The following is a 288358-nucleotide window of genomic DNA, read 5'->3' as shown; positions in this document are numbered from 1 at the left end:
ATGCAGTCCTTAGTCCAAGACCATCTCTTCTGTTTCTTCAGTGAAACTAATACAAATAGAAATTAATTGTATTAGAAGTTGGCAGTTGTGCATACAATCATTGACCCCAGCAAACAACCGGAAATTAAGCGAGTTCAAGGAGCCCTCCCCTAGAAGGATGAGGTTTTAATGGGAATAGTTAAAAATAATTTGACTTAAAAAATTAAAGATGTAATACAATGAATAAGCAAACAATGATGCATTACAGACTTCTTATGGAAAATGCATATTTTCTAAGTAGAACCAAAAATTAACAAAAGAAGAAATCATAAATATCTAAAGATAAAAGAAAAAGGTTTCTGAAGAACTCTAGTAGGGAATTTACCAATGAGGCCTGAAAACCTTACTTAACTTCAGTTCAGGGACTAACCGTGAAAGAGATTTTCACAACCTCTGTAGATGGGAACTGCTGCATGAACAGGGGTTCGTTGCTGCAGGAACACCATCTTGGTGCCAGACTCTTCTTTTATGCCAGACCCTAACAGTGTCATCACTAACATTAAATGATTTAATTATATAAGGCAAAGAGACAGGATAATGCAAGTTTATCTTAATTTAAGTATGGTAAAAAGTGCATCTACTGGCTAGTTTGTTGATCAAGCTGCTTCACTTCAGCTGTTGCCTGCAAAACACTAAGGCTTGTTTTTCCTCTCCTGCCACTTATGTTTCTCAGTTTTCTTATTTTCATTTACCCTAAGTCAAGCTGAGGTGACAAAAATTGCCTAGAATGGTTAGTTGTAGCTGCTAAACTTACTTACACTTTTTCTCCTCCAATCGTTACTGAACATCCTATGTTAGTTCTTATGTTATCTCATGGTAACCTACTGCACTTAGCCTACTAAAAAAGTTAAGATTAAATGAGAAGTACATACAGTTAGCTAATGTTTCTTATCCAAACAAGAGACGTACATACTATTATTATGTGAAATTTTCTTTGAATTGTATTTACTTTTGGAAACTCGTTTGACAGCATGTCTTCCCAGTGCACGCTCTGTTTCAAAAAAAGAATATATATATGGTAATAGTTTTGTGAGGATCTGTTTTCTTTGCATTTCAATTGCTTTCTTACAGCATTTGTGATCAAAACCCGATAATGCTGCTTGTGCAGTGAACCTTCTGAACAAAAAGATCTGGAATTAAAAGCTCTGTTAATATTAAAAGGATACTATTTGCTCACAGGGTCCCAAATGCAAAGCCAGATTTGTTAGTTGCTGCAAGAAATTTCTAATAATTCAGCTTGCAGGACTGGATGGGAATAGAGGGGGAACAGTCTTTGTGAGGACTAAAGGAAACGGGGGACGCCTTCTCCCTCAGCCCTAAAGATATTCCCCATAAGAATTGGAAGTTTTTCTGCCTCTGAACATTTTGGAGTGACGTAACTACACAAACACAGCTTCATTGGTGCAAATTACTAGGGAGCTCTGAGTGCTCCCATGACCCACCCAACTGTGGGTCAGCACAATTAAACAGAGATACCAATTAAGCCCATGCAGAATTAAGCACAGAATCGGAGCTTTATAGCAAAATGCTTCAATGGGACCAGAATTTCAGTTTTCTTTTCCTTCCTAAAAGGAGTCACCAGGAAGGATTTAGAGAAGACAGAGGCATCTGCATAGATGAAAAAGAGATGTGAGACCTTGGGAAGACCTACAGGGAATAAGAAAACCGACAGTCTAAAGCTTCAAAAGCACAGCAGCTTTCTTGTCTTTTTAGCTGCATAGAAAAATCAATGCTAGGGCCTTGTATCCTCCTATCCTGAAAGGAAACAAGAAACACAAAGGCAAAACAGCATAAATATCAGCCATCTGCTTGGGGGGAGCTGCCAGTCGCATGGTTTCCAATAGGTGATGGACGGACGCGAGCCCATCCTTCTGGCAGGTGGGGCAGTGGCAAGCTTTTGTTCCTGCCTCGCCTCCACTCACAAATGCCACCTTCTTTCGAGCAAGAAGTTGGGCAACTTCTCTCTTTAGAGTGGCTTGATTCCACCACACGCCAGAAAAAAACCTGTCTCCAAAGTAGTTAAGAACAACTATTACATATATAGCCAGCCCCTTGCACAGCAGCTGAATAAAACAAGGGAAACTCTTTCGACTTCCTCTTCTTTACAGTTTTCATTTTAAAAAGGCGCGTGTGTGTGGGGGGGGAGCGATTCAACTGCCTCCTAATTGTTCCCCGGCTTCCTGTCAAAAAGGTCTGGACCTAAATGCCAGGAAACTTCTCACTCCTTGTCTGAGGCAGGACTCGGGAGAACAATAGCTGGCTACAGTCAGTGGTGCTGCAGCAGAGACTTGTTAAAATACATGTTTGCATTGCTCTCTTCTACTGAGAAGTGCCAGTATATAACAGCAGCAAATAACTGTTACAACAGAAAAGTATTAGTAGTTCTAAGTGCTGAAAATCACTAACTAATTTATCTTTTAGCTTCTCTGACAATTGCCAGCAAGAATTATCTCCCTTTAAAAAGAAAACCAGAGAGATGGAATAAAGTCTACAAATAAATTTACCACAGTACAACCCAAAACCATGGCACAATGTGGTTCAAAACAGAAGAGCTCATTTTACCCAACGCCATCATTTTTCATCTTGGTTGCAGTTCCAAGGATTGGTGATGCCATAACACCTGAGATGGTGAAACAGGGTGTCCCCAGAGTTGTTATTCTTCATATCCTTCTCAATGCTATATCACAACCTTCAAAACTGATAAGCAGTTTCTTTCGGTGTAAGCCCAAAAGCTATTTATCCTGTAGCAGTTTTCCAAAGCCATAGTTGGTACTCAAATGAGTTGGCCTAATTTTCCCAGAAAAAGCAACCCTTGTTTGCCTCCTAGAGCAATGACAAAGTTGTCCAGCATGGAAGACAGAGACTGAGTAGCTACCCCTTCATGTGGTTGCCACTACCAGACAGGAGACCCCAGCACATGACTGAGGGAAATAAATATCAGAATACATAACATGCTGTGTCCTTCCATAAAGTTGCCATTGTCTCCAGCTTACTTCCCACCATTGTCAGCATAAAACTGTTAAAAATACATAATGCTTTCCAGGTTCAATACATGTGATAAGATCTCCCCTATAAAGGTCTTCCTCTTCAAATCCTGCTCAGATTTCCTCTGATAGCAGGGGACATAAAAAAAAGTAGTAGATTTGAGGCTGACTTCTTTGAGAAGAAGGTGAAGTGTCATCTCTTATTTTTCTCTTGCATTGCTGAGAATGCAACACTCAGTTGAGTCTCCCACTCAGCACCGGGATCATCCAAGATATCAGCTGTTCCCACTGATTCAGAAATGTGAAAAACCAATTCTGCAAACAGCGAACAGGACTGGAGGCCCAGATCCTGTCTGGCTGGCTCTAAGGCAGAACCGCACATTGAATCAGTCCTTCTTCCCACAAGAAAGCACGAAGCATAGATGTGGTTGTATAAGCATCAGTGACTTACTCAGGGAGATCCGGTCAGACCACAGCGCATCAGATAAATTAAGAGGCCAGGCGGAGAACAACATCCTCTGTCCTGTTGAGAACTGAGAGGTTTGATGATCAAACTCTCTCAAAATCAGACTGCTTACTAGAAGCACCTCTGCACATGAATGTCTGGTGCCTACCCACAGGCGCTCAAGCTTGACCAAGTCACACAGCCTAAAAATGTCAAGATCACCAAGGAAATTCTGTGAAAAACAGGAATAAACCCCTTATTGTCCTATCACTACAAGGCTTGCTTTCTTCCTTTGTTACAGTAATTCATTTTGTACAGATTTAACAAGCGAAATCTTAAAGTCCTTCCTAAAACATATTTGGATCCCAGCTGCCCTGCATACTAGCTGGCATAACCGAGGTCAGAATTCAGACTTTCTTTCTTCTTCGTTCCTTTCCAGGCAGCCCTCCCACTCCTTCAAAATAAAGCGTAGATGCCAGTTACAGAATTAAGAGTTCACCTCTACATAAGTAATTAGAAGTGCATTTTTTTGCTGTACTTTTTGCCTTATTGATAGCACCATGGTATTTCTGGAAAAGTAATGGTGGCTTTAACAACTAATGATCATTTTAGAAATAGAAGTAACACTTTGCTTTGCTTTCCTTAATAGGATTGAAGAAACACGGTGTGCAGTAGAAACCCCTGTTGTGCACCTCAGTCTCCCACGGAGATCATTACCGGGGCGCACGTGTTTAACAGAAGTGCCATCAGCACCTTTCTGTTCCCAAGGAGAGGAAAGACCGCTGGAAGGAATTTGTCACAGTTATTAGGCCACAGGTTTGATGTGCTCAGAAAGGGTCATTGAACTTGTTCACTTCTTAAAGAAATGGTCTTCAGAAAGCTCAAGGGCTTGCTTCTGTGCCAGGGAGGAATACTCTGAGGAACAACCCCTGGCTTCAGTGCTGGCTGGGGCCTGCCTGGCCGGGGAGCAGTGCTGCTGAGAAGGACCTGGGGGTAGTGGTGAGCAGCGACCTGGGCACCAGCCACAGCCTCCCTGGCAGCCAGGATGGCCAGCAGCATCCCAGGCTGTACCAGCAGCCTCACCCCCGGCCATACCAGCAGCATCACGAGCAGCAGATCAAAGGCAGCGATTATTTCCTTTTACCTGGCATTCATGAGACTGCACCTAGAATATGGCATCCAGTTCTGGCCCCAGGGCGAGAACGAGGACAGTCACATAGGACAAGTCCAGGGGAGGGCCAGGGGCTGGCACACAAGTCTGTGAGGAGATGCTGAGGGACCAAGGCTTGTTCAGCCTCAAGAAGGGATGGCTTTGGGGACCTGACAGCAGACGTCCAGCACCTTTGAGAAGAGATAAAGAGAGAGGTGCACAGCAGAGAGACAATGGCCACAAATTGAAACAGGGATAGAAGGGGAAAACTCCAAACTGGGACAGTCAGACATTGGCTCAGGTTGCCAAGAGAGGTTGCGCAACCTTGGTCCTCCGAGGATTTCAGGACCTGACTGGATAAAGCCCTGAGCAACCTGGTCTGATCTCATAGCTAATCCTGCTTTGGGCAGGAGGTTGGACTAGAGACCTCCTGATGTCCCTTCTAACCTAAATGGTTTTATAAAAAATTACAAAGCAATAAAAGTTGCAAGATATCTACACAAACAAGTAAAAAAAAAATCCACCCCTTGTCACAGTAGAACTGCAAAGTTTTAGGAAGCAGGACTTTTCAGATGCAATGTATAAAAACAAAACCAAACACCCGCCCTCTTTCTCAACCATATGTAATATGAGCCATTATACTAAAATCTACTCCAGATATCATCTGACACTTAACCTTTGTCTTGACCAGTCACTTCATAGATTAATGCATTTGGGATTCAGAAGAAAGAAATCCTTTCCTCTCTTCTGGCAGGTATTCACAGCAAAGCAAAGAAGGGAGTGTATTATTAAAGCTTAACTGCTGTTGAAGCTTTTGAAATAGGACTTTTGCCTGTTTCTTCCAAGAAAATCCCTGCTCCCCTGCTCTACAAACATAAACCCAGACTAAATCCACTAGTGTCATCCAGGGAGATTCTTATCCTTTTTACACTGGCGTGAGTCTGAACAACTCCCCAAGAAAGAAATTCTTCTTGATCTACATCACGGGGACTGAGAAATGCATGCCCCGCTGAATCTCAGCATAAATGACCGTACAAGAAAAAGACCAATCAAGCTAGGTATTGCTTAAGAAGAACAAAAAGGCATCAAAAGAAAGCAGTTAGTGCATATCACTCTTTGTTGGCACAGGTAGGAAGCTGCATAAATAACATTCTCAGCTCCTAAATTTATGTATGTGCCACCATACGTTGGCCAAAGGGGCCTGTGGGACCTGAGCAGGGAAGGCTGCTCTCCACCAGCTGCACAAGGACTTCTGAAGTCCTCTCAGCTATATGGGGATGTGCATGAAATGTCCAGAGTGTTTATTGTGTGTCCCATCAAAGGGCCAGACAGGGTACTGCCTTCTCACAGAAATGAAAGGAGTCAGAAACCACTGCAGCTCATCCTGCTGCATTAGCTCTTCTGACACTGAAAACCATGGGGCTGGCTTAATTCTTCATAATGACCTAGATAAGTGATGACCAACTTGACAAAGATGTGCAGGATCAGGTTCCACATGAAGAAGAGTTTTTAACTACATCCTGGGTGTATTATAGGTTTTTGATCTGGAAAGACTGTCTATATGGCAACTTCTATGGTGAAGAGTAAGCTCTGTGCTGAAAACTTACCTCATTCCGTGCTTTGAAATGCTACACTCTGTTTTCAAATTAACTCCCATTTCTGCTTGGGTAATGCTAGTTCAAATACTTCTTCATACACATCTGTATTTTAAAAAGCATTCCAGAATGAACCCCCTCCACCCCGCAAGAAAAATGCTTTGGGGAATTTGTAGGAGGATTAGAGCTTTAACAACAACAACATACAGAATAAAATATTAAAATCATATAATGCCTTTTCAGAAACCAGCCTTTCAAAAAGTGGCATTTTCTTTGGCAGTTCTGTGGTAGAAAGCCCTGCCCATGAATCTTCTCTGCTTTGAAGTCTTAGCACTTTTGCAAAATATGAAGAATTGAATCCGGAGCATAGGGACTGTAATTATACTCCATCATTCAAAATAAGGGGGAATAAAAAGCACATGCTTCCTTGAGTCTGAAAGCTGTAATGGTCATGACCATGAAGGAGATGGTAAAGCCTCGTGATAAAATTCCAGCTTTGCTGAAGTTGACAAGGGCTCTACCATAAGATTTCGCAGTTAGGATTTCACTCCAAGGGCTTGAACCTGGCTTGTGCTGGGGTAGGACTTGTTTTAATGTTGGTGTGCAATGACGCACAACTCCCACATTTCAAAGGGAAAAACCCTGTGTGCAAAATGCTTCTTTTCCTCTGCCTCACCCACACAAAATAAGCATTCAAGTCTTTAGTTAAGTAAATAATACTGGAATTTTCAATAAACAGAAAATAAATTTTTGTATGCTCAATAAGAACAAATTTCAATATTTAGCAGCCTGTAATTACAAGAAGTTTACAAAGCTTTTCCTTGCAAAACACAAGGGACAATTAAACTTTTTCCTTCAGAGCAAATATAATATCATTCACTATAACCAAAGTTATAAATGGGGCTAATGAAGAATTTTATTAGTGTATGGACTGCATTCTTTTCAGGAGGGTGCTGTGTGTCTCCAACACACCCCTCTAGACAGGGACAGATGTTCCAGAAACAGATCTAGTGTTTATAATGGGGAAGGAGGCCAATGATCATGAACGATTGCGTAAAACAAAGATTAAAAATAGTATTTGTACATTGTATATACATCCTAGTAAATGTAAGAAGGAACTATCAGCACTCAGAGGATTTACTTCTTCACTGTCTTGTTACATTTCCAGTGTGAATTTTTGGGGTTCCTACTAACAATCAGTGACCAAAAGAAAAATAAAGAATAACATTTTTAAAGGGAAATCCCATTGCTCAGTTTTGCTTGTCTGCAAAAAACGTATTGCACACAAAGGAAGACGAAGGAAGTCAAAAGAGAAAGCAATGGTTTCTCTTGTCATGGTGGGAAGCGGAAGAAAACCTATGGTGGATTTGCTGGCACCAAAGCACCATATAATAGCAGCTCTCAACTGCATTTAGGAGCAATTTCACCTTCACTATACTTGAAGTGAAAACTTTCATGAACAGTGCCTCATTACAACATATTGTCACGCCTATGCAGCATCATGTGTCATGCTGTATAGGCATGCATAGTGATACAGTAAAGATCAGTGATACAGGTCAGACATGATAAGTATTTACCACTTGGCTCAAAAGGAAGCACATTTTAACACTACTGCTGTCTAGTCTTACCACATATATTTTGTTAAGCATTCATACCTTGCTAGCAAATTATGTTTTGCATCATGCCTGTAACCCTGTAATTCTGGTTGGATCAGATCATATGCCATGGATTGTTACCAAGACCTGCCCAGAAGCAATACAGTTTGGAAAAGCTTTGTTAGAAGTCTCTCAGGTCATTCCTTCTTATCTCTCATCACTTCTGGTACAGGACTATAGCTACAATCCAAGAGCACTTGTTAATACAGTACATTGTACTTGGCATATAATTTACGTACTCTTTTGCAAAAGACAACATTATGTTGTTGTTATGTTCGATTGTGCCTTGAGTAAATCTCAGCAAGATATTACAAACATTTCAATTTTAGATTTATTCTCAAAGACGTTCTCCTTGGGTAGTTCTCATGCCCTGTAATTTACCTTCATTTTATTCTATTTTCAAGGATTAAACCTCAAATGTCCTTGCTGTACCCAAAGAGAATTAAACGTACCGGAAGTGCTAAAGCCTGTAATATCATCATCTTCTCTTCTGCCATGTTTATGGTCATTCCCTGTCCTGTGATACGTGATGGAGTCATTCCTCTGAAAGCCAAGATGGGACAGTATAGAAGGAAACAGGTTTTGTTAAACTATTGCCATGCTTTAAATGATGCATAACTCTTAAGGTCATTGTGAGTAACAAAGTAGTCATTTTAGTGGCAACAAGTCCTGGTTTTGGACTATATTAACTCTGCTGGGGTCATTTGGACTAATAAATGAAGTAAGATCTTTCCCTGACATCTATTCCCTGCAAAAAAGAGAGATCAAATTATTTGAGACAAGTGCAGTATAACATTATTACAGCATGTGTCACTGGATCACCTAATGCTTCCAGACTCATGCTGACCTCCCTTTGCTGCTCCAGTCCCCTCAGAAGTAAAGGGACCAAAAAGCTTGGGTTGAAGATCTTCCACTATGTAGAATACACCCATGTAGTCTTAAAGCTGATATCTGACAAAGTGTCAGAACTCAAGAACTTCAATAATTTACTGTAGTTCAAAAGTAAATAGTCCTTATACCACGTAGCAGCAGAAAAATGTGGTCCAAAAGAAGTTAGGGAAGAACAGTATCTACTGCATGCTCCATGTTGTCATTTTCGTTAAGATCATGAGGATTTATTATTTGTCTTACTACAGGTTTAGACATTCTAGAAAAAAATCATAATAAAAACATCAGGGCCCAAAGAAAGAAAGAAAAGCAAGTTCTGATTTGGTGTGCCTATTTAAAGATAACCAAACCCCCTGCTTACGCATGCTCTTCCCTCGTCTTTCTGACATCACTGGATTTTGGCTTATGTGCTTTTTAAATCCTGCCTGAAGAAAACACTTTCCTAATGGGGGCCTAAATAGTTCATAAGGCAAAACTAAGGGCTAAAACGCAACAACAGGATCATCAGCATTTTGCAGTTAAGGAAACAAAACAAAACGAGAGGAGAGCAGCAAGGCTGAAGGTGCTCTGGAGCCCCAAAGCCCTGCTGGTGTCACCTTGGACCTCCACTGTGGTGTGCCCCCTGCAAATACAACTAGGAACAGTATTTTTAGATCATGGGAATAGGAGAGCTTTTCTTCACCCCAAGTATTCAGTCTAGTCAGCTTGTTTGTCCCTCTTAACTTAGTCAGTCATAAATGCTGGCGTGGAAGATGACATCTGACTCACTTCCACAGTAATTGATTGTGATTTCATAAAAGTGTTGGTATGTTATTGATTCAGACAGAAGGAAATGGACATAGATAAATAATAGTTACCAATTACACATATACCAGCTATAATCATGCTATGTACTTGTAAAACCCTTCATTGAAGGAACTACACCACATCTGATTAAATATGATGGAAGATACAAGGAAAGCATATGTAATAACGTATTTTAGTAGGGACAAGTGTTCCTACTCACTAAGTAGTTCAAGTATAACACACACAGACACTCTAAAAGGTTAATTCAGAATAAAACACCGAACTAGGATCAAGGAGGTCCACCTCCAATTCTCCCCAACAACAGAAGCTTCTCCTGAAATGAGTCTCTTCTAATTAGCATTATCTATGAAATTATTGTCTCTAGTCTAAGAAACTCCAGTATTTCAGTAACTTTCCTTAGTTTGTGTCAGTGCCATAGGCTCTTCACTGGGTTAGCAGAGACCAAGCCTGAATGCCTTGATACAGATCAAGAATTCAAATGTGATCTTCTAAGCTTCAGGATGTTTTGTAGAGGTGCAAATGACCAGTTTGGCTATAGGTCTTTGCCTTTGATAATTCTCTTCTGTAATCAAAATTCTCATCCCAATAACAGATTTCCACTTCTGACATTTCAGAAGCACACATAGTCAGAAATCACTTCAGTTCAACTCCTCCAGATGCAGGCAACATTTCCCTTGGTGTCTTTACAACCCACAACACCATGAAGTACGCATTTATCTTAGCTAAGGCAAAAAGCCCCAGAAAATGGCATATTCGGGACCCCACAAGTACAGCTCCCTTCACCTGCCTGCAGAGCAGAATCCAGCTTAGTACATTATGGTCCTTTCTTGCCTACACACAGCAGTTCATTAACCTCTAGGTCGTCCTGATGAAAATCCTTGTGAGACCAATCCAGACTGCAGGCTGGACCAGGTAAAAGAAGAAAGCCTTGGTTTTGTGGTTTCACCTTTCTGGTTGCATAGCATGGCCCCACAAGCAAGTGCTCTGTCTCCTGTTTGGAAGAGGAGGGCAGCAGAAACAAACCACACTCTAATTTAGCTGGTCCTATATTCTAGTTTCTTTTTCATCAGCAGCAAATCTCACATTTACTTTATCAGATCTTAAGTTTATACATGTTTGCTTCTATTTGTCACTTCAAAAGCTCAGTTTGTCATAACTGGTTCCTACCCTCAGTTTCCCCTCAAGCACTTCAAATGCTCTCTGTCTAGACACTACTTCTATATATCAGGTCAAAATAATTTTCTCAGTTGTGCTCAGCTCTGGGCAATAACTCCCTCCTGTGTGGTAAATGCTACAAAGACCTTCCCTTTCAAAAACTGAAAGGAGGATAAAACTGGTATTTTCCTCACACAGACGTAGCTCTCCCCTCCCTTTGTAGAGCCAAAGAAAAATGTTTAAAAATGAGTTTTCATTGAAACTCTTCCCACTTTCATTTGCCTATGTTTTCATTTGAAGATGTGTTACAAAAAGGGGCAGAAAACCAAGTTTCTGTATTTGGTTGGTTGTTTTGAAATCCATCAAAAGTTTTTTTCTCCTCAATTTTGTATCCAAAATGTTTTCCAGGAAAAGAACATACAAAGTAATAGAAAGCAATACCAGCTTCTCTTCTTTCCACCAGGAATTAAAAAAAAAAAAAAAAAAATCACGGTCTCTCTACATACACATATATACACCGACTCTTTTATCTTCTCCATTAGAAATTCAGGACATTTAAGAGCATTTTACTATCCTGTTCATTTCCCTTCATGATTTTATTCATGTTTGCAAAAAATGAAGTCCATTTTCAGTCGGCACTCCATAGGAACATAGGCATTTTAAGATCTTGTTCAGCAGAACACCTTATCATCTTGCTCCTGTTCATAGGAGTCAGACATGGCATTCCCAGGCACAGTGCAACCTTGCTCTGTAAGCACCTCCATAAAGAGAGAGAGATTCAACTTTGCCCATTACTTCTTTCTTCAATAAAATTAACTGAAGGGTTGGAATTTCAAGGGTTGGTATGTGTTCAGCCAAGACTAGTGGGTGACTTCTGCCTTCAGCAGCAAGGAGGTAACTCCACCCTCACCGAGCGTGATAGTTGCCGCCGAGCGTGATAGTTGGTGACATCAGACAGGAGCCTGGAACACCTTCAAAGTTAGGCTCAGCCTTTACTTCACAGATGCAAATCCAGAGGAACACCATGTATCTCTGGAATTGCATTAACAACCCATGTTGGATGATGGGATTTGGTCCAAGTATATCAATAAAACTATTCTCAAGTTGAATCTTGGTTACTGGGGACAACAGAGGTATTTGGGTACACCAGGAGTCCAGCACAGAATCAACCTGGGCACGCTGAAACATAATGAATGCCTCTGTGAGGAGGAGAGGAAAAGGAAATTCTTTGCACATATACAAACCAGATTTTTATCATTTGAAAAGGGTTATTTTAAGGATACTCTGCAAGGACAGGTTTGGGAGGTTTTTTGATAGCTGTTATGTCACTTCCTTCTTGTCTCGCAAAAGATGAATTGATGCTTTTTGACAAACTCATACTCACAGCTCAGATAATTCCTAGCCAGCCATCACATACCATACAATTTAAAACAGCATAAAAATAAAATAATGTGGAAAGTTTGGAGTTTTAAAGAACAACCTTTTAACAATTTCAGCTCGAACTTGCTGCCACCAAAGACAGTTGGTGCTCTGGGGCTTACAATAGTGGCAGAGCTTATTTTCAAGTCAGTTCTTCTGAAAGTCTAAGTCTAATGGTAGAGGACACTACCACTATACCATCATGTAAAGACCATTTGCAGTTATAAGCTTAAGCTATTTTTTAATAGGAAATACTGGACAATATGTGCGCTGAGCTTGCTGGTGTATACATTTGGAAATCGGAACAAGGAAGATAACAAAGATCTGTTTGTACTGCTGGGATATTGGCCTACTGCTTCTGGGCAGTTCTGTAAGCTGCAGAACCGCAAACCCCATCAACTGCAAACCTGGCCTTGGTGAATTTAGTAACGCAAGGGAGCATCAGAGCTTACAATGTAGAAAAGAGAAGACTCCTAGAACACAAGACATGGAAGGTGAACACAAGCCAATCAAAAGGCATTTTTGGTACCTGAACATTCACCTACACTTTTGTTGCAAACACAAATGGGACAGTTTAGTTGCAGGATACAAGAGGAAGACCATAGAAATGCCTTCTCTGAAAACTTTACTAACAGCAAAGCATTTATTCTAATACGGTCATCATGTCCTTTTGAGACCTATTATCCATATGCATTAAGTTCTTATTGCTGTTTTAAAACCAAAAGGGTCTCCATGAAGGCCCTGGATACCTTAAGTAGTGGAAACTGACTAAGAGCTACTGATGCAGAAGTGCCCACAGAAACAATCTTCTCATGTTCAAGCTGATGCTCTTGGGCACTCTGTAACTTCCATCACTGCTGAATGTGATCAGTCCTAACGCTGTAAGGAAAGCTAGAGACATCTATGGGCAGAAACCTATTGATCTGAGTTGGAATGGGTTTAAGATCCCCTCCCAACAAGACGGTGAGATAAAGAATGGCTAGTACCTTGTTGGCAGCCTGGGCCACATCTGCAGTTGTGCAGATCACCCAATGGCAGGCATTAACACTCCAGTCTGCTACTGCTCCCTCCCTTACCTTATCTCTGCCCATCTCCTGGTATGCTTTAAAAGGTGACACCCTGAAATGCCAAATGGCATAGATGAAAGTGGGCAGTTTGGGGTGCATCAGAAACCCCTGGCAGGATGGAGCAGGGAAGGGAGGAAAGGAGCAGTGAGAGACACACACATTCTCCCCCACAGTGAGAGCAGAGAGGAGGCTGCTGCACAGCAAAGGACAACACTCACAGCCCTTGCCAGGCAGCTGCGGGACACACACTCTGAAAAGGAGGATGGTAAGACACACAAAGTTTGTAGTCACAAGAAGTACTGCAATGCAAAAATCCTCCCAAGTGCCATGAAATACAGCCTATGGGAGCAACAGAGCGTGTAACCTTGTAGTTCAAATGCAAAACCAAGTTATGAAAGTTCTTAGTAGGTGACCTCTTAGATGTACGTACACATGCATAACAAGATGAGACAGTTGTGCGCAAAGGAAGAGCCAGCGCCAGCGATTGGATATAAAATGACAAGCCTTTTTGAAATAATGTGTTTGTTTCAGATAAGGTTTAGATTAACAGGCTTTTAGGGTAAGCCGCTGCAGTCCGTCTAATCTCACAAAGGCCACAGAGCTGTAGAGCTGGAAATCAAGGATTAAATCTGAATATGGTTCTAGATCAGTTTTGACAAGAATTTCCAGAAAACTCTTCCAAGGTGGCAACAGCCACTGTACAAAGGCTGTGTCAAGGCTCCTCTCAGCTCAGACCCCAGTTCCAAGAGGAGGTGGACCATCTACTCAGTTTCAGATCCTACCTAGAACCACCATCTGCACCTGGGGATTGATATCAGAAAAATACATGCATATATGCAACAGGGCAGAAGCACAGTGTGCAACTTGAATTTCTCTCCAGGGGAAAAGAAAATAGCAGGAGGCAAGAAAAATAAGAGATTGCATATAAAATAGGGAGGAGGTGGTTGCAATAAATGTATCAGCCCATGAACAGCACTTTCCAGTTTGGAGGCAATAGAAGTGCAGTCATGAGCAAGATTCAAGGCGTGACAGAAAAAGTCAGAGAGGTTAATTGCCAAGAAGAAAAACATCAGATATGAAGCACCACCTCATGAAATCATGTGAGTTTTGCCACTGATTTCAGTGCAGCCAAGCCTTTGCTGCAGGTTTCTTTAGGGCAAGCTATGGTAATTTCCTTGAGCTGCAAAGGAAAACATGGAATTTCCTCTCTTTCCCTCCCTTGAGACATTTTCAAGTTTACTGAATAAAGCACGATGAGGGCTGCTGCAATGTATTATCTGGAAATCTCAGGTCTCTGTTAAAGACTGATTTCCAAACATCTCTTATGTCAAATTGCTTATGCTGCATCACAGTCTGGGACAGAAGATGAAGGCAGCACATTTCGTTAGAATGACTAAATGTTACAGAATATGGCACAGGCATTAATATCCAAGATGGCTACTCTCCCATACGCATGCCAAATTTACATTTACATGATGTGGAAACCCTCAAAACAGAACCCAATAGATGCTACAAAAATACCTGTGCTTATTTCAAGCCTCAACTCCACACATGTAGAACATGCAGCTCTTTTTCTGTGCTGCAAACTAAAGGCATCTTGCAGAAAAGGAAGCAGCATCCATCGGTATAGTCCCACTGCCCTTTTGAAACCCTCTTTGGTGCTGTGCCTCTTCACCCACAACAGGTATCCCATTTCTCTTCTGAGCTGCATGCTTACTCTCTGTTGAGAAAGTCAGCCACTATTTTCTGTCTTCATATCTCCAACCCAAAAGGGTTGCCTTTCAAGACAACCTGCAAAGTCCACAAGAAGCTTTCCTTCTGTCTCTGGGCTCAATTCCACTTTGGTCCTCCGTGGTCTAGAATAGCCTTTCAGCCCTCCCCAGGCAATGTAATCTCTTTAATAAACCTCCATCAGAAAAAACATTTCTTGCATAGCTCTCCTGGAGCTTTCCTGCACTGAGGCAGAAAAGGAAAAAGAAACTTTAACGTTTTGCTTGAGATCCTAGCTTGGAGCCTCTGAAACAGCAGCAGTGCCTGCACCAGCATTTGTCTGTTGCACTATCTTTTTCTCTTCACAGGTTTTACATGGCTGCAGGGTTCTTTCCCTTCCCCTCCTCCTTTGGCTTGCAGCCAGCTCGCTTGGATAATTTCACTATTATCACCCCTTAGGACAAGAGCTGCAACGTGTCTCTCCAGCAAGTTCCACAGAGAAAGCCAAAAGAAACATGCATTGCACAGTCTTGCAACCAGCAGCCTTTGGCACATGCCCTCTGTCATGAGCCTCTGATCAGGCAGTCAAGATTATATCCTTGTCAAATCCTTTGCTTTGGCCTTGCTGAGGTGGTTCCTGTTTTGTGGACTCCCTCATGAGAGCCAGATACCAGCCTGTTGACATCCTCGTGATTCATTTATAAGCACATTCAAATCAATACAGTTAACACTCAGGTAGTATGAACTTGTGTAAAGAAGTTTGCACAACATTCAGATTTTTGATGAAACAAAATTGAGAAACAGATACCTGAGAACTAAACTCTGGAGAAACCTCGATTTTATTATTTGCTCCTCCCATTAGTTCTTCTCTGTTTTCTCTCCTGTTCTGCATGGTTTCAAAACTCCTTCTTATTTTGTGGAAATATTCTCACCCTTAACTCCTGCCCTCCAGCATCATGGGTTTTTCTGTTTTGCAGAGCCATCGTGGGCCAGGGGAGGCAGGAGCTTCCTCCAGCAGTCAAGGGGCCACTACTGTTCAGTAGCGACTCAGCCCAAAGTGAACCCCACAGGGTAGGTCTGGCAGTGACAGCTTTCATAGTCACAGCACTGTACAGCCACAATGTTTTTGAGCTGTCCTCTCCATAGTGAATGATCTGCATGGGGGAAAAGTGAGGTGTTATGGCACCCAATTTTTATTGTTTCTGCTCTTTTAACATCTAACTTCTGAGGACACTTTCCCTGCAGCTCCAGATTCAAGCCCAAAATCCCATGTTTTCTTCACAGGAAAAGCAACAACTATTCCTTGCTCCTGAATAGCTTGCAAGAGCCTGAACATTGCTTTTCCAACACAAATCAATCAATATTTCCACAGGGGAGGAAAATAATGGTCTATATTAATACTTTGGCTAATACTCAAAGATACCAACCAGCAAATAGCATCCAAAATTTTTCTAGGCAGAAATGAAATCTAGAAGAAATCTCTCATTCTGACACCCACAGTTCCTAACCCAGACAAACCAGCAAGCGCACAGAACTAGAAAGAGTTCCCACGGCCACTTCCATGATAAGATTTCATAATATGATTTTCCTACCGTAATATGAATTGTTATCTCTTTCATAAATCATGTAATTAACAGTACCCTGCATCTTCTCAGAAGGCCTGTGAATTGCTTGTTTGCACTACAGCAAGGGAGAGTAAGTGCTATGTTTGGGACCGTTACCTTGGTTGAACTTTTAAATGTGTTGATTTTTTACTTCTTTAGTTAATTTGTTTGTTTGTTCAAAAACACTAACCTATGAGGAAAGGAGTTTGCTGGCTACCATTATATGTCTATGGAGCATCTTACAATGTTGGTAAGTATAATGCTAGAGTAGCAGCAGCAATCCTGTAATTGAGAGAGTCACAAGGGACAACTCTAATAAAAACTGGCAGCACAGACCCCTGGATTAGCTAGGCTGAATTTCTTCAGCTTATAAGGGCTTTGGAAAACACTGCAGAAAGAATTTTGAGATGTACTTGGTTTTAATTTCTCTACACATTGCCCGAAAGTCAACTAAATCACTGCTAACAGCTGCTGGAAAACCCACATGATGCATGGTCAATTTTTTTTTAAATGGATCACTTCAAACCTCCTCTGTGATTTTTTGGTGCTTGCTGTGTCTCTCATCTGGAGTTCGCATAAGTTTCAGAGAATCTCAAACCTCATTTGAGGCTTGCAGGTGAACAGAAAATGTCATGACCATGCTGCTCTTCTTTGGGTAACAGCTGTCAAGTTAAGAAAAATATCTTCTGTTCTTAAATATTTTTCTCTGCCCGCTGTTTTCAATTGACATCAGGAACTCAGTGTCAAGTAATTAGTCTAGAAGGTTCATCAGGATGCAGCACTCACACCATTATTCTTAGGGAAAAAAAAAAGAAATTAGAAAAGACCGTCTCCAGTGAGTATTAGTGCTATGCAGTCAACAGTGGGGAGTCAAAGTGTCTGCTTCTTACCTGGAGGCTGAGATAATTGTATCGTGTGATCTTCTTGGCATCTCCCAGCTTGATGAAATAATAACCCAGATCTGCTCCTGCATCCTTCCATGATCTCATGGGTCTAGCTGCCACGCAAGCTCTTGTTTTGACTCATGTGAAAGAGGGTTAGTGCCAGTCTCCATCCTCTGCACTGACTGCAAAGCAAAGGGAAACCAACAAGGTCTGAATGCATCACTCATTAAAGTCTGCCAGGGTTTCCTTTCACTTGAGATTGCAATGCTCGGAGTTAAGCAGTTTTATTGCTATCACGTCAACGTGGGAAGCCTTTGGTCTGTGAAATCATTCATCCTCCCAGCATTTCCCCTCCTGGATTTATGTCCTTCAGCCAAGCCAATCTTCTCAGTATTTCACAATGCTGCAATTATCACTGTCTCTTAGCATCAAAGCAAGCACACAGTGAGGAAGCCTGCATAGGTAACCACAGGAATGGCTCAGGTAGAGGCGGGAGAGCCAAGTTTGGTGAGCAGTGCTGAGCGACATTACCTCCGGGAGGGGTTCAGCTGCCTTCCCAGCCTGTAGTAAACACATCTTCCCTTCTAGCAGAAAGGAGGAGTCATCAGTAAGTGTTACGTACTCCTGCTGCTATTTGTGAGCCTAATTAATACAAACTTTGAGGTATCTTCATAATTTACACAGAGAACTTAATTAGCTTCTAGTGGATCCAATTACAGGAGGGAGAGCTGGGCACAAAAGCAGAGGAAAGTACCACAGCTTCATTTTTTAAAGGTAATTCCATGGCATTAAGAGGTCATTTTCCAGAGTAATTTAGGTCTGTGGAGCAAAGTCTCAGTGACATGCAAAGGGATTTCAGCTGAGTCACAGCCTGATGAACTTCAGCCGTCCACATCACACAGGCCATGCAAAAAGTGGAAGGACACCCAATAACCTATAAATCTGAGCCTGGGCCCTCATTCATTGACAGCACTATTAAACTTAGCAATCTACATTTTATCTGTTTTCTAAGGGATTCAGCCCTTTACTCTTCCGTAGTAGAAGGAGCAAACCACTGGATTAAGTGATAAACCTGCTAGAGGGTGCAGGCAGTACTTCAGATACACTGTTGCTAATTATCTGATGATCTACCAGACCAATTTGTTTCAAAACACAATGGCAGAGTGGTCTTTTCAAATAGTGAGCCAACTAGTAATAATACAAAGTTGTAGAGCTACAACTATTTGGAAAGAAAATGTGATTTATCTTTACATATCCTTTAAATATCCTTAAATATCCCTGTTGTCTCCAAAGACCCCTTGGAGACCATTACTTATGTGTCTGGATCAAAGGAAAAAAAGGGATGAGAAATAACACAGACACTCAGGCGATCAGATTATTCAACAGAACATGAAGTCCTTGGTGATGTCAGAAGAGCTCTGCAACATAAAGCAAGCATGATTCTTTTAAGAAAATGGTTGCAGGTAAAAAAAAAACCACACTCTTAGGAACATCAAAATATGGCCAAAGCATGTGATTTGTAGTAAAAGAATCTCAAAACTGTTTTGAGAAAGCATCTCACTGAAAAGCTCAGAGTGCAGAAAATTTGCTACCTCTGTGACAGTATTTGGTCCCAATTTTCAGAGGCACTGCTTTCATGAGAGTCGCAGTTTTATGGCTCTTCTACTGGGGATCATGCATAAGGAAGAAGTAGTAAGATGAAATGACCCCCTCAAGTTCCCCAATAATGCTATGAAACATTGGAGAACTGCCCACAGTTTGTCAGTGGAAGCCCAGACTCCCTGAAGGCCTTTTGTATGAACCCCTTCCTAAAATAGAGCATAAAAATGCACCCTCTGCAAAAGGCCAGGCCCTGCGAGACGCAGGCTGTTGCTGAAGAGGAACACCCCCAACCAAGGGCGTGCAACAGGGTATGGGATGGAGCCATACGTGGGGAAACACGCACTGCGGGACTGCGGTGAAGTACGACATCCGGGTAACATGATATGGCTACGGTTTTGTGTAAAGGCGCAGGTCCTTTTCAAAGCATCCTGCTACTTTCAGCACATGCCCAAAGTCCTGAATAAAGGCCATGTGAGGCAACGATGCAGACCCTGGTAATGGCAGTGACATGAGGAAGTGGTGCCATATGCCTTGGAAAGGAGTAATTTTATCAGGAAATAGACAGCAGAAGCCAAACAATACCCATAAAATCTGAAACTGCCAGAATGTAATTTATTTCCCTGGGAAAGGAAGTTTTCATGAATGCTTAGAAGGTTCCATGTATTTTCCCAGGCCCACAACAGCTATTTCCCATATGGCACATGGGCCAGACCAAAATAACTGGTCACATAACTCTGCTCTGGTCCTGAACAAATCCTGGCAAAGTTAATCTGTGTGTGGACTTTCCTATGTAGGCCCTCCACATGCAGTTGGCTTCATTTGCAGACCCCATGCATTTCTAGGGGTCAGATAAGACTAACTCACAACTTAGATCCAACTCCAAATATGTCAGTAACTTGAATCAAATGCATTTTCTCTTAATGATAGACTTCTGGCTATAGACTGAAGGATACCCGTGACTGTATGGGTATCATGGAAGGGAATGTCAGATCCACAGTGGGGATTGTTGTGAGCAACCTGCTGCTAGGCAAGAAGAGATGGAGATAACCTAGGATGCTTCTGCCCATGTGGAGGTTATTTCTGCAGCTGGCAAAAAGATTCTGGGGGAAACTGCAGAACAACAAAGATATGAGATTCCTTCTTTGCAGAAAGCATCAGTCTATCACCACCATCTTGTGAAGAAAACTTGCTTAAGCAGCTGACAAGCACCTGATAAAAGGTCAGTATTGTTATAATAGTCAAGGCTGCATTGGGGACACCAGTTTTGTAGGCTCAGAAGGCCTACAGTGTAGTTTTTATAGGAAGCACTGAATGTTTTGGTGCCCGGAAGGAAAGCAAGTTGTACTGAGCCAAGGAAAGTTGTGGGAGTCAGGAGCTTCATTGAAATTTCCAGCTCATTGCCTTTCAGATCCCTCTTTTGTAAACGGTGGATGAAGTTTCTCTAATTAACGGAAGTGTTTTGAGAACAAGCTAATGTTTATGAAATACTTTGAAAGTAGAATGGTCAGAGTATTATTTTATTGCATTCATCTTCTCACTTCCTGGGAATCACTGTCCCATAACAAGACTTCAAACACTCTTAACTGTTTCTTTATATTCATGTGGCTGTTCAAAACGGATGCATATATGAATTCATGCTGGTCAAGAAAGATGAAAGGTTGTAAACAGATCTTCATCTAGACCATTAAATGGCCACTATTTCAGGCAAAGAGCTTGAGGCACCCATATTCCTCTATTATTTTAATTCATGGCCCAGACGGTCTGCTGACAGCATTACAGAATGGGCACACAGAGCAGTAAAATTGTCCTCTGAATGTTCCTGGGAACAGACTGCAGAAGAAGCATGCATCAATGAAACAAACAAAAAGAAAAGTACATCTGAGTGACTGCCCTCAGAAGATGTCCCCGGGCTGTCACAGGGGCATTCCTATTAGAGAGAAGAATCTTAGGGCTGGGGTATCTGAGCTGGTCATCCACCCTCCGGGTTCAATCAAATGTTGCACATCATCCGTAGGAAGCAAAAATGGGCTGTCTAGGTATATAGAGGGTGTCTAAAGGAGCTGTTGGAATGCAACTGAAGCTACCAACAGCTAACATCAACAAAAAAAAGATCAATAATGCATTTACAAAATAAAAACCCAGACCAGAGGAAATAAATTACAGCCGCCTCCCACCATCTGAGAGGACGGGGCAAAACTCACTCATCTGACTTATGTAGCTAATGCTTCTTGAATTTTTGCTGCCAGACAACATACCTAAATAGAAGATTTTTTCCCTCTCCCACATACACAACTAATTAAAAATAGTCATGGTGTTATGGGACATCTGTAATTGGCCTTGTGTGGAAGCTCTGTATTCCACCGGTAATTACAATTATTCTCCCACTGCAACCAACTTCAGCTTCACTAAATCAGCCATTTATTTTCTCAGCTGTCAGGGTCCTGGCTGAAAACACAGGAACTATTCAACTTCCATCCTCCTCTTTCACACTGTGGTATACAAGAAAGGTCTACATATTCTTCAGTTTTCATAAGACATTTTATCCCTTTAACTCAGAGTAGATTTCCTCCAATAATGTACACATTCAAGGCAAAATCCAGCTCCTTTTGGGTGGCAGGCTTCAAATGCAAAATAACTCTTTGCTTCTTTTTTTCCCCCATAGTTAAATCTCTCCCTTCAAAGTGCTGTTAGACAAAACCCCAAGCTGTAAAACATAACACCACTGAAAATGTCCGGATCCCACATCTTAAACCGGATCCCACATCTTAAGCCCATAGTCTTAAATACAGGTTGGACCTTCAGCCCATGTAGGCTGCTTCTAGGCAGCTGCCACTAGGCAGCTTCACATGAATTTCGTAGTACCTGTAACTGGCATTGCTCTGCTTTTGAGGGACTTCCTCTGCAACAGATTTCGCAGATACAGAGTTCCAAATTTGGCATCAGTGCAAGCCCACAGAGTTCATTAGAAATAGCTTTATTTACTATGGCTCATGGAGAAGAAAAAAGGCCTGGGACTCTGAAAATCCAGTCACTTGTAGGCAAAGTGTCAAATTTTTAAAATTAAGAAGCAAGACAGTTGTTCCCGGGAATTTCAGAGTGGATGGTTTTGGTGGAGACAAATTATATGTGGAGGCATGTATAGGAACCTGAATTCCTATTCAGGAAAGAGTGACTAAAGCAGGAGAATGACAATGCTGCTTGCTTACACCTGGATCGGGGCATTTTTTGAGGCTAAAATAGACAAAATATATTAAGATATTTAATATGTTATATAATATAAAACTTCCCTGAAAAATGAAGCTTTGTGGAAGGGGGAAATGACCTACAAATGGAACAAGATCATAAAACAGTTTAAGTCAAAAGAAGAGTAGAAAAATTAGGATAACCCAAAACAATTATTTTGCCATCCTCAAATAAATTTTTTTTCTATTTTGAAAATTGACTAAATATAATTTTAAAAGGGAATTAAAGGAGGTTTGAACAAATGTAAATCAACAAAAACTTGAATGCTGCTGAAATATTTTATCCAATCAAAACAGTTTTGTTTTGTTTGCTCATTTTCCCAAGAAAAAGGGAAATGGGGAATTAATTGCTTTTATTTGTGCTTTCCACATATGAAAATAAGCAATTTGCCATGTGTGCCAGAGTCATCAGTCGATGTCACATCTTGTGACTTGACATGACTAACCCACATAAGGTCTAGTGGTTTCCGCCTGGCTGCTGCTGCTGCGGGAGCGCTTGCTAGTCCCCAGCGCAAACTCCCTGAACTCTCAAGGGAAAATATAACTTCCCTCCCACACATAAAGTCATCCACTGCTGCAGCATTTCCCTCTTCGGCCTTATGCTCGCACTACTAGGACTGCTGTAAGATGAACGTGTGCCTACAGTGACAAAATATAAGGCTTTAATTAAGCGGGTTTTAAAAACTCATCATTCCTGAGATTTCCTCCCAGTGACTCATGAGTTTATTTTCGTACCCCTGCGCCAGCCATGCCTGCTGCAATGGCACCGGAGCTGCTAGCAGGGAAGGGATTCGCAAGGACGGTCACTTCTGCTCCAAACAGATTAAATTAATTACCCTCTTTGTGCCACCTTTTTTCCTCTTGCTGAACTACACCTTAAAGGCGAAAGAAGGAAACATCGTGCCTGGGGCCACTCGCTGGCACTGGGCAGAGAGGGACCCTCAGCTGTGGCTTTGAATATGGCACAGGCGCTGCTGACCTGGTGAGGAGCTCCTCCGAAAACCAGTGCTGGTCGGTGGGAGGCAAAGGGGTAAAACCCAGTGACTTCCACATCAGGGTTTCCTTCTGCAAGAGCATCCACCTGCAGAAGGTCCTCGGCACCAACCAGCTTCCTCAAGTGCCTTTTGCAGGCAGGGCCAGAGAGCTCCGCTGGCCAAAATAAACACACTTCTGAGCATCCTCACCTGCCACAGCAGGCAACGACCAGAGCCCTGCTGCCAGCCACAGTTGCCAGGAAAGCTTACTTTAGCAAACCACGGGCGCTGCATGCCCTCCGCAAGCCGTCGCAGCCTCACCCCAAAGAGCGCAGCACCCTCCTTCCTGCTGCTGAGCTGTTCTTTTACCTGTGCTATGATTATCATTGCCTGCTTCTGCCCTTTCGCCTTCCTCCTGACTCAGTCCCATGGCTGTGCAAGTGACATTGCAAACTGACCTGCCCGGCCCCACCGCTGCAGCTGGTCCCCATCCAGCAGCCCCAGCAGCTGCTTCGCTTTGTGCACCGCTTGTGCCGATTGCAAATGAGCACAGTTAGGGAGGAATCAGTGCCAGAGGGGCAGCCTAACCGGCTACACCTCCTTTTTCTATATCTTCTCTTACACTACACTCCCCCAGCGCAATATAGAGAGCCTGGAAGAGCGGCAGGCATTACAGCAGAGGTGGTTGCGGCGGCGCTGGGAGCGTTCTCACCCTCTGCCCTGCGTTGGCACGATGCCCGTGCTTCGGCTACACTGTCTCTAGAGCAGGGCTGAACACCTGGGTCACGCTGCAGAGGCTAAAACTGGGCTTTTTCAGTCCTTTCAGCAAGAAGGCCGTAACGCAGGAAACGGAATCAGTGTGGTTTTGTAAAATATTTTCTACGCTTTGAGCCTGTTGATTTAGAAATTTTCTTTTCACCAGCTTGCCACAAGGTGTGACTTTTCAGATCACTATACTATGTCGGTAAAACGTCATTACTAACATTAAGTATGTACCTTCCTTAAAAATAGGACATATTTAATGAGAATAAAAGTACTGATGCCCATAAATTTATAGAAATCAAGTTTAAAAAACAATTTTGAAATCAGCACATACTTGATTTTGTTCCTCACTGATGTAGCTCCGTCACTTTTACATCGGGACATGCTTCTTGCCAGCCATTGCCACTGATTTTTATTTTATTCTTGCATTGTAGTAGCTGCAGAGACAACCATTGTCTCAGGCACCATCTACTGAGCTATAGCAATGTGTTGGATTTCAGAGAGTCTTATCAGCTCTGCCACTGAGTGGTCCTTAAGCCAAAGCCCTACTTTGAAAGGAAAATATGTCAACACAAACATGCTGCCTTCCCATCTCAAGATTTTCCAGCTAATGTCTTATGAGGTACCAGAAGCACAGTAACGAGAACCCAGGGATAAAGAATATCAGGTTGTGATGAGTGCCTCACGGCTTCCTTTTCATTATCCTAGAAAACACACACATTCTTTGCTAGCCTTGTGCTTGCAGAGTTCACAGGAATTGTCACATCGCTATAATTCCTATTCTTAAGAAGGAAAAAAAAAAAGAAAATCCAGCCAAGCAAACCTGCACTGGCAATCAACTGAGAAATGTAAAGAAGATTAGATGCTCCTTAGTTTCTGTACTTTTTTACAGATGCATAATCACCTGTTTGGATGTGATTTTTCTTCAATACTTTCAGCCCTTTCCCTTGCTACAATTTACACATCCGTATCTCCCATTTGACTTGTCATTACCGATAAACCTTACAAGACTACGTCTAGTGCTATTCTGCAGGATGGCCAAGAAACCAAATCGCTTCTGCCTCCGAGCATCACTCCGCAACCCTTCTCACAGCAAGGGCTGCATTTTCCAAGGCCTGGGACGGGATGCCGAAGCACTGATGTAATTTGTCTGAACTGCCAGGCCCTTCTTTTCCTGTTTCTCTTCGCTCAACAAAGTCCTGAATCATTCCAGCTCCACCATGTGACTCACACACAGCTTGTTCCATAAATAATTGGAAGTAGGAGGGAGCCAAGAAACCTGAAAGTACTGGAATGAGATTGGTTCCTTGGTGTTGGCTTTTTTTTTTTTCTTTTCCATAAGGAAATCTGCTCTTTAAAAAGGAAAAAAAGAAAAGTCATCTGCTTTATTTAACAGGAGTTAGCAATGCATGCTTTGTTCCCTGCAACGGGCCAAGCTGATGTCACCAGCAGCAGCTGGCTGATAAATATTTTTCAGTATAGCTTCATCTATTCCTCAAACCTTTATAGGGAAGTTGGGATGAGAGGATTCCAAGCTGATTTGCCTGGATGCAAGCCACAGGAATAAAGTTCCTCTAGTGGATCCATTTTGTGCTGTTGTAGGTATTCATTAACCATCAAACACCTCACTTGGAATAGCTGTAATACCTTGTAATTCCCTAGCATCTTCCAGCCAATACTTAGCAAATATTAATTACATTAACCTTCAAACACTCCTGTGAAGTAAAGTAGAATCTTTGTCTATCTTATCTCTATTTTAAACAGAAGACAACATGACAAAGGCAAGAATAGATATTCATGCCAACACAGACAATAAGTCTGCACTAAAAATGTTAGAGAATAGAAGAACTGCATTCTCTTATCTGTCACATGATGTGTATTCAGCTGAAAAGGTTAGGTGGATTGGATGAACTACACATAAAACACTGTCATCTAAGCATCAGGAGCAAGGAGAGGTATTACGGAGTTTTGACATACTATAAAAAGTGTAGGAGTGATATTGCAAGGAAGTAAACAAGCAAGGAAACAAATTGTGTTCAGGGCCAAATTTCTCACCAATCATTTAACACAGTGCCCTCCACAACAAGAATCATTTAGACCTGTGAGAGAGATTCAGCTTGCTTATTTTCTACTCTACATGACTGATCTACATAGCAGATATCAGCGCAGATGTGAGGTTACTACACATTTGGGGCAGGGTGGGAGCTTTGAGATGCCCTATGCCACAAACAACTTCCAACTCATTTACAACATGAAGGTTTTATTGATTATACATTGATGTTACATGCATGCCCCAAACCAGGCCAATTTTCCTTTCAGTGATTTTTAACTTTCCAACCCGGAAGCCTCTCTCCCTTTTCCCTTTCCCTTTCCCTTCGGGTGGGGGGGAGGGTTAACAGAGAGCATCTGCCACAGGTTTAATAGCCGGCCCAGCTTTAAACCGTGACAATATCAAAATAATAATGGAGCAAGACAAAAAAATAGTAAAAATTCTCTACAATTTGGATTTATTTATCGCAAAGGGTTCTTCTTCAGTTAGTTTGCCACTGAGTCTTTTAAGGCATTTCTTTCCCCTCTAGCCCCCCACAGTTCAGGGGTTCTGTCATACAGGTCTCTAGTGCCTCAGCTGCTCATGGCTTGGTCATTACTCGTGAGTTGGACCAGCTCCATTCTCCACAGAAAGGCACTACCCTTTTCATCATTTAAGTCAGTTTTTCTACCAAACTGTGGCACTGACACCCTCTGGGTGTGATTCAGCCAATTTTCTCATCCACTTCAATAAGCCTTGACTCTATGTTAAGAGGATAATTTCTTCCCACAGCTTCTGGGAACATCGAGTGAAATTGGATTGTCACTTACTGGACCCCATTTGTCTTGTTTTTAGGGCAGCCTAAGTCCCCAGTGTACCGGATCTGCTTTCCTGTAATTTCTTTCAGCCTGTGTCAACCTACCCTTTTACCTCCTTTTTTCTTCCACAACACAAAATAATCTACCTTGTCCTCATATACGGCTGGACATTCACCAGTAGGGCTCAGTCTGCAGGGGGAAAGGTCATCGCAAATTTCCCTTGTGTAGAAATCTTCAGGTACACAGAAGAGCTGCTCTCGTGAGGATGCTGCTGCCTGGGCCCTCTAGTAATTCTGCTTGCTGAAAACCTGGCAGAAAAATATCAGCATTAGAGCATGTAGGAGTATCTGTTCAAATATCCAGGAATACCTGTTCACATTTTGAAGAAACCTGTCACAGAATACACTGTTCTCTTTTACAATTGTACCTGCCACCTTGGCAGAGCAGATTCTCTGCCCCTGCAAAGCTATCCCAAGCAAGATGAACTGAAAAGTTTTGTGGGTTTGTCTCCCACAAAAAGCTTTATGGGATGCAGGTCCTGGATCTGACCTCATTAGGATGTCTGAGGTGGGCCAGGGCCAAAAGAGCCTTCCCAGCTTGTCCTTGCTGTCTTTCCTGCCCTGGAGCAGGTATGTGCTGTCCTCAAAACGTCTCAGGCCCACCTCTAGAAGTATTTGGATTTTTTCCCAAAGGCAAACAGTGAAACCAGGAAATGTTGCAACCCATAGCAAAAGAGCATTTAAAATTAGGAAGAGAAACTCCAGCTAAAGAAGGAAGAAATCTGCCGGATGTGTATCTCGCCCTCATCACAGTATTATCTCCAAGACAATTTTTCAGCACAGTAATGGCAGGAAGACAACACTAGCAGGCACCTACCAGGCCATTCAGTCCAGCCCACTGCTAATACACATGCCTACACCACCCTTTCCCATTCATAACTGCAGCAAGATCTGCTTTAAAAGCAGCCATGAATCCCACTTGTGGGGCTACTGTTCGAATGCCTAGAAACCATTTTCTAATTTCAGGCTCAAATTTATTCCTGGTCATTTGTATTCTAAGGCGTCCATGGCTCCTTTTCTCCTCTCTGGTATTTACCCACCTAATACATTTCCAGACAGCAAACATATCCCATTTCTGCTTTTGTTTTGCAAGGTTAAACAAATCATTCCCTTCAATTTCCTACTGTAAAGCAGGATCCCCATACTGCTGATCTTTCTCACTGCACTTTTCTGCATCTGCCAGTTCCAATTCACCTTTCTGCAAAGAGAGTGATCAGAACTATACGTGATATTGGAGTTAAAATTAACTGCCCCAAAATGGGGAGAAAAAGGATTTTTGAGGACCAGCTTAAAAATTGTAAAGAAAACCCCAACAACATTTATGGCATACATTAGAACTGAACTCTTTCACTCCTTATATCTGTGCAAAAAGACTTAAAGAACAGCACTATGTGCCTGTTCTAAGGATTAGATGACCAAGCTGGTGAAGGGTCTGGAGGGTATGACCTACGAGGAACGGCTGAGGGAGCTGGGGTTGTTTAGCCTGGAGAAGAGGAGGCTCAGAGGTGACCTTATTGCCGTCTACAACTACCTGAAGGGAGGTTGTAGTGAAGTGGGAGTTGGCCTCTTCTCCCAGGCAACTAGCGATAGGACAAGAGGACACAGCCTCAAGCTTCGCCAGGGGAGGTTCAGGTTGGACATTAGGAAGAATTTCTTTTCAGAAAGGGTTATTAGACATTGGAATGGGCTGCCCAGGGAGGTGGTGGAGTCACCATCTCTGGATGTGTTTAAGAAAAGACTGGACATGGCACTTAGTGCCATGGTCTATTTGACAGGATGGTGCCAGGGCAACGGTTGGACTCGATGATCCCTGAGGTCTCTTCCAACCTGGTTGATTCTGTGATTCTGTGATTCTGTGATGAATTGGTCATCACTACTAATATCTGTTACAATTGTGTTATAATTTGATTCCAGACTCAAAAAGAGATTGATAGAAAATAAATTGTAAGGTTTGGGGGATATCTACTGTGTCACAGTAACATTCCTTCTGTCCCTGAATATGGGATTAAGGGCTTGAGGCAAGGATGAAGAACTCCAGTGAAAGCCTATGCGTTGATTTCAGCAAGCAGAAAACCAGCTCCAGAGGAGTAATTTTCATATTTCTGAACCAATGGACCTTTGCAAGTCCACAGAATTTCCCTTCTTTAGGCAGGAGCAGAGTGTGGTGCATGGCCTGCCGAACAGCTGCAAGGCCCTGTACATCCTTGCAGCTCCAGGGTTTGCCGCCTACTGGGATGCATCCTACATAAGCCCTGATGCAACCCATGCAACCAGCCAAAACTATTTTCTGTAGCCTTCTGACCACGGAGGGTTTCCCTGGAGCAGAGTTTGTGCAATGCTTCCCTAAGAGCATCCTTGGACACGCACAGAAGCTTTCAAAGATAGTTTATGAAAGACCAGGGACATATTTTCCCAGGCCAGATGTAGAAATACCCTCATAATGAACAACAAAATGGCTCTACCTGGCAATCGTTTCAGTGACTTTGTTTCTGCAGTCCCAGGAAGGATTCCTTCAGTTCTGAAGGTAGCTCAATGCAACCACAGCAGATACTGTCAATTTGCTGCATTAGGAGTCCTTCCAGGGAAAAAGCGTGTCACCTTCTGGTACCATTCTGTCTTGCATGGATGCTTTCTCCAAGTAGGAAAAGGGGAAAACGAAGAGATTCCCACTGCCATCTGCTTTCTGTCCTTTACACCTTGAAAATTTATGTTATGAACAAAGAAAAGAAATATATGCAGGCACTGAAGCTATAGTGCCAGCAACATCCCCAGAGTATTGGTCAGACCTCCTCTGTAGGCTGTTTTTGAATCCACCAAAAATAGAGGGATTTCTTCCATACTTATAACAGAAATAAAGTTCAGAACAGAAACATGCCTCATGGCCAACTCAAGCAATTGCTCCACTTCAGCACTTACATTCCACAGTCCTCAAGAATAGTTATGGTCCTTACTGGACCAGGTTAATTCCAGTTGTACATCTTTTGTAGATGAGATTTATGCAGACATATGCTAGTCCTCTACTCACATACAGCAGAGACAAACAACATCCTTGGGTTTTAACTTTTCTGACTTTCAGCCTTTCTAAGGTCTGTAGTGCACACTGAGCTGGGTTTACTTGGCAATGGGAACAAGAAATGTATGTTTCTAGGTCTTTTAATTTTGAGATATTTGAAAAATACATATTGTTTGTAGCACAAAAGATTTTTCAGGGTATATCTCATGGACATCAGTGAAACACACTTTTACCTGCATTGGTTGAAGTCACAGAGAAGTCACAGTCTCAAAGAGGGTCAGTTGGGCAGGTAAGCCTGGCTCTCATGCCTGCTCTATTTTCTTGCAGGAGACTCTGTCTGCACACTTATTTATTCATAGGAGAGAACCATAACAGAAGCAGAAATTTAATTGAGTTTTAAATTTGCTTACTAACATTTTCGTGACCTAAGGCCCAACATACTGGGAATTACCAGAGAGAAAAACATGAAAGTAGCTGTAAATACAAAATTTCTTGTGAAGGGATGAAAGCCAACCCAAAAGGCTAAGCCCTTTCCCCAAGAACTGTATAGCAGGCTGGTACTAGGAGAGGATCCAGAACATCTAACAGTATTTAATGTCTCAGGAATACGCATTCAGGTCTCCTTTTCTCATCACAAGGGCTTAAGAGCTCATCTGCCTTACAGCATAAAGCTCTACTAGTAAATTCAAGCATGCCCACAATGGGCCTATGCACTCCAACACTGTTACCTATGCTAATAAACTGTGAGAGAGTTCCCTGGCATCAACGTAGCCTGCTCCAACTAGTGCTTTCCCAAGCAACTTCTGGACCTGTTTTGGTTGCAGCAGTGTGCCAGGAACCATACCCAAGCAGCAGTTTGCTTGCAGCAACCTCACGCAGGCACACCCAGTTCACCGGCATGGATGCAGGCTGTTCCATGCCAGTTGGCCTCAATGGCTGGGAACGTTCCCAGGCACATTTAATATAGTGGTATAAACCCAGCCTAAGTCCTTTAACAAAATTACGAAGTCAAATCAAATCGTAATTGAAAAGCTGTTATACATACGGTTTTAATAGCGTACTATTTTGCAAGTGTCTGGCATTTTCTGGGCTCGCTACGCTAATAGTGTGCTCCAGTTATATACACTGATACAATTTCACAGTTAACAGTGGAATTGCTGCGATGCAAAACTCCAGAAAGGCTGTGATGAACCGTCTCCTTTAGAATGACAAGGGTGGAAGAACCTAAAAAAAGACTTTCTAAGGTTGAGTTTGGCCATGACCTAAGTTGCTATCATTAAACCTTTTCTACGTGTGACAATATCATGATAATTTTCTGCTGTGTCATTGCAATTGCCTCCCACAGCCAGGCATCATCTGAAACAATTTCAAGAAAGCAACTGCTCTCCTATTGTGAGACAAAAGTTGGAAACACAGATGTGATCGTTTGGAGGTCTGGCAAACTCCAAACTCTATTTTTACCTCCAATCACAAGATCTAGGGTGTCCCATTAAATTACTGAAATAAACATAATACCTTGTTTCCTTCAAAACCAGCATGCAGTCATTCTGGTTGGAAGGGACTTCCAGAGGTCTCCAGTGCAACCTCCTGCTCAAAGCAGATTTAGTTAAAGCTTGTGCAGCTGTGTTTTGAAGATCCCCAAGGGTGGAGAGTTTATAGCTTCTCTAAGAACATGTTCCAGTGCTTGACAACCTTCACGGTAAAAAAATTTCCTTATACAAAGTCAGAATTTCCCATGTTCCAGCATGTGTTTGGTTCTTCTCGTCCTGTCACAGTGTGCCCAAAAAGTCTGGCTCAATCTTTTCTATATTGTCCCATTAGGTAGTTGTAGACAGCAATAAGATCTCTCTTCAGCCTTCTCTTCTCCAGGTGGGACAGACCCACCTCTCTCAGTCTCTTTTTACACATCTTGTGCTCCAGACCTCTAGTCATTTTGGTGGCCCCCCACTGAACTCACTCCAGTATGTCAATACTTTTCTTGCACTGGGGAGCCCAAAACTGGACATAGTATCCCAGATACTGTCTCACAAGTCTCCATGATCTTCCCAGGGACTGATGTGAGTCTGAGGAACTCATAGCTCCCTGGATCCTCCTTCCTCTCCTTGAATGCAGGTGTGGTGCCTTTTCCCAGTCATCAGGAACCTACCTCAGTCGCTATAACCTTTCAGAAAGGATAGAGAGCAGCCTCACTATGACATTGGTCAGCTCCCTTCACACCCTTGGGTGCATTCCATGTGGTCACATGGACTTTGGTATGTCAGGTTGGCTTAGTACTCCCTACCGTATCTACTGAAAGTAAAAAGATTTACATTCCCACAGGCTTTCCTAGAAGGTTTAGGGAAGCAGTAAGCGTAAAATTAGATTATTTTGGTTTCTGTACCTTTTAGACACAGATCTGGTCAGTCACGTGCACTGAAATTGTAGGAGTCAACAAAGACTTTATTCTACTCTGTATGTCCAAATGGGCCAAATTCAGATTGCACTGTGACCTTAATTTGTAGTCTTCTCAGTTCCCAAGGGCGAGACTTTAGCAATAGTTTTTTCAACGTAGGATTTAGTATACGTTTGTAACATATCGTACAATGCAAGACTGAATACGAAAAGCTTGACAGCTAAAAGCCTGCCCCTTACTCTGTCTCCCAAATTAGAGACAGACTAGCGAGGCCCAAACAGATTTTTTCCTCCTTGCACTTACATCTATCTATATGATGCCAGCTATGCAGATGAACACCCATAAACACTAAGCAAAACATGCAGTATTCTTTACCAGAGGAGCTTTATGAGATATGATTTGGCCTTTAAAGTAATTGGTCCAGGCCTTTCGTAATAAGGACAGCGGAGCTCAGTTCAGTTCACTATGATTGATGATAATTCTGATTGCTTCCATTAGGAGGCTCGCTGTACTATGAACACTCAGGAAAAAACCCACCACTACCTTCATTAGGAGAACTTCTATACCATTTAATAAAAGGCAAACCCATCAGACCTATAAGTGACAAAATGTATCCCCCCCACTAAAGCGCTTTGTTGGGTCAGGGCAGGAGATGATGACACCATTCATCGAGCATTTAGGCCAGTGTAGGCACATCCCATAGCATGATTAGGCCCTAAGAGAGGCATCGAGGAGTGATTACAGGACGTTTTTTTCCAATAAAGGTTCAAAACCTTATGACAGAAGATACACTGTGCCCTGACTACTGCTGAATTCAGTCTTAAACAGACTGCCAATGAACTTTATTGCTTGGTCTCCATCTTTCGCAGTGACTCACGTTGTGACACATTTGTCAGGGGAATACTCACATATACAGAAATACACGCATAGGGCAAACAGGCACAGTATTAAAAAGGGAGGTCAAATTATGGTTCCATTAACCTTGAGAGCATCTTTTTAAAACAAGATGAAAAACAAAACAACAAACAACCAAACCTAACCTCCAGCTAAAAACATGAGCTCTTCAGCTGAGCTCTTTTGTACCTGAGCAAATATTTATAGATTGCCCAGAAATCCTGAATAATGGGGGGCTTAATGGAGACTGACAGGTTCTTAACTAAAATAGTGCTAATGGGTACCATGATGAGGCTTCTCTACCCTCTACCACAGGGGCCACTGTGCCAGCAGACAGTTTGCAGTCTCTACAACCGTGGATAATTCATGTTACAGAATTAATGACTCCTCAGAGGAAAGAAAATGATAATTCCTGGAGCTTAACGGCAAAGTAGGTGGGTAATTACATAAATAAAACCTACAGCTTTCAGATTTCTGTCACATCCATCAGGAAAATCTCAGAATAAAATGCAGAGAGAAAGATCTATTAAAGACAAAACATGCAAACAACAATAGCGTGTTTTTGACTGCCATCCATCTGCAACTGGAAGTGATGAAGGAACTGGGGCAGAAGGACAGTGCATTCAAATTTTTTAAATTGCATGGTTTTATTTAAGAATTTCCAGTGTTCATTTTTAAACTCTCCACTGGAAAATAAATGGCTCATTGTAATGTCAAGAAATGAGCAAGAGACCTGCAAAGTTCTTCATTCAGCCCTAGGGAGGGCTCTCTGGGGACAGCAGACAACCCAGAGTGTGTTTAAATAATTCAGATGCTAAATCCTGTGGAGAAATGGTGGGTTCTATTTGCTACTCGTAGCATTAATTAACAATCTCCTTTCCATTCCTTACAACGCCGTCCTGACCCTTTCTTTAGGGCACAGGATTTTACAGGAGCCAGTGGGGTAGTTAAGGTCTCAGTGTCAGTTCAAGGCACCGAGATATTTGGCTCTAGAGCTTGGATTTGGCTAACTGTAAAGACAGGAGAGAGCGACAGGGACCAGAACCAAGGTTGGACCTTGCCATCTCTGGACTCTGCATGACCACAGTTCACATCTGGAGCATCCGTTCACCTCCACAGCAGGACTGGAGAAGTACTAACAGTTACAAACATGCAAGATCTGGTATTAATCCCTATGACTTTTATCCCTCCATTTCAGAGCGAGTTTGTTTATGACTCAATCACCAAGATAATTCTGGAAGCTTTTATTCTGGCAATCCCAAAACATTCTTTTCCTCTTATGAAAACGTTAGTATTTCTTTGGGGTGTGGTATATAACTTGGATATAAATTTTGGCTGGGGGCTAAGGCTAACTAAGAAGAGTGGGAATGACATTTTGCAAGAGATGAACCTTCTCAAGTTCTCTCAGTCATTACTGTGAATACCTTAGGCACTTAATTTTGAAACAACATAATCTAAAATACATGTTAAAACGCTAAAATATACATTGCAAAGTACTGATCCTTACAATACTGGATTTAGAAAACTTCAGTACAAGAAACTGGCTTTAAACCAGTAAATAAACAATGCCTCTTATTTTGCTTCAGATAGCTGGAGAGGGTGGCCAAATCACACTTCAAAACCAGAAAAAATAAAGTCCAGCTTTTCTTATTTTGCTAATAAAATAAACAGTTTCATCTTCTTGAGGGAACACTTTAAAATAATGATGGCTTAAAGAATTCGTTACCTTTAAACACAACACCTCTTTGACTTTGTATATCATTACAGTTTCTCTGAGTGCCAGTCATAGTAGCAGTACATGCCAACTACTGTCCTTTTCCTCATAAATGGCTGCCTTCCAACAACTTTGGCTATATATAACTACTGGAGTGTTTGAGGAATTTGCGGAATGAAAAATCTCCAGCAGACTAATTTGCACAGGTCTGTAGTAGGAGCTTGAGACCTATCTCTGCATTTCCTAATTAATAGTAATTCAGGAATATCTCTTTTGCTGGCCTCTCTATGGTACATTACATCTACAATCCACCCAGACCATGGGTCCTGGATGTCTCTTTTAGTGGCAGTGCTCATTCGACCTTCCACTGGCTCCCATCCCCTTCACAGCTATTCATTTCCACTACTTCAGCACCCCCTCAGCGGTGCCAGGACACTTACTGATTAGAGACTCGTGTTTGAACAAACCTCAGGTGGTATCACTTTGCTCTTAGGGAACATTTATTTGGGATGTAGTTATATAATGCAGCTATAAACATCACAAGGTGAACTGATCAGGGAATTGACTGAGGTTTTAAATCAGGATATTTTTAACCCAAATAAGTTCCCTGATCTGATTCATCATTATAACCAATGAAGAATGAAACAAAAATGAGGAGACCGGTGGTGCTGAAGGTGGCACTAGCACCAAGAGTATCCATAGATGTCTTAAACTCTTTCTATGCCCACAAGCCTCCACCAAGATGTTTTATGCTAAAATTGATGGCTTTATCTCACCTGCCGATGGAGCATACTGACCTTGTGTAGGCCATGAATTAAACCTAAGAGCAGCTTCCTAAGCAAGAACCAGGAAGAGCCTTCAAAGAGTTCATCCTTTGCCAGTGGTACTGGGTTCAGATGAAAACATGATGTTCTGGAAGAGGGCTCTGTCTCCTCCTGTGCTCAGCATGTGCTAGCCAGGGGCCAGGAACTGGATAAAGTTGGCAGGAAGGACTTCAGAGCATATCTCAGGATCCAGCACATCAGCTCAGTTCAAGTGGAGAATTCACACTACCCAAGCTTGGACTGCTTGTATAGGGAATGGAGAGAGGAAAGCTCCCCATCATTTAGGAACTCTCAGACACTCTCTGAAGGTCTCATTGGCTGCATATGATGCCTGCAATTTTATTTTCGGCTCTCCAGCTAAATGAAAATAAAGCCAGACAATGTGAACTCTCCATATGTGTCTCTGTACTTACCATGACTTTTGTCATTTTGAGGGCTAAAGGAAATGAACAGGGGCTTTAGCATTGCAGACTGCTCAAATCCCAGAAGTGCTATTACAGATGTGTGTTTGCAAAAGCCATCAAATAGCAGTATGTAACAAATTGTTCTGCAGAAGAAAATCTTCAATTAGCAGTTCAAAATTAGATCTTCTGTTAACCATTCTCTTATTGCAGTTTCTCGTATCATCACTGGGCATTTGAAATTCTATCTGGACACCCTTGTATATACAAGAACGATTTCTACCTTCTTTATTTTAACTCTGTGGTATACAGAGTTCATCTGGATCCCAGTGTGAATTTTGAGCCTCACAGCTCTCTCTTAAGACTGCAGAGATAGCAGATGCAACAGCAGGTGTTAAGTTTCAGACCATCTAGCAGGATGTTACAGTTCTGAAATTCTTCCTTTTTTTTTCTCAGTCATATTTCCTATTCATTGAGTAGAGTGAGGATACACACGTTCAGTCTTGGTTCCCTGTAATACACTTTATTTTCTTTTTCTTCAAAGATGCAGTAGGAAAACCAGCTGCTTAAACAGCTGGGCAAAGCCAACAGTTTCGGCAACTATCATTATGAGATACAAGGTCAGAGGCTTTTAGCTGCAGGACAGTGGGTATGCCATCCCCACCAGAGCTTTATAAACCACATTAAATCTTTCTTCCTTGTTCTGTCTTAACACTATCAAGCATGGGCAGCATAACAGAATGGAGCCAGCATGGGATTAAGAGTAAAATCAAAAAGTTTCCATAGATTTTGTTTGGGTTTTTTTTAATGCCTAAAGGCATTACAGAGTTCTCATGCATTTGTGCCTTGTGGGCCCACAGTAAGGATTTTGCTGGCTGTTCCCCACGCCTCAGAGACAGGCATGTGGCAACTTGGGCTGAACATGGAAAGGAACGCGTAGGAAAAAGTTACAAGGTCTTAAAATGTTAATGGTCATTGCTTCTGTTTTTCAGTATGTAAAATACTAAATATACTCATCTTGTTAGTGCAATCTTAGTAATGAATAACCCAGACTGTTCTGGTTTTGTATGATATTGTTCTCCTAAATCTCCACTGCATTATGTTTGTGTGCACATGTGCACACACACTCTGCTACAAAATTTTCTGCTGTGATCCCCCCAGCTAAAAAGCATTCCAGATCACTTTACTGAAGGCACATTAGAAGGCACATCAGTCCTTCCTAAAAGATTTTCTCCTTTAAGACTCACATTCATGCAGAAGGCAGATGTGCATCTGTGGTTTGCAGCCCTTCCATAAATAAGTTGCCCACAACTAAAATTTAACAACCTGGAGAGAGCAACAGATGAACCCAGCTTCTAAAGAAGCAAAAGAAATTTTCCCGCTATGAGGATGTCACACACAAAACCACTTGAACAGAACATCTGTTGTCTATAATCTGATAGTAGTCTAGGTTTTGAATGGCACAAAGAGATCCTAATACATGGGCAGATGTGTGGTTAAAGGCTGCGCACAGGACATCCTGTGCTACACTCTCCCCTTAGATGGAAGAATAAAACCTCACGCCTACCAGAGCACCGTCTCACTGTCAGCACACATTTGGACAGCCTAAGACCCTGTGGCTTGTTTTATGGAGTGCCAGCCTTGTATCAGTCAACCTGAGCCTTTGTCCTTGTGAAATCATGCCAAAAAGCTGCTCAAGCCAGGCACAGATGTCCTTTGTTCCAGAACAGATGCAGCCTTGCTTTGTGCCCTTTCTTTCATGGCCTCCTGGCTGGGGCTGCAGTGGCACCCTGTCCCCTAAATTGCTGTGTCTGACATCTGCCATCGCAGCACAGGGGACATCCCTGCCTCGGATGCAGAGCAGCTGCGTGAGCCGTAAGGGCATTGCTGCTGCTGTGCAACTGCCAGGATCCGCTCGCTGCTGTGTGGCCGTACGTACGTGTGCGTGGCGGGGGGGTATCTGTGTGCGTGTGCTCGCCTCCCTGTCTGTGCTTCATGGCTGCAGGAGGTGACACATCTGTGATTGAAAGCGGTGACACCGGCGCTGCGGATGCAAAGCAGCAGGACGTGGGGAAGCACCGGCGTCGGTACGGCTGAGTCAGCAAGGCCCAGCCGCTCTCCTGCCTGTTTACCGTACAGCAGTCTGTGCAGCAAGCTTCCCATGACACCGTGCTTGCTCGGTATATTAGAAAAGTGTGTTAGAATGGTCTCAGCTCTCCCAAAGCAGAACAAAATATCCGAATTTGCATCCCTAGGCTGGCTATTTCTGCTCTGATCTTTGCAAGCAGAACATCACTCGCATTTCATCCTTCACAAGACCTCTATGACATTCCTACAGAACTCATCAATGGAAGCAAGGATAAAGACATTTAATTCTGCTTCCCCATAGAGTTCTGTGACTTTACCATCATTCAGAAAGAAACTCTGTCCACAACTCTTGAAAAATCCCTATCCAACAGCAAGCATGGAATCACTATGGCTGTGTCTAACCTGACCTTAAGCATATTGCAGGATGCTGAATCACACAGACATTCTGTCTTTGCGGATTGTCTCCCTACCTTTTCACTTGTGCCAGCAATAAGTAGTATAGCAACTGGAAAATAAGCCACCTCGAGGAGCTTAAAATTAATTTTTTACTTTTTGCTAAACACATTTTTAGCCAGATCAACTCCTTAAACCACCCCACTGCCTGATAACAGAACTACCTATGGGGGGAGCAAGCATGAGCTGACAGCCAGCTGGATTTGGACTGGCTTCAGCCATGGCAAAACTGTGTCCTCCTTCAAGAAGGGAAGCCTCAGCCAAGGCATGACTCATGCAATGACCTGGGAGGTTTAAAAAAGATGTGGTGTGTGATAACAGCAAAACCTGAGGTAGAAAAAAAAGGGTGCATGAAGTAAGGTGGTGTTTTTCCTGAGTGGCTGACCCCTTGGTGGAGCATGTAATGCCTCTCTTTTTCATATGCACTGTTATTTGGTTGCCTCATGGCTGAGGATTAAGCTGCCTAATTTCAAATTACTGCCTGGTATGGCAAGGACTTGCTACACACACCTTCTGGATGGTGAAGCTATGAAGCTCACATCTATAGAGGAATATCTTAAGGCACTCAGAGGAAGAAAACCTCCCTGTGAAACCTGAGGCAGCTACAAGTGCTCACGGAACTGGGGGGAGAAGATCTGAGTCTGCCTTGAAAGGGTGGGGAGAAAATATCACTATTTTCATAGAGAAAGTCTCCTAACACATTTTCAGTCACTGCAGGAATACCCCTGCTGTTGGAAACTGTAGAGTGATTTAATACTGTAGAGGAAAAAAAAAAATCAGAGATGTCCCCTGATATCTCATGTTCTCTTCCTGAAGCACATATGGTAGTCATGGCTTTTGATGATTGGTATCACAGCTTTAATTTGTACGGAAGTTTTCTGTAAGTTGTGAGTAAGGGCAAGTGAAGACTACGTTTTCTGGCCCCCAGGGCATGTGAAATAACTTTTGTATTGGAAAAAAAGAATCACTAGGTTGAAGTGCACAGACTTCCTCAGAGGCCTTACTTTACAGGGCAAACTCCTTGGATCCTCTTACCTGAGATGGTGACAGCAGGAGTTTAAAAGAATACTATCCCATCATTTTCTGTAATAAAATTTCTCACTGAATTCAGAAATAGTTCCAACCCCCTACAGTCATTGTACAAAACTGCTTCTTTCTTCCAGCAGTTGAAGAGGAACATGCGTCGTATCATCAGCCTGGAGAGTAGGGCCAGCAGATGAATGTCAAGGGTTAGCCTGCAGTGAAACACTAAGCATCTCTTCCTCAGGCATTAACACAGCCTTCATATCCCTCCCTCAGGACCAGCCATCTCCCAAAGATTATCTGTAACATGCAACTTCTTTCAAGCAGACTAATCTCCCCCATTGTCTAGACTGCACAATACAGCCTTCAAACAAGAAGTGCAAATGAGGACATTTGTATGTTCTCTCCTCATCCCTCCTACATGAACAGCCAAGAGACCAACAGGGAACAGAGACTTAGATCTTGGATTTGGTTTATACACTGCAATAAAATTGCAATCCAAATTATAATATGACAGGAGAAGGATTCCTTGGGTATATTCACAGACTCCACAGGCATTTCCTCAGAGATATTCTTTGAAACTGAGGGCAAGGAACTTCCTCCTCAGACAAAAGGTTTTCTGTCTTTTCTAGATGACTTGTTGCAGAGGTCTTTCCTTGGCTTGCCACTTGGACTCAGGTTTTCAGATATGATCTCTTTCTCTGAGAAACCTTCAGAAAGCCTTTGGTGCTGCTAGCATTGACTTCCCCGTGGGAAAACCTGTCAGTGCCAAGGAAGAGGAGGCAATGTTTATAATGTGCAACAATTGTGTGGCTCTCAGCCAACAAGAAGTGAGGTCCAAGGGTCATGTATGCCCTGCTCTGCTGCCTATTCTGAACGAATACTAAAGATCCCAAAGAGACAGTTGCTATAGACTTGTGCTGCAAGTTCTTTGTTGGTGTTTCAAGGATTTTATTTTAAAAAATATTTTTCTGGCTACCGTTTCCATCTGTTTTTCCTAGAGTTGGTGGATGGTCAATTAACTAGAATTTGGGGAAATCAGCAGTTTTTTGTTTGCAATCATTCATGCAAATCTTTCTCTGCCTTCAGTCTGAGCTGATTTGCAAAGACAAACCACTAAAATAAACATATCTATAACACTGCCTGGTTCAGAGTCAACTGAATATTCAGCTCTGGAAGTACTGCATGATTTTTAGGTAAAAGCATAAATCAGTCCAAATTTACTTCATGTTTGAAAGAGATCCATCACCAGATGGGCCTGCCTTGGAGTCAGGGGCTGATAGCATTAGACTATGCTCACACTTTCTTCCCAGGAGCAGAAGCAGCAATTTTGGTGGAAATACTCAGAGTAAAAGCTGAACCCCAAGCAGGAGCCTCACAATTTAGTCTTTTGGGTTAACTCCATTTCCTTGGCTTCCACATTGACTGGTTGGGAGAAAACACCCTTCAAATAGTTCCTGGCTTATTGCCCTTACTTCCCTGCTCCTCACCCCATGCTGTTCCTCTTCAGCTCTGCCAACATGGCTCTTTGCATGGCTGACGTGTAAAACCAATAAGGGGAAAAGTCCAGCTTAAAAAAAAAGAGCATGGAAATTTGGGGGAGAGGAAGGAAATAAGGAGTTATAACCCAAACTGGTTCCCCAAGCCCATTTAGGGTGGGATCCCATCAGCCACTGTGTTAGCCCAACCAAATGGGGAGCCTGGAAAGGAGAAGGGGAAATAAGGGCAGGCAGAGATGGGGCAAGTCTTGCTGCCGAGCACAATGGCTTGTGAAACCCTGACCTGACCTGACTGGGACAGGAGCTCCGTAAGCCAGTACTGCTGCTGCTGCAGCACCCGACAGATCATGCCACACCACGGGGCAGCCTGAGAAGCAGATTCAAATCCCTGTGGGCCTTCAGAAGAAGATAAAAAACTGTAGCTTTGCAGGGGAAAAAAAAGCAGAGGGTATGTTTCACTGCTCCTCGCCTTTTATGATTAGATAATTATCTAAAGTCTAGTGAATTCATTTGAAAGACTGAGTGCACTGGTTTGGACCAAGACCTCAGATCAAGCATTTTAAAGACTTTATCAATTCTTCCACTGGCTACAAAGCACTGACAAGGAAGACTGGGAAAAGACACAGAAAGGAGAAAGAAACACAGAGAGACAGAAACAGCTGTACACCATTGAAACAGGATGTTACTGTGAGATGTAGTTTATAATAATTAGTTGATCAACATGCTAGGCAAGGGATTTTTTTTCCATTTTGAACCAGTAGATGCACAGATGGGGTCTATAATAGAACTGGCATGTGTCTGGATTTTTTTTTTTAAGGCTGCATAATTTTACAACCACTACCAACATTCGTGTGTGTTGATATAATGGTAAGAGTACTCAAACTTCTGAGAATTAACGTGGTCAAGCTGGCTTCCTGCCCATCAGGTGACATTGAAATTGCAATAGTTCTTGTTTGGAGCAGCAGTAGTGGCTACAGCCAGATTGAGTAGATCCACAAAGTGCTCCTAAGTAGTAGTAACATCCATAGTAGTAATATGATCAGAAGTCATTTAAGAAATGTAATTTTCCCCATGTTTTCAGCCAGAGGCACAGTGACAGCTACCTTGATGAGGATCAAGCCATAGATCTGCTTTTGAGGCAGAGTTAGAAATGAGCTTTTACAACTCCTGTTCCAGTGCTCTTGCCATATCCAGCACTCTTGCCATATCCGATATGGTTTGCATGTGAAAAAAGAGAATCAGCACACCCTATCCACGTAGGCCATGTTGACAAAGCATGACCAAGAGCATTTCCAAGTGCTCCAACGTGCTCCTCTCCATCAGTTAACTACCTGAACATCCTCTCTGTCACAAATTTACCACTTCCAGCCACACTCTCCTCAAATCATCACCAGACATGGTCTGGCAGTTAGAATGGTCTAGGGACCTTTCCCAAGAGGTAGTTCGCCTGTGACAAGCCTATTCTGGAGGTGACGATAGCCCCCCTAGTCCAGAAGTGGGCTGTCCCACATAGGCAGCAAACCGCTTGGGTGTTCGTGGCCACAGCTGTGGAGGCCACTTCACATATGTGCCTTCTGATTGTCAGTCCACGGGTTTATTAAGCAGCCAGATTTTCTATGGCAAGTTTGAGGAGGGATCATTACCCCTTCCTCATTCACCTGTATCAGTGAGAAGTGAAGAAAACGAATCAAGCGACACCATCACTGATAAAAAAGCCTCAGAAAAAGAAACGTACGTCAAGAAATGTGTATTCTGCCTCTCTCCAAGGACAGTGTAGGGAGTACATTTTGTTCTGGGATTTCCACAAGGAAGCAATTAACTCTTGGAGATTAGCAAATAAATATGAGTCAAGATTTTAAAATTTGGATGTGTTAGAAAAGATCAGCACTAGGGAAACTCACACAAACACACTTTCAAAATTCCTCTAGTGCTGTCACTTCAGCTGAATGCCACCAGTTCACACGACATGCAGGGAGTCCCCAGAGCAACTCAGCACCTTTGAAATACTTATTTAAAAGTCCAGCTACAGCGGGAAAAGCCTAGCCTTAAGCTATATATCTATCAGAGACCCATACATAAAACATGACACTGAAAGAAGCTATTCCAGCATTTGGTCACTCCTAAGACTGGTCCAAACTATTCTGCAAAAATATTGGAGGATGTGTCCTGATACCTGGGATACAACCCAGTTGTGATATATGCCACTGCGGTCATATTTGTCAGTGTTTTAAAAGAAAGGCCCATATAAGGCTAATCTGATCAAACCACAAGCTCAGCGCTTAAGCAATAAAACTGAAGAGTTCCATTGGTCTTTATTACTGCAGAAGCCTTAAAATCTCTAACATGTGATATGACATCTAAAAGACTCTTGATACCTGCTTTCAAAGGCACAGCTATCCTAGACAGGAAAACAATAGAGTAAAAATGTAGTAATAATTGAAGTGACCATAATCCAACTAACTAGTAATCAAAAGCCTCTCTGAAGAGCTTCCTATTTTGCATGGGTTCTGCTGATCCCTTTTATTTGTTTGATTTTATCAGCAACGTCAGTGAATTAACAGCCCTACAAGCTGAGGCCAGTACATGGCACCGCACCAACATGAACCTTACTGCTCCAAAACGAGTTGCAAATTCTGGGACGTCAGGTGAACAAAACCCACCACCACCGAAAACCAAAACTACAGAATTCACGCTCTGAAGCAGCCAGCACGAAGCAAGCAACACTGCCAGTACAGCCACAGTTTTTTTCCAGTATGCTTGTCATTCAGATTATTGCCTCCTCAACTGCTGGAAGCTGAATTGCCATCTCACAAAAGTTTTTTGGAGGAAAATGCCTCAGAGATAGTCTGCTTTCCCATTTTTTTTCTTCATTTCTTTAGCTCTGTGGAAGGCCCACCCACAGTTTTGGCTCCCTATTGCAGCTCTCTATTCTGTTTAAGTTCTTTTCTTGCTCAGTTATTTGCAGCTTCCAATTAGAGCAAAATGTCTGCAGGGCTTTTATTAATTAAAAAAAAAAAAAAGGAAATAAAAATTTTCATCTCACTGCTGAAACCAAATATGGAAAGCTACAATATTTCAGAATACATCCTATCTTTTCTTGTTTGGTTGTTTTTTTGTTCTCTGTCCCAACTACCTCCGAAATCATTACCTACGATGGATAAACACAAGAAATATACCATCATATACCATCACCTGTAGCAGCAATTCTCAGTTTGAGGTTTGCGAACCACCATATATCCATGGTGCTTTTCCTCAAGAAATGCCAGAGTGGTCCTCAGAGGGAAAGGGTTGCAGACCCTGTATGGGCTGTATGACCACGGTTTTGGCATTATAAAATGCTTTTGTATAGAGTGGGAGTTTTCACTTGAGTAACAAGGCACAGTGGTAACTCATGAAAACACCTCCATAGCTCCATGAAAGGACATAACCAGAAATAACACCTGTATTCTGGGCTACCTTCTTCAGGTCCTGCCTGAAACTTAGACTGTGTAAGCCTTTAAGTGGTTTTTGTAATACATGTTTCCTGCTTCTAATCTGTGCTCTAGTAGTGGTACATGCATTAATTGATGTCTCATTATAATACAGTTACCTCAAATCTTCTTATAGCACAGTTGTAGCCCTGCAAAACAGTCTTCATCGCACTGCCATTTTATTTCACATAAAATTGCATATACATGTTAAATATTATTATTAGTGAAGTAATAAATCCCCTGTAGCACAAGCAATAGCATTTTTTATATAGAGCATATTTATCTTTTGACACGTTATTATATTAACTCATGAAAAATAGAAGCAATGCTCTCACTATTTATCTAGTCTAACTTGAAAGATGCTCTAGCCAGTTCCTTCCAGGAAGAAAGGATGTTGAATATTTGATATATGTGATTAGTGAAGTCTGCAGTGACCTCTCCAATATTCTTGTTAAAAATCATTGAACCTTACAGAGGAAGAGTAACAGGGGCTTTAAGAGTTGTCATGAATTTAAGATAGTTTCACAAAGCCATTAAGTTTCTTGAAAGAAACAGGTAGCTTAAACTGTCAAGGAACTTTAACCAAAACACGGGTAAAAGTCACCATCCAAAGCAAAAATTCATGAGAAACTGCTCGGGGGGTTGAATTCTGTGCCTAAGTGGGATTCCCTGGGTACTATTTTTCATTTGTTAGAAAGAGACAACAGGAACACCTCTGGATTTACCTCTCATTCTCAGCGTTAAAATTTCAAATTACTACAATAACCTTGTTTTTTCTGCAGCTCAGCCCCTCAGCAAATCTTCTGGCTGCTAAAAACAATGTAGAAATGGACCCAAAATGCAATAAGCTCTGGAGGCATCACTTCCATGACAGCTGAGATGTGGGCTCTTTCTATCCAGACCCTAAGAGAGTAAGAGTGGACAGTGCTCATAAATGGGATTTTGGCTTGGGCTCTCCTCCAGTCCAAAAAGGTCATGCAAAAAGAAACCAATACGCAAATGAACACAAGTGAAAAAGCTGGGATCATAATTCAGTATTAACTAAAGCACTAGGGTTACCCTTTCCCCTATCCCAGAGCTGCCCTGTTCAGCCGGTGCTCCCCGCCTTTCCCCAGCACTCAGCAGTTGACGGTCCCTCTTGCTGGCACACCCCAGCTCAGCTGTGGCAGACTGTGAAATTCACCCTCACTGAGCAACCTTGGGGATGCTACTGCACCCAGGACTTGCTTCTACAGCAGCTGTGCCAGCTCGCAAGAGCTTTGCAGTTTGGCTGCGAGGCACGGTGGGGGAGGCAGCAGAGCACAGAAGGGAAAACTCCAGCTGTGGTTGTGTTTCCCCTTCCCTCCCTTCCTGCCCCACAAGAGCTTCACTGTCAGAAACAACAACAAGCTGCAGGACTGCAGCCGTGCTGATCCCCAAGTGCAATTCCTGCCAGTTTCAACCCCTCCTTGTAGAGATCGTTTTCTTAGGCACATGTAACTAGCTCCAAGCCCCTATGCCCATCTAAAAAAAAGCAGTATCAATTATTAATAAATGATAATACATAATTAATAGCAAAACTCAGAAGCAGTTCTGTCTTGTGCTGCTCTGGCTACTAGCTAATCAAGCTTTACACTGAAGCATGCTAGAAGATTAATTTTAACATTATCCTATCATTTAAAGGATATTTCACCATATATTTCTAGGGTAACCAAAAGGCAACAACTGCACTCACGGAGTCCAGTACTGGCCAGGTGTATCCATGCTACAATACATAAATACATTTATTAGCCAATGACATAGAATATTGTATGAATTATACAACGCGGTCAGAGACAGACTTTCTCAGAGCTATAAACGGTTCAAGTAACGGCTGAGTAATGCTAATGAGATTGCAGTACACACATACACAAACTGCTGTTTGCCTCTGGGTCTAGGATAACTGTCCGGCCACTCTCCCTTTCCCTTCAGAGCGCTTTCCAAAGCCAGCCCGTGATGGCTGGTAGCACCATCCCCATTCTGCAGAGGAAGATGAGGCACATGTAGGTAGAGCAGCTGGCCGGCAGCTCCCCGGCAGAGCCAAGAGCAGCAGCCAGGTGCATCAAGCTCTGTGGCCATGTCCTATCAAGGCACCACATGCAAGGGAGCACATTGCTAAAATACAGGGAACGTTGCCTTGGTAGAGATTCCTACACAAGCGTGGCACGAAGAGACTTTGGGTCCTGATCCTGTCTGCTCAGGACCTTTCTCAAGCACTGTGCTCATTTCAGAAGAATTTACTGAAAGGATTTGCAATTCGTTATCAGCCTTCATGGCTTTCAGCATTAACTGCTGCAGTTCTCAAAACCACAAAATAAATTGAATGCAGATGAGCAAGACCAGAGCCACAGATAACGAAAGAGCCCAGCAGCAGAAAAAAAAGAGAGTTCAATAGAAAAGTGCCATTCAAAGACATTCAAATCATGTCAGTGCCCACTAAAGAATGACAGCAGTGGCCTTCTTTGGGGGGTAGGAACCGTGTTTGGAGTGGCATTTCATGAGGGAGGATGTTTATTTATGAATTTGATTTTCATGGAATCATAGAATCGTTTCGGTTGGAAAGGACCTTTGAGATCATCAAGTCCAACTGTTAACCTAGCACTGCCAAGTCCACCACTAAACCATAGCCCTAAGCACCACAGCTACGTGTCTTTTAAATACCTCCAGGGATGGTGACTCCACCACTTCCCTGGGCAGCCTGCTCCACTGCTTGATAACCCTTTCAGTGAAGAAATTTTTCCTGATATCCAATCTAAACCTCCCCTGGCGCAACTTGAGGCTGTTTCTTCTCGTCCTATCATTTGTTACTTGGGAGAAGAGACTGACACCCACGTCGCTACAACCTCCTTTCAGGTACTTGTAGAGAGTGATAAGGTCTCCCCTCAGTCCCCTTTTCTCCAGACTAAACACCACCAGTTCCCTCAGCCACTCCTCATCAGACTTGTTCTCTAGACCCTTCACCAGCTTCGTTGCCCTTCTTTGGACTCTCTCCAGCACCTTGACGTCTTTCTTGTAGTGAGCGGCCCAAAACTGAACACAGTGTTCGAGGTACAGCCACACCAGTGTCGAGTACAGGGGGAGACTTTTAGCTTGACTTTTGGGGTAGGGAAATCTGGGGCACAGGGCAGAACATCATATCACTTTCTGGAAGAAAGTCCCTTTTCAAAGGTTGTACGTATCAAAGCAGGCACACTATCACTACAAATTGCTTGGTGCATCTATTCCCCAATGCCTAAGAGTAAGTAATGGTCTGCTTCTACACTTGGCAGAAAGAAACCGCAACAGCACAGCAGAAATGGTGGTGAGGAACAGCAGGGACACAGGCCTGGCTGATAGGTTTGCATGGATTTTAACCCTCTTTTGTCCTTCTGCTCCTCTCCTGGGCTAGAACAGGGAACTATTTTGGCAGCTCTGTTGTATACAGCCTGTCTGTGTTGTTCTACTTTTGGTCACTACTAGATTTTTCTTGGAAAGGAAGAGATTTTTAGAGCATCACAGAAAATTCATCTGGGGCTTTTTACAGAGCATGTTGTAACCAAATTCTGACTCCTGCATAGCAATAGATGTACAACAACTTGGTTTGAAGTCAACTCTTGAATTTTTCAAAGCAGAAAAAGCATTTCCCTCTCCTGCTGGGAGTAAGGCTACATATTGCTGATCACAGTGACTTCTCACAGTGATCATTTCCAGAGGCAACACAATAAACTGCATTTCAGCATTTGCTGACCATAAGGCTTTAGCAGTTTCAGCCGTAAGCAAGCAACATATTTTCTTTTCTGTCATAGATGTGTGAATTTCAGTCGTAAACTCTTAACAAACACTTGTTCATGTACCTTTTCCTGTTATGTTTCTCAAATGCTTTGACCAGAAGACTTAGTTCTGTACTTCTACAGCTGATCCAAATGGCTTTGAAGCTCTCAACACACTTGTCACCTTTGAAGCCTCATTTAACCATACAGGCTCTTCCTACATGTCAAGCACAGATCTGAATCCTAAGACAGACACTATAAATTTCTGGAGATCCATTTCCACTACAGTTGGACATCGTAAAAACCACTCTGTACTAGAAATAATCTTATGAAGCTTCCTTCACTTCAGCCTGAGCAGCCTGCAATAGTTCAGCGACATCTAAACAATGCTGTTTTTTTAAATTTCTACACTGAAAAACTTCTACAAAAATCTTGCCTCCTTTCCATCTCTCATTTTTCCCTTGGAATAAATTGGCTAGCTCATGGCTGCCTTCTGATGCGCTGTATTAAAGGGAAGGAGTACTAGTACAGACCTCCTTTTCACATTAGGCAAAAAGAATCAGAGCATATGCTGTATTTTTCTTGGAATTTCTTTATAAAATGCATATTATTTTGCACATACACAACAGCAGTCCCAGACTTCTACTAATGACAGCAATCTGACCTATGATCTTTAGCCCAGTTACCTCTGAACTCACGTACCCTAATCATTGCCCTCCCTTTCCCCCGATAATAGACACAACTAATAGAGCTGCACTCATTCTTCCAGCTGCACCTTGTAAACCCAAGCTCCACATCTGGCAGGAGCTTGTTCCCAGCAATGGCATCAGGCTACAACGCAAAAGATGCTTCAGGAGTCCCAGATGCACCACCCGAGCCCTAGAGAATATCTGGGGTTACACTGGGTAGAATTTCACAGTTTCTCCCTTTGCCACCTTGTAAAGCCATCGTCTACTCTGAGATGTATGGTACTTGCAAACTGCTTTTGCCAGGGGTTAAATACTTTTTATTCACAACACCACAAAGACCTCTCCGTGCAACAGTGCCAGAAATGTCTAGGAATTCTGCTTGGCTTCGTTTATATCTCTCTGGATGTCGTGCGTTCTATATTTTCATACATTAATGATTTCTATAGCATTTATCATTAGCCATAATGGTTTCCAGGAGAATCTCTGGCTCAGCTTTAAGAGTGAATAGCTTCATCTTTAGTTTAGCACTTCTGTCAGGCTAGGATCAAATCCAGACACTATTTCAATTTTTCTTTTAGTGGATCATCTACACTTAATCTTAGCCTCTGACAAACAGGATTAAGAAAACTCTCTATTTTTGTTCAAGGTCCCAAACCCATATACAAACACTGTAATTTACTACATAATGGCAGTTCTTTCAAGGCATAAGTATAAGTAGCAATAACAATTGTGCCTTTTTTGAGAAGTTCTTGTTTCCAGAGGTAAAAACCACACAGCTGAAGCGGCATGTGCGTGACCTTCACGTGCCTGATCGCCACTGAAAATCCTGCTGCAGAACAGGAGGATCAACACAGGCCCTTCTCATCTGGAAAACTGAATGAGATTACACAGAACAGCAACAATTTCTCACCTGATCCTTCCTGCAAATGAGGTTTGGTAAATTGCCTTGGAGCTTTCAGAGGGCAAATTCACCCACTGAGTTGCAGGAATTACGGCAGGGTTCAGTCTGGTGTCAGTACAGTGAACGGCTTTTGAGTACTGCTGAGCTTACGGTGTGTGCAGAGGTAATGAAATGAAATCACAGATTAGGGAAGGCTTCATTTGCTAAGATATTTCAACAAAAGTGGAATATTCCTAAGACTCTAGTACATTTTATTCGTTTAGCTGGTGAAAAAAAAAAAAAAACAACCAAAAAAATCACAAATTATTTTCCATGGAGACTTTAAACAGGAGAGGACGGGGGTTCTGAAGTAAAATGGTTTGGGTTTAATTTAACAAACAAAAAGATTTTCTGCTGTAAAGACTTTTGAAGGAAACATTTTCATTTTTAGTGAAAAATCCCTTTTTGGCCAAAATTAAAATTCCAAATGAGAGATGGGGAAGTTTTAAACCATTTCTGCAAATATTCCAGGGAAGCTCTGCCTTCCGGTACAGCCACAGCAGGCTAGAAGACAGTATACACTACATGTTTTAGAAAGCATACATTTAAATTTCCCTGTTCTTACTTCCTTTATTGCTGAGCTTGCAGCAACAACAGGCCGAGGGGAGGCAAGACTCCTGGGAAGCACGTCTCTGCTCCTCGCGGGCTGGTTTAGTCCACTATCTCCCCACTCAGTCCCTGAACCAGACTGCAGCGGCTCTAGAAAGATTCTCAGCACAGCTCTGTGGTGTTTTTTCCTCCACACTGAAGTAACAACAATTTGTATAAATAATTTTTTCTCTATTCCCCCACTGTTCCTGCAAAGAGCTGCAAACAGAACCTGTTTATCTGAGCACTGTGTTGGAAGACTGAACACGGACCTAAAGAAAAGAGGGCAGGGAAAAGGGCAATATTTTTGTTTGTTTGAAAGGTTGGGTGAACTCTAAAATATAGAAAGTACTTGTTACAATCATTTCTTTAGTACGTGAGGTTTTAACCTAAGAAACTTTAAATAAATGAAGAGCTTTATACAGGGATAATAAGCCTCCGAATAATATTCCAGCAGGGAATATTTCAGTGAGCCACATAGAAATGAACATAATAAGAGTTAAATTGCTCCTGCTCCAACAGTAGATTTTTCTTAAAATAAATGCAATGAAAGCACCATCCCCTGAGTATCATTTGGTACTCTGGAGCCAAAATCCTCTCTTATTTACACATAAATCTAGGGGCCTCATTCACAGGGTACCAGTTGCCTTGACTCATTTCCCAAGGCGTGCTCTCTCCATCATCCTAGGTACAATGCAACATCTGCAGTCAGGCTGTGCATCGCAATGGACATTTTCCAGAGATATATCAGGATAACCACGTTCAGAGCTTAATTCTCATACTCATGGCTAATGAAAGCCTGATGTTGCAGAGGTTTATGTACTAGCAGAGGCCAGCAATATCTGAACAGGGGTAGCTTAAATTACCATGTACAACAGTGTTTGTAGTACTTTTACAGCAATAAGGAAAAAAACAAAAGCCATTTGGCTCTGACTCAAGAAAGGCAAGATTATTACTCTTATCCCAAGGAGATACGGTGTGTGTGATGAACTGAAAATGCTATTAGAGAAGAACAGATTCCTGTTATGATAGGCCAAGTAAGCGCTGGTTTCACTGCTACACTGTTAATTACACATTCACTCTTTCACGTAATGAAAAAAAGTCTCATGTAATGTCTACAAAAGGGGCTTGCACATTTGCATATAATGAAACCAGCAATGACAAATGTCAGCAGTACCATACGCTGATGCCATGAATAATGCATAACACAGAACTGTGGAGCTAAAAGCAGAGAAATAATCAAAAATGTTGATCTCCCCCCTGCTCCCCTCCCCTGGCAGATGAAGTCTAATTTTTCTGAGCACTTCAAACCCAAATGGCTTCAAGGATTCCATTTCAGACAGAGGAAACTGATGAATGGTCATGGCAGCTTTCACTTTTAGAGCACCAGTTCAGGTCCGGTGAGTCAAGCGTTATCTGTCAGCTTACCTATCTCCCGTAGCACTACCTGGGACTTTATTTGGCCATTCCCAGCAGAGGCCAGGATTTACCTGGTTGTTTCCCTCCAGGAGCAGCATCTTCATAAAAATGGTGGGGCTGATGAGAGGAAATGTGGAGAGTCATCACTCCCTGCTGTATTTACTTTGGTTTCTAAGATTTTTCCACGTCAGCTGGAAGCTTCCTGAAAGGCTGGTTTAGAGCAATAACTGAGGATGGAGAAGCAACCCCCATGTTCTGCCCATATTCCACCATGCTATATCCTCAAACACCACCGGCTGGGTTACTGAGCTGTGCTTTCTGACAGCCTGGCCAGGCAGATGGTACCCAAAAACTGCCAGATCAGAAGTTAATGTTTCTCCACTGGCTATAGGAAGCACTGCAATTGCCTGAGCTGAGGGTTTGCTTTGATAATCATTTGATTAAATAAGCAGATGCCGTCTGACTTCAGAAGACATCAGGACATGCTCCTACAGAGGAGTCAGCACAACTAGCCCTGCTGGGGCAGAAACAAAAACACCTCACGGGGAAGGGGGATACTGGGGAAAGCTGGGGGAGAATGGCACTGCTGGTCTGGAAGGATGTCTAGGAAGAGACTTCAGCTTGAGCAGTTCAGTAAAATGCTTTCCTCTGTCATGACCAGTTTTCAAACTGGAATTTGAATAAAACCTGACCTGAATGAGGCAGCACTGATCTAATTCTCCACTGATAACACCTCACACTATCACACAAACAAGGAAGGTCATCAACTCTCTACAGCCATCTCTAGACTAGAATAGGAGGGAGATACCATTTAGTTCACAGCCAAAGCACAGTCATGGGAAGCTGTAAACTTTTTATTCAGCATCATCTTACACTGCTGGTTATCTCTATCACCTATGTTCTCCACTACACAGGTTTTTTTAATATATGTGCAAGCATGTATATATTATGTAGCTTTTAATTACTGGTTCACACTCATAAGTATCACCTGTGTCTTTTCCTACATAGAAATCCACATTAAGAGTTCCAAAAGGATTTTTAATCATGTTTCCACTGCACTACACACTATGATAGACTTCTTAATAATTTGATCATTTGCTGCTTAATCCATAAGAACCCGGTCTTGTTCCCTGCACAAAAATTATGGTGTCTGGAAATGCAGTAATATTTAAAAAAAATTTAATTTCTTTGTGGTTCTGGGTGTGACATTGATACCTACCTTGCAAACACCGTTTGCTGCACAGATCTGTGTCATTTTGTCCAGTCTGAACAATTCTTTTTATAGAATTAAAATGATGGGTTCAGTTGAAAAAGACTGAACTACAACACACATTGCAAAAGGAGCAATTTTTTTTTTTTTTAACAAGGAAAGTAGGAAAGTCCAGGAAAGAGGGCAGATTATTTTTAAAACAGAAATCCCACCATGTGAAACAAGAGTATTTGGTCTGGAAAGCCAAATCTCTTTGCTCAGTGCAGATAAACAGTGAGACAGGGTCATTGGCAGCACAAGACAGGACGCTCCAGGAAGCTTGCCTACTTCCACAACCATCATCAGAGACCACATAACAAGAGCCTTTATATATTAAAATGCAACATTCTTATGCATGCATGTGCAAACACAATGGAGTACTGAGAGTTTGTCTGTTCAATGGGCATTGCCATACTATTTATGTACGCATGCATGGGCAAAGCTAATGAAATGCAGAGACAACGTGGTTTATTGTATGACCAATAACAGTATATGCAAAAGACACAGATTTTTAAGAGACTGTTAATTCAGTCCTCTGAGAACCTGTTTCTTCCTGGCACCAAAAGACATACCAGCTACCTAGAGATAGCAGCCCAGTAAAAAATTCAAGCCTGTGCTTAATTTCAGGCTTATGCAAATGTGCTGCAAGCCCAGTTACAATGAGAAGTCAAAAATTCAGAAGACACTTAAGAATGTTCTCCTTACTAAGGGCCTTGGTTTCTGTCAAAAATGTTTCCATTGTCTCTTGCTGAGGTCAAATATCAGTATAAAAATACTACAAAGGTGTTTTTATTTTTTTTTCTGGAGAAGAAAATCAAATATTTTTTCTTTCTTCTTGAAAAACTGCTAAACTTCCAGAGAGAAAGAAGAAAAAACCTGTTGATGTACAAGTGGGACAAGAATGAGTCAGAGAAGGAAATGCTGGATTACACTATCTGAAGAGTGTGAAATGATGCTTAGCAACCAGCTGAGGACTTGCATCCTCCCAGATCCCAAAACAAACTGGCCCAGAACAGAATACTCATTTCCCACGTTTCAGCAAATACTACTTTTACCATTCCTAGTTTTCAAATGGAAACTCTGCATTCTGCCCCCTCTGTATATTTTTAAACAAATAAGTAATAGCAAAGAGCAAAAACATTGCAAAAAATCTGCATTAAACCCAGATAAAACATAATTTAATATACACTGTATAGCACTAAGGACCTTGAGGAATTTGATCTTTTAGTATAGTTCTAGCACTCTACAGCAATTAAGTACTGGGCATGTCTGCAAAGCAGAAAGAGCTCTGTAGAGAAGCAGAGGACTCGCACGTTTTGAGGACATGCTTGTCACTTCAGAGGCTGGGATTCAATACTGTGTGCCTCAGTTTTTACCACTCTAAGTTGTAAACCAACTTTCTTTCTAGAAAACATGTTACCTGCAATGGGGTCCTCAAACTGTGCTATGTGTAGTACTAGTGGGACACAGGTCCCTTCAAAGCGGCAAACAGCTGCTCCCTGTTTACTCTGGAATTGTTTCTTATCCAGACAGGTTGTAACAGGTTCAGTACAAATAAGCAAAAAGGGACTGATGGGAAATGAAGCCAAAAATACTTAAAACTACCTTATGTTGCACCTCCTTGCAACTGTACTTACAACACCAACATGGGCAGGAAATTACGCTGAGAGAATAGGAGCGAAGCTGCAGCAGCTCCTAATCTCTTTGGGTCCCTCCAGGCTTTGCTGTCTGTAAAGGCAAGAGTGTCTCACTCCCAAAAGCTTTGGATCAGAAAGCCTGAGCTTGAAACTGAACTACTTTAAATCCCGCTGTTTGAGGGTGATAATTCATACTGCGCTTCAGGTCAGGAAGTAAATTGGTTGCTGTGTGCTACTTAAAATTTCTTTTTAAGATCAGGAGTAGACACAGTGAAATGCTATTCATACAACCTCCTATTCTGGTTAACCAAAAATGAGAGCTGGGAAAACCAAAGACAGTCTAAGACCAGATTGCTGTTGTCCTATGCTGCAGTCTTCTGCACTGTTTTGCCTTGGTAGAACACTACTTCCTTACATGATGACATATGCAGCTCAGCAAGGTCTCAGGTTGCATCTGCCCTGGCTTTCTGTCCATCACCATACTTATCCCAGCGCATTAGCACCAGAGTAAATGCCTCACATATATGTGGTGTGAAAACTGGTCTGTTCTGATGCAGCCTATCTTGCTGTCGTGACCTGATGGATTTGAAGCTTGGCATCCTGCTTCACTGACTTTGAGGGCAGAGTTTGGAAGCAGAGTTGCTGGAGTGACCGTGAACACCTAGGAATATAGTTTCGCTAATGCAAACTTACAAAAGCTTACAAGAACCTCCAAGATACGTCTTGCATTCGGCCTGCACAGCCACAGTGGTTGCTCTCAAACTACTGCAACTGGTTAGGTGAGTTACAATGCACCAGGAACAGCCCTCCAAGGAGAAACCCAGAAATGCAATTATAACAAGGTTACTGAACATTATGAATGAACCAACAAGGGCCTTTCAGAGAGGTGGCTGTATCATGTCTGCCTCCAGCTCGTATTATCCGTTTCTCAGGCTAATGAGAGTAACAGAGTTCCTCCAACTGGAGTAATTCAGGACGACATTATACCTCTTAAGAAAATATGCACTTTCAAACACTGCAAGAATAGCTCAAACATCTGGACAGATCTTGTACCTTGAAAGTCAGTAAACTAGAGTGGCCTCCTGAACTTTCTTTAGGGGTGCCTTCCATTTCCAGGTGAGCCAGTCAGGTTTTCTCATCATGTCAGATGAGCACAAGCTTTGGCAGTTCTTTTTAAAAAGCTTTTCCTGCTACTGGTTTTAAATTTTGTATCTTCTTTTGCTTGATGCAGTAATTTTTCTCATCTTCTCATCCTCACATAAAACTCCCCTGTCTGTTCCAGGCAGCTAGTTATTCCTGCTCTGTACTTTACATTTTCAGAGTGAACCTGTTTTTAAGTCCCTCCATCAATAAGACAGGAGGGAGTAAGTTTGGTGACAAGAGGACTTACTAGGCTGTCAACTGGAAATCAGGTTTTAGAGACTTTAACAGTAAATAAAGACATCTGCAACTTGTACGGTTATTTGAATTAATAAAACTCACTTGGATATCAAACCGTCCCTCTCTTTTGGAGGGTTACATTCCCAAGCTCACTCCCCCACAAATCAGTGCTATCTTGGGGGCAAGGGGCTGGTTAGTTGGTTTTTCATGCCAGGAAGGAAGCAAATTCAACCTTGTACATTTAGACATTTTCAGTTGTTTATAAGTAAACTGTGAATTAAAGCCATATTTGTGATGCAGGCCAAATCACATAACAGCTATCAAAACCACACTCCTTTTTCCAGGGCTTCCAAAATGTAGCATGACAACCACATCGACCCACTGGTAAGATCCAGTGAAAGTGTGAAGTTTTCAAATACTAAAGCCCTTTCCACAATAAGTGAGTGGAGTTGTAACATTTTCTACAAAGCCCATCTGACATAATCAGAATTTGTTTTTTTAAAGTGTAAAGGTCTCCCTCACTCTCTGGAAGTCTGCTTGTTCATCTCCTGTGACGAGCATGCAAAACAGTTCAGTGGTGCTAATCCGATCAGCAGCACAACAGATCTCAAACCACAGCAGATGCTCCATCCCAAACGATTTCAAAATCACTTTCCATTGGCTCTCACAAGAGACACTGTAATAGCAAACAGAAAAGTTGAAGGGTAAAACCAGAATTCACACACCCCCCCCCCCCCGCCCCCAAAACAAAAGGTTATCTCCTGAAGAGATGCACAGTAGAAATTCTAGAGAAGATTCTTTTTGAAACATAGCAGAGATGACAGTTTTGGATCAGTGAGAGGAGCTCATAATCCTGCTACTGCTTACCCTAAATGTTATCAGGTGGTGTGCTTTCCTATGAAATATTTGGACATGCAGTGGATGATCTGTGGGAGTCCACCTGGAAAAAGTTCAATTTTCTTGTCTGCTTTTACTGGATGATGTTGGAGAATGCTCACTACATCGCTGGATCAGGCCCTGGGATAATTTACTGTATTACACTAAAACTAACTGCTGAACCTCATTTTCCATCCTTTTGCATTCATGTCATTAAAAATGGGTTTAAGCGTCCTAGATGCATTGCAGAGCAACAGAGCCTCGAGTTTTCTGCTTTTGCCTACCAGAACCAGTCCACCACAGCTCTTCTCAGCAGTGTTGCCTGCAGCAGTTTTCCTGGTGCTACTTTGCTTTGCTAGTTCTCAGCCCCATTTCAGATCACACAGACTTTCTCTTGCCTTTTGGTTCTAGAGGTTTTTTCCTTCTCTTCTGATATTTTTCCCCACAATGTCTTAATTTGGCAACATATTCAGGAAGATGCCTTAAGAAGTCAGTGTGAAGGGGCAGAATTAATAAAACTAGCTTATGCAATAAGAGATACTAAAAATTCAAAGGTTGTTTTATTACATGTTCCAGTAGAAGCCTGTTTCAAATTTTACTAGTAAATGGCTACAGTCATCAGATACAAGCCCTAGCTGAATAGTAAGAATCATTACGACCTATCTAATAAGGATTTATGCTGCATTGACGGGAATGTAACAAATCCCAGACACGTGGAGGCCATACTTGGAGGGGAGGGATGTGAATCTTTCCAGGAGTATATAAACCAAAGATTAATGCAAGTGCTAGTGTACACATAAGAACAAATTTGACCCACCTTCCCCATTCTGCCATCAGTATCAGTGCCTAGATTGTCCAAAACTGCAACAAATTACAGAACAGAAGAGTTACAGCTCTCCAAGAACCTCTCTCCTGGAAGCATTACTGCAAATTATGTTGCTAAAATAAAGCAAATAGCTACAAAAAGTTAGATTTTCTTTCTTTTTTTTCTCTAAGAGAGCAGCTTGCTTATTTAATATTATTATTATTAGCCCTGTTTATTATTCATTTCTGGAACCCTATTTATTTTTAACTAGGCAAAAGATCACCAGTACTTTTTCCAGACCAGGAGAAATGCTCCATAAATAAGGAAGGGAGGGAGAAAAGAACTCTATTAAATGTGAAGCATCTGCTGTTCCCAGGGAGGTACGTGGTTTGGGGATTGGGTTCACGGATGGGCTCCAAAAACACTGGGAGTTAGGTTCCAGGGTAAACTTCTATATCCAGATGAGATGCAGTATCACTTCTCCTTCATCACTCAAAACCAAACACTGTGTTATGCTTTTAAATCCCTGCAACGCATTTCTACTTCCCTTGGTATTATACATCATGTATTTTGGTAACTCTTGACAACCACCACCACAAAAAAAAAAAAGAAACCTACTGGCTAATGAGTAAAACACAAACACTTTTTAAAATCTATTTTTCTTCCATGTTGTGCTTGCAAGGGAACTGTAATTACTGCTTCATAAATGCCATGATGCAAAGGCTGGTTTTGGCAGCTTTAACCTGTCTTCCATGGTTTGCTGAAAAACACAGATCCTCTGTTTGCCTAAAGCCTGCTAATTATTAACTGCTGTGATAAAGAAGTCAGGTCCTAAAAGATATGTATCTGATCTATACTAACAGGACCTTTTGCTGGAGTAACTATTTCAGTCTATGCAGCCAGCAGAACATCCCTAATGTGGATGTAACTTAACAGCAGCACAACCACTGTATTTGGCAACCCTTCTGAAAGTCACTCTATAACCATATAATAATTACATTGGTGTAACTGCATTTGTATTAGGAGATTTTCCTAGCCTGGCTCCTCTAGCCAGAAATCACACCTTTTGATAACCCTGGCTGATACTGCTGTGCCAACGAAGTCTGCAACATAGGTCCGGCTACAGATGTCCCTTGCTGTGTGGTTTTCCAAAGGGAGTTTGTTCATGTCAAACAGCACAGCTATTTTTACAGCATCTAAAGGGACTTATAAATAACCATCCTAACCTGACACCATCCCTTATTAGAAAGGGAACTGCAATTCTGCAGAAGAGGCCCAAACACTCCAGTGGAGACAATCAGTCTCTTCACTTTCACCAGTGCAAGCCCACTGATTTCTTTGGATATGACCCAAATTTACACCAGCACAAGAGCAGAGGACAACTTGGCTTTAAATCCAATGCTGCTGCCGTGCTTGATGCTAGTGATGTTGAATTCTGAACTACTTTCCATTAATGTGATTGGGTTGGGTGGTTTGCAGCTGGACCTAAGTTACATCTTCATCTGAAGATGTGTTGGGTTTTTTACTTAAATGATCCAAGTGTTTAGGATTTTTGCCCCAGGCTAAAGAAGACAAATTGCTTTGCAGTTGCCATATGATTTAGAAAAATGAATTAAGAATTATAAAGAAAATTTGCACCAACATTTCTTTTTACTGTCATGATTTATACCAGCTGCAGACCTGACCTCAAAAACCCATAGTGATGTACACAGTGCGAGTCAAACAGCACAACACAATGCCATTTCTCACAGTCCCAAGCCTCCTTCTAGCAGCACTGTATTTCTCACACTGTCTTGGGAGACCCATGAGTGACAAAGTTTGGGGTATATATTAGTTTCTTCTGATTCTGTGGGCTTCCTACTACTTCTGCTGCATACACACAGTGCTAGGATGAAACTGGTCCCTTACATTTGTTGTCAGCACTGAGGAAACCACTAAGCCACATGCCTCTCACACTTCCCCAGACTTGCTTAGTGGTTCCCAGGTGTTCTATTTTTTTCAGTTGTCACTGCATGGAGAGGTATTTAAATTGTCTCTCCTTTCCTGGATGGCAGCTAGCACAACACGTAATTTCAGGCAGGTTCAATGCAGAGCCAACGATCTGCCTAACAGTGTGAAAGCATTTCATGAAAAGAAAATGAAAAGAAGGAAATGACCTATTGCTAATGGCTTAATCCCTTCTGCTTTTTAGCAAATGACATCATAACCAAACCCAGGAGTGAATAAGTCAGAAGGCAAAGCCAAAGCAACCATGTGAGATTTACCTTCTATCTGATGTGCGCGTGCACTTCATTCTGCTACCCCGTATGCAGAGCACAGCACCAGAGTTAATAATATCATGACCTGAAACGAGCAGAAAAAGATCCCAAGGGTGAAAGACGGGGTGTGGGGATAGGAGGGTGGGGGTGGGTGATGAAGGCTGTCGAGCTACACTTCTCATAGTCTGAGCAATTTGCTTCAGCATTTGACTGCGTTGTCATTGTCTTACCCATGCCTAAGTCACAGCAGGGCTTATTTGTTTTTATCCCTGTTCTGATTTAGTTAGAGTACCACATAAAAGACAGTGGGATCTTTGAAAAGGGTGAGATTATACAACTATTCTCCTATGGAGATTTACCAGTTCAGGTGTCTACGGTCACTCATTAAGGTCATGCAAATTGTAAAGCTGAAATGATACGCCTTTAAAAGAGAAAAAACAGAGCCTTCCAGCAAATCCACATGAGGATGATTTGGCTCACTCACCACTTGCATGCTGGAACAACTGCCTTTTCTACTACACAGCACTAAAGCATCAACAGCTACGTCTTCATCCAGCACTTTTACTCAAACTCCACTTGTCATCTCAAAATCTTCTCCCAGCCACAAAGCAATTGGGTATTTCTCTCAAAAATCTCAAACACTGCTAATGGCACCCCCAAGTAGCCAGCAGTGAAGTACAGAAATTGAGCTCTCATCTGAGAGCAAGACATTCGCTATTCACTGAGGGTTTCTCTACAGTAAGAAGAAACACTGAAGAAGCATCAGCCTTAGTTAACATGTTGAGGAATCCCTTGACTAGAGAAGATCCAGGGAATGTGTTTTTCACCTTCATTTCTGCCCGTGCACATTACCTCACCTCACCCTCCTTACGCAATCTGGACAAGACCCGAGATACTTGTACCCCACGTCAAATATACAATTGTGGAGTTAGATTTTAAGTGACTTATATTGGAAAACAGTAAAATGCAGTTTTAAGGGTAGACTAAAATGAAGCTTCCATTAGTTTCAATATTAATATCAAAGTAAACCAATAGAGGCCTGTTTCCACCTTCTAGAGCAAGCTTTCAATGTCCAGCAACACAGGCAGACGGCGTTTCACCTGGGAACAGACTGGGACACAGACAACACACCTTACAGCTGGAATTTCCTCAATACATTACACTGCACTCAAACAGTTGACGTCACAGTTATATTAATATTTCTGACTCTACATCCCTACCCCACCACTACCGGCCATGTTCTAGCGCAGACTTTATAGTTTTAGAAAACTGACAAATCAGCTGCCACTTGCTGGCATCTAAACTTATACAGGAGTACAAGCAGCTGTCTTAGGCCTGGTCCCTGTGTTTTTACTCGGCCAAGAATCCCGCAAAAGCCCCGGGGCTGACAGCATATGTCCTCAGTGATGAGGCCCTCATTTCTTTCTCACTGAAGGAGGTGTCCTGCAGATAGGCAACTTTTGATTCGACCATTCCCGTTATTTTCCCTCACCATTAGTGATAATCTAAAAACATACTTTGAGAATCCTAGGGGGGAACAACATGGTTCCAATCCAGAATAATGTGTTTACAGTTAATGTAAACATGTTCTTAAGACTGGGATTTTCTGGAACTTAGTATCATTTCTAAGGTGTCAAGCACAGTTCATAAAGCAAGTCTCACCTGAAACACTGGTTTACCAGACATCACAGAGAAGCATTCCTGTTGCTTCTGGCTGCTTACAAGCTCTGAAGAAGAGAGAGCACGCTCTCTAGAAAAGTATTCTCAAAAGAAGGACCAAGCAGAGAAAGAAGAGCTCTGAGAGCAAATGCAAACAGAGATCAAAATATAGAAGATAGGTCTAGGATTTGTGGAGAGAACTAGAAGATGACTTTTAAAGTAGGAGAGAATCAGAACTCTGGAGCAGCTTTCCAATAGGGTAGGAAAATGACAACTCTCAAAATGGAATTTGACAAATTAAGCAGAATTCATTTAACTCTTGGGAGAGGAGGGATGGGACTCAATGACCCAAAAGATCCTTTGCAGTCCTGTATTTCAGCAGTGATAGTTTTGTGATTATTTTAGCTGACCATTTTAGAACTTAGTTGCATATATAGTTGAAATACATTAATGATGTCCACTCCTTTATATCAGGCGTGTTTTCCTAGTACATCTTGCTCTAGCATGAGACGGGCAGGAACAGACTTTGGCTTCGCTCCTAAATGACTTTTAAAGGATAGAGGAAGAGTACATTTCTTCTATGTAGGACTCCTGCCAGCAGTTCTGGAAGCTGGAGCTGTTGTCCTTATGCTTAGCAATACAGATATACAACACTGCTTCATTTCACTGTAAGGAACATATGGTCTGTCTAGCATGTGCTTGAACCACCGCCATTTCGTTCTAGCCTGGCTGTTTTGTAACAACAAAAGAATCTGATTTGCAACCCATTTTGTCAGTAGCGTTGTCTTAAACCCATACAACTCATCACCCAGCAAGAGGCACAGTTGCAGCCAGCTAAGTTTTAACTTTGCTCTGCAGCAGCACACAAAAAAAATGACCTGTCAGCAGGTAATCACTGAATGCAGAAGGTTAAAATGTTTCTAAAAACAGGACATTAGTACACTCTGCATAATTAATGTTTAGCCATAAGGTGAAATGGTTAACTTGAACCTATTGATCATCCTCAGAGACTAAGGATTAAGCATAGCACTGTGTGTGCCTGGAACAGTCACTCTTCCATGAGCAAAAGGGTTCAGCAATCAATGAGATCACTCTCTCATGCACCAGACAGGAGCAAGCAAACAAAACTGTTGCAAGTATTTACCCAAGAAAAACACAATAGGATGACAACTCTGGATAAAACTAAGACAAACTGTAAACTTAACCACATTTATTATTGCAATTAAAAAATAAATTAAATTACTACTTCAGAGGGCATTTTTAAAAGAGCAAAATCTGGTCAAACACATGCTCCTTCTGCTTACAGTTTTAAATCTTCTGTGATGCTAGTTTGCCAGAGAAGTTAACATAATGGAACAGCCCTGATACCTTACCCAAGCAGGGCAAGGAGTTGAATCAATCAGGACTGGTAATCACAAGAGAAAAAAAAACGCTGTAGAAAGAAATAGCTGGCAATAAGAAATTTAAATTGATCTTCATAGAGAGAAAAACCGAAACAGGTTGTGATAGGCCAACATCTTCATGAATGCACACGCTACTGGGCTTTGAGCAGAGCCTTTGAGGATCTCAAAGGAACAGCATGGTTTGACAAATACTTGCCAATGAATGCAAGAGTTGTAAAAGGAAAACTGAAGATAAATATTATAAAAATGCAACTTCATAAATTAGCTGGTTTTACAGCTTGTACTGTACTAGCATCTTCACAACCACATTGGAAAAAAAGAAAAAAAAAAACAGTCGATGTTGCCATTCTTCCATTATCATATATTTTTATTGCGCAAAGCAGATAGGAAAGAGGATATCACTCTCTGCAAGTTCTGTGCCAGCCAGAAACCATACTATTGACAGAATCTGACAAATAATTTATAAGTTGTTTTTTGACCACACTGATTGCAATTACAGAGTGAAGAGAACAGCCAGAGTAGTACAAAGGCTAGAGAAAATGCCCTACCACAGGGGCCTAAAGAGTTCACTGTGCTTTGTTTATCAAAAAAGAAATCAGGAGTGATCCAATTACGGCACACACACCCCTTTCATGGGGAAAAACAGCTGGTCTCAGAGGGTTGACTAACCTAGCAGAGAAATGCATTGCAAGAATCAATAGTAAAAAATTAAAGCTAAAAACAACACAAATTTAGCAATAAAATAAGCAACATTTTAACTGTGACACATTCCTAAGACAGATTATGAACAGAAACAGCACATTTGTTTTTTGGTTTTAAATGACATAGTATTTTCATAAAACACAAGCCACCTCTTGTCTAGCGGGAGCTGGCACACAGGACTTCTGTGGAGTGGACTACAGAGAACAGGCGAGGTAGGAGATCTGACACAGGCACCTTTCTGTGCTCTTTGGGGCCAACCACACTCTGAAATCAGTCATTTCTCAATACTCTAACACATCACCACACCCCTCACTCTAAATTTGTTGCCAAGTTTCCTATGAAAATAAAGCATGTGTCTTTGTACTCTACATAGACATGGGTCTGTCCACTACCTCTTAGTAATTCTGGAATCCAGTGGCAAATTTATAACCAACTGTAACAGAAAGGTAGGGGGTTTCTAAAATACTAAGCTCTTAAATAATTTGTAAAAATAGACAAAAGAGAGAGGAACTCGTATTCCCCACTGAGTGACTGGCCACAGCATTAGACACCAGAGAATCCACATGGGAGGAGGTGAGACACGCATACATACACATTGGAAACAAAGCTTCATTAGTTTTGCTGCTCATGGAATTGCTTAAGTGAGAATATTATAAAAGCAATTTTGTGCTATGGCTACTGATAGTTTATCTTCTGAGATAAATGTGGTCTGTATGCTATCTGGGAGATGTTGACCTGATGATCTGTTTTGGCCTTAAAATCTGTACTAGTGTGTTACTTTTTCTTCAAATCTGTTACATAGTAGGGGTCTTTCAACAACTTTGGTCTGAGGAGCTCTCTAAAACATAGCAGAGAAAAATATGACGGACAATACTGCTTTTCTTACTCATCTGAATTCGACATTCAGGACTAGACGGCAGGGACTCTTCTTTTTTAAATGCCATTGCAATTTTCAGATAGATCCCATAAAGGAGTTTTAATAACCAGTTTGACTATTGACAGCATTTCATCTTACTGAAAACCTAACCTGGAAAGAGATCTCTCGGCAGATCCTGTTGCAACATCAGGTTTGCAGAGAGCAGAGGCGCCGGCTGTTACAACACTTCCTGCTGTGGCTACACCAGCCACCGTGCTACCCCACCACCCCCAATCAGGGTGGGATTAATTACTCCCAGGAAATAAATACCCCCTCCATTGGCTCTAGAAGGAATCCAAGTGCCTAATTTTAGACGGAATGCATGATTTCTTAGCCTACTAAAGTTTGGAAAGATTAATCACACATCTGGCTCCAAGAGAGTTTGAAATTAATATAAGATCAGGCTGGGAAGATTCAGTAGCAGCCAGCGTGACCCCTTTTAGCAGTGTGGGGAAGTAAAGCCATTGCCTGAAGAAATGGCGCATGAAATTCTGGCTTCACGCTGAATAACATGACTGGTACCAGCATTTAACCATATCTGTCATCTACAGGAAGGAAAGTACAATAGGAGGAAGGCCACGCAAAGTCCATCCTTAGGAAGCAGGTTTTTTGCCTGAAGAGACTTCCCCGTATCTTTAACAGGACATGTTTGTCTCAGTTTTATTAGAGCAGTTTCTATTAAATGACCTGTTTCTACCTGTTCCTCCAGCAGTGACTAAGGCAGGTTTAATTGCGTCCTGTGAAAGGTGTGCTGCATTGCTCACTTTCTGTTAAGGAAACAGAAGTCAAGGCTGCCACATGAAAATGGAACTGCTGCACCTCCATGCAGCAGCTGGCAAGTGAAGAAAAGGCATTCCAATCACCAAGACATCATTTCCGAAATTCAGACAACAATCAAACGCCTCGAGCCAGTGGCACCAACTATCACTGAGGAAGTGATACTTTCTTAGTATGTGAAAAGATTATATTAGGCTGTTGTTTCCTTGTATTTATGTATGAACAAAGAATTACGACAATAAACAGTAACGCAGCTATTTACTGTTGCATGACATTTTCTAACACTGGACACACTCACCCTAAAAACCAGAAGCCAAAGAGAGACACTGCCTCACAGCGAGTGCGTCAGTAGCAAAAATCTGGCAACAACCCCCTGAGCAATCTCATTCTGGACAAGAGCTGCTAGTGCATGTAACCCTAGTGTCAGGGCCACTGGAGAGACAGACAGGACAAGGAACCACGATTTCTTGCCAACCCATACTGGCAAGAAGAGTAAAATTCTAGCCAAAGTATTCCTCATGACACAAAAGAGGAGTGCTACAGATTCCTTTCCCCAGGGGTAAGAATTACTAATAATTATAGCAGCACACTGTTCTCCGGCAAGACTTGAACTGACAAGGCTCTGAGCCCCACCTATAAAGTGGAAAATTCCTCTGTTCCTGCTAACAGCTATTAATCAGTACAGTGCAGACCAGAATAAATTAACAACAATTAGAAGCAGTCAGCACTTCCAGCAACAGTTTATGGGCATACCTTTGAATATGCCTAGTTAGGAACACAAAAAGAGCTTCCTTCTCCCTGGGCTATAGTGGCTTGTCACTGCCGTATGACAGTATTACTCACTGGGTGTGGAATTATCACGGCAATGACCCAAAAGAATGCTGAACATCAGTTTACAGCGTGGAACTTTCACCTGCCCTGTGTCTGTTGGTTCATCTTCACATGCCATCTTTTGGCACATCTTCTGTATCTAACAGTCCACAGGCAGCTGCTTATTGTGAAAATAATCAACACACTGTAAATGAGGAAACATAATCCATAAATGTTTTTGAGATATTTTCTGCCAACACTGCTGCTGTGTTTGTAGTCAATTTATTTCTGCTGGCCTTTTGCATTTCCTGTTATATGCAGAATGACCTTTGAAAAGAGGAATGACAAGTTAAAAACATTGATTTAGGTTTTCTATAAACTTGAAAAATTATTCAAGATGCTTTCAAGCAATGCAATCCAAGAATGTACATCATGTATACCACTACAGCCTGTTTAGTTATGATCAGGAAAAGAATAACGTACTAATACAATGCACTACCTTGCAGAACATAGAGTTAATGTTTTAATTATTGGTCCTCCAACAAAAATCAGGCTCGAGCCATTCTATTCAAGTCAGACTTCTCCTTCCTACCTTTTCAGTTTTATTAGCTATCCTGAACTTGTTTTCAAGAAGAATCTTCTAGGGGAAGAAGGGAAGGAAGTTACCCTTCTTTTACATTTTTACAACTGTCCTAAAAAGGACAGGTATATTTGAAAAGACTGATGCATGAGACAGAACTATTTTTCCCCACCTGACTTCTGCCCCTGACTTGCTTTGTAACCTTAGTGAAGGAAAAATTCAGAAAACCTCTTCTGCCTGGTGATATCCCCACCACCCCTAAAGAAAGGGCCCTCACCATAAAGCTAGAAGAACATCTGAAACCATCGCTACGCACGTAGACTAATTCAGTAATTATTAGCCAACAGAAAAAGAGAATGTCTATACAATATAGCACTTAAGACGTGCTACATGGAATGATGAGACCTAATCCCCATTTCATTTAATATAGAAAATTTACATATTTTCTGGAATAGAAATTAGAAGCCTGGTCTCCTCATGCATAAATACCACTGTCATAGGAGCACTTGATCAACCCCATTTCCAAAAGGTTTTACCCTTCTGCACTCTCTTGGGAAACACAGACTATGAAACCTTGCTTTCCTGTGCAAAGGAGTGAGCTGAACTGCAATGTGATATCTACACACAGGCAAATAAATTAAAGTAGGGGCCCTGGGACTTTCCCTGGTTGTGCTTTGTCAAAGCAAGCTCCAGCCATCAAACTAGAAGGTAAGAGTTCATGACTGAATCATGACCAGCCAGAGTTATCCAAGTGTGACGATTAGGGGTAAAACTCAATCCTACATTCAGCCTTGCCTCTTAACTTGAAGGCTCCCTGCTCAATGTCAGCATCTTCTGGATTAGACTCTGAGGCACCCAGCTCACCTGTAGCTCAATACATACCCATGCTGGGGCACTGGGTTGCTCTAGGCACTCAAAGCTTGGGGACTGGTGCTCCTACAGCATTTTCTGAAATAAGCCTTCAGTCACTTCTGGAAGGATCCCACATTGCTTAGGAGTTCTACACATTTAAACCCCATTTCCTAAATTCTACTTCTTAGAAGCATTCTAGGCATACGTTGCTCAGGCTTGCCCACAAACAGCAGCAGATTAGGGTGCCGGAACTGGACAGCAATAAAATTACATTGGACCACCCTGATCTGTTTCCCAATTTTTTCTATAGTTCTGCAAGTTGTGGGTGGGGCTCATTTACTATTTTAATATCTATAAACTAAAAAAATGTGCAAAATTAATCTTGACACTGTTAAATGAGTTTAAAACAAGACTGGTGAATGCACACAAATAGAAATGATCCAAATTAAAGCAAAAAGTCTAGCCCAAATCAAGCTAATAGCCTTCACACAGATTTGTACATACACACTTATGCACCACTTAGGTAACTGTCGGACCCTTTTACTGAAGTTCATAGGATGTTATGTTTAGAAGAGGCCTTAAGGTGTGGTTTTAAACCAATTTAATTAAAACGGCACAAAAAGCTGTGCTCATCTTCTTAGATGCTATTAGTATTCCAGCTTCATGAATTAGCCAGGTATCAGCTTAGCTACAGTAATTGTGCATGCAAGCCTAGACCCATGGCTAACATCAGGCACAGTGTGATTAACCCCAGAAAATCTGGCAAGAAATGAGTATGTTTATTATCTGCTTTTAAACTCATCCCCTACTAATAGTTAAATTTCCTTTCAGTAGGTACAGTGCATGATCCTATTGATACTGACCGAGGGAAATGGAATCTAGAGCTCTTAACATCAGTGGATACCCAGTCTTGTAATAGTGTTTTAGGCAACTTTCACAATATACGGTGATAGAAATTCCCAGATGGTTAGCTAGATATGACATTTGTCTCAATTTATAGGCAGGAGCTCACTAGCACAGGTAGTACTAATAAAAACAACCAACCACAAATCTGGGGAATGTGTTGCGTGTTCAGCATGTAAGTAGAATCTGCCCCTAAAAGATTATACCAGAATTAACAAGCCTGTAGAGACTGATATTTCCATTTGCAGTTTCCAATTAAAACATGCATTATTTATAGCAGTAGAACCTTTGCCTGCATATAACAAGACAAGAGTCCTTTGTCAACTCTGTTACAGCCCCTAACCTACGCTGAGGCTGCACTTTGTGAAACTACTGCTCTGTGAAATGTCTTTTCTGACAGCAAAGGGAAGTTAGAAGGAAAGGGAATGCAAGGGGCACTTTGCTCAAGAGGAAACACAGTTCATTTAGCATCTTTATAATAGTCACACAGAAAACCCACCTCAGCTTCCCCTCGGACTTGCGTAAGTTGACATTCAAAAAACCACAAACGCACCATTGCTTACTGGTTCACACGGAAAGAAAACAAAGCATACTAACGCAGATATTCCTAGAAAAATTGTGATTAGAGCTGGAAGCAGACTTGGAAGATTTGTAATATATGTGACAGTTGATCTAGAAACTAATTGTTTACTGATCTAACTATATTTAAAATATTTTATATTGACAGTTTTACATGATAGCCACTTTAGTCTTCCACTAATAGCCACTCCTGAATGACCACGCTGTGTGGACTTTTGATAAAACACTAGTATACCAAGATGCATTACACAACAAACAAGAACCATGTCAAGATTACTACTTGCTGCATCTAAATTTTGTTCCTTTTCTAGAGAGCAAGGGAGTATTTTCTGATAGACCGTGTCATATTCCTATTGAAAGATCACTTATAAGGACACATCCAAATCCTTCACTTTACTGCAGAATAACTGTACTGCCTGAGGCTGGTATAAAGAATAGATCAGAAATTGGCTCTATAAATCATACCTTATATGTACAAAACCTGCTATCAGCAGTCAGTCTTTTCAGTAAAATAGCTAATGCTGAATATTTCTGCCTCCTTACAATAGGCTAATAAATATATAAAAAAGAAATAAAGCACTTATTTTATATTCAAGATCCCATTCCTAATTAACTTATCAAGCCTATTATACAGCCTGCACTAACAACAGTGGGAAAAAAATAGGGGAAAAAAAAAACCACAGCACATTAAAAATTCTAGTGGGCATGCAACTGCACCATGCTATGCCTGCAGCTCTGCTACTCCAAGCTGTACTCTTGCCTGTTCTCAAATGCTAAGGTTGAGCTTGGTGCTTATATGAAAGAGGTAAAAACAGGATAGAATGCTGCCAGAAGTAATCTCTAGTAATTTAGTAAGTGGTACAGACCATCCTTCACAACATTACTGAATAAATTCCCTAGAAAAGTAGGTACTAGATTGCTTGCACCACAATTGTCAAGGTGACATCAAAATGAAAGCTCAGTTCACTTATCAACTATCAGAAGTCCCCTCGTGCTTTTTGCAGGATTGGGACTGTTGATCTGAGTTTTGGCTGAACTCCAGTTTGGTTAATTAAATTCCACATATCTCCATCCCCTCTGCAGTTCACATCTTTTACTACTGCTAAATGCCATTAAACAATCAACATGTTAAGTCAATGTCCTCTGGGCCTAACATCAACAAGGATCAAAATATTTCCCCAATGCAAAGTTAGTGAAAAGCTGCTGGAATCCTTCAGAGTAAAGTACTGCTGTTGTCGTAAATGAGTACTTACCATTCAAGCAATTTCAAGTTAAAGAACCACCAGACTATTGTACAAACAAGTTAAAATGCTGCAATGTAAATTGCATTAAGGAAAGAAAATATTTCCCATGAGTAATTCTGTATGTGCTCAGTTGTAAATATCCAATTATTATATTTCCAGATGAAGAGGAACCAAGTGTTTATGTTTGGCAATGCATTTCCAACCTTTTCTATTGCAACTGTACAACAGGAAGATGAGGTCTGTGATGCTCATCAGTTTCTAACAGTATAAGCATTTTCTTCTCTGAAAAAAGTGTCTCTTTAATTCTTTGATAAAGATTCTACCTCCAATTTGCCAGTAGGTACTTTCCACATAACTCTCTTACAAATATTTTCCTGTAAATCAAGATATCTACAACTTAGCTGAAGGGAAACAATTGTGTTTAAGAGAACAGTGAGGCACACTTCAGTCACTATTTGCTTCTGTCTGGTAGGAAGTTGCGATATTAGATTTTTTACTTTCAGCAAGAGTTACATTTTCTGAGTAACATTCATAGCCAATAACAGACTCCACAAAACCCCCATAGTCAAAGAATAAATGTAGAGTCTTAGAGTATAACCAGGCCCCTAACACTCTAAAATTAGGAAGTATTCCATTCTTCTAATTTAATCTTTTTTTAAAGTGAGCAATTTCTATTTGGCTAAATAAGGTAGAGATGTATTTAATCCCTGAATTTTCAAATCAAGTTTATTTGATGTCATATTTCAATAGTTTATATTTTTACTTCAACATTGGATTACCTTATAATAGACACATTTTGTTATTAAAAAAAATGAAGAAACTTATATGCGCGCTACAGCATCAGTAGATTTTCTGGAATCATTTACTGTTTTATAGAGAGACCTGTATTAAAAATGAGAGATGTAGTACAGAAACTACCTGTAGGGTTCACTGTCAGCTTTGGTACATTTCAACAGATTCTGCCCTGAAATGTCAAACTCTTCATTTGTAAGTAAGCAGAATATATCAGCAAGAGGTAATCAGAACAAAAATCAACATGTCCACCCTTTGTGCAACACAAACCTCCACGCTCCTCTCAGCACACTGGAGTTACCATCTGTACCATAACGCACACAAAGCTTTTCGGGAAGATCATTCTAAGTGCTTTTAATTGCCGCATAAGGACCGTTTCTTCTTCCAGATAATCCCTGGCTTTCAGCACAGAAGTCTGACAATGCCAACAGCATCTTTATTTGCCAGTATGCTCTGGTGGAAGTTTTAAGTGTGAAGAACCTAATGTTCCACAGGAAGTGACTTGAGTGTAAAGGTGGGCTGAGAAGTGGTTAATGAGGCTCCTGAACCCATGTGATATTTCTCAATGTGTTTTCGGGGAAGTTGTTTGTCAGGGGAAGAATAGTAGCAGAAACTACAGCCAAATGCCCCACCAGTGCGATGTCAGCGTATGTGAAGGTTCAAGCTCTTCTTCTGAACGCTGTAAAAAAATTAAAAATGTATCAGACATTAGTACCATCAGTAGCAGTGAGCATGGAACAAACACAGGCAGTCGGTCTCTTGCTGGAGTGTTCACAAATCCGAACGAGCCAAACAGGTCAGGGGATGAGTCACCCCTAGCAAGATCTCATGGCTCTGACCAGTGGCAGAGCTAGACCAGAACATGGCTCTCCTGACTCCTAGCCCAATAATTTCACTTACAGCTAGCTCTATGCCCAAGTGAAGGTTTCTAGAAGGTCTCTCATTTCACACAAGCAAGATGACACCTTTCACCATTTTTTTTTTGTACCACTGGAGTAAGTTAGTGGAGTTTGCACCATGTTTTCAGCAGTGTTGCTATTTTCGTGTCAGTTGTGCACCTGTGGATGTATCTGTTCTTTGAAAATAAAACCTCTGTACAGACAATAAGAATCTAAACGCCTACAAGCAAAAGTGTCCCAATTTACTTTTAAGTCTTAATAGGACCTATATGCATTTATATCCGTAGGATACAACTGCACCAGCATGCATACACCAGGGATGCACATATTTGCATGTGCATGTGTATATCTGCATAGAATTCCAGCTCAACGTAGTGAAAGCTGCAAACTAGTCTGAATATACTGAAAAGCTTTGACCTTGCATTTGTCATTTCATTCTACCTATTTTGCATTATGACAGAGGGACAGATCTCAAAATAAAGAGCTTAACTGCAATACAAATACTGTCAAGGATTCATTCTATATTAAAGTGTGAGGTCTGCTACATACTTACTCTGGGTCCAAATCCTGCCATGAGACAGTGGAATTATCATCTGATCCTAATCAAAACCTCAGCTCTTTCAGATTCAGGGAATATCAAATCTAGAATCTAAACCTTTGGGTTTCGGCACTTCCCCCATACAAGGCCAACCTAGAATACAGCTGTTTACCAGCTGTAAGAGAACCCAGACTGAGACATGCGGGTTAGTCTCAGCACTTGTTACCTAACATCAAACAATCACATTTCAAAACTTACCAACTTGTAATGTGAGCTTCTCTGAACTTAAGGTTTCCCTTAAACAGATATTGAGGATCTGTTTATTTTGATAACAACTATTTGCAGCCCTATGAGCTAAGAAATTAAAACAATCACCTACAGTAGGATTCACCCCACATAACGTTAGCCAACTGGCGTATTACCCTCTAGATTTCCTCTGTAAAGTTAACTGTAGGCAGGCAGTAAGCAGCCCTAATGTGGGCGAATTACCCCACACATTTAATGTCTCATATGAAATTAAGATGTCTTGGGGAATGCCCATCATTCTCCATTGAGTATAGAAGGGGATCCACAGAGAGGTCAGATTAAACAACTAAGATGGCTAAAATTAATTCTTAGACTTACAATGTATACATCATATCAGTTTAAAAACCTCATGCTTGGTGCTGCAAATATTTATGGGTTTTCTATTTGGGGTTGTGGTACTTAGGTGGTGGTGTTATTCACATGAATGCAACAAGCAAAAGACTCTAGACTTTAGAAAAGCATACCTTAACCCTGCCTTTCTCCTCACACATAACAAAAAATGGAATTTGTTGATTTGGCATGTAAGAAAATATTTTACTACAGAAACATGGAAAAACTTGCATTTTCAAGCTAAGATTTACAGAAAAGATGACATTTTCCCATACTTTCTTATTAAAGCAGCACAGAACTCTCCCTGTCTCTATTATTATCAGGAACGCACAACTTTCAGGAAATTCTCTTGCACTCTTTGACAGCAAAACTACCAAAAATGTGAAGCTGTCAGATTCTGTGCCATCAGAAGCAGTCATCTGACTCTTCCAAGTCACTAAGCAAGGCAGATATCTCAAGCAAATTTACATCTCTTCTTCTACATAGCTTTCAGCTCTTGATAAGACAAAAGCCTTAAAGTAAAAAGATGCTGTTGTAAACAGCCCAGGTACATATGCATTTTAAGTCTCGAGTTCATTAAACATACACACACATAAATATATCTATACATATCGATGGACGCAGAGATGCACTTTAAAATTACATGTCACTGTAATCCTGAATTTTGATGAGCAGTTGCGACTGCAGATTTCATGATATTGTTTTTCATTCAATGTATCTGGTAAACTCAAACCACAAATAATCTTAATGGGTGAGAGCTTGAATAATGAAACTTTTCTAATTGAGTATCGGTAAACAATATATATTTATTCACAAACTAAATCAGAATACTGGAAAAGTTTAGAGATGCCGCTTTTCTGTATAGTTCATCACTGCAGTTATGCCATGAATGCGTGTTCGTTCATGATTTCTACCCTTTACACCTCACTTTTGAATACAGCCCACTGAACCAGTCAATGGCTTCTATGTGTGTGTAAAGTATATGCTTGGGGACAGTAAAAGGGTTGGGTTTGCTTAGGGTTTTTTCTTTCTTATTTTCTTCTTTAGTATTCCTACATTTTGTTGTCCTTTTGGTACAATTTCAGAAATAGAGCGTGTTATATTCTAGTGTGCTTAAAAATCTTAAGACTATAACAGACCTGAAATAGACTACTCAAGAAAAAAAACCAACCACCTTAACTGTATTTATCCAATTCAGGCAAACTATTTCACAAGTGGCAATTTCAAACATCCAAACTATTTACGTCTGGAACACTATGCAGGCATTTGCAGTTACCACTATGCAGACAGGAACTACATATTTTGTAAGTATAGATTTTACATACAAGAAAAAGAGTACTTTCAGACAGTGTTATCATTTGCTCTCACAGCCACTGGTTAAAACGTTCGCTTCCTCATCTCACAGGCTCTCATTATAAAATAAGCTTTTAACTTATTAAAGAACAATTCTATTAATTTCAAATGGAACTAGTTCCACAGCAAAAGTTAAGCATGCGAGTGTTTATATTATGATGGCTAATGTACCTCTAACAGGGCAAAGCAGGCTGGTGGAAGGAGGCACATTGTTAATCTTTGATGCCTGTAAGCAGGGCTGACTTATTACAAATAAATGAAAAAGTATGTACTTGTAAAGTAATACTGCAAAAAGAGACAAAATACTATGACAGGTGTTACAGAATGGTTTATTAAGAAAAATAGATTTTTAGTAGTACAGGACTTAATGACAGTCCCCTGTCATGCTTAGCTGTATCCTATAACTAAAGTTTATCTGATAGGAGAGGAAACTCTTTTTCTTGTGCCTACTACAGTAATACGTAAAGAGTACTAGGTCACCAGTGTTCCACTCTATAGTCTGGAGCTCACAACTACTGTTCCCCTCAAATTTTCCAACCACTATTTTCTCCTGCTCATGTATCAGGACATATATGATATTTCCTAGTGAAACGGTTGGGGGCCCCAAGAACAAGGGATGTTGTAAATACCTTAGACACTCAACTAACCTAGTTATATAAATAAATAAAGGGGAGCCTTTTAATGAAGATGGCCGTATCTCACTTCAGACAACTGGGCCTTGAGAAGATAGTTTCTAATTAAGATGGCTGTGTTTCACTTCAGACAACTTGGCCTTGGGAAAAGAGAGGCATGGAAACATAAAGATAAGGGAATTGCAACAGCTGCCTCGAAGGACGTGGCCTACATGGCCTACGTGATCCCTGGACTGAGTTTGCGCAGAAGCAGGGGTCAGTCAGCGAACACAGTGAGGAAGACTACTGGCCTTCGTCTGAAGACCCCTGACGACCACCAGAGAAAACGACTGCACATGTGGAACGGATATTTACACATATTAATGAGTTCCAGGAAATCTCATGATTATGTAAATGAGTTCTCGGAAATTCTGTGGCTATGTATAACTTTATGGTATATAGTCTCTGAAAATTTGCAAAATTGGCGGAGCACTCATGGTGGATAACCCCCAGTGCTGCCCAGCACTGCAATAAAGAATGCCTGCTTAATAACACTCCAGTGTTACTGAGTTTTCTTTCGGACTCTTTACCCAGCCGCACCCAGCTTCCCACTTCGGCAAGGGGGTTTGGAGATCTCCGATTTTTGTATCACTAGAAAGTAAATATCTGCAAACAAGTATCAGTCTTTGTAACAAGGCCAGCAAGTGACCATTCCATTACACAAATTTCCTTCCTTTTTTTGTTATATTTGGATAATGTTTACAATTCTGCATTTTTACACAGCTGCCACAAAAATTAGGAAAAAGCCTTTTTCTCTGTTATTCCATCACCAGATACTGAAAAACTCTCGGTGAAGAAGGAACTTCCTTTAAGCTCAAAGTATCTTACCACTTTTGACAGATGCACTTCCAGATTTTAATTCTGGCATCAAAAGACTCTCCAAAAGGAGCGCTAATAACCTTTATTATGACAGAAAAAGAAACAGAGTAAATGAAGCTTAAGTAAAAAACATAAGTAACAAACCAAAACTAATCAAGCCGTCTCTCTACCAACCACTGTATACCTCAAGTAGTGACTTGTGGACATTAGCCTAAGTTAGTTTAAACCTTTCAAGTTTAAAAAAAAAAAACAAACCAACAAAGCAAACAGTAGATCATTTAGCGCACAGAGTTTAAACACACAAGAATTTAACATTTAAACGGCCTCTAAGGCTGCTAAGTACATACTTTCAATATGTACTTCAGCTTTACTAAGACTAGCTAATGCTCCCACTCATCACATGATGCGCTCTGCCAACACTGCAAAATCAAATGTGTTAGCACTGTCAGAAATGTGATCATTTCCTCAATCAGTGGGGGCAGGAGGGTAGAATCAAAACACTACAAGCAAAGCTGCAGACAAAATCAGTGTGAAAACGCAGCACAGTGCACCTAATACAGCTAGTGAACGAACACATTTTTGTTTTTATACAAGTCACTTCCATTTGTCCCAGTACCTCTTCACACACAGACACTATCATCTTCTTCTATTGCATATTTTTGTATTTATCACATTAGTGCTCCATATATCTTCCAGCACAGTTTATGCAGTAGTTACAGAAAGAGCTGTAAAGAGGGGACAGAAAGCAATCCCTTTAAACAAAAGAGCCTTCATAGGGCCAAGCTCCCCACAGGAATATATTTAAATGCTGGACTTGGCTTTTATTAGTGGGTAGGAGTGCATACCTTGAAGTGTGTGGTTTTGTTGTTGTTTTTTAAAGGCCAACAGATTTACAGACTTTGTCCGACAGAGGGATTATTTACACTTACCAAGTATATGAACAGAGTCAGCATTTATAGGGCCTCTCACTAGCGTGTGTTCGGAAGTGCTGCTGCAGAGAGCTTGCGTCAATGGAGACGTTAAGAGCAGATCTCACATTTGAAAGGTTTCTCACCTACCAAGAAATGGAAAGCAAAAATGATGTAGTATCTTCTATGGGAACACAATGTGTGGGAGAAATTCAAAAGAATATCAGCATTTACAACACAACTTCAAAGCCACAGCTCATCTTTCACATGATCTTGTTGTTAATGAACCATGATTTTAGATAATGGTCTAGGGAGTTAAAGGTTACAGTCTGTTTTACCAGTAGGAGACCTACTGCATCTAAATTTGGCTTCCTCCGTAAGTCTAATCAAGAAATACTGGCCAGAACCATTTCCAGATTTAGTTTTGATCTTTTTTTCTGAATCAAAGTTCAGAGGGACAACTTTCAGCATACTTCATGTCACCAATTAAAAACAAACAAACAAACAAAATCCCTCAGAAAGGGGAAATGTAGCAGAACAGGAAATTTTCAAGGAGCAAAAGGAAATGGCATTAAAGGAGAATCATTTTAACTTAATGAAGAAAACACATAAAGAATTTTCTGTAAAGACAGCAAGGACTTGGGTCACAAATAGAAAGGAAAACAATGACTTTCAATAACAAAAACATTGAGAGGTACATTCTTAAAGGACTAACCTCCCCTTTCATCTACATTCCCACTGAATTTCTAATTTACAATATTTATCTTCATATTTTTCTGATGTACTAAAATTCTGAAATATCAGCCTTACAGTGGAGAACCTGAAACGAACCTAAGCAGAAAGAAACCACCGACTAAAACAAAAATGAAACAGAATCACAGAACGGTCAAGGTTGAATGGAATCTCCGGAGGTCATTTGGTCCAACCCCCAAATAGGCATGCCTATTTTCATTTTTGCAGCAAAAAATAAAAACACAAACCAAACAAATACATTTGAGTTAAAAAATAATGAAAAGTGAACATATTTTAAGAATCTAAGTCCTAACGGCAACTCTGGTATAGTAATAATTCTCCTCAAGACAGTATTTCATGCCAACGTTATTACAAGTAACTCTCCAGCTCCAGTTTTATTAGCGTTATCTTTTAAGAATTAATGCAGGGGATATCACATTGTATAGTCAGCATGATGTGGAAATCAAAGCATCTTTTTATGTTTACTCCCAGTTGTCAATAGGGAAGCAAACAGGAAGAGGCTGATGACATTTTCAGGAGCAGTTGTCAATGGTTCGCTACCTAGATGATAAATTACATTTTCATAGGTAATAAGCAGCTTCCTAAAACTCATTAAATATGTTTGCTGTAGGTTACATAGCAGGTCAGCTGCAGAACAAGGAACGGGATACAGTTCTGGATTTGCCATCCTTCTAGACAGTGACTTATTTTGTTAATTTTTTGCAAAAGTTTAATTTATTTTGCATGGTTTTGGTCACTTGTCTACTTATGCACCTGAACATCCTTAGCAATGCCCGGCCACAGTGTGTAGCCAGACTCCTAGGAGAAGTCACTTATCTCTTCTTTGGGTATCACTCTTCTTGCACCTTTTGAAGCCCTGTCAGTTGCCTTCTACGTAAGCCAAGAATGTTTAAGAGAGCAAATGTCTGTCTTTGAAGACACGGCATACTTGCTACCACAGAGACTGAGAGCCATCTGTCCCAGTAGCATGAGACGTCTATCAGCCCCCTTCACACCTCTCTTTCCTGCCAGACATCTGCCTGCTCTCCTCTGCTGCCGTGTGTGACGCCACGGCTCCAACGCTGCAGGATGGAGCACCACCCACGTTGCTCAAGTGTTGGAGCGCCACACTCCTGCCAAACCACTGCAAGACCATTTCATTTCTTCAACTCATTGAAAAGTTAATTTCGCCAGTGTGGACAAAGGCAGATATTCCCTATTCACTGCGCTGCCAGATCCTATAGGAAGAGTTCTCCACAAACTGATCTATTTAAATATTATCACAAGCAGCTAATTGGCTCCCCACTGTCCTGTCCACCCACTCACTGCACGCATCAAGTAGCAGGCTTCAGAGGGCCATTAACACAACATAGCACGTTCCCATCCTATTCATTGTTAAACTTATTTTCTAATCCTGTAAAATACTCAGTTCAGAAAAAAGGAGAAAGGCTTCATTTTTAAAATACCAACAAGATGGAGCAGATCCAACAGTTCCAGGCAGACAGTGATACAAAGTCCGTTCTTCTGTGTAAATTCAGAATTTCTAATGCAAGTGCCTTTTTTGGCAGACTGATGGACTTCATATAACCATGGCAACCCAAAGTCTATGTAAACAAATCACTTGACCAAGACAGAAAACCCCAGAGCATCAGTCACAGAGAGGCTGGGCCCTTGATAGCGGTTCAATGCTGAACTTTAAAACAGAAGAGTGAGGCAGGAAGCTTTCCAGAAAATGAACGGGAACACAGCCAAGGTGGACAAACAACAATCTATTATATTAAAAATCTCGAAATATGCCAGTATGTGCAAGCTGATTTAAAAAGTTTTCAGCAGATGTGCTCATTCTTTCCTGGTCATAAAGTGCCAGTATGGAACAAAAAATTATGAACTGGCTGAAGTCCCCATCCATCTGAACTAGCAAAGGCATCCTTCTCAGTTAACGAGCCAGCGTCATAAGCTGTCCTTGTCTTTGCAGTATGTATACCTTCGCATAGGTGTCTTCTGAACATGGATCCTAAACCAGGATTTCCGTAAATATACCCATATTTGGGAAGGCAAATCAAACATATCCTCAAAGATCAATATCCCTCAATGCCATAAAAAACATTTAAGTTAAAAAGTTGCCTGCTTTGTTAAATTATGATCAGTGTTTGGTTTTTGCATATTCAACGCAAGAGGGAGAACTACCAATAGGTAAAAAAATACCCCTTTTCTCTAGAAATCCTTTGCACAGCACAAAAGCAGCACTCCTACACAGCATTCAATATTCAACCATACAGTACTTTTTTTTTCTCCATAAGCAGTATACCTAACTGGCAACATAAGCATGACACGCGTGTAATCCACCTGTATGCACTAACATATGCTGTGTCAGAGAGGCCCTGAGCCTTGTTTTGTGTTCACAGAGCTGGCAGTGAAAGGCTTTGACGCCAGCGTGCGTTCCCATGTGTTTCTGCAGAGCCAACTACACGAATGCTTCCTGTCAGAAAGGAAATGAACCTTGTCACAGCTGGAAAATCATCATCTATTCTTCCTGTGCTAGTGGTCTGAAGGGATGACATTTCTCAGTTATGGTGTTAATTTAGGCTTTTAATGCCTTTTATCATGAGTGTTTAAAGCTATTAGTTAGGAAAGATTAATATCATTATGGGAGGGATAAGAGCACAGAGATTCCTATCAGACCTGTCTACAATCAAGTACTTCAGTCATTATTTTATTATCTTTGAACTATTTATTTATATTTCCAGAATGACATACTTTGCTGTGCTGAATAATGTACTAGCAGCCAATACTGCATAACGCAACATGATTTTATTGGACTGTTGTATTTTGATGTTTGAATGGTCCACCAAAGTCTTCTAGAATTTTTTGTTTGAATGAAAAAGACAGATACTACTTTCTCAATTGCATGACATGCTACTTTTTAAGCCCAGCAAGTGGAATTTATTTAGAAGGAAAAATAATGCATATGAATATTACGTATGCTTATATACAAAGAGAGGATTCCTAGGGAACAGAATTGTAAAACGTTTTAAAAGGCCTACACAGATCACAGATCTGCTGTTCCAAATTCCTTGATTTTCCAGATTTTTCCTCACACCACGCTTAGAATACCTCAAAACCATTTAACTCTATGTCTTAGGCACTTAAAGTTCCCCAAAACTCAACAACAGAGGAAGCACCGGTTGTTCACAAATTCACAAAAGAGTCTATAGTGCTGTAAAGTCACATCTGTAACACACAATAATTTCAAAGGGAGAAATATAAGCAAAGAACAACTTTAAAATCCTTGTCCTGTGGAAGTCAGCTATAGCAGGTTCAAAAGGTGCTTACACCTCTATCCAGATTATTGATCAGCACTCAGCAAAAGGAAACAATGTCCTTACGGATCATACCTGTAAATAATTAATTACTAAGTAAATACTATTTCGAAATACACACAGCAGATTCACATTAGATGCAATAAACAGGATTACTCATTCTTTAAACACTCTATAATGAAAACAGCTATTTTCATGACACATTTGTGAAGGTAATTAAAGTCCAGTATTTTGAAAACCAAAGTATTTTAGAAAACAACCACACTAGTTTATATTATACTCAAGACTTCTACTAGTAAGAGTATTCCTGCTAATTCTGAATTAAGACTGAATCATACAGCTGTTATTTTATGCAACAGTATTGAAAACAAGCAAGATGCAAAAGAGGCTTTAATCCTCTGTTATTTGTGTGGATTAACACTTTCTTGCACCAGAGAAATAAAGATTACATTGCTCAAAGAATAAAAGCCCTTAACTTGCATGAGGGAACTTAAGTGCTCAGGGGAGTTGTTGGAAGCGTTCGATGCATAGAAGGTGCGAAAGCCAAAACAATGGTCTCAGTAGAACCAAGGGCCTAGACGGAAAAATCTGAGATTTAAACAGCAGGCTTCAAAATGAAAGTCAACTCTGAAAGGCAAGTGGTGCCATTCTGAATAACTCTTTGTATTAACTTTTCCACTCTTCCCTAAAGATTTGTAATCTTTCAAGAGGAAAAAAAACACACAAAGAAAAATTGTCAAAGATCCAGATTCTAAACACCCACAGGGCAGACAGAACTTTTTTAGAGCTGTGAAGTAGAGACCAAAAATGCAGGGGCTAATTTCTGTAATATCTTTGTGAATCCAATACAAGTACAGAAGTTCAAAGGTATAACATGCCGATTCACAGACTAGGAAAACATTCTTTGTTACCATTGCTACTCATTGAAATCAGAATTAAAACCGTACTTTTTATACATTTAAAGGACTTGTCTTTCACAGTGACGTAACAGAACAACCTTCCTTTGTTAGGGGATTAAATGCTTTGTAGAAAATTGGAGCTATTTGGATTTTCTAGCTATTTGAATTACTCCTGAAAAAACGTGTAAGCATAGCTCCCTATTTCCAGCAGGTGTAATAGCTTTAAATGTAGATTTCAGAATTCTGATAATATTGTGGGCAGTGCCCATCTTATGCAGTACTTGTGGTGCAAACTCCCCACAAATACTGATGTGTTCTTTTTTTCTTTAAGTAGAAAAGAAAGACACTGTTACCAGGAGGGTTGGCCCAATCTTCTAAGCTTAAGGAGCGAAAGTCCAAAGCAACCTGGAATTGTAATATGGATGATACAAACTTTCATCCTTCAGATGTAAATAAGGTGTGTTTGAGACAGTGGGAATTCCAACCCATTAAGACCAAAGCATCTTGAGTTCTCTTGATCAAGTTTTAGGCTCCACAAAGGTCCCGCATCCATTGTAACTCTTACAATTTTAATGACACAGTCAGGCAAGACTATCAATAAATCAGCCTTGTTAGGAATCAGTTTCATTCTTCCCAGCTAGCTTTTGAATACTGATTATAGGCAGCTGATCCTCACAGATGCCATTATGATTTTCCCTTCTTTATATGAACTACCAGCAACTGAAAAGGTTAGACTGCCCTCTCTCTGTGGCTTTTTGCTAACTACTCGATCTGTAACTTAAACAGAATTATGGCCCCACACTTTCAAAAAATTCACAATAGTAGGTATTAATCAGCATTTTCCCACACAGTAATTAAAAAAAATACTGCTAATCAGTAATATGGTACACCTCCACAAAGTTTTAGATGATAAAACTGTACTTCATTGCTGAAATGAGACAATAAAATTTGGTTTACTGTTTAGTATAACTAGTATTATCATTTAGTATTACCTGTGAACTGAGGCTTTAATTCACATGCACTGTCAGCAGAATGCACAAGCCACCCTAGTACATAAATGCACTAAATAACATATGAACTAAAAAGCATCACTATATTTAGTGTATTCTGGTTTATTTTCTGATGGGAGAAAAATGGCCATGAGAACATTGTTTTGAATTGTAATATTACAATAAATTAACCCGAAATATAGAAAATAAATATTTGAAAGATGCAAGCAAGACTTAAGTGACATTAACTAATAATGTCATGGGGTTCAGTTATTTTATCCTTTAAAATATACACACACCTAATGCCATAGCCATAAAAATCTTAAACCTTCATATAGAAATGCCTTTTTTATAAACTTGAAATAGATTTTACTAAATAAATTCTACTGCCTAATACTCAAAAGAAGGAAGACTTCCAATTCATATATTCCAGCTAGCCTTGTAGCAAACAAATTATGTGGAAATCATAATTTTAAACTCTTAACATCAGTAGGTAGTCTGCACTGAGGTTTACAGGTAAAGGAACACCGAAAAAGCATTTGAAAAGGGAAAGCCAGTGTGTTGTTGTTCACCTGCTGCCCTCTTCTGGGGAAAACCAAAACGAACAAAAAAAGCAGCCCAAGACAGCCAGAAAACAGCTGTTCCCTCTGTACCGTTTACCTATACCTCTCTGGTAACTCAACCTTGTGACAGCAGATCTTTCGCAGTGTAAAGGCTTTTTTTTTTAAGTTTTAATTTTGAAGTATCAATAGAGTCTAAAATATATTTCCCAAATGAGTGTGTTAATCTAGGCATAAAGAGAGACAATTCTCTAAAATATATTTCCCAAATGAGTGTGTTAATCTAGGCATAAAGAGAGACAATTCTCTAAAATATATTTCCCAAATGAGTGTGTTAATCTAGGCATAAAGAGAGACAATTCCAGGAAGAAGAGAAAATGAGGTTACTTGCTTTGGCACCCCGGAGCTCTGCGTAGCAGCACAGACTGCGCACTCAAAAGTCGCAGTGAGCAGCGTTACCCTTATGCCATTCTGCCATCAGCTATCCAACCTAAGCTGCAGGACACAGCACCCACTGGCTGTGATTCGCAATGGAGTCTGTTCTGCTGTGGGGTCGGGGCCTTCAGTGGAAAGAAATAAGAGACAGCCACTGGTGGGTAACACGGCTAATTGCTAGTTTCGTTAGTTTGCCCTTCAAAGAAGCTGTAACAAACATACAGTGTTAACATGAAGTTTGCTTTGCTGTACAGACAGCACAGCAAAACTCAAGTCAGAACTAGGTATGAAAAGTTCAAGTAAGTTCTTAATCTTTGCAGTAATTACAAGCATTGTTCCAGAGAGAGCTCCAGAGACCCAGTCTATAAATGCTCCTCTTAGTTCTGAAACAGACAGGTAATACGTTCACCAGATAATGTCACATTCCATATGTAACATCAGAATAAATTTGGATTGCCATCCTCCACTGGTTCAAAAATAACCATTGGGATGATATAATGATGTAAAGTGCTTAACCTTATACTTCTCCAACTATTGTAAAACTGAGAAAAGTTATTTTAAAATACCTCACTGTGAACATGGGAGCAACTTGTCTACCTGCTTTGTGAATTTGTAATGACTGAACTGTGCGTTGACTATCACAAGGCTTGTTAACTGACTATTTAAAAAAAAAAAAAAAAAGACAAATGCCTATGTGAAAGGTACATCATCAGCACGTTGGTCTACTCCCTACCTACTACCAAAGCTGCTAGTTCACTACAAGTAATCAGGCCTTTGACTATCTAAACCCAAATTCCTTTTTTCTTTTTTTATTACAGCAATTTCAGCAAGCTACTAAAACGTATTTATTTATTTCCACGTGAGCAATAACAACTTCAATCCAGGAAACCTAGATTCAGTATAGACAATTACTTCAGACCTAGAAAACGGCGGGGTAAAGCAGCTATTTGTGGAAAAAACTTTGAAAATTTAAATTAATTAGATTACAATACACAACTTTCAAAGTCAAAAAGTGATTTCTCTAGTTAAACTGAAGGTGTCTATCGTGAAAATGTTTTCTAATAATGTAACAGACATATGTATGGCCATAAACAACATCAACAAAACCAAACTCACATTCTTAGAAGAAATGTAGGGAAATAGAATGTCCACTAACTTCTCTACCTAAATACTAGAAAAGCTATCATTAGAATATTGCATGATGTCAACTCATGGACAGATGTCTACCAGAGATCACTATCTTCTTTATCAAAGAAAAAAAACATCTTTTTTGAATAACAGGAAAGCATCAAATGCCTTCTCAAGTTCTCTTTGGAAGAGAGAATGCACTTGAGGTCAGACAAAATCTTAGCGTTAACTCTTAGACCTGCAGGTAAGTGGAATTTTGCATTAAGTGATAAAATCGGTGCTTCAATAAATACGCCTCTTAGAAATGCAGCCATGACTGCAAAGGAAGCTGTACATTGTCACAGTTTTCTCATCTAGTTTACTTGCAGAATTCCAAGAAGTGTCACAGCACATCTCTTGGCTCTTCAAAGAGCACATCTCAGTGGCTCTCCTTTATTATTGCTTGTAACAAAATGTAAGAGAAAATCTTTAGAAACACCTTTTGATCAGCACCTGCTTACTTTATTCAAAAGACTGGTATTATCAGAAAGGAAGTAGAAGACAGCTCTTTGAATAGGGTACCTCATTTTTGTTCAGGCTATCTGTGGGCAACTTTCTTGTAGAAATAAGTAAATAAATAACGTGCCACATTATCAACTGATCTGCAATGAAGATCTACAGAAGTACTTGGAGCATAACAAAAAAAATGCAAGTTTTGCTGTAGTAAGGGTCATACTTACTGCAGGTACTACATGCAAATTAACTTGAATCCTTCTTTCTAGTTGCTTTTGTGTTGGAGCACCCAGGATTATTTTCAGCCTTCTTTCTTCTCTTTCATTTGTTTCTCATTTGTTTTTTTTTCCTGATTGATCTGTTCGTGATGCCCATCCATCTGACGTCTGGTATTGAGTACCTGATCCCAAAATGAAGACAGAAGGGCTCTAGAAGTTTAGTGATTTTCCATATGCTGGTTCAACTCTGCTCTAGATTGCCAATTAACAAATAAGTAAATTAATTCAAAAAGAAACCCAAAATACAGTATCAACCAATATTTCACTCTACTATCAGTGACTGAAAAGACTTAAGAATTTGTTAAGATACTTTCAGGTGAAAGACAAAGTTATAGAGGGACTTTTGAGATAGTGTAACCCTCATAATTCAGTCCACTAACAGAGAAGAAAAACCTTGCCGATCATTCTGTGTTATGTTTGTGAAACACACACACACACAAGGGGAAAAAAAATACCTTCCCCAAAAAAGCTAGACAAGCCATTTGTTTGGGGGTTTTTGTTTGTTTGTTTGTTTGAACTGTAGGGCAGAATTAGATCCAAGTTGTTAAATATAGGTTATGTTGAGGAAAGAACTGATCTATTTCACTTTTGTACATATTGTAAACATAATGAATAGGCAGATGACTTACAGCCCTGTTTAACTGCCATTCACAGCCACCCTGGAAGTACAGATTATCATTCTTGGATGTACACTTTCATTATAAAATTGCCACAGTGCTGTTCAGCACAAATAGAAAAACAAAGTGAAATAAGCACAAATTGTAATGATAAAAATGACAGCATTTGGAAAGTCAGTACTGTGTTTGACACACTTGACACCACAATAAATATCCCTGTTTTTTAAATGTGACGAAGCAGGAAGGAGAACCAGGATTCCCAGGAATCTCATTTGACCTGAATCCCTTCGGTTTACCAGATTACAATGTATTTATCATACAAAAGCTTTATCCAACAATGCACATTTTAAATAGTTGTATTTTCTAAGTTTCCTCAACTAATCTTCCAATTATCGTTATACATGTAGATAAGGAAGCAACATATGTATATAACATAACTACTAAGTTGCAAGGAATTGATTTATTTTTATGTTAGGAATATCCAAATATTAAGTTTCCTTCCTCACACTGTTGTTAAAATAGCATAAAATTCTAATTACATTGTTAAGACTAATATCAAGAGCAGTAAAATGACAGCCATTTCCAACCTAAAATATAAATGTAAAAAACACAGTGCTGTGTACACTTTTAAATATATAGCATATTTTGCAAGACTAGGAAAAAAAACTAAATAAGCCCGTTAGATGACTGAGAAGATAGCCAGCATTTGTTTCAGAGCAAGGGGAATACTTTCATCCACAGAAAATACAATTTGGCAAAGAATCACTTAATTTGACTCAGTCTTTTTGGTCCTGACATAGTTTGCATATTACTGCTTTTGTACAAGTTCAGTATTTAAGCAACAAAATACCAAAAATTCTCTTTTTCCCTTCTCCCCTCCCCCCAAGCCTACAAACAAGATATGAAAGGTGATGTTAATTGTTGTATAAATGAATCCATTTCAAAACAGTTGCACCAACTCTGAAGGCGACTTGTAAAATCCATCAACTTAAACAGTATGTATCAAATGCTCCCTGCAAGAGCTTGGTAATGTAAGACATTTCAGCACACTGCTGCTTACAGGAAGAAAAAAATAAAAGATTTTTCCTCACCCAGTGTCATCAAGCCTCATTTATTAAATTGCCAATTCCTTTTAACATGATGGCACAGCAAGCAACAGGTTACAAACCCCACTGGACTATGGAGCCTCTAGTGACTGCGGGACAAGGGAGGATAAATTGCCAATTTTATGACCGTTTACAGATAAAAAAAAAAAAAATATGTAAATGTCTTACGCTTTTTTGAGATGGTATATTCAAGACAGTATTATGAATAAACAAACACTTACCTGACCCTCCATTCAGCGTACACCAGCTCCATGCTTCAGCATGGTTCGGTGGTCAATACATCACCACCAACACAGTATATGTTAGGATGTCATGATGGAGCTGAAGCCAGTGACCCTAAAGGGTCTAGATGCCCCAGGACCTAAGGAAGCAATAAGTGAACTTTTATATAGCAATGTACTGTACAGTCTCACAGCCTAGTAACTAAGAGCACACAGCACACACCACTAAAAATAACGGCATTTCTGGTAATTTATTTTACTATGTTAAGGTACATTCCCAATATATTTCCTACAACACAAAACAAACCCTATATTAAAAAAAAAGCCCCAAATCCCAGCTCATTAAGGTTGCTAAGCCAAGACATAAAAATTAGGAATTGCCAAAATTAAAGTTGCCTTGGTAACCTTAATTTCATTGCTTTTTGTGTATACACTCTATGCTCACTAAAGAATAAACCAAGGCTAATGATGCACTACCCATTCTACACACTGAATTTTGGAAGGATGACATGGGGGCATGGGAGGGGGAATTTGTATACAGTCAAGTCAGGCAATTAAGATTTTGCAAGTGTACCCACCCACCCAGTTAATGAATATTTGACTTTGCAACCTTTATTGTGAATTTTCTTGAATTTTTGTGGGTTTTTTAAAAACATGTTTAATACGTTTTAGGCCGTATTTTTTGAAACAAAATACCTAAGAAGTTAAAACATAAATTCCAGTTTTCACGATGGGGGATTATATTCGGGGCGACTAGCATAGCTGCAACTCTGAGATACACCAGAAACCTCTGATGCTTGAACTAATTGCCCTTTGACTAATGAGAGCACTAGTAAACAGAAGTGATTGCATACCCTGTTGTTCATGTATCTGAGACTCTAAATCCTTTCTGTCCACTTCAGGCCACCCTGTTGCCCAAGTTATTTTTATTCTCCGAGACTCCCCAGTTCATTATTCTCTGCCCACTATGTCCTGTCCCACTAGCAGGTTTCCTAACATGCTAAATTCTGCTTGAGTTCATCTCCTCATCTCATCATGTCCTCTAGCAACCTCTCACAGGTTTTCCAGCCCCACTGATCTTTAGTATCCCACTTTTATTATATGCTGTCTATGAAAGAATTAAAAATTTTTGCAGCCAGACACAAAAGAAAACTGGTAAGTTTTCTTAGTTTCTGTCCCCGCCTCCCTAAAAACAGCCTGTCACAATTAGCTTCCTGCAGTGAGGTATCTTCACTGTTCAAGGCATTTTTCAGAGGCTGCGAAGAGGCCAAATTCGACAGACTTTTGCATCAGGAGTGTGCTTTTCACCTATTCTAACCAAAGACAGTATCTGAAAAATGCTAAGATCTTTCCTTCAAGCTATGGAACATTAGGGCTTTTTAAATAAATGGTATCCACAGTCTTACTGGTTCCACTTGAAAACATTATGAACTGAAAGTTTTTTCCCATATGCATTTCAGAAAATTGGTTGAATCATTTTGGCTGATCTGTTTTTAAAGGAAAACTATCACTTGGAGGCAAAGAATCAACATAAAACATTTCAGCCAATACAGTTCAAACAAACACAAAAAGACAGACAGGCGAGCAAGTGAAAACAGTATATTTTAAATAAACAGCAGCTTTGGTAACAAAGCAGAGCATCTAGAGTAGTAAAAAAATGCAGTGTGGTTTTATAACACTAAACATGAAATAAGCAGTTAAAATATAGATACACAAGCGTATGTCATAAATTCATTTAATTTCTGTTTTCAGAGGAAGGGGCCTTCTTCAACATAATCTTGGGGAAAGTATATTTATCAGCATGAAGAGGAACTGCTGCTAGAGGCGCATAGCCTCTACTGCTATTAAAAAATAAATTACAAAATCAAATTTGATGGTGTAAATATGCACAGCTCCCGCCTCTCCTTTTGTACACCCTGCAAAAGACAAATCTGGATAGAGTCCTTTGAAAGTTGCTTTAGTATTTAAGAAGTGTTGACGTTAGCCACAAGTATTGCTCATTTGATGGAATTAAAGTAAATATATATTGATTGACAGGCTGCTATACATTTCTCCATCAGATTCGCCCTGCTTCAGTTAAGAAGATGAACCAAAGACAGCAGTCAGAAATCACAAATCTCTCCACATTGCTCTGTTCTAACCACAGGTCTAGGACTTTGTAGGTCAAGGTCTCAGGAACTGGAACCGCTAACGGTATGAAATGCAACGTGTGCTTTTGACATCATTAAATGTCAAAAAAGGAATCAGAAAGAGACAAAGGTCTTGGTCAAAACAGACCTAAATTGTAGATTGAACCTGGCTGGCTGTTGTTCAGAATACAGTAGTTCTGGTGTTATTCCAGTCACATTGACACAAAGCTAAAGTCTGAAAAGGTTCAGACATGAAGCGTCCTTCTTCTTTGAAATTTTAAGCAGTACAGTATCTCCCCCTCCCAAGTGAAGGGCTCAGTTTGATAACAAAAAAACAAGACTGTGAAGGAATACAGAGCCTCCCTTGCATGAAGCAAGAATCTCTACCTATTGCAGATGGAAATAAAGCTCTCACTGAGTAAGATGGAGCAAGACTGATGAAAGAAGATAAACTTGCTGCTACTAACTTAACAAAGAAGAATTTCCTTTTAAACTAACAGACCACTGGTTATCTAACCAAGCAACTATCAATAAGCCCATCAGAAACTAAAATCAACTTAAAATGTACCCAAATCCCAAGCATCTCCTCATGTCATGCATCTAGATTACCTCCACTGAGTGTCCTTGTTGTCTTCCTTTCTCCTTTATCTACTTAAGAGTTGCTCATCTGCGAGCTCAATGCAGCTGCTGCATCCCACCACCATCAATAGCCTTTGAAGATGAGGATCCTTGTTTAGTGCCTTCAAGCAAACTGTAAGAAGTTCCTAATCCTCTTTCCCCCCCTCAAACCACAGTTTCAATCTACCTTAATGAATTGTAAAGCCTCCTTCCACCAATTAAAACAAGTTTACTTGTACATACACTTGCATTAAGCAAATGTTTAGCAGTGGGAAATTCACCTTCACTCTATAAAAGGAGACAGAAGTAAAACATTTAATCAGAAATCCAGTACATGTTTCTAGTATTTACAAAGCATTTGTTGCACTTTATAAAGTAAGCAGTTAAAAGAAAGTAAAAGAAAGACACCTATTGAAGGGAGAGAGAGGGGGAATAAAAAAATAAGAAAAAAAATCCATCTACATTTGGGAAAAACGTCTCTCATTCAGTACACGGATGCAGTTTGAAACTGTAACCATGGCTGCACAGATGCTTGTAGAAAATTCCTTAGCTGTATTAAAAGCCACAGATTGTTATAATAGGTTAAAAATCAGATTAAATACATTAATTTAAAATAGAAGAAAGACATTTCTCCACATTAAACAATTACTAACATAAAAGTTAAAACTTAATTCCTATGTAGTTTTAAAAGTGGTTTGTGCTTATTTAAGCAATATGAGGCTGAATTTGGCTGAGATGTACAGCATTTCAGAAGAAAGAGCAATTATTAATTATGAAGACCATGGGGGCTCTGGCAGCAAAAGCAAGGTCAGCTCAGCTCTAAGGATGCTCAATTCACTCCTCTCCCCTAATGTCACAACAGATCAAAAAAAAAAACCCAAACAGGATAACAAGCAGTTCTCAAAGATTTCAAACCACAACTTAAAATGAGTTAGCAAAATATATACTTGCAGTGGAGTTATTCTGACGTGAATTATGGAGCATGAGAGAAATATTGAAGAAACAGATACTTAGGAAACATCAAAATACCCAAGCTTCAAAGGATTATTTTTAGTGGTGAGATGCAATACACTTTACTTGTCCATTTCCTTCTAAGCACGTCTGCTGACAGTCTAAATTTGGTCTGGAGAAAGTACTGGTTGGAGCTTGTGGGTTTTGCACAGAAGATTGCTCTTTAATGGCAATGCAATCAAGATCACTAACCCTTTCCTGTAAAGGTTTTAATATAAAATCACTCAACTTTGTAGCAACTTCTAAACTCTGTTTTAAGGTTTAAGATTCAAAGACCAAAAATGATGACAGGCAGCGTGATTAGTCTTTCAGGTCTTTTGCCTCTTTATCCCTGATGCAGATGGCAAACTGTCACTATACAGCCTATACAAATATCGACAACTGTTTTAACTTACATAAGTAAACAACAAATAACATCGCATAATCACACACAAGAATCTCTCAGCATAACAAATTGAAAGCTTTCTCCTAAATAAGAAATTAAAAAGAAACTTCAGTATACTCCACTGAAGTATTTTAGCAATTTGTACATTTTTTTCCACTAACCAGTTAGGCTTTCATGTAGGTTAAAAGTTATAACAAGTATACTGTAGCAAATAATGTTAGCAATTACAGATAAAACTTGACATTAAGTTAAACACAAGCTTGGTGCTAAGAAGCTACAGTTAAAACTTATTTCAAAAAATATCCCCATAGCAAGCAGGAAGGCTTGCATCATTGTGTCAGCCCCATAAGCATAATAAACTGGCAGACAGTAGTTCTTTCTAATGTTACAGTAAACCTCCTTTTAATGGAATGAAACATCTGAAAAATACTAGCAAGCTGAAGACTTCTCACAATTTCTTTAATGTTTCTTCTCCACCTCAAAAATTTATAGAAATCAGCACAGTGTTAAACAGATATTTAGAAAGGATTCCTTTGCTCACATTTATCACAAAAAATGCAAACAATATTCAAAACAAATGTAAAATATTTACAATTCTATAATACTACCAACAGCTTAAAAAGTTATTAAGTATTTAATCTATTAAATTTTTCAACAGGAAGCTAAAATTAAGTAAGCTTTCTGCATATGTTAACATAACAGTGAATGGTACGTTATAATCTTCAAAATTCATTGCACCCAGAAAATTGTCAAAAAAAATATTCCAGAAAACCTAGTCCCTGGTTGTTTTCTCACTACAGTTGTAAGGGAGACAGATTTTTGACATCTCCCCCCCAGTAATGGAAGGAAATTACTCATTCAAGAGACAACTGATAATTTATCAATAAGAAACAGTCCTCCTTTCACTTAAGAAAACGTTGTATAAGCACTGATAAATCTTTTAGTTGTTGTAGTCATCTCTATTTTGAAATACTGTGATTTTCAGCTGTCTTTCTCTGTGCTCTCCTTCCCAGCCTCTTACAAAAAAAGTTAAGACTGGATTGCAGCCTTGTTGTCAGCTTACAGTTGCATACAATTAAGTGGAGACACTGTACACCGTTGTGAAGCAAATAAAATACTCATTTTGTTTTAGTTCTAAAAATGACCCTTTTTTTTAGTTACTTTTCCTACTGAAACTCTCCAGTAACCTTCTATAAAAATTCTATCTCCTGCCCTTTTAAACAGTAAAAACTCAGAACAACTCCACCTATCCCCAAGACAAAGACGACTTCAAAATTAGACTGCATAATCTGATCTAAACTCTTCAAAATCTACCCCGCAACACAGATGCCATGCCCGGCCTCCCTACAATCACAGGAAGCCCTTTTATTCCACGTTCCCCAACGCCCCTAACATGACCCATTTTCTTATCTGACCACTGCCACAAACTCCAGGGCACTCCTGTGAGACATCATCTTATATCACATAAATTACTTGTTTTTGCACTGGCCTTACAGAGAAATCAGAAGCAAATCAGCAGTTCAACCCAGACAGCAAGAATTTGGTCTCTGAGCAGAAGCAGCAGCAGCAGCCATGGAAACCTTGCTAAAAACAATCAATCACTGCCATCACCTGCAACACTGAATGGTTACAGAGAAAAATGCCCAGACCACCTTTGTACACAAATCTTTCAAGATTTTATGTACAGACTTGCAGGTAAGCACTAAATGCATGGCTTTATTGAGGGCAAAACACTTGCAATTAGTAACAGAAACGTTTTTACTTTTTTCCTTCCTTACTTTAATACAGTACAACTGGTACAAAAGCAACGTTCCTGGTCAATGAGAAGAGCACTGGAATTGCATCCTTTTGTGATTTAAGAGACAAGTTACATTACTCTGCCAAGGTCCTCCATTTATAAACGGAAATAATATTTAGCTATTAGCAGTGTCACAAAACTTAGCAGATAAAAAGCATTAACCTTGATAGAAGTCCCTTCACAGTAATGTTACAGAACCATTAAAAAGCTAGTAATATTGAAATTATTGGAATATGATGGTCAAATACTCCTAGAAATATTCAAAATCGACAATATAAAATGAGACAGGATTTTACAGAACAAAAGAACATCATCAAAAAGTGAACATTTACAACACTTCCTAGAATTTTGGCAATTCTTATATTTTCTTGGTTTAAACAAGTATGATGATGTTTTACTGTAGCTTCTCATGATAGCATTTACAGCTCCTGCTGAAATTCTCTAATAAATTTTGCATTGACCAAATAAAGTTATGTGCACAGAGAAGTTTATAGCTGAGGCAATTGTATGAAAATAAAAAATAAAATTTCACTTACTGGTAAAATCACTCTGTAGACATTTAAACATATCCTGATAGTGGCAAGCTACATGAAGATTTCTTATCCACTCTGTTTCAGAACATGATGAATACATTGTGCACTGAAAGAGGTGAAGTTTCCTCTGATGGCCGTTTCTGTGCACTTCACAGGCACTTTGTGACAAAAACACTTTCACAGATGAGGCACTGGTAGGTTTCTTTTATCTGCTTGTGTGATTTTAAACGATTTCCCGTTAAGTCCCACTCAGTATGCAACAATAAACGCATTTAAAGCCATGATCCAAATCACGACCCTTTTCATGGATTTTATGAGACTCTTTCAACTTCAGCGCTATGTTGCAAGCGTTGCAGAAATGCTGTGTTCTCTCAGAACCCAGCTTTAAGGTGCAAGCATCTTTCACAGGATAAACTAACCCTTTAGTGTCACATCTAGCTTTCTTCACATTTTTGTAATTCTTACACCTTGATTCAGCTTCAGGGGTCTTTATCTCCCCAGCTAAGGTCCGAGTTCTAACACTGGAATCACGACAGAGACCAAGATGCACAGACTGGGCTGCTTCTTCATCTTTGCTCTTGGAATACGAAAAAGAAGTCGGCACTGCAGAACAGGGCTCCTCAAGGCACAAATGAGCTGCTGCTTCTCCAAACAAGGTGTTCACTTCAGAGGAGGGAGAGACATGAGGATTATTGTTCTGACTGCTTGGGCTCATGTCACAACGGTGACATTTTGAAGCATCTGATACACAAGCAATAAGACAGGCTTTTTTTGCAAGACTTTCTTCATTTTCTTTATTTTCTTGGTTAGCTTCATCTCCCACGCTATACAGCTCATTTTCATCTTGGTCCATTTTAGGACCAAAGCCTGAAATTTCACACACTGTATCTGTTTCTCGCATATGAGCCAGGTGTGTCCTGACCTTACTTCTGATGTTGCTTGCACCTGTATACCTCCATCAGAAACATTTCCACCAGGCTGGCAATCTGGGCTTCAAAACCTCCAGACACAGCAGCATACAACTGGGATGTTGCGATTTCCTCGGGGTGATGCAGGTTCATTGATGCAACGCCTTGGTACTTGTATTTAAATCCATTCATCTTCCGTAGTTGCTGGCAGGTAAATCTACAAAAGACAATAAACGAACCAGTTAAAAGCCACTTTATGATTTCAGATGTCTTTTATAAAAACTCTAGGCGACACTGAAATCTAGATTCAGATTCTAGTCGTAGGGATGCCTGTGGATCTGAAAGAAGCGAGGGTTTTGCCAGGAGAAAAATGATGCCATAAATGATTTCTCAAATCTCTTGCAGAAATTAAAAATGAACTACAGGTTAATATTAATATTACATCATTTTTTGTGTTAAGTTTGTAACAGTTCCCCCTATGAAACAGGCGGTATTAACCTTAAAGCAAAGAATGCTGGTGAGAAAGCTGCACCGCTAACACAGTGAGGCCCCGGGACCGCAACCATTCACCAGTGCACCCTACGCACAGCCCAGCACCCCGCCGCTAAGGCCCGCCGGCCCTCCCCGCGCAGCTTCGTACAGCCAGAGCCCGGCAAAGCAAACCGAGGAGCAGCGCCTTACCGGACGCGCCAGCTGGCCCCGCAGAGCCCGCATCGAAAGGCCCGGCAGCTCCTCCCCGGGCTGCTGCTGCTGCGGCGGCGGCGGCGGCCTCTCCCGTCGCCAGGCCCTCTCCGAACTCGAGCGGCTGGACGCGGCGCCCTCGGCCCGGTGAGGTTCCCTGAGGAGAGGCGCGGGGCCGCTGCCCGGCCACGCCGAGGGGCGAGGAGGTGCCGCTGCGAACGCGGGTGTCGGGGCCGAGCACCCGATCTTCGCTCCACCTTCCCCTCCTCACCCGGCGTCAGCAGCGGCAGCACCGAACCCGAGCCGCTGCCGCCACTCGCCGCCCCGGCCCCCCAACCGCTCCCGCCGCCCCCAGGGCGCCGCCTCCGCTCAGCCACCCCCGCGGACGGAGGGGGCGGAGCTTCCGGCGCGCTGCCTATCGGGACGCGGGGATCACTTCCGGCGGCCGGCTGCCCCCGCCTCACCCCGCCGCCCCTCCGTGCGCCTGCGCCGCGGCCCGCGTCTCCCCAGCGGCAGCGAAGGAGTTTGGAAGTTCAAAATGGCCGCCGCGGCAGAGCCCGAGCAGCGAGCGCCCGAGTAAGAGACCGGCTGGGAGGCTCCTCGCTATGGCGCCTCGGGGAAGAGCGAGGCGGACGGGAAGCGCGGGCGAGGGGAGGCGGGGAGGACGGGAAGCGGCCCGGGTGGAGGTGGCGAGGGAGGAGGAGGAGGGAGATGGGGGAAGGTAGCCGCTCCGGGGGAGAGGGGTTGCTGTAGGAGTCGCTCGGCGGCCGCCCCGCCGTGAGGCGGCCCAGTGGGGCCGGGGCACGGGAGCCGGTTCCCGCCGATCGGCGACGGGGAAGACGGGGGTGGTGGGGGGGTGGCGGCGCGCAGGAGGCCGCGAGCCGGCCCGCTGTGGGGGGGGAGGGGAAGCGGGGCCGGGACCGGCGGGCGCGTGTCCTCGGTTCCGCGTGCGCCTTCCCGCCTCGGGGGGGGGGGGCGGTAGCTCCGGTGCTGCCCTCCCCGCTCCGGGGCTGCCCTCCCCGCGACCTCTCCGGCACCTCCTGCCCCTCCCCGGGGAATCGGGTTTGCAGCGGGGCGGGCGGGGTAAGCGGCGGGGAATCTTCTCCCTCCGCGTGGTGTCGAGGCTGCTCCCTCCCGGGCCGGGCCGGCGGCGCGCAGAGCGCGGGCATCCCTGAGGCGCAGCCGGGCCGGCGCTCCCCGGGATCCCCCCCTCACCCCGCGGCTCTCTGTCCGAGCGGGGCGTGGGGGGAGCCGGGCCCGCGGGTGCCTCGGGGCTGCCCCGCCGCTGCCCGCCCTGCGGCGAGCCCACCTCCCCCGAGTCGCGGCCGCTCTCGCGGTATAAGAAGTGCCCTGTGCTGGTGGAAGCAAAAAGCGATTTGTTGCCGCCAGCCCCTCCTTCCAGCCCTCGCAATGACTGGCAACTCCCGGCTCCCGTTGGGAAGCGGAGATCGAGCTGCCGCCGCCCCGCCGGGCCGGGGCTCAGGGGGTGTATGTTCCTGGCACCCCGGTTGGCGTCGTGAGGTTTGGGGTTGTCAACGCTCACGAGCTCGTGGACACTTTATTCTCTGCAACTTTTGTCCGGAGTTGACAGCCTAATGCTTGCTTTATTGCTGCTCTTCTCTGTACAAACATTTTAGCTATATAAACGGCTTTCTGTATTTTCTCTTCCTTTAAAAGTAGCGATTTGAGACTTTTTTTGTTTTAATCGTGGGAGTAGAAAACAGGTGAGGAAAAGCAGTGGATGTGAACCATGTACAACATGTAAGCATGTGAAGAGGAGGATCTAGTATTGTACAGAGAAACATAACTAAGAGCAATAAGGTAGAAACTGGCGGTAGGAAGCCTGAATGTAAGGAAAGATGGGTGAAATCTCTTTGCAAATCTTCATTAACTTCCTATCGTCCTTCGCCTTGAATTCGGAAGTAAGCAAAAGTGGGGCTATAACAAAATCATGTCAGAATTCCTCCCTACTTAAAACCATTAGCACCTAAACATGTAGTTACCTTCTAAAATAATCTTAAAAGCTTTCTCATCCAGGTCATTACACCTCTAAAGTGTTTAAATGAAGTAAAAGTTTATGCATGTTTTGATGGAATTACTTGAAATAAAGATTCCTATACATGAATAAGCTCTGAAATATTTAATGCATATTAACAAAATTAAGAGTAACTTTGTAGCTGAGGTACAAATACAAAGAAAGCTGGCCATCGTTTTAACAGTCTGCAGTGGCCTAAGATACTGCTGTGCTGCTGCATCTCATCCGGCACCTCTGCTACTAGGTTGCTTTTACAGAATGTAAGGTGAGGTTGTTACATAACGTTTCAATACATATGATAACGAAATAACTTCCTTGTAGATTTCAGTGCCACTTTCTGCTGTTAAGAGAAGGAAGGCTTAATCTGGAGCAGCCTGAATGGATGTGGTTTTTGTTGTTCTGTAGTATTTTTATAATGTACTGAAGTACCATTAATATGTTATCGGGACTTATACAGGATCCTGTATCTGACTAAAAGAAACTTGAAAGATGCATAGTTCCCTTAAAATTCTCCTTGTGACATTTCTCTGCCCTTTAGCTAACTTGACTGACATACTTGCTCTGGATTGCAAATCCAAGATGAAAAAGTTTTACATCTAATACTTTTTCCTTCTTCTTTTGTGTCTTTTGTGCCAAATGCAACATAGCAAACTTGTTTTAAGGCAGTTTGTTCGCTTTCTTTCCTATATTCTGTTGTGATAATGGTGTGGAGCATCAGGAGGAAGCAATTAAGAAAAACTCTTCTTTCTAGATGCTTTGGGAAAGATGTAGAAGAAAAAGCGTACAACATTCTGACTTAAATCTCTGAATATTGCATATTTTTAACTCAAACGGTCTGTTCCCTTAGGAAGTTTTTCATTTCAGAGCACTAAAGCGTTAATGATTTTAGCAAATAATTGTAGTGTATGTTGCAGAGAAGTCTGGATTATTTACTAGTACTGGAATTTGTGTTAACTCAAGCAGGAGAGAATCAATAACTGCACTGTTTGAAGATCCTGTCTTTAAATAGGAAGACACTAATCAAATTTATAGTGAAGTGCCATCCTTTAGGCCTGGCTTAGAGTACCTCTGATATATTTATTCTGTTGGATCATTGATCATATTCTTCAGAAACATGTGTCGTATGAAACTAGTAGAGTTGGGAAGATATCTCTACATTTCGGTGTACATCCCCCCACCACTCCTGGCCATTGTGTTTAGGGAGTTTCTTTTCAATGAATGAGGCTTGGGATACAGAAAGAGCTATGTTTAAGTTATTAAAGTGTTAGCTAGTAAATTCTGAAACTGTAGCTTAGATGGGATGAGTTTGTAGGAAGGTGAACTCTGGCACCTATAGTATTTGGCAATGGATTTCAAAGGGCAAATATCCTTCTTACTACAGACAGTAACTTAATTGATGTTCTGAAGAGATTATTTGCTAAACACTGTAAAAAAAATCATTGGTAAGCCAGTTTCAATGTCTAAGGAAGACAATATAAGTGAATGCATAATGTCAGGGCTGAATTTTATAATTTTTGAAGTTAAGAAGTACACTATTTAAATTGCTTGTTGCTGTGACGAGCTAATTGAAATGATTTTTTTTTTTTTTTGAAGAAACACTATATGTTATTATCTTAATAACCTGTTGCAGATTTATTTTCTGCTTTTTTGGCCAGTGCCATTTTACAGGTCTAAAGATTACAGCTTTTTTCTTAGGAAGCTGATAGTCTGCTGTGTACTATCAGAAAGATTTTCTGAAATTAAACCTCCTTAATTTGTCCTGTTCCTCAATAGTGTTCCTTGTATTGCGTAAATAATATAAATGCACAATAAGAACAGTTCTTTATTTTCTAATGGCTGTGTTCACTTACAGAAAGAAATAGCCGTTAAGAGAATCAGTCGACTCTGTGAGATTTTGCAACATGGTTTCATTAGATGGTCAGCATCATCCCTTGAAATAAGTTTTGATCTTTGGAGCACACATGTGTTCTGCCATTTGAAAATACTTTTAGAAGAAGGCATAGCTTGGATTAGGTGTTGGAGTGGAACAGCAGATAAGATAGGTCATGGACTGACAGGATGCATAAATATGGAGCACTGTTGTATAACATTAACGGATATTGTCAACGTTGAACCTAAAAGCACAAGCACTGATTTCACCCGTGAGTTTTGTTTTGTTAGTGCGTTTGCTGTGTCTTCCTTCCATAGTGTTTCTTTGTGCCATCACAGCTGTCTGTTCTTGAGGAAGTGCATGTACTCTTGTAACTTTGTTATGTTAGTTGTACATTTTTTAAATCTCCCAAAGGTAAGTAATTAAATGCCAGTTAGTTTCTATCATAAAAAAGACTGTCAACTTAACACAACATTAAGGACTGCAGTGAGTTGATAGTACTGATCTGTAGTTTTTATTCTTTGCAGGGTTGAGGATGCTAATGCATCTGAGAGAAGTATAAATGAAGAAAATGGGGAAGTCTCAGAGGCAGACCAACCTCAGAACAAGCACAGCCGACACAAAAAAAAGAAACACAAACACCGAAGTAAACACAAGAAACATAAACATTCTTCAGAAGAAGATAAGGACAAAAAACATAAACACAGACACAAGCATAAGAAACATAAACGGAAAGAGGTAGCTGATACCTCTGACAAGGAAGATGGACCAGCTAAAAGAACTAAAATTGATTTTTTAGCTCCTCTGGAAGACTTGGAGAAACAAAGAGCATTATTGAAAGCTGAACTTGAAAATGAATTAATGGAAGGAAAAGTCCAGTCTGGGATGGGATTAATATTACAAGGTTATGAGTCAGGATCTGAGGAAGAGGGGGAGATAAATGAAAAAGTGCGAAATGGAACGAGACCTACAGCTAAGTCAAACACTAAGGGGAAATTAGAACCTGTGGACAATAAAACTAGTTCCAAGAAAGGAAGTAAGAGTGAATCAAAAGAAAGGACTAGGCACAGATCTGACAAAAAGAAAGGCAAGGTAGGAGTCGATGGAATCAAAGAGAAGACAACTAGAAGCAAGTCAAAAGAGAGGAGGAAATCCAAAAGCCCTTATAAGAGAAGTAAGTCTCAAGATCAGACAAGGAAGTCTAGGTCTCCAGTGCTTAAAAGGCGATCTCAGGAGAAAAACAGAAAGTCTAAATCTCCCCCAGAGGATAGAAATAAGGCTGATGATAAAAGTAAATCAAGAGATCGCAGAAAGTCTCCAGTTGTAAACGAAAACAAAAGCAGAGATCGTGGCAGAAAATCTAAATCTCCAGCAGAACTAAGAAGCAAATCCAAAGACAGAAGATCACGGTCCAAAGATAGAAAACCTCGGAGATCAGAGACTGACAAAGAAAAAAAGCCAATTAAATCTCCTTCTAAAGATGCTTCTTCAGGGAAAGAAAACAGGTCCCCTAGACGACCTGGCCGTAGCCCAAAAGGAAGAAGCTTATCTCCCAAACAACGTGAAAAGTCAAGAAGAAGCAGATCCCCTCTCTTTAACGATCGTAGATCTAAACAGAGTAAATCCCCCTCTCGAACCCGGTCTCCGGTTAGAAGAGTGAGGAGTAGGTCTGCAGAAAGGAAAAGAAGAGAATCAGAAAGAAGGCGTCTTTCTTCTCCCAGGTAACTTAAAGATGTCATGAACCATTGTAAAAATGCAGTACAGGATGAACTATCTTCTAGTTCGGTGTTTATCTCTTTGTTTTATTATTATTTAGCTATCAGAAAAGATAATCGGATTGTGCACTATACTGTGAGCTTACTTTGTATGTATTCAGTTTTTAAAAAATACTCTCCCCAGCTGTCAGATGTGCAAATTCAGCTTTGGTTGTTGAAGTGCTGAGTTATTTGCTGCTCACACCATTACTGGGAACAAGTTTTGTAGCTCAGGTTCTCCTTTTTGTCGCTTGGTTGGATTCAGAATTTGGCTTCTATTTTGCTGCTTCGTTATAGTTCTGTTGCTTTCAGGAATTTCTGTGGAGTGAGAGTCCCCTCCACTCTTACATGTCAGTGTTGGCTAAAAGTGGGTAATTAACCACTTTTCCCCTCAGGAAAACCCCTAATGATAGAGTCAGCATGTGTGAATGTAAGCAAATTTTTATATCAAGATGTCCTTCTCACAGTCATTTTTTTCTTAAAAATATTTTGTATTTTTAATTTGGTAGAGGTATGGTAGTGTTGCTTCGTTATCGGTCTGTTGCATATCATTAACATATTTTGTATACACTTAAACGAGAAAGACTGAAATCTTTTTAATGTATTTTTAGTCTTGGCGTTTTTTAAAAAGGCAATTTAGCCTATGAAAGCAGTTACCTTGAAATTTAATATGAACTGTGAGACAATCGTTACTAGCATCTCCTTCTCTGAAGCTGATAAGGCCTGGATGGTAAGTTCCCAAGCAGAGAACAATGTATGTGTATACATTTTTGCAAGTTAATTCATTAAATGTAAGAAGTTCAACAGGCAGAAGGGTTCAGCGTTACTTTCAGATAATGAATAATTTAAAACGTTTTATCATAGGGTTTAGCTTCACCCAGTCCAAGAACTAAGAACAAAGAAGTGTGAATTTAAAACCATGTATCAGAACCACAAAGATCTAGCTCAGTAAATAAGTGCCTAATAAATGTGAAAGTCTTTCTGCCTGCATCACTGAAGGTTACTCTGGCTTCAGGTGTGGGGTGTCTTCTACAGGCGCATTATCAGCTTATTTGTCTGTACTGCTGCTTAGCCATACTGCAGGTACTTTGGAGGATGGCCCCAGCGGTGTTAACCAGATTAAGCAAAGCATTGTAAACACTAGCAGTTTATCTGGCTGCTTCCTGGTGAGTCAGGAATGTATCGGCGCAACCACTAAGTTTCTTTGACATCGTGTTTGACTTCTCTTCCGTAGCATTTTGCATCTCTCAGTTTTCATTTCTCATGACAGCTTGCATTGCAGCCAGTTTGAATTAGTTGTCTAGACACTATTTCACGCGGTGCATGTGTCTAGCATTTTGCTATCAAGTTCATACTTTTGTAACACCGTGGTGAGCAGCATGTGAGTGGGGGACTACTGAGAAATATTTTCTGCTGGAAGTGTTTGCAAATCAGCAGGAATAATCTTTCTTTGTGGGACATCCTGAAACAGCTCCAACTATGTTGGAGTTTTAACTACCTGTAATTACTCAGGCTGCCAGAGAATTTCAGGAGCTTTAGTGAACAGCTTTAACCAAAAATTCCTAGTAATTTTTTTCCTGTTTGTTTCTAGTAAGATACTTCTCAGGTCTTTGACTGAAGTTACTCATTATATGATGTCACTATGAATTCTTAATCAGCTTCTACTTTTTATCTCATACCCGTGATCCCTGAACTGATGTAATTTTTTTTACAGTTATTTTGATTGGGTTTTGGCCCACTTTGTTAACCAGGAAAACCTGTAACTGTCAGTTCATCCCTTGGCTTTTTTTTGTAATATTGTTCACAAGAACATAATGTAAATTAAATGGGTTAAAGGGATGAGCCTGCTCCAGCATTTGAGTCTACAGTAATTTCTTGTAGAAACTGCCAGTACTTCTGCATGTGTGTAAATTTTCCTTCTGTCCCACTGTTTCCTATTTTGCATCATTTCTGTGTGCCTGGTCGTTGTATGTAGCTAAGGTAACTGAAGTTGATATAACAGTCTCAAACCAAACAAAAAAACATTACAGAATGGGTGGAGTTAATCTTTCAGACCCAAGAGATTTTGTTCATTGATGAGTGATAACACCTGAAATAACTAGTCCCAATTTGACTTAAAAAAAAAAAAAAAGGGAGGGGAGGCGAGAAACAGAGTAGCAACATTTTCTTTTTTCTTTGAACAATGATGTGGAAATACCTTCCAAGAATTTCTCTTGCAGCCTCATTAGAATAGTTGTTAAATATTTTTAAATTCTATCCTTCATGGTTTTAGATTGAAGTCTTGCTGTCATGGAATGCAATTAAGCTTTTTAATGTAGTTGTCCTGTCAAGGATTTTTTTTCCTTGAATAATTGTGAATCTGTATAGACAAGAATGAACAAATTTTGAAAGTATATAGTGTCAAACTTGAATTATTTTTTTAATTTGAGAAGGGTTAGTTTCCATGTTAATTAAGAATTTTAGTTTTCAGCTGCTGTATTAGAATGTGTGAAATGCTGAAGCTGTCCAGTTCAAGTACCCAAATTGAGAGAGACATTAAAGTCATTGCTGTGGAGTAGCGTGGTCCTAAATTTCAGTACTGTGTTGTAAAGTGGCTGAGAAAATTCACAAGAATTAGTTTTTAGGTGTTATTTATTGTTTAAATACTGTTTCTGCTAAACATGAAAACAGGCCACTACTTACGTAAGACTTAAACACAAGATTTTTTTTAAAAAACCTCTCTCAGCTTTGTGGTAGTAATTACCAAGCTCTGTTTCCAGAGTTGTCCTGAGCTAGACCTATGCATGGGCACATATTTCCCAGGGTGGGCAGACACACACAAGGGCAGCCAGCTCTGCAGCTTACTTATCCATCCCTCCCTCAGAAGCTGGTCTGGTGGTCCCTCACCTGCAGTAAGATTTTAAAGTGAGCTTTTAGAGGGAATTGTGATTTTTGTTTTCAGTTTGCTTCTGATTTTACTACCATTGTCTTCCTCTGTTTTAAGAACACGGACCAGAGATGATATTTTGTCTAGACGTGAAAGATCAAAAGATGTTAGCCCACCCAGTAGATGGTCCCCAACCAGAAGAAGGTCTCGGTCCCCCATTAGAAGGAGGTCTCGTTCACCCCTTCGACGTAGCCGATCTCCAAGAAGGCGGAGTAGGTCTCCTCGGAGGAGGTAAAGACACTGCATTTTTTTAATACATTTTGTAAAATATTATTAAAAGAATGAAGATTGCTATCTTATGTGTAAAAAGCCAATGCATTTTTTTTGTCTATGTTTATGTATGCTAGCATAGTTGAATTCATTATGTCCTCCATGAATTAATTTGTTTTATTGCTTGGAGTCAGTGTGTACCTTTATGTTTTATAAATAGGTTTTCCTTCTTTTGTTCAAAAAACTAAACCAAACCCAAACCCCAAAAACCCAAACCCCTCTTATTGTTACCAGGGATAGAGGCCGAAGAAGTAGATCTCGCCTTCGAAGGAGATCCAGGTCACGTGGTGGCCATAGACGTAGGAGCAGAAGCAAAGTTAAAGAAGACAAATTTAAAGGTAGTCTTTCTGAGGGTATGAAAGCTGAACAGGAGTCTTCATCAGATGAAAAGTAAGAATTAATTTCTAATTTACGCTGATTATCTAAGAATACAGATCCACTGATATGGAGAATGAATCTTCCTGGAGTAGTTTTTAGGTGTCACCTAAAACCTTAATCATGTTTTAGTACTTGTGATCTCGTCAAATTACTGTTGGGATGATCTGGCAAAGTTTGGAGTATGCAAGAAATATCAAGACCTGGTGGTCAGACCTGAGGGGATGATATGTTTTTTGGTTTCTAAATTCAACTTGATCCGTATCTTGTGAAAGTATTTGGTCTGTTTCCTCAAGCTTATTGCTTGAGGAAAAACTGTAACAGCTGAAAGAACTCCTTGCTATATGCAAATTGTTTTTGTGTTTGCTAAATATCTACTTACTCCAATTGCACAAATTCTTAATCAAATTATCAAGGAAGAATGATGCTGGAATGAAAACGAACAAGGTTTTTCTTGTTTGTTTTTTTTTTTTTTCTTTAAAAGCAGTTACTGTTAATTGTTTGCAGTTAAAAATGAAATATTCAAAAGTCCCAATGAGATACCAAAAGATAAATTTTTTCTGTAAGGAGATGTAAATACACACACTGGGATTTAATACACCTTTGCTTTCTGAGTCAGTTGAACAGCAATTGTTTAATATATTGTGTGCTTTCTACGCCAAAGAACTGCATTTGGTAAAATTCAGTAGATAATCTTATGTTTATGATGTTATTTAAAAATTAATTATATTTTTATAGTCTTGAAGACTTTGATTTGGAAGAAGAGGATGAAGAAGCAGAGATAAGACAAAGAAGATTACAGCGACAAGCAATTGTTCAGGTACACGGTTATATTATCACATGGGTTACAGAAACTAATTTTATGCTTTTAGTGTAAAATGCTGTGATAAAGGAAGGCTCTTAGCCTATTAGTACATTAGAATACTAATTACTATTACTATATTTTTTCCAATTAATTTATTGTAAATGTTAGTCTCAGTTAAATTTTATGCTTCTATTGCAACAGCATTGCTTTTAAGACTGAAGCAACTCTTCTGTGAGTCATTTTTGTGCTACAGTTAAACATTCTCTGACAGTCCTATGACATGTTAGAAATGTTCTTCAGTTATCTTAATCTGTAGGTTTTCTTCATAGCTGTATCATTGATATCATCATGTCAATATGGCGTTGAGTTACACATCAATTAACCTAACTGGTCAGTTTGTTTCAAGTAGAAGTTATCCATTTTCAAAACTTCATAAAGCCACTGGCATGAGTTCCCTCTTCATGGAAGTAGATAATGTATTCAGTTACACGTGTGGGTTCCCATGAACAACTTGTTCCTGGCAAGAAGGTAACAGTAGTGACAGGTGATATGTGATTGAGACCCCTGGAAGGGAGCTGTGACCAAAGGGGATGTAGTTCTGCAGCACAAGTTGGTTATCTTTCTTCGAAGTTGGGATTTGGTATGCAGTTAGAACATAGTAAGCAAAATGCTGTAGCATATTTACTTAATATTTAGTTATAAAAACAGCAGTTATAATGTACCGTTCATCGTTTGACTTTTATGCTAAGGCCATTGTAAGATCCTTCAGAACTGCGAGTGAGCAAAACCATATAAATTATTTTTAGAGGCTGGTTACACCTATTCTTGGTCCATGCAGGAAGCAAATTTCAGAGCTCCATTCTCTCAATGGGAAACCTCTGCTTGTGTTATTGAATTGATTACTGAGTGGTATCAGCGTTTATTCAGTTTTATTTTTAACTTTTGGGAGAGGAAGTGACATTAGTATAATTCTATACTACTTGAGCTAAAAAAAATAATTTATAAAGGTGTTGTCTTGAACTTTTTTAATGCATCTGAAATTTTTCAACAAGAATGAACGAGTAAAAAGAATTTCCAAGTCAAATAAAAAACCTGAATCAAAAAACTACTTTTCTGTACCATAACGCTAATAAAAATGGAAAAGATTCTGGGATGTAAGATATAAGATCACTAATTTTTCCTTAAAGACTTTATTTCACTACCTGTGTGCTAGAGTGGTTTAGTAATAAATGTATTGGTACTGACATTTTGTCACGCACAACAAAATAGTTAATCTTCAATAAAAATAGCTTTTTATGGAAATGTAAAAACCTGAAGGACACATAAATTTTTCAGTCGTCTTTTATGGTCTGGGCTGTGGTGCATTGTAGCAAAGTGAGTTTTCAAAAGCTGTATCCTATTCTGCAAATAATCTGTTGCCATTAGAGATGTACGTGATTATGAAAGCAAAGATTAAGGTTTAGCACAAACCACTGAAAGAGTGAGTATAAAAATGTTTAAATTGTGATAAGATGTGATGGTGAGATTAATAATTAAATTTCTTTTTAGAAATACAAAGGCCAGACAGAAGACAGTAATATATCTGTACCATCTGAACCAAGCAGTCCTCAAAGCAGTACACGTAGTCGCTCAAATTCACCAGACGATATCCTAGAAAGAGTAGCTGCTGACGTTAAGGAGTACGAACGGGAAAATGTGGACACGTTTGAGGCATCAGTAAAAGCCAAGCACAACCTCATGACAGTTGAACAGAACAATGGTAAGAATCTGAAATCTCACTGTATAGTGCAATTTATGAAAGCTCAACTCTTAAGCAGAGCACTTCAAAAGAGACATTTTACTTAGTTTCCTTATATACTCCCAGGCTTGGAAGTAGACTGACTTTTTGGACAGAATTTGAGAATGTTTCCATTAATATTATGGTACTTACAACGTAACATTAAAATAAAGCTTGCTTGTTAAGGAGGATGATATGAATGAAACCTGCGCTATATTTTGAAGCTCTTAACATAGTTCACGCTATACATTTGGAAGAGCAAATAATGATGTCTGTGTCTATAGTTAAGAATCACCATTTTTAACTTCCTGTTTTTTCTTACACATGTTGTTTGCTTAGAAGCTTAATATAGTCCTGGTCTTTATCTTGGGGTGGGTTGGAAACCATGTCCATTTTGTCCCTTTTTTTTGGTCGAAGCCACTGTATTAGAATATGAGTGGGTCTGTAGTAATTTAGAACGATTAAGACTAGTAAGTCCATTTTGGTGGCATAACTTCTTGCTGAAGAAATGTCTATTTCTTCCTCTTCCTCCCTGCACATAATGTATTGTACAACAATACTGAAACGAAATACATGTTCATATAAAACCTGCCTTGTGCCTCCTGTGGCAAAAGGAACGTAGAGCATCTCCCAGTGCACCCTGTAATATTGAAAATCTGCCTTTTTTTGTTTTGGTTTGGTTTTTTTGTTTGTTTTTTTTGTCTTTTGAAAGTGGATTCCTGTACATCTTCCCAGTAGTCAAAAGGTGTGACTAGTTGCTGCGTGGACATACCTGAGCTAGTTTTAACTACTTCAGTTTCTCTTTACAGTTTAATTGCAACAGCATGCTGTTTAACAAGGGCGGTGAAACCTGCCCAACCCCTCAGGAAGTGGTTGGACAGTTAGCTTGTATTTCATGTCATGCACTAGATGTATCCTTTGGGGCTAAATATGCTGTGTTCTAGTGGATGCTTCTCTTTGAAGTAATAAAGCTGCATCTCTTTGGAACTAGTATACTGCTTCGTAGTTTGTTCTGGCATTCCCTTGAGCAGTATGTTTTCAGATTGTTCTCCTGCTCTGTAGGTGGAAAGAACTATCTTAAGCACTTTTCCTTTATTTGCATACCACAAGTTTAGACTAGGTCATCTTAGCTGTAACAGACAATAACTTTTTCCTTTTTTTGTCAGAGGCACGTACTGCTTTCTAACTTTGTCCATGAAAGAGTAACTGTTAACTGCATAGACATTTTTAAGATACGAAAAAGGTTTGTTACAGTCAAATCTGGGAATTTTCGTATATTGTTGGGATTCTGAGTTGGATGTGGCTATAGCAACAGATGGAAGCAGTGGATCACCTTTTTTTTTATAAGAGCCATTTTTTTTCTTTATATCCTGACCTCATATAGAGGCAGAATAGTAAGTTGCTAAGGAACTAGTTAATAACTCATGGTAGCCCAGTGCAAGTGTGAGTAACTGGAACTAAAAGGAAAATTTGAGGAATTTGCTGGAAGGGTCTGTCTACCTTGAAACAGTGGTGTAACCTGTCTCCCCATAGTGTCTGGTGGCAGGTCTATACCGTGAAACAATAGTGTCAGCATGATGGACGAGAGTTTTTGATGCTCTCAGAAGATTTCAGTCTAGTTATTTTGTGTGAAAATGGTTGGCCATATGCATCATAAGACCTGAAGAATCTGAGGTTAACCATTTATTTATCTCCATTGCTTAATACCCTAAAGGGAGTGCCTGTGATTTACTGTGGTCATGAAGGGGTGCTACCATAATGTGTGTTGTGAAATAGTTTGAAGTTTACTTGCTCTCACTAATGTGTGCTTCATTTATATATCTTTGCTTTTATCTTATCAACCAATTAAAATGTCTTTGGGACTTTATCCCTTTTGCACCTTTTAATCATCTTTAATCTTGCCCACATTAAAAATGTTTCTCTTAAACGTAATAGTCTTTGACCAAAAGCTACACACGAGGTCCTTTTTGACAGCGTTGAAGAAAACACTTTCCAAAGAAACAAATTCTGGGCTTTACAACTTTGGTTTTTAGTAAAACACTTTGTGATTAGCAGAAAAGCCTGAACTTGTGTATTGAAAACATGTCTGTATTTTTTTTATATATACACGCAGTCATTTTATATTTATTTTTATATATATATACTCATTGTGTGTAGGGATCATGTAAGTATGTACTCTTTTCTTTCTGCTGTGTGAATGATTTGAAAGCTATTATATTTAATTTTTCAAGGAGGTGTAAATTTTTGAGTGATTTGAACAACTTATCCGAGTTTTGTATTTCTAGAATGTAAAATGGTGTTTGCTAGAAACATTAGTAGAGCTACCTGTTTGTCAACATACTGATCTTAGATTATATTGTAAAGGTACCAAGTCATGAATTATACTGGTTACAGTTATTAGTTTGTCGTCTTTTTCATGTTGAGTAATGTAAATTTTATTTTAAGGTTCAGCTCAGAAGAAGCTGCTAGCTCCTGATATGTTCACAGAATCAGATGATATGTTCGCTGCATACTTTGATGTAGGTAATTCTTGGAGATTAAATGTATGATTTTTTTTTTTTGCTTGATTTTTGTTAGAGAGTTGCTGTGTGGAAACTTTGATTTGTAAGAGCATGTGTAACTGAGTGGATGGTATGTTCCGAATCTTTTGGTCAGCCAAGGCGAAGTAGTGCTTAATTAATATTTCAGTGAAAGAAAACCTGCTGAAATTAGGGGGAGTTTTATAAGACTAAGCAATTAGGGAATTCACCTCTTGATAGGACCTATAACGGCACATGGTAACAAACCTATTTATAAGTTAAGCTTTATGTTACTGTTACTGTGCTGCACTGTTCTAAATATGTGCTTTTTTTCAGAGGTTCATGTATAGTTACTTAAAAAACTGTGTAAGATACTTCAATTTGCTAGTGATGCTGTGTTGGAGTAATGTGGTGGTTTGTTTGGTGGTTGGGTTTGTTTTGTTTTTCTTCAGATCAAGGAGATACATTTCCTCTTTTTACTTTTGCACTATTCCAGCAGTTTTCTCTAAATGTGCTGAAGCAGCCTGCAAATCTTGGCAGTCCAGTGACTAGTTTTGAGACTTTACTTGCCATTCGCTGTAAATCTACCTTGTTGCTGAAGCACAACACTGAGAAATAAGTCAAGACAACAACTTTCTTCTTAACTTAGAAATTCTCCAGTTAATTTTTGTTTATGGCAGACATATCTGTTAGTTATGACAGAAGCATTGGTGACAAAAGGCTGCCATAGTGTCACTGGTAATAATAATTAAAAAAAAAAAAAAATCAAAACCCTTTGACCTCGAAAAAGATAAATACTTGAAGGACGGGTGGGGGGCCCTTTTAAAAATTCAAAAATTACAAGTAGGGATTTAAATGGCTTGTTAGTGAGCAGTTCCCCCTTCCAGAAAGAGCTGTTCAATTGAAGATATTCTTCACTACTCGTAGATTTGAATTTCTGATAATATATTGCCAAATCTGTTAAGAGATGTCAACGGCAATTGTAGTAATTTTATGATCATAAGTATAGTAGTATGAAATCTGTGAAGTAACGTTGAATGAGCAGAAATTCAAGGCTTAAACAGTTACATTTTCCTTGCAAATTGCTAAACTTTTTTACTACAAACATACTGTAAGTAAAAACAGTATCTTATTCCGATGGTCCAAAATGTGCATTCTAACACGACTTGTAGAAAATCCTTGTGGGTATTAATTGAAACTTTGCCCATTTATGTTTAATAATAGTTCTGTTGGTTGTTCCCATCCTCTTTCCTTGTGTTAGTCTTTAGATACTGGTATGTAAATAGCATTTTGTGTGCAGTAGTTTATCTCTCCTACAAGATAAGTGTGTTTGTACTGTGGAGAGGAACAGTGTTTCAGGAGGAAAAAAGGGCTTTTGGTAAGTAAACATCAAGGAAAAAGAGAGCACATAAGCAACGCTATTACTTTTCATTTCAGAGTGCTCGTCTGAGGGCTGCTGGGTTTGGAAAAGACTTCAAAGAAAACCCTAATCTCAGGGATAACTGGACGGATGCAGAAGGCTATTACCGTAAGTTGTATTTGTTAATTTGCAAGGACAGCTAGAAGAGGGTGCTGAATAGAAAAGATCCTCATGTAAAAGTACTGAAACGTTACTCTAATGTAAATGTACCACAGTGCCTTCACTGAGTGTGTAATGTAGTGGATGAAATGAGCATGCAGGTTTTAACCTCAGTTATGAAAAGACTCCAGATTTACAGAATCACAGTTTGTTCCCCATAAATTCCACAAGAGCTAAGGGATACAAAACATTGTACACCATGAAATTAAGCAATGATTCTGTTTCTCCTGTTTTTCTGAATTATACAGAACGGTTTATTTTTCATAAAAAGTTTCATGATGTATGTCACTCACTACTCTCTAAACTGCTTGATTTTATCCTTCAGGTGTTAACATAGGTGAAGTTCTAGATAAACGTTACAATGTCTATGGTTACACTGGTCAGGGAGTCTTCAGTAACGTAGTGCGAGCCAGGGACATGGCAAGAGCAAACCAAGAAGTAGCGGTTAAAATCATCAGGAACAATGAACTTATGTGAGTAATGTTTTTGTTTAGTAATAATAAAGCGTATGTAACAGTTGGAAGTTTTTCATGATGTGATTTGAATCTCCCTTTGTTTCAAGTGAAGTAACAGATTACAGCTGTGATTCCTGCCTTTTCTGCTAATATGAGCCAGATAATGGGAAGCGCTTGAGGACTATGTATCCACGCTTCTTTACATCTGTCACAGGAGAAGGGTACTTGCATTTTCATCAGGCACTTTCTCATTTGCAAAACTGCAGGGAACAGTGGTAGCAAGAAACAAGGTTACAGTTAATTATGAGGCTTGCCCAGCCCTAAAAGTTTTTGAGATGGGAGTCGTGGACTGTAAAAAATCTGTTTTGATGGACCAAATCGATTTGGCAGGCTATGGGTTGGATCCTAATTGGTCACCTGCAACTTACAAAAAGACCTCCATACATTAATTATTTTTGTATGTTCTCTATGTGTTTGCATGTATATAAGATATATAAAAAGCGATGGCACTCTACCTGTTGAAATATAAAAAAATTTGAGGTCTTTCAGAATAAGTGAACATTAACAAGTATCATCTATTAAACCACGATACGTGAGGACTTGTCTATAATATTCATTTTCAGTATCTGCTGCAGTATTATGTCCTCTTCCGTTAAAGACAACTTAAATGAAAATCTTTTCCATGCATTTTACCTTGGAAGTTTTAAGTTTTCTTGCTGTGCATATAACTGGGTTATTTTGAGTTCTATGAATAGATATCTGGAAAAGTTTAAAAAAAAAAAGGGGGGGGGGTGATAAGATATTTCATTTTGGAATGTCATAGAATCAGTTCGGGTGCGTACTTGACTCTCTAGTCAGTTTAGCTTAAAACTTTTTCTAATAATGTGGTTAAGTACTTTTTTTAAAAAAGTAAACTTCTCGAGTGTTGTTTGAAGTGTCGTATTACAAGGGCAAATCTAATTTTAGCTTTACATGCAGCTGAGAGGGGAGGAGGAAAGGATAGGCAGGTTACAAAGGCACAGTGAAGATCAAAGAATAAAATAAACTTACCCAATGTGGTGACACTGACAGCAAACCACTGTTGTGATTTTTTTTAAGCTGTGGTGCATGAAGTAATGGCAAGACACTTCTCATTTCCTGATAATTATAGCCACTCAAGTGAATGTCTAGATTTTAAAAAAGTATTAGAACTTCACTGATTTTGTTTTCTAATCATATTTCTTTGTTTTCAGGCAAAAAACTGGCCTAAAAGAACTGGAATTTTTGAAGAAGCTCAATGATGCAGATCCTGATGACAAGTTTCACTGTCTACGGTTGTTCAGGCATTTCTACCACAAACAACATCTCTGTCTGGTATTTGAGCCACTCAGGTAAGATGACAAATGTTAGGGGTTCTCTGTAAAAAGTAAAGTACTGTTGAGTGATCTTTACCTTTCCAGTTTTGGTTATTGTTTTGATACCTTGTTCTATAGCCAAGATACAAGAATGCAGGGAACTTTTAAAAAAAAAAAAATATCTGGAGGCACAAATCCACAGACTACTGAACTGTTTCTGATTTACTTAAAGCATCATTGTGAACTTTCTGCCTGGGCATTATTTGAAACAAAATAATGTATTATTAAAGATGGTTCATCTCACTAGTGCTGCTCTTAATGATCTATTTTGTGTGTGTGTCACAATCTTTTTATTAGTTTTCATAATTCTTTATTTTAAGTGTTTGGATTAAGAATGCATTCCCAGAGAGGTTCAGCAAATGCTGTATATTCTGTGAAGAGTACATATGTAACAACAGTCTAAGGAAGAAAATTGTTACATTACTTTCTTTGCATGCTCATTTTTTCTTTAAATAATCAGGCTCTTTTGACAGGTTAATTGTAGACACTATTTTATGATGGATCTGAATATATTCACTACCTTAGTTCCCATTCCTGCTTAGGGACATCAGTTGTTCATATCCTAAGTTTTCTGTGTGTGTCGTATTTTAATTTTTGCCACATTTGAGGTGAAGTTAAATGCTGAAGCAATGCAAATTTCATGAAATTATTATTATATTTTCAGTAATAAGCTATACAAGAAATCATTTTCTTGTGCTGCACGCTCTCTTTATAACACTCTTGTACATGATTTATACGCAGTGATGTTTTTGTCTTGGAATTGTGGTATTTTTATTTGCTGTTTAAGTCATCAGAAAATCGCCTCCTCAAATTGTATCTTTTGCGTACTTCCTTTTTTATTTATTTCTTCAGTAAACTAGTACAAAGGCAGTACAGTTGTTAAGAAAATGCTCTTCGTGTGCAAATAAATCCTCTGTAATTAATCTTGATTAAAAATGTGTTCTGAACTAAGTAAGTCCGGTCTTGTAAGTAGTTATACAGTGTAGGATAGATCTGATAGACCAGTGTTCTTGTTTCATTGCTGTAGCTAACAGGGCGGTACCTATGTTATGCTGAATGCTGCTTTTTCTCAAAAATGTCTAAAGCTAACTGGTTTCTTCAAGTTTGTCTTACAGTTCAGGAGGCTGCTATATTTTCCTTTGCTAAGCTCTTTTCTATTCTGTCTCTCTCCCTTTCTTTCTTGTAATAGTATGAATTTACGAGAGGTGTTGAAAAAGTATGGGAAAGATGTTGGACTCCATATTAAAGCTGTGCGTTCCTACAGTCAGCAGCTGTTCCTGGCTTTAAAACTTCTTAAAAGATGCAATATCCTACATGCAGATATTAAACCAGATAATATTTTGGTAAGTAAGAAATAATTGAAACTTATTTTGCACAGTCTATAGTGTAAAATTAAGTATTTAAAATGAATATAATTCTGTTCATTTAAGTGAAGTCAAAATTTACTGTAACTGAAAATGTTAAGGGTTCATGTTTTGATATAAAATGCTATTGTGGTATAAATAGTAAGAAAGAAATACAATACAGCATCTAAATAAAATCTTATTTAGTGCAATCTTTTTCAACCAAACCTGTATCCACTTGTATCTTTTTAGAAAGCAGATCTTCCAAAGTAAGACAGTATTCTTTCTTAGGAGAAATCTTGGGACTTTTTCGATCAGTGGTTGAAAAGTGTTCTGGCTTTCTGCAAAATGGAAGTAGGTTGTTTTGAGTCTGGATGGAGATTTTGTTTATGTGAATGAGATAATGGGGAAAAGTCCTTAATGCCTTTTTTCTTTTCTTTTATCTTTCCATTAAACATTCTGGTTAGCAGAGAGTGAGAGCTACATCAGGGGAATTAAGCATGTTTCCTTTGGTTTTCTTGGTGGTCATCCTTATGACAAACTCAGATTTTTATTTTGTTTAAAATGTTCTCTTCTTGCCATCACAGCAGTAAAATTTACTATATAAGCATGAAATATGTGAATGATATGCTGTTTTATGAGTGGTACTCTGGATAATAGAGTTGGAAGTCTAAACTGATGCAATTTCAGTATCTGGAATGAAATCCAGCTCCACCAAGGATATTTTGGTAAGGGAAAAGTACGTGAAACTGACCTTTTTTGTATTTTGTAGGCTCTGAAGACACTAACTGTCACTTTCAATTTAGGAAGGTTTTACAGGTTCCTTACAATACAGGGAGGAAGGATTGAAATATGGGAAGAACTTCTAATTCAAAGGCTGAATGTCTTTCTTATCTCTGACTTAAAGTGTTTTTACTTTCACAGTGCTATTGCTAATTCTGTCTACAAATAGTGCTAATGGATATTTATGTTTAACTTTCAGGTGAATGAGTCTAAAACGATATTAAAGCTTTGCGATTTTGGATCGGCTTCGCATGTTGCAGATAACGACATCACACCATACCTAGTTAGTAGATTTTATCGAGCTCCAGAAATCAGTAAGTACATTTGGATTGGCCACATGTATCTTAAGCAGCAGCAGGATATACCAGTACTAGCAAATGAGAATTTGACTTGAATTTACTCTCTGTTTGGTCTTAGCAAAACATCACTCTGGAAATATGATGGCAATCAAAAATTCAGACTTTGAAAGCATGCTTGTGTGCCTCTTCCTGTATGTTGGTGGTTCAGCTCAGTGAGGACAGGGAGAAGCCATTCTGATTGGTTATAGTTATGTTTTAATTTAGAGGTATTGTTCTGACTTCTTGTTTTTTACTAACTTAATTCATGCTCTGATTAGTTTGGGTGCTAGGTAAAAACCTCCCTTTCTAAAATAGAGATACTGTAAAAGTTAAAAGGCTTGCATCCTTTTTTTTTTATGGTGACTGCTTATTTCTAAGAGGAGGAGCACCAATATAGTTTACAAATCAGATTTTTTTTCATCTGTCTGGTTTTGTGATATTATAGTGTTTAAGGCTGCCTTCATGGAATTAACTGGAATTGCTCTGTTTCAGTTATAGGAAAAATGTATGACTATGGTATAGATATGTGGTCTGTAGGCTGCACGTTATATGAACTTTATACAGGAAAAATACTCTTTCCTGGCAAAACCAATAACCATATGTTGAAACTAGCCATGGATCTCAAAGGAAAGATGCCAAACAAGGTAAGAAAAATAAGTACATGATTTTTAACTAATATCTGAAACTGCCGTAATGAACAGTAGAACATACTTTCTTTTTTCTCCCTGAATTCTGTTTCTTATCATATACATCTTCTCTTAACAGCAAGTAAGTATCAGACATCACTCTGACTGTATAATTTATATTGATTTAAAATCTTATGAAGTGAAAGTATACAGCTTCTTTTTCATAGACTAAGTATAAAGTGAAAGCAGAAACCTTCTAAGCACTGACCTGAAAAAAAAATACGTAAGTCAATGGAAGATACTGTGTCCTTTTTCAGCTGGTTTGAACTGTATTTTTTTGATTCAATCTAGACATTTGTTACTGCTGTTTCGATACATTCTTCATTGCTATTAAATTCTTCGTGTTGCAGTAAATTAGTAGATATTGACACTAATTGTGGAATTTGTAAGACACAAAGAACTTGCCTGAAACTCTTGCCTCTCCCTTGTTTTCCAGATGATTCGAAAAGGTGTGTTCAAAGATCAGCACTTTGATCAAAATCTCAACTTTATGTATATAGAAGTAGATAAAGTGACAGAAAGGGTAAGTCCTTAATGTGTCGACTAACCTATTACTTTTTTCCAAACTTTCCTACTATTATGATCTTTCAAACGTACCTTGACATCTTAATTAAAAATAAGATTTTTTTATAAGCTATTAGAATGTCCTTTTGCAGCAGTATGGCCAGGTTACATAGTTACAAACAGGCAACAGAGGTTTTTCCTATGATTTAGGAACATGTTTAAGAGAAATCTAAGTTTAGTCTTGGTAGGTATACAGGGTATCTCCGCATAATCTATCCTTAAATTACTAAGAAAAGAAAATCTATCTTCATTTTAGAGAAGGAAGTCCCAACTTCAGTATGATGTGCTTCTGTTGTAGGAGGTCACTATTACTTTCTGTATCATTTTAACGTAGTATATTTCTCAAGAATTACAGAATTAGTGGTAGGGTATGAAAAATTTCCATGTGGAATTTTGACGTTCTCAGTTAATGGGGATGTTAGGTTCATGTGTGCACCTGCTGTTGGCAAAAGATGCAGCCTGGCCTACCCCTGACAGCATTGTTTCCACTCTTTTCCTTTGCCCACATGAGGATTTATGAGGCCGTATGACGACGATGGGCATTGCTGATGAGATATGAGATAACCCTGCAGAAGAGTTCCTGCTGAAGCTCTGTAAAAGGGGTAGGGGTTTTGTGCATTACTTCTGTGCTACAAGGTTGCTGTTTTTGTATTTGTAGGAGAAAGTTACTGTTATGAGCACCATTAATCCAACCAAGGACCTGTTAGCAGACTTGATTGGGTGCCAACGACTCCCTGAAGACCAGCGTAAAAAAGTACACCAGCTAAAGGACTTGTTGGACCAGATTCTAATGTTAGACCCAGCTAAACGGATTAGCATCAACCAGGCTCTGCAGCACGCCTTCATCCAGGAAAAAATTTAAACCAGATGAAGAAGTTCAAAGGGTTTGAGTAATTAAGATACAAAGACTGAAGAAATTTCACAGCAGTTATTAATGTATATAAACATAAATATTTCCCCTGCAAAGTTGAGGAAGAAATGATACATTTGAATTAACATCAAGGCTGATATTTCTTTTAGAAATGTTAGAGTAATTCTGTTTTGTGTCTTATGTGAAAATTTTCACTGTAGAACTGTTTTAATTGCCAAGACTGCACAGAAGTACAATGCTAATGTATATGGTTGCAGTTCGTATATATTATAAAAAAAAAAAGCATCTGTTATTAAAAAAAAAAAAAGAAAGAAAAAAAAAAGAGCAGTAATACTGGGTGGTTGATTTGTTTTTAGCAGACTTGGCTTCATTTTTGTCTTTAAAAAATGGCCAGCATAAATGCTGTTTATATTCACATTTTCCTAGGTGTGTGTGTGCAGGCCACAGCAGCATGCCCTTGGTGTAGTCAGTGCCGAAGGGGGCCTGTTCCTTCTTGAGCCTGCCCGCAGGGATGGTCTCCTCTTTTAAAGCAGGTTGTGTACAACTTTCAGTACACTGAAGGTAAGCTATCCCATCAACATCACCGGTGTTTAAGCTGTTATTTTACTGGAACAACTGACAAATGAGAGACAATAGCATTGTGGCAGAATTCCCTGCATGTTTGATAAGTGATCTTGTTTTATTTTCTGGCATTGCAACCGTGGCATAGTTACAACTTCTGTTCTGTTCATCACATTTAAAATTTCAAGAGTGCGCACTTGATGGATAGAGCGCCTTCAGTGTACTGTTTCTTATTACTTTAATTTTTTTAATCAACTTGCTATAGACTTTGTATACATTTTGTTAAATACAATTCACTATGACATAGAACCAATACTTAAGGAAGAGTTTTCATTTAGTAATTACATATGTTGGGATCTCATTCGAAAGACCTTATATCTAAAGGATAGATAGACAACATAATGAAATTTTTTAACTATTTGTATGTCATTTTGAAAGTGTACTGCTTTATGCTAAAAGTGTTTCATTTGTTCATTGTTTTCATTATTTGTGATCATGTTGTCTTTCAATACAGGCATAAACCTTCCACTCTTGAACAAAGCAGCTGCTTTTTAAAAGCGGTAATTGCTTCTTTACCTTTTATTTCTTTTGTAAATGAAGCTTTTCTTTAAGAAATGTGACTTTAAAGTGTTGTCTCTTGCATAAAACAGTTGACACTTACTTACTGTAAAGTGAAGATTGTTCTGCTGCATGTAAAAGTGGACCATGCAGGTTTCTGTATGTTTTCAGTATGCATCATTAGATAATAAAGTCTTTTGTGAACAAGGCATTTGTAGCCATTTTTAAAAGAATCTGTCTTCAGTGATGGTAAATCAGGTAATTTGTAAGAGCCACCCCTGCATTTCCTATTAATCATTTAATTAAAGGGATTATTAAACCTTATGATCTTTGGGAGAGCTGTAGGCTATGTTAATTAGATATATAATTATCACTGCTTAAACAAAAACAAGGCAAAAAACCCTACAGATACTGTCTGTCTGCTTTGATTGTAATGAAATTATTCCTGTAGGACATGGGATTAAATTCAGGCTTTAACTAATGTTTGTGCTGTTTTTCTCACTTTTCCTTTTGATGGTGCTGAAAGAGAAAAAGGAAAGCGAGTCACAGGCCACTCAACGCCTACTCCATGGGTCTGATTTGCTGAGACACCAACTTCACCTTCCTAACAAGGTTATTTCTGACAGCATGTGTAGATGATAAACATTTAACAACAAGTTAAAACAGCTTGAAACATTTGAGTTGGTTATACAGCGTGAGGAAACCAGAATCAAACTTTTCAGGTCCACACTGCTGTTTTAATGTTCTCTTTGACACTATTAAGAAGTTCATCTTTTCATTTTTATTAATATATTCTGAAAAGCTGTGAAAACCCCACTGTTTTCACGTACTTTATAATACTTTGAACTAAGAAGGGTTTTTGTATCCATCTAGGTACATAATGGCAACAATCATGCACTCTTAGTGCACTCAAGAATGGAAAAATGACACAAAGCAGTCATTCTGCTGGTGGGGAATACCCCACCGAGGAGATGTAATGAACTAGCTACGAAAACAAGCAGGCGATGGGTGGTTTTGTATGCTTATCTGGAGCCTTCAGCCTGTCTCTTCTCAATTTATATTGTAAAATTCTTGATAAAAAATAATCTCGCCTTATTTCCACGTGTTAAGGTATCTTGTTCATACAGGAAATAAAAAAAAATAGCTTTTGTGTTTAATGAAATACTAGTTGCTTGCTAGTTAAATACAGAAAGTAACTTGCACTTCTACAACATAGGCAGCACTTCTGAGGGCAATTTTACACAGATGTAGTAATAGCTTATTCTTTCTGTTGCTTTGTACTTTATTCTTAAAATAGGATTATAAAACAATGAAATGAGTTGGTGATACAGAAACAAAGCAGTAGAAAAGATGCCCCTTAATGCCTACAGAACTGTTATAAGCTATTCTGGAGAAGCATAAAGTTGCTCGTTTACTTGTTCTTTGTGTTGTAGGTGCAGCTCAAAAGAAGATGATGGCTACCAGAAGACATGAACAAAGGTTTCTGTCCTATAAAATATATGAAAAATATTCTTCGTGTAGTTCTGTCTAAATCTTTTGGTTTCCAGCATTCCAATTTAGAGTTGATTAACACTGCTGCAGTACTGATAATTCCTGAAACATACTTACAGTATTAGAATTTGTTACGTAGATGTGCTTGTTCCATTTCTGATTGAAGAGATTTTTTTATTTTGATTAAATGTAGGTAAACAAGCATTGCTTTAAATGCAGTTTTCTTAAAATGGTAGAATGATCAGTACAAAACCTATGAAATATAGGAAAAAATCTGCTGTTCTATTTGGTTAAAATACATGTGTTTTAACTAGTAAATATTTAAGCAGATGATGGACTTTTTTCTTTAACTTCAGCGGGTTCATTGTTTATTTTAATTCTGCCAAACTTTATTGTTGCTACAGAGACTAGCTGACAGGGGCTACTCAAAACAAGTGGATTTCAGTCCCATCCAGTATCAGCTGAAGCTGGTACTTGTTGTTGGCAACAATAGAAAATCTTTGTTCTGGCTTCAAAAGCCTCTGGAATTCAGGACTTTTTGACCCTGTTAAGGAACCTCTCCAGTTTTAGGCAATGCCTGTCCCAGTAGCCTGTGGTCTCTGAGGAGAGCAGAGTAGCTCCCAGTGCTGCTGCAGGCAGCTGAATTTCAGCGGTTGCAGCTTGCTGCAAACAGAACAGCTGTGCAACAGAGTTCCTGTGTTGAACTATTTCTCAGCTGATCTAAGAGGGAGGATAATTTATCTTTTGCTCCTGTACATGAAGATGTAATTTGTATCTTCACCTGAGGTTCTTCATATAGAAAGTTTGGCTAAATCTACTGTGCTAATTTCTGTTGCCTTCTCCCTTGTGGTGACAAGGAGCTTCACATTGAACATACTTAGTTTGCCAAACATTCAGAAAAAAACAAGATAACAGCCCTATGCAGTTAGGATGTGTTTTTATTACCTTGGTGTACACTACTATAATTTAGAAATTGTTTAAGAGTTTTGGATAGAATATAATGATGCCTTTAAAACCTTTTTAATAATGCTTTATCTCCGTACATAGGGTAAGTGGCATTAAACCTCTGAAGAACTGTTATGTGTATATCGACCCGTACACAGAAAGCAGACCAGACTGTGACACTGCTGGAGACAGAGCGATCTTCTACAGTTCCTGTAAAATTGTAATTCGGGTGGAGGATGCTGGGAAATGGTAATTGCTTGAAATTAATAAAGTATGCTTAAAACTTACTTGAATCCTGTCTTCTATTGTGTTTACAAATGTCATAAATATTGAACAATTTTTAAATACACCAAAACCAAAGTGTAGTTCTTTGAATGGGGTCTTCCTGAATACGTGTAAAATGGAACTGTTGTCTTTTGTTAAGTTGCCTCTCTGGTTTTGGAAGCCCTGTCAGTGCCAAAGAATTTGTGTGGGTTTCACTTTGGTTTTCCCCATGCCTTTTTTTCCTCTTTTATAGGGAGGTACTAGCTTGTATGAGTTAGGGAATGAAAGAATTGCATTGTTATTACAGTGAAGGAAAGACAGAAGTATTTATAGATGAATATTTATAAGAAAAAAAAATGAGGCTAGTCAAATGGGAGAAGCACCATGGTGAAGTGGGATGGAGTGTGTATTTTCATTTCTTGTGAATTATGTATCAAATTATTAATCCAAATATATTTGTTATACACATGTGGGTACAGAAGTGACACTACCAAACGTCTCTTTGACTTCCACGTCTTAGTTTTGTTCATCTAAATACTTAAATAACTAAAACTTAATTTAAACTTGTGACAAATAATTACTTTAAATGAAAAACTTGGCCATTCCTTCTGTGATACACCTGTTGAATTCTTCATTGTGTCAATTATTTCTGCATGGAATCATCAGAATGGGACCAGATGACCTATAGCTTAGGACTGAAATGATTTGGGTTTTCTTTCTGTCATTTGTAAAGGTTCATTTACTAACAAACAGCATTCATTTTTATGCTAAGTTCCTTGCAATGAATGAGGTTTTGGTTCTGAAGTAATACAAATGTTGAAGCCTTATCCTAAGTCCCATATCTCACTGTTACCATAGTTCTTGCCTAATGTATAAAAACCTCAATTAGAATAAATGGGAGAATATTCTTCCTGCAATTTATTGAATTTGAGCTGAACTCCAGCAAAGAGTAAGCATGGTGCTGAACGCATTACAAGCAGGAGCAGCAGAACTAATATTCATGATTTTTGACAAAAACAAGTTTCTTCTGCAAATACTCTTGACAGTGGCTTTGAGCTGTCACACTCACCAAGCTGTGAATTTATCTCTATTCTTTCTGCTCCTAAACCCTGTTCTCAAATGAGGAAGCTGAACTTCACATGCTACCTATAAAAGGAGCTTTACCTTATCTAAATGCACCTAAAGCTCAGATATTCTACAAATCTATCTATCTGTCTATCTATTTCCTATGTTAAAACAAAGGTCGTCCTAAAAACATTATCCAGCTGATATACTCAGTATAGAACAGCCCTACGTTTGGGCTGCAGTCTTTCCATGGGAGCAAACAAAGTTCTGCTCAACTAAAGCCAAGCTGACCTTCGTACCATGTGTACTTGTGTATCTGCTAGACCTCCAGAAAGGTAACACACTGAATTCCATACATGTTTTTACAAAATTTAGTCTGGATTTAATATTCAGACAGATTAAGCCTGCTGGCTGAATCCAGTAGAGGCACCATTCCCTTCAGCCTCTTGAAGGAAGATGTCTTGACATCATGGCTGAACAAGAGGACTGCTTGCAATCACTCTTCCTGTGAATGGTCTCCTACACACAGGAAGGTGACAGTTTAGTCACTCTTCCTGGGAGTTTTTAAGTTAAATCTGAAACACACATAATGCCTATCCATTTTCTTCCCCTAGGAGGCTTAAATTAAATAAATCTGGCAGAGCAAATTTAGGCATGGAGTTCCCTGCCTCTTTTACAGAACACCCAGGCACGCTGACAGGAGAGGAAATGGGTGACCCAAATTGCTCTGCTAGCTCATTAAAGCTAATATACCAGGTCCATTCCTATTTGCAAGTAATTAACCCATATCTGTTCAGAAAGGCTTAGTAAAAAAATTCAGCTATGATTGCACGAGGATCCCAAATAATGCCTAGGTCAACATGTTTTTTTCTTAAGGTTTTCCTTCTTTAAAAATAATCCAGAAATTCTCTTACCATGTGGTAAATTATGCAGTAATTGAATATATGCAATTAAGAGCAATTAAGACATTTCACAGAAGACCTGCATACCTGAAGCAACAGCTGAATTTTAAAGTGACAAAACTAGCAAAATTAATGTGTGGGAACCTCCTGTACACAGACAAATGAATGCAGTCTAAACACATACTTAACGGAAACAACCCTCTTATAGACAAAAAGATGAAATCAAGTACGTAATTACTCATAAAAGTTTAAGGAGGTTTCTTGGAATAGTCACCATAGTTCTCTAGAATCCAAGAGTCCACAGGAATATGTTTGACTCCTGAATTCTGAGAGATGGGCAAATGTATTTACTTAGATAAAATACGTATTTGATTTACAAGGCCACCCATTATTTGGTTTCAGGCAACAGTCAAGCTATCAGTAAGCTATTTTACAGATCATTCTATTTGTACCGAGGTAAATACGAGTAATCCCACTGGAGCCTGAAAAGCTTTCAGCCTACACCAGAGTTTTAGGCAGTTGGTATGTGGTCCAGAGACTATGTGGAAGTCATACCACCACTTTTTCACTGTTTCAATGTATTTATGCTAAGTAACACAGCTGTAATTAACATGCAGTCTGTATGCTACATTTTATTACAAATGTTCTACAAACATTTGAAAAAAGCTGTAATTGTAGCAAGTATAAGCCCTTTGGAAGGCAGTTAACCTGTGGGCTTGTTTTATAAAGAGGTCTGACATTTTGTAAGACCTCTTTATAAAACAAGCCGGCACATAACATGCTGGCACATAAGATGAATAAAATCTGATTTTTTTTTTTAATGACACATCTGTATTCAATTCTGATGAGGTATTACCCATCACATCTAAACAGTAAAAAAAACACTGACTCAACTTATAAACTACACTAAACCAGCAGTGCTGAATGAGACTTACTCACAACAAGTAGGAATTCAAGAAATTAATATTTGTCAGTATTAATATGTTTCAGCTTTGCCATGGCAAAGAGAGATTCTACCTTTTTGACAAGACAAGCTTACTCATTACTGAGCTCTTTCTGAAGAGGTTTGGGTCCTATATCATTCCTATACAATGGCCTAGAAAGAGAAGGTGGCAGCTGTATTTGGTGACTGTAACTTAGAAGTTGCTACAACAGCTGAATGAGAGCTTGGTTCAGCAACAGAGCAAGAGGGAGGTGTCCTCATGGGCATAGGGTTTGAGTTTAACATTGTGGGCATTTTATTGCTCTCTGGAGCATCACATGATGCTCTAACATCCTTCACAGCTGAACTGCCAAGGGTGGGTGTTCCACTATGTACCTGCCTGTCCCACAGTACTGGCAGACACATTTTGAACAGCTCTGCTCGCATGTACAGCACCTGAAATTTTTTCTTGATTAAAACCTGTCTGAAGACAGGGAGAATGAGACAGTCCTGCTTGACTGATATGTGGACTTTGAAGAAATAGGTCGATTGCTGACAACTGTCAGGGGAGAAGCTGTGAGGTCTTCATCTTCTCCTGGAATGTGGGCAGAAGCTGCATTCCTTCCGTTTCCAGTAGATGAGAGAACAGTGTCACATCAGGGCCTTCTGGGGACAGATCAAAACCTAACTTATGGTTATCCTATTTTGAAAAGTCTGCCTTTTGCAAAGACTAATGAATGGCGGGGAAGGGAGGAGAGAGGAATATTTTGTTTTCATGTCTGGACATTAGTTCCTCAGTTGTTTTCTATTGCTTATGGCTTTAACTTCAAATCCACGCTTTTGAAATATTTAGGCAAAACATCGTTTCTGTTTTCAGTCTCAGATGCATTATTTTCTTCCATTAAAAGACTCTCCTCTGTGTTACGATTTTGTAACCCAGAACTACATTTGGAAACAGAGAGGGTATCTTCAGTACTACATTCAGTAGCAAGCTCAAAGTCAGAAATAAGGGCTTCACTTCTAGTACTGAAAAAACATCCCAGTCTCCTTTTGTCCAACAGATTACTATTAGTGTCTGCTGAAGATAGGTTGGTATAAGATGGTGTTCAATATCATGTGAGCTGGAGTTTCCACTGGAGGCTTATTAGTGTGTCTGAGGAAGGAAAAAAGGCAGAAGTAAACTGGAGACTCCATTTAGAGGAAAAAAACGTACTAGAGGTGAAATAGTGGACCTGCTGAATCCAGTAAAGATCTTGACCTTCATTATACTCTGTATGCTAAGGGTGCAGCCGTTGATATTCCATGTCACAAGAAGGAAAGCAGTACTCCACTAGATTTACTTGAAATTTGCTGCTATTTTGATTTAAGCATATAATAAATGTGCACTAACCCCTCACTCTTTTTCAATGCCTACAAGCAACTAAAACCCAACTGTACTCCCCTCACTCAAGTATAAATGCAAGATTGCTAATTTTATTAAAATATCAAAAGCTGAATGTCATGCTGAGTTACCTATCTTTTGTTTTTCTCTTCAGGGTATTACATATTCAACTTCCGACTCATCCACTCTATTGTCAAAAAACGTAATGTGGATTTTATTTTTAACAAATGTAATCCTGGGTTCTTTATCTTCTACACGAAAATGGGTGTTCCCAAAAGGAACACTCATTCTTGTAGTTTGCATGAGCCATGTTCAGCCCCAAAGACTGAAAACCAATCCTGTGTAACAGACTTCTGAGTTTCTTCTGGACTCCCACAAGAAGGTGCACACCCAGTTTATCTTCTTATGCTCCTAGGGTCAAGGGGAGGCTGGGGGAGGCAGAAGGCCTTTTCTGTACTGTTCCTCCTGGATTCACAACACAGTACATTTTTTTGATTTTCTAATAAATACACCAACTACAGAAAAAAGCAAACACTTAGCATAGACTGAGACATCAAAACACAGGTGATGAACTACTGCCAATGTGTTACCTTCTAGGTTTCCCTGCTTCTTTCCAGCTGACCTTACACAAAGGAAATTTTACTGTGGCAAAGCACAGTCTTGTTCAGAGTATGTGTTGCAACATCATGAATTAAAAACTATCCAAACTGCCATAACACAGCTAGATACTGGGCAAAACCAACAAAAAACAGAGCAGTCTGGTTTTCGTTTAAAAAGTATTCTAGCTCCAATCGTCTCCTTTGTTCCAATAACCAGGAGAAGCCTAGTACCCTGTGATGAATACCTATGTTGAGATACTGTCCAGAAGAAGAAAATAAAGTGGTATCAAGGTGTTTTTCTTTAATAGGAATGGTGAAAGGAAATGAAGCTAGAAAGGCACAAGGGAAACTGTCGTTTGTTTTAAGCTGATTTTGTGTGAAATGCAAGTGAATGGAGTTTACAAAAGTTTAAATTGTTTCTTGGTTTACCATCCATCACAGAAGTAAAATATCATCTGCCTTTACTGAGCACTGCTTAAGCCACCGGACTTTCACAAGATTTTACGACTAGGGAAGGAGAGATTGACAGAGGCCACCATCATGGCTCTCCTAGTTTCCAGTTGACTCCCAGTAGAGATGATAAAGCATATTTTAACTGCTTTCCTGATTTCCTATGGCGCAGACGGCGCAACTGCTACAGGGATGTCCTGTAAGGGGATGTGCAATCTCACAGAGATCCTTCCCAAATGTTTTGAAATCTATAGTTTACAAAAAGCTTTCAAAAGCATATAAAAAACCCTTCAAAAACTTACCAGTGTGCTCTCTGCTAGCTACAGCACAGAGTAGCAAAACTTGGGACAATTTGCCACTCTACCCCATTAGACTCACCTTTTTCTATGAGCTGAAGAACTATGAAGGAAGTGAAGGGCTTGGGAAAGGGCAGTGCTTAACAGAAGTGTTTTTTCATGTATTTTGGGTTCTTACCTATATGGCAGAATTTGTTCTCCCTTGATGGGTAGTAGTGAGAACTAAATTTCAAACTAACATACTTAAGGTTTTGCTAAAATAAGATATTTGCTATTGAAATATTTCTGAGGTAACCATTTCAGAGCAATTATGTTAGTTCTTGGGGTATCTAATTTCATCATCACTAGAAGATAATCTAATCATCAGTAGAATCATCAAAAGAAAATTCAGCATTAGTAGTATGAGTGGAAAGGTGCTTCTCTCTACTGAAATTCAGCCTGTTGATCATGAACAATCCAGCTCATCAGGATGACCTTGAAACTTGGTGCTAGCCATATATTTTGTAACACAATGCTCTCTTCTGACTTCCAACTCACTTGTGAACACACTGAACAAAAGCAACAACAGAATAAACTCCTGTCAGATCCCAGTCTACTACTGCTTAGTAGAGTGTTTCAGCCAATTCTACAACTCTACAATTGTGATTTAATCTCGATCACATTTCCTGGAATTGTTTACGGCAGCTGCATAGCAGAACAGCACAAAAACCTCACTAAACTTTAAACTGCATTCACTGCTGTTCTCTTATATACCAAACCAGTCAAATTAATGAAGGAAATTAGATCAGTTTGATATTGTTTGTCCTTGACAAACACAGACTATGTTTTGTTCTATTTTATTACTGCAGAGTAGGGAAGAGATTTCCAAGAAACTCTCTCCACTAACTTTATGTGCTTAACTGTACCTTCTGCTGCTTCTCCTTGTACAATAGTAGACCTTGATAAAAAACCTTAGCATTCTGTCCTTGTATCACAAAAGAAAGGTAAAGTCACATATATTTAGAAGATCAGAGCTAATGGAACAATATGATCAGAAGTTAGCTTCTACCCTTTTGTTGCTTAGATACTTTTTTTTAAAAAAAGTTTTAAAACGTTATGTCACTTCAAATGTAAAAAAGAAATAGCATGTATTCAGCAGTGCTGTGAGAGAGCAAAAATATCCCTTCAATCAATGTATATTGTAACAACTTACAGATTTTTCGTTATCTTCTTTTAGGTATGTTGTTACAAACTCCACAGAATTTCTGTGAGTTCTTTAATTCTAAATGTAAGTAATTGAATTCTAAATTTTTTATCTATGCAAATCTTTTCCAGATTTTTAAATTAACCTTCATATCAATAGGAAAAGAATACCTTATTTCATATCTGTAAGATTAGTTATACTACTTCTATCTAAAGTGCTGGGTAAAAATACATTTGCAATAGATATTTTACTGGCTGAAAAATATGAAACCCTACCCATCACAAAAGGTTAATTAAGGTGAACACATACTATCATGAGGGATACAAACTGGAGATACCATCAGTTTATTTACATATACATTTAGAGAAAAGAAGGTAAGTGAATTATCCAAAATTCAGGTTGAAGTTTTCAATCTACGTAAACATTTCCTATACATTAGAACACGTGGTGCATAAGAAATATTGTTTGTAATCTAAAGTACTGACATGGTTCTTACAGTTCTAGGGTCTTAACTAAACTGGAAGAGAAAGCCTAGTACCAATAAAAGAAAAACAGCCAAACAAAAATCTCTGCTGTATGCTACTCCTTTAATAATGAAAACCAGCATCAGGCAAAGTATACAGAGAATCTACTGAAGAAATTACACTAATAACGGAGTTAATGAATTCTATACTTAGTTATCTACAAGCATCCTCAGGGTGTAACTGTAGTACAAAATAACATGCTTTAGAATAGAGACTAAAGGCTTTTACTTGAACAGCTTGTTACCTCCCAAGTGCCCTTCCTTAACTTTAATGAAAACAAATTTACATCAATTAATAAAAGCCCTTTGAGTGCTCCAATTAGAAAATATATAAGCTGATAATTACCTGTTGATATTTAATTCCACAGAGTGCTAACATGTCTTTGCATGCATTGCTCTCACCTGTTCAGCCTGGCTGGATGGCTATGACATTAACTACTCAATTTAATTTGATATAATTATTAAAAAATTATTTTACCTTCTTACAGCAATTTTGCCTTCATTATGTGTCTTCTTCCAGGCATGAAACATTCCTTCTTCGCTAATATTTTGAGTTTGCTAAAGTAAGGAAAACAGTTTTGTTTAAATATCAGAAACATGTTTCAGAATGAGCATGTCCTGGTTTGGCCTAAAACAGACCAATTTTCCTTTCAGTGATTTTTCCTTTCAGCTAAGTCTCCTCTAAGTAACTGCACTTTCTGAAACTAACTGCATGTTTTGCAGACAGTGTCTGCTTCCAGGACTGATAACACTCAAAGTTTGTAGTTATCTGAGGCACCGGTAGGAATGTTATGCAGAAAGGCTCTTGCTGTACTTAGTCTTAGAGAAACCAAGGTCACTGCTGAATTCCTCACTGCTTACAAGTGAAGAGCCAAAGGGGGGTCGCACCTGCAGGGAGGAGCGGACAGGGCAGGTGACTCAAAATTGACCAACGAAGGTATTCCATCCCATACACGTCATTCTCAGTATAAAGCGGGGAGATCACGAGGGTCTCGCTCTCTTTCTGCTATGGCCAGTGTCTGAAGAGGACTCTGTCCATTTTCCTGCTGCTCCCCATCCTGCACTGTGCATCCCTGAATCCAATTCCCGTCCGTCGCTGGGCCCAGCCTGGGCCTTCCCAGAGCTTGCCCTGCAGTGCCGGTGGTGACATGACCAGCATTGGGGGAGATCGATCTTGGTTTTGTATATATTTGATTATTTCTATTATTATACTCTTTTTCATTATTATAGTTTATTAAAACTGTTTTAACTTTCCAACCCGTAAGTCTCTCTCCCTTTTCCCTTTCCCTTCTGGGGGTGGGAAGGGAGGATAATAGAGAGCTTCTGCCACCGGTTTAATAGCCAGCCCAGCTTTAAACCGTGACAGAGCATAAGGAATATGAAATAAAACGGGATACCTTATTGATTTGGCCAACGAAGTCCACTTGTGTTGTGCTACACTTATTTTCAGACAACCTCAAAACTAGCAATAGGTCCTCTGGAAGTCTGCAAGAGTCCTGCAAAAAGAACAAACCAATTTGGAATATACCACATGTGAAAACACTTCTCAGAAATTATCACTTCCTTTTTTTCTTTGACCTTTTACTAGAAAGTTTTAACCAGTTACAAGCATATATCTGTTAGTTTCAGTGAGCTGAGCTTGGCTTTTAACAACATACCTCAAATATTGTGTTTGCGTTTGAACAAGATGGGGATTTTAGGAAGGGAGAAATAACTTCTATAAAACTAACTACCATAGTCGGAGAAAAGAGGTGTGCTTCTGAGGGTACATGAAGAAAGAGCTACACGCTAGAAAAATTTTCAACTTTTTACTCTACACTAACTACTCTAATAAAGATTATCTTCCTACAAACCTCATCTTGTTTATATTCTTAGCACACTATATCTCTAACATAATATGGGTGCATGTAAACTTTGCACTCATAAAAAGCACTGGTTCATAAGGTTTGCAAGTCCCAGAAAAGAACGTCTCGGCCTGGAGTGCAGAGCCCAGGGCACTCCTGAGACAGCAGGAGGATTCACGTAGGGATGAATAATGCGCTGCAACCCCTCTGTGGCAGTGCTATGACCAACTGTCTGCATGCAGCTTGGCACTCCTTCAGATGACACTTCTCACCTGTACCCAGCTGTGGCAGACTAACAGATATCAGGTCCTCATCAGCATCCTACCACTCTCAACCTGACCTTTGGGCAGTGATGGGAGAAGGCCTGAGGAGAGTCTGGGTGTTTTCTGTCAGAAGAGGTAAAAAAACCCCTTTGATCCAGAGAGTAGCTACCGCCTGAGAAGCTACTATTGCATTTTCAGTCATATAGATTTATATTTTAATCCCAAAGTTTCAGACAATATGACAATAGCATCTTAGCCTTTTTGCTGCAGCCCTCTGCAAACGCCGAGCTGATTGCCTTGCAAAGCTCTGCAGGCTTTGCTGCCAGTTCTGTTGTTTGCCGTCTTGTGCTGTGTAACCTTCTCAGTGAGAAGCTGCTGAACTGCCATCACATGTGTGTTCCACTCCAACTAATTAATTAAAGGAGTATCATGTTAAACACTCAATACAAACTGCTTTCAGCTGCACACATCTTGATTATACTGAATGGAGAAGTGGTTGGTAAGTCACAAAAGGGTTTGATTTTATTTCTTTTTTCCTCCAGGGTTTAGATGTTGCATTCTAGACCTATTCCCCCTACTTACAGCTAAAATATATTGATTTTACATTTCACTTGTTACAGGCAATATGGGGTGCGTTTTAAAGTTTGCTCAGTTGCAAATCAAAGAGGAAAACTAATCCTCCAAGAAAATCTTGTGAATAAAAATATTTTGTATCGTTACTACAAGAAGATTATATAACATGCATAGTTGTCTGTCCCTAAGTGTCTAGGAAAGGTTATAGATGGAGGAAACCTTTTAAGAATGGCCATGGTTCAGAGTTTTTTATCATAAATTCTAACTTGTTTGAAAAACTTAGAAGTCCTTTTTTAGATATGAGATCTACTACATTACTCTCATGGACGTGTTCACATCCAGCTGGAACAACGGAGAGGCAATTCAACACAGCAGAGTTGTTACAAGATATTTACAACCGAACTGTAAATTCATTGACGTTAGAAACATAAAAGCCAGCATCATGATGCAGCCTGAAAATACTGAATCATTTATGATAAAAATGTGGAGTATATTACTAATGTTTCACAATGCCCTTATATGCAGAGTTTTGTGGTTTTGACAGACTTGGGATTTCTAATTGCTGGTCTCAAATCTGCTTTTAGTTGAACAGGTGTTCTATGAGCAGGATCTGTAATGAATATAATCAATGAATGTTGCAGGTCTTACATCCAGTGTAAGCTTAGAACACCTTATTTTCTGGAACTAGGTGCAGATATCTTGCCATTGGTATTTCTGTGTGATCTATTTGATTATTTACCTGTGATTCTATGCAGACATGGAGGCAGATCATTAAGCACGTGTATAATTGTGCCAAATGTGACCTGAATCCTATTGCACATTGCACCTCTGTGTTAGTAAGACACACACTACTCAATGGTGACACCTTGAAGGGAACATAAGGGACATTTGATGTAATCCTCAGAATCCAATTATAATAAATATAATTAATAAGTGACTGTATTTCAGAAGAAATTATCTAAAGTTGCTAATTTGTTGTATAGAGTAAATAGAAATTGTTTTAAGAGATTCATCAGACTTGTTTTATTGTTCTTAATACTGGACACATAAAATATGTAAAAATTACTAAAGATGCTGCTAATCAGAAAAAAGTGTTTTGTGAACAAAAAAGTTATGAAGTGAACTTTGTAAGTGATCTGAGACAATGATTTAACTTTTAAAAAAGTTAACTAAAAACACCCAGGAGTTCCATTCTGTAGAAGCAATGTTGATTTATTCTTATTACTCACAGAGAGTCAGAACAGGAAAAAATACTTCAACAGATCTAATTCATTACAAAACAAGTAATGGTTCATCTCCCATTGCTTTAAGTGGTATGCTGGCATCTACTGATCAAGGAAACCCTGTTTCTGCTATTTCATCCATCAACAGATTATCAATGGCTGCATTTTTCCTTGAGGAAACCAAACACATCACACACACACAAGATACAGTTGATGACATAGCTCATGCACTACTGAATCTACTAAACATTATTGCTGATAAAGAGTTTTCAAAAGACTGAACAACTGTTTATCCCTGGCTATGCTAACAATGGCCACCACTACAGTGCCATAAAACCCCCTCAGAAAATGTATCAGGCTTGTGTGAGCAGTGCGGTGGGGAAAAAAAAAAGCAGACAAGCCACAAAAGCCTTGGTAAGACAAAGCCATGTTTCACCCTCTGGTCCTGAAGGCGTGTCCCCTGTGCTGCCCCAAGCCCAGGGGCTGCCCCAGGCCGGGGCCACAGCTCTTGGCCTCCTCCTTGCCCCACACAACTGCCTCCATTTTGCAGCCAGCACCGAGCCTCACACCTTGGGGTGTCCCAGCAATGCCTGCCCAGAGCCAGCGTAGCCCCACTGGGCAACCCGCTGCCTCAGCATGGCTTCTTACCAGCAGCACAATGGCTGCCCCGTCCACAGCAGAGAGCACCTGGGTGGGATGGCGGAGGCTGTTGCCTCATGGGGCTGAGGCATCATGGTGGCCCTGAGCCTGCCTAGCCTGCCGGCAGCACTCGCCTCCCACCTGGGTCTCCCCGTCAGCTGCTTCTCTCATTGCCTCTCCTGCCACCATCCTCTGGGCCTCAGCCACCCCTCAGTCCCACCACTGCACCAGCCCTGTGGCATTGCCCGTGCGTGTCACCCCACAGACACATCCTTCCTCCCACCGCCCTGCCTGTGGGCCTGGGGCCACATCCCCTCTCTGGGCGCTGGGACGGAAGGCAGAAGAGCCCCGCTGTCCCTTGGCTGTTTCACGGCTGCTGGAAGCATGCCCTCCCCGGCCCTTTTCCATGGTACTTCATGATAACAGAATTATTTTGGTTTCCCTCTCTTGCCTGTCAGCTGGGTCCAAGGCTGGTCTTGGGTCTCCCTGGCAGATTTACCCTCTCCTTCTCCCCTGTAGCTCTCAACCACTTCACTCGCCGTGTTTCTGTTGCCCCTGCTTCTGCCACCCTGCATGTGACAGCAGACTTGGTTTTTTTTGGTAATCCTGTGCAGCATCATCGACTCTCACAGAGGGTTAAGGAGAACCCTAAATACATTTAATACTTCTTAGCATCAAATTTAACTACTGTAGCATAGCTCAGTGGTGCATACCCCCGCTTCTCGTTTTTCTCTGATCCCATTTATCTTTTTCTTTCTCAGTAGTTAAATCCCATGGGCCAGGTAACATGTTGGAGGCAAAGTCTGCATTTTAAGACCTACTTACCATGTGAGGCAGTGGTGCCACTGCCAAGCAGCCATCCTGATGTCCGAGCTGCCCAGGTGCAGGCAACTTTCTGACAGCAGCACTGCAAGTCTCAACCAAAGTGTGCTGGCAGCACCCAAAGCCATCCCTTTCTGGCAGCTTGCTGCTCTGCTCCAGCAGCTCCCACCCCCATGCTGCGCCCTAGTGCTCTGGCACTTGCATCCAGACAAGAAAGCAGCATCCACCTCAATTGCTGCTGCACCTGTGCCAGCCTCCCTCTGCATTGCCCATAGGCACTCACTGAACCCCCGCTTTTATGTACATACCTGCCTAAGCACACGGGGCCAGGGCCAGAGTGACACCTTTTGGGTTTCTTACCATCAACGCTCTTGAGATAAGAGTCTAGAACACTGAAATTAAAGTTGGTGTTGTTTTGTGTCTTTTTTTTTTTTTTTTTTTTTTTTTTACAACAATCAGCTCCTTGTCATTACGAGGCTTTTCTTGAGGAGTAACTGCTGCTTCTCCACGATTTCCTTTCGTTGGCATGAGGCAAATGCTAAGATACTTCCAGAGGCCTGACCCTGTCCCTCTGAAGTGACTGGTACACTCTCTACCCAAAACCATCCACGAACAACAGAGAAATTTTCTGTTGAAAAGTAATTGTTTTGCTAGTTTAACTCTGAAACGGCTACAGTAAAAGGTCATACTATCTCTAATGGGATTTTTCAGCAAAAAAAAACCCACTGCAATATGAAGCAATTAATGGAAAAATATACTTAAAATTAGAACCATAAAGCTCACAACAAACATCTTTGAGAGTCTTCAAGTTAGCAAAGTGAATACTTTTTGTAAGACTATTACATTAATATACCTCCAGGAACCACTTTCCCTCTCACCGAGGATATTTAACAGAAGAAGTAAGAATCAGCACAACAGTAACTAAATACTTCTATTTATTTTTTCATTAATACAGTATTTCCTTCCCCACAGATGAATAAAAAGAATCACTCAGAAGACATTTATTGAAGAGCTATCAAAATACAGTGCTATTGAATCTGTTGCTTCTTTTGGAAGACAATCTGCTTTAGTATTATTCGGAAGCATTACTGCTGCCTACAGAATGAACCTTTTTTGTCCAACCTAAATATCCATAATGGATCCAAGGCACATCACATTGTGTTAATTTTATGAACAGTTTTAACCCAGTACTCAGAAGAGAAATATATCACATCAAAAGGTATAAGAATTATTATTTAAAGGGAAAGCTTATTAATGATAAGGGCAGATTAAGCTATTGCCAGAAGGTGAATTATTCTGCTGGTGAAGATTAGAGTTTTGATTTCTTCTGAAAGAAGCTGACAACAGCATTTACAAATTCATCAGATAACCACCTCTCCTTCAGGACTTCACACTCTTTACTGTTGACTGCATGGAGCTTCTCCTTTTCCATGCTTCGTAACAGTTGCTTTGACACTGCCAAGGACTGGAGGAGAAAGAGAGGAAGATTATGAAGTTATATTTTCTGTACCTTAATCTGATGTTTCAGAAAATAGCACAATAAACATATTAGAACTCAAAGTGGGTTGTATTAACATTGTACTTTTTAGCTCTTAGTCAGCCTTTTCGCTGGAAGTAGTTACTGTGTTTAATTACTAAGACTGCTAATAAGGTGGAGTAGGTTCATGGGAAGCAAAACAGCAGTCTACCAAGTGCTCATAGTCCAAGTAGATGGGCATAAGAAGCAAAACCTGTTCAACTGTCTGCATTGCCAAATGCAACCTACATTATCAGCAGTTGGCACGAGTGTCTCCTCCTCTTCCAATGTAACATAATACCATTGTGACTCAAGCAGTTTTTCAAAATCCAAACTAGTGAGCAGGATGACTGAATTCAGTAAAAAGTGAAGCCACTCAGCATCATCCTGAGCACCCACAGTGCACACAGTACAATTAATATTGTAGAACCAATGGTAAAGCTCTTAAACCTCAACTATTGCCAAAATAAAAATCTAAGACAAAGCATTCAAGGCAGGCGCACAGAGACTGCAAGTGGATTAATTAGTTAGTTTTTAAGGCTTTTCAGCCACCGAATCTCTGCGTACAGTGCACTCTCTTAGATTCAGCCATGGCAGAAGAGAGGTATCTGTTTCCCAGCAGCAGAGAGACAATCCTATGCTTGAAGGAAAACATACTGAGCCTTGTTATTCCAAATAAGGATGAAGTGAAACCAAGTAATAGGATAGGTTTGGCAGGAGGATTCTGAATGCTGCAGGCTTACAAGGTGGAAAAAATTTAAAATACTGACATTTTTGGGGAGGCTTGCATAAGCTTCTAATCTTGCCCAAACTTCCTTCTGAAAAGTCCCGTCAGGGAAGACTTCAGTCACAAGTCCTTGGTCACAGGCTTCTGCTGCAGTCAGCTTTTTATTGAAAAGCAAAATCTCATTTGCCTATATAAAGAAAAGTAGAAAGTGTGATTCAACAAGACACAAGACTTGAGTAGTCTGTCAGGAAGGGTACAAGCTTCCAAGTCACATTTGTTTTACTCCCTTGCTCGTTAATGTTTGCCCTCTGAAAAGAACACAGAATCACAGAATAGATGAGGTTGGAAGGTACCTCCAGATACTGCCTAGTTCAAAGCCCCTGCTCAAGCACGGTCAGCTGGAGCAGGCTGTCCAGGACTGTGTCCTGTTGGGTTTTGAGTATCTGCAAGGATGAAGACTTCACAGCATCTCTGCATAGCCTGTTGCCGTGTGTCACCACCCCCACTATAAAATTATTCTTTCACATTCAGACAGAATTTTCTGTGTTTCAATTTGTACCCCTTTCTTCTTGTCCTGTCAGCGGGCACCACTGACAAGAACCTGTCTCTATCTTCTTTACCCCCTCCCATCAGGTATTTATAAACATTGGTGAGATTCCCCAAAGCCTTCTCTGCTCCACGAAAAACAGTCCCAGCTCTCTCAGCCTCTTCTCATATGTAATATGCTCCAACGCCTTAATCATCTTTGTGGCTCTTTGCTGGGCCTGCTCCAGTATGTCCATGTCTCCCTTGTAGCCAGAGCTCAGATACAAACATAGCACTCCAGCTGTGGTCTCATCACTGTTGAGCAGAGGGGAAGAATCACCTCCCTCGACCTGCTGGCAATGCTCCATCTAATGCAACCCAGGATACCATTGGCTGCCTTTGCTTCAAGGGTGCGTTGCTGGCTCATGGGCAACTTGTTGTCCACCAGGATGCACAGGTCCTTTCCAGCCAGTAAGCCCCCAGCAGGCACTGGGGTGTGGAATTATTTCTTCCCAGGTACAGAACTTTGCCTTTTCCTTTGCTGAAGTCTATGAGATTCTCCAATTCTCCAGCCTGCTCAGGTCCCTTGAATAGCACTGCATCTGGTGTATCAACCATTCCTCTCAGTTTTGTATCACAGCTGAGGGTACACTCAGTCCCATCACCTGGGCCATAATGAAGAGGTTGAATAAGTATTAGACCCAGTATCAACCCCTGGGCTACACCACTAGTGACTGGCCTCCAACACCTATTGTTCACCAATAGTCCACATGTCTTTCTGAGCAGAACTCCAAGGTTGTCACCTGAAATTACCTCATCATAAATTTGTTTGTTCACTTCCTGCAGTGACTCCATGATTTCTAGAACATGGACTGGTAGGTTATATCTCACTGAATAGACTATCCTTGATACCTGGATGTTTATGAAGCACTTGCTCTACTCCTTACAGATTTAAACACTGCTCAACAAAAATGCACTATATTAACGCAGGCAATATCAGGTAAGCATTTGAAACCACCCAGATTTTTTTTTCTGTGGGATATCAAAAGAAAGAGAAAGGGTGTTATGCTGTTCTAAGAAATGAAAATGTAGATTCTGCTGTCTCTTTTTTTTTTTTTTTTTTAACATTACTATTATTTAGTGTCCTTATTTCTAGAGTAGACAGAGAAAAGAAGAGTATGGACAGAAGGCCAATATATACTAGAACAAAATATATAATATAAAAGGGCTGGAAGTAAATACATAAATGGATTGCTTCGCATTCACATTTGGAGGAACGGTTAAATAAAAGTTTCCCACAGGGCTGGTAGAAACCACTCAACACTTGCTCCCTTGCCTGATAAATGCAGCCAAGACACTTCTTAAGAGTGCTCTTATTTTCTTTTTTTAACTCTTCTTTACATCATTCCCTCCCATTACTGGAAGAAAGATACAACTTTTCACCGTATAGAAATTGTCTCAAGAAGGTGGAGGAAGCCATGAGAAAGAAAACTTCCATCAGTATCACGGTATGGCTTTAGAAGTGGTCACTACTCTGTTATGGTGCTTGTGCTAACACTGCCATTGCATTTCTTCTTCTTTGTTTCATAAGATGTGAACAGGAGTTTCCTTTGAGAACTCTTGCTGTAACTCCACTTGCTCTTACAGTTGAACAATACCAACACACAAAGGCAGATGATGCCACATACAGTGCAGACATTCTTACCTTGGCTAAGCCCATGATTTTTGGAAACAGGTAAGAGGAACATCCTTCTGGACTCTGTCCAAGTTGACTAAACGGGCAGTGAAATGTAGCCTGGGGGTGGGGTGTGGGGGGAGGAAAGAATAAAACAAAAGCAAACTTCACAACAGAGCACAGGACTAAAGTACTAGGTTTAGTTTTCATTTTAAAGCTTCTACTGTAACAGAGTTAACCCGAAATACATTTGAACTGTTACCATAATAGGCTTTAAATACCATTCAGTAACACTGCTTCATCCTTTCAATGCACCCAAGAGCTGACTTTGTATAATCTAATTCCCTTATCATACCCATTGATGAAGTTACCTTATCTGAATAGGGCATTTAGAGAAACTAATTTGCATGTGCAAAATCTTTACAGAAAGGATGTTCATACACATCTGCCCTAATAGTTATTAAATATATAGCCCAAATAACTTAAGCAGTAAAGAGCATTTTGCTTTCTGAAGGCACACTAAGTTTATACTGCTCCTGAAAATTCAAATCACTGAATCCTCATTCCTCAAATTTTATGCAAATTTAAAAAGAACCTGTGGCAGAAATGCATCATGGGATCATACAAAACAATACCCTGATTGCAAGTTAGAACTGAACTGCAAAATGTTATGTTTTGACAACCCACATCAACTTTAAGCAAGGAAGATGAAATGCTTGCTTTTATTTCCATTTAAAAACATGAACTGATACACAAAGAGTGCACAAGTTGCCAGTGCAGCCTTCACTGTAATAGAAGGTAATCATCTCTTACTGTACTGCAGATGGTCATGCATTACAACAGATCAATAGACTTCCTAGCAAGAAAGTGACATTTATATCATTGTAAGAAAAAATCAGACAACATCTGCCAGGATACAGGCTAGTATTGGTCATGCTTAAGCAAGGGGAGATAACTACACCAGGGGTACAAACTGGTACCCCATGAACTGGAGCAAAATCTAGTGCAGAAGGCAATGTTAACTAACCACCCAAAATGCTGATCTGTTGTCAGACTGGGCTGTGCAGTGTCCCGCAAATGTGGCTGGTAATATCTGCCTGAGAATAAAACCAGATCCTGGACATAGCAAAGCTGGCCACTTCCGAAGTAGGGAGTCAATGCCTAAGGCACTCCAACCACGCTACTGGAGAATGTGAAATTAAATATTAATTCGGATGAGAATGACCTTACTGCATGGCAGTTCACAATCCTGGAAAAGGAAGAATAGAGAATAACCACCTTTGAGAAGGCTTCAATAAGATTGACGTTAATAGGAAAGTTCTCATGAAGACTAATCTAAGTGAAAGGCTCATTGAGACGCTGCAGAAATCCTTGAAGAACTGTCACCAAGAGCACAAGCAAAAGCTGTCCCAGTGCAGGTAGGAAGGTACTAACAGATTGTCTCAGCTAAATTATGAGCTCATCACTGACTTCAAATACAAGTACACAGAAAGTGAAAACTACATCAGACAACAAAGTATGAAACTTATATAAGCATGCGTAGGTTAAAAAAATAGAAATACAAGGCAAAAATAAGATGCATTTACCACTGATTACGTATACAAGTAGTAAAAGGAAGTTCAATCTCAAACCATTCAAGAAAGAAGGATACTATTAACAGGACAAAACATTTAATGTTTATTTGGATTAAACGTCAACTAAATCTACACTAACTTGTGGCTGTAGGAGATATTATGCTGAAGGGGAAGTGATTAGAATTCAAAATAGTCTTAATAAAGTGGAGAGGTACGAGTAAGAAGATGCTGTTTAATATGGACAAGTTAAAAGTTTGGCACGAATAACCTGGTATGCAGTATACGATATACAACGGGAACAACTGTTTAACTGGCAACTCTACATTAAGGGATCCAGGCATTACGGCAGATCATAAGTATGTAAATCAAATAACACTGTGGGATGTCAAAACAGAAACACAGCCTGCAGAACGTGGAGAAGTCCTTCCGCTCTACTTCGCATCAGTAAGACGTGAGCTGGAGTGATGTGCCCAGTTTGTACCACTATGCTTAAAGAGACACAGAACAACTGGAAGGAGTCCAGAGGAATGTGACTGCAGGCCTAAGAAAGCACACGAGGGAAACCTGAATGAATTGCAGCTGCTTAGCTCAAAAAAAAAAAAAAGAAAAGCTTGAGAGAGTGGATGTATACTCGAGACATATCTAACAGTCTAAGTACACTGATGGCTAAGCACATTTACAGCTATTGTAAGGGAGGATGAAAATAGTCGGCTCTTTAAATTCAGGAACAAGAAACAATAGGTTCACCCTGCAGCAAAAAAAGATCAGATGAGAGAGTAGGAAGAGGGAGAAGCCAACAATTTTCCAGTAAAAGGAGATCTAGGGACTGGAATAGACTGAATAAGTCATGTACATTATACAAGCATACGTCAGGAGTGACATGGTCCTAGTTGATCCTGTTACAGGGCAAGCAGAAGGAGTTGGTCCCCTTGTAACAAAATTTTCCGAAGACTCATAGTGACAAAACCCAATCCAGCAGGGACTTTAAAGACAAATCTGACACAGTGCTGAAGCAGGAGTCAAAGTACCATCACAGACACTTCTGCAAGCAAAAGGTTGCCTAAAATTAATTAAGACCTTGGGTTAAGTTCTGTATCTGTTTAATAACCTTATACAAATGAACAACAGAGAATATAAAAATAAGCCATAAAATGGGATTCTGTGCTATGCCTTCATACAGGCTTTTGGTTATGTATTTGGCAAGTTATCTTCAAAGGAATCTCAAGTTGAATAAATCAAAGCTTTTCCAAAGCTAGCTTGGAACACAGATTAGAAAAAAATGCCAGTTACTGCACTTCCACTCCATAATAATCTCTCTTCCCCCTCCCACACCTGAAAGGGGCCTTACAACCATCATTTCACATCAGCTACTCTTTACTGTAACCACTGATACAGTAAAAAGTCTCCAAACTGAAGTCAGTAACTTGATAACCATAACTACAGCAGGGAAATTCCATGCATGTTAACCACTGGCTGATGTACGCCTGTGCTGGTAATTAATATAGGTGTTTCTTGACGTGGTACAAAAAGCCTTCACATTTGTCTGTCCTTTTCTGTCAGATTACCCCAAACCAAATAATATTTGCTACAGAAAGAAGCTTAAAGACTGCCTTGGGATCAGCTATGTAATGTACTTACCCTGTCAGAAGCATAGACAACGTCACACAATCCAAGGACTGTTACACAGATTCCAATAGCTGGGCCATTTACCACTGCAATCAGTGGTTTAGGAAAATCAATAAAATGACCCACAAACTCTCTAGAGAGAAAAAAAACAGAATGTAAGAAACACATCCTAGTCTTTTTCATCAAATATAAACAAAACACGTGATTAGATACTGCAAAACAAAAACTATGAGCTAGATTCTATGTAGCATATGTTTTTGACCCTTTCCCAAATGAATTCTGACAAAGAAAATAAGAACTATTTGAAATATCTGCATTTCCTTACCAACTAAGAATCAAACACGTACATGTCAGCACAGCTTTCCTAGTTCCTGCAATCAAGTTATGAAAGTCCTGTCCTCTTCAGATACCGTTACTGAATACAGCTCACTAACAAGAACAGGCTTTTGCCCTGTCTATCCATCTGCCTATATATCCAGCCCAACTCCACCCATGGGGTATCCATTCCCTTCACAGATTCTGTTCTGCAGTGAAGCCCCAGCAGGCACCAAAATTGTGATGCTACCACAACACAGAATTCCCTAGTGCTGTTCTGCAGAGGTTTGAGAAATAGTATTTTGTTTCATTTGACAGCTACTTCTCCATCCAAGAAGTGCAAAATACATTCTCAAAATATAGTATTTTTCAAAAGTGTTGTAAGAACTCCACTTCTCTGGCATCTCTGTTCATCAGTTGTAATGAAGCACTGTGCTTGTGTAATAGTAACAGCATAGCAAATACGGTCTTCTCACAAAAGCAAGATGAAAGACCATAAAGTACACGTGAGGCTATGCATTGTGTTGAACACCCTAAAAACACTGCAGGCTGGAATGCTTGCCAGATACCACTCAATAACGTCTTCACAACAGATTTGGACTCCATCATTATCACTTTGTAGGGGCAACTGTGATCCACAGACAGCTTGCTAAGTAAAAGCTGCTGTTTGCATTTCTGTGTATTTTAAATTTTCCATCAATTGCAAGTGCTTGAGGAAGCAATCCAACCTGCAAGCATCTTTCAGATGTAATCATCAGATTCAGAAGTAAGAGAAGACAAAGTCTGTTTAAGTAGGGAAGAAAGACACATGTTGTTTGTCCCAAAAAAACATATTCAGCCACTGTGTCAGATGATGCCCCTGATCTCCTTGGCCTTAGGAAATAAATTACTTTGATTCAGACTCAAAGATGGAACCAAGATCTCAGAACTCCTGGGCAATTTTGAACAAATGCATTACACCTAGTCTCTATTCAAAGAAGTCTGACAATGAAGGTATTTTGGCATGTCCTGCTAGCGTAGACACTGTTGGATATAAAAAACTCCACCATTTTTTCATTGCAGCTTACAAACTATACAGTCAAAATCATGTTTTTGTCATTATATCCGCATGTACTTTGGTGACTAAAAATAAAATGGAGTCTTTAACATCACTGTACTTAAAAAGATTTCTAATATTCATCTCATTTCCTCATTTATTTCACACAAGTAATACTACTTCTCCCGTATGTCTTTGTGTTTATGTACATGGTGAGCTCTTAGACACAGTCATCTAAACGGATGTATTGTAGCATAACTGGGTCCCCGCTGTTGTGTTTTCTAATCAATACACCTGCAAATTATATTTTACCCATTACAGTAACTTATGCATATACAAAACCAAGATGTTCTACTTGAGTAATACTGCTCCATCTCTTGCCATCTTCTCCATTTCACTGGGTTGGACATCAGTAAAATTATTCAGATCATTTCCACTACTATAGTAGTCTCCATTTCCTGCAGAGAACACATATGAATAAATGCACCAATGGTTTCTGAGTAGGTAAGAGAAGAGAAGCTTCCATTTATTACATTTACAAAAGAATTTCATTCTAAGTGTCTAACATTATTAAGTAATTAGAGGGATCGTCTCAAAGTACACACACTACCTTAAAGGACATCTATGGTTTAAAAATAAGTTTTGACTGACAATTTGCTGAAAAACAATGGGTAAAAAGCCAAAGAATATTAAATTTGAAAGATTTGAGGGGGGGACGTTTTCTTTTTTCTGTAACACTGTCAGACGGAAAAATATTTATTTTATTTCTTTCCCTGCATACTCGCTTATTTTTTTTCCCTGTCAATTCACAATCATTCACACAGTAAGACGTGAGAAACTTTTTTTTAAACAGGAAAATGGAAAGTTTATGCATCTCCCTTCATCCCCCTTCAAATTGATGAAGGAATCAAAAGTAGACAGAACAGCCTATTTAATACGTGGTAGGAGTTTCACGGTTTTTATGACCAATTAAGGAAAAGGCATAGCATTCTAAGGATGAGACTGACAGCACTGCATTGAAATCACTACACTGAAACAAGTACTCTTCAATAAGCAGCAGATAACCTGTTAGTGAATGTATAAGTCAGTTTGAGGCACCATCAAAAAACAAGGAATATTTAAAAGCTAGACTGCCTGATTTAATTGTCTAAATAATCCTATGCTCCATGAGGACATTCACGGGATGGGACCTTTCACTGGTTAGCAAATCCATTACTTTACACTGCAGTGCTCTTACTAACTATGTAAAATGGAACAGAAAGGTTTGTGCAGGGGTGTTTCCTGTTTACTCCTAGCTGTACACGTTAAGACATTCCAGTTGTGTGAACTCTGTACTCGGCACTGGTGAGGCCACACCTTGAATCCTGTGTCCAGTTCTGGGCCCCGCACTTCAAGAAAGATGTTGAGGTGTTGGAGCGAGTCCAGAGGAGGGCGATCAAGCTGGTGAAGGGTCTGGAGGGTATGACCTACGAGGAACGGCTGAGAGAGCTGGGGTTGTTTAGCCTGGAGAAGAGGAGGCTCAGAGGTGACCTTATTGCAGTCTACAACTACCTGAAGGGAGGTTGTAGCGGAGTGGGAGTCAGCCTCTTCTCCCAGGCAACTAGCAATAGGACAAGAGGACATAGCCTCAAGCTTCGCCAGGGGAGGTTCACGTTGGACATTAGGAAGCATTTCTTTTCAGAAAGGGTCATTAGACATTGGAACGGGCTGCCCAGGGAGGTGGTGGAGTCACCATCTCTGGATGTGTTTAAAAAAAGACTGGACACGGCACTTAGTGCCATGGTCTAGTTGACATGGTGGTGTCAGGGCAATGGTTGGACTTGATGATCCCAGAGGTCTCTTCCAACCTGTTTGATTCTGTGATTCTGCGAACTACCCTTCTCATTTTGTAAGGGTTGTTGTGCCTACTCATTGCTACTGAAAGGAAATTCAGCATCCTGGGAATACAAGCTGTTGGTAGAGACGACAGTGGAGAAGAATACATATGCAACTACCTCAGAAGTAACAAGTAAATGGGCTTAAGCACAAATTCACCTTGTGTCCACAGCACTTAGCTGCCAGCGAAAGCTTACCTTTAGCTAGTTTCCTAAACACAGACCTATCTGCAATAAGGATGGGCCAGACAGGCAGCGCCAGCCCTCAGCCATTCTGTCCCTCCCACCTGCCCTTGCCACTGTGTCATTCAGTCAGCATCAGAGACGGACCAAAGGGTCCTCTACAGAATCCAAATGACATGACCCCAGAGCAGCTAGACTTCACAGGCAGCATGAGTTTGGGCTGCCTTTTCACATTTTTGCTGCAGTCATCCAGCTACACACATCTGGTGACTGGGATGTATACAGCTGGGCCAGGTTGCAGCTTTCCTGGCCAATCCTTTCCCATGGCAGCCACAGAAAAAAAAAAACCCAACATAAAGTATCAGGTTTTTTCTGATGATCATGGGTAAATATGTGTGTAAACTTTCTACTGGCCATGTCAGCGCAGGATTTGAGGGGCTTGTTTTCAGTATGTTCCAATGTATCACACAGAGAAAACTGACTAAACCCATACCAATGAACTTCAAAAGCAGTAGTGAAGATGCTGTGGAGCAGATATATGAGCTACTCAAAAGTAATAAAGCCCTTAGCAGTATTTCATGTCTACCTTCTCATCTCAGAAAGATGTTCTCATGTAAAAGCAAGCTTGCTAAAGTATTTGAAACATCACCTTGAAATAATTTTGCCAAAACACTTTGGAAAAATCTTTGGTCTATACTTGAGGAAAGAATTTCCTCACTTACACAATTCTATCTTAGTCTAAATACAGGTAGATAGTTTATATCAGTACTGTACTTTGGCATAATATAGAACAAATCTAAGAGAGGCATATGAAGTGTGGTACCAGTAATAACTGCTATGGTTGAATCATCTTTTCCAGCTTCTTCAAGTGCTTTGATAATTTCTCTGTACATCTGCATAAGAGGAGAATCAACAAAGTACAAATGTGATGCTGCAAAAGACCATAAAAAGGAGATTCACACTGACAACAAGGAACTTGAGAGACAGATTAACTACGGTCCTTTTAAGTATGAAAAAAAGTGTTAAGTGTTACATGTGAGCTATTTCTGACCATAAAGACACATGCTTGCAATACTCAAGACTTCTGATGCAAATCTGAAGGCCAGAATAAGGTCCTCTGGAAAACAGACATTAACTGGAAACAGCTAATTTTAAAACCTGGGAAGTAGTTTAAGTGGACAAAATAATATATCAAAGAATTAGAAGCAGTGGGGTGAAGTCCCTGTTCTGCTGTCTTCACAGTTGTGAAACAGGACGATCACGTTTCCAACAGGATGGACTTCCTCATGAAGATAGCCATGAGAAGCAGAAGGCTATCTAGACATACACTGAACAGCGCTGAGCCAAAGTAGGCTGCACACGTGCTTTGTCATACATAAGGCTACAGTCAAATCTAGTCTCCACAAAACAGGTTAGTCTTCCTGGAGCTTGTCATTTTAGTTCAGTGCAGACCGTAATCCTACAGTAAGTTTGAAAAAAATCCAAAAGACACAGAAAAGCCCAATCCATAAAATTTTAACTGAATGGTTTTATTTTGTACTGGATATTTATTCCTTAGGTTGTCATTGGAGTAAAGATACTAAGCCCTCATAAAATTCAGCCCACCATGCTTCAGCTAGTTCTACTAAACCTGTAGTAACGATTCTTTAAAAACATAAGTAGCTTACCCAGGAAAGACAAAATCATTAATTCTCCCATATTAATTTATTTACCTTATTGTTGATGGCATTCTTCTTATCAGGTCGGTTAAACATTATCTTTGTGATATTGTTTTTAGTGGTAACTAGTATTGTTTCATAGCCATCATGTCTGCTCTCTTCTGGAGAAGCATCTTTCTTCTGGTCAGCAGACTTGGCGGAGACTAGACTTGAGACAAGTTCAGTATATTTCTGTCTGGCATTATCCTGTAACGAAAAAAAAAAAAAAATCACACAAGATTATCAAATGCTGAAATCCATATCAGTTTGTTATGGTATTCATAAAATGGGTATCTGCAGGGGAAAAAACAAAGGGGACTGTGCTTCAGGACAAAAGAAAAAAAAAATCTCAATTAGAAAGCATTCTAATTAGGGTGAGAAGGCGAATATGCTATACTTAAACACTGCAGATCATGCTTAAAGTCAGCTGGAAATCAGCAGCAATCAGCAAAAAAAAAAAGTGCGTAGATGCTGGGATGATGACATTAATTTTGTTGGAGAAGTGCCCCCATCCATGCCTAAGATTAACCAGAGAGACCTTTGTCATCATCCCAGCATTTACACATTTCTATGGATCCTTTGTTTCTGCTTTCTGGTTGGACATTTCTCCAAAGAAATAAAAGTTTTTATTTTAGAACATGTGATGCTGAAAATAAGAGTTCTGAAATGGGTCCATGGTATTTTATAATTGTTTGAAGACACTAGTTTTCATTTAGTACAAACATGACATGCAAAAGCCTAAAGAATCCTGCCTCCCTTTTTCTACAGTACGCAGCGATTTAAAAGAATTGTAAGTTCTTGGTTGTTGCAACCTATTTTCTTGAAAAGATAACATACTTTGAACAATTCTATAATCCGTAATCTCTAGCACATGAAATTGTCTATTCTCTCTCTACAATAACTTCAAGAGCAGATTCTTTTCCTTAAGTGTTTCTTGGCTTTTCCTAAAAGCTGCAGTGCCATCTCAAAAAGCCCAACTCAAACAAAAAAACAAAACACATCTCAAAAACCCAAAGGCAGCACAAAAATGTTATGCTCATGAAATTATACAAGCACATTTCTTTTAAAAGAAAAAAGAAAATAACCTCTCTACTAAGTAATATCTTTGACTGACCTCAGAAACTATTCCTGAACAGCAGGCCTAATGCAGTAGTGACACAGCCGGTTTGTAAAGCTTATGTTTCCTTCACTTAATAGTAGCTGAAGAAACTGCGGTAGCTAAGTGTGATGCCAGACTTATGACAGTCTGCGTGAAAAAAGAACACATGTGTCTTTGCATCTATATTCTGCCTGCTTGCTTCACTTGAAGTAAAGACTTCTCTAAAGGTCACAAAAGGTATTAAAGATGTCAGGATATCCTGAGAAAGAATGAAGAGAGGCTCTCAATATACCACTTTTTTCTAGTATTTTAGTCAGTGGCGTAAGACACTGACTTTTTAAAATGTCCTCAATATGCTCGATGCGTAAATTTGCTCTTTGTTGTAAGAACTGAGAAGCTCAACCCATGTTTCTTAAAGGGAAGAGCAGAATAGAACATAGCACGAAAACCTATTTTTATTGAAAGTCAACATATACATAAGATCTCTTACGCTGATACAAGCTGGTAGCAATAATGTAGAACTAGGCTTACACAGTAAAAAAAACTTCAAACTTTGAAGCAGTGAAATGACTGTAGAATACAGCATGAAACATTTTGGTGTCTGAAGCAGAGTTGCTCAACTAGCACATAATATGTTTAGACATCAGCTGTTCACTTACAGACCAGGCACTTCCAGGTAGAGTAATCTACAAAGTATCTAAGTAAAATTCTAGGTATTATCACCTGAGACAAATTGCCAAGAGAATTCCATGCATCCCACTTGGCTTTCTTGACAAAGTCCAGCATACCTGGTTTTGGAGAATTGCAGGGACCTTCAGTAGCCTGAAAAGAGAGTGAAACAAAACTCATTTAAACCTTTGATTAAAGTTCAGACGCCTTGGTAGAAGCAGATGATGACTGTTAGGAATATTTATCTGATCAGGATACAGAATTCAGCTCTGAGACAGAAACAATACCTAGTGGTTGGGCAATATTCAGACAGTTCACATAACATGAAGTTTTCAGTGTCTGCTCTTTCTTAATACCTGGTGCTGGGCTTTCAGAAGCACATAACCAACATGAGACATTAGTTTCCAAAACACCCATGTAAGTTCTCCTACATCAAAAATTGTGGAAGTTTTATATTTGAAAAGAAAGTTAAATACTTGTAAGCTGTGTGAACAAAGAAACCATTGCATAAAAATCTATTAAGTTGGATCTTACTTCAAAGTTGACTATAGCGCATCAGACCAGCTGAACTGCAAAAGTCTGAGCTATCCTGAAGTATTGTAAGACCAGTTTTTCTGTAAAAAGTAAGTATGCTATCAGAGAGAAATATTTCGAGTGGGAAGCGGGAAGAAAGAATACATTTATGAGCTTATTATTATTAATTAGTAAAACTACCTGGAACAGTCAGCTGTCTTTAAGTTTTTATTTAAAGGACATAACAAGCCACAGCCTGTACTGACCCTGCAGCCAATCTTGATCCACAAATACTTCCCACACAAAAAGAGAAAAAGAAAGAAAGAAAGAAAGAACGAAAGAACCAGAAATCAACCTTCAAATATCAACACTGTTATATCACAGGCCCAGCTAACTGACTGTAGATACAACAAATTTAAAAGGAAGCATGTGGCATACCCTTTTACCTAGACATAAGCAATTTTCCAGAGCTGCATCAACATATGCTATATTATATGGAAGGCATCACACAATGGATGTAATTTGGCTCTATTTCTTTGAATAAAGATTTCTATTCAAAGCATGATTTATAAGACGAGATGGGCTTGGATTCCCTCAGAACTCAGGCAACGTTTGAGGTGCTGACATTTCACGAAAAGAATTTGAGCATTTGAAATGAAGAACTTGTTAAGATAAAATAGGGTTTGTTCAAATGTATTGTAAGTAAATATTTTACAGGTCCATCCCCTCAGATTATAAATGCCCCTTATGAAATAAAATAAGTCAAGCCTACCTGTTTAAACAAAGCATAGAGCTTCAACTTAGTTTCATTCCCAGGATCGTTTTTCAAAAGCTTCAGCTGTTCTTGAGCCTTTTCAAAGTCTTTCTGGCTGACTTGCATGGTGGCTGCAGTCATGTGCAGGTGAATCGCTGGAATGCAAACAGCTTGTGCTCGCCTGTTAGTAAGTGGAAAAAAAATCCCATTGCTCGGTTTTTGTGTAAGACTAGAGGAGAGCAAATATGCTGCTTTTTAAGACATTTAAAGGAAATGCAAAACGTTAAGTATTTGTACCTGCACTGCTCAAAAACATAACAACAAAAAGCAAGATACTAAAAGTGACAAGAAAGCTGCTTTAGAAGTTTGCTTTAGCTGCAACATAATTAACCTTTGGAGGTATGTAAAGTGCTAGATTCAATGCTGCCAGGTGACAAAGAAACTATGCAGTAATATACCAGATGATCATACACAGACCACTAACTGGCAGTAGTGATAAACTAATGTTTTGCTGTTTCTGGAATAAACCAGAGCCCTACAGGTTCTGTCTGTGACAAACAAATAAGAAATACAAAACATTTTTATTAATGGTTTAAATCTCTTTATGCAACATTAACAGCTTTATATGTCTATGAATTAAAACGCGTATGCAGCCTGTCTGGTTCCTGTGATCTTTTCAAGTTTGTGTGCTTCTATCTCAAAGCACTTAAATCTGAAAGCCTGATTCTCCAATCAGGGCAGCATAAGTGAAAACTAATTTCAAAATGTACTTTGGAAAAGGACTGGTTGTAAAACAGCCTGTAGACACTTGAAATAAGAGTTAGTCAAAATATCCTGGGAGAAGAACTTTCCACCAGAAAAAAGGTAATTCAATTAAAAATAAAAAACAAACCCCCCGCCCAAAACCCCAAACCCCACCCCAAAGAACCAAACATAACTCAACCCTATAATGCTTTGTAAAAGCAGGTTTACTTCAACGAAGTTTTGAATCAAAAGCCAAGAAGTCTAATAATATTGGCTTGTTTCAGTAGGGGAAAAGAATGTTTTTTCAGCTTTCTTGGGTTAAATTGCAATCTCTGTTAAGTATTTTTACTATTTTTAAAATGTTAGCAGTTTATGTATCAACATTCCTTCTCTAGTTTAGTAACAAAACCCCCAACTGGCGCCATTCTACCTTACAGACACAGCTGTCACGTCAGAACAAGATACATGACAGACTTCATAACCAGTTACATTTGAAAAATTCTCTCAAATGCTGACTGATAGAATGCTTAATCTTTAATCTCTTAACATTTCAGTTACAGAATCATCATTTTAAAATAATATCTAACATGAAAATTCTGCCTTTTTATCCACATCTAATGAGAATTTTGGAGAAATTCAATAGCACCGCCTACTTCAGAAACATCTCGTTGCTCTTATTTCTTAAATAAAATTTATTTTCTGTTGCAAGCCTAAAAGTTGCAGGCAGGAAGTGTGAAGAATGCCAACTGTGTCCAATTAATTTTACTACTCTTTCATTTCATGCAGATAGAAGGTTTTATTTGTCTCGTAAAAATGTTTGTAAGATCTATTGGTTTTCTGTCCTATTACAGCCCTTCTGTACTAATAAAATCTAAATTTCTGGTATTTATTTTTGGGGCAGCTACTGAGTTTGAATGGCAGGCACGGAAAGAATATTTTCTGTTATACACATACATTCTTTCAAAAGCCAAAAGATCTCTTTGCATAGGAAAGATAAGACATGCCTGGCAAAAGAAAGGGATGTATATACCTGAACTCCGTGCTCCATTTACTTAATAAATGTTAGTATATCCTGGGGAAATAAAACACAGACAAAAGCAGTTAAAAATCCTATTGGGATTAAAAGCAGCGATTAAAAGGTGCTGGAAACATGTGGGTTTAAAATTCCTGACAAAACTGGAAAATGCTAATTTCACATTATTGTAATTAGCTTTAAAGAGAAGGAAGAAAAAGAATGGGAAGTGTTGTCAGACAGAAGAAAGCAATACATTAAAGCATCACTCAGATGAACCCTGGAACATGTTTAATAGAAGATGTGGACATCCTTCGCACGTTATGTGTAATATTTCAGATAACACGAGACATCTCTTCTTTGCCACGATCACTATCTCAAGGTGCTGTGATCTTTTGCGCTGCTCTTTCCCACACGTTCCCCATGAGAACGGTGAGCAGCACACTAACCGTCCTTTGCCATTTCACACAGACCTGGTATTGCAGCATCATAAAGTGGCAATATTTCTCCTCACGTTCTTTCCGCCATAAGCAAAAATGAAATAAAAGACTGTTTTGCTGCTGCTACTGTAGAAGGAGTTGTATGGGTTGGGTTTTTTTTAGTTAGGATACAAAGCAATCAATTCCCACAAACCTCAAGGCGCCAAGTGTTTGGCTATAACCTAAAACACGCTTCTGGTTACGTGCCTCTCCAGAGTCCCTGCAAAGAGGAGACAGCACATGTTGCCCAGCCTATTGCTGTTTCTGAGGTGCCAGCCAGAGCCTTAACTGTTCCACGAGGTTCAGGAGTCCAAAACTTATCCCGAGCACTTCACCTGGTCTGCTCCGGCACCAGCAACTGCCACTCTGCGAGGCTGCTGCAAAGTCAAGCAGGACAGCAACCAAATGAGACCTCCTCGCTCCCTGTCCTCCTGCTGTTGGGACACACACAGCCACAGTGGAGGAACCACGAGCCCTCCCCAGCGGGGTGACTGGGGTAGTCCTTGCCTGCTGGCATCTGGCCACAGAGCATTCCTGCTCCAAGCAGAGTCTCAGGCTTCAGTCCCCCTCTTTCAGTAGCGCTTCTCCCATTTTGATTCTCCCGCAAAATTATCCTGATTCTTTTCCACAGAGGAGAAAGAAAGGAATCTGGAGAAGGAATAGCAACCTTCGATCAGTAGTTCAGCTACATCAAGGGTTGCAGGAGCAGAGCTAGTGGGAAAGGTTGCCACTGTGGGCAATTGCAGCAACTGTTAGGAAATGAGGCATGCGAGGGGAATAGAAACCAGTATTCAAATTGTAACTGTAAGAAAAATAACTGGACCATCTGGAAAAAGATATTCAACAAACATCAACATCTCTTATTTTTCTCCCCAAGATTTCATATTAGACTCTCTAAAAAGAAGACTAAAAAAAGAAAGGTTGATACCCAAATAATGACAACAAGCAAAGCATTAACAGTGCCAGTATTTCATAGCTTTCTCTGTAACTAGGAAAATAATGTTACTGTTTTCCATGTTCACTTGCAGTATTTTCTGCATCCAACAAATTTAAAGTTGTACTTCACTTTATTTTGCTGGGCGAGAAGAAACTACTGTCTATGCTATTAACACAGAAATCATCACAAATTTTAACCTGCAAGTTGCCCAAACCACTGTTCATCATGCCTTTGGTTATATACTATTGAATCCAAACAGATATTTACCTACACAATAATGTAACATTAAGGATTCATAAATTTTCACGTAGCCGGAGCACACACAGAGCAATATTAGAGCCTTCCCTGGATAGCTGGAGGTGGACAAGGCTAATGTCAAATTTCCACCATACCTCTCTGTCCTCCACTCTCTCCCTACAAGCTACCTAGATCTGAACTGGGAAAAGAAGAGGCACCTGACAGTGCTAAAGCAAAATGAGCAGCCTGTGGCATGTTTGGAGCAATCATTCCTCCTTTGCTGCTGGAGGAAAAAAAATAAGTGGTATGTGGGGGGTGGATAGTTAATTAATACGGAAATTCTGGGCAAAGGTTCTTCTGGCTGTAGAAGCAAAGCAACCCCCTCTTTTTTTATGTCATCCTGTTACAGGCTTCTCCCAAAGAACTTCAGATTATTTGACTATACACACTATTTCTTGTCATATACTCTTTTCAGGTCATTTCTTCTTTTTTTAAATTTTTTTTTCCTCTGCAGAATTATTTTGTTTCTCATGAGTGTGTATCAAATGAATATGATGTCTGTTACAATATCTTGTCAGACTTTTAGGTGGAAAGCAGTATCCCTGGAAGTTGTACAGACAGACTTTCTTACAAATAGGAGTTGTATAGCAGGCAGTGATGATGTCATACTAAAGAAACCTCAGCTTGACAGTTTTAACACTAATAAAGTCAAATTACTTCAGCTCTTAATTTCTAGTCCTGTCCTTTCAAGTTTCTTCTCTTATACTGGGAAATGTGGAGTAACCATATCTGACACATGAACATCTTCCTTTGCAATTTCTGTCATCTTGAAAAAGCCTGCATCTGCTTCCACAACCATCCCATGTAAAAACTTCCACTTCCCCTCATTTGTATGCACCTCTTTCAAGATCCTCTTCCATTAGTTAAAACTAAAACAATTCAGAACATGGGCAGATGAAATTCAGTCTTCATTCAGAAGATGGAGAAGCAGAGACTGCCTCTAACAATTTTTGTCTGTTCAAATTTCAGTAACTGGTATATTTTCTAACATCTAGCAACTACAAAAGAAGGAAACAGTTAAATAATTGAGTTGTTCCTTCGAGTTAAACCCCAAACCCCACACTTTTCATGACAGCAACTTTTACACCTTACAAACAAGTTGACTAACTTGCAGCAACTACTGCATGCAAAGCAGTCTGTACTCTCCCCACATAAGTTCACAGGCTCACTCTGTTGAGTCCCACATTGCCATCACCTGCTAACACGCACCATGGCAGTAGGTTAGCAGTAGGTTAACACCAGCTTAGCAGCCAGAGTAATTTTATTTCTTTGTGCAGCAAGAACTAATGCACAGGTCTGTTTGGTAAAGCAACGCTGCTGTTCACAAGGCTCCTGCAAAGACTTATTATAACAAGCGCATCACCTCTTAGACCAAAAACCAGAAGCCTAAGAAAGTCTTATCAGCACCAAAGTTATTCTCTAGAGATCAATGCATTTGGTTCACTTGGGGAAATACAGTTTTATTAATCATGGTGATAACATGGCGGTGTTGATGACTCAGTAGACAGAACTTCAGTTTTCCTAAAAAACGTAAGAAAATAACTATACCTCCCTGTTGTACCAGCACAGTCCCTGGCAGTACCCCATTTGGACAGTGGCGGCAGCAGCGACAGCGGCGGCAGCAGCGACAGCGGCGGCAGCGACTTGAGGTTAGTGCAGGGGCGAGGGCGACATCGGGCTTAACCGGGCGGTTTTCGCACTCTGGGCCCCCCCGAGCCCTCCCCGAGCATGAGCCCCGAGCTGCTTCCCACCCCACCCCAGACCCGGAGGTTCCCGGCAACGAATCAGGAGAGGAGGGGGTGTAGCACCACGCCCTGTTGATCAGGTGATAAAAAGCCTCCTGGAGGGCAGGGACTAGTCCCTGGCCAGAGGGGAGAGGGAGACTCAGCAGTGACTGGGTGTGTCCCAGGGCAGGAGAGGCTGCAGCCGTTTGCAGCTCGTTGGGGAGGGCGCTGACTCCCTGCCAGTGCACAAGGCGAGGAAGGCGCCAAGGAGCTGTGAACCAGGGGTGTCACCAACAGGTATTTCCCAGCTCAGTGAAAGAACAATGGTCTCCACCCGGCGGAAGAAGACCAAAATGGATGTGGGAACCCAGACAGAGCTCCCACGGAAGGAGGCGATGGTGCAGGTTGCAGGCTGCAGGGAATGCTACAGCATCTCTGTGGTGTCAGGGGGCTGTGTGCGCTGTGAGCAGGTAGATGATCTGCTCGGCCGAGCGGCACAGCTGCAAAGCCAGGTTGAAAGGCTTCAAGCCAAAGTAGAAAGGCTTAGGAGCATTTGGGAGGCTGAAATGGAGATAGACTGGTGGAGCCAGGCTCTGCCTTCCCTGCAACAAAAATGGGAGCACCTGCCGGAGAGCTCCCAGGATTGAGGGACCCCTGTACTCTGCCCCTCTCAGGTGGAAAACAATAACCTAGAGGAGAGGAGTGAGTGGAGACAAGTCTATGGCCGTGGCAAAAGGCGAGTGCCCTCCTTGCCTACCTTGCCTCCTCAGGTGCCTCTGAGCAATAGATATGAAGCCCTAGTGGAATACAGCCGGTCCAATGGGGATGTGGTGGAGAGGCAACCTATATCAGAGGTCCCACCACAGTCAGAAAAACCTGACAGGCGTACAGCTACCTCCTCCACAAGGAAGAAGAGAAGAGTTTTAGTGGTTGGAGACTCCTTCCTAAAGGGATCTGAGGGCCCAATATGCAGAGCTGACCCCCATCACAGGGAGGTCTGCAGTCTGCCTGGAGCCCGAATCAGGGATATCACCAGGAAACTCCCCAACCTGGTGAAGGCCACAGACTACTACCCCCTGCTGATCTTCCAGACAGGTGGGGAAGAAGCTGCATCCCGTAGTCTGAGGGGGATGAAGAAAGACTACAAGGCCCTAGGACGGTTGGTGAAAGAGTCTGGGGCACAAGTTGTTTTCTCCTCCCTCCTTCCATTTTCAGGTGATGATGTGGGATGGAATAGTAGGATTCTCTCTATTAATGCCTGGCTACGAGACTGGTGCTACAGGCAGGGCTTTGGGTTCTTTGATAATGGCTGGTTTTATAAGACACCAGGCGTGACAGTGATACATGGGAAAGGTTTATGTCGTAAGGGCAAAAGGGTTCTGGGACAGGAATTAGCAGGGCTCATTCGGAGAGCTTTAAACTAGATTCGAAGGGGGATGGGGTAGTAGCTGGGCTTGCACCACTGGGGCAACGCTCTAGTGTTGAGGTAGACCAGGAGGCCTCCCATCCCCCTGGGGTGAAATCGGTGTGCCCAGCTCGCTCCCTGAAATGCCTGTACACCAATGCACGCAGCATGGGGAATAAACAGGAGGAGTTAGAAATCCGTGTTCGGTCGGGGGGCTATGATCTAGTGGCAATTACAGAGACTTGGTGGGACGCCTCACATGACTGGAATGTGGTCATGGACGGCTGTGTCCTGTTCAGGAAAGACAGGCCGCTAAGGAGAGGTGGTGGAGTTGCTCTTTATGTGAGTGAGCAGCTGGAATGTATTGAGTTCTGTCCAGGGGTGGATCAGGAGCGAGTTGAGAGTTTGTGGGTGCGAATTAAGGGGCAGGCTGGCAGGGGTGATACTGTTGTGGGTGTCTATTACAGGCCACCAGATCAGGATGAGGAGGGTGATGAGGCCTTCTACAGGCAGCTGAGAGCAGTCTCGCAATTACAGGGCCTGGTTGTTGTGGGGGATTTCAACTACCCTGATATTTGCTGGGAGGCCTACTCAGCCAGCCATCCTCAGTCCAGGAGGTTCCTCCAGTGCATTGATGATAACTTTCTGATGCAAATGGTGGATGAGCCAACTAGGAGAGGAGCATTGCTGGATCTTATCCTCACTAACAAGGAGGGTCTGGTTGAAGAGGTGAAGGTTGAGGGCAGCCTCGGTTGTAGTAACCATGAGATGGTAGAGTTCAGGATCTCATGTGGCAGGAACAGAATAGCTAGCAGAATCACAACCCTGGACTTCAGGAGGGCCAACTTTGGCCTTTTCAAGCAATTGCTAGGGGAAATCCCATGGGACAGGGTACTAGAAGGTAAGGGGGCCCAAGATAGTTGGTTAGCATTCAAGGACTGCTTCTTCCGAGCTCAAGATCAGAGCATCCCAGCAGGTAGGAAGTCAAGGAAGGGTAGCAGGAGACCTGCATAGTTAAACAGGGAACTGCTGGGCAAACTCAAGTGGAAGAAGAGGGTGTACAGATCGTGGAAGGAGGGGCTGGCCACTTGGGAGGAATATAAGTCTGTTGTCAGAGGATGTAGGGAGGCAACTAGGAAAGCTAAGGCCTCCTTGGAATTAAACCTTGCAAGAGAGGTCAAGGACAACAGAAAGGGCTTCTTCAAATACATTGCAGGTAAAGCCAACACTAGAGGCAATGTAGGCCCACTGATGAATGAGGTGGGGGCCCTGGAGACAGAGGATAAAAAGAAGACGGAGTTACTGAATGCCTTCTTTGCCTCTGTCTATACTGCTGGAGGCTGTCCTGAGGAGCCCCGGACCCCTGAGGCCCCAGAAGAAGTCAGGATAGAGGAGGAATCTGTCTTGGTTGATGAGGGCTGGGTCAGGGACCAATTAAGAAATCTGTATGTCCATAAATCCATGGGCCCTGATGGGATGCACCCGCGGGTGCTGAGAGAGCTGGCAGAAGTCATTGCTAGGCCACTCTCCCTCATCTTTGCTAAGTCGTGGGCATCGGGAGAGGTGCCTGAGGACTGGAGGAAAGCGAATGTCACTCCAGTCTTCAAAAAGGGCAAGAAGGAGGACCCGGGTAACTATAGACCGGTCAGCCTCACCTCCATCCCCGGAAAGGTGATGGAACAACTTGTTTTTGATGCTGTCTCTAGGCACATCAAGGATAGGGGGATCATTAGGGGCAGTCAACATGGCTTCACCAAGGGGAAGTCATGCTTAACCAACTTGATAGCCTTTTATGAGGACGTAACCCGGTGGACAGATGATGGTAAAGCTGTGGATGTGGTCTGTCTTGATTTCAGTAAAGCGTTTGACACGGTCTCCCACAGCATCCTTGCAGCTAAACTGAGGAAGTGTGGTCTGGATGATCGGGTAGTGAGGTGGATTGTGAACTGGCTGAAGGAAAGGAGCCAGAGAGTGGTGGTCAATGGGACAGAGTCCAGTTGGAGGTCTGTGTCTAGCGGAGTCCCTCAAGGGTTGGTACTGGGACCAGTTCTATTCAATATATTCATTAATGACTTGGATGAGGGAACAGAGTGCACTGTCAGCAAGTTCGCTGATGACACAAAACTGGGAGGAGTGGCTGACGCACCGGAAGGCTGCGCAGCCATTCAGAGAGACCTGGACAGGCTGGAGAGTTGGGCGGGGAGAAATTTAATGAAATATAACAAGGGCAAGTGTAGAGTCCTGCATCTGGGCAAGAACAACCCCATGTACCAGTACAAGCTGGGGACAGACCTGTTGGAGAGCAGCGTAGGGGAAAGGGACCTAGGGGTCCTAGTGGACAACAGGATGACCATGAGCCAGCAATGTGCCCTTGTGGCCAAGAACGCCAATGGCATCCTGGGGTGTATTAGAAGGGGTGTGGTTAGCAGGTAGAGAGAGGTTCTCCTCCCCCTCTACTCTGCCCTGGTGAGGCCGCATCTGGAATATTGTGTCCAGTTCTGGGCCCCTCAGTTCAAGAAGGACAGGGAACTGCTAGAGAGAGTCCAGCGCAGAGCCACAAAGATGATTAAGGGAGTGGAACATCTCCCTTATGAGGAGAGGCTGAGGGAGCTGGGTCTCTTTAGCTTAGAGAAGAGGAGACTGAGGGGTGACCTCATTAATGTTTATAAATATGTAAAGGGCAAGTGTCATGAGGATGGAGCCAGGCTCTTCTCAGTGACATCCCTTGACAGGACAAGGGGCAACGGGTGCAAGCTGGAACACAGGAGGTTCTACATAAATATGAGGAAAAACTTCTTTACGGTGAGGGTGACCAAACACTGGAACAGGCTGCCCAGAGAGGTTGTGGAGTCTCCTTCTCTGGAGACATTCAAAACCCGCCTGGACGCGTTCCTGTGTGATATGGTCTAGGCAATCCTGCTCCGGCAGGGGATTGGACTAGATGATCTTTCGAGGTCCCTTCCAATCCCTAACATTCTGTGATTCTGTGATTATACTGTAGCTAGTATGGAGGAACTAAAACTTATTGCTCTCAGGTAATAGGACTGCTTCTAATGTTCTGGTATTTCCAAAATATCAGTGCAAATACTCTATAACCAATTCACTTACTGGTCCTTTAATAAACAGAAAGAAATGAAAGTCAAATTATTTCCTCCTTTACATTAGAACATTTCAATAGTTGTTCTAAACACAAGTTTGGTGTACAAATCCTTACCAGCTTTTACTATTTTACACTCCTACACTGTTTTGACATATAAAAACTAGAAGATAATGATGTGTCTGTTGGCAAATTGAAGTGGTGAATCACTGTTGTTTAGTGTAAGTGGCTCAGCTGCGCTTGATGGAGTTTTTTTCAATATTAAAGAATAGCTAAGAATCAAAGATCTAGATTACCATTCACTGAGATCTGAAATGGGCTGCTCTTTGTGCTCTATACAGCACAGTTAATATTCTCTCATCACAGCTGCTGGAAGGGAAAATGGGATCATCTCCCGAAATCTCTGCAAGAGCTCTCTCTTTCAAGCAGACTTAAGTTAACCAGACATGGTGAATGACTAAAGCTCGACAATTTCCTGTACATCCTCAGTCTGTGTAAGACATACTTGCAAGCAGGAAGATATCTTCTGAAACACATTCAAAAGTTATAAACATTGAATGTTAGCGGAATAATATAGAGCTGTGACCCTCATACACGTGACATTTGCTGAGAATCACTCAAAGATTATTGTACTATTTGGAGAGCAACAAACTCCTATAGGTTCTTTATACATCCTTATCCAAGGTGACTTTAACAAAACAGTTACGAACAAATACTCAAAATAATTTTGCTGCTAATGGAGAACGGAAAAAGCCATTTTTGTTTGGCTTCTGGGGACAAATCCTGCTGACTGTATGGAGAGCAAGAAAGTGTATGCTTTGATGTTAATGGATTTTGGCCAAGGTAGGTAGGTTTCTGACAAGGATACAACCAGCTGCTAGAGCCCACATCCACATTAGAAAACCCACCAACACTCCTGCTAGTTCAGCTGAGCCTGTGAATGACGAGAAACAATTTGTCTGAAGCTTACTTTCTCTCCTGAATCCATGACATCTAAATACAATAGGGATGGACACAAAGAATACTGAACAAGCTCTATGACAATAACAAAGCAGTATTTGTCAATGGCTTATCTTGTCCAAATACAGAATTATTTCAGATAATTTAAAATTAAACAAATTAGATCTAAACACAAAGTAGCACACTGCTCTTGGTTTTGGCACTATTTCCACCACCCACAACCAGACAAACTTACAGGTGTCCTGTAAAGACACAGGCCAATTTACTTGATAAAAATCTGATGGTGACTTGGGTTTAGAGCTGAAGTTCTCACATACATGCAAGACTTGCAAGTACATTTCTGTCACAGCAGAATTTACAGCTGCTCTATGAATAACAACGTTATTGAAAAGTTTTATCAAATTCTAGCTGATAACTTTCTCTTTAGATACCCTCTGTAACATACCTTGCTCTTAGTTTTATCAGAGAATGATTGAGCTTGTAGATGTGACACACTACTAAGTCTTGTGTATGAAATAAAGCACTGAGAATGTTTGTCACTTTTAGAAATAAAAATTACACGTTCCAAGAGACTTCCAGTCATGTCTTGCTGAAACACTGTAAAAAGCTTAAATCATAGCGTTTATCAGTAGCTCCCAAGACAGAGGTCAGAGGCTCACATTAGATCGTGGCAGTTATTAGTGGGGAATGCAACGTGTACAGAGTCGTACTGGCTTCTGCCATCACTGTAGAGATTATGAAGAACTATTGGTCTGGGAAGTGGCTGACAATCCAAATAACTTGGAAGTTCTTCCCCAAAATAAAAGGGTGTTTCATCTGGCATCTTACTGGCAATTAAGAACAACAACACAAAAGCAACCAGAAAGATTCTTTTGTTTCAGAAACAGGCTTGCTACACTGATGTGTTTGAAGCAGTAAGCATTTTACAAGCACATTTATCATTGCATAAAATGATAGCATATTTGAAATAAAAAATTTACTTTTAAGGGTTGGCTTCTAAGGACCAAATTATTCAACAATTATTGTGCATTCTACAAGTTATATACCTCTTATACCATATTTTCAGAATAAATATTATCAGAGCACCTTACTACAAAAACAGTAGCCACTTTTTTGGAGGGCAAAGAGTCAGCAAAGAATCCACACAACACAAAAAGTCTAATCCTCAAGACATCATTTTTATTCCCAATTAAGAATGGAATCCCCTCTACTCAGCACTGGTGAGGCCACATCTGCATTACTGTGTCTGGTTCTGAGCTCCCCAGTACATGAGAGACACGGACGTACTGGAGAGAGTCCAGTGAAGGGCCATGAAGATGATTAAAGGACTGGAGCATCTCACTTATGAAAAGAGGCTGAGAGAGTTGGGACTGTTCAGCCTGGAGAAGAGAAGGACTGGGGGTGATCTCCTCAAGGTATAAAAATATCTGAAGGGAGGGTATAAAGAGTATGGAGCCAAGCTCTTCTCCATGGTGCCCAGTGACTGGACAACAGGCAATGGGCACAAACTGAAACACAGGAGGTTCCTCCCGAACACAAGGAAACACTTTCTTACTGTGAGGGTGACCGAGCACTGGCACAGGTTGTCCAGGGAGGTGGTAGGATCTCTGTCCTTGGAGATACTGAAAAGCCTTCTGGACATGGTCCTGGGCAGCTTGTTCTAGATGACCCTGATTAAGCAGGGAGGTTGAACCAGATGACCTCCAGAGGTCCCTTCCAACTTCAACCAGTCTGTGATTCTGTGAAAAACACACACATTTAACTTGCTAGCTATACTGAAGCAGTACACAAGCAGCCCACTAACTTTAACAGTTCATCTCTAAACTAGACTTTGAAGCTATAGCTCTTCTCGCCTTCATGTGTGAGCCTTCAGGGTCTGTTTCAGGGGAGGAATTGGGATGATCTGTTCTAGGATGCTCAGAAAATAGGAATACTACACTTGCTATTGAACTGTGACTGTTTAAATTCTCAGCTGGCAGGCTCACTCTGTAAGTCAATCTACATTAAAGGACAAAACCAGTGCTGGATGAATGTACACATCCAGTCTTTGTAGCCAGGAAGTCCAATCATAAAGATCAATCTGCAGCATCATGACAGAAAAAAAATCCCCCAAAACTACTGACTACCTAAATTAGTAAAGATCTTTCACAGAGCAAAGTACACTATAAACTCCTTGAAATCATAACACTCACTAAAAGCAAAGTTTCCCCCTCTGCCACTGCTCAGACAACGACAGACCAGGCTGGGATGGAGGGCAGGTGTGTGTGCCCTCTGCCACAAAGGAAAAGGTTCATCTGCAAGCTACCCTTGCTACAGGTAAAATAGGTGAAATATCAAGAATTACATCAGGACCTACAAGGGACAACTCTTGTGTGGCTTCCTTCTCCAACCTAACCTTATTTTTGGCAGAGAAATAACATTGGGAGGGCAGGGAAAAGGGAAAAAGGAGAAAAAAAGCGTGGATGAAGGGCAAGAAGAGAGAAAAAACCCCTTTCCTTCTGGGGAGTCAGATGCCAATAGAAGACGACAATTTTGTGAGCAGGTTAAAAGGACTACGATATTCAGACAGGAGGAAGTTTTGGGGTTTGGGGGTGGGGTTTTTTACTTTGTTTTTAAACATGGCATTGCACTACCATGGCCAAAAAGCTACTATGAACTACGTGGTTAGATAGCACTGAGGGCAAAGTTGTGTTTACTTGTTTCTACACCAACGCAGTGATAATTTCCATTTAATCTTCCATTAAAATAGACTTCATTCACTGACTGGATCACAGAAGTTTCCATGTGGAGTACTCCACATTATCAGAAAAAAAGTAGCTTTCATACACACAGCAAAACAGCAACATACAAAACATTACACAATTTCTCTGGATTTCAGCACAAATGAAATCTAACTACTGAATTTACTGCTATCTAGTTCTGTTACCCTTTCTGTAGGTATTTAGGTCAACACGAAGAGTCAGTAGCTTATGAACAAAATAACGAAGTTATTAGCTCACTGATAATGCTCATGGTCTCCTTTCCGTAGCTGGCTAACTGGCATTACTTAATACTGCTCATATTAAAAGCACCAGCACTAGAAAAAAAACACTCTTACAATTGTCAGAATTCTGACAATTGTAAGAGTGTTTTTTCTCTTTAATATAATTGCTTTCAGTGATAAAAGACTACCTCCATGATAATTTAAAAACCAGGATGTTGGCAAATTATCAAGTTGCTACGCGTTGTTACTGCTGCCAGACCTCTTCAAAGACAAACAAACAGCACCACTTATCCAGTGACTTAAAGTCTGAGTTTTGAAGGAAGAAAGAAGCCTTCCAGAATCCATTCCAAGAGAGCTTTTGCTTCCTCTTTTCTGATGGAGCATCTAGTACTGAATTACGTGGCAACAGTTTCTGTTTCTCTGTGAAATAAAGGACGGTTTAGCAAGACCTTTAAAATCTTAGCTCACGGTTTTTGCCGGAGTTTACTGATTACAGTCTAAATTTTATTATAATGAACATCAAGGAAAACTGAAAAATGTTCACTGTAATCAGTGGACTCATCACAATACAAAGGCTCAATCATTTACTACATCAGAATAATGAAGAAAAATCCAATCTGAACTGAATACCAATATATAATAGTTTTAGGCAGATTGTTTCACATTGATCGACATTTAAATTATTCTTTTAAAATAGGTCAGGAAATAGGAAAAAAAATCACAAATATTCTTATGCTGAATACAACAATAAAGTGGAAAAGAGAAGAGATGGACATAACTGGTTCAATCTTCTCTATGTGGTCATTCTAACAAAGATAACTACCAGTAAAACCTCTGGGTTCTACTCTGGCATTACTATAAATGGATGTTACTTGTAAACAAGGTTCCTTACAGTCAATTAAGTCTGCATGTCAAGCCCAGGTAGAATGTCATGTTTTGCACTATGAATCCTGAATTCCTGACATTCAAATGTTTTTCATTTCTTCATACGTGCAATGTTCCAAAATTTTTGCTAAAAATAAACCGACCAATTTCCATCCTAGTGAGGACTGCTATGCAAGAATGAAATATAGCATGCTTGCTCCCTTCACTAGATCACAGTTGCCAACAGAACATAATTTGCACAGGGGGAGAAGTACAGTGGAAGAGAGAAATAAGTAGCTTCTTAGAATGGTACTGTTCAAAGACGGTATCTTCTACCCTAGCAAAAGCTCAAAATTAATTCCTAGCACCACATTAAATTAAAAAAAAAAAACAAACATTTGAAAACATATTTACATTCTCCTCAAGAAACTCATAACTAACTTCTGATGCGGAGAGAAATCTTAAAAAGCAAGGGCAGAAAGTAGCTGCGGTTCCTCATGTCAAGTGGGAGATACTTAAGAGCCCACTTTGGAGAGAACGGCTGTTCAAGCCTAACAAAATTCAACGACAAAAAGTATAGTTAATCACCACCTTATTTACATTCACATTATCAAAGTTCTGTAGCAAGGCTGCTACAGAACCACCTAGCGATGACTGACTCAAGCAGACAAAGCTGACAAGGTCACACTGACTTCAATGACCTGCTGCTTCAAAGCAAATTAACTACAACAGAAAGCTGTGTTCCAAGCCAACCCACCTTCAAGACTTCCACAAACCTTGGCTTTATATTAGCTGCAAACTGTCTGATCTGGCTCAGCTACATACAGGTAGTGAGCTTGCTGCTCCGGATTTAATTTTGTTGATTTTAACTGCTGCGTGTATTTCTGTGTAAAACAGTTTAAGAGGGTGCTTAAATAAGGACGTAAGTTTATTAAGATGCTTTTCTGGACAACTGTTCAATCATTTCCCCACTACCTTTTGTCTTTTAAGTCATATTGGTAAACCAGCATGTGCAAACAAGATGCAATAACTCATACAATTAATACTAGCGTTTGCAGAAAAAGTCTCCCATTAAGAGATTTAATTGATCATTTTCCATTGACTAGTTAGGCTCAGTATTTAAAAGACAGTGGATGAGTTTACTCTAATGGGTATGTTTCAGAATCCCAAATCTTAAAGAAAAAGAGAAATTCAAGCTTCATCGGTGGTAGGAAGACCCTTTCTGGAAGACTCTGAAAGTTACCTTACAGTCACAATGTTAGGGCAACCTGATTCTACCAGTATTTTGCAAAAAGTTACTGCAAAAGTCAAATTGGGCAAGGTTTCAAGAAAGGAAAGAAGATGATATTTTTTTTTAATATAGATAAAGAGAAAATTATTACTACTTAGGTAAGGGAAATATGACAAGCTCTCTAAACTTTTTATTGATGTGCACCAAGACAGAAAAGACTAAGATTAAAAAAAAAATAAAATAAAGGCAGTTATGTGCTCTGCTTGCTTTTCTGGTGGTCAGACAAGGATCTGTAGTCCACAGACAAAGGTTGGGAAAGACGAGCTGGCTCACTAGAACTAGAGGCCTGACCTACCAAAGGGAAGTTTGAAAAGATAAGCACAGTTATCTCAAGGAGGAACAGAGCAGAGCATCTGAGACCTACAGAATCCAGCATAAACTCAGGATAGCTGATCACAGAATCAATCAGTTTGGAAGAGACCTCTGGGATCATTGGGTCCAACCATTGCCCTGACACCACCATGTCAACTAGACCATGGCACTAAGTGCAATGTCCAGTCTTTTCTTAAAATACATCCAGAGATGGTGACTCCACCACCTCCCTGGGCAGCCCGTTCCAATGTCTAATGACCCTTTCTGAGAAGAAATGCTTCCTAATGTCCAACCTGAACCTCCCCTGGTGCAGCTTGAGGCTGTGTCCTCTTGTCCTATTGCTAGCTGCCCAGGAAAAGAGGCTGACTCCCACTCCGCTACAACCTCCCTTCAGGTAGTTGTAGACTGCAATAAGGTCACCTCTGAGCCTCCTCTTCTCCAGGCTAAATAACCCCAGCTCCCTCAGCCATTCCTCGTAGGTCAGACCCTCCAGACCCTTCACCAGCTTGGTCGCCCTCCTCTGGACTTGCTCCAACACCTCAACATCTTTCTTGAAGTGCGGGGCCCAGAACTGGACACAGGATTCAAGGTGTGGCCTCACCAGTGCCGAGTACAGAGGGACGATCACTTCCCTAGACCGGCTGGCTACACTATTCTTAATAGAGGCCAGGATGCCATTGCCCTTCTTGGCCACCTGGGCACACTGCTGGCTCATGTTTAGCCGGCTGTCGATCAGCACCCACAGGTCTCTTTCCACCGGGCCGCTTTCTAACCACTCCTCCCCCAGCCTGTAGCGCTGCATGGGGTTGTTGTGGCCAAAGTGTAAGACCCGGCACTTGTTCTTGTTGAACCTCAGGCCGTTGGTCTCGGCCCATCTATCTAACCTGTCCAGATCCCTCTGTAGGGCCTTCCTACCCTCCAGCAGATCGACACTCCCACCCAGCTTGGTGTCATCTGCAAATTTCCTGAGGGTGCACTCAATCCCTACATCTAGATCATCTATAAAGATATTGAACAGCACCGGCCCCAGAACTGAGCCCTGGGGAACACCGCTAGTGACCGGCCGCCAGTTGGACTTTGCCCCATTCACCACCACTCTCTGGGCTCGGCCATCCAGCCAGTTTTTAACCCATTGAAGAGTCCACCCATCCAAGCCCCGGGCAGCCAGTTTGTCTAGGAGGATGCTGTGGGAGACAGTGTCGAATGCCTTACCGAAGTCTAGATAGACTACATCCACAGCCCTGCCCTCATCTACTAAGCGGGTCACTTTGTCATAGAAGGAGACCAGGTTGGTCAAGCAGGACCTGCCTTTCATGAATCCATGTTGGCTGGCCCCGATGCCCCGATTGGCCTGCATGTGCCGTGTAATGGCACTCAGGATGATCTGTTCCATCACCTTGCCTGGCACCGAGGTCAGGCTGACAGGCTTATAGTTCCCTGGATCATCCTTCCGACCCTTCTTGTAGATGGGCGTTACATTTGCTAATTTCCAGTCAGCTGGAACTTCTCCAGTTAACCAGGACTGCCAGTAGATAATCGAGAGTGGTTTGGCAAGTTCATTTGCCAGTTCCTTCATTACACTGGGGTGAATCCCATCTGGGCCCATAGCCTTGTGGATGTCCAATTGGCACAGCAGGTCACTAACCGTCTCCTCCTGGATTACGGGGGGTTCACACAGCCCCCCCGCACCTGACTTCAGGCTCTGGGGGCTGAGTCTCCTGAGGACAACCGGTCCTGACATTAAAGACTGAGGCAAAGAAGGCATTGAGCACCTCTGCCTTTTCCTCATCCCCTGACACTACACTACCCTCCTCATTCAGCAAGTGGTGGAGGCTCTCCTTGACCCTCCTTTTGCTGTTGACGTATTTGTAGAAACTTTTTTTGTTATCTTTGACCACAGCAGCCAAATCAAGCTCTAATTGAGCTTTGGCCCTTCTAATCTTCTCCTATATGATCTGGCAACATCCCTATAGACCTCCCAAGTTACCTGACCCTTCTTCCAGAGCAAATAGGTTCTCTGTTTTTCCTTAAGTTCTAGCCTAAGTTCTCTGTTTAAACAGGCCGGTCTTTTTCCCCGACGGCTTGTCTTTCTACACACCGGGACAGCTTGTTCCTGAATATTTAACAATTCCTTTTTAAAGCATGTCCAGCCTTCCTGGACTCCTTTGCCGTTCAGGACCGACTCCCAAGGGACTCTGTCCACCAACCTCCTAAACAGGCTAAAGTCTGTCCGCCAGAAATCTAAGGCAGAAGTTCTGCTCTTGCCCCTCCTTACTTCCCCCACTATCGAAAACTAACATTTCGTGGTCACATGAAATGATAAACAGAAATCTGTCACAGAAAAAAAAAATGTTGGCTGGCTGATAGGGAACAGCAAACAGCTGAGCAAGGCAAGCTAGTACTGCCTAAGACACAGCACTGAGAGGCATGACTTAAGAGACTCGGAAATCAAAACACAGGGGCCCATGTAAGACAGTAACAGGGAGTAAAAAGCGTACTCCACAGGGCCTTCCTGGTGTACGATCAGGGTATTTATGCATTTTGTGCTGTGGATAAAACACAACCCTGTACATGGACACATTTCCTACGCCAACATGCCAGGATGCATTCCCACCCAAGTGCTAGCGGGTGGGGAAGTTGGTGGGCAGACATTCAGGAGGCTGTGGACACCTGCTGCCTACACCACACTCAGATCAGGAGGGAAACCATATCCAGCTCAGGCAAGACCTAACATCTGGGCAAAAGTTTCAGGCATAAAAGCAACTTCTACTGCCTGCACCAGAGGTTTTGGTACAGACCCACAGAAGACCCAGGGGTGTTAGCAAACAGGGTTTTTAAGAATATAGTCTGATATATTACTTGAGAGCAAAACCACAAAAATCCATTTCTCCTCCTTGTAAAAGGGGATTGGATTGGGGGTGACAGCAGACAAAAGGAAATAGACAGGAAAGCAGCTGCTGCAATACAGAAATAGGGCCTGGCAGGGGGAAAGTGAGAAGTGAAGAGGAAATAGCGTCCTTTTTGCTCAGCCAGCATGAGAATATCAGAACAAAGCTACTAAAATTTGTATGTCCATATCCAACCACAGCTATCTGAATACCACCGACAGAAAGGACTAGACGTTTCCCACTACACGGATACAAGGCAGGCTCTCTCTGAGGCCGATGAGCTCCTCATGGCCAAACCTGGCAAAAAAAAACAGGACAGAAGAAGGAATACGACCAAACTTACTGGTCATCTCCAGGATGATAGTAGCCTCAAAGAGGTTTTCCACAAGGCAAGGCTTACATGTGCTCCAGATGTGCTGACATCTGCAATTATCATAGAATCACGGAATGGTTTGTGTTAGAAGAGACCTTAAAGATCATCTAGTTCTAACCCCCCTGCCATGGGCAGGGACACCTTTCCACTAGAACAGGTTGCTCAAAGTCCCATCCAACCTGGCCTTGAACACTGCCAGGGAAGGGGCAGCCACATCTCTGGGAAACCTGTGCCAGTGTCTCACTACCCTCACAGTATCGAATTTCTTTCTAATATCTAATTCCTAATATCTCAAAATCTATCCTCTTTCAGTTTAAAATCATTACCCCTCATCCTATCACTACATGCCCTTGTAGAAAGTCCCTCTCCAGGTTTCCTGTAGGCCCCCTTCAGGTACTGAAAGGCCACAATAAGGTCTCCCAGGAGCCTTCTCTTCTCCAGGCTGAACAACCCCAACTCTCTCAGCCTGTCTTCACAGGAGAGGTGCTCCGGCCCTCTGATCATCTTCGTGGCCCTCCTCTGGAATCGCTCCAACAGCTCCATGTCCTTCTTATGTTGGGGGCCCCAGAGCTGAATGCAGTACTCCAGGTGGGGTCTCACGAGAGCAGAGTAGAGGGGCAGAATCACCTCCCTCGATCTGCTGGCCACGCTGCTTTTGATGCGGCCCAGGATACGGTTGGCTTTCTGGGCTGCAAGCGCACATTGCCGGCTCATGTTGAGCTTCGCATCAACCATTACCCCCAAGTCCTTCTCCTCAGGGCTGCTCTCAATCCATTCTCTGCCCAGCCTGGATTTGTGCTTGGGATTGCCCTGGTATAGGAAGAGGAAATTCTACAAATTGACGCACTTGGTGATTCTTATTCATACACAAGCAATTTTACAGTAATTTCCAATTTAACCATTTTCAATAAAAATGTCAATCCTGCAACTCTCAGTCTACTCACACATCAAGCCATCCTTTCTGCTTTCCACAGCCCAACTAATCCTGGAGGTGCACAGCTGCTTCAGCGCGCGTTACTACATGTGACACTTCATTTGGAAACACCTTAAAAGATATTTGTAAAAGGCACACCGCAGGAAATATTACATCACTATTTGGAAAGCCGGAGTTGTCTTTAGCAAGAAGCCCTAATTAGCTGGACACACAACTAAGCTTGTTTTTGTGGGACTGACGGGGGGGAAGCACAAGAAAACACGTAATCACGCATTCTTCTGTGTGTTTCAGTGCGGTTTCAGGTGCCTTACCCCCAGCCTAACCAACAGTTTCTTTGGTGGTTAAACATTTGCTTGAGGAGACAGAAATTTGAAAGTACAGCCCCTGTTCGAGGAAGGCAACAAATGCAGGTTTCCCACCTCCAAAGCGTGTTCAAACACTTAAAAGGTGGCTCGTATGGCTAGAAGCGTCCCTGTTTTAAACGGACAGTGATCTCCCCGCTCTTGCCATGAAAGCAATGTCTCATCCTGTGCATTAACCACGCACGTACGGGCCACACAGGACAGCTAACCCAGGCCATCAAGCGGCACAGGCAGCAGGGCACTTGATTTCCACGCCGGGCCCCGGCACGAGGGAGATGGGGCTGCCCAGGCCTGAGGCAACGGCCGCCCCACGCCAGTTGCACCCCGCCGGCCCCTCGCTGCCTGCCCCCTGCCTCCCCTCGAGCCCTGTGAGGGGGCTCCGCCAGGCAGCCCGCGAGGAGCCGGGCGCTGGGGAGGGGGAAGGCCGCGCAGGGCCCGCTACCGGTCACACAGACCGGGAGGGCAGCGGCTGGCGGAGCGGTCCCTCCCCGGGGCAGGACGGCGCCAGGGCCCCCAGCTGCTGGGACAGCGCACGGGCGATCGGGACTCACCTTATTCCGCAGAGCGGCCGCCAGCACAACCTGCGGACGAAGGTCAGGGCCGGGGCCGCCATAACAGGGGGGCGTGAGGGCGAGGAGACGGCAAACTCCGCCCCACCGGAGTCGCCGCGCCCTCGGCTGAGGAGAAAGCAGCCGCACCCCGGAGGGCACCGCCTCCAGCGCCGGGGGGAGGCCGGGCTGTGGGCAGTGGCTTTGCCGGGAGCCGCTGAGGGGCCGGGCCGGGGCGGGCTTGGCGGGAGGGCCTGGGGCGGCGGTGTGGGCCTGGGGCGGTGGGAGGAGCGGGCAGCAAGGCCCCTCTCCCGTCGCTGCAAGCAACCGCGGGCAGCTGTGGGGCAGTGCTGGGGAGCCAGACCCTAGGAAGTGCCCTTCGGGTCGGAAGGGAAACAGGCTGCCGTGCACACCGGGCGGGCAGCCAGGGCCGCCGGAGCGGGCTGCGGAAAATGAGACCAGACCTTCTCCGTGGGCAAAAGTCCTGGGCTCGGCTCAGCCCTCCAAAAGTGCCCTGTAACATACATCGCGTTGTTAATCAGGGCCATTACTTGTATTATCTCACTATTTTTGCGCTCTAGGTAGCTCTTAGTAACGTTTGCGTCGTTTTTCCACACGAATCACCCGGCGGGCTGCTGAACAGCCTCCTGTCAGTACCTTGGGAGGGCTGGCACTGTGCAAAGGTCGAATAAACGCTTGCGTTTGCCCTATCTAACTCTAAAGATTTTGCTAGTTATTGCTAAGCTTTTGCTCCTTCAGCTTCAGCTCCTGAGGGTATCTTTAATTTTTCCTTGCTGATGTTACCTGCTCTTTGAAAGATGTTTCTGTGTTCGGTCAGGGGCTCGGAAGTTCTTCACGATTCAGATACTCAGCTCTATCAGTCTCCTTTCAAAACACATCCAACAAAATCCCCTTTTAGCCCTGTGGTTTTTTTTTTCCTCTCCCAAAAAGTCAATGCATTTAAGACTTTGAGTTCCCCCTCAAGGACGAATGTTTCAAAGCCATAATGAACTGTGGGGTTCTCCTTTCTGAAATGTCTGATCACAGTTTTCCAAAAGTTTACATAACCGCTAGAGATTAGTGATTAGGACGGCACTTTTTTTCCCTCATACTGCGAAGGTCGTGATGTGTGACCCTGGTCAAATCACACGTAGCTGACTTCTAACATAACCTTGGATTTCAAGTACAAGTGTTCTTTGAACTTGATACACCTTGAATTTTACTTGTGATTACAGGTCCAAGAGCCTAACATTTCTCAATTTCAGACACAACCTTTACTGGTTTGCACCTCTAGCTGACCTACTTAAAATAGGTATTTATTTACATTTTAGCCTCTCAGTGGCAATTTCCTTCTCTGCCACACAGGTCTGTGAGGTGAAATTAATTCACGTTTGTAGAAGCCTTTGTAAGCACCCTCCCAAAAGTGTAGTAAATGCTATTGCTGATCTATATCCTTACTTAGCCCTAATCAAGCAAAACTCATGGCTTTAAAGTATGTACCTTGTTAGACAGAGACAGTATTTTGAATGCATAAAACCAAAATATGGCTAAATTTTGCTCTGAGATATAGGAATGAGGCTTTCTGTGAATAAGAAAGAGGAAAATATGGCTTTGAAATGCTAGCATTTGTGTTGTCAAATAATAACACCTTTTTACTGAAACCTTATGCGCACAACAGTTTTAGTCTTGTAGTATGAAAAGGCCAGAAATAATCATTACAGAAATGTAATATGGTGAACATCAGTTGAAAGTTTACTGTAGCAGTATTGTTAGCACTAATGTAATGAATCTAGAGAGGACTCCCTAGAGAACTCATTTAGTAAGTTGCTTCAGATTTATCGTTTGACAAACAAGTCCCTAATGACAATGCCCTCTCTAGCATTTTATTGTTAATGGTAAGATGAGGGATTTTTCCTGGCTGCATTTTTATCGTTGTGTAAAATTCTCATATTCTTTCCTTTAGTTCAATAGTACAGCTTCACATTTTGTGCTACTGTCTAGAAGCTACATGAGGAGAAACAAAAAGGTGCACTTCTCCTGAATTCTCTTTGCCTTTAAATTATTACCCTCCTAAAAACATAAGAGCCTTTTGTATATTTGCTTAGTTGAAGATAACTAACAGTAAGGAAAGAGACCCATTAGACCCAGCTCACACATTTCAATTGCAAGACAAAATAGTCTCTTGCAGTATGTTTTCTATTGCCTTTATGCAGGTGAATACAAAGCACAGCAGCTGTGCTCTATTTGGGAGCTTCCTTCTCACCCAATACCACTTGCAGAAAGCTTTTGCTGTTAAATATCTGAGATTAAATCTCTTAGATTTTGCTTTCCTTAATTTCTTTCTATTGAATTTATGTCAGTTTAAATAGGCCTGCCTTTTTAATAAAGTCACACTGGAACTTCTGAGAATGAATGAACATTTACCAGCTTTACCCGAAGACAGCAAAAAGGCATCTCTGAGTTCAGTCAAAGATGAATTGTGTGCTATAGGAATTAGAAGACAGACACCAGCAGTATTCAGTGCTCACCAGAGAGGAGCATAAAGAAATAGTAACTGCAGCGACTTCTTTTTCTCATAACCTCTCCAAGATACATAACACAATCCATGTATTGTGTCTACAAGAGTGCAATTTGCTGTATGTCTGTCTCTAGAAACCTCTCTAGAAACCTATACCTCCAGATGTCCTCCTTCTTTCTTTCTTTATTCTCTCTTTTTTCTTCTCTTGCCTTCCTGTCAACTACTTAGCTACTTAACGTTCATCTGACTGCTCAGGTGAGCTAAAATTTTAAAAAAGCATTTTGTGAATAGCATGTCACATAAACATCTCTCTATTCTGTTGGTGGTGTTAATCTTTTCCTTACGTATGTGATATTACTTATTTTCTTAGCATGCTTTTAACCGTTTCTTCTTTGCAACATATTCTTACTCCTGAAAGTGGAATCTTGGGGGAGCAAAGTCACATGCCTCACAGGATGGGATTTAAATGTGGCTTAATGTTACACACTTTTGTTCTGGCCCTTTGTATGTGCATAAGTTCATTTTACCATATATGTCCTGTCATAATAACTCTAAGCTACGTGTATGCTAGAGAAACTATTGTGCCCTTATTATAAAACACAAAATCACATAGTAAGTTTTCAGACCACTGCATCATGGTGTTTTGGTTGCAGAAGGAGTGATTTGGCTGTTGGAATCTGTACCTATGGGCTATGTGTTTCAGCATAATCGCAGGTTCTTTGACATGCTGACACAAGCCTGAACAAAAAGTGTTTCACGTAACGTTATGATGGAAGGGAGTAAAGATGCTGACATCATGGGAGCTGATTCTGATACATCAAGGTGATCACTGTATCATCTGCATCTCCAGTTTCTTCAAGATTGCAATGATTTCTTCAGCTTTGCAATAATTTCTGCAGTCATTATGTCAGGTGTTTGCCAGTTTTTCCCATAGATTTTTTGAAATCTACTTTCTGTAATGTCACTGAACTGAACCCAGTATTAAGGAGTTGAGTACTTGTCATCCTTTACCATGACAAGGCAGCTGTTCTCTCTTTGATGGGAAATTCTTCATCCAGGAAGCAGATGTGTCAGGTACTTTATTATTCAGAATTTGATTTCCATGGCAAATGGTTTTGCATTATCACTACAGGGAACTTTAATGCATATTTAACAGAAAGTTATCCTGATGATTTGTTCACCTTCGCCTTGAAAATCAGTCAAATAAATCCTGCAGGACTGACTTGTGTGATGATATGATCATGTTTTTTGCATTGATGATGACAAGCCATTTCAGACACGTGGGAGAGAGGTTTTCATAGTTTTGCTGCTACGGTGTAGGAAACTACAATGTTAGCAAAGGGTGTTAATCACTGACATCTTTGTAAGACTGGTTTTGGAAACCCATGTTTATGTGGGCCGTGTTCTTATCTCGGCATGAAAGGTATGCTCAGTTCCTGATGCCCAAGAAGAAACTAGACTTGGACCCATTTACTTAAGCAGAGATTTTTATCAACAGAGAAATATAAACATGAGCTCTAATCAGCAGCTAACTAATTATACAGTGCTCTACTCCACTTTTCTTGACTGGATTGCTAGTTCATTCTCGGGCAATCAGTAATTTTGGAGGAATCACCTTTTTGCAGCATTGTTCTTAGTTCAGATCTAAAATACCAAGTTCTTAGTCCACAATTGTCATAAATCACCCCCACTGATCAACTGGTGCATGCCGTGAGCTGTCTCTATATTCTCACACTCTGCCATAGTGTTCCATCCAAAAACATCCTTGATACTCCAAATCATTGCAGTTCTTTTACAATGAATGCAAATTGATTTACCCCATCTAGCTGCAGATTATCCTCCTCTAATAAAAACATAATCTCCTCTATCTTGAATCATGAATCTTTCTAAAACTCTCAGCATTCGGTTGTACAACACGTAACATTTTTATTAAGATCATAGGAGCTGCACTACAAGTTTAGGCCTACCTCACTGAAATATTTTCAAAATGAGGATCTGAAGGGCTAAAGCCTCATGTCTGGAAAGTGCTGTAATTGTTTAGGCACTTTGCCACTATTGAAGGACTTGCCTCAAGTGTGCCATAAAGTTAGCTGTCACATTGGATTTTTATTGCTTAGTCCTCTATGTGCTGTACTGTCTCTCGATATTGTCTCTCAGTATTTCACTGTACAGTCTTTCTGATCCCTTTACAATACAGCTGCAGGAGGAGTCTGTGTTGGGCAGGGCCTAGTACAATTTTCCTTAGGTAAAACGTGGACAGATTCCTATTTACTTTGGTCATTCACAATTTCCTTCCAGTATTCCGAAACAGGAGAAGTCTATATACTCTGTAATCATGATAACTTTTGTGCTTCTTATCGCCAGCCCTAAGCTGGTCTTACACGTCACTGTTGCATGTTTAAATAAACTATTTGGTAATCTTGTTTTGAGGCTTCTCTCTGTAACTGGTGTGTTGATGTTCAGAAATTGCTACACTTTCCTCAGCAGGTTGCTCAGTGTATTGACTGAAAATTTAAACTGCAGAGGAATATTATTCTTAAGATATCTAACCAGAATAAAAACAAAAGTACAAATACAAATAATATTTTTTTTAGGAAATAACATGCAAAACAACCTCGAAGAGGTTTGGTAGAAGTTTACCCGGTAACCAGCAAAGCTATATATTTAGCTTTTGGAAGACCTATATGTTTTTAAATATGTTGTAGATTTGCAAACCCTATTAACAATCTATGGAACATGTACATTCTCAGCCTGCTGTTCTGAAGTGCTATAATTATTTGTGAAAGGTTACATGTGTCCTATTTGCCAGGTCTGGCAAGATATCCACTTAAAAATAACCTGCGAAATGCGGGAAATAAGAAAGTACTGTTTGAATGCATCTAAAGTGATATGTTGGGTTGCATCGGTTTTCCACACTAAGAGCACCTGGGAAAGAAACGTTATTGGCAGGAGTTCAATCAGGAGGTGTGATTACAGGAGTCTTATTTTATATACGAATCAACCAACAACAGAATTGTTGTTAATTAAGGGAATTTAAATCTTCCTAAGCTGGAGCCCTTTTTAGTTTCCTGAACTGCTAAATGATGCAGATATTGGCTGTGGGCTCGTCAGACTCTTTTGTCAAAGAACTGGCACTCCTACTTTCTGTACTTTCACTTTAAAAAAAAAAAAGTATTTTGGGCCATCATTTCACAGTTTAAACTTTAAGCCAGCATAAACAAACACTGCTACTAAAAGGAGCAGTCTTTCTGTTTTCCTCAGTCCCTCCCAGTTCACTCCCATGCCTTCTTTTCTGCTGACACGGCTGTTCTCATGGCCAAGCATTGAACCGGTTCAGGGAATTGATCTGAGTTACAGTTAACCAGGCAAAACCAAGTAAGTAAATGAATAAAGGTCAGTTGTGACCCAGCTCAAACCCCTGATCCTTTTCATCACACAACTGAATGCACGTTCGTGTTGGGGCCAAGGAGGGAGACATAAGGAAGCCTGACAGGCAGTAGGATTGCTTCTTTCAGCAGCAGTGCTTTGTTACGTCGGCTTATGGCATTAAAGCATTAACACATCACCTCTGAGGGATTTGTTTCGCTTTCTGTCATAGCCTCAGGGATTTGGTATGCTTTCTGTCTTGGGCTGTTTGTATTGCTAAAATGTTTTACTCTCATATCAGAGAAAGTATCTCTATAAGTAGGTATAAATGGGGCTGTTAGCTTGCTCCTCTAGGAAGTGAGTTATAAAGCAAAAGTAATGTGCACCTATTAGCATGTTAAAACAAAAGTTGACAAGTGGGGTAGGCAAAGATATTAAGTCCCTACACATTTTTTTGTCTGAAGAGGAAAGTGAAACTATTAATGGTCCTAGTAAGCAAAAGACTGCATCATGAGCTTCACCCTCTATCAAACAATTGTTAAAACATTTTTCTCATGTGTGGGATTCTCTGGGCCTTGATGTACTGTAGTGGCAGCAATCTCTACCTCTGCTTGTTTATGTTCACCCTTGCATAGCCCGTTGTGCTGTGTCGACACCAGTATTTGTGTGGGCATTCAGTGAACCAGATCAGAGAGAGAACTGATCCAGTTAAAAAATAGCCCACTCAGGAAACCCACCAGCTGGACCAGTTTCCCATTTTGATTTACTCTCTCCATAAAAACAGTGGAGCTGACACAGCTCAGAGCATAGTCGCTATTCAAGAGGGCATGATTGCTGAAACATTTATATTTGGACTACATCCATATGTCTAGTAAGACTTAGTTCCCTCACTAGGTTAGTAAATCTCATTTTCCATATGGTGACCACACTCTAATTGGGGTAGATCTCTGTCTGGCTTTATTGACATGAATATTAGTAATAAAAAAGGTATCAACAATCTAATGACTCCTACCAAGCTGCTGAATTCAGGGTAGCATAAACTTAGAGCAGTTAAACCATTTAAGACTTGGGTTTATCAGTGTCAGACTGCACCTCCTACAACTCCAGCAATCCCAGTTTGGCCCAGTGAGCATCCAGACTGCAGGATGTATTTGCTGCCTTTTGGCTGCTCAGTGTGTAATTTGCTTTGCAGGCTGCCTGTCGTGCAGGACTGGTTTACTTATCGAGGGCAGAGTTTTTCTCAGGATGGTCTCAATCAGACTGCTAAGTGATTCAACATGGTTTTTGTCTGCATGTTCCCAAAATACTTCAGCACGTACTTAATATATCCTTTTGCTGAGGGAGGATTCCTGATCTGCTGTTCTTCATCTAGGGCAATTCTGTTCCAGTAAAGGCAAAATTCATCTCAAAACTTCCCTTGTGGATCTCTTTAAGATAGCAATGTCCTTCTTGTTGGAGGGAGGGTAGACCCCTTTCCCTCTCTCTCTGTATTAGCTTTTAGTAGGTCATAGGTAATCACATTGTCCCCTAACGAAGTTTAACTGTTGGCATTCTTTCAGGCTGCAACTTTGCAGTCTAGCAAAATGTGTTTCTGTTGCTTTGATCCTTAGTATATGCCACTATCTCCTTTTCTCCCCCCAAATCTGACTGACAGTTACCATCTAGATCCATTACAGTGCTTTCCTGAATGGTAATACATTCAGACAGTTAATCTACATTGAAAAAACAAAAGTTTTAAATAAACAATAAAATAATGTAACTTCAGTGAACAGGTTTCATACTGTGCTCTGATGATTATTCACTGATACCTACATTGCACCTCCACAGCCCTTAATCTCTCTCTGCTTTTGTCTAGACCAGGATATCGCCAGGATATTCACCTTCCTTGAGAGCATCTCTCCTGCTTTCTTGTAGAAATGTTTTGGGTTAAACTAGGTAGCCAAAGTAATCACAAGCAACATCTGTGAAAAATAATAATTATCAGTGTGAGTTATTTCGGATGTTTTTCAGAAAGAATATTTGTCAGAATGGTTTGGACTCATCCACTGCAGTGTATCTTACTGGAATCCAGCTGATTTGGTATTTACTTAGCAATGGTCTTGAATGGTAGTGAATTTCTGGTTAAGGATTTGGTTTTTTTTTAAATGAGGACTGGCATTTCAGCTGGTATTTGCAGATAACAGCGCTCATACTTTTTTTTACTTCTTAGTATTTAGGTGATTTTTAATTACTCCTTGATTTGTTCAGGTGCATGCTTAAATCAGCCCTTACCATCAATACATATGCATGGTTTAGTTTGCGTTTAGCACAGAACAGCTCTGAATTTCTCAAGGGGACTATGCGGAGCATTCATCTCTTCTGGAGGGTTGTTAAGCCCAAGTTTTGTTTCTTCATTGTTTAACACTTGTCTTGTGGTAGCACGAGCCATAGGCCTGCTCGCCATAGTGACAGGTTTTGTACAGACACAAGACAAGAAGACATTCCACGTCAAAAGGAGTAAGGTTTACAGTGATGTGTAAGAAAGACTATGGATCAAGAGACAGCATACAGATAAAATGAGTGAGACAAGACATAGCAGTGACAACACTGATCAAAGGAGCAGGCAATGGTCTCAGCATGTCAGGTACTTCGTATTTGTCAGGTACAAAACAGAGTATTAAAATACTTATATTTTATTATTTTTGTAGCCTCAATTTATTTTACATTGAGAACTGGATCCATTCTGAGGAGTACTGGTGATGATACTAGGAAAGGTTAGTAAAACAATGGTTCTGAGGAAGTGGTGGTAGATATGCCTGAACCACCACAAATTTTTAACCAGATGGAAAAATAAAAAACCCAACAAAAAGAATTCTGGGCCCTGATCTTCTAAAACATTCTCAGTGGAAAAGCATCTATAACCGCTGTCACGGTGGCATACGAGTCTATGTACCTGCTGAAAGGTTCAGCATCCAAAAGTGACGTATAACTTGCTTTCATTTTGAGAGATCTATACCTCAAAAGGATTTAAATGCCTCCTATTGTTGCCCAACTTTTAATTTCCCATGCACTTGTAGAAGAGAAAAAGAAGGATGACATTAGAATTTATCTGCTGTTTAGGGAGCTGCCTGAAGTTTACTGACCTGAATTGCTGAGTTTAGGGGAATGCTTTCAGTCCCATTTCTGTCTAGAGCTGACATAAGGTTGCAGACAGATGACTCCCCAATGAAGGATGGTGTCTGCAGGATTGCCCCAAGGGTATGCACCTATCTTCATTTCCTGAGACAATTTTAAAGAGCTTGTTCTTATGTTAACGTAGGAATGAAGGAAATGGCAGGGAAAGGGATGGGGCAGGAAAAGTTGGCTTTGCTCATCTTTTACACATTACCTACAGGTGAAAGCACCCAGCCAGGCCTTGAGAGGCTTAGGTTCAAGCCTGTAAGTCTTACAAAAGAGCCATAAATTTATTTAAGTATTGCTTTAGTAGTGTTCCACAGTTTCCACAGCACTTAAGTCATGTACAGGCTGTCCTCTTACATTGTTTTTAATGGCAATAAAATTAGCATAAGGCAGATGGAAAAGAGAACCAGGCAACTTTGTATCTTGAGGGAGCTGCAAATGTGTTTTGAGCTGTTTTCTCGGCTTTGACTTCCTCAAGCTCCCTGCCTGCAGCAAGTGGCTGGTTTCTGCAGGATGCCCAGGGCTACTGCCCTGGCTGCTGCTGGCTGATTACTGATACACCTGTGACAAATTGAATGAGCCATAGCTGGGCTAGCTGGAGGCCATGGCAACAAGTCGTCAGGCAGTAATAGCTGGTTCAGATTTGGCCTGCATTGCAAGCTCAAGAGAAGACAACTGTTACTTGTTTTCCTTCCAGGTAAGGATTTCTATATTCATTAAAAGATCAAAATTGCCACTAGATCTTGGTTAAGCCTTTTTCATTGGAAGATACCAGTCTTTCCTTTTGATTGTAGTTGTGCTCATAATTTCCAATTGATTAATTTTCCTAAGTCATCAATTCTGTAAGGTATGGAACTGTAACATGCTTTCTATTTTTGCTGATCTCCGTGGGACTGTTCAGCTGAACAAAATAAAATAAATGTGTGCTGGCAGCATAGCAGCTTCGGTATAGGTTTATTTAAGTGCTGTTTTGCAATAATGTTTTCTCATTCTTTTTGTTTATATTAATATCAATATTTTCTATATATTTATCCAAAAGTATAAGAATCATCTTCTAGTATAGGGATAATTGATCTTCGCATGAATATAGTCATGTATCAAAATCTTCATATAGCTAACAGCTAGAAGACAGGTATCAGCAAGCTAGGGAAAGAAGGAATTTTAGCAGTAAATCACAACCGGGTTGGAGGTAAATGGGGCAGGACACTCAGCTAGGATCCGGTGTAATTTGGAGACTGGTTCCTGCTAATTCAGTTCCTCCCACAGCCCAGGGCTTAGATGTCCTAGCAGACTCCAGGACACTAGAAGCCTGTTGACAAGGGTATGATGCAGGTCTATGTCAGGAGCTGTGCTTGAACTGCTTGCAAAGTTCAGGTGCCAGGTACTGGACACCCCTCTTTAAATGTGAGCTAGTGATTTTTTTTTTTTTTTGTGTTGATCATGTTCTTGGAAGCTACCCTAATACATAAAATTTTTCCTTTGTAATTCTTCTTTACATTGTCTTTTGGCTTTAAGGCAAGTTTAGTTTTGAAATGCAATTTTAGTCAGTATGTATTAGAAAGACCTCTTAGTTACGTGGGATTGATAGAAATTATAAAAAAAGAATAGAATTTTTAAGGACATCATAGGTAAACATGATATATTCTTTTGGCATATTTTTTCTAAAGAGTCGTAGAATTGTTAAGTTTGGAAGGGACCTCTGGAGATCATCGAGTCCAAGTGCCCTGCTCAAAGCAGGGTAAATTTAGAGTCGGTTGCTCAGAACCATGTCCAATTTGGTTTTGAATATCTCTAAGGATGGAGACTCCATAACCTCTCTGGGCAACATCTGCCAGTGTTTGACCACTGTCACAGTAAAAAAGTTTTTTCTTATCTTTAAATGGGCTTTCCTGTATTTCAGTTTGTCTCCATTGCCACCTGTCCTGTCACTGGGGAGCACTGAGCAGGGTCTGGCTCTATTGTCTTTACATCCTCCATCAGGTATTTACACACCTTGAGAAGATCGCCCTGAGGCTTCTCTTCTCCATAATCTCCCAGCCTCTACTTATACGTCCAGTGTCCCGATCCCTTATTAATCTTGGATGGTGGACCCTCTCCAGCATGTCCATGTCTCTCTTCTACTGAGGAGTCCAGAACTGGGCACAAAACTCCAAATGTGTCTCATCTGTGCTGAGCAGAGGGGAAGAATCATCTCCCTCAACCTGCTGGCAACAATTTTTCTAATGCAGCCCAGGATGCTGTTAGCCACCTTTGCCACAAGGGCACATCCAAGGCTCATGGACAGCTAGTTGTCTATGAGGACCTCCCAAGTCCTTTTCTGCAAAGCGGCTTTCCAGCCACTTAGTCTCCAGCCTGCTTTGGTGTGTGGTCCCAGGTGCAGAACCTTATTGAACTTCATAAGATTCCTGTCTGCCTGGTGCCCTAGCCTGTCCAGGTCCTTCTGAATGACAGCACAACTGTCTGGTGTATCAGCCATTCCTCACAGTTTTGTATTATCTGCAAACTTACTGAGGGTGCGCTCAGTCCTGTCATTTGGGTTAAACAGTATAGGTCTCGGTATCGATCTTAGGGATGCACCACTGGTGACTGGCCTCCAGGTGGGCTTCACACAGCTGATGGCAACCATTTGAGCCCGGCAGTTCAGGCAGTTTTCAGTCCGCTTTGCTGTTCGCTTATATAGTCTGTACTTTTTCAGTCTGTGTACGAGGGTGTTAGAGGAGACAGTGTCAAAAGCCTACTATAGTTAAGATAAATAACGTGCGCTGCTCTTTCCTCATCCGTTGACCTGATAACTCCGATGGAGTTATTCACGGTAGGAACGATGCGTGCCAATGGCAAAGATGTGCAGAAGGACATGATGATATTGAGTGACTGGATGATAAAATGGCAGATGAATTCAGTCCAGATAAATGTTAAATGATATACATGTGGGGCAGAAAATAGTTATTTTGAATAGAGATGCTAAGGTGTTTATTTCTACTCAGGGTCAATAGTTGAGTTATAATAGAGTTATAATTGATAGTTCCCTGGTAACATCATTTGTGTGCTGAATAGCAATTAAAACAGAGAGCTGACTCTATGCATCTTTGTTCGACATCTGTATGAATTGGATCGAAATGCCTCTACATCATACGCATCTTATGAGGTTAAGGAAGTATACTTGCTACCTAGATGCTTTGATACGAGGGGTATATTACTCTGAACGGATGTGTAACTAATCTGACTGATTTCTTTCATTTATTTTGAAACTATCAATTTTTTAAATTGGGTTGATAAGCAGCTCGTATAAAGGAATCTATTAATCATTAGAATAATAGCAGTACTTTCCATGGGGAAATCCCCCCTCCCTTTTAAAGAATCCTGTAACTTGAGAGTCAACTCAAGTGAAAACTTACCGTACTTGGTCAAAATTTTCAAAGCTCAATACTTAAAATATATTCTCCCTTTGCTTTCTCTTAAGTAATTTCTCTCTTCCTGTAGGTTTTTCTTCCCTTTATCTTGTTTTCTTTTCTCAAATTACCCTCTCAGTCTTTATTCTCTTGTGCTCTCATCTCCCCCCGCCCCCTGGCCCCGACCTCAGACTTGCCCCTGTGTTACTAGTTATTTTAAATCAATTCAGTCAATAATAATCTAAGACAGGGTAATCCATGGGGTGGAGATGCTTTTCTTAGAGGGGAGTGTTTATGAAAATGCCTTTTCCCAATTATGTTGCAGAATATTTTGGTTTTGGTGCAAATGTCTGGCAGCTAAAATCGTGGAGAAAACCTTTAAATCATGTAGTTGTAATGGAGACCAAGGCATTTACCTGCATTTATCCATTTGGCAATGATCTGACCCTCCATTGCTACTTCCCTTTCCGTTGCATGGAAGCACAACTAATGAAATCAGGGATCTCATGAATATGAATGAAGTGAGAACTTGGGCTCCAGCTTGATTACAGAATGAACTGCCGCAATTCTGGGGCACAGTACTTCTCAGAGAGAGAACCTGAGCATCACCAGTAAATGGCCTTGAGTTGTAGGTGAAATGAAAGGCAAGACTGCTCCTACTCAAAAGGGCAGCCCAAGCTGCATGAAATGGATTTGGCATAGCCGGGAGCAGAAGTTAGCATCGTTCAGTCTAACATCACCCGTTTTGTTCCAGTAAGTAAGACTGTTTCTCAAACAACTAGGTAAAGTTTGCTGAAAACCATGCTGCCTCCTTCCTGCACATATGCATGCAATCTGTGCATCCCACCAGTGCTACCAACACTGTAAGCCATAAGCGTTGTCTCATTCTTAAAGGGGCAAACCATGCTTGACAAGGAATTTGGTGTTGTTGCAAAAAGTCAGTAGAATTTTACTCTCTCTGTTGTGGTGGAAATGCTTAGTTGAGGAAAGGATAATGGTGTTCTTCCTCCAATATACAGTGAATATCCTTTCATTGTCCAGCTCTAAAACATGCTTTTAGTTACGTGTGGAGAATGTTTTCCAGCTATTTTCCTTAACATTGAACTATTATTTATTTGGAAGGTGCAGAGCCATAGTATGCCTCTCAGAAGATTTGAACTGATTTATCTTTGGAGACCCTAAATATATCTGTTGTGGATTTTGAATTTGTTTGGGCAATACACAAAGAAGATGGAGTGTCAGTTTATTGAAAGAGTACATGGTGTACGCAGTTATATTCATGACAGCAGCTTTTTTATGTATAGCTCCAATTTATATGAGGGCCTAGAGACCCTCAGCATAAGTGGTGAAAGCTATTAGTAAAACATCTCAGTGCTCCAAATTATCCTGTTTATTATATCACTGAAAGCAAAATTATAAAGTTCCTGCAATTAAAATAAAACTTCATTACTGACTGCATGTCCTGGGATGATGTATTTGAACAACATGTCAAGTTTGGAAATAGGAATTTCTTTTGCAAAATAAAATGCACTCCTAAAGAGGCATATGATGGAATTAGATCAAGCTTGCTTCTAATTCCTAGCAATTAGGTGTCCAGATCATACCAGTCACTAGCACCAGTTGTCTGCTGGTAGACAGCAGCAAGCAGTAGAGAAGCAAAAGGATGAACAGGCCTGAAGAGTGAACTGATTTATATTGCTCATACATTGGGAGAAACAGAATGAGAAGGAAAGGTCAGGACAGAAGAAATATCAGAAAATGACTGAAGTGTCTGATTCAGGATAGACAAGGCTAGATGCTGAAACACAGAAAACAGGATGAAAAGAAGAAGGATACAGTGGTATTATTTAATTTATATACTTACTTCCTGTTAATTGGTGAAAAAAAGTGGTAATTTTCTCATCCTTTTCTCTTCATGAAGAAATATGTCATTAATCTGAGTTAGGAAAAAAGTTAAAACATTTCAAAGTATGGTTGGCTTGTAAAATATTTGTTATGACTATTGCTTTGAATAGCATGTTGACAGTAAGCTATTGGTGTTTTACATCTCTATAACTAAATAGTAAAGCTGCTGCAAAATTGAGCAGGAAATAACATAAAATTCCATAGGCTTCAAACAAAATTCGTGACTAATTTCTCCTCTGGGATTTAAAAATAATGTGTACACTAAATTTTTAGAAGACATTAGAGTGTAATATATGCTATTCCATTTTCCCTTCTTCTCTGGAGACAACTCAGCCAGTTCAGTTTAGGCTTCAGCTTGTGGTGGACTTGCCTGCTTGAAAAAAAAAAAACTACCTCCCACCCAGAAGGGACCTTTGCACACACACATGCATGTGACTATGCGTGAATCCCGGTGCTAACAGTTGGTTCCCCCTCATCCTGTGCGTGGGAGAAGAAGTGGAAGCTAGGAATAATAGTTAACTCTTTTTATTAGTGACCTAGAAGTGTTTTTTTAAAGAATAGAAATTGCATTGGATAATTTTAGGATACAGAAGTCTAGTGTAGCCTTTGATTTTCAGCCGTGCTAAGTATTCTGATTATAAATGTTGTAAGCAGTTGTCTGAAATACTTGTTCCGGTAGTGGCTGAGTTTGGAGCAAATGCTGGCTCCCTGCGTGTTCGAGTTTTCTACCTCGTCCCAAGGCGCCTTTCAGCTCCTCCTGGTGGTAAAGCCTTGTAAAAGGAGGACAAGGAAGATGTTAAGACGGTATCCTTTGTACTGGAGCAGCACAGATGATCGAATACAATATAGAAAAAAACACTAATCGAATGATTCATAATCTGTCAAATCCTTAAAGTAACTGAGTGTGGAGAAATAAGAGTGTTGTATTTGCTTGCTTTCCTGGAGAATAGCTTTCAGACTGCAAGCTGCAAAGAATAGAAAATGCAGGGCTGAATGCAATCCCAATAAGTAAATGAAGTAAGACCAGAAACATTAGCAATTGGTAACTTCTGAAGCATAAATTCTAATGATGTTTTTTGAAAATATATCTCTTTATCCAGAGTTTAGTAGCCTTTGGTAACCTGGAACATAACAGCATTGATGTGTATTTTTAATGACATTACCTTTCCCTTCTACTGGCAAACACAAGTTGGAATGCTTGAGCCATGCTTCTTTAGTAATTAAAGATGCTTAACACAATCTAGGAAATATAACGTATACCCATTGTTTTATAAACAAACACAGTGTCTTCTTGGAGAAAGGCCACTAGATGTATCGTAGAATCATAGAATGGTTTGGGTTAGAAGGGACCTTAAAGATCATCTAGTTCCACCCCCCTGCCATGGGCAGGGACACCTTTCCACTAGACCAGGTTGCTCAAAGCCCCATCCAACCTGGCTTTGAACACTGCCAGGGAGGGGGCATCCAACAATATCTCTGGGCAACCTGTTCCAGTCTCACTACCCTCACAGTATCGAATTTCTTTCTAATATCTAATCTAAATCTGTCCTCTTTCAGTTTAAAACCATTCCCCCTCATCCTGTCACTACTTGCCCTTGTAAAAAGCCCCTCTTCAGCTTTCCTGTAGGCCCCCTTCAAGTACTGGAAGGCTGCTAGAAGGTCTCCCTGGAGCCTTCTCTTCTCCAGGCTGAACAACCCCAACTCTCTCAGTCTGTCTTCATAGGAGAGGTGCTCCAGCCCTCTGATCGTCTTCGTGGCCCTCCTCTGGACTTGTTCCAACAGCTCCATGTCCTTCCTGTGTTGGGGGCCCCAGAGCTGGATGCAGTACTCCAGGTGGGGTCTCACGAGAGCAGAGTAGAGGGGCAGAATCACCTCCCTCAACCTGCTGGCCACGCTGCTTTTGATGCAGCCCAAGATACGGTTGGCTTTCTGGGCTGCAAGTGCACATTGCTGGCTCATGTTGAGCTTCTCATCAACCATCACCCCCAAGTCCTTCTCCGCAGGGCTGCTCTCAATCCATTCTCTGCCCAGCCTGTATTTGTGCTTGGGATTGCCCCAACCCACGTGCAGGACCTTGCACTTGGCCTTGTTGAACTTCACGCTGTTCGCATGGGCCCACCTCTCAAGCCTGTCAAGGTCCCTCTGGATGTACTGTAAGTTAATTATGAGGAATTAAATGTAAACTTGAGACAACCTACTAATTCTCCTCCCACGAATCCCCTTCAAAATGGTCTTTAGCACCCTTTAGTTCACTGGTGTTTTGAACAGTGTAAGCTTATAGCTAATATGGCTCTATATTCTGGGTCATTTGCTGCAAGCCAGCCAGTTAGTTGTCTGGAACTGATACCGTGGGCCAATACTGCAGAAATCTCCCAAATCCAGCTTTACTTTTGCGCAGAGTACAAGCTGTTATAGGTAGCTTTTGCACAGCAGGAGCTGTCTGGAGTGAAATAGAAACTTTCTGGAGCAGAAGAATTGCTAACGGCTTTCACTACTATCGGTTGCTGCACATTTACGGACATAGAGATGCCATGTGAATTCCTGCAAATTCTGAGACAGAGCTGAGAAAACTCCAGACTTGCTCAAGCCCAGAAGAAGTCTGCTGATAAATTCACCCGATTGCAAAAACTTCAGTGTTTTCATTTTTCCCTTGCACTGCTGATGCAAGTTGTAAACAGGAATCCTGCAAAGGCTCGTCACTGGTTTGCAGGTGTTGATTCCAAGGGAGCGTATTCTCTTATTAAACTTTGGTTTGGTTTTCCCCTCACTCCCTCCTTTTCTGGTATGTTGTGTAGGATTTCATTGCTGTACTTTCCCAGTTGGACTACAGGAACATTTGTGTCTTCAGAAATGACTGATTTATTTATACCTACTGAGAGCAAAATAACAGGAGTGCATCTGTCCTCCACAGATAATCTGAGGAGTTATGCTTCCTCACACTAATCTTTGGCTAGCTTAAAGCAGAGGAACTGCTTTACATATTATAGAAGTATTATAGATTCCTTTGTCATGCTTATGCTTGTAATATCTTTTTAACTGTCCTTTTGGTCAAGCATTTGATAAAATGCAGTTTATTGATAAAGCTGTGCAAAAAAGTATTTATTATTGTATTGTGGTCTGCAGCTGTCTTCTTAAAACAAATACTTTCGTGTCTCTGTTGTACTGTCAGCACATTGTAATGCTGTGCCCCAACATGTATGGATTACCACATCAGTTGCAGATTTTTGCACCGTTTTGCTTTTCCAATGACCAGGCACTTTCCACAAACTCTGCAAAATACTATTAGCAGTGTTTCTTCTTTGGCGCAGACTTATGCCAGCAATAATACCAACGTGGCCTGGGGCTGGTTTTAGCATTCTTTGCTGCTCCTTTTCCTGAAGTTGCCTCGTTCTGTTTTGTTTTTTTTTTTTTTAATTGTGATCTATAGAAATTGAGCGTACTATGGGGGGAGGAGGGCAGTTCTCAGAGCAAATAGGACATTAGAGCAACACTTAACATAGTCCAAATAAACCTGTCTTGTTTGACTATAACATTATTTCCTGAGAGCTCTGCAACCTTTTTTTTCAGATGAGATCCAAAACCATGTACACTTCTAGTAGATCTATTACTATGAGATTACTCTCTTCTTTCAAGGCAGGTCTGAAAGGTGTCTTCTCTTTGCTTCAAAGAAACATATGGCAGGACTAGTTTCACAGGCTGACAGCTGCCTAACCACTGCTTGAGGAGAAGAAACAGGACTCCACACAATCCAATGTGAATCAAAGTGAAGACGCTTTATTAAGCATAAGCTGTCCCTTTTATACATTTGTACTTTCCCTGGCTGTAAGCATGTGCATTGCTACTGGTTAATATTACTGGCCACACTTCAAGCATACTCTTCTTTGATGTGTTGATTGGTCACTGCTCTGCCACTGGTCCTTTCTTAGTTGGCTCCATCAGTTCTTGTTTCTTCTCCTCCGTGTTCGGCTCCCTCGGCTACTCCCTCAATTCTTGTTTGCTCAGCTGCTGTTTTTCCTCATCTCTTCTCTCCAAAGTCAGCTTGTGGACAATAACTACATGACTGTTGTCACGCAGCTAGGCCCTCACTCCATACTCTCATACTTCTGGCTCATGACATGACCATTCTCCTCCAGAAACCCCTCTACAACTGCTTGCTGGATCCATCCCGTTGTTCTTGAGTATTTTGAGCAAGATCACAACATACTCTTGATGTCTATGAATTCCAGGCCTCTCTCATCTTAAAGAATTCATACTAAATATTCAGATATATTGTGTTTATCCAAATGTCTGTATACAAGTGGTGTAGTGGTCAGCAATTCTGTGATACCTAGTCCTCTCATAAAAACAAATCCTTTTAAAACCCCTGAAGTCTGAGAAGCGTTATTTATCACCTGGATTAAGGGAGTACTTTCAAAAGGGCTTTGAAATACAATCTCAACAAAAATCTTCTGTTTCAATATGCGTGTAGGGAACAGGTGGAGATTTGCTCACCTTCCATCCAAAGAGACATAGTTGGTCTTTGCTCTGGATGGGCAATGGTGCTCCACTTACAATCTTGGGACGCTACGTTGCCTAAAGTCTCCACATCCCAGCTGGAGAGTAGAGCTACTTTTAGGATTATTTTGTCAAAATTCCTTGGGTTTGGCTGTCAGGCATGTCCCCTGAGGAGCGGCTGAGGACACGGGCTTTGGCTAGTTTGGAGAGGAGGAGTCTGAGGGGTGACCTCAGTGCTGTCTCCAGCTTCTGAGGAGGGGAAGCGGAGAGGGAGGTGCTGACCTCTTCTCCCTGGTACCCAGTGCGAGACACGTGGGAATGGTTCAAAACTGCATCCATCAGGGGAGCTTCGGACTTGGCCCGAGGAAACATTTCTTTACGGAGAGGGTGGTCAAACCCTGGAACAGGCTTCCTGGAGAGCTGGTCGATGCCCCGTGCCTGTCAGTGTTTAAGAGGCATTTGGACAATGCCCTTAATGCCATGCTTTACCTTTTGGTCAGCCTCAAGTGGTCTGGCAGTCGGACTAGGTGATCGATGTAGGTCCCTTCCGACTGAACTCTTCTCTTCCATTCTAGTTTTCTGCACTCACAATGAGTCGAATAACCATGACAGCATTATTTGCCTGAAATGCCAGGGGATTTTTCAGCTCTAAAAACACTCTCAAGGACACAAACCAAAAAGGCTACAAGTGGAAACAGGATTTCATTTTGTTTTCTTTTCTTTTATGTTACGATATGTTCTGTTATTTTATGTTACTTTATGTTATTTTATGTTGTGTTTTGTTATGTTATATTATTTTATGTTATTTTATGTCATTTTATGCCTTGCTTCTGTATCCGGTTCAGAGCGGATGCTCACAACCAATGACGCAGTGCACACGTGTAGCCAGGAGCAGGCTGATGCATTGTTGAGTTTAGCTTGAAAAACCATGCCTTGCAGCCTGGCAAAGGAAAGCCACAGAGCCGCAGACAGTAGCCCCAGGAATAGGGGCCAAGGAATCTCTGTTTCCTGGAGTGAGAGCTTGAAGAATGAGGGTCGGTACCGACCACGCACAAATGCAGAGGAAGAAGAAGACGACGAAGAGGTGTGTGCTGCTGTGGGCTGTTTTCCAAAGCAGGACACACGTAGCGATGCCAGACATGCTGTTTGCCTTCCCAGCCTTGCTCCGTCGCCGTGCTTCTCGGCCAGTGATGCGTGAGAAGCGCTCTCGTGCCTGCCCTGTGCTCGTATTGCTTGCGGGGAGAGCTGCAAAGTGGCAGCTCCGGATGGTGCAGCAAGGCTGGAGCCCTTGCAAGCACAGGCTGTTTTGCACAAGCAAGAAGCCCTGGGGCAATGGAGCCGAGGGAAGAGCAGAGCTCACTCCCGCTCCAAACTTGCAATGGGCAAAAGAGCCCGAGAGAGCCATGGCACGAGTGGTGCCTTGGCCCTCCAAGGCAAGAGCCACAAGAGCGGCAGGCAAGAACGTAGGTGAAAGGGCCCAGAGGAGCCCTGGCAAGGGGCTGTGCTCAGTGCTACAGAGGAAAAGCAGCAACCCCCGGGGGCCACCCTGGTGGGTGCCGCCCTGGGAGTTGAGAGAACTTCCTCCCCCTGGATGCGGGGCACGAGGGCCACCTGCGTGGAGCATGAGCAGCAGGACCCGAGGCAAAAGGGCCCGAAGAAGCCCTGGCAGGGGGCCGTGCTCAGTGCTGCAGAGGAAGGAAAAACCCCCCGGGGACAGTTGGTAGCGCACCGTGGGGGGAAAAAAAGCCTTCCTCCCCCAGCTGCAGGACACGAGAGGCCATCTTCGTGGTGCACGAGCAGCAGGCAGTAACGCAGGCGAAAGGGAGAAGAGGAGCCCTGACACTTAAGTGGTCATGCTCAATGCTGCGGAGGAAGGCAAAAAACCCCCAGGGACCAGTGCCAATGTGCCCCGGGGGAAAATTCCTTCCTGAGCCCAGCACTGGCGATCGGCTATTTCCTGAGCATGTGAGCAAGACCTGCCTCCTCATCCCACAGCCTGGTCACGCCTCCCAGGAGATGCCCAAGCCCTATTGTCCCTCAAGCTGGAGCCATCTCAGGGCCTTCTGAGAGTGGCAAAAGGCCCCCAGCCTGATCGATCTCAGGGGCAAGAATGCTTCCTGTGCCTGGTGGGGCGCCAGTAGCTGCTCCAAAGCAACCCTGGCAACAGCTCTGCATCCCGTTTCTTACGGCTGCTGCCCCCGCCTCTGCAGGGGATGAGGACGGCGAGCTCTGCAGTGCTCCTCAAGGTGGCATTCCCTTGCTCTTGCCACTGCTATGCTGTGAAAAGGCCTGATCCATTTGAAAAGCCTTGGGCACCTCCAGGTGCTGGTGCTTCTTATCTCCAGCAGCCTCCTCCAGCTTCCTGGGGTCTTGCTCCCTCAGCCGCCTCCAAGTAGTTGCACGGGCTCCTCAAGGACTTCCTCTGAGATGTGTTTGGGCTGCCTGCGGGCCAGCTGTGGCAGCAGGACAGGGGAGGATGCTCCCTTTTATAGTGCCCCGGGGCACTGTGACTGCGGCGTTGCCAGGCGGTGGCATTGTGACATGGGGGTGACGGGGTGCCCCCTGCGCAGCCCCTCCCACCGCCCCTCCGCCCAGCATCCCTGTGAGGAAGCCTTTGGGCTGCTGGTCCCGAGACAGTCCCTGTGCCCAGGGGGCCCAGAGGGCTGTCCCTGCCCTTGGTGGCCACGCACTGGGCACAGCTGCTGGGCGTCCCTGCAAATTCCTCTGCACCTCCAGCCTGTGTAAAGAAGGGTGCTTATAGCATAGACGTTCATTTGCTTGTGGCGATGCCCGAGGCCAAAGAAAAGCTTTTGGTTCCCTCTGCATGAACGTGGCAGAGGTGCAGAGAGCACGCAGGATTTCCTCGCTGTGCCTTACCAATGCACCGAGGGACATTTGCTACTCCCCTGCTTACTTTTGTACACAAAGTATACCACAATGAAACATATTCTGACATATAGACACAAATGAGAATATAGAGTTATTCATCAGTATTCCTGAAATCACGTGCTTTTTTGATTATGCTTTAATAGACTATATAGCTGTAGACTCTATTCTTAAACACTTCAGCTGTTGGGATGACTGTTAGTAGTTAACTGTCTGATGAACATGGGTCAGGTATTGGGGTAGTTGGACCTCTTCTCTGTTGACCTGAGTAGTGTCATCTCCAGAGGCCAGAGGTATAGCCTCTCCCCAGCAGGTATTGGTGTTTTAGGTAGCACTTGCTAAGCTTTGTAAGGAACTTAACTTACCAACTCATTGTAGAAGTACAATTAGTACAGTGTGCGTACTTGTGAAAAGCGGAAACAAAGCCTTTAGAGACAGACTGTTTGTACTTTCTTCACCATCCATGAAATTTGCACCTGTGCTTGTGGGGAATGTGTAATTTTTTTAAACGTAAAATTTATTCTACATGACTTGTTTCATTGAAGGCATGTCACAACACTGGTGTTCCAAAGCTTTCAAAAACAAAAAGTAACCTTTCTCTGCTTAAATTGCACTTAAGTGTAAAAACTTAAGTACAAAGTTCAGTGGCAGTTAATAAGAACTCTCTTCCTCTCATGCAGGACAATATCATGTTCTTTCCAGTTTCTCTTTATGTTATTTTTGAACAAAACCACTCACTGTAACAGAGATTGTTTTGCTCCCTCTGGCAATAGCAGCCCATACCTGGGTTATCTTTTTGTGCCTCTATTTCTCTTCAGAAAGCTGATAATATCTGTCGGTTACATATTGGGCAGTATTTACATTACACATTTGAAGAAGAGCATTTGGAACATTCTTCTGCTCACTGCAGCGGAAACCACTGTCTTTGGGAAGATGTGTATGGAGCACTTTCAGGAGTTTGGCTGAGCTGGGTAAAAATGGTCTAAAATGTCACCTATATAGATATAAAAATGGAAAACAATGGACGAACATGTGTTGCTTAGTATTATGTAAAGCAACATTAGGAACCTCATTCTTCATTGTTCTGTGTGCTGTCCAAAAAACCCCACCACAAAACAATGAACAAAAGGCTTTTCTGCCACAAAGAGCTCACAATTTAGAGACAACAGGGTGGAGAAAGACAGTGAAGCATAAAGAAATAAACATCTGTCTCTGAATTCATAGGAGACTGGTACAGTTGTCATTGCTGGGCATTTAAAAGAAAGTGGATAACAGCACTGCTTCAAAATCCCCCAGTGCCCTATTCTATAAAGAATAAATGTATTTATGTGACATGTCAGGATTGATAACTGTATCTTGTAAAAGCTGATATAAATTCCCCTAAATAATGAAATACATATGAGCACACAGTACAGCCTTTGCCATTTCTTACATTTTTTAGGAAGGAAAAGGAAATAAACACATTTGCTGTTTCACAATGAAGCTTCCTCTGCAAGTGTTTTGAGCTGTGGGACTTGAACCTTACAGGAGTGATCTCTATTACATGTGTTATAGGACTGAGTACCTCAGCCCTTTGAACACTATGATCTGAGATGATGTGGTTTGTTGATGAGATCAATGGCAGCCTTGTCACTAGTGACCATGGAACAGTGATGTTCAAGATCCTGAGGGGGGTGAGGCAGGCGAAAAACAGGGAACAAGACCCTGAACTTCAGAAGAGCAGACTTTGGCATATTCAGGGAGCTGGTAGGTGGGATTCTGTAGGAGGCAGCTCTGAAGGGCAAAGGAGCTCGAAAGAGCTGGCTCACTTAGAAGATATTGTCCTTAAGGAGTAAAGAGTTGTCCATGCCAGGACTCAGGAAAATGAGTATATGTGTCATGAGACTGGCTTGACCAAATAGGGAATATGTGACTGAGCTCCAATGCAAAAAAAAACATATATAAGAGGTAGAAGAAGGAGCAGAGTACCAAGAAGAAATATAGAATTTGCCCAGGCCAACCTGGGTGATAGTAGGAAAGCGAAAGTTCAGCTAGAGCTGAAACTGACAATAAACTTCAAGGGCACACTTACCACTACGTTAGCAGTAAAAGAACAAATGAGGAAAATGTAGGCCCATGGCTAAATGTACTGGGTAAATTAGTGGCAGCAGGTACAAATAAGACTGAGGTAACTCAACAACAAAAGTGATGTTGAAACTAGAAGGCAATTCACAGAAAAGCATGCTACCAATGTGACAAAAGTGTCGCATGAATTAAGACTGAGAAGATCAACAGAATTTAATAATGACCTAACTCAGAAAAAAGCCAACAGGGAAGAAAAAACCCAAACCCCACAACTATCTACCCTAAGTGGGGCAGTGGGGGAGGGGGGATGACTTGTTAGCTAGGACAGAATAAGCTATTCCATATCATTAGGTCACAGAATCATAGAATGGTTTGGGTTGGAAGGGGCCTTTAAAGGTCATCTAGTCCAACCTCCCCACAGTGAGCAGGGACATCTTCAACTAGATTAGGTTGCTCAGGTCCAATCTGACCTTGAATGTTTCAGGGATGGGGCATCTACCACCTCTCTGGGCAACCTGTTCCTGTGTTTCACCACCCTCAGCATAAAAAAATTCTTCCTTTTATCTAGTATGAATCTACCCTCTTTTAGCTTAAAACCATTACCCTTTGTCCTATTGCAACAGGCCCTACTATGAAGTCTGTCTCCGTCTTTCTTATAAGACCCCTTGAAGTATTGGAAGGCCACAATAAGGTCTCCCCAGAGCCTTCTCTTCCCCAGGCTGAATGACCTCAACTCTCAGCTTGTTTTTGTAGGAGAGGCGTTCCATCCCTCTGATCAGTTTTGTGGCCCTCCTCTGGACTTCGTCCAACAAGTCCACATCTTTCCTGTGCTGAGGACTCCAGAACGGGATGCAGTACTCCAGGTGGGGTCTCACCAGCACAGAGTAGAGGGGCAGAATCTCCTCCCTTGACCTGCTGGCCACGCTTTTTTTGATGCAGCTCAGGCTACAGGATACAATTGGCTTTCTGGGCTGGGAGCACACAGTGCCAGCTCGTGTCCAGCTTTTTTATTTTTTTTTTTTTGGTGGCTATACAATAATGTTACACCTGAAAAATGTGTTTAAAATATACCTGTATCACAGCACCTAAAGGAAAGAATACTTTACTGTCTCAAAATATATGAGTACCCCATTTGGAAAAAAATGTTTGGCAGACAGAACAAAAATTGTACTAATTTTTTGCGGCATCTGAAAGACCAAACACAGAGATGTATCACATCACTGTCATAATGTATCATTTTAATTGTGGTGCTCAACAATGATGTGGTACTGTTATGACTGCACTATAAAAGGCTTTTCTGGTACCTTCCTATTTTTAACTTCCCCTGACATTTGAAGAAAATTCATTTTTTTTTTAAAAACAACCTTTTTAATAAAGTAAAAGTGAAAAGAAGGTCTTGACTATTTTGGTTTTGTCTTAAGATTTTTGGGGAGGGAGGGAGGAAAGGAAGTATAAGAACTGGATTTAATTAGATAAGAGGGTTGCTTAAATAAAAATGAAACAAACATCTTGTTTTATCTGCCTTTATTATCCACAAGCAAGTGCTGAGTTTTAAATAAGTGAAAGGCATATGCCTCTTCCCAGTCTTGTCCCAAGAACAAATGGGTGTAAGTTGGCCATCAACAGAGTAATCTTGAGGTTAGCAGGAATGCCTTAGCAGGGCACTTGAACACATTAACTTATGATGTTCCATCTAGACCTGTATTTCTCTGCTAAAGGAGATGAGAAGTTATTGTCCTCTTCCTGTCTTGAAAAATGGTGCTTCCCCCTCTTCATTTCCTTCCTTCCTTCCTTCCCTCCCTCCCTTCGTACATGCCTTGGAGCCTCTCTGCTGCTCTAGCTGGTGCGGTAAGAACTTGCCCTTCCTGTCTCAATCTAATCTATCTCAACTATTGTGCAAAGGAGTAAGTCACAACAGAAACCGGCTACCTCTGAACTCATTGTGGGTGGCTTGACATTTAATTTGAATAAAATTTGCAGGACTTTTAGTACTTTAAAGTCTTATTCCGTGTAGGAAGACCCTTGTAAGCAGACCAAAAACTTATTTTTCCTGAAAACTGTTATTAGAATTATGAGAGTTGAGAAGAGTGCAAAAGCCTTTATAGGAGTCTGAGATGCAGTAAAATGAGACTGGATACATGAGTAATTAAGATAGTGGGAGGAGATGCTGAAAAAGCTGTGGGACTTGTGTTGCAAATAGACTGATGTAGGGACAGTCCTGTTTCTCCTGAATTCTCATGAAGTTTCCTGGAAAAAACTACTGTTGCCAGCTGACTACCACTGTGATGGTACAAATGCATTTTCAAAGTCCATCTGTATCTGTCTCAGAACAGTGCCCAAAGCTTGCCTATATCACAGATAACAACACAGCAATCTCAAAACTAGTTCCCTGAGCAGCTCGTACTGTAGGCTGTAGCTCAGTGTAGAGTACAGATATTAGCTGAAATCTGGAAACAGCATAGCTGCACCAGCAGAGCTTTTGCACCAGAATTTTTTGCTGTCTTCGGTGGTCTTTGCCTCAGGTTCTTATGGACCAAAGTTTAAAAATGTCCTGTCTTAATTTGTTTACTCACTCTCCAAATTTTCTGCAAAATTGCTGAGGTTGTTCCCATGACAGCAGTAATTGCTGCTTCCTGAAACAACAAGGAAGTCTCCTGAACACACCTATGCAAACTGATGCTCTTAAATGTGGGATTCAGCCACTTTTACAGCAGGTACAGCCTGATGATGGAGCTGTGTCTGACAGGCACAAAGGAAGTGATGGGGTAAGGGATCCAGACCACCCCTCTAGTGGTGATGAGGCATAAAACTGGGCTCAGCTGGTTTGTATTTTATTTTAATCAGGATTCCTCCAGATGCTCATCTTTGACTATCAGTAAGACAGCATTATGGAGGTTGAGAGTGCTCTGAGTTATAACAGAGGTCACAGACATTTCTCTGTTTCCTTTTTGTTACCAACCATGGTTCTATGCTGTCCCTGCTGCGATCCTCAGCAGCCTGGCTTTTAATAGACTTGTCCTCTCTGCAGGCCTACCAGTTCCTGGAGCCCCTTGTTTTACTATAGAGCCTGTACATGAGAAGGTGGGAGGCAGAAATGAGGACTTGGTCTGATGTGCAGTAACCCAGTCAGTGTGAGTTTGGCAGTAAATGCCCACAGAGATATTCAGGAGGTGCAACAGATGCAAATATTCAGCTCTCTGCCTGGTTTGCTAAGCTTCGAAGCTCTTCCTGAGGGGCTTTCCATGAGTTTTGAGGCTGGGAAGTAAACTCCTTGCATTCCAACCAGCTTCCTCCTGCTGTAGCTTTGACCTGGTAAATTGGTCTGTCCTCCACTCACACATGCCAAAGACCATCTGATCTTTTCTGTATTACATCAAGGCTGCCTAAGAAACGCATGAAATGTGATGCCTGTTATGACACTCTTAGCTGAACTGTCCTTGGCAGCTTCTCTAAATGCTGTGTAATTTCTATGTACCTCTGAGGAAAAAGAGTAAAAGAGAGAGAAAGAATAGAGAGACTGTTTTTCTGCCAGGATTTCTAGGAAGAAAAGTGTAATATGAATCAAGGAGAAAAAACTTTTATTTTAAATAAAAGTTGTGAAGAGGTTGATACTGGGCTCAAAAGGCACGATTGTGGTCTCGCCTACTCATTTTACAGTGCCTCCAGTTGAATTACACATCACTGGTGCTGGTAGAAGCATAATCAGGACCAAGATCTTGAGAGCCAGCAGACTTTATTGTAAATGGTCCCATAGTTTCAGTCAGATTTCTTTGTTGTTTAGCTTTCCAGGAGTATTAATATTTTGGATAAATTTAAGGCCCAATTCTTTGACTTCCCCAATTCTTTGACTTGCCCTTAACTCCAGGAGGATTACATAAATGTGACTAAATAGAACTTGGCTTGTACTCAGCTCAGCTATTGACATCTGTAATAATTCTATTTTATATGAGTAGTTTTATGAACAAATCATAGATCAATTTGTGCCCTTCCTTTTTGAGGAAGTGAGAAACAGAATATGACAAATGTCAAGGTGTTTGTGCCTTCCCTTAAGTCAGTTTCAGATATATTTAAAGTATGGTAAACTTAATTACTCTTTCAAATGCATGACCCCACCTGGAGTACTGTGTCCAGCTCTGGGGCCCCCAACATAAGAAGGACATGGAGCTGTTGGAGTGAGTCCAGAGGAGGGCCACGAAGATGATCAGAGGGCTGGAGCACCTGTCCTGTGAAGAGAGGCTGAGAGAGTTGGGGCTGTTCAGCCTGGAGAAGAGAAGGCTCCAGGGAGACCTTCTAGCAGCCTTCCAGTACCTGAAGGGGGCCTACAGGAAAGATGGAGAGGGACTTTTTACAAGGGCAAGTAGTGATAGGACGAGGGGGAACGGTTTTAAACTGAAAGAGGGGAGATTTAGATTAGATATTAGGAAGAAATTCTTTCCTGTGAGGGTGGTGAGACACTGGAGCAGGTTGCCCGGAGAAGTTGTGGCTGCCCCCTCCCTGTCAGTGTTCAAGGCCAGGTTGGATGGGGCTTTGAGCAACCTGGTCTAGTGGAAAGGTGTCTGCCTGTGGCAGGGGGGTTGGAACTACGTGATCTTTAAGGTCCCTTCTAACCCAAACCATTCTATGATTCTGTGTTATTTTGTCTTCCCAACCATTAATTGGCAGTGAATGCCTTTAACAAAAACATCATGAACTTCAGTTACTACAAGTGTACTAATATTTTGTAAACTGCAGGACTAATTTGAGAGGACATTGTTCTGAAAACAAACTTCACAGGCTGGAACAAATCTCTAACCTATAATTACAGAACCTGATGTTCAATAATAAGGAGGTGACTTCAGTCAGTCCTTTGAGTATTTTTAAAGATAAATCCATAGCCTCGTATAGGATCCAAAATTCAACACTCCTCAGCTTTACTGTAAATTTTACTCTGCTAGCTGAAGTTTAGATGTTCTTTTTGATGCAACCCCACTTAAATTAGTAAGTTTGATAATAAGATATTTTTTGCATGGATAAAAAAGTATAGTTACGTTTGAAGGGGAACTCTTGGAAACTGTTGTGTTTAGTATATGCGTTGTTTGACTGTTTCTATTTCTACTTAATATTTATTACAAAAGAGCAAAACAGTAACAAGTTACACTTTTTTCCTTTGGATTAGAACAAAAGTGCAGTGCATTGTTTCCAGTCTTGATCTAGTCATGCTCCTGATAGACAACATACACTTGCTTAGATGTGCTTCATTTTGTCCTGATTACACTTTTGTTGAAATCACGGATGTTAGAGGGACCAGAAACTGCTTTTGATAGTTCTTTGAACAGATCTTAAAATTCATTGCACAGGCTTGGTAATCTGTAGTTTATGGTATATGTATTAGTCACTGAACCACAAGATCGGTATCACTGCTTTTGCTGGGCAGTTTACTGTTGCTTTGGTTTTGCTGTTAGTGGTAAGTTGCAGGAGTCTTTTATGTGCACTTACTATTATCAGAGTCAATGTCTTCCTGAATGAATGAGTTCAAATTATAAACAAGATAGTTAAGAGGGATGTTATTTTATAGTATAAGGGAACTCAATTCCAGTAGAATCCAGCATCAAACACATGCTTTTAGTCCGGCAGTGTTTTGTGTCTGTCACGGTTTAAAGCTGGGCCGGCTATTAAACCTGTGGCAGATGCTCTCTGTTAACCCTTCCACCCCCCCTGAAGGGGAAGGGAAAAAGGAGAGAGACTTACGGGCTGGAAAGTTAAAACAGTTTTAATCAACTATAATAATGAAAAAGAGTATAATAAAAATATTGGAATAATCAAATATATAAAAATATATACAAATATATACAAAAAACAAGATCGAGCTCCCCTGATGTTGGCCCTGTCACCACCGGCACTGCAGGGCAGGCTCCGGGAAGGCCCAGGCTGGGCCCAGCGACGGTCGAAAGCTGGACTCAGGAGTGCACGGATCGGGATCAGGGGCAGCAGGAAAATGGACAGAGTCCTCTTCGGACACCGGCCATAGCAGAAAGAGAGTGAGACCCTCGTGATCCCCCCGCTTTGTACTGAGAATGACGTGTATGGGATGGAATACCTTTGTTGGTCAATTTGGGGTCACCTGCCCTGCCCGCTCCCCCCTGCAGGTGCGACCCCCCTTCGGCTCTTCACTTGTAAGCAGTGAGGAATTTAGCAGTGACCTTGGTTTCTCTGAGAATAAGTACAGCAAGAGCCTTTCTGCATAACATCCCTACCGGTGCCTCAGTGATAACTACAAACTTTGAGTGTTATCAGTCCTGGAAGCAGACACTGTCTGCAAAACATGCAGTTAGTTTCAGAAAGTGCAGTTACTTAGAGGAGACTTAGCTGAAAGGAAAAATCACTGAAAGGAAAATTGGCCTGGTTTAGGCCAAACCAGGACGGTGTCCAAGGTTTTTCTCATCAATAGCAGCATTAGCGCATACCTGAGATACAAAGTCAGCAAGCAGACCTAAAATTGGATACGAATGCAATTCTTTTCGTCCACGGTGCCCTCCACAGTAGTCTTCCATCAGCCTCAAATCATCAAAAGGTATTCATTGTAAGTGTTATTGTAGATGACTGTATTTGGCTTGAAGGAGGTCTTTGGGATGAGTTGCATACACCTCAAGGCTTTCTGGATGCATATAGCATAGAGGAGTTGCTAATCTGATGCACACAATGAGTTTTTTCATGAAGGCTTAGAGCAGAAACAAAGTGAACAAGCTAAACTTGCAGTGCTCCAGCCCTATCAAACAGACCTGCATAAATTAATAGACTACAAGCCCTTATATGTCCAGGTCTCTTACAGTGGACAGAGGCTGAAGAGGTATGTGCTGAGAGGTATGCCCAACATCATCTGTCATGCAGGAATCTCTCACACAAGTCATCTTCTATTCAGTCATGGCAGAGACTATCAGGAGGCATGAAGTATCTTTTGGGGTTGTTTGTCTTTTTTTATAAATGCTTTATTCTTCCCTAGGAATAATAAAGAGTATTTCCAGAAAAATTATTTTCTAGTTTTTAAAAAAAGAACTTTGATAAAGAGATTTCCTTCCCAACACTTCTTATATTAACATTTGATAGGATCTCTCAGAATACTATTCACATATTTAAAGAAATGGATCAAAGGCAATAAATCCTTCATATTTGTATATACAGTATACATTCTTAGACAAATATGCTTAGTCACTTGAGCTGGGAATAGAGAAGTTAAAATACCAAGCAGGATGCCCTGGCTTGCACAGCACAGTGCCAACTCATATTTAGAAAAGTTTCAGGACATCTGTAGTTACCCAAAAGACTGGAGCAGAGAATATTCTGACAAGTAAGAAAAGCAAAGGGAAAGCGACAATTTCCATCTAGCTTCTGGAACAGAAACATGTCAAAAGAGTGAATTAAATCAATGTGAATTAGGTACCTAAATTGCATATTAAAAATTGAGAGGTCTGAGACATTTTTTGTGAGTCTACTTACCCATCAAAAATCCCATCCTGGAATTATGAGTTTATATACAAAGAGGCCATTTTCTGGAAATCAGAAAAGATTCCTAATTTGTGGCTGTAAGTACTTTAACGTACTTCACCTGACTGATAGTTCCCTGAGATCCCAGTCACAACCGACTCTAGAAGCTGCTTCTCAAAAAAACTAAAAAGTAGATTTGTTCCCTGCTCTGAAGTGTCTAGGCAAATGAACAGCAAATAAAATGAGGTCAATATCAAGTACGTTCGTTTTTTACGTATTGGATGTGTGTTGGTATGTTTATTTATGCAATTACTATATACACTTTCTAGTAGCACCAGTCAATAGCATTATACTAGGACTATGTCCATCTCCAGCCTTGAGTCTCTATGGCCAAGACCATGTCCTGTTGCTAGTAGTGTGTTGGTAACAATGATTGGTTGTGTCCTGTTTGTTAATGCAGATATTAAGCAGTACCAGTACCAGTACCAAGACCAACACTTTAGAAACATCGTTAGTAACTGGCTGCTCTTTGGTCATTGAGTTATTTGAGGGTGGCAGTTCAACTAGATTTCCACCCACGCAAGCCATACCTTCCCAGGTAGGCTGAAAAGATGCTTTGGGAGACTGTGACAAAAGCCTTACTAAAGTCAAGGTAAATGACATCCACTTCCATCCCCTTGTTTACTGAATCACTTATTTCATCATCTTCATCTACTTCCTGTGTCCAGAAATGATGTTCAGGAAGATTTGCTACACTTTCTTCTCAGGGACTGAGATGAGTCTGACCAGCCTGTAGCTTCCCATATGTTTCTTCATCAAATGGAAGTGATGTTTGCCAAAACAGCCTCCTGCCATGCCTGCTCGACTTACCACACATCAGAAAGGACTGTTGTCTATGTTTTGAGTTTGCCCTGAGAGGTCAGCCATTCTTCTGTTCTCTGTCTTGTTAGGAGACATAGGAGATACTATTTTGACTGCAGTCAAGACTGTTAATTTTTACCATGCTTAAAATTGGACAGGGTGTTAAAATATGTGTTCGGTTGAGTGCTGAAACACTCTCATTTCTAACTGGCAACAAAACAGGCATTAACTAAAAGATATCATATTGAAAAGTCTAATTTTGTATCTCATTTTCAGGAGTCAGAAAACAAATCAGAAAACAAACCCAAATGTTCGCCAAGTTTTGAGGAAAATTGATCTTTGGAGCCATGCTTTGTTCTTTAGGTCTGTCCCTAGTCAAGAGACTGATTGGTAGTACTTCATTTCTGAAAGATATAGCAGTGGGAAAATCAGTTTTAAGCTGGTTTAGACAATCCACTAGACTTTCTCTAACTGGATTATTTGTATCAGTGGGAGACAGGCGTTCTTGAAATCATACAGCCAATATTTCACCCTGAGATAGTTCAGTTGGAATAGTGCAAGGTTTTATCGCAGCTAATTTCAAATTAAATGCGTTCTTCTTCTAATTGCTGATGATACTTCCTGAAGTTGCTAAACACTTCAAGAGCAAATATTTATAGCTACACAAAGCTCCTGAATGTTCATAAAAAGATTGGCAATACTCCTTAGCAAATAAGAGTAGACTTATTTAATTTGATAAAATCTCATTCTTTCAAGACTTCAGAGAATAAAAAGAAATGCAAATGAAGGAGCCCCTAACTGGTAAAGGAAACAGGTATACTATCAAGGATGAGCACTTTGTATATTTTACATGCAGTTTATTTGAAGTATATACAGTCATTGGTCTTCTCCCTGGGTGCTGTCTAATGCATGTGGAATTAAAATGCCATCAGAAATTTTTGTTTGTGGCTGGTTTGCTTTTTCATTCTGCTTCCTATATTGATCACAGATTTCACACTTGAGTACCTTTTATCTTCAAAGGAAACATTCCCTGAACCTTATGTAAGGCATCACTGTTTTGGAGCTTTGCCATTTGCAAAATTGTTTCCATCTTTCCTGGATTTGATCAAACTTGTTTGGCAATCAGCATTTGGTTTATGTACTTCTCCCAGTCATTTCAGCTTAGTAGGTGTTTCTCCTCTTTTTCTTCCCTCCTCTTTGGCGTATTGCAGAAGTTTCTGTTGCAGAGCCCTGCGTTATGATAGTGATTGTCTGTGTGCTAGACAAGAGGTCTTTCACAATCTTATTTCCTCCTGATACTGTTGTGTGAGAAATATGTTTTGGGACTTAACTACAAAATGAGATAGCTTAAATGTATGTTTTTCAATATATGAGCTGAAGATGCAGAGTTTTATATGTTCTGTATCAGGTCAAACCTGCCAGAAATGTTGGTTTTCATCCAAACCTGAAACCATTTGAAGTTTACCTGTTGTTTATTTACCTGGAATGCTGTCATGGGGAACCACAGATTGTTTCAGCTGTATTGAAATCATTGTGCCATATGGTGATTATCTCCAAATTTAAAGTAGGAGAACAATTTTATACCTAGGCATGGTGTATGTCTTTATTATTACTATCATTTAGAAAGCATAGATCTTAATAAGTCTTGCAAAAAGCCACTTCTTGAAAACCTTTACCTACTTCTTTGACCAGTTAGACTACAAAAACCTTGCTCCCAAATCTGTACTCTCAACTTTTATAACTTTATTTTATTTTATTTCATTTTAGATATCTGTAACACATATGGGAATATTCTTGCCAGGTAGCTGATTCCTTGTAAAGAAAAACACTTTTCCTGGAAGAAAATTTTAACAAAACAAAATTATACTTTAAATTTCTGGCTGACTTTGTCTTGCAGTATCATTCATGCTCCTGCTGGAACATTTTGTGGATCTATAGTATCTAGTTACCAGTTTAGCGTTTGCCTGCATATCTACTTCTTTCAAAGAAATTTTAAAGAGTGGGAACCATTTTCCTACATCACATTGCAGAGGATTCAGGTGGCTTTTGTCACCAAACTCCCCTGAATTTTTGGTAAAAATGAATCAGAAATTTTCCAGTGGTGCAATTTTTTCCCCCAGAAAATGACAATTCTGTGACTCAAACATTTCATTTGGTAGAGGCTGAGTTCATCAACTATATTTTTGATGTACCCAAGACAGTGTTCATCAGACAGACATTCAGAGCTCATGGACTCTGAAGCCCCAGCCCCTGGAGCTCGGCACACTTGTTCCCACTGGGGGCTTGAGCCGGGAGTGCTCCTGCTGGGACACTGTTGCATTTAGGAGGACTAATTTGGCAGAAGCTAAACCCCCTTGCATTCCAGCTTGTCTTCAGATATTAGAGGGGCTGGGGGTGGCTGAGCTTATCTTCTGAACGATGCCCAATTTGATACCTTAAACTGTGGCTGAGAGAGGCCAAAGTCAGCACTACCAGTCCGGCTGCGTTCATCAGCTAATATGTTGAACTAACACAGGTCTGTATGCACTAATAGCGCAGGGCCCAGTCGCAACTGATGAACCAACACGGTTCCAGATTATGCCATAAATCTGGGCGCATCCACCAAAATAAAATCCTCGCGACCAGTTCCACATTTAAGGTAATTTATTTAAGCAACAGATACAGATTCTTTTAGATTTCTGGTGATGAATACACTGTCTGCAAAGTACACCTAGGTACCAATGTACATATATATATTGCAAGATTACTATATAGCACTACTAATACGATTACAAATGCAAGCTTGGTTTCTAAGTTTCCCAGAGAAGCACCTGGTATAACCAAGTGTACGAGTCTTACCTAAAGGAGTCACTGTGGGTGGAGAAGGGAGGTTCAGACCGCCAACTGATCCCAGTAGTCTGTAGTTATATCTCCCCGACTTCTTAGCGATGGTTTCTATCTTCCCCACCTTGCATCTTTCTTAAAGGCATTTTATACTATTTTCTATGTTTAGGTGGAGCTTGAGTGACTCTAGTCATACATACCGTTATTATTCGTTGGTGTAAAATTCTCTCTCTTCCATTTTAAAGGTATAGACTAAGAAAGATTCAGAGAGCATGCTCAGGGGCAGAGGGAGGCAGGTAGCTTTTGGAATGGAGGTGTGTTTTGGTATTGTAATGAGATTATAGTGAGCAAAGTTCATCCACAGGACATGATTTTGCCACAATCGCAACCAGCATTCTGGGTGGAACAGGGTATTATTTCTTATTTGACAGTAGCTATGTGATTTATCAGCTACAAGGCACCATGGAGTTCCCGTACCTCCCTTGTTTACACAGAGCCTGGCCATGGTTATCTCCACACCGTTCCACCCTCTGTTCTCTCAGAGTTAGCACGCCAAGCTCCCTTTGTGCCGAACATCTAAGAATGCAGGCCAGGTTGCCTGGGGAACCATCATGGTACATGCTGACCGTGTCCCACCCTAGATGCTTTCTTAGTTCTATAAGATGTGGATATAACTTTACTTTCATTAAGTGTGCCTCCAATAATTAGTTTCAATAAGGTGCCCCCTGGTAGTTGCTCCACAGACACTGCCACGCTGAAGCTTGGGCCAGGCTTGGAGGCCTCCAGCTGTGGTAATGAGCCACAGAGCAGCATGAAGTCTCTTTCAGTCTTCCTGAGAACTAGATCCTTGTTATTATGCCAAGCTGTGAATAAATTACATGTTCTCATTTGAGGGAAGCATCTCTTTGTTCTACCTTCTCATTCTTTGCTTTTGTTTTTCCCCCTACTCCTCCGATTTCCTTAAGAAAAAAAGGATTTTAATACAAACCTGGTAGAAATCAGTATTTCATAATTTTTTACCAAATCAGAACCCCAGATTTTTTTTTTCACAAATGCTTATAAACAATTTTCAAAAGTGGGCAGTTGATTTTCACTCTCATTTCTTTACTGGTCTTCTTTCCTTGTAGCACAGCTACAAGAAAATATATTCTAGTTTAGTAAGTGTGCTTTAGTGTCTTTGAAAAAGATATTTCCTCTATATTTCTGGTTTGCAAGTGAAGGGATTTGCAAGAAGCCTTCAGCAGAGCATCTGTAAAGCATAGGCAGGGCAGCTTTGGGGCATGATGTTTGCTGGTAGTCCAAGCTCAGTGCTGGGGGCCGGCCCTATTTATGAACACAGGAGCAAAGCTGATAGGCTCATCTGGAAGCCTGCATGAATGGCAGACAACATAAAAGTCCCAAAGACTATTCAGTGGTACAAACTTTGTGTCCTTTCTAGATGTATTTGCACGAAACTGTGTGGTGATGAGCCAAGCAGGAGGCACCTCCAGCAGCAGGTGGAGCTGTACGTTATGGTTTATGTGCGTGGCCCAAAGCCGGTGTGTGTGGACTTCACCGTGTCATTGAAGGCAAACACTGAAGTGATTTGGAGCTTGGCTTTTGACCCACAAACATGCATGTAAATACAGATGATGTCTTTGCAAATCAGGGAGGTGTTTGTGGGGTCCTGCTGAAGAAATTGTCTCTAGAAGAATGCTTAAAGGAAACAATGTTAGAAGTATGGTCAAAAGAAGAAACAGGAGTAATGAAATTGGTGAGATCTAACAGAGCTGAAAGAAATACTCACCAAACATTTGAGTTAGATAGAGATGTTATCAACACAGTTGCCATTGCAATAGCCTGGTAAACAAGGACCAGCAAAAAACTTTTCCTATGACACTCATGTGAGAGAGATTGAAGCATACATACTTCTGTGGCAGTGGGGGAAGCTTGTCCTACTTCTCCCTCTGCACTTCTTTGTTTGTATTGCTCTTCTTCAGAGGATTTGTACATTTTCCTTCCCATAAAGTAGTGCCACTTTGAGTGCAGATGGTTCTCTGCCATCCGAACCCACCTGCAGATCAACTAGTTGTCTAATATTCCTTTATTATTCCACAGAGTAGCTGCTGTCAAGCACATGCAAGCCATCCCAACCATCTGTCTGCTGTTCAGAAATAGCTTCCAGAGGTACATCCCAATCTTCCTCCTTTCTTTTCTGGTTCATCTGGAAACTTCATTATCAGTAGCTAAAATACTTTTCAATGCAAAAGTTTTTGTTTTGTTTTATTTTTTAATTTCACTTCTCATTCTCCCCCCAAACTTATTTTTGCCCATATCTTCTTTCCCCTCACACTAACATGCATTTTTACAGCAAAGAAGAACGCATTATAACACAGCCTCATTACAGATCATACTCTATGACAATATGATTTTCTTCATGGCCATGTATAGAAAAAAGAGGCAACAGAACACATAAAGAAGAAAGTTTTAGTGTTAATAAGGCAGATGCCATCTTGAGAGGGGTGAATCAGTGCAGCTGTACAGAAGTCAGTGCAGATTCACTGCCTGTGTACTTCTGAATGAAGTCTGTTCCCTCAAGCAGTGGGCGTTACAGATATTGATTTATTTTATTGCCTTCACCATATTACCAAGTTGTCTCCTTGATAAATTAATAGTGTGGTTTTTAAAGAGATAAGTGATATTAATGTACAAGAGCCACAATTTAATTAGGGTTACAGTAATTGCTTCAAGAAAGATTCTAGTTCATGTATTTAAAACATGAACTTAATAACTATTGTACTTATAGGATATAAATTTCAAGGTTATGTATTTTTTATTCAATTTGAACTGTGGGGTTTTTTAAAATACACTACTTCTTTTTCTACTGAATCCATAGTTTTATGTTTCTTTCTTCTTGTTCCTCTTCCCTTGAAGTATTTTTGGTTTTATATTGAGGCCTCCTCAGCTAGACAATGAGATGAAGGCTGATATTTTTGCCCTTACATTCCTCAGTGTCTTAAAAAGATAGATAGAATGGTTTTGACATAAAAGCAAATCAGAAAGTCTACTTTTGATTTAAAGGCCTGATTGCAAAAATGTGTTCACTAACATAACTTACAAGTTTAGTATAGATGAAGAGCTCATGCTTAACATGCATTTAAGTGCCCAAAGTGAGCTGTTAGGATCCATCTTTCACCCATGTTTTGTTAGTCTTCCAGATTAAGACCTCTGTCTCTGCTTCCTAATTGTGACTTCCCTTGTTAACATACAAGGAATTCCCTGGTCTAACTTCAGAGCAGACAGCTCTTAAAATAGCTTATACTATTACGCAGAGGGAGTAATTTACTACAGTCACTTACTCTAGTGTGTAAGTGTCAAGGGAGAGGGGAAACATCTTTTGTTTAATTTTGCATTGATATCCATGGTGGCTGAACTAAGGAAACACAGCCCTCTGTAGACTCCCCGGCCACACTGAACTGCAGTCCTGTTGGGCATAACAAAGCTTTATAATGGAGCTTCCCAGCAGGCACCGCCATCTGATTAAAATGTTATTGCTGCTCTCTGTGTTACAACATACATTGGGGAATTCCCCCTTGGTCAGAGTGCCAGGAGCCTTTGCAAATTGTGCTTGACATCTGGCCTGTGGGAATCGTTCAGCCTGAATAATCGGAAATGCCAACTTCTGTGCAACTTTGGAGTGCTTCCTAAGTGAACTTTTTTGGTTGGACAAAATATAGAATTGGTAGCTGTGCTCTGTGTGTGCTGCAATATAGTTTATTTGCAGCAAAGAGGTACAGAGCCTTTTTTTGCAAATCAGGAGGGACAGGAGGAGCTTTGATTTTCACTTGTAATGAGCAACATTAACTAGACACACAGTCAGAATTTCAATGTACTGAAACAATGCAACATATACCCAAATCTATTCATGGCTTCAGCAGTTGTGATGAGACCTGGGGACTGAAACTGACTGCCTTAATATCACCACATGTAAAATGAACTTGCTTGAAATTGCACTTTCAATAGCATAGTAGAATTAAAGCAATTAAATATTCATTTCCTTATTTTTGGAATGCTTCATGGATTAGTGCATTTTGTAGTTTGGGGAAAAGGTCTTTTTCAAAGATAAATGTAAGAAAAAGAGAAGAATGAAAGAGGATTGGATGTCAGCTGGTCTATGACTAATTCCTAGTGTAGCGTTGTCCAACCAGTCTTACTCAATGTCACTTATGTCATCCTTACTGATAGTTTCAGACGAAAGGCAAAAAAAAGAAAGAGCTGGCGTGGGGAATGAACTGTGTTCTTGACCTTATAAACAGGAAAGAGGAGGCGATTTCTCAAAGAAGGGAAAGGAGGGATAAGATGTTCAATGACAGAGACTTAAAAGGACCTGCTGATACTTAGATATATAAGGTGCTGAAGGAGGAAGAAAGAGGATGAAAAGCAAAATAAGCAATAATAAAGGTATCGGTTAAATCACATGTTCTAGAAAATGCTACATTCTGAAACCAAACTGATTTGAGGACTCACAGTAGGATAGTCTTGACTTTTTGTGTTTGCTATCTGTAAACCCTTTACAGATTGTCACAGAAAACAGCCATTTTTTTCCTGATCATTTGTTGCAAATTGTTGTAGGTACACCCTGTAACAAAAGTCCATGATTTTTCTGTTGTGCTACCTAACACAAGGGATACAGCAATTAACATGTATTAAAAGAAAAACAACCCATACTGTCAACATCAAAAGCAGCTGAGGGTTGGTATGGGCAAAAGTCCATCTTCCTGGTCCTTCCTCAGGCTATCATTAGAGTATTCCTGTAAGAAGCGATCATTACAGGGAGGAGTGGTAACCTCCTGCAAAATGTAGACATAGCACTGCCAATCTGTGTTTTCTCTGGAGCGCAAACGTATGGCAGAGGCGTGATTGCCTTTAACTAGGAGGTATCATAATGATACCCATTAGTATCCACCTAGCCTGGAATTATGACACGGTTTGGACACCCAAAATGAGTATTCATGGTCCTGGACAGCATGGCTGAGATGCCAAAACTTCTCTGCTGTTGATATGTAAAGTAGATTGAAATTAGCGTTGGTGGGCCCCTGCAGAGCAGAAGTGACACCTGACTGTCCCAAAGATGTATTTTGAGATTATACTTACTTTCTGGGGTTTTCAGTTCAGCACTTCTCTCAGGCACTACTGCTTTTTTCTTTTTTTTTTTTAAACATGGCAATCGATAGTTTGTGAAGATCTCTTCTCAGCAATCAAGCACACTGCACTTGAATTTTTTGTACCTGCTGTCTCAGTCTAAATGACATTGACCAGAAACTGGCCCCATTACTTCCCTGGGTGGATGCACAAATTATTTACGTTAATTCTCCTCCTGAAGTGATAACCCTTGAAGTTACTGCTGTTATTTCCACTCAATGTCTTGGCATGACCTGTTTGGGTTTTTTCTTTCCACTTGCAAAATTTTGGAAGATAATTTCCTTTTTTGTTATTTTTTTAAGGCAGGTAGAGTTGACTGTGCCAAACTAGCAACAGATACTATACAAGTGTATTGTTATTTAAGGTACTGTCTCTGGAGAGACACTTTGCCTCTGAGTGCTGGATGCCATCATTATTTTTCACCCAACAGCTCATTACCTCGTTTGGCAGGTTGTGAGCTCCAAAGGGTTAACAGAAAGCCAGCAGTGTTGCTGTAATCCTCCAGGACTGCCAGCACGCTGCACTGTTGTTGTGTCAGACCAGGGGGGTTTGAAGGAAGCTGTGCTAGCTCCAGCAGCTGCCTCAGTCACGTCTGTCATTTTGGGTCTCTGCTCCTAACAACATGGCTGATGCAGCAGGCAAAACGAATGACTCCCATACTGGGTACGAAACTATATTCTTTCACTCCCTATTGCATCCAGAAAATGCACGGCCTCTGAGAAAGAGCTGTCACCTCCTCAGAAAACTAACACAGCGTGTCAGGAATGTGTGTCCTTGTTGGGGGAGAAGCAAAAACGTGAGTTTGACAAACAACCGTCATCCTGAATGTAGTGGTGAAAGCAATGCAGGTAAACCCAACTGCCCTCTGCCCTACTTCTCCTCTGCTGTAAGCAATTAATTCTCCAGCAAAATAACCAGAGGGAGCACTTTTTCCACAACATTGCCATTTTCTAAAATCTGCACTGGCTTCGTCCTTACATTGACATTGCAACCATCTGGTATGAACGGTTTGATATGAAGTGGGGCAAATCCACCCTCTAGCTTCTAAAGAAGTACTCTTAGTGAACCATGCTAGTTTTCCCTTTTATTTTTAAAAAGACTATATGCTTTAAATTGGGGGGAGCAAAAGTGATTTGGAAATGTCAGAGATGGACTTAACTACATCTCCATTTGCAGTCATGCAGTGTAAATTCAGGTATTTTTACAGCTTCTGTCTCACTTGTTATTGAAACATCTGACATATTTAGCCACATAAACTTCTTGCAAGATATAAAAAAAACACCACAAAAACACTCGGTTGTTGTTATCTTGTAGGTGGAGAAACAAGGCACAGAAAGGGTGAATCCAAAGTCACAAAAACGTCTGTGGCCAGGGTATCACCCTAATCTCTGGATTACTCTTCTATGCCTGTCTCTCCCAAGGTACTGACAGCCATGATAGGAAAAGCTGGATGTTCTTGGTAACATCGGTGGTTTTTCCTTTGTAAATCCCTGTTGCACAGAATATACTAAGCTTCGGGATAATCACCAAGCAAGGCACGCAGCAGGCCAAGGGCAAAGCTGAGGCAGCGAACTATATATTCTGGGATTCATCATATGCATGTAATGAGTCAGAACATATGCTAGCACCTCGGAGCAAGGGGTCTGGTGCAAAGTGTCCCACTGGCATTCCTTCCTCTGGGAGGCTCAGTGAAGGAAATAGGATACTTTGGCCACATCTTCCAGTCTTACTGGGAGGAAGAAACAAAAACCACAAAGATGGCCCTACTAGATGAGACGGGAAAGCCAGCTTTCAGCCTATTAGCAGGGCTGGTAATGGATGTTTAGAGAAATATAGTAAACAAGGTAAGTGTGTTCTTCCTGTGGTATACCTTTCCATCTTCGAATAATAGGTGGTGAGGGATTTTTAGATTTGTGGCTTACATCCAGACCGTCACATTTAACAGGGCTCAGCAGACTTTTTTATGAGTTGGTCTAGTCCTTTTTAATCAGTTTTTCCTTTTGACCTCCACAACATCCTGTGTCAATGAGTCCCACTGCTTCATTCTGCAGTCCGTGGAAAAACACTTCCCTTGTGATATTTTAATCTTCAGGCTTGATAATTTCCACTGGGGGCCTCTTGCTTCCTTCTCTTCTAAGAAACAATGAGTAGTTGTTCTGCTTGCCACTCTAGATATTTTAGTTATCTGATAATCTCCCTAGGTTGTGTTTTCTCCAGACTGAAGGGCCTTCGTCCATGTCTGAGACAAACCTTTCACTGTTTTGATCATCCTTTCTATCCTCCTCTGCTCCTTTTCTAGTTCTGTTATAATATTTATGGGTTAGAATGGCCAGAAGTACATTCACTATTCAGGTATGAGTGTACCATGGATTCATATAGTGGTATAAAACTGCGTTCTGTTATATTCTTTACTCCCTTCTTGGTAATTCTCAACTTTCTGTTAATCCTTGTGACTAATGCCAGGGAATCACATGACATTTTCTGAGAAATATTCACAGAGGAAGGAAGAAGAAAGCTTCCCATGATCTGTACCACCTAAAGACAAACCAAACTCATTTTAACATGGGAGGAAAAGAGTATGTCTTTCATAGCTCTAGTCCTTTCACTGCTGGCTGAAGCAAGCTGACCCTCCCCTCATCCCAAGATTTGGAGTGGCATCTTGGAGTGAGAGATATTGCAGATCAAGAAAGTCAGACATGGGGAAAGCAGATGGAATTAATGTCATTGCAGTCCAAGAATTTCGCTTGAAGGTCGGGAATAGGGAGAAAATGTAGACTGGGTGTGGAATAAGGAGACACAAGCAGAAGAGCTGTGGGTTCTTTGTCTCACTTGGAAGGAAAAGTAGCTGGTTTAGGTCACAGCATTTTACGTGGTGAGATTGGGCAGGGATTGAATAGATTACAGGGCAGTGTTATTGTGAAAGCAAGGGCAGGTGTATTGATGGTTTATCTAACACTGATTGTGAACAAGAATTGGGAAGTTCTCCAGTGGCAAAGAAAAAGTTTGCATATTTTAGAGCTGACTGGAAGCTTAACTTATTAACCATACTATTAAAATATTATTTGAGTACTAGATAGGATTCTGGTGATTTGAATTTATCAATACTGATGGGATTTGTGAGTTAACCTGGTGTCCCTGTCCAAGTGTAATTTAAAAGTAGGGCTTTCTTCCAGCTGTTTCCCAGCCTAACAGCAACATGAGACTCATTCATTGTGATTCATGGCTGCACAGATGATTGACCTTGCTATTAGAAGGTGATCATGAAGCAGGACTTCCTCAGCTGGTGTGTAAGTCACATCATTACCTCTCTTCTGGCATCCTTAAAGTCCTCCAGTAGAAGGGGACCACACTTGGAAGTACACAACAAACTGTGCTGCGGTGTGCCCAGAACACCCCGCTGTGACCTAGAGGCGGCAGGTGTAGGGCAGGTCATGCTTTATCTTTGCCTCAGGATAAAGCAACTCATCAGCCAGCCGAGGGCAGTTGGAAGCAAAAAGGCAATGTAAAGCCACCTTCATTTTCCTGTTCTGCCCTACTGAGTTTTCTTTTGGGGGAGAGGAGGTCTGTGCCAGAAGAGGACCAAATGTTTCCTCCTGCAGACTTGTCAATGACCTTTTATTTTCATTTGCAGGCACCGTAGAGATGAGCATTTCCTGCACTCAGCAGCTTCCCGTGTCTGCCTTAAAAATGAGTCACGTAATGCTGCTGCCTGAGCTTTCTTGCAAGGTGTGGCAGCATTGCCATCAGGACATCCAGACTCTCTCCGTAGCTCTCTTGTAATTTATGCGTCAAACTTGCAGTAAATCTACAATTCTTTTCACCATTAAGAACTGTCTTGGGGGGAAAAGGACATTTAATGAGAAGTCATTATTGCTCATCTGTATGTGTGTGGAGCTGTTCAACTGGGATGCGTGCTCAGACAAGGAACGTTTGAAATGCAGGAGGCAAGCACTCCCAGCCAGACAGCATTTTTAGCACAAGCTCTAAATTCCACTCTTAGTTGTAATGATGCCACACCATTTCCATCTCATGAATTGGGATAAGAGCAGAATCCAGCCCTTAAAACAGCATATAGTAGCCCTGTTTCTACGAAGGTGGTTAGTGCAGGAGATATGGCAGCAACTATTGCTAAGGAAATGTTGATGTGCAGTTTGTGACCTGCCACAGCTCCCGCTAGCTTGAAATGCTACCAACAACAGGGTTTCAGCAGCAGTGCCTGGAGCAGAATGGACCGAAAAGAGAGTGGCTGGTAGGAGAGCTTTTGTCACGTTTGTAAAGAAATGTGTCTTTGAAAAGAAATGAACACTTCATCAAAATTGTAAAGGCACAAAAAGAACTATTGGCCCGCCAGCAGGAAACTCACACTCCCCTCTTTACAGCAACCAGGTCACCTAGCCCCTTGGTCCCTCGAGCCTGACCTGCAGTTGTAGCTGTAGCAAAGCTAAAGAACTGAGGTGAATTAACACTGATCTCCAGTTCAGGAAGAGCATTAACCTCCCCAGACACTGGGCCAAATCCATCCCTGGTGTGTCATCATTTGAGTTACGTCAGGCATAATTTTGGCCCAGGTATCTGCACTGGCTTTCAGAGCAACAAAACTTTCCCCTTCCTTCCGAAGTAAGGGTGGTGAAATGAATCAGGTCAAAGGAGACTAAACACTGGATAAAAACCTTGATCCCAGTTAGGAGTTTTGCCTGCTCGGGGACAGGGTTTGGCTGGCTATGGTAATCATGGGATGGTTACAATGTGCTCCAGACATTGCATAACTCCTGGTTTAATTTACTGCAAATGTTATTTAAAGCTGAGGATTTAATTCTTCTGAACATTAAAGCTTACAGCTGGGTTAACCTCCTCTTCATAAGTCACTGTATATTATTTTCACAGAAGTAAGGGATATAATCCTATTTTTTTGCTGTTCACAAGTTTAGTAGTTCTTTATCTCTCTTAACTGTTTTTAGATTTTTCTTTTCAACATGCACATGATGTGCACGTGATGTGCATGCACATCCTCAATCACCATAAAATTTTCCAAGTCCACCATCAACTCCTCTGAAATCTCTGGATATCAGGTTAAATTTCTGGATTTGTTCTTAGATGGAATACCAGCTTTTGACCCCATGTCAAAAGTCAACACGTAATCATCCCATTAGAGCAGGAACAGTTTTTTTAGATTCTGATTCTCTTAAAATTTCTTGCACTGCCTGTGTTTTGCTGCATTCCAGATTGAAATTCTTGACAATTCAGTCTCGTAGTAAAATCGATCATCACAAATTTTACTCCAGATTAATTTAATTAATTACTTGATTATTGCAGTTATAAACAGGTTTTTAAATTATTTTTTTTTTACGTTCTCTTCTTTAAAAGATATTTGGTGATTTTTCCCATATATTTTTTTTTAAACCCACTCTTCAACATAAAATGTTCATAAAATTTTCTTGCATGCTCTGAAGGATCTTATTCTTTGCATTTGCAGTTCATTCAACTGAGTTCTGGCCACTGGACCAAGAAGTGTAAAGACACATAGCTGCAGCACAGATAATTTCTTTTTCCACTGGGTTTGTTTATTTACCATTGCCTCTTTGCTCTTGACTCACAGAGGTGCAGATTCTACCTCAAAGAACAGCACTAAAAGGTAAACTCTCTTTAGTTTGAAAGTAGACAGATGGCTTTTAGTGCTGTCCCTACTGGCCTCTGAAGATCAAGCGGGATTGCTTCTTACTTCTGCTGACCTGTTCCATCTCTTGAATTTTGTAAAAAGTTACGTTGATTATTCAAAAGACGGAATTTAGTTCAACTGAGCTCTGTTATCTGTATCAGATGCGGAACATTAACTGCCAGTAAATGTCAAAACTTTCTTGTCATTAAAATCATTAAATGGATTCTGAATACACGGAAGTGGCAGATCTGTGGGGGAAAAAATTATTTATGTAGAGTTTACTAAGAAAGATAATCCACCATAATTTTGAAAGAAAGGAATCAACAAGTCAAGTTCAGAAACAGTAATATAACATACTACAGTAATATTGAAATAGTCTGGTTTGGATTTGTTGTGACTTTATAATAGTAGATAATGTGACCATAATTTTCTCAGTTCAAGTGTCCTGTTAAGATTTTCAGGATTTGTTAAGATACTTTTTTTATTTCACAGGTATTTATGTTTCTTAAACACTTTGTTAAGAAAGAAGAATGGCTCATTTTCACATGTGCACATATTATTTGGAATATTATTCAATTTACATTTGTGTCCCTTTGGCAGAAAAATTACAAGATTGTAAACTACATTAGTGTAAAGCCTCTTCACTAGTACTGAGTGAACTACTATAGCTAAGATCCCCTTCAGAGAAGATGGTAGGAGTAAAACCAACGTGTTTCACGAATTTGCTAAACTGTTAATTGAAAGTAAGGCAATGTTTTATTTTAACATCCTTAAAACACAATGTTATAATTTTTCTCTTGGAATTTTAGTCAATTTTTTGAAACACTTTTCTTAAAAAAGAAAAGTTGAATGCTGAAACAAAATCTTGTTTGCCTGAAATGAATCTTTCTTTTTGACTGAATGAAATACTCTTTAAAAGTCCTTTTGGGCTAACTCATAATTAAATTTCTTAGATTTTTTTTATTTGTTTGTCTTTCTTTTCCAAAAGTACCAGTAACTTGAGAAAATAAACTCTTGGTGAAGTCCTACACTTTGGATTGCCAATGTCATGTAAGATGGACTCCTTAAAAATGAAACAGACTGTCTCCTACAGATCAGTGATTATTTTTTTTTTCTCCCAGTTATCAGCAGCGTTCAATACTTGGCACTTACCCATCTTTCATCTTCAAATGCATTGCCTGAACATACAAATGGAACTGATTTAAATCCTTTACACAACCACAGCTGTAGCATGTGAGGCTGTGCTAACGGAAAGGAGGAGGGGATGAGCCTACAGCCCTGTTACTTCTCGCAATAAACCCAAACCTGCAACTTTTATGTGAAGGTCTAAAAATCTGTTAATGAAGGTACTGACTCATCTGTTCTTGAATCAAGCCTTTAAATGAGTTTTAGTGCTCTATAAATGCCAAGAAAAGAACTTCGCCTATTCCAAAGCAATGCCCAAGCTCTGTTTCTTCCAGAGCTCAAACAAACTGAAAAGCATTTATGTGAAACAGCAGACAGAGAATTCTGGGTAATGATGGATGAATAAATATGCTCAGCATCCTGCTTTCCTTCAGAATTCCTACGTACCGTACACTGTAGTGAATATTTACATTTCAATACGCAGATTGCTTCCTCTGCTCTTTCAAAGATGTGTTGTTTGAGCCCTGGAGCTGCCTGAAGAGGGTTTGGGCTTTACCGGGGATGCAACTATGATTTAAAAGAGGGGTGTGTGTTTTATTCCCGTCACAAAACTGTCAGGAATATAACTCCTTTTCTAACTGAATAGTCAAAGATGCCTCCTTCTTGATAAACCTTCCTCTGAAAGCCACGGCACAATAACAATACTTGAAGTTATTTAATTTATTAAAAAGAAATATGACTTCATGTGACAGATATGAGTTGATGCTTTAATAATATATGCTACTGGATGCGAAACTGAAATATCTCTACTGTCACCTTTTCCATTCTATTGGAAAAATATAACCTTGTGTTAGTGTCACCGAAATCGGGAATAAAACCTCTTAACATCAATGTAGCATTAAGAAGCAGGCACACCTTTATTGCAGCGCTGGGCAGCACAGGGGTAGCCCCTCAAAAGCCGTGTGCGCCTTCCTCAGTAATTCATCTCATATTTATATAGTAAAATATTACATATCCATCACGTATCCAAGGACGCCTATACATATTCATAACTTTTCCCCGAAAAGGCGGTCTTTATTATAATGAGTTCCAGGAAATCATTTCCATAGTCTCCACCTATAACTCCTCCCGACTGAGCACGCGCAGTTTCTTCTGGTGGTTGTGGGCCGGGGTCTCCGCGATGAAGGCCATATGTCTTCTGCGCTGTGCACTTTTTACCTTTCCTTCTTGCGCAGGCGTGGTAGTACCTTGGCTCTCAATCAAGTCTCAAGATCAGTTCTAGTTGGTCCCTAACGTGTTGCAACTTGTTCATCCAGTAACTCCATTGTATTCAACTAATGTCCTTGACGGTCTCTAAGAAGAAGTCCAACAACTTCTCTAGTGGGGTTTCTATGGTTACCTACTTCAAACCTAACAGTGTCTATGGTTACCTGTTTCAAACTTAACAATCCTATAACTAGCTTTACAGATACAGAACACAAACTTATCATTTTATGATTAAATTGAATTTCTTTTAATTTCAAATATTTGTAACATTAGGGTGATCTCTTACTTGTTTATCATGACATTAGTCAATTAACTGAACAGAAAGAGAAGGGACAGCTAAGACTAGGTAATATCTTGGATTGGATTTGTTTGCAGAAGTTTACAGACTTGCATGAAGAATATCACGGTTACTTAAAAATGTATGCAAACAGTGATGAACAAATCTATTGTAAAAACCTCTCAAACAACGTGACTAACTTGTATGTCTTCTAAGTAGTCATTAACACAAGGTGAATATGCATTTGTCACTGATTAGACTGATTAGAACTTGTTAACCCTTCTGAGTTATAGAAGCACTAGTATTGCATGCTGGGCTAGAGGGTCCGCGTATATACAGGAGTTCATTTCTCTGGGAAAAAATCACACTTGTCCTGAAGAATTTATGATCTGGGAAGCCAAATTTAATATTGAAAAAAAAGGCACGAAGATAGTGTTAGACCAAGACAACAGACAGAAAACCGCATAAACCCGTCAACCGTATGCCATTGTGAATTAAATGGATTAAAATGATGCAATGTTTTAAACATGTTTTAATTTAAAAAAAAAAAAAAAAAAGAAAAAAAGCAAAAGCTCCAGCTCCTCATCCACAATGACTCATGGGCCATTGCTCCCTGGAACAGCACAAACATGCCAGAACTGGCACAGAACTCTGAGGGGGAGCACAGGTTGCATGAAGGAATAACCTGGGAGAAGCCCCATAAAGTTAGTTTTGTGTACATGGATGAAATGTGCATAAAATAAATGCAGCTGTGGTGGCTCTGTTTATAGCTGTTTTAATAAAGAACTGTTTTAGTTTGATAAGTATGGAACCCTTTGAAGTTATTACTTAGTATAGGCAATATTAAAGAGGATGAACCTCTCCTACATCCAGTAGTCCTAGTGCCCTATGTGAAAGACAGATAGATAATTGTGAAAACTAATCTGAGACTGAAGACTTCTTAAGACACCATGTTTTAATTTGGAAATAAAAAAGGAAACCAGCCTAAGCATTACATAAAATACAAAATTCCCAGAAAAATTTTAGCTTGTAGAGAGCAAGCATGCTAGATGTTGGGGCTGAATCTGGAGCATTTTCAAGTAAATTGAAAGATCTTCATTGTCTTCACTGGTGACTGGGTTAGGATTTTAAGAGACTTTAAGGATTGGGAGAAAGAGAAGCTTTTCATTATATTAATTAGATTTCCATTATCAGTTACTGAAATCACAAATCTCTGTACATCAGCTACGCTTTTTTTTAAATGGCTATAAGAACCTAAGATTTCTCTTTCCCTTCTCTGCACCCATCTGTTTGATCTATTAACATTTCAGGGAAGTTTATTATTTTACATAGATCCAACATAAAACACAGGAGGACTTTTATGCCGTCCATGGCGTTGTAACATAGCTGACATGCTCTGTACAGAGATACAATGCTCTATAAAAAATAAGGGAGACAACCTCTATGGGGTCCCATACAAGGGAGTGAGAAGTAGGTACATGCTATATTCGTCACATTAGAAGTGGTTAACTTTTAATGTTGGGGAGAACAATTAATTTCACTGAAATAGCTTGTATGTTGAAATAAAACTCCTTCAGAAATATTTGAAGAATAAGAAATCCTCTTATTTCTGAATATGTATTTTCAAATTTTAATCGCATTGTTTACAATTACTTATAGCCCGGTGTTCTGCAGAACTGAAAGAAATCCCAGATCTCCATGCCAAATTATTATTTCTAATATCTTTAAGAACTTTTTTTCTCCATTTTTAACACTTGCAGAGAAAATCCATTTGATAAATTAGAAATACCACATTTTATTTCAAATGGTAAGGAAACAAATTTCTGAAAAAGCAAGGTAAAATGATCTTTGTGGTGTGTAGACTTGTTAGAAGTAAAAATAGATGATTGTCAAATGTTCATCAGTGTTCACTGGTTTCCATGGAACCTTCTTCTGTAAGAAGCAAAATTTTTTGGTGTTCTGAACAGAGTAGCACCACTTCACTTAGCGACGAAAGGCATCGCATTTCTGCTTTGCAGTAAAATTGGAGAAAGTCTAGTATGTTGCATGAAGAGTGGGTTTTTTTTTAAAAAAAAAAACTGTTGCTAAATCTGCCTCTGATACTCAGAATCAATGAAGCGTTGTGTTCTTCCAAATTTAATGATCAATTAGGTGGAACTTCCTTTCCTGCTGATATTCTTTGTAATAGGGAGTGAAATTTCTTTAGCCTTGTTTCATGTGTGAACTTCTTGGTAACAAGATGAAAGAACTCAGTGCCTGCAAGACCAAGTTGGTCCCTTTATTGTGAGAATTATTTATAGAAATGTTGCAGTGGAAGCTCCAAACTTCTCATTGCAGCTGAAGCCTTTCCTGCTGCAAACTCTTCTCTTCCATTTGAGTTTCAGAAGAGTTGCAACAATCCTGTTTCTAGAACTGCATATTTACATTTGAATTGAAAATTAACTAAAATGTATAACCTATGAAACAGGAGGATTTTTTTTCTGAAAAAGTATGAAAGTCATTCCACTAACTTCAACAAAGGTACTCCTGCCTTATATCAATGTATAAAAGGGCACAATTCAGCTTTGGTTAGAAATCCTGTCGAAAGCCCTGTACATGATGGCTGGATCTGTTCTGATGAAGAAAGAATTTTTTTTAATTTCTTTTTATCCTAAATAAAAACTTAAAAGATGGCACATACAAAGGAATAGATCGATACTTTAGAACAACAGGGTCTGCTTTCCAGAGCTGGTAACTATGTTTATTTCTAATTGAGACCATTAAGTCTTCTGAAAATTGGTAATTATCTTTAGCCATCTAAACACGCAGGACTGGTTTACAGACCTATGATATTAAGTATCCGGGGTTTCTATTGATTTCATGTCTGAAAATCAGGCCTTTTTTATTTAGCTGCTAATTGAAGCTAAGTCACTAACTTAAAGGTCTCTAGTTTGAAAATTTGTCTTGGGCTCTTGAATACAAATGCTTTTTTTAAAGCTGAAGTAAAAATGGAGAAGTTGGGGTATCCTGGATTATTTCACTGTGTCTCAAATATTTCTTTTTTATCGCTTTCAGTCACAGGCCTGCAGTGTTTTAAAGAGGTGCATGTGTTGACTTACATGAAATATGACAAAAAATAGAAGGGATACTATCCAAGGCAAAAAACATTTCATGAAAGTTTGAAAGTATCAACACATTTGAAAATATATTGAAAGAGAACAGGTTTATACAATACAGACATTTCTCTGGAGGCTTGTTAATACAGCATTAATGTCCCAAGATGTTGTTGTTCACCATAATTTACATCCAAACTTTTCAAAATAGCCATACTTACTTCCTAGATATTGAAGAGTCAAGGCAAACATTTTCAGGAACAAAAAATGTTGAACGAAGTATGTTGTCTTGAATATCTGCTTCTAGAAATAATCAAATTATTTACATTAAAAGGCTGGTCTCCATGTGTTTCAGAAGGTTTATTCACCAAGTACTGAATAAGCATTTTAAGACTTCCTTAATTTGAACTGTGTGGTTTAGATACGTAATGGTACTAAATGGAAAAACCTATGATAATACAACATTCAGGCTGAAATAATTTAGTTGGTACATGCGAAAATTAGTGTTTCCCATAATATCAGCATATACGAAATTCATGGTACAGTAGCTGTATGTCTTATGGAACAGATTAACAACAGTAATGAGCAAGACATTTAACCCAAAAGATGGGGAGAGAAAATAGCTCGTGACATGACCTAATCCTGCAGCCAGATACTTGTGCTTGACTGCATAAGCAGTTATTCCTGCTTGCTTAAATGGAGCTATGTAATGACATACATGGAGGCCTTTCTCTATCAGGATACAGCCCTGGCGTTCCTCTGTCTTTTTTAGGTAATTATCTATTTCTTATTTCCGCCTTTACATGTATTAATCTTTAAATCAGTCCTAAGTAGTAGGGAGATACTATTATCCTTGTAGCCAGGGATAATCTTACAGTTGAAAAACTAAGGTCTTTAGGAGGTGAAGAAGGAGAATTTTTCTTGCATCTGAAAATTGGTTGTCTCTGTGGGCTGGTCATCTAGGCTTGTACCATGCTTCAGTAGGTTAGGCACTCATCTGATCCTGTGACAGGCAGCAAACTTTGCAGAGGTGCTGGTCTCTCTTCCCTGACTTTAAAAAGCACCTAGATTATTTTTGTGTACCAGATACTGGAATTTTCAAAGGGTTTAAATCAGTTCAGAAGAATCCTTCTGAAATCACTGATCTAAGGTTGCACAGAAAATTCTGTGGTGCCAGATCTTGTCTCCTAGAAGCTCACGTTCTCCCCCTTAGATGCTATGATCTGTCTTAAGGATGGCCACCTTAAGTGATGTTCCTGTCACTGACACTTAGCATTTCCTGAGACTGTCTGTGGTTGTAACTATGCAAATTTCATTGAGGATTTAATAATAGACTAACCACATGTGTGTGTGGGAGAAGGGCACATAGATTTGTTTTTCTCCTTAATGATGGATGTTTGGATGTTTGGTTAATGACTTACCCAAAAGTTCTTCAGCTTGAAGAACTCTCTGGTCTGGTGCTTTCTCTTTTCCAGAGAATTTGAAAGCTGAATAGCTATTCAGATAATAAGTGTTATATTTCTGGTTCAAATATGGGCTAAGGAAAAGGCTTTTTTCAAAAGCACTAGTTATTAGTCTTGTCCTACTCCTACTGGAGAAGAGTGCCCAGTAACTTCAATGAGAGAAATGTTAATTCATTGTCAATAAGGATTTTCAACTGTTCCATGCTTCTGAGTTTTGTACCAGTGTGACTATTAGTTTAAAATGGTGTGGGGTTTGGGAAAGACATTTTTGTGTGTTTGCTTTTTCTGATATAAATAGACTGATGTAAATAACAATATTCTGTGTCTAGACAAGTCTTTTGAAAACCACATATGCAGGTTTAGCAAAACATAGGTCCACTATAATTTTCTGTTACCCTCACAACAGCAGATTTTTAGGCTAGCAGGTCTTTGATTCAAAACCAAGTATTACTTTTAAAACAAACAAAGATAACTCACTCTGTTAAACACAGTGCACCTGAGCTAAAGCTCACTGCAGCTATTGTGGATATTTCCATTAATTCTCCTGGGCTTTGGATTAGGTTGTAAGTTCTGTGAATTTCAAGCAACACTCTGTTCAGAAATGGATGAGTAAAATAACTCACAAATACTAATGTGTTTTACTGTAGCTTCCTTTTTCCACATATTTGAACACTTTCTCATAGCTCTTCTCTACAAAAATAGACCACTACCAGGCAGAATTTAAGAAGCTTCATTTCAAGATGTGAGTGTTTTCAGAAAGCTGTGAACACTTTAAGGTAGTGTCATAACATGGAAACTATCTTGCAATCTGAACCACTGTGATCACTGATGTTACCTGCTATAATTAACTTAGCGAAGTGAGTTGAAGGGCTTATTCACTGGGACACTTCACAAAACCTGACTTAAGCATCAAATTAAGTAAGCAAAATAACTTTGTATTTTGTTTTCATGACGATCTCAATATTACAAGACTGATGCACTGCAGTATGTTTTAAATTCCCTTTTGCATCTGCAAAGTCATACCCTTTGTTAAAGACTGATCACTTGCCAATTTGATTTGAAGAACATACAAGAACAAATGAGCATCTGGAAAGAAAATACATAAATGTTGACTTTGAAATAGCTTAACCAAATAAACCCGAAATGATGGGGGCATTCTTTGTCTATAAAAAGTATTTTCACTTTGAAATCATACATGTCATAATTGATTGTGAAAATAAAATAAATCCTAAAAAAAACATCAAGGTAGCATTTATAGTGATACTGTGCTCTCATATCTTAATTCCCATGTGTGTCTTTCGATATATGTCTATGACTCCTGCAGTAGCGAAACCTTACTAACTGGAGCATTTTGGGGACCATTCACTATTCAGATTTAGTGAAAAAGTATAACACTGTAATGTGGTCATTGCTCGTTTAAGTAGATTTCTTTCAGACGTATTCCCAAGGGGGTTAGCTGAAGCACTAGTATTTTTCCATAAGGTAGAGAAAAGATTACTTAAAGTGGTATGAACTAAACACAAAAAATATCATGGTGGCAAAGCAAAGAAAAGCAGCAGAGGAAGCAGCAGTTAACATTTGGCTAACCGAGTTGCTCAGCTTAGTGAAGTCTGAACGGCAGAGTTCGCTTGTAATAGCACCCATGTGTGATGTACATTAGTATTGTTGAGTAGTTTAGCTAACGTGCTATTTCAAAGAAAGCTAGCAAAGATCTCTCTTAGCAACCAAGGGTGCAGTTTCACATTACACCTAACACAGTGTGACTGCAGGCTGCTAAGAATATGAGCAGTCTCCATCCATTACCCATAACTGTAACTTCCCACACTCTTCCTTCCTCTCAGTCTAGCGATTATGTGGCCGTAGGGCGAAATGGTTCAGCTTTCTGATCTGAGGGAAAACAAATCTTTATCTTTCTTTCTTTTTTTTTTTCCTGCTTCTTTTTTTTTTCTGTGGAGGATGGATATTTGTCAAGAGCATCAAACTGAGCCAACTCCACTTGCAGCTGTGTGACTACAGAAGCCAGGGTAAATGTAGGGGTGGCAACCCACAGCTGGGCCAAGAGGGCTCTTTGAAGTGGTCCCAGATAACATACCAGATCTGCCAGTTAGTGAGGAATCAAGTTCAGATCTAGCTTGCAGCTATACCACAATCTGTAGCTATCATTAGATGACATCAGATAAAGCTGTATTATACTCAAGTTGAAGGTCAATTTTATACTCTTTTCAGCACATTTCCACATCAGGCTACTACAGGCTGCCTCGATTCCAGAGAACGTTCTCACAGGAGAGGCCTTGTTATCATATTCCTTATCCCAAAAAGGGGACTGAAACACAGGCTTAAGTGTTTTCTTGAATCAGGGTTTAGAATCAAATCCTGCTGTAGCAGGGTTACTTACTGTTCCAGAAATATGGTTTGCCTGACTTCTCTGATTCATCTGTGATCAGTGAGTCAGAATGGCTTTGAGAAGTGGATATTTTTTAAATGATCCAAGTTTCCTAGTTTTTAAAATGCAACATAATTGAGATCATTGAAAAGATCTGGATCCTTCCAAATATGGCTAGCTCAGCAGATCTGCTGGATTTATGATCTCGTGCGATGCTTCTGTTCCAATATGAAGTTTGAAATATGGCCTGAGCATGACAGATTTCTTCTTAATACTGTCTAAAATTCCTTAAGGTCACAACATACTTCTAAGAAAGGATAAGGAATTTGTCCGAATTCAGAACCCTTTAAGGAAGACACCATAACAGAAAGACAGAAAACAGTGTACAGGCAAAGAGGTGAATTGGATACCTAGTAGGATAAAGGAAATATTCCCATTTTTGCAATGGGAAGACTACAGGAGAATAGAAATTTACATAGGAAGCCCACAGAAGAAGCAGGAACTGAATCGAGGCATTCTGAATGCCAGCCCAGAGGTTCATCTTTCCTTCTTATTTGAGAGAAAAAAAAGAACAGGAAAAAATATCCAGTTTTGTTTTATTTTCTGAGATTTCAAAATGTTTCCCATTCCATACAAGTCAAAAGCTTTTGAAATTTTTTAAGAAAAAGCCAGTAAATGCGTAAAGACTCTCTTCTGGCATGCTGGATTTTTAATGACTTGTATGAAGCGAAATAGTTTCAGCAAGAAAGCCTGATCTCTGATTTCCTCTTTCTGTTGCTTTTCTCTAACCTTCAGGGCCTTTTATGGTCTATCCCTACTCTACCCACCATCTCTCAGGCACTATTTAGCAGGGTGACTGAGGTGCCATGATCTTACGGCACAGGCAGTTAAGCAGGATACTCTTGACAGGTATTGTCCTGATGTAAATGAGCTGTAGCAGCAAATCACAACTTTTATATCTCACATCCCAAGCCGGTAGTCCAATCACTGGACCGACCATATGCTGCCCTAGGCTAAATGAATCAGCACTTCTCCTTTCAATCAGAGATGTCATCCTTGTCAAAACTAGCAGCATAGTCTCAGTTGTCACAGTGAGGACAGTGAAAGTGGTTTCAGAGGAGTGTTTCAGATATGCTATTTTAAAATGAAAAACTTAAGTCAGAAGATGCCCATCAAGCTATGTTAATAAGCATTTATTTTCTTTTAATAAAAAGACGCTGTTACTGATACTGGGTGTAGGATATGGGGAGACAATCAGATTGCTGCCTACTTCTCCAGAATAGGTTCAGGGTTAGGGTTAGCGTTAGAGTCCACATCCAGCCTGGGATATGCAGAGAGAAAAAAAATGCACCCAGTCCCTATTGTGTGTCCTTCACACAGGGAGTTGCCACTTAAGTGCTCCTTCACTTCCGAGGAATTATAGCTGTTTAGGGGCGTGAAATAGCTGTGAAGAAGAAAGGAATGTGATACAAATTGTTCTATGCAGAACTCAAACTTAGCTTGTCACTGCCTCTGCATGTGCTTCTGCAACTGCCATTTGCATAGTCCCACAACAAAATGCCTAAATTATGCATTTTTACATTCCCTGGATAGCTAAACCATGCCACTGACTTCAGCTGAAGCAATTTTGACCTCATGAATGCATTAGAAATGGTTTGTTAGGGGACCACCAGGGGTTGCAGGAGCAGATGGCTGCTCAAACTGGAGCTTTAAGGAGGAGATGATATGATTTGCAAATACCATTGCTCCCTGTCTTCTTCTGTTTAGGGGACCACTATCTCTACTCCTACTCTCACCCCCGACCAAAAAAAAATACTGGGAGATCTTAGCACAGAACAGCACACAGTGCCTGTACTACCAGAGGTGATTGCTGCAGGGGGAAAGAAAACGTAGAGACAAGAAAAGGAAAACGACAAAAACAAGCCCAGTTACCGGAGAGACTTTGAGGAGTTAACACCAGCCAGATATCAAAAAAACAGGTCTCTCAAAATCCTCCATAGAGGTGAGGATTTGTGTGGTTAAATCTGATGGAAGGATTTAGTGGGCAGGGTCATTGGCCTAAAAAAAGTAAGAGGGGTGGAAAATCTTGCAGCGAGGAACAAAGCTGCAAAATAAATCAAGACTTGATCAAGAGTAAAACCACAAGGAGTTTGTAGAGAAAAATCATAAAAGAAAAAGTAATTTAAGAGTGAGGAGAGGAAGTTCACAGGAGGTGTAAAGAAGGGAATTCCTTTTAAATACTTCAGGCAGGATCTTCACTTCTTTGTGCAACTGGAAACAAATCCAGCAATCATTTCTGAGCCCAGAAAGCTTTCTGTACCCCTGCCAACAAACCCATAATATGAAGATTGCGCTCTTCTAAACAGAAGGATAAGATTCTGAAGAAGGCTATAGCCTTTTTGCGGGGAGAACATAAACCAGAAATGTTTCAGGGTCCATCTCTGGCTGCTTTAAGGGAGAAGGAAGAAGTGAGCAATATTACGGCCTGCTTTAGAACAGCAAATATACAATAAAGAATTTTCCTTTCAAATACCTTATTACATATCAAGGACACATCATAAAAAGAAAAAGGAAAAGATTAAATCCCTGAAGAACTGAATCTCGTTGAAAAACAGTGTAGAAATACAATCTGAAGCTGATCTAGACATCAAGAGGCAGCACCATGATACTGCATAGCAAACTTATAGCCAAAATAAAGATGAAATTGAAGTACAGGGGTAAGAAGACCACAAATAAAAAAAAAAAATCACAAACGTGAGTATTCAAGAGGATTTGATTAAGACTGAAGAACAATATGAAGGAGAGATTAAGAAGTGGAAGGTGTAACATCACAGGAAATAATAGAGGTGCAAGTGAACTGGAAATGCATGTGGGAGAAGGGGGTTTTCTGAGGCTGAAAGGAAAGCACTGGGAAGGAGAAGGTGCAATCATAGCAGAGGAGAAATGAGCCAGGAAGCCAGTCTTCGACAAATATATCACAGGGCCACAGCTTCACCCAGGTTCCCAGTCAAGAACCTTCCTTAGGAGGGGCTAACCACCCCTCTCTAGGACTAGGGACATTGAATTTTTGTCCTTTTTCTGCAGTAAGAAATATTTCTGTTTCTGGGAAGGTGACAAGGGGAAGGGATTAAACAGCCAGGGAATGCTGATGGGGAAATAAATTCTGGCTAATTGTGACTTCTGTCAGCAATTTTAGGGCTCTAACATATAATAGCAAATGCTTTGGGACCAAAAAAATTCAAATCACAATCCATTGACAAGACCTAGAAGAAAGACAGATCTTCAGTGGCTCTTTTAAAGAATGAAATTAGCATTAAAATAAAATCCTTATTGTTGCATATTCGATGGTTTATAAATATTTGTAACACCTAAGTTAAGAGAAGAAGGGATATGCTTTGAAAATAAAAAAGAATAAAATAATATTGGTAGAATGATAGAGCCAATGAAAATTACTTTCATAAATTTTTAAAGACCTGGTTGAAAGAAGACTTTACAAGGTCCCACAGAGTGGTACACCTGCTGTTGTGCCATGACAAGAAAAAAACATTTGAAAAGCACGGAAACTGAGCCATTGCTCTTTCTTGAGTGGGAGAGAGGCATGCCAATTTTACTGGCTCAATATACTGCTTGTCTTAAAAATAAAGTTGCTAGGTGAAAGCGGCAGATGCTTCTGATCAAAAGTTGCCTAAAGGGAAAATTAACAAAAGTTCCTGTCATCAATGTTTCCTCTTTCTTTTTCCTTTTCTTTGTGTAGCTTTTTAGATTTCTTATAGCATTCAGGGAAGATGAAGTTACCTTCCTGGGGGGCAATTTTAATGAAGTCTTAGGTTCAGCTGATAAGAGTTCAGGACAGATGAGTACTGTCCAGAGCAGGATATTTAGAAAAGTTACAAATTTGTTAAAAGCACTGGATCTGAGTAATATTTGGAGGGTGATGAATCATGATTTTAGAAACTCCATTTACTATTTCATACCACATGATACAAATCCTATAATGTCTTGAAGGATAATATTTATCCTTCAGTGTCTTTCTATATCAACTTACCACTAAATGTATAGCAGTGATCAGATGGTCTTAACACTCCCTGATAGATCTGATCTGGGAAGCAGTTTGGATTCAACCAGCTGATATTTATAGAGACTGAAGGGGATTCCTTTGTGTAACCAATTAGAAGTAAAAGACCTAGGGAGCGATTCTCAGAAATATTTAGGAGACAATGGTAACAGCCATATAAAAAATGAAATGTGTGCTGGCAAGACCAAAAGAAGAGTCAGGAGGCATTGTTGTCCATGAGCTTCCTCTCTTTAGAAGTCCAGAATCCAAGACGAACAATATTTAATAAAGGCCTATTTTGGAGAGCTTAATTTTAAAGAAAGGAGTGGATATGCCTTTAAAAATCTAAGATAAGTAAGGAAGCAGTCCATGAGGGTTTAAAGGCTGAATTTACAAAGGCTTTAAAAAGAGTTTTCACTTCTATATTAATAGGCATTTAATGTGATCAAGCCAGGAGGAGATGATGCTTCCCCTAGAAAGGAAGCAGGGAGAAACGTAGCCTATAAAGGGAAGAGAGAGTACAGCAACTACTAGTTGTATAGATCTGTATCTTTCTTTAATAAATATTAAATGAAAATTTGTGCCAAGATATTGGCAGATTGAGAAATGAGTATACTATGAGTAAGTATACAGTACCAAGTGTTTGTAATCTTATTGAAGATTGTTTTAGATAGATGAATTGTGTACAGCAAAAGGAATGTCTCAGTTGTATCACATTGCATAAAAACATTTCTCTGCACACCCCAAAAAATTGTTTGATCAAATAGAAGGGAATACATGGAAGATGTATTAAAAAAATTGGCTTAGGAAATAAGTTAAAGTTTTCTGCTTTATGCAAGAGCTGTGTAACTTCAGAAAAGTGAATGGGTCTTACCTGAGATTACTTTAGTTTAACAAGAGGAATCATGTAAGACAGCTTGTACCGAGGTATGCATTGTTGCTATTGTAGTTTCCATACAGGATCAGGTTTTGCCCTCAAAGGCAGCAGATATAATTGTGGTGAGGCACAAACACAAGCTATACACATCCAGGGAGATAAATCTGGAGTGTTAAGTTTTGTTAAGTTGGAGGTATTCAAATTGATGACAATAATAAACAATCATTACATATAAACTACCACTTCAGTACCATAATATATGTGAATCTAATTTTGTGCCCTGTTTCTCACAGACTTGGACAGCCCTGGATTTGCTGTGGCCATCCATCCGTTGTCCTCCCGAGGGCTGTGATATTGCTACGTGTGACCTCTCCGCTCCATCAGTGGGGAAGGAGACCGGCTGGGCCAGGCTGCACTTCCCCTCTGCTCTCCTGACTTGTGGCACTCCCAGTTCTCCTAGGAAAGCATCATCACAGAGCAGAGCTTTCATGTGCATAGCCACCAGATACCAGAAGGGAAAGGCAGAGGGAAAAGGCTGTTCCAGGGAAAGGATTGTTCTGTGCCCCAGCTGGAGGAAAAGAGAGGAGGAAGTTGCTGCATGTTCCTGTAGTTTGAGGAGATGCTCATTCAGCCTCCACTGAGCTCAGACTACCTGGGCATGAAGATTACTGAGAGAAGAGGAGAAGACCCCTTTCCACCACCTCTGGAACCCCACTGACCTCTTATTCAAAAAGCTTGACAGTACTATGAGGTTGTTTACAGGGAGAAGGATTATGAAGCATTCAAATAACCTTGCAGCCCATAACTGAATGTTGCCCTGAGGGATGTCCACTACTGGATGGGACAAAAGACCTCAGGTCAAATTGCTAGGCGAGAAGCAATGAAGAAGAAGAACAGATACTGAAAAGTTACAGATCACGTTCCTGACCTCTGAGGCAAGTAAAAGTTCATTGTGCAGTTCGCCTAAAGTAGCCATCTTCTTTAGCTTTTTTATTTTTTGATTTAAGGTTTTTTTCCTACATGAGATGCTTACATCATAAGTATTACTGCTTACTATTCCCCCTTTAAACCTCTAATACCTTCAACTCCGTGTAATTCCTGTGCATTCACTTCTGTTCGGCCACCGTTGTGGTTTGCTTGTACTTTAGTCTTCCAACGATTTTTTAAAATGTCAACTCACATTTCTTCTTTGCACCCTGAAGAGAGTTTCCTCCTGCAGTCTATCAGACCCTGCTTAGGAGGGTGTAAATAGCTAGCAATGGCAAGTGACAGCAAAATGCAGTTAGCAGTAATTATCCTGGAGAATGGTAATGCCTTGGGCCTGTTCCAGACTTGCAGACAGGCAGCTGAAGTCCCAGATAGTCATACCCTTTAGAAAAAGATTGTATACTGTTGAGCAAAAAATCGGTATGAGCACTGCAGTGTGGGGCAGGTTCTTGGAATAGTTTCCTGCGGAAAATTTGATTGCTAGTGCACACTGTCTTCCGTCCAAAGTATCCATGGCAATATAAAATATGTTGTAGGTTTAGTATGGAGAGAGAAGTTGAGGCTGGCGTGAAGACAGTTTAAACAGGAAACCCACATTTCAAAATGCTGTATATGTAAAACAACTCCTTTTTCACTGGTTTCTGTCACAGAGGCTGCAGTTATTTAGCTTGCCTTCTTGCTATTTGCTTTTATAATAGCCTATATATTTACAAAGGATCAGTCTACATACAAGCCTCATTTAATGTCCATTTACTACCATTTGCACCACATTACAAACTCATTTACAAAGTGAATGTGAAAACAAATGTGAGCCCTATGGAAAGCCTCGCTGAGCCTGTGTGTGATTGCAGCTGTATGTAACAGCTCATAAATGGTGTCAGCTAGAGACTGTGCTTAAGTAAGTACTACAGCACAAGAGCGTGTCATTTCCTTAACCAGATTGCAGCATCTGTATTTGTCTTGCCCTTTTCCTGGTGCTGTTAAGCCAGAGAATTCTTTCTAGAGCAGTCATCCTAAAAGCCAAATAGCTCCTCTGGAACAGTTCACAATGCTGTCATCTTTAAAATATGCCATCGTGCTGTAAAGCGCTCTTAAGAGCTGCAGTGTTCCGGCTTGCGTACTACACTGAGATACAGAGGAAAATCAAAACCAGTCTCCCAAATGGTTGCACTGGCAGGTGAGCTGTAGTAGCAAATGCAGAAGTTGAGCAAATAAGAAATTCTTACGTTCTCAACCAGCACGCTGGAACCCGCCACGTCTCAGTCTGTCTTCATCTCCAGATACATCATTAGCTGTGTCAGCCCCTTGAGCCCCGTTTCACCACAGTCAGGTATGCGCCTCTTGAGGACTGAAGATAATACTAACACTTTTGCACATGCGAGTGAATAGGAAATGGGGCAAGGTGCCTGTGTTCAGAGATCCAGTCATGCTGTCACGAGTTAAGACCTTTCTTCAAGGTTGTTCACTTAGATACAGGAGCACTGCAACAGAAGCATCAATCACCTTGCAAACAAGCAGCCTCAGAACGTGTCAAAACCAGCCTTCAATGTAAACAGCATTGGTCCATTTTGGGGTAATCATTCTTTCTTTGTTTAAATCTTGAAAATGGCTTATGAAATGTGAGTTCTGGGAGGCACCCATGTAGCTGAGCAGCACTGACTCACCTCGAGCATCAAAAATTATAAAGAAAGTGAAGGATTCAGGAAAAGCTGATCCAGCAGTTAAGAGTAGGAGACCTACCTACTGTTATGTGTGTCTTGCTCACTAGAAACAGTCATCTGGAAGAGAAAAAACAAAACCAAGAGAACAACTAGCGCAACTAAGTTAAACTGAACACTCATTCTCTGGTATGCAGCTTAACCACACTGCTTGTTTGAATCTCCATGTATGCTTTCTCTACTGCTTATACAACAGATATAAAATGTATCCAAAGTGCTTAAAGTACACAGAAGAACTCCTACTAACTCCATTGGGTTGAGACTTGAGGTGCTGGGTGAAAACCAGATTTACACAGTCAAAATAGGGGTAATAAGCATAATACTGTCTCTACTCTTAACAAATGCCCTGTGAGCATCAGTAACCACCATGCCTGAGATTGTCAAATGGGATTTGATCCCTAGTTTAATGGCAGATGCTTGCAGTTGTCAGGAATCCTCCCATAGAGCAACCTGCTAAGTTTTCATCTGATGCTTTTCTCGTATTCGTAGACAAAATGCAAAGTCAGTTTTGTGGTTTTATGGCTGAATATAAGCTCTCTGTTTTGCAGCCTTTTGTGTTGGGCTCTTTATTTTCCAGTCAGAAATTTCAATAGGCCCAGTCCTGACAGAGAATACAGGCAAGACTCCCACTGTCTTCAATGCTATAATATGATTTAGTGCTTATAAAACCTGAAGAAAAGCAAATGTATTTCCAGTTATAAAAAGAATCATGCAGGGAAACTCCCTTTATTTTCCATTTCTGCTCATAGAAGAGCATGTAAAATAATCTCTAATTCACTACTACACACAGAAAGGCAAAAAAAGAGTTCTGCCAGAAGATAATATTATACATAAATTTCCACTAAGTATTTGCATAAGATCTTTCACATAATAGTCTCTAATAAGGCTAGGAAAAGTCATAAATCTTTTGTTTTCAGTCTACTGGCTGAATTGTTTTCTCTTTTATTGTTGTTGCTCTGAAACATTTTTAAAAGGTAATGTCTTCTCACCTATCACACAGTGATGGTGAACCTAGTGAAGTATGAATTTTGCTGTTTGTTTTTTTGAAATTTATCTATAGTTTTTGACATTTCATAGAAGTTGTATCTTCACCTCTTCCAGTGATTGGGATGAAAAATATGGTAGCTGGGCTGCCTTATGGGAATTATTGTGCTGTTGAATTCAGTTGAAAGAAAATAGCAACGATTTCTTACATTGCTTCCCAGTTCTCTCTAAAATGAAGATGTGTTGAGGTAGATGAAAGTACTTGTGGGTAAGGGGAACATGCAAGGGCTGGCTGAACTTCTTTGAACTTCAGTCTGATGCTGTTTTAAGGTTAATGTTAAGGGTTAGGCCAGTTCTTGTACTGTTCAAATAAGTTTGCCTGTCCTTAATAGAGCTCTTGAAGCAGACGATTTAGTGTGATATGATGACTGTCTAAAATTATTTCAGGATAACAGAGATTTAATTCTTTGTGAAAGCAGACAAAAGAGTGTGTGCTTAATGTTTGGAAGTGTGATTTTTTTCTAGAACAATTTCATTTGAAAGTAGGACACTACTTTTTCAAAAGTTGAATTAGTTTATAATGGGAAAGATAATATCCCATGAGCCAAACTGATGTCAAGTGTTGCATTACAGATCCAAGAGCCACAACTCTGAGACAGAACAGATAATCCTGGGATATGAGAAAATAAAGCTGGAACAGATGTGTGGCACCCTATGGGAGTGCTCACAGCTATTTGTGAGCCAAAGAAGTACATGTATTTAAACCCCTTCTTGCCTTTTTCCTGCATTTTGTTTGCTACTCTTGCTAGATCAACTCCATTTCAAAACAACCCTTACCTCCTGCCTGATTAAACAAAGTCAGAAGGTCTGATATCAGTTTTTCAAAGTCAGAGTTGTAGCCACAGTGAGCAGATGTGGGAGACTGGGTTTAGAAATAGTAGTTTAGAAGATGCAAGCATCTCCAAAGAAGAAAAGTGAACAGGAAAAGAATAGTTATTGAAGGGGAATTAGAACGGTGGTAGCATTATCATGTTTTATCATTGATCAGTGGGACCTTTTAACATTCTTCTTTTAGACCATAAACAATGTTCTGAATTTTAAATGGCACCTGCTTTGCACAGTATGGTTGCAGGTTAAAATGTTTTTTGGTAAAGTGAAAGGTTTTGCAGTTTTTATGATAAATTCTAGTGTTCTTTATTCATTTCATCATATTAAACTTAGCAAATACAGGACCTGATCCAGGGAATATTTAATTTTACAAGCAGCTTGACACAAGTAACTGTGTCCAGTTGTCCCATATATTTAGCGGTGCTGATACTCAGACTCCTCTGAATAAACTATTTTAAAAGGTGAGTCTAGAAAGTGCCTTCAAACTAAATACGTTTTGGGTAGGAAAATGCAAAAGGGAGAAGTTGTTCTTTCAACTTACAGAGAAAAAAGAAAAGACAGCATAGTTACTCTTCAGACGGCATATTCATAGCTGTATTAACAACATTTGAGACAACTACCACATGTTTAATATCTTGAGAAATCTAAGCACAGTCTTCCTGCTTTTTCTGCCAGAGGGAGTGACATAACAGGAACCATCTACATAGCTTTCCATTTTAAACCTAATTTCCATTCTCTTTGTTTATGGTTAAGATCACACACTCTGGCAGTCATGAAAATAGTAAAATTACATTAATATGTAAATCAAAATACTGCTGTCTCAGGATGAATTGTTTGTAGCTCTCTTTACCATTGTCAACCTCCCTAACAAACATTTGCAAGGGACACTTATTTCCTCTTCCCAGTGCCCTCTGCCTCTCCCCCAAATCACATAATTAAGCTGTGAACTCCAACAAGCAAGGACAAGGAGGGAGCAGCATCCAAATGTCCCATCATCAGTAGCAGTCATCTTAATAAAATAACGTGCTGTTGGACTGAATGCGTACAGTCCATCTAAGAATGGCTGTCTGCTCTCCAGAACACTTGTGCTTAAAAAAAAGGAAAAGCCTTTAACCAGCCCTGGGGGTAAAAGGAGAAAAGAAAAGAGAGGATATTAGGATAGAGCTAGCAAAAGAAAGAAGTTGCTTGCAGAGCTGAATAGATACAGAGACAAATAAGCCACTAAATGTGGATGAAAGGGACTTCAGTGTAGGTGAGAGAAAGGAGGGAAAAAATGCACTGGCGCCAAAAGAAAAGAAAAGATAGTGATAATGGACAAAAAAACTATGTACGATTTTTCAGCAAAGTACACCAAGGAGTGAAAGTCAACACTATACAGGGTCTGTATATAAACTTCTCAAAATCATGGAAAAGAAATATTAAAGTCTTGCTTTGCATAGTGGTAGTGAAAGCCCTAGAGTTTTTGGTTTACATTTTCACACTTCACTGGATCACGCTAGCAAACTTTATACTATGAAAAACATCATAGCACATGACTGAAAAGCTGGAGGAAAGGTTAAAAGACAGTTATTAGCATGGAGGAGTTAGAAGGGTTGTATTATGAAGAAAGTCAGAAACACGTGTGTGTGCATGCCTATGCACCTGCAGGGTTGTTCCAAAACATCCATCCAGGCTTCTGAACTGAGGATTAGAGTGTGTACTTGTCACTGCTGTCATAGTGACTATTAAATTAAGCAATCACTTTTGGCCAGACTTTGCCCTCTCATGGCACTGTTTACCTATGTAATCATGTAATTAGTATTGTCTGAATCCTTGACTGAGATCCTCAGAGAAAGACTACTGCTGGAAGGCTTGGGCTGAGCCTCATGTAGTGGTTTCCCAAGCCCCTAGGCATCTGTGGGCTACTGAGGAGATAAAAATAATACTATGAAAGGAAACCTGCACTAATATCTAAGCCCCCAAGTTCCCCATGAATCTTACCAATATGAAGACCTATCATCATCTGCCTTTGTCTCTCATTTCTTACAAGTAAAGTGCTTGCAGAACAAAGTCAAACCACAGCATGACTTGAAATGTCATCTCTGTGTAGATAATACATTTTTGAATCATCATAAAAAAGAATTAAAGGGAGAGCATCAATATCTACACGTGTTTTGGGGATACAAAAGGAAACAAATTCCACAGGGTTGCAGAGCACATGATTGTATAACCAGGAGCAACTGACTCATGCTAAAAAAAAAAAAATTAGGCTGCATGTTAGGAAAGCTTTTTGTCAGTGCTGATTTTAGAGCTTTAAAATAGTCCCTGGTGAGAATAAATGCTGGCCTTGGATGTCCAACTTCCTGAAACAAGGAAAGGGTGAGCTCTTCACTTGGCCTCTGTCCACTTTGCTCTTTGAAAAGGCCCTCCATTCGGGTGGGGAAGAAGGCCTGGAAGGGGGAAAGGGGAGCAATGGCCAGGTAGGGATGGGATGGGAAAAAGAGATACTGTCCCTGAGCCATAGTACTGCAGGGATTCCTGGCAGGGTTGTCATTTGTGTTGCTGTAAAAATTTCCTCTGCAAAAAAGCTTTCCGCTGAAAAAAATGTGTCTTCATCAAACTCACAATAATTTCTGATATGACACACTCTCAATCTGCCTGTTGGTGCCAAAGTGTTCTCATTGTTGATACTACTGCCTGACTCGTCCCAAAGTACTTAACATGATTTAAAGCTATTTAGACATTCTAGTTGCTGGCTTCTTTATAGCTCTTTTGCTTAAACCTACCTGACAGGGAAAGACTCCCATTGTGATTCAAGGACCTGTATGTCTGACCTCCATACCATGCAAATTTGTGGATTTATGCTAGAGGACATATCAATAAATACTAGGGCTTTTGTAGACAAGTGTCACATCTCCTAAATCTGTTAAAACACTCTGAAGGAGTCAGTAAGGTCACGTTTACAGAGTCTCTGGTTATCAGCAAAGTATATTGCATTTTCAAAAGTCATTCAACAGAGACTCACACAAGACTCCTATGGAAATTAAGCTCCCACTGGATAAAAGGGAAGGCCTTTCTGTGTATTAGGAGCTGACTACAAGGAAATCAGTGCATACGTTTGGAATGGACTGACATTTCCAATGGAGTTTCTCGGGCATCTGTGTTGGGACCACTCAGATTCTGGAATGATCTGGGAAAGGAGGTAAACAGTGAGAAAAGGCCCTCATAGAAGAACCTTGCGATGTCACATTACCAGTTCATAGCAGCTGGGGGAAAATATCAGCAGAAATATCATTCTTTTTTTGCTCTGTTTCTTTTATACTTTCTGAGATATCTGCTACTGTCTACTGTCCCAGCTATCGAACTAAGTGGCCTTTTGACCCACCAGTCATGTTCATCTGAGTCAGGCAATTCGGAAACATGTGGCCTTTCTTCTTTCTAGTGTGTGGTCGGTGTTTTTGATTCACTATGATCTTGAGGTACAAACCCTTTCACTTAGAAGTTCTTCATGAAGATTTCCCTGTGCTGCCTTACTGTCCTTAACCTTGTTCCCATTACCAGTTTCTTATACTCTTCATTTCTGGGGCAGTATTTTCCTTCTTCCAGCTGGTTTTATCCATTCCAAAATGCAGAATAAATATTTAAATGGAAAAAGTAAAAAAAAAGAAAACTTCCACAACAGGGGAAAGGAAATCTTTACTCGCTGAGAGTTGAATAGATCCTTTCAAACACATTTAACAAGGCTCCCACTAACACAGACTTTAGTGTTACACAAGAATAATGCAGGGGGTGTGCGTGTGTGTGTAAGTATGTGTGTGTGTACTTATGAATATATAAAATGGTGGTCGGCTGTAAAAATAATACCTGCTGTACTGGTTGCATGTAAGCCACCCTTTCTCCAGGGTATTACATAGTGAGTGTTAGATAGGAGTTCATTCACTATCCCAAGGTTGTCTTCTGCTTCCTTGGGACACAGACGTTTCACAAAGCTCTCGGGTCCCTCAGGAGTTAGCCAAATCTAGACTCTGAGCCAAGCTCTTCACTAATGCCAGCAGTGACGAACTCTTAATAGGGATGCCTGTCCACTACTGATGAGATTCACCAGTGGTGACAAAGTTGAAAGAACAGAAGCTGTTGCCACCTCCCTTTTTCTGTACGAGCCCTTCTTCAAAGGGTGCTGTTGAGGTATATACAGCAGAAATAGGTAGAGAGAATAGCCACCTAAAGAACCTCTGAAGGTAACAGTCTTGTCCATTGCAGCAAAGCAGCCCTGTTTTCAATTTACCTTAACCTACACCTATAAAACATTATAAATACGAGGGTGCAGGAGATGTTATACAGCCTTTGAAGCTCTCCTTGGTTTTGAAGCAGCAGCAAAGAGCAAGCAGGCAGCCAGGAGCTGTAACTACTTCAGCCATCCTCCTTTAATCTGCTATTGCGTGTGAGCTGACATCCCTAGCTCACTGAAATCACTCCCCGTATAATGCATTCCTAAGCTTCCCAAAGAACTGCGGTCTCCTTACTGTTATCACATTTTCTGTTTCTTGCTGTCTTTATGAAAAAGAAAAAATGAAATAAAACTATCACCGCTACAGGCTAGGAGCCCACTGACTTTCAATCATTTTAACAGTCAATTACAGTCAAGAATATTTGTTTTGCCCCTCCTCCATGGCCTCACACATAGATCTGCCCTGCCACAAATCATTCATTATGGACTTAAAGAAATTGCACACATGACTCCCAGCTCAGCCATTAATGTCACATAATATGCCATCTACAGCCTTTTCTTAATTGAATAGTTGTTAGATAGTAGAGAAAAACTGAGCACTGTTAGTGTGTCTTCAGGTCTGTTTCAGGGCTTGTGAGATAGATTACATGCAGAAAGGCTTGTGACTTGAATATGAGCCAGTTGTCACATGAATAACGATATCAGACTTCAGCCTTTGTAAACAAAACTATATCATTGGATTCTGCTTTGATTTTGTTGTAATCCATTTTAAACAAATATCCTGTAACTGTTTAGCATCTGGTGGCAGAACTGCAAGATATTGGTGTTAATAATGAAGCAAACCACTCACTGCCAGATTCTAATAAATTATACTGTATCTCACTCCAGTGGAGTCACTTAAGGAACAAGGTGCTATTTAAACATAATAAGAGTTTAAGCATCTGGACCAAAGTATTTAAAATTTATATTTACAGTTGCCAGTCCCTACAAAATCTCAAGTATAAAAGATTTGCATAGTAAAAGCCAAGTTTATGCACAAATAAATTGTGTTCTGGCACATGTGAGGAGAAAAAATGTCCCTCTATGAAACTGAATTTTTTTTTCAGACCAAATTACACATTCTACATTAAAACAACCCTTGAAACCCCCTCTGAAAGAAACTAGTTAATAAGTTGATCAGCACTTACTGATTGTTGCTTTGATAAGTGGTGCTGGGATTTGTTTGCACTTTATTTTCAATAGTGTCTTTTTTAATAATGTGAGGAACTAATCATATCCCCCTACTTCAAGAAATACCTCTATTCCTCAGAGTTCTGCTTTCTTTGGAATAGTTATCTGCTTCAACAATTACCAATGAGTACCAATTACCAGCAGAAAAAAAAAACCAGAACAAACTACATTCTGATGAGAAAAAGGGTCATTCCCACTCTATTCATCTTGATAATTTCCAGTGCTTTGCGAACAGCAACAGACATTATCATGATTCATGTGGAAGAAGTTATCAGCTGATCACTGGACTCCAGAGAAATTCTTCGTAAATATAAGTGACATAATTGGAGGAAATGAACAGCAGAAATATGAAGACATTTAGTTTCCAGTTCTATGCTGAACACTCCCTCTACAACACTGCAAATGCACATGTACATTGATACAAATACCTGATGTGATCAGACAAGTCTAACGATGTAAATATAAGCCTTTATTCATTATCTTATTTCCTCATGGCACTGCTGCCCTAAGTCCAGCTGGGGTTAAAGAAAGATGTGTGTAGTTTTCAGCACATCTGTGGCTCCATTATAGTCCTTTGAGGGTAAATTACAACTTATAGTTATTTTTCCACATGTACTGTAAATAGCATTTCAGTAACGTGAAAACAAAATGATTCATACAAAAGGTTTGTGTGTTTCTTGTTTTAGCTCACCATACTGTTAAATATCAGTACAGAGGCCTCTTTCTCCCACTTTCCACCTCTGCAATTGATGCCTGTGTGATTTTAAATGAGCATTGATGGGGGACACAGTATGAAGTAGTTAGCACACTGTAAATTGAAATGCCAACTTTATTTTACAGCAGCATCACTGTATAGGTAGGATTCCTGTGGCTTCTTGAAGAGATAGATATGCTCAATACCTGTGGACCTGAAAACGTACTAAAAATGTGGAGTGACATGATGTGACCACCAGCTGCCTGTTGGTCAGGGTGCATGGTCTGAATGCTACTGACGAATGAGACTGAGATGTTGACCAATGGGACAGAAATTTTCATCTTTAAACCATAGTCATTTCCTAATTCTAATATGTATGCTATGTCTCCTTGAAAGCATCTCTTTACCCTGGCTTCTTTTGGTTGTTTAACATGCTCAGTGATAGAGTGGTCATATAAATAATATTACTAGCAATACTAGTATATGCAAATCTGGTCATATGAAACCTCAGCATTTTCAGAGACAGAATCTGGTGCACTTAGACCTCGTCTAGTTAGGAAATTTATGTTGTATGTTGTGAATCATAGCTTGCACCTGCATTTCAGACTTTCCTTATGCTGTAACAGAGTCTGGTTGCAGCATTCTAGCTTCGGGCAATCTGGAAATATTTTAGGAAGATCACAGCATAAAACATGGCTCTCAAAGGGTAGGATTTTCAACAGTTTGCTGCCAACAGAGTCTGTGTTTTCTGCTGTCAAAATGCCACAGTGTAACAGGGCTGACCATATGACATGTCAGAATATTAGGCGAGTTGAACAAGGGCTAAATAGAGAGTTTCAAATACAGCAGAAGGTCAGGCAAGGTTTTGATATTCATGACCAGTTTTGGCTCCAGTGTCTTCAGAATAGAAGTGTGGTAGGACATTGTTAGTCAGCATGGGTAACACAAAATACTGGATGTAATTGCATGGAGCTGCATGTTGGCTAATGTACTATGAGGTGAGGAAGTCAACATTGGAAGACCACACTGTTTCCTGAGTAGTGAAGCGACAGCAAATGTTTGAAGGTTGTGCATGGTAGGTCCAACAGCTTTATCAATAGGTTGTTGCAGGTCTTGACATTGACAGCCAGCGTTATCAGATCGACAAGGTAAGTCAGAGATCTATCAAGAGAAACTATGAGATAGAGCAGATATGGACTGTATTCCATTAACTGAGAAACTAAACTTGAATTAAAGGAGAAATTACAATAGCGAAGCATCCAACGGCAAATGCCAGTTATGACAGTATAACTGCTGAATCAGGTTTCAGGTTACTTTCAAGGTCAGAAAAGTCCTAAGAATTAATGCCCAAACAGATGTCATCAGGTCAGGTTATTTACAAGCTCAAGTTTCAGGCAGATCATTGACGTACATGTTTAAAAGAGCTGGCACCATTTCAGAGCCTAGACATAGTCCTTTGAGTTAAGGTTTGCCGAGTGCCATTCATGAAAATTTCTGAGCAGCAGTTGAAAAAATAAGGCCCAGATTTAAGTGAACTATTTTAGGCAGTTTCACTAGAGAATCAGTGAGCCGTGCCATGTTTGTAGGTGGAAGTCAGATGCAGGACAGTATTGCATTTTACCTTTTTTGTTAGTTTTCAGTGTGGGCTATTAGTGGAAGAACTTGATTGTACATACTGCAATCATAGTGAAAATCATCTAGCTCTGCAATGAGAAAGATGCATAGCATTGACAAGATCCATTGAAGGATAAGATATCCTCATGCTCTGTAGCAAACAACAAGCAATGTTACAGCATGGTAATTACCTGTATGGCATAGATGCTACCTGGTTTTTACAGGCTGGCCATCCTGTATTAAGCAATCTGGGTCTGAGTGCAAGGACTGAGATATTTCAGGAATTGCCTTGCATAGGTAGCAGTTTTTGAGTCCTTGCATATTTTCTCTAATCTGCTCATCAACATATATTCCTGAGTATTAATGTATGCAATATTAACAAGTGGACTAATTAGACAGGATCTGGGGCTGTCGCTTAGAGGATGCACAAGTAATCCCAGATTTATCTGTGGCCTCTTGGTGACCACTCACTCAGAGGTTAATGCCCTCTATAGGGCTTGTAGAGCATTTCTGGTCTGGTTACCAGTGTCCCACAAGGAGAAGCTCAACATGTTAGTTTTGTTAAAATGAATGTCAGGAATATGGATAGGGAGAGAGTTGAAAGTAAATAAAATACCAGGGCCAGCATTCATTTTAATTATGTTTACTTTTCCCCATATGGAAAGAAGCAGCACTCACCATCTATTTAAGTCACTTACTAACTGCATAATTAATAGGGCTAGGTTAACCTTGACTGTGAATTTCCTTTGGAAACTGAATGCCAACATGTTTGAAGTTCCTTTCTTCCCATCTGAATGGCCCTATAGAGGGAGTGCTTCCAACTTATTTAGTGAGAAGATCAGTCCTTTCAATTTATTCTAATTTATTTTATAAACAGAGAATACAGTACATACTAGACTGATCTGGGATTGTACCAAGTAAGAGGATATCATTTGCATGTAAAAGGATTTTTATCTTCTCAAGTCTTGTCTTGAGTCCATTTATACCTTAAGAATACAGTCCTGTCAGACTGAGGTGAAAAGAGACAGTCCTGACTAGTTCCTTGAAAGAGACTAAAAAAGGAAGGAGGGGAAAGAAATATTTATCAAGTTATTAGACTTAGAACTATTTCACACACAACCATATATGACATATATATGTCAGTGATTTTCAGCCCATGGTTTGGTACTTCTGAGTGGTCCAAGAAAGGCAACTAAGAATTGCAAGGCTGTTGTCAGTCAGTTTCAGTTCACTCTTTAGGGATCTGCACTTCCATGGGAAAATGTTGATGAGTCCAAAACCGGACAAAACTTGCCAACTACTGGTCTGTGTAATCTTCAGTGTGCGGCTAGGTCAGTCAATCGAAACCTTCTTCTGTTTAGAGAAAAATGGCTGCATAGGGACTCTATAATGTGGATGGGATGCTAATATTAATCAATTGATGGTCGTCTGAACTTTTTAGAAAATACATCTAGCCTGATTAGCCTGAGCGGTATCACTCATAAGCTCATCAAACCTCTTATGAAATATAGCCTGAAACAGTTTTATATGAGGAAGACAGGCGAATATCTGCTGTGGTTCTGCACAGCGTTTTCCACTTTAAGGACAGATTCAAAGGCTTTTCTTCCAGTTGGTTGTAATCTTTCTGTACCTTCTCTAAATAACTCCTTACTGGCTGAAAGCTGAGAGTTTTCTTGAAGATTTGGTGGACTTTTCCAGGTACAGCAACAGAGCTAAGGGCTTTGGCTGGTTTTTTTCCTTCAAAGCCTTGTTTATCTCCTCTGGTTGAGAAGGGTAGATAAGCCACACCTATAGCTCTGCTGTGGGAATCTGCAGTTCTTACAAAGCTACCCATTTCCTCTATGCTATGTGGTGAATCATTTTTGTAAAGTACTAGTCAGAATTTCAGAAACTGGTCAGTGATGGCTTTTTGGTTAGTAATTACTCACCTTTGGTCTAATGCAAGTGACATTGTTTTCAGACCTATTGGGTTCTCACCTTTACCCTGTATGGAATAAGTTTGACTTGCTCAAAGACTCACATGACTGAGTTAAAAAAAAAAAAAAAAGAGGCAACTCCAGGTTGGACTGAGAGAAGCCTGTTTACTTCATGTTAGTGCTAAACTGCTTGCATAAGATTTTATTGGGAATGTCTGCCTGAGAATTCTGATATCAAGCATTTCCTTAAATCTCTGACCTGATCCCACTGTTCCTTCTCTTCCTGATCGAGGACAGAACAGTGCCTGATCCTTGTAAACCATTTTTTGCACGTCCCATACACTGACATTTGTTTTAAGGAAAATAAGCCCATATTGCCAAAAGGTTTATCTTTCAAAAAGAAAGAGTGCTAGTCTCCATCTTCCTACATGCTGAGTTTTTTCTGAAAAAAGAGAAAATTGCAGGATCTTTGATGCACAATGAGAGATCGTAATTGGCTTAATTTCATCATTAGGTATTGAGTCACTTTCATATTGAGGAATGGTGCATAGGAAGCCGTATCGCTCATAAGCTCATCAAACCTCTAACATGAATAGGTAGAAATGAGAGGTTGGAAGAAAACCAGGTGTTTTTAAGAGAACACTAACATTCTCAGATAAAACATTTAATGGCTTATAAGTATTGTTTTGAACAAGACTTTAGCTTATCAAATCCCCTTGCGAGAGGCAGGTGAACTGGAAAGTTTCTCCAATAGATTGAAGCTAGCACTGCATTATTCAGACATGAATTTCCTTATGAGTTTTCATTTTACAGAAATAGGCTGCATGTTTCCAGATTTACAGTAAAGCACAGTGCTTGAAAAATGGTTGAGACCCAGTGAAATCACATGAGGGTGGAAAGTAGTGTGTAGCTGAATTTAAAATGTCATCAACTAGAGAACTCTGCCTCAATTTTCTGCTAAATATTGCCAGTGCACAGGGATGAAAATAAGGCAGGACCAGTGGAACAGTCAAGCATTCTAATACTCCTTTGCTGCCAGGAACTGTAAGAGGAAGAAGGGAGAACTCAAGCAAAGGAAGTGTATTCGTGCTGTGGATGCTCTGACCCACTAAGCAGCAGCTGCTGAAACTGGTCCTTGTTTTCACTGGCTGGAACAAAGAGCAAAGATCAAAGTTTAATCGAAGTCAGTTTCTTTTCCCTACCCATTTGCTCTTCCACCTGCTCCCTCTGCTGGTAAAGTCAAGGAGACCTAAAGAAAGGAAAATGAGAGTTTAAAAGGAAGACAAAATGGTGGGCTTACACTTTTACAGTTTGACGATGAACTGAAAACTGAATTTTAGTGCAATAGTAACCCGTCTTTTAAAATACTTCATGTCATCTTGTCTTCATTATCTTTGAGGGGAGGGATCATCTGTTTTGGTAATACTGGATCTCTTTCAAACCTTTTCATAAAACAAAGCATCCTCTTCTCCTTTGTAAGTTTAAAATTTTCAGGAAACAAAATAGTGTAATCCAGTTTCTGACTTCAGTGATGGCTTTTCATGTGTTGAATTTTGTCCTCTTTTCCATCATGTTCTTAAAGCACATCATGAAAAATCACCACCACTTGTCTTTTCTATGTCATAATTGAATCTTCCAGTTTTTTTAAAGGATTAATTTCTCTTATTGCTTTTTTAAATCTTAAAATCAAATCAAGATATTTGGTGCAAAGGAACAGTGTCTGTCCTCTTTTCTAAAGGTGAATTTTCACAGTACAGCTGTCACAAAATGGATCAATCCCACTTGCACGTTTCTCTCCAACACACTCTCAGCTGTATGTCCCATTACCTCCTCCAGCTGCAGACTGAACAAATTCATCTTCCTAAACAAGCAAAAATTTTGTTTTGTTTTTTTGCTAGCTTTATTTTATCCCCTTTTAATGAGGTGAATCAGCTGAGTATAAGGTCAGAAGACAGCCAGAGACAGCTCCAGAGACGGGGCAGTGGCATGCAATGAACCAGTAGATCTGCTCAAGAAGTGTGGTGCAAATTTCACACCAAGTTCTGGTGGAAAGAGGCAGTAAACATTGCTGAGAGATAAAACTCATTCAAGCCTCTCTCCATGTAGGCAATTGGTCCTTTAATAGGCTTGGAGTGAAATGTAAGGCTCTTGGAACATTTTGATTGAAGCTAGTTTCTGGTAGCGTTAGCAGATGAGAAGCCTGACTAAAAAAGGCATAAAGATCTCTTGCTCTCCCTCACTAGCTCCTTCTACTAGAGTTTGTCAGGCTACATGTTATGTTAAAGATTCACTGCTGTTGTTACCATGCTCTCCCTAATCACCAGCTAACATCATGGTGCTCCTTTTTTTGCATCCTCTATGAAAGATCACAATTCTCAAGCTGTTTCTCCCTGATCTTCCCCCAATTTCATTTTGTCTCAATAGCACTCTTTCTGGAGCTGTTTCTGAAGCCTGTGATGCTTCTTTTCACAAGCAGTTTCTATTTTCAGCTTCCCTTGTTCTCAATGACCAACCATGCATGCTCATTTTATTTAACACTTTTTTACCTCAGCAACATCCTCAGATATTTTCTCAAAGTGATTTTTGTCATGAAGTAACACAAGAGGGTCAGATGCCCCTTGCTCAGCTGTCTCAATTACAAGGGACCGAGTAACAGGCTCTTTTTTTTTGTGCTGAATCTGGCAAGTAAGGGACTCTGTTAATACTCTTAACAGAAAAGGGATGGGCTGCAGAGAAGTTTTTGATTGGTGAAAGATGAAGAATATACGATTCAACTGTATGGATTTGTATGGATTTTAGGAGGCAGAGAAGGGAGCTCTGGAGCTCTGCAATTACTGTCTGCTTTCTATCAAATTACTATGTGATTCCTGAGCATCACATTAATCTTTGATACAATAACTAGGTGAGCATGGAGAATACTGGAGAGTTTAATGCACAACATAGAACAGAGCATGAGGAACCTGCCTTTAAAATGCACTTTCTGCAGACATTATATCACCTAAATGTTCTTAGACAGCAAACATAAAAGGACATGAGAACAATCAAAGTTAATTCTCTTTTACATTTAAAAAAAATGACTCATGGAAAATATCTTCTATGTGGAATAGAAAGTTGTCTGGAAAAACGATTTTGTGCTATGAGGAGCCCTGTACAGGATATGCCTTATTATGGATAAAACTGTCATCCTACATGTTGTCACCTGTGTTAGACACATCCGTGATTTAGTGATAATTGACATCAATCATTTTAAACAAGCCTATAAATTTACATTTCTTTTCTGTCTCTTTTGTTTATAAATAAATGGCTATATCCTTACATGGAACCAGAACTGCTACTGAATTATCGGGACTGGTAGGGCAAAGCGTTACTTTATCGCCTAATTTCGGATATTTTCAACACTTTTTTTTGTTAGTGTTCCCTGTTGGCTACATATCTTCATTGCATCAGCAATAGCAGATGATGATTGTATTGAGTTTCTCTATCCTAAATCTTCTTCTGCCTTTAGATTTCCTGTGTGAACTTCTTATAGTGCATATGCTACCTCTGTCCCCATCAGTTCAATGAAGGTGGGATTTTTTCGTTTGTTTTCACCTGAGCAGTTTCCCCACCTTCTCTCAGTATGGGTTTATCATTTCCACCTTCTTGTTGATCCAGCTATTTAGTGTACACACCATACAGCAACTCCTAATTAGCATATGTTTTCTAATGTTGAATTCATGACGATCATGAAGATGAAAGGATGAAGCTAACAAAATTATGACCATCTGAGAAGTGATTAAACAGGAAACTCCCCTGCATTGTGATTGAAAGGAAATGAGTGGGTGTCAGGCTAGTGAGTTGTTCCATATGAATCAAGCTATAATGGGTCTGTTTTTCATGTGTCTTAAAGGAGGACTCAGATTCATCCTTTAAATTTCCTTTCTGTTGACAGTTTAGAGCAAAGTAAGATCACACCCCTGCATTCCCAGCCATCAAGTAAAAGTTGACATAAGTGTGGAGCAAACTGATGAAAAAAGAGCAAAGGATTTTTCATGGTCCTTAACTCTTCTGCTGAGTAATTGCAGTCTCTGCTTATCAACTGTCTTTTCCTTCCTCTTCCTCTAATTGTCTGATGTAATAGCCTCTTGTCCTAAATTTCTTCTGTAGCTTGTCTGTTTCAAACCTACAGTCTATAGCTGACCTATTTCTCCTTTTTTAATCTCAGGTGGAGAATATTTTCCTTCAGTAAATTATTTCTGTTTCTTTTTTTTTTTTTTTTTTGAGGTCCTAAATAACATAGCCAAGTTTTCCTACAATCTGAGCTGTAGCCTTTTAGTAAATTTTTCCTTCTTATAATACAGGATCAGATTGATTAATTTGATTGCTTTGTGAATTACCTTAACACCCAGTATTTAGCGATTCCCCTGACAAACTGTCTCCACTGTTTAAAACAAAATGTCCCTTTTTAAAGATCAGAGCAATCTGAAGAAGCCCCTGGAGGACATTTGTGTAGCACAGATTCACTCCTTTGGAAACCCATACTCTTTCAAATTGAAATGATTCTTGAATTAATGTCATCACTGTGGATGAATACAATACGTAAACATAAAAACTGAGGTGTGAAGAGAGAATCCATGAACAACTTAAAGATCGCTGGAAATGAATACATTATTAATAAGTGTTTAGCTGTTCAGGTCAGTCTATCCTGACCTGTGTATCGTATATAATGACTTACTCTTCCCTTCCTTTTATACATCATCACTGGTCTTAATCGCAGTGCTCCGTTTCTTTGCCTTTCAACAACCTCCTTTAAACATAGCAATTATTATTATGAGCTACACAGAGAAAAGATAGTAATCCCAATGAAACATGAAATAAATTGTGCGTTGACTATGATATCAATATCAAATTGATCTATACATGTAGATTTACACAAAGAAAAGACCTGTCACTAAAACTCAAATTGCAAAGCTGGACACAATTTCTTTTCATATTTCCTTCCTCAGCAAGGAATACAGGAACCTAACCATGGCTTGTGTAGTCCAGTCAAATAAGAAGAATATGTGTTTGGATTTATTTAGCATTCTATGTGTTTAAATGCTACAGATTTAAAATGAGGTGCTGCTTGCTATTGGTTTTTAGTATTGTTTAATTAGATTTGATTTTTGAAAAAGAACATTTCTTCCATTGTCTGTAAAAAGCATACACATTGTGGAATCACAGAATCAGAATCGTTTTGGTTGGAAAGGACCTTTACGATTATCAAGTCTAACCATTAACCTAGCACTGCAAAAATCATTCTCACTCTGAAGGACAGATGGAGAGAACCTAAACAGCGGGATAAATGCCAGAGATTCCAACATCTGCAGTTAGTGGAAGACCTGGACGGTGCATTTAAAGCAGTGCATTTTAAATGTGATTGTGATTGTGATGGAATACATGTTGGCAGGAGTTGATTCCCAGGAAAAAAAAATCCTACAGTTTTAAGAAAAAAAGTTTGCCATGGCTCTCTTTGGCTTCACACTTGGAGAAATATCCAAAACATGCCAGTCAAATTCTGTTGTCATATGGTAGGAAAACATGTGTGCTTTTATGAAAATGGCCTACATCCAGGTAGGCCTCAGTAGACAGTGATTTATAGTCTGAATTTTACCTGAATGTGAGCTGGATATTTTAGTAAAAGCAGTCAAGTCATGTCTTTGAAGGCAGGATTTCCCAGGCTGTAGAGGGAAGAACTGGTTCTACTGGTTCCTGTGGCTGGTACTCTCAGCTCGCATGCCTCCGCCACACCCATTCCAGGCTCCCTACACCTCTGAAACACAAACAGAGCAGGTGAGATTTTATCTGCTGAAATATTTTGCGAGACACTGGATTTTAGTCTTTCAAATCACTGGCCTCTATTATTGGGAAAACAAGGATTATTTAGACAACTATTGCTATCTGCAGAAATGTTCATGTTCTCAAAATGACCTCATCTTTTTTAGTGCAGTGATTGTTTTCTCTGAAAATACAGATACATTTTTAAAGCATAATATTCATCTCCAATTTAAAAACTCAGCCTTGAGTCACAGAGCAGAAGCAGTGCACTGAAGAATTTGGTCACAGCCTGCCACATTTTGTTACACAAAGTACAAGTTCACTCAAAACACTTTCTCATACAGGCTGCTCTCCTGATCAGTATTGTTGATTCATTGTATGGACTGTCATTGCTCATCAACTTCAAAAGTAACCCAAGTAAGATTCAATATGATAGGCTATAAACTGATTTAAAAATATTTACTATAAAAGGCAAATCATCATCAAGCAGTTACTGATAAAATCTGCACATTTCACAAACTGTGGGGGAGTGCTGAATTATAATAAAAACAGAACATCAAGACAGTGGCATAAATGGTTCGATAAGCCAGATGCAAGCAAGCAAAATGTATTTCAGCACAGACATCTTAAAGGATATAGGCCAACCTTACAGAAGGTGAGACAAAAGTATGGAAAGTAATGACTGACAAAATTAAGTGTTGTGATTAATAACAAACTAAGCAAATCTCCATAGTATGATGCAGTGGCTAATATGATCCTTGGGAAACAACAAGTAAAATAAGAAGGTTATGTTATGACTGGTATTAGCACTGATTCAGCCATTGGTAGACTGTCTACCAAAATGCTGTCCATCCAAAATACGCTCTTGAGAAGGATGTTAAATAGTTGCTTTGGAAGAGACACAGATGATTAGAGAAAGAGAGGCCATGACTTACAGCGAGAAATGCAAAAACCTCACTGATGCAGAGGTACAGGGGTGGTTTGATTTCCGTGAAGAACATAAAATAGAACGCAGCTCTTATACCTAATAAGCAAAATGTAAGATGGTCTGACGTTGAAAGGTACAACTAGAAATAAAATGAAAACGTCGGGATAGCAAAAATCAGCACTGGCACATCTAAGCAAGAATTGTAAGAAAGAGATGCATCACTGGAAATTTTCAAAGCAAGACTGCTCTTGGATTTGAAGTAGGGATTAATTATAAGGCTTACAGCCTTTTGTGATACAGGGAATCATTAGTGCAATATTGTGTACTAGAGTATTCCCTTCTGTGTTTAAAATCTATGAAGCTATGTTGTTTGTAGATGGATCTACTCACAATGTTATAAACGTTTTAAATAGCCTGATAATCACCAAGTACTCATTGAAATGAAAAAGTGGTCTCTAACCACTTTTTTTCATTCACCATTAATTGTCCATGAGTTTGAGTATATTGTAAAGTGCTTTGAAAACATGTTTTAAAAATTATGACAATACATCTTAAATTACTCATCAGTCACTGTGAATATTATTGAAATGAAGATAATTTATACAAGGAAAGATTCTTAAATATTTGTCTTCTAGTGAAATACTCTCCCATAAAAGCACTTACATAATGCACCAGTGACATTAGCCTATGTTTACCCAGAACTTAAATGATTAAGCAACAGCTTAGGCAGCAAGGTTATGGTCAGAGTGTGAAAACCCAAACAGAACATATATTCAGCCAGTTAAGCTTGTCATAAAAACTACAGACATGATGGAAAAGACTATATAGTAAAAGAAATCTATGGCTAGGTCTGATTAATATTTTTGACAAAGTGTTCTGATGAAAAATGAGGCTTTGCTGAAATGGGGTTCTTTGTAAAATCTTTTATATTTGTTATGAACCTGGCATGTTGGCTGTTCTTGCAAAGCTGAAGATTTGACAACCTTGGAAACCTTGATCACACTGTATTATACCTATAAAAGAAGCCAAAAAATTTGATAAAAGATGGCTCTCCTCAATTGAATAAAAATTCAGGCCTTATCACCAGAATAAATGTACTCATGTCAATATACTCTCTATCTCCCTTCATTTTTACATTCGAAAAAATGGGAAAAGAGAAATCACCCAGATAACTCTGAGGAGTCTTTTAGTTTGAGTGAAACACTGTATAAAGTGTTGGAAAATATTTGAAGGAAAGAATAATTAAAGCCCTGAAGGCAAATGCAAAATGGGATAATCCTGCTTTTCTCAAATGTAGGTAGTGTCAGACTAAAATCTTTTTGGATAAGATAATTGACCTTTTACACAGGGACAATGTGATAGCCTGAATTTTCACACATGCTAGAGCAGCCCTTGTTGCAGTGTGAAGGCAAATTATTACTGAAGTGGAAATGATGAGGATTACCGCAAGAACTGATTAGCTCGATAAAGCACTGACTAGCGTGAGACTGCAATGTATGAAAAGAGAAGTTCTCAAGACGAAGAAGGCGATCTGTTGACACTTCCTCACAGAACAGTCTTGTTTCTATCCTACCCTGTTTAATCATTTTCAGCTTAAGGACAAGTGACAGAAATGGTAGCGGGTTCAGTAGCACAAAGTCACGCATGCATGGGATATTAAGCCAGCCAGAGCTTTGCAGTGGATCTGCCTAGGCATCCTTCTTACAGTGATCTCACCAAAGTAGATTAAAAAGGGGTTTTAACCTCAAAAGGCCAGGTTTTGCTTGCATATACACTAGAATAGTTTGTGTTTTAAACAAAGACAGCTCAGTGGCTAGGTGAGGTGCAACAGAAATAAAATGAATTTCTAAACAACTCCCGTCCTGCCCACAGCAACTTTCTTGGCTGGATTCTTCTTTCTAGTTGTGATTTCAGTCCATTGAGTGGCTTTCTGGGTTGCAGAAATTCTGTGTGGTCCTCTCTTGGACCGTAAGAAGAAGGTATAGAGATCTAGCCTTGGCTGTGTGCCCTGCTCCTTAGAGAGCAGTCTCTCAGTTCCTCTGCTGCTCTGCAGGATTTTTTTGCCTCTTCTCTGCCAGCTCCACCCTGCTGTCACGGAAGTGTCTCTCCTCCAGGCAGTTGCTGCAGGGTAAGAGCAGTCTCCCCTTCTCCACCGGGCCAGGGTGACTCAGTCCCTTCTTTCTTAAAGGAATATGACATACCAGCACAAACTGCTAAAAATACCATCCATCACAGGGAACCAAGTGGAAGAAAAAGTTCTCAGTGTATTGGTTACTGGAGGGTGACAGCTGGTGACCATTTTGAAGCAGCTGTGAAATGCAGTATTAGGAAGCATTGGCTGAAGTACTTGTAGTAGAGATAGGGATGCAGGAGCCGCATTGTACAAAGCACCAATAAGACCCTTTTTGCAGTATTACATGCAAATTTTCACCAATGTTCAAGAAGAGGAGATGAAAATGGAATAGCTGCAGAGGAAGGAAGACCAAAAGAGAATGAAATGATATTATAGTAGATACTAAGAATGGAGAAAATCTGAAGAATAACATCATCACAAATCAAAGAACTTCAGATAAAAAAATGAGAAAAAAAAGTCCTAGCAGATTTCTAGGACATGGCTAGGAGTGAGCTTCCACACAGTAGTGAGGGTGAGAAGCCAATGATGCCTTAAAAATTGAACTTTATAAACTTAAGTGTGGGACTGTATGATGGAATGAGAAAATTTCTGGGGATGGGAAATTAAGATCCCTTGAGTACCCAAGGTATTGGCATCTCCAAAAATCACTGATCGCAGAGAAGCTGACTCACTATTCGTCTGCACTGTCCTTACACACTAAAAATCTCACGTCTTATGGCATCTCCCGGTTGCCTGTAGAGGTCAGAAAGTTGTGCGTTCTGCTCATGTGCTCAGAGATAAACCAGTGGTCAGATTTAGGGTGAAAGCAAAACATTTCACTTAGGACAGGTTGGCAGGGAACATTAGCTTTGGGTCTCTTGCCATTCTCTTTTTTGAGGGTCATTCTTTGCCTCCTCACATACTCTAGGAATATTGTTTAGGAACTGCTCTGCTATTGCAGGGCCGTAGCATGGTGACAATAGTGTTGATTTTTGTCCTGCAGAACATTGTTTCTGTGAATTACCCCAAGTTTTACATTTGTCACAAGGTTTTAGGAAGTGTTTGTGGTGTATTGTAGTCAATGGAGTTCTACTACTGTGGAACTTCAGAAAAGAGACACGTACTGTATGGTTACTGACAACTGTAGGTGACCGTGACTGATGACTCTTAAATTCTTGTTGCTGGATGATACTCTGATTTGGGAACAAGAATGTTTACATAGAGAGTAAAACTAGAGGAACTGATATACTGACAAGAAGTGATATACTGTTAAGTCTTCCTGTGTAGGCAAGACCTTGGTGGAATTTGGATCAGTGCAATTTCCAAACTATAGGTATATACAGATTCAAAATCAACTCAGTAGTCCTTCATCTACATGTTTAAAAAGAAACAGACATTACATATCTGTGCTTCTGTGTGGAGTGACAATTGCTTTCAACTTGTCTCTCAGCTGAAGCAGAGGAATAGAAATAAATCAGAGAGTGTAAGTAAGTAAGTCAGAAAGAAGGAAGCGCTGGAGCCAGAAGCAGTAACATTTGGTGCCATATTGGAGGACTAAAAAAATACGTATTTTTAACTACAGTAATTTAAAAAGAATTGGGGCCATCTGCTATTCTCAGGACATTAATTATTAAAACTTACGAGAAACTGAAAGCATAATGGCTGCTAGATTCTAAATTGTTATAAATCTTATTCGTCCTCCTTCCTCTACTCTGTCTGATGTGAACAGCTGATCAGCATGCAGCAAAAAGAATTTAATCAGAATTACAATGAATTTACGGATAAAATTGCAGTTCTTGAAAATAGGCTGGAAGACTTGAAAAATTACTTCAATATAATTTTGTAATATTAGGTCCATTTATATACAAAGTTGCATCTGTTTATCCAGATATATGTTTTAAAATTTAGTTAAATTCTTACAAAATCCCATGTGAATATTCTTGATTAGATTTTAATCTGGCTTAAATTTATTAGAATTAAGTCAGTTCCTTGCAGGGTTTGAGGTTTTCAGCCATGTGCACAAAGGAATTTGCACCACTATCACTAAATTAAACCATCGATTGTGGTTCAGTTGGTGCAACATTTATGTAGGGAAAAGCTCTCATTTATTGATCAGCCTGAGCTGCCAATTGTAGATCCAAGTGCAAGCCTTAGTAAAATACAAGTATGCTGAAATACTGGCCCAGGCCTACGTATTTCTGTAGGAATGCATGAAGTCAGTTCCTCTGCTAAGTTCTCCTGTGTAGTTTTGCGAACTCCTTTAGGGAAAATGTGATTCAGTTCAGATCAAATCTATGTGTAACAGTAGTTTTGAACAAACACTATAAAATGTGCAATGAGTCTGAAGGTACATATTTAAAGTGCATGTGTAGCCATGCCATTGAATTTAATGGTATGCTATACATTGGAGGGAGACCAGGCTAGCAAATCTGACCATAGGATTTTCACAAATTGCAGTGATAATAAGTTTGTATCAACTGGGGTTCATCTAGACAAAAAGCAATATACAGGTAAAACCATGCAGTCTTCATAAAGCTCTTATCTTTGTATTATGATACACATTTGCTTCTGCAAGGAGAAAAGAACTACTCAGGATTTATGAACTACTGATGTTCATCCGTGGGTAATCCTAGAAGTAGGCTGTTGGCATATTAAAGGGATTTATCTATACTATTACTCAGTATATTTTGAGACTGTACCACTCATGACAACCAAAACTCAAAGTGCAGTCAGTCACATAAAGTGTATCACATCATTGTTGTTTGTAGCAGATGAAGAGATAAAAATAGGCAAAAGGACATAATTTACAGGTAAAGAATTACAAGCCTAGTTTTAAATCAAACAGTTCACCAAAATGACTGTTAAACCACCAAAGAAAACAGGAAGATATTATCAGATATTACAGTATTATGAAGCATGATCTCGGAAACTAGATGGAATAGAATATTCTGCTGTTCTAGGGCATATTCTCACAACTGCATATGACTGAGCAGTAACTGGTGACAGACAGATGGTGCCATCCAGAAAGCCCTTCTCAAAGTAACAGCCAAGGTTAAAAATGGGACTGCACTAGAAGCCAAAAGTTTTTTAAAAAAAAGTTACTTAGGAAGAGCCATGAATTCAAAGTTAGACATTCAGTATGTACTGCCAGTGTGAGTATATAGGCGTAAGGCTTCCTTCTGGGTTACCTGTCGTCATGAAAGGTTTTACTTCTTCTTTGTAATACATTTAGTATTGTGGACAGATATTTATTATGCCTGAGCAGCTAACTTACTGGTATTTGCTACAGAGGCTTTCTGTTTGCCAGCAGAGTGATGTGAACTATCCTTTTGGACCAGACTTGTGAAGGTATTTCTCCTCCCAGAAATGCCTAAAGCCAATGGGCTTTAAGCGCTTAAGCTCTTCCGTAGAATGCGCTAGATGCCTATTTGTATTATTAAACAGCTAAATACCCTTCTAAATCTGTCCTTAAGAGTAGTCTGGTCTGTAGGCGTACTCCTTCCATTAACCAGGATTAGGGCTTGGTTTCCTTTAGACAAAATCTCAACTTCAAATACATTGCACTCTCTGTTAGCAGGAGGCAGCCTTCTCCATCATTTGTTCCTTTCAAAAGATTTCGAAGCAATTTTCTGCTGTATGGCATCCCATTTTTGTCAGTGCTTCACTGAATTGGCTGGAGCTTTCCCTTGCAAATATGAACATACTGTGATGTGTGGATGAAGTCTACCATTGGTTGCATAGAACCATTGTTGTCCTACTCTGAAAACTGTGTCTTGCTCAAGTAATCCAATACATGTAATGATTTTCTAGACAGGGTTTTATCCTCATTTGTTGTTTTTTTCTGGAAAAAATCTTCCTGAGAAAAACTCGATGCTGATTTTTATTATGAGCTTTCATTGAACTTGAATGAGTGAATTGCTGGCTGTCATCACCGCCAGCCATAGACAAATGCTACAACAGACTCATATCACCATCCTGTTGTTTCAATATCTTGAGCTTCAGCTGAAGTCAGCTCCTGATGCTTTCTAATTACTTGTGATTACATTGCACGTCAGCCTCATACACAAAGATAAACTGACGAAATCATCTCACTCCAAAGAGCACAATCAGTGCAAATGTGGAACTGGATTCAAAAAGGATTGAACAAATCTATAGGGCATGGAACATGTTAAGTGCTGTGCTCTGAATGCAGCCTTCGGCTGAGAAAGCTCCTAAATGGCTGACAGCCAGAAGGCAGGGGAGTCTCATAAGGGGAAGATCACTCTTTACATCCTTATCATCTTTTTCCTAGTCTTCCACAAGTAGCTGGCAGTAGCTGCTGCCAGGCACTCTTCCCCTTTCCATGGCAGAGCCCTGTTAAACTAGCAATTGATTTGGGCATTATCTTTGCATAATATGACCCTAGGTCTCCTTGCAGACCTGAGAGTTTAGAAGGGCTATCAGTCTTCAGAAACAGTGTGTCTCATATTTTCTTTTTACTTTCAATAGCTCATTTTTTGCTACATTTTTCTATTCCTTGGCATTGCGTGATAAATGTTATAAAATTTCACTGCCTTCTGGTAGGTTATTGTTTCCTTTTGAGAACACAATTGGTCATCTGGGTTAAGTAATTTTTTGTCTTTTGTTCTAAGTATTTCTGCAAAGTCTCACTTTTCCTGGTGTCTATATCACCTCACCCACAACTGGTAACGTTGCTACAAGCTGAGGGGACAGCTTATCCATGTTGCTGCAGCCATGTTACAGTTGCATCCGCAGTTCTGCTACAAACAGGTCACTAAACTCAACTCACAGTTGTAAATGAAGAAGCTAAGTGCATGCCATTTGCAGTACAAAAATGCTGGTGCCTTAAACTTGTGCTGCAGACAGTCTCTTTTTCATAGCAAGTCTGTACATTCCTACTTGGTGTGTGAACTGCTTCTTTTATTCTTTTTTTTTTTTTTTTTTGGTCAGCTACAGCACTGGGATATAAAATCAATCTCGTTTTCAACATCCGTAACATCCTTGCCCCCAGGCATGTTTCAGTCTTCTTTCTGTACTGCTTACCATAAGATGTCTACTGGATTGTTGTCTCCCTCCCTGGCCAGTTTGTTTCTGCTGCCTCTGTTCCTTTGGCTTGAGCTGGCAGCTGTTGTTCATTTCTCCCCTGCAGCAATTTTTTAGATGAACTGGACTTGTGTCCCATATACTTTTCCTTTAATAATGGAATCTTTTAATGCTTTAGAAGGAAAATGTGATAAGCCTTGTAACACTGATATTTAATGCTTTTGGGGGGTAAAAAGTGTGCATCCCTCTACAACATTCAGCAAACACCTTTTTTCTAGCACCTTCACATACTGGTCAGCTGTCTAACCAGCCAGGCTTCATACTGTCCCATTACTTTTTGCCAGGGAAAGGGAAGAAACATGTACATTGCTTTCCCCTACCATTCGCCATGTCTGCAGGCTCTGTTTTTGTACCTGCTGGCAGCCCTTCCTGCCTGCAGCCTAAGCATTTCTCTCCCAAGTGCCAGGCAAGTAGCTACCTGGTGAACATGAGACAGAACAGCAAGGGAAGGAGCCCGTAAAATGCACAGGTTGAGCAATTGCCTGCTGCTCTGCTGCGATGACCTCAGCCAACAGCACTGCACGAGAGGGAGCACCGACTGCAAATGCTGTGGATCAGAAGGGCAGAAAAAGAAGGAAACTAAACATTCCCCCTGCCCCCAAGAGGGGCCCGGGTGTCCTCCCCACCAGGGCCAAGGTAGCCGGCTGTAGCTACCTGCACGGTCTCCTTCCTCCTCTCTGACGCGTGAGCCTGTCTGCTAAGCTCCCTTTCCTTTCTGGCTTCATGATGGATTTATTTCTGCTGCGTACACCCGTCCCGTCAGGGTGGGCCTACAGATGCAACGAGGCCTGGTCCAAGAAAACCGTTTTCCTCGATGGAATTTTTAAAAAGTGTGGGGTAGAATTAACACATATTATAACTTAATATTAGTAGCAATGCAGTGTAAAAGCTCAAACAAAAGCTATAATTGGGCCTTAAGCCACATAAGTATCCCTGTAAATTCTTACTTAACATCTTTGGAATCCATTTGTAGTGCCTCTTAACTACTGCTCCAAACAGGACAGATTAAAGATAATTAGGATAAGGCGGGATAATTAGATATAATACACTCACCGACAAAAATTCTGTAAGAATTTACAGCTGTGTAATCCTAGTTGATTTCAATAAGGTGGAACAGGATTTTGTATCAATGATATGTACATCTTCGGTGCTCCATATATCACAAATATGCTTAAAAAATCCAATTCTTTCCAGTGTTGTATATAAGCATTAATAAATGATGTGCATAACCGCAATTCAAGACCATATAAGATGTCCAAAACAGCTATTTTAACCAATGGCAAAGGCCAAGTTCCCAGCTTCCAGATGAGTATTTTTTGCTTAGCCAGGCGAAGTCCAGCATCTTCTCCCACAGAGCTGGTGACAAAACTCCCCTAAGAATATAGATAATCAATATACATGTCATGGTGTTGTTAATTAACTTTGCAAATATCTGGAAAATAAAGATTGGTACTGATACTAAATTATAAGCCACTCAATGCCAAAATGTCCCCATTACTTAATTTTTTTGAATTTGGAAATATAAATATGAGATCAAAGCGATTGCTCTTACTGATCCATTCAGAAGAATGATGTATCCTTTCTGAATTTATTTGTTATCATATCCCAGTAGAAATATTCATTTTTCCTGCTATAGTAATTAGATCTTTTAGATAAGTCAGTCAAAATCAGAATTAGTTTTTGCTTAATAATTACTTCATTAACTATAATTGTAGGGAAAACAACACTCAAAAAAAAAAGAAAGCTTGAATCTAGATTCAGCTGAAAGTCTTCTCACAGTAGTCAAGAGTATCACCTTGACTTGAAACAGCAAGGTGTAAGGGTCACTGATTTTGTTGTAAGAATTGTAGAGATCTTAATTACTAAATTAGAGGAAAAGTAGCAAAATTAGAGAAAATAAAGATCATCTCACCCTTTCCTTCCCCAGACAAGTTTTTTTCATTGTTGTCCAATATAGAAATAAACTACACTCCTTGTTCTGACTTTTGCAAGTAGTTTGGATTTGCAGCCTGTGCAATCCATTGCTTTTCATGTGATTAACTACAAAAATCTGCCTTATGAATCCTAGAACATAAAACTGTCATGGAGGAATTCTCCCTGTCATTGTATTCATTGCCAAGGTCATGGAAGGCAGGAAAAGTTCTGGACAATTGTTTATGGTGAAACATAATCTCAGAGGATCAATCTTTCAATGATTAAAATTATACATAGTTATGAAATTAGATTAAGTTGCTTTTGTGAAAACTATCAGAAAAGATTTTCTTCAAAATTCACTTTGCAGAAATGTATCATCCTGATAATGGAAGTCTCCATTGTGAGCATATTATCTGAGACTACTCTGGACAATGCCTCTGAATAAAACAAAACATCTCCCAGTGCTCTCAGATTCTGTTATTACATACATTTTCACACAGCGGGGCCACAGAAAAGTATTATTCTTTTTCAGTCCCTTAGCTGTCATGATAAATCTATTAAGTTGTAATAATTTCACCTACATGTGGTACTTAGAGAGAACAGCCTGAATTCAGAGCCTGCTTTCAATCTGTGTTTCATACAGACATCACAGGAGGGATGCCTGAAAAAAGGATGGAAGCTACTTTTTTCCTTCTGTAGCTGTATTATATAATACCTCCATCGTGGATCCAAAGACAAACCGTTGTTTGCGCACCAAGGGAGACTTCAAGTGGCAGTTGTAAAATACGGGATGGAAGATCTGTTCCCAACAGGTCCTGAAACAGAAGTGTAAAATTACTAATGAAGTGGCTTGGTTCTAGTTACAGATACAGTTCAAAAGAAAGCAAGAAAATGAACAACACAGGACTTTCTCTTCAGAATTGCCAGTTACTGGGATTCCTCTTTGAGGATGGTGCAGACCAAGTCCTGTGCTTTCTCTCCCAGCACTGCTTCTTGCTTTCCAGACCATTCCTAGCAAGCAAGAATCTCTGTTACCCTGATGGTGTGGTTTTGCAGTGTCCCATCATGTGTTCTAGCTTGCTCACTGCTGTGGTCATCCCAAGTGTACCTTATGAACAAAACAAAGTTACAGCTTGATCTCGCTCTTCCTAAGTGGAAATGCTCATGATGGGTGATACACTAGCTAGCCTGCTTTTTCCCTGTCACAGAGATGCCATTACCCCAAGGCTGCATGACCTTATCTCTTGGCAAGCCCCGCTGTAAAAGTGCCATTCATGTGCTTGTTTAGAAGACGTGTTTCCCCTGCAGGCGGTGAGTAGACTAAACCTGCGTTTTAAAGTGTCAGTTGTAACATCTGTCTGTTGGAGAGTCATCTAGTTTTAATATGCAATTACAAAAACAGGCAATTCCAGTAACCAGGAATAAGTTCCTAAATTCTATTATTTTCCAGTCTAAGTAAATAGTGCTGAATGATTTGGATTGCCAGGTCTATCCTTCACCAAAGAAATTCTTTCAGGTCTATCTTGAAGATAAGCTGTGCATAGTAGTGACCTGTTATTACAGACTTGAAAAATAAGAGTGCTCTCTAGCGCAAACCTACTTGTTGTCAAACATTCCAGCAGCAACAGCGGTTTTGGGACAGACTACTTTACTCCTTGAACTTCCTTTCAGACACAGAGTGAGCATTTTTCTAGGCAGCATTTCTGCCCACCAATTGTCTGGCAGCAAACCCATCAGCAGTAGAGCCCTCATAGCCCTGGCCAGGGTGCATTGTCTTGGATTCCATAGCAAGCTTATTTAAAGTGATTTTCCTCCAGCATCTTTGGCCCAGTATAAAAAAATGGCAGAATGCAAATCTGTGATGCAAATGATATGAAATATCTTCACTTTTGAAGAGTGCCAGTGGCTAAGCTCACTCTGATTTTTTAAAAAATAGTCTTATCATCTATTTCATCTGGATTTAAATAAAAAAGGTCTGACCATTCCTGGAAGAAATCAACTTCATTTCCTCTTCATGTTAGTCCTGCTGAACAGGTCGGATGCAGAGACACTGTCATCGTATCTCAGTACCTGGAGCTACTGTGTCCTTTTTTGGCAAGAACATCTCCAGCACATGTGCTGTTTCTGTACATGGTGAATGGCATCTGGCGTGCGAGAATGACTCACTGTCTCAGTCCTGTGACTTATGGCCAAGTTCTGCTCTGAAATCCATGCCGTTCTGCTTGATTTTCACTACTGTCAATGAGAACACAGTTTGGTCCTGAATGATTTAAGGTCACTGTCTGCTCGTTACTAGGTCTGGTTCTCTGCTGTTTTGTTCATGCTGATCTGTTGAATTGAGTGGAGTTGCCATGCTGTAATACTGTGTATTTGATTATCAGGACCCACAAACTACAGAATACCTCCTGCTCTGTTTTTCATCTTACACTGTTTATACACCGTTGGCTTCTTAGTGGTTTCTTTACACTTCCACAGAGGTGAGAGGAGAATCAAATCCTTAGACTGAATACAAACTTATGCTGATTCATATATAACTCTCTATTCTCTGGTATTTAAGTAAGTGACAACTCTTCAAATACTCCTTGTTGTCAGGCTGATTCTGCCCTCAGACTGCTCGATACCTTAGATACCAAAGAGCCCCACTTGGTTGATGGTATCTTGCACAAACAGCTCAGCCTTTCCACTTCCCTCCAGGGACTGCTTATACATACAGACTGAAACAATATAAATAGGAGCCTTTCCACATTTTGAGGGTGACAAAAATGCTGTAGCCGCTTTCTTTTTTGGGAAAAGTCTCAACTGGAGCAGATCGTAAATCTGAAGTCCAGGTACGTGCATTGGCTGCATCCCACCCTCACTTTAGAGCGTAGCCTGTCTATTTAGACACCATCTCTCCCAACGATTGGTTTCCCAATGGCAATGGGAAGGGAATGTGACTGTAATAGGCCAGAATGGAGCATTGCTACCCAGCCAAGTCTCCACTGTGTAAAATGGGGGGATCAGGACTCCAGCACATGCTCTGACACACTTCTGCTGCTTAGTCTAGACAGAGGCAAAAGTCTGCTTATTTCCCTAGGACAGAAAGGCAGTGCTCCTGCTGAAAAACTCATTTGTGAAGTTTAGCTTGCACTTCATTGAATGCAGCAGTATGAGATCCCCCTTGTCTTTTCTAAAAGAGGAAGGAAAAATTAAAGTAGAATTACCTTGTCAGGGAGACCTTGTGGTGGCCCCTCAAAAGGAGAAGATTCTTTATGTCTTCATTCTTCCTCAGACACTCACTTGAGAGTGAGTCCATGGAAGTCCATGGGAATTTTCCTGTAGTAAATCTGGCAGTACTGAGACTGCAGTGACCAAACTGGCATTGCAGGAAGTTGCGTACATCAACAGTTTCTTGAGCATAAAGATTAGAATCACAGTGAGTCAGCAGCACTATCCCAGCTTCCCTATCCCATCAAGGTATATCCTGCATATAAATTTCTGAACTGCAAGGATATACTTTGGTCTATGTCAGTGACTTACTAGAGCTGGTCAAAGCCCTGCATTTCATTTCTCTTGGGGGATTCTGACATTTCCTAATTTGCTCTGGTGTGAATTAGAGTGGAAACAGAACAGTCTTTGCAAAACGAAATTTAGAACAAAAAAAAATCATTTGAGAGGGTCAAAATATTTGGCTTAAAGAAAGCTGGAAGTATTTGCATCCAGTTGTGTCACATTGTTTTATATTACAATAGCATATCAATATGTAACAAAATTTAGAGAATTCAGGAATTCTCAGAACAGAACACAGGAGAGGCGACAATAAGAAATTACACTTTTCCAACTTCAGATATAGAGGTGGGCAGGCAAAGCATGCCAATAGCATTGCTACAGCAGTAGGCAACACAACAATTTCCTCAGTGAGCCACTGGAGACTGTTACTTAGGTACATTGGTACTGCATGTTTATAACTGGTATACTGACGGTGCATAAATATGATATGCTGGTGCAGACACCAACCAAAGAAGCAGAAGACACATAGAAGAAGGATGGATGAAACCACACCCTAGACAAGCTTCCAGATTCTGATAATTGATGGTATGAACGTGAGGGCTGAATTAAAAAATAAAAAGCCAGTGAATAGCTAGGTCATGAAAGTAATGCGTAATGTCTCTTTGGCTTTCTTGGCTCTCTCAGATACATATACATGTATGAAGTCATATGATGTCCCTATATGGTCAGACCAAAAACCACATTAAAGACATTATTTTCAGTCAAAGATATGGACAGTCATGGTGGGATGCTACCATCTCTAGAAATACAGAGTGTGGTTGTGAGCATGAACTGTTCTGTTCTGTTCTGGGAAAGAGTAAGATCTAGCCCAAGAGGATTGGATGTTGCTGTCTCTGTCATCCTTTCTAAGTTCAAAGGAGACATGCAAGGTGAAGCTGAGAGTGCATTTCAGGCCATTACTTTGGGATGCTGAAGAAATCTCACTATAGCTTGTATGGGAAATATTTGAGAAAGTGATACCAAATACTTCAGAGGAAGTTATTGGAAGTCATAAACAAAAAAAGACAAGCTGGACAAGCAACAAAATAGAATGTTACAAGAAAAGCATAAACAGGCCAAGTCTGCTGGCAAAGCAAGAGCATAATCAAAGCAGTGAAGAGATCACAAAGACAGCACAAGCAAAGATTTGGGAGAAAGAAACTCAGCAACTAGAGAATACCTCAGACTAGCTAGAAAAACAATTTACATGGTGGTTAACTAGTACAGGAAAAGAAACTGAGCCAATACTACTTGTGCTAGGATGTCTAAAAATAACTTGACAAGTCACAAAGAGGTGCTGCAGGTAAAGAAGGATGTTTTGAAAACATGTATTCCCTGTAGCTGATGATACATGCATTCTGGGCATGCAGTAGGGAGAGGACAGTTTGAAAGGCAAGATGGTATGCCTCTCAGCACAACAAAGGATCTCAGCACTGAATCTTCATCCACAGAAGAAACAGAACCAACACTGAGGCAAATAAAAATGCAAAAGCTGCAGGAACATATAACTATCGCTAAGGTGGCAGAAGCATCTGGAACAAGCATCTGGAATGCACTATATTTAGAAAGCATTCATGAGGAGAGAATGTCTTGTCAATCCAAATAATTATACAGATAAAATTTATCATCAATACTAGGAAAAGCAATTTCAAAAGTACTTGTGAACAGATTAAGGCCACTTTTAAAAGAAAGAGGAGCTGAAAAACAGTTCAGCATGGCCTGGCCAAAACTGTATTGATTGAATATTCGTATTTTAACAGGGGACTGGGAAAAAAGTAAGAATAGGATTTAAAGCCTTATTTTAAAAAAATCCAATTCTTTTTTGCATTGATCTTATAATGACATTAGGTGCAGCTCAAAAGGGATCAATGTGAATCAGACTAATCAGGGCTAAAGATAAGGTGACAACAATGCTAAAAGGTGTGTATAAGGACTTCTACAGTCTCCTAAGAACTGATGGGCAACTGAGCAACGGATTCATTCCAAAGGTTTATGGAGCAGAAAGGGCCACAGAGCTGCTGTTCCTCTTCATCTCTCTCTTTAACTAGCCATGATGAATTCCAGTGTGTAACACTGGATTAGCAGTGTTCTTCAAACATCTTGTTGGAAAAGGCTTTATTCCATCTTATGAGGACTGCATGCCTCAAAGTCTTGTCTGTCCTGCATCTGCAAGCATGTCTATGATGTGACCAAAATGGAGATGTCCCTGTGGGTGTGGTCCTTGGGACTCTCTATTGCATGGCTGGTCATACAAGTAGTCCCTATAATTTTCCCCAAAATTCATGTGTGCTTTTGTCACAGGTCATGCAAACTATGTGATGTGAAAAAGCTTACGCTATTGCTATGCGGTGAGTAGAGTACAGTCCAGTTGTTTCAGTCTTGAAAGAACTTGAAAGAAGAGGTTAGAGAGTAACAAACTCAAGACATCTAGCCTCTATCCTTCTCCCAAATTGTGTCTGAAGGGCCTGTGATAAGTGGGTAGTAAGCAACGGACTGCTAGACTAAAATTGTGCTGACAGGCTGGATCTGGTCCACAAAACTTTTTGTTGTTTGAGGCTCTCTGATAGAGAGTTAAGCTTCCTAGCTTGTATAGATGATGTCGTATAATTGGCAGACACACTTGAATTGATGAGAGGTTCTTGGCTATCTTAGAAAATTGGTGTAGTTGCCTTGGATTCACAATAAATGCCTAGAAGATTAAGTGGTTTATCTAGAAAAAGGGAGAATACATTAAGTGCTGAAATGGAGCAGGGATAATCTTATAAAACAGTATCTTCTATACACACCTAGAGTCCTTGGCGAGTGTTGATTATCAAGGATGAGTTTAACAAAGCATGTGCTTCAGCCACAAGAGTTGCACAGAGATTGACAGAATTCCACATGGGATAAAACCAGGATGTTTGGAGGGAGCTGCTTGACCTAAAGCTGAAGTCAGAATTTGGGAGACAATGGACATCTGTCATCTTGTAAAGCAGCCATTTGGCAACTGATCACGAAGACCTTCTTCCCCAAAGACTCTTTGTCTAGGAACCACCAAATGGCTGTTCTTTTACAGTAAGACTGCTCTATTCCACATCCCTGCGCAGGATCAACTGCATGGTTTTTCTGAGGTTCAGGAAGCCAGTTCCAGCACTGTGTAGTCAGGAAGTCTGCAGAAGCGCTGTGCACCTGCTTCCCAAGCAATTGGAAGAAGACTGGGAAGTACAGGAATACCGGAGACATCAAATCCCTGAGAGCTATATTCAGGCAAAATTTACTGAATCTGTGCCTTCTCCTGGTACTGACAATAAATTTTATCTGTATAATTGTTTGGATTGGAGAGACATTCTTTCCTCATGAATATTTTTTAAATACAATGCATTCCAGATGCTTGTTCATAGTGTCCCTGTCATTTGGGTGGTCCTGTTATAGCATCTTCTAACAGGTGGTTTGGTAAAACTTTCAGTACACCAGTTGGGTCCATTACTCTTCTATGCAGTTGTCCGGGTGATCTGATCAGGAAGCTAATTTGTAACCTGAGGATAGATAGAGGGAGGTCTTTGCTCCTTTGCAGGACTGTAGTCCCAATGGTTGTAGACTAATGTCAAATCGTGAAGTTGTATGACAGCTCTGTGTCTGCTGAAGTGAAAAGTCCAACAGGAGTTCAATAATATAGGCCTCATTTGCTGTAAGTTCAAAGGAAAACACTAAAATTAATTGCACTAAAACCAAAAGGCTACTCTGTAGGAGATCTAGTACTTTGCTTTGAAATGACACACAGTTCACTTGAAACACCACTTGGCAAATGTGGAAGCTTTTTCATGATGTAAAGGACCATTGAAATAAGAGGTCCTATTTGAAGTGCACTGAGAGTCAGGCACTTCAAATGCTATACACCAGTGACACTGGTAAGAACTGAGGGCATTTTCAAAATTGTCCTTTTTTGCACTGCAGAAAATAATTTTAATTTATTATTAAAACAACAGTCATGATTAAAATCAACCATTTGTGGAAATCAGATATACAAAGGTCTTCAAAGCACCAGCGGCTCTTTCAAAGTACTGAACAAGAAGATAATACTCTGGAAAAAAAACAACAAAAGTAAATGGTTTTATTAAACAGTCTTGTGACTTACACAGATCTGATCTAAAAATTAAATATATGAATAGTTTTAGAAAGATAGAATGGCCAAGGTGAGACATTGCCTTTTAAGAACATTTAGCCTGGTTTTGGCTGTTGTATACTTATATTTGCTCTGCCCAAACTACTTTGTTTAAAAATACATTAATGAGATGGGAAAGACCTAAAAGACAATGGTTGTATCACACATCACATCTTTAAATCACCTTTAACTGATCATCAGAGCAACATTACTTTTCTTTTTTAAGCACAAGGGTGATCTCTTAGAGCTGGGACATTCTCTGAGTGGCTGAATGGAAGATCATTTTCACCAGCAGAACAGCCGAAGCATTCCTAACATGAGATGTGTTTTCTCCAGTTTTAGAAGTTAAAAAGCTAGGCCTCTAGTCTGACCTGCTCATTTAAGCTCCCTTCATAGACAGGTATCTTCAAAGTTCAACCTGACCCACCCTGCTGTATGAGTTTGAAATAGGGTGGTACCTATCACCTACTACCAACCACAGGTGGGGCATGAAAAATCAGCATTGACTAAACTGAGTCATCTCTGGTCACTCAGAACTGGTCTGGAATTTCTTTTTGCATTTTCTGATAAATCTGTCCTAAGCATCATTGAAAATAAAAATCAGAAATTCTGAAGTTTGAATTTTTTCCTTTTTGAAATCATTTTCCCCCAAAATATTTACATCTTCAGCAGCAATTTCAAAGGTGATGAAGTCAATTTCTATTATAAATACTTTCAAGAGAAAGCTTTTTGTTGCCTCATTCTGAGAGGTGCTCCTCTCTCCATTTTTCTTGCTACTTTGCCATGTTAACATACGAAAGCCTCAGTTTTCCCTAACTAATTATAAAGTCTGTGTTTACCCTATCAAGCCACATGAAAAATGCCGTGTGAGAAGTCACAGAACAAAGTCTGTTCCAAATATCAGATACCAAAGTGCTCTCGGTTCATGAGTTCGTAGAGTAAAAAGCTCTGGATCGTTGCAACTTGCAGTGTATCTGCAGCTGTTCTGCAAGTCCTGCAAGTCTGAATATGCTGAGTAGATAATAGTTACAGAATTATCAACTTTTGTCTATTTTTGTAATTTTTCCACTTCACTTATGGACTCAATTCTGCAGGAGTTTCTGCCTTACTCTCTCTACAGGATTGCTGCCTGACTTACCGTGGTGATAGACACCATGAGTAAAACCTAAAAAAGCTACTTGCATATTCATATGATATTCACCACTTTCATAAAGGATGATACTCTATATACGTTAAAGAGAGAAAAAAAAAGAGTATATGAATCTAGATGTACTTTCAGATTTTAAATATCTTACAGCTAGGGAATCTTTACTGTTAGAGGCTTGCTTTCACTCAATACCTGTTAATAAAGACAGCAATATTGGATGTTTCCCTTACAGTTTTGGTATTTCTTCTGAGAAAGTTATCAGTGTTTCCACATTAGGCTGAGAAGTTCACTTGTTCAAAGCCCTTTGTTCAGCAAGAGATTGAAGGCAGGAGTTTGATTCCCTGGCCAAATTAGTATCTTCTCTGAAAGAAATGTATACCTCTTTAGGGCTAACATACAGCAGGATAATCTCATTTAAGTTCCAAAAGAGAGCATGGAGATTGATAATGGGACAGGAAAATATATGACTGCATGAATCAAGTACATTGTTCCTTACTTTTTACTGCAGGTCACGGATGAATAGCTTATACTAGCTGTTCAATTGTTTCCTTTTCAGTAGATGTGTTTAAGACTTTGTGGAAAATATGTGAATGCAAGTGGGAATAGGTTGTCAGATGTTTCTGTAAGTCTTGGATTCTCAAACAATTTCCTTCATTTAAGTTCAGGATGTTAGACAATGCATTGCTACTGTTGGTAACTCCCCTCCCACCTCATCTGTACAATCTTATTAATGATTCTCTTCAAGAAAAAGAAGGTACAGTTTGGTACCATGGTGACAGTTGTCTCCTGCTATTTCTTTTAGAATCCTTTAGTACAGTTACATGGTTCACTTATTAACCTAAGGCATCCACTGGAGGTAATGCTGGGAGTGAAAGAACAAATCAGAAACCATGAGCAATGAAAAGGTTGTGTTTGGCACTCCAGTCATACTGTTGAGGGAAACTCTACAGGCATTTCTGGAGATAAGGAATGAAGATTCAGGCCTGTAGACTGCATATGTGTGTGATTTTGGAAGGAAAGAATCCACAATTACTATAATATTAATGCAACAATAGTGGGCCTTGAGCATAATTTGACAGTCTGCTTGTCTCATGCATCCTCTGAACTCTACCTTAGCGATACCAGCAGGGAATTAGAGTAGCTGTTTAAAATTCTCCTCAATAAAATGTGAATGCTTATTCATCATTTTTTGCCTCCAGTTTTACACTATTGCAGCTCTACTGAAATAACAGGAGTGTAGAGTGTTTGATTTTCCCAATGACACCCATTTTCAGTGTTTGCAGAGCCATTGGAATACACAGGCTTTTCAAGATAACAGCAGAAGGAAGTCATAGAGAAAGAGGTTGTAACAGTAAAGACATGAGATACTGTAAGACTGGATGAGGATTTTTAACATGCACTTAGACTTCCTCAGTATTTTTATAACCCTCACGATTGACCATAGGCAATTAATAGAAAGGGCCACTGCATAAACAGAAAATTATTTCTGACTGAATTGCCTTCCTGCTTTATCCAATGGAAATTTCATGCTTAAATCATGTAATGACAATGTTTCCATTTCAAAACACAGGTTAAGGAGGGAGAACAACAGAAATAAAGAAATTCAGAACTCTTCCTTTGAAATAAATGACCTTTCATATTATCTTACTTTTTATCTGGACATAATTGAGTTATAACTCTGCTGTCCTTAACAGTGTTTATTGTTCTGCTCTTGGCTGATGAGTAAAGGTCATTCTACACTTACTCTCAGTCACTACTGAGAGTCATAACAACATGTTGCAAGGTATGGTGCTGAAGTTGGGGCTGTGATAGCTGCCTTTGCCTCTCAAATGCTTAACTATGTCTTTTCGTCTTTAATGTTCATGATCAGTTGGATCATGGGACATTTTTTCCCTGCTATCCAAATGTGTTTTGCTGGCACTTACCAACAATGACAAGAAATGTAGCCTTTTCTCTCTGCTTGGTGGCTGTCAGTGAATAGACTGATTTCACTGCTTGTTCCCATTATTCTAGAGTATGTGATAAATATTAGTGCAAATGTCTTTGACTCTGTGGCTGGAGTGCAAACAGTCCTCCACAGATTTTTTTCATGTCTGAGTATAGACCAATTAAAAACTCCCATGCCATTGTTTTCATTCTCTGATTTCCTAAATGTGGAAGTATTTCAGCAATAATACTTGTGTCTGAGTTTAAAATTCCACTTCCAAGATTACACTGGATTCAACATTTTGAAACTTGTTTCATGTGAACATTTATGCCAGTGAAAGATCATGAGACTAGCTTAGATACCTTGAGTTTAAATCTAAAAATGGGTGAATGTTTGCTTTGCTTTTTGTGTCAATGATCTGTCATTTTTTGATAGTCCTTGAAGTATTACAGGTGAGAATGAATATTAGTCTTAAGTCTTTGACTATACCTAATCAACAGGTAGGCTGTGACAACTGTGTTGAAAGTTGATTTTTGGCATGAATTATATGCCATCTTCTATCCTCTGTCGTAGTAAGTGCATTCTGACATACACATAAACTTAACTTGTATTCACTTTCCTCAACTTCATTCTGCAGGTTGGCTCTTCAACCAAGATCAAATCAACTGATACTGAGAAGTCCAATGCTGCATAAGCTGTAGGGAGTATTCTGTAGAACAATTGCAAATGTTGTTTTGCCATGCAGTAGGTTGACTTTTTACATTCAATATGAGAAGCTTTGCTGGAAAATATTGTTAGTTACTAATCTCAATGGCTGACCCCTGGAAGAAGTGATTTTTAGAACAAGGCCAGATTCCGCCAACTTTATGACCTGTAGTCAGTGGGAATACTCAGCATAAGTAAAGCTGGCAGAAATTAATCATTAGAAATGCTCAATGGATGCTCTATTAATGGATTTCTACTGTACAGGATAGTGACAAGACTGGTGTGAAGAGACAAACTCCTCATATGACATGAGCAGAAAGAAGGTCATCTTTCTATTGCTCAGTGCTGAGTTTAGCGTACTTAACTCTGTGTTTCCCACATGTCCTTATCTATGTCGTATCTCCCAGGACTGTAAAGTTCTTATTCGTTGTGATGGGTTGACCTGGGTCACTTGCCAGATGCCCACCCAGATGCTTGCTCAGTCCCCTCCTTAATGGGACAAGGAGAGAAAATGAGGAAGAAAAGCTTGTGGGTCAAGATAAAGACAGGGAGATCATTTACTAATTTCCATCAGACAAAACAGACTTGACTTGGGGGAAATTGGTTTAATTTACTGACAATTACAAGAAGAGTAGGATGGTGAGAAACAAAGACAAAAACTAAAACACTTTACCCCCACCCCTCTTCTTCCCAAGCTCAACTTCACTCCCTCAGTCCCAACTCCTCTGCCTCCTGCCCCCAAGTGATGCAGGGGGATGGGGAATGGGGGGCTTTGGTCAGTCCATAACAGCTCCTCTCTGCTGCTTCTTGCTCCTCACACTTGTCCCCTGCTCCAGTGTGGGCTCTCCACATGCTGCAGTCCTTCAGGATAGACCTGCTCCTGAGTAGGCTCCTCTCCACAAGCTGCAGGTCATACCAGACGCCTGCTCCAATGTGGGCTCTCCATGGGCTGCAGCTTCCTTCAGGGAATATCTACCTCCTCTGGTGTAGGGTCTTCTGTGGGCTATGGTGTCGATATCTGCTCCGGTGTGGAAACACCTGCTCCGCCATAGTCTCCCCCAGGAGCTGCAAGGGACTCTCTGCTGGGGTGCCCGGAGCCCCCCCTCCCCTCCTCCTGCTCTCCCCTCGGGGCTCGCAGGGCTGTTTCTCACCCCGTTCCCCTCAGCCCTGGCTGCCGGGCAGCGTTTTGCCCTTTCTGACACAGGCTTTCCCTGAGGCGCCCGCCCGGGGCTGAGGGGCTCAGCTGGGCCCTGCGCTGGGGCCGCTGGAGCCGGCTGGAACCGGCTATGTCCGGTGCGGGACAGCCCCGGCCGCTCCTCACAGGGGCCGCCCTGCAGCCCAGGCCCCACCAGCACCTTCCAGTGGACACCCCGTAAGTTTATATACTCCGTTGTTGCTAAAGTGTGTTTTTTCGCATCTGAGTTATCACATTGTCCTTGACACCTTCCTCTACCTCTCGACCCCTTCTTTCCGAGTTACGCATTCTCTTTCTCTTTTTCAAAGTTGAGGGGAAATTGTCATCCAAAAACCAACAGGTGGCTGCTGGTCTGAGGTGAATTAGATCCAGCCTGAGGGAGAGTCTGATCATAGATGAGAGTAAAGCACTGAACACCTCGCACAACCTTATCCATCATCTAGTGGGAATGGCTATAATAGGTATTAACAGAAGTAGAAAACTTTTTTTTCTTTATACAAACAAGTGAGTAATTAAACATCTTCCCCTGAGGGGGGCCTACAGGAAAGCTGGAGAGGGGCTTTTTACAAGGGCAAGTAGTGATAGGAAAAGGGGAACGGTTTTAAACTGAAAGAGGGGAGATTTAGATTAGATATGAGGAAGCAATTCTTTTCTGTGAGGGTGGTGAGACACTGGCACAGGTTGCCCAGAGAAGCTGTGGCTGCCCCTTCCCTGGCAGTGTTTAAGGCCAGGTTGGATGGGGCTTTGAGCAACCCGGTCTAGTGGAAAGGTGTCCCTGCCAATGGCAGGGGGTTGGAACTAGGTGATATTTAAGGTCCCTTCCAACCGAAACCATTCTATGATTCTATGATTCTATGAAGTGTATAAATGTCTGTCCTAAATGAAAAGGGGATCCTGGTATGCTGTGAGGATGGCATGTTTTTTTTGCTTAATTGTGGCTTTCTTAATTGTGATTTACACACATATTTTATGTTATTTAGCAGCTAGAAAAATATTGTATTTTATGTCTGTTTTCTTTATTCATACATGCTGCTTTGTCTTACTATAGACAAACATGACCTCAAATTAAACATTAAAATGGACTTAATGGGGCAAGTTAGCACACCATTAAGATGAATAGGCAATTCTGATTCCCTTTGGTACCATGGAAGTGTCTGTGCTGTGAACTCGCTAGAAGGTTGGAAACTTGATTTATGCAACTTGCTGTAGAAGGAAAGCTGTATAAGATAAGACTCTCTTAATAGAAAAAAAAATGGGAACTTATAAAATGGTAGAGTGTGGCATAGTCTACTTTATAGTACACAGATGTCATAAATTTGTGGAATTAGAATATTTTCCACAGTTGCAAATTTCTGTTGCCAGTGATAACATACATTAGGCTGTATTTATTGTATGCTATTATTCTCTAAGTACAGTGCCAGTAAGTTGTATTTTATCTACAATACCTCTCTGTGCCAGTATTTATGTTTGCAACTCTTGCCTACATAGAGTACAAAAGGATGGGAGAATACTTCAGTAGATGACTAAATTGATGAATCTAATGCAGAGTGCACTCACTAATAATACGCTATTTATTTTGCTCTCCTGCTGTTAGACATATCTCACTAAAATGGTGCTTTAAAATGCAGGTGAACTCTAATTCTACTGTGAAGAATGAATGATCCACTTGATCTCTGTACTCTGTGGAATTGACTGATGAGGGAAACGCGTGCGTGAGTGCTAATGATGCAGTATGTCCACTCTAACTGTTTCACTTCACTGCTGTTCTCAGCTTGCCCTTCTGCTATGCAGAACTGCAGAATTTTGCTCCCTGGGCACTTATCTCTGAAGCTATAGCAAATTCTGAAGGGCCCTTCAGAGCCTTGTGGAACTGTGAGAGGAAAGATTATATCCTGCTGAATTGCTAGGAAAATTTTCATCAACCATTGCCAACTTCTTTTCTTATAACAGAGGCCAGGGAAAATGCTCGACTTTTACTCTGTGCTTGATGAGGAACAAAAAGTGTCTGCTGGAGTTTCTGTACTGTCAGCTGGAACATCAAACTGATGTAGGGCATTCTGGAAGCATTCACTTAGGCCCATGTGAGCTCAGCTCAGAAACAGCCCAATCTGTACGGTTCTGTAGGATGGTGACTCTGTGGCTTTTTGGCCTGGTTCAAAGCACTGACTGGTCAGACAGGCATGTTTTCAAGTCATGAGTTACATGGGGAATGTTTAACCTGGGAAGAGGAAGGAGACATTTTTGTATTCAGACCAGGCCTCCAAGATAAGAACACTGATCACTGGCAGATTCCCAATAGACTTTGGCTAGTCCCACCAGTGGTCCTCAGCTGGGCACTGCTTCAGCATTAGGCAGTTCCTGACCTGCTGATACGCAAGTGTGCATGGAAATGTGTGCTGAAGAAGCATTCAAAATATTTTCATGGATTTCTCAAGAGCTGTTGATGGAATTCCTGTGCCTGTTTGCTTATCCCTCGGGTTTTTTTTCCATATGATCACAGAAATGTTCCATAGGAAAGGCATATTAACTAGGAAGTAATGCAATTTCATGTTCTGTGGTGGTAGCCATGGCAGATGCTGGGCACATACACAGCAAGAGATAATTCTTTCTCTGAAGAGCTCTCTGTATAAATAACAACAGTGATGATGATATAAGTCTTAGTGAATCATTATAGGAAGTTGTTGACTTATACATAGGGAGGCCAGGCAAAGTGTGTTTTCAATGTTTGCTTCCTTTGGGAAAAGTGATCTTGGCTTCATGTCTGCCAAAACACTGTCATTCATAACGTCTTCACAGTGCTGCAGTTCCAAGTGGCCCTGCATACTTAACGTTTTTTTTTTTCTGAAGGCATTCCTAGATGACATTGAAAGACAGCTTCAACCATATATGAAATAAATACCTGGTAGAATGAACTTTAGGGTGACTGTAAACTAGGAGGGGTTGTCTGACTGCAGTTCAAATTTAATGATTAATTTGCAGCCCCAGTATAATGCATTTTTAATCATACACTTGAAAGCAATGATGAAATCTGCAGGAGCAGCATTAAGGAAGCAGCAACAATCTGCTGCACAGCCATACAGACAACACACTGATAACACAGCATGCAGGCAGTTTCTCCCTTGGTTGATAGCTACAACACGTACCAGCAGTGCGAATATTGTACCTGTTTTCAGACTGCTTCTTTCTTAGGGAGCCAGGAAATGTTCAGCCTATAGGAGACATGTTGCGTTGCTATTGACTTTCTCATGCAAGAATTGGTGCAGACAAAAGTGTATGACATTCAAGTCAATTTGTTTTCTCCTTCAATTTGTGAGCAATTCCCAAGATGGTGTCTGTCTTAAAGTGGAGTTGCTGTCTATGAATAAGTATTGGTGTTATACTGGTGAGAGGTGGTGTGTGGTTTGTACCTACTTCATTTCCAGAGCTCAAGTTCATATATAAATAATAGAAACTGAATTTTTCTGTGGTTGCACATGCATTTTCCCAGCAGCAGTGCTTGTATAAACAGCTCCCATATCTCTGTCACTGGCCTCTTTTCCATCCCCTTGCTAATCCCTCATTTATGCTGGAACAACTGCATGTGGGGTCTGTGCTATGAACCAGATGAGCGAACTCATGCAACTGAAAAACCCTTTGCACTTTTTCTGAGTTATTTTTTTATTTTTAGCCAATATTGTTGTCAAATGTGGAGTTTTGTGGGAGGTAGGTCTATAATGTCCTCGGTGTTACTGCTGTGCAGATAGAGAGTGCAAGTGTCAGAATGTGAAGGGGTGGTATTAAAAATGCTGTGCTCATGCACTCTCAAAATTATTATAGAGAGTTATGGAGGGTTCATAGTCATCACTTAAGTTAGCAGTCCTTTTTATTTAAGAGTAGTTTTTGCTATACTAGTGGTAGGTTATTCTCCATGAATTTTTACCTAATTTATAAGGCAAACGGTGTTATTGAATGTAGGACTGTGGATTATCAATGAAGTAGTGATTATTACCAGTGCTATGGTGGTATAAAATGCTCTCATGTGTTTTGTTTTTTTCACCACACTTTGATGATTTTTTTTTTTGTACCTTAAAATTGCTGGAAATCAGAAAACTTCTCATAGAAGTTCTTGGGAAGTTTGTTCCCCTTTCAATAGGAAATATTAAGATGCTTACCCAACTGCTTCCAAATTACAGTGCAGTTTAGGGAATTAATTGTTGCATTGGCAGCACACAGATTCTCTTCAGAGCTTCCTGCCATGAACCTGCTGTGTTGTGAAAGTGCAGTCAGCAATGCGTTTCTGCTGGTTCTTCAAGCCCTTAGTCATAGCCCAAAGTGTTTTGATTTGACCTTCCTTAGCTGAATCTGCCTTTATTTGTTTTCCCAGTGGATCACCACTTTTCACATTCCAGATAGTGAAGGAAAAGGAAGTGAATTTAATGCTACTGCAGTTAAGTGCTATGAAAATAGAGTGTGCCATACCACTTGCATAGCCTGTGAGTAATATTTTCCTTGATGGTCAATGGGGGAAGGGATTTTGAGCGTTCATAATGAGCTGGCAGCACTGCCCCTCCTACTGTCTCTACAGTTGCAACTAGGAATGCAACCGTAGTTCATCCAGAGACAAAGATGACAACTAGTGAGAAGTGTTTCTGCACGTTATTGTGTGCAATGGTACATACACTGATGGGCAGGATGGCAGTGAAGCTTTGTATGAGACATTCCTCTATGAGTAGAGAAAGCCAGTGAGCTGTGAAGACACATAACCTTTCAGTAGCTATGTATGTCGATGAATAACTAATGCTAGTACTTCCAGAGCTGCTATTCTGTACCATTTGTAGAGATGACTTGTGAGTATGTTTTTGAAAACAGAGTAACCAACCTTGCAGCCTAAGGCGCGCTCCCATTCTGTGATGGATGTAAGTCATACAGCATTCTTGTCAGTTATATACCAGGTTCAGATTTTTGTGGGAAGAAGATCCAGCACGCCTGTGTAAGGAACAAAGGTCAGACAGATGGGAAGTGAATGCTGCAGAACCATGAGTCATTTTAAGTCCCATATTTAACTGATTCATGTAAGAATATCATAAATACTCCTATAACTTCCATCACAGTGATTATGCATACTGCAAGAGTTGCTTAATGAGGCTTACCTAAGTCCCTGCCAGCCCTACCATTCTGCAACAAAAGAAATAATGGAGCGTTGTAATAACTGAGCCTAAAGATGTCTGTTCTGTAAACACAGAAAATGTCTATGAACATAGATTATTTCTTTCCACTGGAAGAGCAGTGTAGGCCTGCATGTGTGCCTGCTTGCACGTATGTGCGCAAGGCTTTAAGGGGATGATGTATGTGTTCACCAGCGAACAAAAAGTGTTTGTGCTTGTAATGTGCAAGTAATTAAAGTTACTGAAACATTATTGGTATTATACACACTGAAAAGAGGCTTATTTGGCAAAAGAAAAAATGTAAAGGTTCTGGTGGAAACAAGGATACTTTGATTGATACATACATCACGCCTCACAACAATAATAAAAATAGGACCAGCAGAAGAGATCTGGGTCAGGAAACTGCACAAAAGTCTGTCTTTTAACTGGTGCATGTCAGAACAAAATAATGAGAACAGAGGCCAGTTCTGACTACACTTATACCTTAATAACTCCATCATACCTAAAAGGATATAACAGATGTGACCAAGCAAAAAATTTGGACATAATTTAAGAAGAAAGAAAACTTTTTATGAACTTAGGAGCAATGAAATTACTGCTGATAAAGATTTAGAAGAATTCTGTGTTATCTTCCAAACTCCTGGGTTATCAGAGAAGGCACTGCATATTGTGGAGGAGTTCATTACTGTTGTAGCTGATGCCACTGTTTTTTGTTGGCAGAACATTGAGAGCACAGCTGGGCCAGGAGGAGGATATTCATCCACAGCCCACCTGGCTGACCAGCAGTGTGTTTAGTGAGTGCAGTGCAAAGTTATCTCATCGGGCTGCTGGCTTTCTTGAACCTAGGCTGCAGTGGCAGAAGGCAGTGGCAAGCTAAGGAGAGACGCCCACAACCACAGCAATAATCAGCTTTCAACGAGAAGATGTGGTAAGCATGTCCCCAGGGATCCCTGCTTGGGCTTTTGTAGGAAAGGCAACAGCTACATAACTGTAAAGAAGTGCAGAATATATTCTTGCTGGCGCCAGTCCCAGATCCTGTAATTCCCAGATCCGCTTTTATTCTCAGAGGAGCACAAAGAGGGTTCCTGGATAATCTGTATTTAAGAGTGTAAGAGAGAAAGACTCCAGAGCCCCCTTTTCATTTACACAGCAGAGCAACAGAAGCCATCTCTTGTTGACTTTTAGCGAGCTAATTTTCAGTCTGTTTCTACTGCACTCAAAAATAAGCAAATAACCTCCACCTCAGCTAATTTAGTGCCTCCTGGGTTTCCTGAGGTTTCCCTTTCAGGATCCACGCTGGCAAATGGAAGGGGGAGGAGCAGCCAACTCACCATTAGAGATGCTGTCAGCTGCCAACTGGCAAAGTCGGAAAGCGATCCATTTTTGCTGATCATTCAGAAAGCTCTGATGGTCTCCATGAGTCTGGCACTGTTGTGTGTCGCAGGAGTCACTCTACACAAAAGCATCAACCGGACTGCTCCCTAGGGATTTACAGTGTGAGTAATAGTGGGTTAATTTCTCTGGAAATTTCTGAAAGGCATGACTGTGTATCAATAAGTTGTTCCAGATGACTAAAATGAAGTGTTGGAAAAGCCTCAAGGGACTCATACAATATTGTCAAGGAGACTCTTTCCCTTTGTTCTTAAAGGTGGCTTGCAATACATATATATAAAAAATAAAAAAAATCTTTTGGCATTTAGTGCTAGTTTTATGAAGAAGAAGACCTGAAAGTTACTTGATTTGGTTTAGCCTAACCCTACCAGGCATGAGTTTCTTTAATTTAGGAACATCTACTACTTTCTCTGTTTCTCCCTGCTTTACAGTGAAGTATAGGGGCATGAAGTGCACGCTTTCTCAGTCCTTAATTAAAGCTGAGATTGGTGGGCTGGAGCTTGAGTCTTTTTTATGCCTTTGAGCTCTTTATGTAGCTATTGCTCAGATGTTTGGGTTGCATAGGTGTTAACCAAAACAAAGGATTAGATTACACAGCTTTTGCAGTGATTTAATTAAATTGATGCAACCCCAATTCAGTTTTGTTAGATCAGCACAAAAATCTATGCATAGACAAGCCCAAAGCTTTTTAGAGAACTCAGTGAAAACTTTCTTACTTTCACATTTTGCGCCTGTTTTATTTCATTGGTTCTTCTGCTAAGATGAGGCTACTAGTTCGCAACAGGTCACAGAGGCTTCTGGGAACTAGAGTGTAAACAAGACCTGAATAAAGAAAACAAGCTGGGAACCACTCATCAGCTTTATCACTGCCCTTTTCACTTTTTGGACAGAGTACTGACCCTGTGGGAGAAAGCTGTGCTGAAAGCCCAAGAGGGGACTGGGTGCCTTGTAAGCATAAGACATCAGGACTGCTCTGGGACCTGGAAATCAATCTGCTCTACAGTGATTCTTCCCACCAGCCCTGCAGAACAGCTACCCTCACACAGAAGAGATGCCTGGCAGCAGGCAGCAAAGCCAGTGCAGGAAATACGGAATCACAGAATCACAGAATGTTAGGGATTGGAAGGGACCTCGAAAGATCATCTAGTCCAATCCCCCTGCCGGAGCAGGATTACCTAGACCATATCACACAGGAACGCGTCCAGGCGGGTTTTGAATGTCTCCAGAGAAGGAGACTCCACAGCCGCTCTGGGCAGCCTGTTCCAGTGTTCGGTCACCCTCACCGTAAAGAAGTTTTTCCTCATATTTATGTGGAACCTCCTGTGTTCCAGCTTGCACCCATTGCCCCTTGTCCTGTCAAGGGATGTCACTGAGAAGAGCCTGGCTCCATCCTCATGACACTTGCCCTTTACATATTTATAAACATTAATGAGGTCACCCCTCAGTCTCCTCTTCTCTAAGCTAAAGAGACCCAGCTCCCTCAGCCTCTCCTCATAAGGGAGATGTTCCACTCCCTTAATCATCTTCGTGGCTCTGCGCTGGACTCTCTCTAGCAGTTCCCTGTCCTTCTTGAACTGAGGGGCCCAGAACTGGACACAATATTCCAGATGCGGCCTCACCAGGGCAGAGTAGAGGGAGAGGAGAACCTCTCTCGACCTGCTAACCACACCCCTTCTAATACACCCCAGGATGCCATTGGCCTTCTTGGCCACAAGGGCACACTGCTGGCTCATGGTCATCCTGTTGTCCACTAGGACCCCCAGGTCCCTTTCCCCTCTGCTGCTCTCCAACAGGTCTGTCCCCAACTTGTACTCATACATGGGGTTGTTCTTGCCCAGATGCAGGACTCTACACTTGCCCTTGTTATATTTCATTAAATTTCTTCCCGCCCAACTCTCCAGCCTGTCCAGGTCTCTCTGAATGGCTGCGCAGCCTTCCGGTGTGTCAGCCACTCCTCCCAGTTTTGTGTCATCAGCGAACTTGCTGACAGTGCACTCTATTCCCTCATCCAAGTCATTAATGAATATATTGAATAGAACTGGTCCCAGTACCGACCCTTGAGGGACTCCGCTAGACACAGACCTCCAACTGGACTCTGTCCCATTGACCACCACTCTCTGGCTCCTTTCCTTCAGCCAGTTCACAATCCACCTCACTACCCGATCATCCAGACCACACTTCCTCAGTTTAGCTGCGACGATGCTGTGGGAGACCGTGTCAAATGCTTTACTGAAATCAAGATAGACCACATCCACAGCTTTACCATCATCTATCCACCGGGTTATGTCCTCATAAAAGGCTATCAGGTTGGTTAAGCATGACTTCCCCTTGGTGAAGCCATGCTGAGTGCCCCTAATGATCCCCCTATCCTTGATGTGCCTAGAGACAGCACCAAGGACAAGTTGTTCCATCACCTTTCCGGGGATGGAGGTGAGGCTGACCGGTCTATAGTTACCCAGGTCCTCCTTCTTGCCCTTTTTGAAGACTGGAGTGACATTCGCTTTCCTCCAGTCCTCAGGCACCTCTCCCGTTGCCCACGACTTAGCAAAGATGATGGAGAGTGGCCTAGCAATGACTTCCGCCAGCTCCCTCAGCACCCGCGGGTGCATCCCATCAGGGCCCATGGATTTATGGACGTCCAGATTGCTTAATTGGCCCCTGACCCAGCCCTCATCAACCAAGACAGATTCCTCCTCTATCCTGACTTCTTCTGAGGCCGCAGGGGTCCAGGGCTCCTCAGGACAGCCTCCAGCAGTATAGACAGAGGCAAAGAAGGCATTCAGTAACTCCGCCTTCTTTTTATCCTCTGTCTCCAGGGCCCCCACCTCATTCATCAGTGGGCCTACATTGCCTCTAGTGTTGGTTTTACCTGCAATGTATTTGAAGAAGCCCTTTCTGTTGCCCTTGACCTCTCTTGCAAGGTTTAATTCCAAGGAGGCCTTAGCTTTCCTAGTTGCCTCCCTACATCCTCTGACAACAGACTTATATTCCTCCCAAGTGGCCAGCCCCTCCTTCCATGATCTGTACACCCTCTTCTTCCACTTGAGTTTGCCCAGCAGTTCCCTGTTTAACCATGCAGGTCTCCTGGTACCCTTTCTTGACTTCCTACCTGCTGGGATGCTCTGATCTTGAGCTCGGAAGAAGCAGTCCTTGAATGCTAACCAACTATCTTGGGCCCCCTTACCTTCTAGTACCCTGTCCCATGGGATTTCCCCTAGCAATTGCTTGAAAAGGCCAAAGTTGGCCCTCCTGAAGTCCAGGGTTGTGATTCTGCTAGCTATTCTGTTCCTGCCACATGAGATCCTGAACTCTACCATCTCATGGGCACTACAACCAAGGCTGCCCTCAACCTTCACCTCTTCAACCAGACCCTCCTTGTTAGCGAGGATCAGATCCAGCAGCGCTCCTCTCCTAGTTGGCTCATCCACCATTTGCATCAGAAAGTTATCATCAATGCACTGGAGGAACCTCCTGGACTGAGGATGGCTGGCTGAGTAGGCCTCTCAGCAAATATCAGGCTAGTTGAGAGACAGTAGTAAATAGTTTTAGAAATAGGCTGTGTTTTAAATTGGCACATCCCGCCAACATGGGATCTATTTCTCCTTACTCTCATACCATCCCAGGAACAGAAAAAGAAAGCTGTAGTTCTGTGACTTACTTTTATCCTTGGACAAGAAAGGGGTGACACTTCTTCAGCATGGGAAGCAAAAGAGGCGTGTCCTAAAATTTTAAGGTCTATCAGGGAAAGAGATGACCACACACATTTGTTCTAGGAGTACCCTACATCTGCATTGCCCTATCCTCTTTTTTTTTTGTCATTTATTCTATTTTATATACACGTGGAAAAAGATAAATAAGGCCATTTGGCCAAGATTTCCAGGCCTCTGGCCTGGATAGTAGAGCATGGATAAATAGCCATATTCAGGCCATCCCTTTTATTGCACAGATGGTATGTGCTTGCACAATAACTCAGTTGCAACTCAGATATCTCTCCAGCATGTCAGACTCACTGTGGTGTGTCACATAGTGCACACTCACACACTTCTGACTGAAATACCAGATAGCAATACAGCAACTTTAATTACTTTAGACTTGTGAGGATTTTGCATAAGTGAAGCACATGTTTTTGTAGTGAGGCACAGGCCAGAATGTCTCTCCATAAACATAAGCAATCTTGTGCATGCTCTGCAGTGCAGCCAAAAGCCATCATAAGCAGCATGGCAGACCACACTCCTGTCTCACTCCTTGCATTAGTGGTGATCAGTGATAATAAAGGGATTAAAAATAGGAACAATGCAAAGGCTGTTATATAAGGGAAGTAACTGCTCTCTGCAAAATGTGTAATGTGCCTGCTGTGAGATTTTAGTATGCATTTACTCTCCTTCCTGAAGTTTGCTTGAAAATATTATCTGGTGCTTCCCAGACAAAATCTTTTGATGACAACTCTCTTTCATAAGATTGTAGGATAATTCAAGCTGGGAGGAACCTCAAGAAGTCTCTAGTCCTGCTTTCTTCTCAGGCAGGCTACCTATGAGATCAGACCAAGGTTACTCTGGAATTTATCCAGTCAGGTCTTGAAAAGCTCAAGGGGATTGCACTGCCTTGCTGCTAACCTGTTTTTCTGCTTGACACAGGGAAAAGTTTTTCTTTATATCCACCCTGAAGCTCTCTTGTTTCAGTTTATGCCCATTGCCTGTCATCCTCCAACTATGTGCTGCCGTGAAGAGCCTGGTGCCACCTCCTCATACATATTGGCAGGCTGCTAGTTGAAAGCTGTCTCTTCTCCAGGCTGAACAAGCACCTTTTCCCCAGCTTCTCCCTCCAGGACAAGTACTGCAGACCTTTGAGCATCTTGGTAGCCCTCTGCTGAACCTGCTCCAGTGTATCGGTGGATTTCTTGTATTGTGGAATCCAAAACTGTACAGAGTATTTTAGATGTGGTCTAATAAGCACCGAGTAAAGGGAGATTATGACTTTCCTGGCTGTACTTCTGCTGAAACAGCCCAGGATGCTGTTGGCTTTCCTTGCTGCCAGCATGTTGCTGGTTTATGCCCAGATGACTGCCCACCATGATTCACAGGTCCTTCTCAACAGAGCTGCTCCGCATCTAGTCAGTCCCTGGACTGTATCATTACCAGGGTTATTCCTTCTCAGGTACAGGGCTTCCCATTTCCCCTTGCTGAATTTCATAAGGTTGTGATTGACCTGTTCCTCCGGCCTATTTAGGTCACTGTGGATGGCAGCCCTTCCCTGAAGTGCATCAGCTGGTTCCCCCTGTTTGGTGTCATCCACAAACTTGGTGAGAATTTACTCCATCACCCCTCTAGATTAAAATAAAGGTGTTAAAAGAGACTAAGAAAGATGTGTGATTATGAAGATGTTGTATATGTTTCCATACATAAGAAAGCCTCTTGAAGGAGAGCTTACTGCCAGTTATACCCATCCACTTGCCTATAGCCTAGAGAGATGGTGTTTGGTGATATCCGTGAGTTGTGTGGCAGGCACAGTCCAAGCCCTAACAGGCAGTTGTGCCATATGCATGAAACGTGCACAGCTGCAACTTTGTGCTCAGCCTCAGGACTGCCAGGATCATCTAAATGTCCGAAGTGGATCTCATCCCTATGGGTTGGAGTCCCTGCAAACCTGTCCTTTCTGCAAATCAACCATATCACAAATAGGGAATGTAGTCAATGAACATAACCCTAAATTGGTATATATATGCACACCAATTGTGTAGGACTGAGGGTGTATGGTTCTCTGCCTAAGGGAATGGGGCATGGCCTCAGGAAAGACTCTGTTCTTGGGTCCATGCGATCATGAATAAGTCAATTGTTTTCTTTTGTGATTCAATTTCTTACCTCTAAAGTAAGGATAATAACATTGCTGTACCACATAAACATGTTTTGAGGGTAACTAATGTTTCAGAAATGTTGGCAACTGGTTTTGGACTGCAGTAATTTCTTCAGATTCTAAGTGAGATCAGAAGTCCGTGCATTACACCCCATACATACATACACTGTGGATTGTGCATGGTCCTCAGAGGGAAGTTTCACAGAGGGAGAGGGAAAATGGAGGAAAGGGAAACATGAGTGACAGAAGCCTTATCAATATTTACATAAAAGATTGTCAAGCTAGGGAAGAACTGCTACACAAACGGATCATCAGCAATACACATATTCTTTGGGAAATTTCTCTTTAAAAGCATAACAAGAACTTTACAACAAAATCGTTGTGTGTCTAGATTTTATAATGCAGAGGCCAATAAACTCCCGTATAAACCTTAAACTGGGACACGTGTGATTAAAAATTCCATCTGAAATTAGTACAAAAACATTTTAACTAGGAAAGTTGATTGTTGTTTGTTTAAAAGTCACATTCTGCTTTCACCATATAGATCAACTGCACATAATCACAACTACACCTGCTTTTAACTTTTATTTCTCATTAAATGTATAAACAAAGCAAAATAAACTCCTAGTGTTGAGACTGACCCCATGCCCTTTGAAAACAAAGGAAGAACAAGACTCCTGGTAAATTCAGAGGGCATTGCCTCCAGCCCATTGTTTTTAAAAGTCAAAAGCTAACACAGATTGTTCATTTCCTGGCATTGGCATCAGCAGTAAATGGGATTGCCTCACAAAACGTTTGCTCAGTCCTCTGGGGACAAAGGATAAGAGCATGTTACATTGCTCAACAATGATCTCCTCAACCGTCTACACAGCAGCACTGTTTCATTTCAATAGCTCGTTACCTCCTTGGTGAGAAAAATGAGACCATGGAGTTGAAACTACGGGGAGA

General features: G+C 40.6%; 2 protein-coding genes and 1 long non-coding RNA gene across 6 annotated transcripts; 1 reads left to right on the top strand and 2 right to left on the bottom strand.

Annotated features, from left to right (window-relative positions):
• Positions 1 to 71391: 71391 nt before the first annotated feature.
• Positions 71392 to 96468, bottom strand: LOC137660968 (uncharacterized). 2 transcript variants are annotated; one of them, XR_011047810.1, is made up of 6 exons: positions 96149 to 96468; positions 94563 to 95684; positions 88086 to 88225; positions 86091 to 86333; positions 77330 to 77454; positions 71392 to 72163 (listed from the first exon to the last, which is right to left on the bottom strand). It is a non-coding gene; the product is annotated as an uncharacterized lncRNA (long non-coding RNA). The 2 variants fall into 2 exon arrangements; XR_011047811.1 differs by having other exon boundaries at positions 86091 to 86263.
• A 154-nt stretch (positions 96469 to 96622) lies between these two features.
• PRP4K (pre-mRNA processing factor kinase PRP4K) lies at positions 96623 to 119822 on the top strand. 2 transcript variants are annotated; one of them, XR_011047809.1, is made up of 16 exons: positions 96647 to 96724; positions 100581 to 101774; positions 104791 to 104964; positions 105238 to 105393; positions 106117 to 106198; positions 107732 to 107942; positions 110406 to 110479; positions 111917 to 112007; positions 112384 to 112531; positions 113746 to 113883; positions 115097 to 115250; positions 116233 to 116347; positions 116864 to 117015; positions 117494 to 117580; positions 118280 to 119053; positions 119568 to 119822. XR_011047809.1 is itself a non-coding variant. In XM_068396221.1 (15 exons), exons 1-15 carry the CDS (start codon positions 96687 to 96689, stop codon positions 118481 to 118483), a joined length of 3018 nt encoding a protein of 1005 aa, XP_068252322.1. In that variant the 5' UTR covers positions 96623 to 96686; the 3' UTR covers positions 118484 to 119613. The 2 variants fall into 2 exon arrangements, 1 of the variants encoding a protein (XP_068252322.1); XM_068396221.1 differs by having other exon boundaries at positions 96623 to 96724; positions 118280 to 119613.
• A 16092-nt stretch (positions 119823 to 135914) lies between these two features.
• ECI2 (enoyl-CoA delta isomerase 2) lies at positions 135915 to 172133 on the bottom strand. 2 transcript variants are annotated; one of them, XM_068396603.1, is made up of 11 exons: positions 171993 to 172078; positions 162990 to 163173; positions 150798 to 150960; positions 149567 to 149665; positions 147760 to 147951; positions 146871 to 146940; positions 144346 to 144448; positions 142652 to 142772; positions 139470 to 139559; positions 137283 to 137426; positions 135915 to 136461 (listed from the first exon to the last, which is right to left on the bottom strand). In XM_068396603.1, the coding sequence occupies exons 3-11, from the start codon at positions 150918 to 150920 to the stop codon at positions 136306 to 136308; spliced, it is 1098 nt and encodes a 365-aa protein (XP_068252704.1). In that variant the 5' UTR covers positions 150921 to 150960; positions 162990 to 163173; positions 171993 to 172078; the 3' UTR covers positions 135915 to 136305. The 2 variants fall into 2 exon arrangements, with proteins under 2 accessions (XP_068252704.1, XP_068252703.1); XM_068396602.1 differs by lacking the exon at positions 162990 to 163173 and having other exon boundaries at positions 171993 to 172133.
• Between the last annotated feature and the right edge of the window lie 116225 nt (positions 172134 to 288358).

The sequence above is a fragment of the Nyctibius grandis genome, chromosome 3, assembly GCF_013368605.1.
Source record: "Nyctibius grandis isolate bNycGra1 chromosome 3, bNycGra1.pri, whole genome shotgun sequence".
Lineage (NCBI taxonomy): Eukaryota > Metazoa > Chordata > Aves > Nyctibiiformes > Nyctibiidae > Nyctibius > Nyctibius grandis.
The sequence above is the reverse complement of the archived record's forward strand: the minus strand, read 5'-3'. Positions and strand labels throughout refer to the sequence as shown.

Coding starts and splice junctions, on each gene's coding strand:
- PRP4K (XM_068396221.1), top strand. CDS start 96,687: ATGGCCGCCGCGGCAGAGCCCGAGCAGCGAGCGCCCGA. Junction 104,965..105,237: donor AGTAGGTCTCCTCGGAGGAG/GTAAAGACACTG, acceptor TATTGTTACCAG/GGATAGAGGCCGAAGAAGTA. Junction 112,008..112,383: donor GGATGCAGAAGGCTATTACC/GTAAGTTGTATT, acceptor TTTATCCTTCAG/GTGTTAACATAGGTGAAGTT.
- ECI2 (XM_068396602.1), bottom strand. CDS start 172,054: ATGGCGGCCCCGGCCCTGACCTTCGTCCGCAGGTTGTGCTGGCGGCCG. Junction 150,961..171,992: donor CGGCCGCTCTGCGGAATAAG/GTGAGTCCCGAT, acceptor ACTTACTAACAG/GCGAGCACAAGCTGTTTGCA. Junction 142,773..144,345: donor GATGGAGCAGTATTACTCAA/GTAGAACATCTT, acceptor TTTTCTCTCTAG/AGAGTTTGTGGGTCATTTTA.